Genomic DNA, 288,358 nt, shown 5'->3' with positions numbered 1-288,358 from the left:
TGCATTAGGGATCAACCAGTCAATTATCTTGCATTAGGGATCAACCAGTCAATTATCTTGCATTAGGGATCAACCAGTCAATTATCTTGCATTAGGGATCAACCAGTCAATTATCTTGCATTAGGAACCAACCAGTCAATTATCTTACATTAGGAACCAACCAGTCAATTATTTTGCATTAGGGATCAACTAGTCAATTATCTTGCATTAGAAACCAACCAGTCAAATATCTTGCATTAGGGATCAACCAGTCAATTATCTTGCATTAGGGATCAACCAGTCAATTATCTTGCATTAGGGATCAACCAGTCAATTATCTTGCATTAGGGATTAACCAGTCAATTATCTTGCATTAGGAACCAACCAGTCAACTATTTTGCATTAGGGATCAACCAGTCAATTATTTTGCATTAGGGATCAACCAGTCAATTATCTTGCATTAGGAACCAACCAGTCAATTATTTTGCATTAGGGATCAACTAGTCAATTATCTTGCATTAGGAACCAACCAGTCAATTATCTTGCATTAGGAACCAACCAGTCAATTATCTTGCATTAGGAACCAACCAGTCAATTATCTTGCATTAGGGATCAACCAGTCAATTATCTTGCATTGGGAACCAACCAGTCAATTATCTTGCATTAGGAACCAACCAGTCAATTATTTTGCATTAGGGATCAACCAGTCAATTATCTTGCATTAGAAACCAACCAGTCAATTATCTTGCATTAGGAACCAACCAGTCAATTATCTTGCATTAGGAACCAACCAGTCAATTATCTTGCATTAGGAACCAACCAGTCAATTATCTTGCATTAGGGACCAACCAGTCAATAATCTTGCATTAGGGATCAACCAGTCAATTATCTTGCATTAGAAACCAACCAGTCAATTATCTTGCATTAGGAACCAACCAGTCAACTATTTTGCATTAGGGACCAACCAGTCAATTATCCTGCATTAGGGACCAACCAGTCAATTATCTTGCATTAGGGATCAACCAGTCAATTATCTTGCATTAGGAACCAACCAGTCAAATATTTTGCATTAGGGATCAACCAGTCAATTATCTTGCATTAGAAACCAACCAGTCAATTATCTTGCATTAGGAACCAACCAGTCAATTATCTTGCATTAGGGATCAACCAGTCAATTATCTTGCATTAGGAACCAACCAGTCAATTATTTTGCATTAGGGATCAACCAGTCAATTATCTTGCATTAGAAACCAACCAGTCAATTATCTTGCATTAGGAACCAACCAGTCAATTATCTTGCATTAGGAACCAACCAGTCAATTATCTTGCATTAGAAACCAACCAGTCAATTATCTTGCATTAGGAACCAACCAGTCAATTATCTTGCATTAGGAACCAACCAGTCAATTATCTTGCATTAGGGACCAACCAGTCAATTATCTTGCATTAGAAACCAACCAGTCAACTATTTTGCATTAGGGATCAACCAGTCAATTATCTTGCATTAGGAACCAACCAGTCAATTATCTTGCATTAGGAACCAACCAGTCAATTATCTTGCATTAGGAACCAACCAGTCAATTATCTTGCATTAGGAACCAACCAGTCAATTATCTTGCATTAGAAACCAACCAGTCAATTATCTTGCATTAGGAACCAACCAGTCAATTATCTTGCATTAGGAACCAACCAGTCAATTATCTTGCATTAGGGACCAACCAGTCAATTATCTTGCATTAGAAACCAACCAGTCAACTATTTTGCATTAGGGATCAACCAGTCAATTATCTTGCATTAGGAACCAACCAGTCAATTATCTTGCATTAGGGATCAACTAGTCAATTATCTTGCATTAGGGATCAACCAGTCAATTATCTTACATTAGGGACCAACCAGTCAATTATCTTGCATTAGGGATCAACCAGTCAATTATCTTGCATTAGGAACCAACCAGTCAATTATCTTGCATTAGGGATCAACCAGTCAATTATCTTGCATTAGGGATCAACCAGTCAACTATTTTGCATTAGGAACCAACCAGTCAATAATCTTGCATTAGAAACCAACCAGTCAATTATCTTGCATTAGGAACCAACCAGTCAATTATCTTGCATTAGGGACCAACCAGTCAATTATCTTGCATTAGGAACCAACCAGTCAACTATTTTGCATTAGGGACCAACCAGTCAATTATCTTGCATTAGGGATCAACCAGTCAATTATCTTGCATTAGGAACCAACCAGTCAATTATCTTGCATTAGGGATCAACCAGTCAACTATTTTGCATTAGGAACCAACCAGTCAATAATCTTGCATTAGAAACCAACCAGTCAATTATCTTGCATTAGGAACCAACCAGTCAATTATCTTGCATTAGGGACCAACCAGTCAATTATCTTGCATTAGGGACCAACCAGTCAACTATTTTGCATTAGGGACCAACCAGTCAATTATCTTGCATTAGGGACCAACCAGTCAACTATTTTGCATTAGGAACCAACCAGTCAACTATTTTGCATTAGGAACCAACCAGTCAACTATTTTGCATTAGGAACCAACCAGTCAATTATCTTGCATTAGAAACCAACCAGTCAATTATCTTGCATTAGGGACCAACCAGTCAATTATCTTGCATTAGGAACCAACCAGTCAACTATTTTGCATTAGGAACCAACCAGTCAATTATCTTGCATTAGAAACCAACCAGTCAATTATCTTGCATTAGGGATCAACCAGTCAATTATCTTGCATTAGGAACCAACCAGGCAATTATCTTGCATTAGGGACCAACCAGTCAATTATCTTGCATTAGGAACCAACCAGTCAATTATCTTGCATTAGGGATCAACCAGTCAATTATCTTGCATTAGGAACCAACCAGTCAATTATCTTGCATTAGAAACCAACCAGTCAATTATCTTGCATTAGGAACCAACCAGTCAATTATTTTGCATTAGGGACCAACCAGTCAATTATCTTGCATTAGGGACCAACCAGTCAACTATTTTGCATTAGGAACCAACCAGTCAACTATTTTGCATTAGGAACCAACCAGTCAACTATTTTGCATTAGGAACCAACCAGTCAATTATCTTGCATTAGAAACCAACCAGTCAATTATCTTGCATTAGGGACCAACCAGTCAATTATCTTGCATTAGGGACCAACCAGTCAACTATTTTGCATTAGGAACCAACCAGTCAATTATCTTGCATTAGAAACCAACCAGTCAATTATCTTGCATTAGGGATCAACCAGTCAATTATCTTGCATTAGGAACCAACCAGTCAATTATCTTGCATTAGGGATCAACCAGTCAATTATCTTGCATTAGGAACCAACCAGTCAATTATCTTACATTAGGGATCAACCAGTCAATTATCTTGCATTAGAAACCAACCAGTCAATTATCTTGCATTAGGAACCAACCAGTCAACTATCTTGCATTAGGAACCAACCAGTCAATTATCTTGCATTAGGAACCAACCAGTCAATTATCTTGCATTAGGGATCAACCAGTCAATTATCTTGCATTAGGAACCAACCAGTCAATTATCTTACATTAGGGATCAACCAGTCAATTATCTTGCATTAGAAACCAACCAGTCAATTATCTTGCATTAGGAACCAACCAGTCAACTATCTTGCATTAGGAACCAACCAGTCAATTATCTTGCATTAGGAACCAACCAGTCAATTATCTTGCATTAGGGATCAACCAGTCAATTATCTTGCATTAGAAACCAACCAGTCAATTATCTTGCATTAGGGATCAACCAGTCAATTATCTTACATTAGGGATCAACCAGTCAATTATCTTGCATTAGAAACCAACCAGTCAATTATCTTGCATTAGGAACCAACCAGTCAATTATCTTACATTAGGGATCAACCAGTCAATTATCTTGCATTAGAAACCAACCAGTCAATTATCTTGCATTAGGAACCAACCAGTCAACTATCTTGCATTAGGAACCAACCAGTCAATTATCTTGCATTAGGAACCAACCAGTCAATTATCTTGCATTAGGGATCAACCAGTCAATTATCTTGCATTAGGGATCAACCAGTCAATTATTTTACATTAGAAACCAACCAGTCAATTATCTTGCATTAGGGATCAACCAGTCAATTATCTTACATTAGGGATCAACCAGTCAATTATCTTGCATTAGAAACCAACCAGTCAATTATCTTGCATTAGGGATCAACCAGTCAATTATCTTGCATTAGGGACCAACCAGTCAATTATCTTGCATTAGAAACCAACCAGTCAATTATCTTGCATTAGGGATCAACCAGTCAAATATCTTGCATTAGGGATCAACCAGTCAATTATCTTGCATTAGGGACCAACTAGTCAATTATCTTGCATTAGGGATCAACCAGTCAATTATCTTACATTAGGGATCAACCAGTCAATTATCTTGCATTAGAAACCAACCAGTCAATTATCTTGCATTAGGGATCAACCAGTCAATTATCTTACATTAGGGATCAACCAGTCAATTATCTTGCATTAGAAACCAACCAGTCAATTATCTTGCATTAGGAACCAACCAGTCAATTATCTTACATTAGGGATCAACCAGTCAATTATCTTGCATTAGAAACCAACCAGTCAATTATCTTGCATTAGGAACCAACCAGTCAACTATCTTGCATTAGGAACCAACCAGTCAATTATCTTGCATTAGGGACCAACCAGTCAACTATCTTGCATTAGGAACCAACCAGTCAATTATCTTACATTAGGAACCAACCAGTCAATTATTTTGCATTAGGGATCAACCAGTCAACTATTTTGCATTAGGGACCAACCAGTCAATTATCTTGCATTAGGGATCAACCAGTCAATTATCTTGCATTAGGAACCAACCAGTCAATTATCTTGCATTAGGGATCAACCAGTCAACTATTTTGCATTAGGGACCAACCAGTCAATTATCTTGCATTAGGGATCAACCAGTCAATTATCTTGAATTAGGAACCAACCAGTCAATTATCTTGCATTAGGGACCAACCAGTCAACTATTTTGCATTAGGGACCAACCAGTCAATAATCTTGCATTAGAAACCAACCAGTCAATTATCTTGCATTAGGGACCAACCAGTCAATTATCTTACATTAGGGATCAACCAGTCAATTATCTTGCATTAGGAACCAACCAGTCAATTATCTTGCATTAGGGATCAACCAGTCAATTATCTTGCATTAGGAACCAACCAGTCAACTATTTTGCATTAGGAACCAACCAGTCAATTATCTTACATTAGAAACCAACCAGTCAATTATCTTGCATTAGGGACCAACCAGTCAATTATCTTACATTAGGGATCAACCAGTCAATTATCTTGCATTAGGAACCAACCAGTCAATTATCTTACATTAGGAACCAACCAGTCAATTATTTTGCATTAGGGATCAACTAGTCAATTATCTTGCATTAGAAACCAACCAGTCAATTATCTTGCATTAGGAACCAACCAGTCAATTATTTTGCATTAGGGATCAACTAGTCAATTATCTTGCATTAGGAACCAACCAGTCAATTATCTTGCATTAGGAACCAACCAGTCAATTATCTTGCATTAGGAACCAACCAGTCAATTATCTTGCATTAGGGATCAACCAGTCAATTATCTTGCATTGGGAACCAACCAGTCAATTATCTTGCATTAGGAACCAACCAGTCAATTATTTTGCATTAGGGATCAACCAGTCAATTATCTTGCATTAGAAACCAACCAGTCAATTATCTTGCATTAGGAACCAACCAGTCAATTATCTTGCATTAGGAACCAACCAGTCAATTATCTTGCATTAGGAACCAACCAGTCAATTATCTTGCATTAGGGACCAACCAGTCAATAATCTTGCATTAGGGATCAACCAGTCAATTATCTTGCATTAGAAACCAACCAGTCAATTATCTTGCATTAGGAACCAACCAGTCAATTATCTTGCATTAGGGACCAACCAGTCAATTATCTTGCATTAGGGACCAACCAGTCAATTATCTTACATTAGGGATCAACCAGTCAATTATCTTGCATTAGGAACCAACCAGTCAATTATCTTGCATTAGGGATCAACCAGTCAATTATCTTGCATTAGGAACCAACCAGTCAACTATTTTGCATTAGGAACCAACCAGTCAATTATCTTACATTAGAAACCAACCAGTCAATTATCTTGCATTAGAAACCAACCAGTCAATTATCTTGCATTAGGGACCAACCAGTCAATTATCTTGCATTAGGGACCAACCAGTCAATTATCTTGCATTAGGGATCAACCAGTCAACTATTTTGCATTAGGAACCAACCAGTCAATTATCCTGCATTAGGAACCAACCAGTCAATTATTTTGCATTAGGGATCAACCAGTCAATTATCTTGCATTAGAAACCAACCAGTCAATTATCTTGCATTAGGAACCAACCAGTCAATTATCTTGCATTAGGAACCAACCAGTCAATTATCTTGCATTAGGAACCAACCAGTCAATTATCTTGCATTAGGGACCAACCAGTCAATAATCTTGCATTAGGAACCAACCAGTCAACTATTTTGCATTAGGAACCAACCAGTCAATTATCCTGCATTAGGAACCAACCAGTCAATTATTTTGCATTAGGGATCAACCAGTCAATTATCTTGCATTAGGGATCAACCAGTCAATTATCTTGCATTAGAAACCAACCAGTCAATTATCTTGCATTAGGAACCAACCAGTCAATTATCTTGCATTAGGAACCAACCAGTCAATTATCTTGCATTAGAAACCAACCAGTCAATTATCTTGCATTAGGAACCAACCAGTCAATTATCTTGCATTAGGGACCAACCAGTCAATTATCTTGCATTAGGAACCAACCAGTCAATTATTTTGCATTAGGGATCAACCAGTCAATTATCTTGCATTAGGGATCAACCAGTCAATTATCTTGCATTAGAAACCAACCAGTCAATTATCTTGCATTAGGAACCAACCAGTCAATTATCTTGCATTAGGAACCAACCAGTCAATTATCTTGCATTAGAAACCAACCAGTCAATTATCTTGCATTAGGAACCAACCAGTCAATTATCTTGCATTAGGAACCAACCAGTCAATTATCTTGCATTAGAAACCAACCAGTCAACTATCTTGCATTAGGAACCAACCAGTCAATTATCTTGCATTAGGAACCAACCAGTCAATTATCTTGCATTAGGAACCAACCAGTCAATTATCTTGCATTAGGGATCAACCAGTCAACTATTTTGCATTAGGGATCAACCAGTCAATTATTTTGCATTAGGGATCAACCAGTCAATTATCTTGCATTAGAAACCAACCAGTCAACTATCTTGCATTAGGAACCAACCAGTCAATTATCTTGCATTAGGAACCAACCAGTCAATTATCTTGCATTAGGAACCAACCAGTCAATTATTTTGCATTAGGGATCAACCAGTCAACTATTTTGCATTAGGGACCAACCAGTCAATTATCTTGCATTAGGGATCAACCAGTCAATTATCTTGCATTAGGAACCAACCAGTCAATTATCTTGCATTAGGAACCAACCAGTAAATTATCTTGCATTAGGGACCAACCAGTAAATTATCTTACATTAGGGATCAACCAGTCAATTATTTTGCATTAGGGATCAACCAGTCAATTATCTTGCATTAGAAACCAACCAGTCAACTATCTTGCATTAGGAACCAACCAGTCAATTATCTTGCATTAGGAACCAACCAGTCAATTATCTTGCATTAGGAACCAACCAGTCAATTATCTTGCATTAGAAACCAACCAGTCAATTATCTTGCATTAGGAACCAACCAGTCAATTATCTTGCATTAGGAACCAACCAGTCAATTATCTTGCATTAGGGACCAACCAGTCAATTATCTTGCATTAGGGACCAACCAGTCAATTATTTTGCATTAGGGATCAACCAGTCAATTATCTTGCATTAGGAACCAACCAGTCAATTATCTTGCATTAGGAACCAACCAGTCAATTATCTTGCATTAGGGATCAACCAGTCAATTATCTTGCATTAGGAACCAACCAGTCAATTATCTTGCATTAGGGACCAACCAGTCAATTATCTTGCATTAGGGACCAACCAGTCAATTATTTTGCATTAGGGATCAACCAGTCAATTATCTTGCATTAGGAACCAACCAGTCAATTATCTTGCATTAGGAACCAACCAGTCAATTATCTTGCATTAGGGATCAACCAGTCAATTATCTTGCATTAGGAACCAACCAGTCAACTATTTTGCATTAGGGATCAACCAGTCAACTATTTTGCATTAGAGACCAACCAGTCAATTATCTTGCATTAGGAACCAACCAGTCAATTATCTTGCATTAGGGATCAACCAGTCAATTATCTTGCATTAGGGACCAACCAGTCAATTATCTTGCATTAGGGACCAACCAGTCAATTATCTTGCATTAGGAACCAACCAGTCAATTATCTTACATTAGGGATCGACCAGTCAATTATTTTGCATTAGGGATCAACCAGTCAATTATCTTGCATTAGAAACCAACCAGTCAATTATCTTGCATTAGGAACCAACCAGTCAATTATCTTGCATTAGGGATCGACCAGTCAATTATTTTGCATTAGGGATCAACCAGTCAATTATCTTGCATTAGAAACCAACCAGTCAATTATCTTGCATTAGGAACCAACCAGTCAATTATCTTGCATTAGGGATCAACCAGTCAATTATCTTGCATTAGGAACCAACCAGTCAACTATTTTGCATTAGGGATCAACCAGTCAACTATTTTGCATTAGAGACCAACCAGTCAATTATCTTGCATTAGGAACCAACCAGTCAATTATCTTGCATTAGGGATCAACCAGTCAATTATCTTGCATTAGGGACCAACCAGTCAATTATCTTGCATTAGGGACCAACCAGTCAATTATCTTGCATTAGGAACCAACCAGTCAATTATCTTACATTAGGGATCGACCAGTCAATTATTTTGCATTAGGGATCAACCAGTCAATTATCTTGCATTAGAAACCAACCAGTCAATTATCTTGCATTAGGAACCAACCAGTCAATTATCTTGCATTAGGGATCGACCAGTCAATTATTTTGCATTAGGGATCAACCAGTCAATTATCTTGCATTAGAAACCAACCAGTCAATTATCTTGCATTAGGAACCAACCAGTCAATTATCTTGCATTAGGAACCAACCAGTCAACTATTTTGCATTAGGGATCAACCAGTCAACTATTTTGCATTAGAGACCAACCAGTCAATTATCTTGCATTAGGAACCAACCAGTCAATTATCTTACATTAGGGATCGACCAGTCAATTATTTTGCATTAGGGATCAACCAGTCAATTATCTTGCATTAGAAACCAACCAGTCAATTATCTTGCATTAGGAACCAACCAGTCAATTATCTTGCATTAGGGATCAACCAGTCAATTATCTTGCATTAGGAACCAACCAGTCAACTATTTTGCATTAGGGATCAACCAGTCAACTATTTTGCATTAGAGACCAACCAGTCAATTATCTTGCATTAGGAACCAACCAGTCAATTATCTTGCATTAGGGATCAACCAGTCAATTATCTTGCATTAGGGACCAACCAGTCAATTATCTTGCATTAGGGACCAACCAGTCAATTATCTTGCATTAGGAACCAACCAGTCAATTATCTTGCATTAGGGATCAACCAGTCAATTATCTTGCATTAGGAACCAACCAGTCAATTATCTTGCATTAGGGATCAACCAGTCAATAATCTTGCATTAGGAACCAACCAGTCAACTATTTTGCATTAGGGATCAACCAGTCAACTATTTTGCATTAGAGACCAACCAGTCAATTATCTTGCATTAGGAACCAACCAGTCAATTATCTTGCATTAGGGATCAACCAGTCAATTATCTTGCATTAGGGACCAACCAGTCAATTATTTTGCATTAGAGACCAACCAGTCAACTATTTTGCATTAGGGATCAACCAGTCAATTATCTTGCATTAGGGATCAACCAGTCAATTATTTTGCATTAGAGACCAACCAGTCAACTATTTTGCATTAGGGATCAACCAGTCAATTATCTTGCATTAGGGATCAACCAGTCAATTATCTTGCATTAGGGATCAACCAGTCAATTATCTTGCATTAGGAACCAACCAGTCAATTATCTTGCATTAGGGATCAACCAGTCAATTATCTTGCATTAGGAACCAACCAGTCAATTATCTTGCATTAGGGATCAACCAGTCAATTATCTTGCATTAGGAACCAACCAGTCAACTATTTTGCATTAGGGATCAACCAGTCAATTATCTTGCATTAGGAACCAACCAGTCAATTATCTTGCATTAGGAACCAACCAGTCAATTATCTTGCATTAGGAACCAACCAGTCAATTATTTTGCATTAGGGACCAACCAGTCAATTATCTTGCATTAGGGATCAACCCGTCAACTATTTTGCATTAGAGACCAACCAGTCAATTATCTTGCATTAGGGATCAACCAGTCAATTATCTTGCATTAGGGATCAACCAGTCAATTATTTTGCATTAGGGATCAACCAGTCAATTATCTTGCATTAGGGATCAACCAGTCAATTATCTTGCATTAGGGATCAACCAGTCAATTATCTTGCATTAGGAACCAACCAGTCAATTATCTTGCATTAGGGATCAACCAGTCAATTATCTTGCATTAGGAACCAACCAGTCAACTATTTTGCATTAGGGATCAACCAGTCAACTATTTTGCATTAGAGACCAACCAGTCAATTATCTTGCATTAGGAACCAACCAGTCAATTATCTTGCATTAGGGATCAACCAGTCAATTATCTTGCATTAGGGATCAACCAGTCAATTATCTTGCATTAGGAACCAACCAGTCAATTATCTTGCATTAGGGATCAACCAGTCAATTATTTTGCATTAGAGACCAACCAGTCAACTATTTTGCATTAGGGATCAACCAGTCAATTATCTTGCATTAGGGATCAACCAGTCAATTATCTTGCATTAGGGATCAACCAGTCAATTATCTTGCATTAGGAACCAACCAGTCAATTATCTTGCATTAGGGATCAACCAGTCAATTATTTTGCATTAGGGATCAACCAGTCAATTATCTTGCATTAGGGATCAACCAGTCAATTATCTTGCATTAGGAACCAACCAGTCAATTATCTTGCATTAGGGATCAACCAGTCAATTATCTTGCATTAGGAACCAACCAGTCAATTATCTTGCATTAGGGATCAACCAGTCAATTATCTTGCATTAGGAACCAACCAGTCAATTATCTTACATTATGGATCAACCAGTCAATTATTTTGCATTAGGGATCAACCAGTCAATTATCTTGCATTAGGAACCAACCAGTCAATTATCTTACATTATGGATCAACCAGTCAACTATTTTGCATTAGGAACCAACCAGTCAATTATCTTGCATTAGGGATCAACCAGTCAACTATTTTGCATTAGAGACCAACCAGTCAATTATCTTGCATTAGGGATCAACCAGTCAATTATCTTGCATTAGGGATCAACCAGTCAATTATTTTGCATTAGGGATCAACCAGTCAATTATCTTGCATTAGGGATCAACCAGTCAATTATCTTGCATTAGAGACCAACCAGTCAATTATCTTGCATTAGGGATCAACCAGTCAACTATTTTGCATTAGGGATCAACCAGTCAACTATTTTGCATTAGAGACCAACCAGTCAATTATCTTGCATTAGGAACCAACCAGTCAATTATCTTGCATTAGGGATCAACCAGTCAATTATCTTGCATTAGAGACCAGCCAGTCAATTATCTTGCATTAGGAACCAACCAGTCAACTATTTTGCATTAGGGATCAACCAGTCAACTATTTTGCATTAGAGACCAACCAGTCAATTATCTTGCATTAGGGATCAACCAGTCAATTATCTTGCATTAGGGATCAACCAGTCAATTATCTTGCATTAGGAACCAACCAGTCAATTATCTTGCATTAGGAACCAACCAGTCAATTATCTTGCATTAGGAACCAACCAGTCAATTATCTTGCATTAGGAACCAACCAGTCAATTATCTTGCATTAGGGATCAACCAGTCAATTATCTTGCATTAGGAACCAACCAGTCAATTATTTTGCATTAGGGACCAACCAGTCAATTATCTTGCATTAGGGACCAACCAGTCAATTATCTTGCATTAGGGATCAACCAGTCAATTATCTTGCATTAGGGACCAACCAGTCAATAATCTTGCATTAGGGATCAACCAGTCAATTATCTTGCATTAGGGATCAACCAGTCAATTATCTTGCATTAGGAACCAACCAGTCAATTATCTTGCATTAGGGATCAACCAGTCAATTATCTTGCATTAGGAACCAACCAGTCAATTATTTTGCATTAGGGACCAACCAGTCAATTATCTTGCATTAGGGATCAACCAGTCAATTATCTTGCATTAGGAACCAACCAGTCAATTATCTTGCATTAGGGATCAACCAGTCAATTATCTTGCATTAGGAACCAACCAGTCAATTATTTTGCATTAGGGACCAACCAGTCAATTATCTTGCATTAGGGATCAACCAGTCAATTATCTTGCATTAGGGACCAACCAGTCAATTATCTTGCATTAGGAACCAGCCAGTCAATTATCTTGCATTAGGGATCAACCAGTCAATTATCTTGCATTAGGAACCAACCAGTCAATTATTTTGCATTAGGGATCAACCAGTCAATTATCTTGCATTAGGGACCAACCAGTCAATTATCTTGCATTAGGAACCAGCCAGTCAATTATCTTGCATTAGGAACCAACCAGTCAATTATCTTGCATTAGGGATCAACCAGTCAATTATCTTGCATTAGGAACCAACCAGTCAATTATCTTGCATTAGGGATCAACCAGTCAATTATCTTGCATTAGGAACCAACCAGTCAATTATCTTGCATTAGGGATCAACCAGTCAATTATCTTGCATTAGGGATCAACCAGTCAACTATTTTGCATTAGGGACCAACCAGTCAATTATCTTGCATTAGGGATCAACCAGTCAATTATCTTGCATTAGGGACCAACCAGTCAATTATCTTGCATTAGGGATCAACCAGTCAATTATCTTGCATTAGGGACCAACCAGTCAATTATCTTGCATTAGGGATCAACCAGTCAATTATCTTGCATTAGGAACCAACCAGTCAATTATCTTGCATTAGGGATCAACCAGTCAATTATTTTGCATTAGGGACCAACCAGTCAATTATCTTGCATTAGGAACCAACCAGTCAATTATTTTGCATTAGGGACCAACCAGTCAATTATCTTGCATTAGGGATCAACCAGTCAATTATCTTACATTAGGGACCAACTAGTCAATTATCTTGCATTAGGGACCAACCAGTCAATTATCTTGCATTAGGAACCAGCCAGTCAATTATCTTGCATTAGGAACCAGCCAGTCAATTATCTTGCATTAGGAACCAACCAGTCAATTATCTTGCATTAGGGATCAACCAGTCAATTATCTTGCATTAGGGATCAACCAGTCAATTATTTTGCATTAGGGATCAACCAGTCAATTATCTTGCATTAGGGATCAACCAGTCAATTATCTTGCATTAGGAACCAACCAGTCAATTATCTTGCATTAGGGACCAACCAGTCAATTATCTTGCATTAGGGATCAACCAGTCAATTATCTTGCATTAGGAACCAACCAGTCAATTATCTTGCATTAGGGATCAACCAGTCAATTATCTTGCCTTAGGGATCAACCAGTCAACTATCTTGCATTAGGGACCAACCAGTCAATTATCTTGCATTAGGGACCAACCAGTCAATTATCTTGCATTAGGGACCAACCAGTCAATTATCTTGCATTAGGGACCAACCAGTCAATTATTTTGCATTAGGGACCAACCAGTCAATTATCTTGCATTAGGGACCAACCAGTCAATTATCTTGCATTAGGGATCAACCAGTCAATTATCTTGCATTATGAACCAACCAGTCAAATATTTTGCATTAGGAACCAACCAGTCAAATATCTTGCATTAGGGACCAACCAGTCAATTATCTTGCATTAGGGACCAACCAGTCAGTAATCTTGCATTAGGGATCAACCAGTCAATTATCTTGCATTACGGATCAACCAGTCAATTATCTTGCATTAGGGATCAACCAGTCAATTATCTTGCATTAGGGATCAACCAGTCAATTATCTTGCATTAGGAACCAACCAGTCAATTATCTTGCATTAGGGACCAACCAGTCAATAATCTTGCATTAGGGACCAACCAGTCAATTATCTTGCATTAGGGATCAACCAGTCAATTATCTTGCATTAGGGATCAACCAGTCAATTATCTTGCATTAGGGATCAACCAGTCAATTATCTTGCATTATGGATCAACCAGTCAATTATCTTGCATTAGGAACCAACCAGTCAATTATCTTGCATTAGGGATCAACCAGTCAATTATCTTGCATTAGGAACCAACCAGTCAATTATCTTGCATTAGGGACCAACCAGTCAATTATCTTGCATTAGGGACCAACCAGTCAGTAATCTTGCATTAGGGATCAACCAGTCAATTATCTTGCATTAGGGACCAACCAGTCAATTATCTTTCATTATGAACCAACCAGTCAAATATTTTGCATTAGGGACCAACCAGTCAATTATCTTGCATTAGGGACCAACCAGTCAATTATCTTTCATTATGAACCAACCAGTGAAATATCTTGCATTAGGGATCAACCAGTCAATTATCTTGCATTAGGGATCAACCAGTCAATTATCTTGCATTAGGGACCAACCAGTCAATTATCTTGCATTAGGGACCAACCAGTCAATTATCTTGCATTAGGGACCAACCAGTCAATTATCTTGCATTAGGAACCAACCAGTCAATTATCTTGCATTAGGGACCAACCAGTCAATAATCTTGCATTAGGGACCAACCAGTCAATTATCTTGCATTAGGGATCAACCAGTCAATTATCTTGCATTAGGGATCAACCAGTCAATTATCTTGCATTAGGGATCAACCAGTCAATTATCTTGCATTATGGATCAACCAGTCAATTATCTTGCATTAGGAACCAACCAGTCAATTATCTTGCATTAGGGATCAACCAGTCAATTATCTTGCATTAGGGATCAACCAGTCAATTATCTTGCATTAGGGATCAACCAGTCAATTATCTTGCATTAGGAACCAACCAGTCAATAATCTTGCATTAGGAACCAACCAGTCAATTATCTTGCATTAGGGATCAACCAGTCAATTATCTTGCATTAGGGATCAACCAGTCAATTATCTTGCATTAGGGATCAACCAGTCAATTATCTTGCATTAGGGATCAACCAGTCAATTATCTTGCATTAGGGATCAACCAGTCAATTATCTTGCATTAGGGATCAACCAGTCAATTATCTTGCATTAGGGATCAACCAGTCAATTATCTTGCATTAGGAACCAACCAGTCAATTATCTTGCATTAGAAACCAACCAGTCAATTATCTTGCATTAGGAACCAACCAGTCAATTATCTTGCATTAGGAACCAACCAGTCAATAATCTTGCATTAGGAACCAACCAGTCAATTATCTTGCATTAGGGATCAACCAGTCAATTATCTTGCATTAGGGATCAACCAGTCAATTATCTTGCATTAGGGATCAACCAGTCAATTATCTTGCATTAGGGATCAACCAGTCAATTATCTTGCATTATGGATCAACCAGTCAATTATCTTGCATTAGGAACCAACCAGTCAATTATCTTGCATTAGGGATCAACCAGTCAATTATCTTGCATTAGGGATCAACCAGTCAATTATCTTGCATTAGGGATCAACCAGTCAATTATCTTGCATTAGGAACCAACCAGTCAATAATCTTGCATTAGGGATCAACCAGTCAATTATCTTGCATTAGGGATCAACCAGTCAATTATCTTGCATTAGGAACCAACCAGTCAATAATCTTGCATTAGGAACCAACCAGTCAATTATCTTGCATTAGGGATCAACCAGTCAATTATCTTGCATTAGGGATCAACCAGTCAATTATCTTGCATTAGAAACCAACCAGTCAATTATCTTGCATTAGGGACCAACCAGTCAATTATCTTGCATTAGAAACCAACCAGTCAATTATCTTGCATTAGGAACCAACCAGTCAATTATCTTGCATTAGGGACCAACCAGTCAATTATCTTGCATTAGAAACCAACCAGTCAATTATCTTGCATTAGGGATCAACCAGTCAATTATCCTGCATTAGGGACCAACCAGTCAAATATTTTGCATTAGGGACCAACCAGTCAAATATTTTGCATTAGGGACCAACCAGTCAATTATCTTGCATTAGGAACCAACCAGTCAATTATCTTGCATTAGGAACCAACCAGTCAATTATCTTGCATTAGGGACCAACCAGTCAAATATTTTGCATTAGGGACCAACCAGTCAATTATCTTGCATTAGGGACCAACCAGTCAATTATCTTGCATTAGGAACCAACCAGTCAATTATCTTGCATTAAGGACCAACCAGTCAAATATTTTGCATTAGGGACCAACCAGTCAATTATCTTACATTAGAAACCAACCAGTCAATTATCTTGCATTAGGAACCAACCAGTCAATTATCTTGCATTAGGAACCAACCAGTCAGTAATCTTGCATTAGGAACCAACCAGTCAATTATCTTGCATTAGGAACCAACCAGTCAATTATCTTGCATTAGGGACCAACCAGTCAATTATCTTGCATTAGGAACCAACCAGTCAATTATCTTGCATTAGGAACCAACCAGTCAATTATCTTGCATTAGGGACCAACCAGTCAATTATCTTGCATTAGGAACCAACCAGTCAATTATCTTGCATTAGGGACCAACCAGTCAATTATCTTGCATTAGGAACCAACCAGTCAATTATCTTGCATTAGGAACCAACCAGTCAATTATCTTGCATTAGGGACCAACCAGTCAATTATCTTGCATTAGGGATCAACCAGTCAAATATTTTGCATTAGGGACCAACCAGTCAAATATTTTGCATTAGGGACCAACCAGTCAATTATCTTGCATTAGGAACCAACCAGTCAATTATCTTGCATTAGGAACCAACCAGTCAGTAATCTTGCATTAGGAACCAACCAGTCAATAATCTTGCATTAGGGACCAACCAGTCAATTATCTTGCATTAGGAACCAACCAGTCAATAATCTTGCATTAGGAACCAACCAGTCAATTATCTTGCATTAGGAACCAACCAGTCAATTATCTTGCATTAGGGACCAACCAGTCAATTATCTTGCATTAGGAACCAACCAGTCAATTATCTTGCATTAGGAACCAACCAGTCAATTATCTTGCATTAGGGACCAACCAGTCAATTATCTTGCATTAGGGATCAACCAGTCAAATATTTTGCATTAGGGACCAACCAGTCAAATATTTTGCATTAGGGACCAACCAGTCAATTATCTTGCATTAGGAACCAACCAGTCAATTATCTTGCATTAGGAACCAACCAGTCAGTAATCTTGCATTAGGAACCAACCAGTCAATTATCTTGCATTAGGGACCAACCAGTCAAATATTTTGCATTAGGGACCAACCAGTCAAATATTTTGCATTAGGGACCAACCAGTCAAATATTTTGCATTAGGGACCAACCAGTCAATTATCTTGCATTAGGGACCAACCAGTCAATTATCTTGCATTAGGGATCAACCAGTCAATTATCTTGCATTAGGGATCAACCAGTCAATTATCTTGCATTAGGGATCAACCAGTCAAATATTTTGCATTAGGGACCAACCAGTCAATTATCTTGCATTAGAAACCAACCAGTCAATTATCTTGCATTAGGGATCAACCAGTCAAATATTTTGCATTAGGGACCAACCAGTCAATTATCTTGCATTAGGAACCAACCAGTCAATTATCTTGCATTAGGGATCAACCAGTCAATTATCTTGCATTAGGGACCAACCAGTCAATTATCTTGCATTAGAAACCAACCAGTCAATTATCTTGCATTAGGGATCAACCAGTCAAATATTTTGCATTAGGAACCAACCAGTCAGTAATCTTGCATTAGGAACCAACCAGTCAATTATCTTGCATTAGGGACCAACCAGTCAAATATTTTGCATTAGGGACCAACCAGTCAAATATTTTGCATTAGGGACCAACCAGTCAAATATTTTGCATTAGGGACCAACCAGTCAATTATCTTGCATTAGGGACCAACCAGTCAATTATCTTGCATTAGGGATCAACCAGTCAATTATCTTGCATTAGGGATCAACCAGTCAATTATCTTGCATTAGGGATCAACCAGTCAAATATTTTGCATTAGGGACCAACCAGTCAATTATCTTGCATTAGAAACCAACCAGTCAATTATCTTGCATTAGGGATCAACCAGTCAAATATTTTGCATTAGGGACCAACCAGTCAATTATCTTGCATTAGGAACCAACCAGTCAATTATCTTGCATTAGGGATCAACCAGTCAATTATCTTGCATTAGGGACCAACCAGTCAATTATCTTGCATTAGAAACCAACCAGTCAATTATCTTGCATTAGGGACCAACCAGTCAAATATTTTGCATTAGGGACCAACCAGTCAATTATCTTGCATTAGGGACCAACCAGTCAATTATCTTGCATTAGAAACCAACCAGTCAATTATCTTGCATTAGGGATCAACCAGTCAATTATCTTGCATTAGGGATCAACCAGTCAATTATCTTGCATTAGGGATCAACCAGTCAATTATCTTGCATTAGGGATCAACCAGTCAATTATCTTGCATTATGGATCAACCAGTCAATTATCTTGCATTAGAAACCAACCAGTCAATTATCTTGCATTAGGGATCAACCAGTCAATTATCTTGCATTAGGGATCAACCAGTCAATTATCTTGCATTATGGATCAACCAGTCAATTATCTTGCATTAGGAACCAACCAGTCAATTATCTTGCATTAGGGATCAACCAGTCAATTATCTTGCATTAGGGACCAACCAGTCAATTATTTTACATTAGGGATCAACCAGTCAATTATCTTGCATTAGGGATCAACCAGTCAATTATCTTGCATTATGGATCAACCAGTCAATAATCTTGCATTAGGGATCAACCAGTCAATTATCTTGCATTAGGGATCAACCAGTCAATAATCTTGCATGAGGGACCAACCAGTCAATAATCTTGCATGAGGGACCAACCAGTCAATTATCTTGCATTATGGATCAACCAGTCAATAATCTTGCATTAGGGATCAACCAGTCAATTATCTTGCATTAGGGATCAACCAGTCAATTATCTTGCATTAGGGATCAACCAGTCAAATATTTTGCATTAGGGACCAACCAGTCAATAATCTTGCATTAGGGATCAACCAGTCAATTATCTTGCATTAGGGATCAACCAGTCAAATATTTTGCATTAGGGACCAACCAGTCAATTATCTTGCATTAGGGACCAACCAGTCAATTATCTTGCATTAGGGATCAACCAGTCAATTATCTTGCATTAGGAACCAACCAGTCAACTACTTTGCATTAGGAACCAACCAGTCAATAATCTTGCATTTGGGACCAACCAGTCAATTATCTTGCATTAGGGATCAACCAGTCAATTATCTTGCATTAGGGACCAACCAGTCAATTATCTTGCATTAGGGACCAACCAGTCAATTATCTTGCATTAGGGATCAACCAGTCAATTATCTTGCATTAGGGATCAACCAGTCAATTATCTTGCATTAGGGATCAACCAGTCAATAATCTTGCATTAGGGATCAACCAGTCAATTATCTTGCATTAGGGATCAACCAGTCAATAATCTTGCATTAGGGATCAACCAGTCAATTATCTTGCATTAGGGATCAACCAGTCAATAATCTTGCATGAGGGACCAACCAGTCAATAATCTTGCATGAGGGACCAACCAGTCAATTATCTTGCATTATGGATCAACCAGTCAATAATCTTGCATTAGGGATCAACCAGTCAATTATCTTGCATTAGGGATCAACCAGTCAATTATCTTGCATTAGGGATCAACCAGTCAAATATTTTGCATTAGGGACCAACCAGTCAATAATCTTGCATTAGGGATCAACCAGTCAATTATCTTGCATTAGGGATCAACCAGTCAAATATTTTGCATTAGGGACCAACCAGTCAATTATCTTGCATTAGGGACCAACCAGTCAATTATCTTGCATTAGGGATCAACCAGTCAATTATCTTGCATTAGGAACCAACCAGTCAACTACTTTGCATTAGGAACCAACCAGTCAATAATCTTGCATTTGGGACCAACCAGTCAATTATCTTGCATTAGGGATCAACCAGTCAATTATCTTGCATTAGGGACCAACCAGTCAATTATCTTGCATTAGGGACCAACCAGTCAATTATCTTGCATTAGGGATCAACCAGTCAATTATCTTGCATTAGGGACCAACCAGTCAATTATCTTGCATTAGGGATCAACCAGTCAATTATCTTGCATTAGGGATCAACCAGTCAATTATCTTGCATTAGGGATCAACCAGTCAATTATCTTGCATTAGGGATCAACCAGTCAATTATCTTGCATTAGGGATCAACCAGTCAATTATCTTGCATTAGGAACCAACCAGTCAATTATCTTGCATTAGGGACCAACCAGTCAATTATCTTGCATTAGGGATCAACCAGTCAATTATCTTGCATTAGGGATCAACCAGTCAATTATCTTGCATTAGGAACCAACCAGTCAACTACTTTGCATTAGGAACCAACCAGTCAATAATCTTGCATTAGGGACCAACCAGTCAATTATCTTGCATTAGGAACCAACCAGTCAATTATCTTGCATTAGGAACCAACCAGTCAATTATCTTGCATTAGGAACCAACCAGTCAATTATCTTGCATTAGGGATCAACCAGTCAATTATCTTGCATTAGGAACCAACCAGTCAACTATTTTGCATTAGGAACCAACCAGTCAATAATCTTGCATTAGGGACCAACCAGTCAATTATCTTGCATTAGGAACCAACCAGTCAATTATTTTGCATTAGGAACCAACCAGTCAATTATCTTGCATTAGGAACCAACCAGTCAATAATCTTGCATTAGGGACCAACCAGTCAATTATCTTGCATTAGGAACCAACCAGTCAATTATTTTGCATTAGGAACCAACCAGTCAATTATCTTGCATTAGGAACCAACCAGTCAATTATCTTGCATTAGGGACCAACCAGTCAATTATCTTGCATTAGGGACCAACCAGTCAATTATCTTGCATTAGGGACCAACCAGTCAATTATCTTGCCTTAGGGATCAACCAGTCAACTATTTTGCATTAGGGACCAACCAGTCAATTATCTTGCATTAGGGACCAACCAGTCAATAATCTTTCATTAGGGACCAACCAGTCAATTATCTTGCATTAGGGACCAACCAGTCAATTATCTTTCATTAGGAACCAACCAGTCAATTATCTTGCATTATGGATCAACTAGTCAATTATCTTGCATTAGGGATCAACCAGTCCAATATCTTTCATTAGAAACCAACAAGTCAATTATCTTGCATTAGGGACCAACCAGTCAATTATCTTGCATTAGAAACCAACCAGTCAATTATCTTGCATTAGGGACCAACCAGTCAATTATCTTTCATTAGGAACCAACCAGTCAATTATCTTGCATTAGAAACCAACCAGTCAAATATTTTGCATTAGAAACCAACCAGTCAATTATCTTGCATTAGAAACCAACCAGTCAATTATCTTGCATTAGAAACCAACCAGTCAATTATCTTGCATTAGAAACCAACCAGTCAATTATTTTGCATTAGGAACCAACCAGTCAATTATCTTTCATTAGAAACCAACCAGTCAAATATTTTGCATTAGGGATCAACCAGTCAATTATCTTGCATTAGGATCCAACCAGTCAATTATCTTGCATTAGGGATCAACCAGTCAATTATCTTGCATTAGGGACCAACCAGTCAATTATCTTTCATTAGGAACCAACCAGTCAATTATCTTGCATTATGGATCAACTAGTCAATTATCTTGCATTAGGGATCAACCAGTCCAATATCTTTCATTAGACACCAACAAGTCAATTATCTTGCATTAGGGACCAACCAGTCAATTATCTTGCATTAGAGATCAACCAGTCAATTATCTTACATTAGGGACCAACCAGTCAATTATCTTGCATTAGGGATCAACCAGTCAATTATCTTGCATTAGGGATCAACCAGTCAATTATCTTGCATTAGGGATCAACCAGTCAATTATCTTGCATTAGGAACCAACCAGTCAATTATCTTGCATAAGAACCAACCAGTCAATAATCTTGCATTAGGGATCAACCAGTCAATTATCTTGCATTAGGGACCAACCAGTCAAATATCTTGCATTAGGGACCAACCAGTCAACTATTTTGCATTAGGAACCAACCAGTCAATTATCTTACATTAGGAACCAACCAGTCAATTATCTTGCATTAGGAACCAACCAGTCAGTAATCTTGCATTAGGGACCAACCAGTCAATTATCTTGCATTAGGGATCAACCAGTCAATTATCTTGCATTAGGGATCAACCAGTCAATTATCTTGCATTAGGGATCAACCAGTCAATTATCTTGCATTAGGGACCAACCAGTCAATTATCTTGCATTAAGGACCAACCAGTCAATAATCTTGCATTAGGGACCAACCAGTCAAATATCTTGCATTAGGGACCAACCAGTCAATTATCTTGCATTAGGGACCAACCAGTCAATTATCTTGCATTAGGAACCAAATAGTCAATTATCTTGCATTAGGGACCAACCAGTCAATTATCTTGCATTAAGGACCAACCAGTCAATAATCTTGCATTAGGGACCAACCAGTCAATTATCTTGCATTAGAAACCAACCAGTCAATTATCTTGCATTAGGGACCAACCAGTCAATTATCTTTCATTAGGAACCAACCAGTCAATTATCTTGCATTAGGGACCAACCAGTCAATTATCTTTCATTAGGAACCAACCAGTCAATTATCTTGCATTAGGAACCAACCAGTCAATTATCTTGCATTAGGGATCAACCAGTCAATTATCTTGCATTAGGGACCAACCAGTCAATTATCTTGCATTAGGAACCAACCAGTCAATTATCTTGCATTAGGAACCAACCAGTCAATTATCTTGCATTAGGGACCAACCAGTCAATTATCTTGCATTAGGGATCAACCAGTCAACTATTTTGCATTAGGAACCAACCAGTCAATTATCTTGCATTAGGGATCAACCAGTCAATAATCTTGCATTAGGGACCAACCAGTCAATTATCTTGCATTAGGAACCAACCAGTCAACTATTTTGCATTAGGAACCAACCAGTCAATTATCTTACATTAGGAACCAACCAGTCAACTATTTTGCATTAGAAACTAACCAGTCAATTATCTTGCATTAGGGACCAACCAGTCAATTATCTTGCATTAGGAACCAACCAGTCAATAATCTTGCATTAGGGATCAACCAGTCAATTATCTTGCATTAGGGATCAACCAGTCAAATATCTTGCATTAGGGACCAACCAGTCAATTATCTTGCATTAGGAACCAACCAGTCAATTATCTTGCATTAGGGATCAACCAGTCAATTATCTTGCATTAGGGATCAACCAGTCAATTATCTTGCATTAGGGACCAACCAGTCAATTATCTTGCATTAGGAACCAACCAGTCAATAATCTTGCATTAGGGATCAACCAGTCAATTATTTTGCATTAGGGATCAACCAGTCAAATATCTTGCATTAGGGACCAACCAGTCAATTATCTTGCATTAGGAACCAACCAGTCAATTATCTTGCATTAGGGACCAACCAGTCAATTATCTTGCATTAGGAAAAAACCAGTCAATTATCTTGCAATAGAAACTAACCAGTCAACTCTCTTGCATTAGGAACCAACCAGTCAATTATCTTGCATTAGGAACCAACCAGTCAATTATCTTGCATTAGGAACCAACCAGTCAGTAATCTTGCATTAGGGACCAACCAGTCAATTATCTTGCATTAGGGATCAACCAGTCAATTATCTTGCATTAGGGATCAACCAGTCAATTATCTTGCATTAGGGATCAACCAGTCAATTATCTTGCATTAGGGACCAACCAGTCAATTATCTTGCATTAAGGACCAACCAGTCAATAATCTTGCATTAGGGACCAACCAGTCAAATATCTTGCACTAGGGACCAACCAGTCAAATATCTTGCATTAGGGACCAACCAGTCAATTATCTTGCATTAGGAACCAAACAGTCAATTATCTTGCATTAGGGACCAACCAGTCAATTATCTTGCATTAAGGACCAACCAGTCAATAATCTTGCATTAGGGACCAACCAGTCAATTATCTTGCATTAGAAACCAACCAGTCAATTATCTTGCATTAGGGACCAACCAGTCAATTATCTTTCATTAGGAACCAACCAGTCAATTATCTTGCATTAGGGACCAACCAGTCAATTATCTTTCATTAGGAACCAACCAGTCAATTATCTTGCATTAGGAACCAACCAGTCAATTATCTTGCATTAGGAACCAACCAGTCAATTTTCTTGCATTAGGAACCAACCAGTCAATTATCTTGCATTAGGGACCAACCAGTCAATTATCTTGCATTAGGGACCAACCAGTCAATTATCTTGCATTAGGGACCAACCAGTCAATTATCTTGCATTAGGGATCAACCAGTCAATTATCTTGCATTAGGGACCAACCAGTCAATTATCTTGCATTAGGGACCAACCAGTCAATTATCTTGCATTAGGGATCAACCAGTCAATTATCTTGCATTAGGGACCAACCAGTCAATTATCTTGCATTAGGAACCAACCAGTCAACTATTTTGCATTAGGAACCAACCAGTCAATTATCTTGCATTAGGGATCAACCAGTCAATAATCTTGCATTAGGAACCAACCAGTCAATTATCTTGCATTAGGGACCAACCAGTCAATTATCTTGAATTAGGGACCAACCAGTCAAATATCTTGCATTAGGGACCAACCAGTCAATTATCTTGCATTAGGAACCAACCAGTCAATTATCTTGCATTAGGGACCAACCAGTCAATTATCTTGCATTAGGAACCAACCAGTCAATTATCTTGCATTAGGAACCAACCAGTCAATTATCTTGCATTAGGGATCAACCAGTCAATTATCTTGCATTAGGAACCAACCAGTCAATTATCTTGCATTAGAAACCAACCAGTCAATTATCTTGCATTAGGGACCAACCAGTCAATTATCTTGCATTAGGGATCAACCAGTCAATTATCTTGCATTAGGAACCAACCAGTCAATTATCTTGCATTAGGAACCAACCAGTCAATAATCTTGCATTAGGGATCAACCAGTCAATTATCTTGCATTAGGGATCAACCAGTCAAATATTTTGCATTAGGGATCAACCAGTCAATAATCTTGCATTAGGGACCAACCAGTCAATAATCTTGCATTAGGAACCAACCAGTCAATTATCTTGCATTAGGGATCAACCAGTCAATTATCTTGCATTAGGGACCAACCAGTCAATTATCTTGCATTAGAAACCAACCAGTCAATTATCTTGCATTAGGGACCAACCAGTCAATTATCTTGCATTAGGGATCAACCAGTCAATTATCTTGCATTAGGAACCAACCAGTCAATTATCTTGCATTAGGAACCAACCAGTCAATAATCTTGCATTAGGGATCAACCAGTCAATTATCTTGCATTAGGGACCAACCAGTCAATTATCTTGCATTAGGAACCAACCAGTCAATTATCTTGCATTAGGGATCAACCAGTCAATAATCTTGCATTAGGGACCAACCAGTCAATTATCTTGCATTAGGAACCAACCAGTCAATAATCTTGCATTTGGGATCAACCAGTCAATTATCTTGCATTAGGGATCAACCAGTCAAATATCTTGCATTAGGGACCAACCAGTCAATTATCTTGCATTAGGAACCAACCAGTCAATTATCTTGCATTAGGGATCAACCAGTCAATTATCTTGCATTAGGGATCAACCAGTCAATTATCTTGCATTAGGGACCAACCAGTCAATTATCTTGCATTAGGAACCAACCAGTCAATAATCTTGCATTAGGGATCAACCAGTCAATTATTTTGCAGTAGGGATCAACCAGTCAAATATCTTGCATTAGGGACCAACCAGTCAATTATCTTGCATTAGGGACCAACCAGTCAATTATCTTGCATTAGGAACCAACCAGTCAATTATCTTGCCTTAGGGACCAACCAGTCAATTATCTTGCATTAGGAAAAAACCAGTCAATTATCTTGCATTAGAAACTAACCAGTCAACTCTCTTGCATTAGGAACCAACCAGTCAATTATCTTGCATTAGGAACCAACCAGTCAATTATCTTGCATTAGGAACCAACCAGTCAATTATTTTACATTAGGGATCAACCAGTCAATTATCTTGCATTAGGGACCAACCAGTCAATTATCTTGCATTAGGAACCAACCAGTCAATTATCTTTCATTAGGAACCAACCAGTCAATTATCTTGCATTAGGAACCAACCAGTCAATTATCTTGCATTAGGAACCAACCAGTCAATAATCTTGCATTAGGAACCAACCAGTCAACTATTTTGCATTAGGAACCAACCAGTCAATTATCTTGCATTAGGGACCAACCAGTCAATTATCTTGCATTAGGAACCAACCAGTCAATTATCTTGCATTAGAAACCAACCAGTCAATTATCTTGCATTAGGGACCAACCAGTCAATTATCTTTCATTAGGAACCAACCAGTCAATTATCTTGCATTAGGAACCAACCAGTCAATTATCTTGCATTAGAAACCAACCAGTCAATTATCTTGCATTAGGGACCAACCGTCAATTATCTTGCATTAGGAACCAACCAGTCAATTATCTTGCATTAGAAACCAACCAGTCAATTATCTTGCATTAGGGATCAACCAGTCAATTATCTTGCATTAGGGATCAACCAGTCAATTATCTTGCATTAGGGACCAACCAGTCAATTATCTTGCATTAGAAACCAACCAGTCAATTATCTTGCATTAGGGACCAACCAGTCAATTATCTTGCATTAGGGATCAACCAGTCAATTATCTTGCATTAGGGATCAACCAGTCAAATATCTTGCATTAGGAACAAACCAGTCAACTATTTTGCATTAGGAACAAACCAGTCAATTATCTTGCATTAGGAACCAACCAGTCAATAATCTTGCATTAGGGATCAACCAGTCAATTATCTTGCATTAGGGATCAACCAGTCAAATATCTTGCATTAGGGACCAACCAGTCAATTATCTTGCATTAGGGACCAACCAGTCAATTATCTTGCATTAGGAACCAACCAGTCAATTATCTTGCATTAGAAACTAACCAGTCAACTATCTTGCATTAGGAACCAACCAGTCAATTATCTTGCATTAGGAACCAACCAGTCAATTATCTTGCATTAGGAACCAACCAGTCAATTATTTTACATTAGGGATCAACCAGTCAATTATCTTGCATTAGGGACCAACCAGTCAATTATCTTGCATTAGGAACCAACCAGTCAATTATCTTGCATTAGGGATCAACCAGTCAATTATCTTGCATTAGGGATCAACCAGTCAAATATCTTGCATTAGGGATCAACCAGTCAATTATCTTGCATTAGGGATCAACCAGTCAATTATCTTGCATTAGAAACCAACCAGTCAATTATCTTGCATTAGGGATCAACCAGTCAATTATCTTGCATTAGGAACCAACCAGTCAATTATCTTGCATTAGAAACTAACCAGTCAACTAGCTTGCATTAGGAACCAACCAGTCAATTATTTTACATTAGGGATCAACCAGTCAATTATCTTGCATTAGGGACCAACCAGTCAATTATCTTGCATTAGGAACCAACCAGTCAATTATCTTGCCTTAGGAACCAACCAGTCAATTATCTTGCATTAGAAACTAACCAGTCAACTATCTTGCATTAGGATCCAACCAGTCAATTATTTTACATTAGGGATCAACCAGTCAATTATCTTGCATTAGGGACCAACCAGTCAATTATCTTGCATTAGGAACCAACCAGTCAATTATCTTGCATTAGGGATCAACCAGTCAATTATCTTGCATTAGGGATCAACCAGTCAATTATCTTGCATTAGGAACCAACCAGTCAATTATCTTGCATTAGAAACTAACCAGTCAACTATCTTGCATTAGGATCCAACCAGTCAATTATTTTACATTAGGGATCAACCAGTCAATTATCTTGCATTAGGGACCAACCAGTCAATAATCTTGCATTAGGGATCAACCAGTCAATTATCTTGCATTAGGGACCAACCAGTCAATTATCTTGCATTAGGGACCAACCAGTCAATTATCTTGCATTAGAAACCAAACAGTCAATTATCTTGCATTAGGAACCAACCAGTCAATTATCTTGCATTAGGGACCAACCAGTCAATTATCTTGCATTAGGAACCAACCAGTCAACTATTTTGCATTAGGAACCAACCAGTCAATAATCTTGCATTAGGGATCAACCAGTCAATTATCTTGCATTAGGGATCAACCAGTCAATTATCTTGCATTAGGGATCAACCAGTCAATTATCTTGCATTAGGGATCAACCAGTCAATTATCTTGCCTTAGGAACCAACCAGTCAATTATCTTGCATTAGGAACCAACCAGTCAACTATTTTGCATTAGGAACCAACCAGTCAATTATCTTGCATTAGGGATCAACCAGTCAATTATCTTGCATTAGGGATCAACCAGTCAATTATCTTGCCTTAGGAACCAACCAGTCAATTATCTTGCATTAGAAACTAACCAGTCAACTATCTTGCATTAGGATCCAACCAGTCAATTATCTTGCATTAGGGATCAACCAGTCAATTATCTTGCATTAGGGACCAACCAGTCAATTATCTTGCATTAGGAACCAACCAGTCAATTATCTTGCATTAGGGATCAACCAGTCAATTATCTTGCATTAGGGATCAACCAGTCAATTATCTTGCATTAGGGATCAACCAGTCAATTATCTTGCATTAGGGATCAACCAGTCAATTATCTTGCATTAGGGATCAACCAGTCAATTATCTTGCATTAGGAACCAACCAGTCAATTATCTTGCATTAGGGATCAACCAGTCAATTATCTTGCATTAGGGATCAACCAGTCAATTATCTTGCATTAGGGATCAACCAGTCAATTATCTTGCATTAGGGATCAACCAGTCAAATATTTTGCATTAGGGATCAACCAGTCAATTATCTTGCATTAGGGATCAACCAGTCAATTATCTTGCATTAGGGACCAACCAGTCAATTATCTTACATTAGGGACCAACCAGTCAATTATCTTGCATTAGGGATCAACCAGTCAATTATCTTGCATTAGGGATCAACCAGTCAATTATCTTGCATTAGGGACCAACCAGTCAATTATCTTGCATTAGGGATCAACCAGTCAATAATCTTGCATTAGGGACCAACCAGTCAAATATCTTGCATTAGGAACCAACCAGTCAATTATCTTGCATTAGGGATCAACCAGTCAATTATCTTGCATTATGAACCAACCAGTCAAATATTTTGCATTAGGGATCAACCAGTCAATTATCTTGCATTAGGGATCAACCAGTCAATTATCTTGCATTAGGGACCAACCAGTCAATTATCTTACATTAGGGACCAACCAGTCAATTATCTTGCATTAGGGATCAACCAGTCAATTATCTTGCATTAGGGATCAACCAGTCAATTATCTTGCATTAGGGACCAACCAGTCAATTATCTTGCATTAGGGATCAACCAGTCAATAATCTTGCATTAGGGACCAACCAGTCAAATATCTTGCATTAGGAACCAACCAGTCAATTATCTTGCATTAGGGATCAACCAGTCAATTATCTTGCATTATGAACCAACCAGTCAAATATTTTGCATTAGGGATCAACCAGTCAATTATCTTGCATTAGGGATCAACCAGTCAATTATCTTGCATTAGGGACCAACCAGTCAATTATCTTACATTAGGGACCAACCAGTCAATTATCTTGCATTAGGGATCAACCAGTCAATTATCTTGCATTAGGGATCAACCAGTCAATTATCTTGCATTAGGGACCAACCAGTCAATTATCTTGCATTAGGGATCAACCAGTCAATAATCTTGCATTAGGGACCAACCAGTCAAATATCTTGCATTAGGAACCAACCAGTCAATTATCTTGCATTAGGAACCAACCAGTCAAATATCTTGCATTAGGAACCAACCAGTCAATTATCTTGCATTAGGGATCAACCAGTCAATTATCTTACATTATGGATCAACCAGTCAATTATCTTGCATTAGGGATCAACCAGTCAATTATCTTGCATTAGGGATCAACCAGTCAATTATCTTGCATTAGGGACCAACCAGTCAATTATCTTGCATTAGGGATCAACCAGTCAATAATCTTGCATTAGGGACCAACCAGTCAAATATCTTGCATTAGGAACCAACCAGTCAATTATCTTGCATTAGGAACCAACCAGTCAAATATCTTGCATTAGGAACCAACCAGTCAATTATCTTGCATTAGGGATCAACCAGTCAATTATCTTACATTATGGATCAACCAGTCAATAATCTTGCATTAGGGACCAACCAGTCAAATATCTTGCATTAGGAACCAACCAGTCAATTATCTTGCATTAGGAACCAACCAGTCAAATATCTTGCATTAGGAACCAACCAGTCAATTATCTTGCATTAGGGATCAACCAGTCAATTATCTTACATTATGGATCAACCAGTCAATTATCTTGCATTAGGAACCAACCAGTCAACTATTTTGCATTAGGAACCAACCAGTCAATTATCTTGCATTAGGAACCAACCAGTCAATTATCTTGCATTAGGAACCAACCAGTCAAATATCTTGCATTAGGAACCAACCAGTCAATTATCTTGCATTAGGAACCAACCAGTCAAATATCTTGCATTAGGAACCAACCAGTCAAATATCTTGCATTAGGAACCAACCAGTCAATTATCTTGCATTAGGGATCAACCAGTCAATTATCTTACATTATGGATCAACCAGTCAATTATCTTGCATTAGGAACCAACCAGTCAACTATTTTGCATTAGGAACCAACCAGTCAATTATCTTGCATTAGGAACCAACCAGTCAATTATCTTGCATTAGGAACCAACCAGTCAAATATCTTGCATTAGGAACCAACCAGTCAATTATCTTGCATTAGGAACCAACCAGTCAACTATTTTGCATTAGGAACCAACCAGTCAAATATCTTGCATTAGGAACCAACCAGTCAATTATCTTGCATTAGGAACCAACCAGTCAAATATCTTGCATTAGGAACCAACCAGTCAATTATCTTGCATTAGGGATCAACCAGTCAATTATCTTACATTATGGATCAACCAGTCAATTATCTTGCATTAGGAACCAACCAGTCAACTATTTTGCATTAGGAACCAACCAGTCAATTATTTTGCATTAGGAACCAACCAGTCAATTATCTTGCATTAGGGATCAACCAGTCAATTATCTTACATTATGGATCAACCAGTCAATAATCTTGCATTAGGGACCAACCAGTCAAATATCTTGCATTAGGAACCAACCAGTCAATTATCTTGCATTAGGAACCAACCAGTCAAATATCTTGCATTAGGAACCAACCAGTCAAATATCCTGCATTAGGAACCAACCAGTCAATTATCTTGCATTAGGAACCAACCAGTCAAATATCTTGCATTAGGAACCAACCAGTCAATTATCTTGCATTAGGAACCAACCAGTCAACTATTTTGCATTAGGAACCAACCAGTCAAATATCTTGCATTAGGAACCAACCAGTCAATTATCTTGCATTAGGAACCAACCAGTCAAATATCTTGCATTAGGAACCAACCAGTCAATTATCTTGCATTAGGGATCAACCAGTCAATTATCTTACATTATGGATCAACCAGTCAATTATCTTGCATTAGGAACCAACCAGTCAACTATTTTGCATTAGGGATCAACCAGTCAATTATCTTGCATTAGAAACCAACCAGTCAAATATCTTGCATTAGGGATCAACCAGTCAATTATCTTACATTATGGATCAACCAGTCAATAATCTTGCATTAGGGACCAACCAGTCAAATATCTTGCATTAGGAACCAACCAGTCAATTATCTTGCATTAGGAACCAACCAGTCAAATATCTTGCATTAGAAACCAACCAGTCAATTATCTTGCATTAGGGATCAACCAGTCAATTATCTTACATTATGGATCAATCAGTCAATTATCTTGCATTAGGGATCAACCAGTCAATTATCTTGCATTAGGAACCAACCAGTCAATTATCTTGCATTAGGGACCAACCAGTCAATAATCTTGCATTAGGGATCAACCAGTCAATTATCTTGCATTAGGGATCAACCAGTCAATAATCTTGCTTAGGAACCAACCAGTCAATTATCTTGCATTAGGGATCAACCAGTCAAATATTTTGCATTAGGGACCAACCAGTCAATAATCTTGCATTAGGGATCAACCAGTCAATTATCTTGCATTAGGGACCAACCAGTCAGTAATCTTGCATTAGGAACCAACCAGTCAATTATCTTGCATTAGGGATCAACCAGTCAATTATCTTGCATTAGGGATCAACCAGTCAATTATCTTACATTAGGGATCAACCAGTCAATTATCTTGCATTAAGGACCAACCAGTCAGTAATCTTGCATTAGGGACCAACCAGTCAATTATCTTGCATTAGGAACCAACCAGTCAATTATCTTGCCTTAGGAACCAACCAGTCAATTATCTTGCATTAGAAACTAACCAGTCAACTATCTTGCATTAGGATCCAACCAGTCAATTATCTTGCATTAGGGATCAACCAGTCAATTATCTTGCATTAGGGACCAACCAGTCAATTATCTTGCATTAGGAACCAACCAGTCAATTATCTTGCATTAGGGATCAACCAGTCAATTATCTTGCATTAGGAACCAACCAGTCAATTATCTTGCATTAGGGATCAACCAGTCAATTATCTTGCATTAGGAACCAACCAGTCAATTATCTTTCATTAGGAACCAACCAGTCAAATATTTTGCATTGGGGATCAACCAGTCAATTATCTTGCATTAGGGATCAACCAGTCAATAATCTTGCATTAGGGACCAACCAGTCAAATATCTTGCATTAGGGATCAACCAGTCAATTATCTTGCATTAGGAACCAACCAGTCAATTATCTTGCATTAGGAACCAACCAGTCAATTATCTTGCATTAGGAACCAACCAGTCAATTATCTTGCATTAGGGATCAACCAGTCAATTATCTTGCATTAGGGATCAACCAGTCAATAATCTTGCATTAGGGACCAACCAGTCAAATATCTTGCATTAGGGACCAACCAGTCAATTATCTTGCATTAGGGATCAACCAGTCAATTATCTTGCATTAGGGACCAACCAGTCAATTATCTTACATAAGAAACCAACCAGTCAATTATCTTGCATTAGGGACCAACCAGTCAGTAATCTTGCATTAGGAACCAACCAGTCAATTATCTTGCATTAGGGATCAACCAGTCAATTATCTTGCATTAGGAACCAACCAGTCAATTATTTTGCATTAGGGATCAACCAGTCAATTATCTTGCATTAGGAACCAACCAGTCAATTATCTTGCATTAGGGATCAACCAGTCAATTATCTTGCATTAGGGATCAACCAGTCAATTATCTTGCATTAGGAACCAACCAGTCAATTATCTTGCATTAGGGATCAACCAGTCAATTATCTTGCATTAGGGATCAACCAGTCAATTATCTTGCATTAGGGATCAACCAGTCAATTATCTTGCATTAGGAACCAACCAGTCAATTATCTTGCATTAGGGATCAACCAGTCAATTATCTTGCATTAGGAACCAACCAGTCAATTATCTTGCATTAGGGATCAACCAGTCAATTATCTTGCATTAGGGACCAACCAGTCAATTATCTTGCATTAGGAACCAACCAGTCAATTATCTTGCATTAGGAACCAACCAGTCAACTATTTTGCATTAGGAACCAACCAGTCAATTATCTTGCATTAGGGATCAACCAGTCAATTATCTTGCATTAGGAACCAACCAGTCAATTATCTTGCATTAGGGATCAACCAGTCAATTATCTTGCATTAGGGATCAACCAGTCAATTATCTTGCATTAGGAACCAACCAGTCAATTATCTTGCATTAGGAACCAACCAGTCAATTATTTTGCATTAGGGATCAACCAGTCAATTATCTTGCATTAGGAACCAACCAGTCAATTATCTTGCATTAGGGATCAACCAGTCAACTATTTTGCATTAGGAACCAACCAGTCAATTATCTTGCATTAGGGATCAACCAGTCAATTATCTTGCATTAGGAACCAACCAGTCAATTATCTTGCATTAGGGATCAACCAGTCAATAATCTTGCATTAGGGACCAACCAGTCAATTATCTTGCATTAGGGACCAACCAGTCAGTAATCTTGCATTAGGAACCAACCAGTCAATTATCTTGCATTAGGGATCAACCAGTCAATTATCTTGCATTAGGGATCAACCAGTCAATTATCTTGCATTAGGAACCAACCAGTCAATTATCTTGCATTAGGGATCAACCAGTCAACTATTTTGCATTAGGAACCAACCAGTCAATTATCTTGCATTAGAAACCAACCAGTCAATTATCTTGCATTAGGGATCAACCAGTCAATTATCTTGCATTAGGAACCAACCTGTCAATTATCTTGCATTAGGGATTAACCAGTCAATTATCTTGCATTAGGGATCAACCAGTCAAATATCTTGCATTAGGGATCAACCAGTCAATTATCTTGCATTAGGAACCAACCAGTCAATTATCTTGCATTAGGGATCAACCAGTCAATTATCTTGCATTAGGAACCAACCAGTCAATTATCTTGCATTAGGGATCAACCAGTCAATTATCTTGCATTAGGAACCAACCAGTCAATTATCTTGCATTAGGGATCAACCAGTCAATTATCTTGCATTAGGAACCAACCAGTCAATTATCTTGCATTAGGGATCAACCAGTCAATTATCTTGCATTAGGAACCAACCAGTCAATTATCTTGCATTAGGAACCAACCAGTCAATTATCTTGCATTAGGGATCAACCAGTCAATTATCTTGCATTAGGGATCAACCAGTCAATTATCTTGCATTAGGAACCAACCAGTCAATTATCTTGCATTAGGAACCAACCAGTCAATTATCTTGCATTAGGGATCAACCAGTCAATTATCTTGCATTAGGAACCAACCAGTCAATTATCTTGCATTAGGAACCAACCAGTCAATTATCTTGCATTAGGAACCAACCAGTCAATTATCTTGCATTAGGGATCAACCAGTCAATTATCTTGCATTAGGAACCAACCAGTCAATTATCTTGCATTAGGGATCAACCAGTCAATTATCTTGCATTAGGAACCAACCAGTCAATTATCTTGCATTAGGGATCAACCAGTCAACTATTTTGCATTAGGAACCAACCAGTCAATTATCTTGCATTAGGGATCAACCAGTCAATTATCTTGCATTAGGGATCAACCAGTCAATTATCTTGCATTAGGGATCAACCAGTCAATTATCTTGCATTAGGAACCAACCAGTCAATTATCTTGCATTAGGAACCAACCAGTCAATTATCTTGCATTAGGGATCAACCAGTCAATTATCTTGCATTAGGAACCAACCAGTCAACTATTTTGCATTAGGAACCAACCAGTCAATTATTTTGCATTAGGGACCAACCAGTCAATTATCTTGCATTAGGGATCAACCAGTCAATTATCTTGCATTAGGGATCAACCAGTCAATTATCTTGCATTAGGAACCAACCAGTCAACTATTTTGCATTAGGAACCAACCAGTCAATTATCTTGCATTAGGGATCAACCAGTCAATTATCTTGCATTAGGAACCAACCAGTCAATTATCTTGCATTAGGAACCAACCAGTCAATTATCTTGCATTAGGGATCAACCAGTCAATTATCTTGCATTAGGAACCAACCAGTCAACTATTTTGCATTAGGAACCAACCAGTCAATTATCTTGCATTAGGGATCAACCAGTCAATTATCTTGCATTAGGAACAAACCAGTCAATTATCTTGCATTAGGAACCAACCAGTCAATTATCTTGCATTAGGGATCAACCAGTCAATTATCTTGCATTAGGAACCAACCAGTCAATTATCTTGCATTAGGAACCAACCAGTCAATTATCTTGCATTAGGGATCAACCAGTCAATTATCTTGCATTAGGAACCAACCAGTCAATTATCTTGCATTAGGAACCAACCAGTCAATTATCTTGCATTAGGGATCAACCAGTCAATTATCTTGCATTAGGAACCAACCAGTCAATTATCTTGCATTAGGAACCAACCAGTCAACTATTTTGCATTAGGAACCAACCAGTCAATTATCTTGCATTAGGGATCAACCAGTCAATTATCTTGCATTAGGAACCAACCAGTCAATTATCTTGCATTAGGGATCAACCAGTCAATTATCTTGCATTAGGAACCAACCAGTCAATTATCTTGCATTAGGGATCAACCAGTCAATTATCTTGCATTAGGGACCAACCAGTCAAATATTTTGCATTAGGGACCAACCAGTCAATTATCTTGCATTAGGGATCAACCAGTCAATTATCTTGCATTAGGGATCAACCAGTCAATTATCTTGCATTAGGGATCAACCAGTCAATTATCTTGCATTATGGACCAACCAGTCAATTATCTTGCATTAGGGATCAACCAGTCAATTATCTTGCATTAGGAACCAACCAGTCAATTATCTTGCATTAGGGACCAACCAGTCAATTATCTTGCATTAGGAACCAACCAGTCAATTATCTTGCATTAGGGATCAACCAGTCAATAATCTTGCATTAGGGACCAACCAGTCAATTATCTTGCATTAGGGATCAACCAGTCAAATATTTTGCATTAGGGACCAACCAGTCAATTATCTTGCATTAGGGACCAACCAGTCAATTATCTTGCATTAGGAACCAACCAGTCAATTATCTTGCATTAGGGACCAACCAGTCAATTATCTTGCATTAGGAACCAACCAGTCAATTATCTTGCATTAGGGATCAACCAGTCAATAATCTTGCATTAGGGACCAACCAGTCAATTATCTTGCATTAGGGATCAACCAGTCAAATATTTTGCATTAGGGACCAACCAGTCAATTATCTTGCATTAGGGATCAACCAGTCAATTATCTTGCATTAGGGACCAACCAGTCAATTATCTTGCATTAGGAACCAACCAGTCAATTATCTTGCATTAGGGACCAACCAGTCAATTATCTTGCATTAGGGATCAACCAGTCAATAATCTTGCATTAGGGACCAACCAGTCAAATATTTTGCATTAGGGATCAACCAGTCAATTATCTTGCATTAGGAACCAACCAGTCAATTATCTTGCATTAGGAACCAACCAGTCAATTATCTTGCATTAGGGACCAACCAGTCAATTATCTTGCATTAGGGACCAACCAGTCAATTATCTTGCATTAGGAACCAACCAGTCAATTATCTTGCATTAGGGACCAACCAGTCAATTATCTTGCATTAGGAACCAACCAGTCAATTATCTTGCATTAGGGACCAACCAGTCAATTATCTTGCATTAGGAACCAACCAGTCAATTATCTTGCATTAGGGACCAACCAGTCAATTATCTTGCATTAGGGATCAACCAGTCAATAATCTTGCATTAGGGACCAACCAGTCAAATATTTTGCATTAGGGACCAACCAGTCAATTATCTTGCATTAGGAACCAACCAGTCAATTATCTTGCATTAGGGATCAACCAGTCAATTATCTTGCATTAGGGACCAACCAGTCAATTATCTTGCATTAGGAACCAACCAGTCAATTATCTTGCATTAGGGATCAACCAGTCAATTATCTTGCATTAGGGACCAACCAGTCAATTATCTTGCATTAGGGATCAACCAGTCAATAATCTTGCATTAGGGACCAACCAGTCAATTATCTTGCATTAGGGACCAACCAGTCAATTATCTTGCATTAGGAACCAACCAGTCAAATATTTTGCATTAGGAACCAACCAGTCAATTATCTTGCATTAGGGATCAACCAGTCAATTATCTTGCATTAGGGATCAACCAGTCAATTATCTTGCATTAGGGACCAACCAGTCAATTATCTTGCATTAGGGATCAACCAGTCAATAATCTTGCATTAGGGATCAACCAGTCAATTATCTTGCATTAGGGATCAACCAGTCAATTATCTTGCATTAGGGATCAACCAGTCAATTATCTTGCATTAGGGACCAACCAGTCAATTATCTTGCATTAGGGATCAACCAGTCAATTATCTTGCATTAGGGACCAACCAGTCAATTATCTTGCATTAGGGATCAACCAGTCAATAATCTTGCATTAGGAACCAACCAGTCAATTATCTTGCATTAGGGACCAACCAGTCAATTATCTTGCATTAGGGATCAACCAGTCAATTATCTTGCATTAGGGACCAACCAGTCAATTATCTTGCATTAGGGATCAACCAGTCAATAATTTTGCATTAGGGACCAACCAGTCAATTATCTTGCATTAGGGACCAACCAGTCAATTATCTTGCATTAGGAACCAACCAGTCAAATATCTTGCATTAGGAACCAACCAGTCAATTATCTTGCATTAGGGATCAACCAGTCAATTATCTTGCATTAGGAACCAACCAGTCAATTATCTTGCATTAGGGATCAACCAGTCAATTATCTTGCATTAGGGACCAACCAGTCAATTATCTTGCATTAGGGACCAACCAGTCAATTATCTTGCATTAGGAACCAACCAGTCAAATATTTTGCATTAGGGACCAACCAGTCAATTATCTTGCATTAGGGACCAACCAGTCAATTATCTTGCATTAGGAACCAACCAGTCAATTATCTTGCATTAGGAACCAACCAGTCAATTATCTTGCATTAGGGACCAACCAGTCAATTATCTTGCATTAGGGACCAACCAGTCAATTATCTTGCATTAGGAACCAACCAGTCAATTATCTTGCATTAGTGACCAACCAGTCAATTATCTTGCATTAGGGACCAACCAGTCAATTATCTTGCATTAGGGACCAACCAGTCAATTATCTTGCATTAGGGACCAACCAGTCAATTATCTTGCATTAGGAACCAACCAGTCAATTATCTTGCATTAGGGATCAACCAGTCAATTATCTTGCATTAGGGACCAACCAGTCAATTATCTTGCATTAGGGACCAACCAGTCAATTATCTTGCATTAGGGATCAACCAGTCAAATATTTTGCATTAGGGACCAACCAGTCAATTATCTTGCATTAGGGATCAACCAGTCAATTATCTTACATTAGGGATCAACCAGTCAATTATCTTGCATTAGGGATCAACCAGTCAATTATCTTGCATTAGGGACCAACCAGTCAACTATTTTGCATTAGGAACCAACCAGTCAATTATCTTGCATTAGGGACCAACCAGTCAAATATTTTGCATTAGGGATCAACCAGTCAATTATCTTGCATTAGGGATCAACCAGTCAATTATCTTGCATTAGGGATCAACCAGTCAATTATCTTGCATTAGGGACCAACCAGTCAATTATCTTGCATTAGGGACCAACCAGTCAACTATTTTGCATTAGGAACCAACCAGTCAATTATCTTGCATTAGGGACCAACCAGTCAAATATTTTGCATTAGGGATCAACCAGTCAATAATCTTGCATTAGGGATCAACCAGTCAATTATCTTGCATTAGGGATCAACCAGTCAATTATCTTGCATTAGGAACCAACCAGTCAATTATCTTGCATTAGGGATCAACCAGTCAATTATCTTGCATTAGGAACCAACCAGTCAATTATCTTGCATTAGGGACCAACCAGTCAATTATCTTGCATTAGGGATCAACCAGTCAATTATCTTGCATTAGGGACCAACCAGTCAATAATCTTGCATTAGGGATCAACCAGTCAATTATCTTGCATTAGGGATCAACCAGTCAATTATCTTGCATTAGGGATCAACCAGTCAATTATCTTGCATTAGGAACCAACCAGTCAATTATCTTGCATTAGGGATCAACCAGTCAATTATCTTGCATTAGGAACCAACCAGTCAATTATCTTGCATTAGGGATCAACCAGTCAAATATTTTGCATTAGGGATCAACCAGTCAATTATCTTGCATTAGGGATCAACCAGTCAAATATCTTGCATTAGGAACCAACCAGTCAATTATCTTGCATTAGGAACCAACCAGTCAATTATCTTGCATTAGGAACCAACCAGTCAATTATCTTGCATTAGGGATCAACCAGTCAATTATCTTGCATTAGGGATCAACCAGTCAATTATCTTGCATTAGGGATCAACCAGTCAATTATCTTGCATTAGGAACCAACCAGTCAATTATCTTGCATTAGGGATCAACCAGTCAAATATTTTGCATTAGGGATCAACCAGTCAATTATCTTGCATTAGGGATCAACCAGTCAATTATCTTGCATTAGGGACCAACCAGTCAAATATTTTGCATTAGGGATCAACCAGTCAATAATCTTGCATTAGGGATCAACCAGTCAACTATTTTGCATTAGGGACCAACCAGTCAATTATCTTGCATTAGGAACCAACCAGTCAATTATCTTGCATTAGGGACCAACCAGTCAATTATTTTGCATTAGGGACCAACCAGTCAATAATCTTGCATTAGGGATCAACCAGTCAATTATCTTGCATTAGGGATCAACCAGTCAATTATCTTGCATTAGGGATCAACCAGTCAATTATCTTGCATTAGGAACCAACCAGTCAATTATCTTGCATTAGGGATCAACCAGTCAATTATCTTGCATTAGGGATCAACCAGTCAATTATCTTGCATTAGGGACCAACCAGTCAAATATTTTGCATTAGGGATCAACCAGTCAATTATCTTGCATTAGGGATCAACCAGTCAACTATTTTGCATTAGGGACCAACCAGTCAATAATCTTGCATTAGGGATCAACCAGTCAATTATCTTGCATTAGGAACCAACCAGTCAATTATCTTGCATTAGGGATCAACCAGTCAATTATCTTGCATTAGGAACCAACCAGTCAATTATCTTGCATTAGGGATCAACCAGTCAATTATCTTGCATTAGGAACCAACCAGTCAATTATCTTGCATTAGGAACCAACCAGTCAATTATCTTGCATTAGGGATCAACCAGTCAATTATCTTGCATTAGGGATCAACCAGTCAACTATTTTGCATTAGGAACCAACCAGTCAATTATCTTGCATTAGGGATCAACCAGTCAATTATCTTGCATTAGGAACCAACCAGTCAATTATCTTGCATTAGGAACCAACCAGTCAATAATCTTGCATTAGGGACCAACCAGTCAGTAATCTTGCATTAGGAACCAACCAGTCAATTATTTTGCATTAGGGATCAACCAGTCAATAATCTTGCATTAGGGATCAACCAGTCAACTATTTTGCATTAGGGATCAACCAGTCAATAATCTTGCATTAGGGATCAACCAGTCAATTATCTTGCATTAGGGATCAACCAGTCAATTATCTTGCATTAGGAACCAACCAGTCAACTATTTTGCATTAGGGATCAACCAGTCAATAATCTTGCATTAGGGATCAACCAGTCAATTATCTTGCATTAGGGATCAACCAGTCAATTATCTTGCATTAGGAACCAACCAGTCAATTATCTTGCATTAGGGACCAACCAGTCAATTATTTTGCATTAGGGATCAACCAGTCAATTATCTTGCATTAGGAACCAACCAGTCAATTATCTTGCATTAGGAACCAACCAGTCAATTATCTTGCATTAGGAACCAACCAGTCAATTATCTTGCATTAGGGATCAACCAGTCAATTATCTTGCATTAGGAACCAACCAGTCAATTATCTTGCATTAGGGATCAACCAGTCAAATATTTTGCATTAGGGATCAACCAGTCAATTATCTTGCATTAGGGATCAACCAGTCAACTATCTTGCATTAGGAACCAACCAGTCAATTATCTTGCATTAGGAACCAACCAGTCAATTATCTTGCATTAGGAACCAACCAGTCAATTATCTTGCATTAGGAACCAACCAGTCAATTATCTTGCATTAGGAACCAACCAGTCAATTATCTTGCATTAGGAACCAACCAGTCAATTATCTTGCATTAGGGATCAACCAGTCAAATATTTTGCATTAGGGATCAACCAGTCAATTATCTTGCATTAGGGATCAACCAGTCAGTAATCTTGCATTAGGGACCAACCAGTCAACTATCTTGCATTAGGAACCAACCAGTCAACTATTTTGCATTAGGGATCAACCAGTCAATAATCTTGCATTAGGGATCAACCAGTCAATTATCTTGCATTAGGGATCAACCAGTCAATTATCTTGCATTAGGAACCAACCAGTCAATTATCTTGCATTAGGGACCAACCAGTCAATTATTTTGCATTAGGGATCAACCAGTCAATTATCTTGCATTAGGAACCAACCAGTCAATTATCTTGCATTAGGAACCAACCAGTCAATTATCTTGCATTAGGAACCAACCAGTCAATTATCTTGCATTAGGAACCAACCAGTCAATTATCTTGCATTAGGAACCAACCAGTCAATTATCTTGCATTAGGAACCAACCAGTCAATTATCTTGCATTAGGAACCAACCAGTCAATTATCTTGCATTAGGAACCAACCAGTCAATTATCTTGCATTAGGAACCAACCAGTCAATTATTTTGCATTAGGGATCAACCAGTCAATAATCTTGCATTAGGAACCAACCAGTCAATTATCTTGCATTAGGGATCAACCAGTCAATTATCTTGCATTAGGGATCAACCAGTCAATTATCTTGCATTAGGGATCAACCAGTCAATTATCTTGCATTAGGGATCAACCAGTCAACTATTTTGCATTAGGAACCAACCAGTCAATTATCTTGCATTAGGGATCAACCAGTCAATTATCTTGCATTAGGGACCAACCAGTCAACTATTTTGCATTAGGAACCAACCAGTCAATTATCTTGCATTAGGGATCAACCAGTCAATTATCTTGCATTAGGGATCAACCAGTCAATTATCTTGCATTAGGAACCAACCAGTCAACTATTTTGCATTAGGGATCAACCAGTCAATAATCTTGCATTAGGAACCAACCAGTCAATTATCTTGCATTAGGGATCAACCAGTCAATTATCTTGCATTAGGGATCAACCAGTCAATTATCTTGCATTAGGGACCAACCAGTCAACTATTTTGCATTAGGAACCAACCAGTCAATTATCTTGCATTAGGGACCAACCAGTCAACTATTTTGCATTAGGAACCAACCAGTCAATTATCTTGCATTAGGGATCAACCAGTCAATTATCTTGCATTAGGGATCAACCAGTCAATTATCTTGCATTAGGAACCAACCAGTCAACTATTTTGCATTAGGGATCAACCAGTCAATAATCTTGCATTAGGAACCAACCAGTCAATTATCTTGCATTAGGGATCAACCAGTCAATTATCTTGCATTAGGGATCAACCAGTCAATTATCTTGCATTAGGGATCAACCAGTCAATTATCTTGCATTAGGGATCAACCAGTCAATTATCTTGCATTAGGAACCAACCAGTCAATTATCTTGCATTAGGAACCAACCAGTCAATTATCTTGCATTAGGAACCAACCAGTCAATTATCTTGCATTAGGGATCAACCAGTCAATTATCTTGCATTAGGGACCAACCAGTCAACTATTTTGCATTAGGAACCAACCAGTCAATTATCTTGCATTAGGGATCAACCAGTCAATTATCTTGCATTAGGGACCAACCAGTCAACTATTTTGCATTAGGAACCAACCAGTCAATTATCTTGCATTAGGGATCAACCAGTCAATTATCTTGCATTAGGAACCAACCAGTCAATTATCTTGCATTAGGGACCAACCAGTCAATTATTTTGCATTAGGGATCAACCAGTCAATTATCTTGCATTAGGAACCAACCAGTCAATTATCTTGCATTAGGAACCAACCAGTCAATTATCTTGCATTAGGGACCAACCAGTCAATTATCTTGCATTAGGAACCAACCAGTCAATTATCTTGCATTAGGAACCAACCAGTCAATTATTTTGCATTAGGAACCAACCAGTCAATTATCTTGCATTAGGAACCAACCAGTCAATTATCTTGCATTAGGGATCAACCAGTCAATTATCTTGCATTAGGAACCAACCAGTCAATTATCTTGCATTAGGGATCAACCAGTCAATTATCTTGCATTAGGAACCAACCAGTCAATTATCTTGCATTAGGGATCAACCAGTCAATTATCTTGCATTAGGAACCAACCAGTCAATTATCTTGCATTAGAAACCAACCAGTCAATTATCTTGCATTAGGGATCAACCAGTCAATTATCTTGCATTAGGGATCAACCAGTCAATTATCTTGCATTAGGAACCAACCAGTCAATTATCTTGCATTAGGAACCAACCAGTCAATTATCTTGCATTAGGAACCAACCAGTCAATTATCTTGCATTAGGGATCAACCAGTCAATTATCTTGCATTAGGGACCAACCAGTCAATTATCTTGCATTAGGGACCAACCAGTCAATTATCTTGCATTAGGAACCAACCAGTCAATTATCTTGCATTAGGAACCAACCAGTCAACTATTTTGCATTAGGGATCAACCAGTCAATTATCTTGCATTAGGAACCAACCAGTCAACTATTTTGCATTAGGGATCAACCAGTCAATTATCTTGCATTAGGGATCAACCAGTCAATTATCTTGCATTAGGAACCAACCAGTCAACTATTTTGCATTAGGGATCAACCAGTCAATTATCTTGCATTAGGAACCAACCAGTCAACTATTTTGCATTAGGGATCAACCAGTCAATTATCTTGCATTAGGGATCAACCAGTCAATTATCTTGCATTAGGAACCAACCAGTCAACTATTTTGCATTAGGGATCAACCAGTCAATTATCTTGCATTAGGAACCAACCAGTCAACTATTTTGCATTAGGGATCAACCAGTCAATTATCTTGCATTAGGGATCAACCAGTCAATTATCTTGCATTAGGAACCAACCAGTCAATTATCTTGCATTAGGGACCAACCAGTCAATTATTTTGCATTAGGGATCAACCAGTCAATTATCTTGCATTAGGAACCAACCAGTCAATTATCTTGCATTAGGAACCAACCAGTCAATTATCTTGCATTAGGGACCAACCAGTCAATTATCTTGCATTAGGAACCAACCAGTCAATTATCTTGCATTAGGAACCAACCAGTCAAATATTTTGCATTAGGGACCAACCAGTCAAATATTTTGCATTAGGGACCAACCAGTCAATTATTTTGCATTAGGGACCAACCAGTCAAATATCTTGCATTAGGAACCAACCAGTCAAATATTTTGCATTAGGGACCAACCAGTCAATTATTTTGCATTAGGAACCAACCAGTCAAATATCTTGCATTAGGAACCAACCAGTCAATTATCTTGCATTAGGGACCAACCAGTCAATTATCTTGCATTAGGAACCAACCAGTCAATTATCTTGCATTAGGAACCAACCAGTCAATTATCTTGCATTAGGGACCAACCAGTCAATTATCTTGCATTAGGAACCAACCAGTCAATTATCTTGCATTAGGGATCAACCAGTCAATTATCTTACATTAGGGACCAACCAGTCAATAATCTTGCATTAGGGATCAACCAGTCAATTATCTTGCATTAGGGACCAACCAGTCAATTATCTTGCATTAGGAACCAACCAGTCAATTATCTTGCATTAGGAACCAACCAGTCAATTATCTTGCATTAGGGACCAACCAGTCAATTATCTTGCATTAGGAACCAACCAGTCAATTATCTTGCATTAGGGATCAACCAGTCAATTATCTTGCATTAGGAACCAACCAGTCAATTATCTTGCATTAGGGATCAACCAGTCAAATATTTTGCATTAGGGACCAACCAGTCAATTATCTTGCATTAGGGATCAACCAGTCAATTATCTTGCATTAGGAACCAACCAGTCAATTATCTTGCATTAGGAACCAACCAGTCAATTATCTTGCATTAGGAACCAACCAGTCAATTATCTTGCATTAGGGATCAACCAGTCAATTATCTTGCATTAGGAACCAACCAGTCAATTATCTTGCATTAGGGATCAACCAGTCAAATATTTTGCATTAGGGACCAACCAGTCAATTATCTTGCATTAGGGATCAACCAGTCAATTATCTTGCATTAGGAACCAACCAGTCAATTATCTTGCATTAGGAACCAACCAGTCAATTATCTTGCATTAGGGATCAACCAGTCAATTATCTTGCATTAGGAACCAACCAGTCAATTATCTTGCATTAGGGACCAACCAGTCAATTATCTTGCATTAGGAACCAACCAGTCAATTATCTTGCATTAGGAACCAACCAGTCAGTAATCTTGCATTAGGAACCAACCAGTCAAATATTTTGCATTAGGGATCAACCAGTCAATTATCTTGCATTAGGGACCAACCAGTCAGTAATCTTGCATTAGGAACCAACCAGTCAAATATTTTGCATTAGGGATCAACCAGTCAATTATCTTGCATTAGGAACCAACCAGTCAGTAATCTTGCATTAGGAACCAACCAGTCAATTATCTTGCATTAGGAACCAACCAGTCAATTATCTTGCATTAGGGACCAACCAGTCAAATATTTTGCATTAGGGATCAACCAGTCAATTATCTTACATTAGGGATCAACCAGTCAATTATCTTGCATTAGGGATCAACCAGTCAATTATCTTGCATTAGGGACCAACCAGTCAATTATCTTGCATTAGGGATCAACCAGTCAAATATTTTGCATTAGGGACCAACCAGTCAATTATCTTGCATTAGGAACCAACCAGTCAATTATCTTGCATTAGGGACCAACCAGTCAAATATTTTGCATTAGGGATCAACCAGTCAATTATCTTACATTAGGGATCAACCAGTCAATTATCTTGCATTAGGGATCAACCAGTCAATTATCTTGCATTAGGAACCAACCAGTCAGTAATCTTGCATTAGGAACCAACCAGTCAAATATTTTGCATTAGGGATTAACCAGTCAATTATCTTGCATTAGGAATCAACCAGTCAATTATCTTGCATTAGGAACCAACCAGTCAATTATCTTGCATTAGGAACCAACCAGTCAAATATCTTGCATTAGGGACCAACCAGTCAATTATCTTGCATTAGGGATCAACCAGTCAATTATCTTGCATTAGGGATCAACCAGTCAATTATCTTACATTAGGGATCAACCAGTCAATTATCTTGCATTAGGGATCAACCAGTCAATTATCTTGCATTAGGAACCAACCAGTCAATTATCTTGCATTAGGGATCAACCAGTCAATTATCTTGCATTAGGGATCAACCAGTCAATTATCTTGCATTAGGAACCAACCAGTCAATAATCTTGCATTAGGAACCAACCAGTCAATTATCTTGCATTAGGGACCAACCAGTCAAATATTTTGCATTAGGGACCAACCAGTCAATTATCTTGCATTAGGAACCAACCAGTCAATTATCTTGCATTAGGAACCAACCAGTCAATTATCTTGCATTAGGGACCAACCAGTCAAATATTTTGCATTAGGGACCAACCAGTCAATTATCTTGCATTAGGAACCAACCAGTCAATTATCTTGCATTAGGGATCAACCAGTCAATTATCTTACATTAGGGATCAACCAGTCAATTATCTTGCATTAGGGATCAACCAGTCAATTATCTTGCATTAGGAACCAACCAGTCAATTATCTTGCATTAGGAACCAACCAGTCAAATATTTTGCATTAGGGATCAACCAGTCAATTATCTTACATTAGGGATCAACCAGTCAATTATCTTGCATTAGGGATCAACCAGTCAATTATCTTGCATTAGGAACCAACCAGTCAATTATCTTGCATTAGGGACCAACCAGTCAATTATCTTGCATTAGGGACCAACCAGTCAGTAATCTTGCATTAGGAACCAACCAGTCAAATATTTTGCATTAGGGATCAACCAGTCAATTATCTTACATTAGGGATCAACCAGTCAATTATCTTGCATTAGGAACCAACCAGTCAATTATCTTGCATTAGGAACCAACCAGTCAATTATCTTGCATTAGGGACCAACCAGTCAAATATTTTGCATTAGGGACCAACCAGTCAATTATCTTGCATTAGGAACCAACCAGTCAATTATCTTGCATTATGGATCAACCAGTCAATTATCTTGCATTAGGAACCAACCAGTCAATTATCTTGCATTAGGAACCAACCAGTCAATTATCTTGCATTAGGGACCAACCAGTCAATTATCTTGCATTAGGAACCAACCAGTCAATTATCTTGCATTAGGGACCAACCAGTCAAATATTTTGCATTAGGGATCAACCAGTCAATTATCTTACATTAGGGATCAACCAGTCAATTATCTTGCATTAGGGATCAACCAGTCAATTATCTTGCATTAGGAACCAACCAGTCAGTAATCTTGCATTAGGGACCAACCAGTCAATTATCTTACATTAGGGATCAACTAGTCAATTATCTTGCATTAGGGATCAACCAGTCAATTATCTTACATTAGGGATCAACCAGTCAATAATCTTGCATTAGGGATCAACCAGTCAATTATCTTGCATTAGGAACCAACCAGTCAATTATCTTGCATTAGGGACCAACCAGTCAATTATCTTGCATTAGGGACCAACCAGTCAGTAATCTTGCATTAGGAACCAACCAGTCAAATATTTTGCATTAGGGATCAACCAGTCAATTATCTTACATTAGGGATCAACCAGTCAATTATCTTGCATTAGGGATCAACCAGTCAATTATCTTGCATTAGGAACCAACCAGTCAATTATCTTGCATTAGGGATCAACCAGTCAATTATCTTGCATTAGGGACCAACCAGTCAATTATCTTGCATTAGGGACCAACCAGTCAATTATTTTGCATTAGGGATCAACCAGTCAGTAATCTTGCATTAGGAACCAACCAGTCAATTATCTTGCATTAGGAACCAACCAGTCAACTATTTTGCATTAGGGACAACCAGTCAGTAATCTTGCATTAGAAACCAACCAGTCAATTATCTTGCATTAGAAACCAACCAGTCAATTATCTTGCATTAGGGACCAACCAGTCAGTAATCTTGCATTAGGAACCAACCAGTCAATTATTTTGCATTAGGGACCAACCAGTCAATAATCTTGCATTAGGGATCAACCAGTCAATTATCTTGCATTAGGAACCAACCAGTCAATTATCTTGCATTAGGGATCAACCAGTCAATTATCTTGCATTAGGAACCAACCAGTCAATTATCTTGCATTAGGGACCAACCAGTCAATTATCTTGCATTAGGAACCAGCCAGTCAATTATCTTGCATTAGAAACCAACCAGTCAATTATCTTGCATTAGGGATCAACCAGTCAATTATCTTGCATTAGGGATCAACCAGTCAATTATCTTGCATTAGGAACAAACCAGTCAATTATCTTGCATTAGGGACCAACCAGTCAATAATCTTGCATTAGGGACCAACCAGTCAAATATCTTGCATTAGGGACCAACCAGTCAATAATCTTGCATTAGGGACCAACCAGTCAATTATCTTGCATTAGGGACCAACCAGTCAATTATCTTGCATTAGGGATCAACCAGTCAATTATCTTGCATTAGGGATCAACCAGTCAATTATCTTGCATTAGGAACAAACCAGTCAATTATCTTGCATTAGGGACCAACCAGTCAATAATCTTGCATTAGGGACCAACCAGTCAAATATCTTGCATTAGGGACCAACCAGTCAATAATCTTGCATTAGGGACCAACCAGTCAATTATCTTGCATTAGGGATCAACCAGTCAAATATTTTGCATTAGGGACCAACCAGTCAATAATCTTGCATTAGGGATCAACCAGTCAATTATCTTGCATTAGGAACCAACCAGTCAATTATCTTGCATTAGGGATCAACCAGTCAATTATCTTGCATTAGGGATCAACCAGTCAATTATCTTGCATTAGGAACAAACCAGTCAATTATCTTGCATTAGGGACCAACCAGTCAATAATCTTGCATTAGGGACCAACCAGTCAAATATCTTGCATTAGGGACCAACCAGTCAATAATCTTGCATTAGGGACCAACCAGTCAATTATCTTGCATTAGGAACCAACCAGTCAATTATCTTGCATTAGGGACCAACCAGTCAATTATCTTGCATTAGGAACCAACCAGTCAATTATCTTGCATTAGGGACCAACCAGTCAATTATCTTGCATTAGGAACCAACCAGTCAATTATCTTGCATTAGGGACCAACCAGTCAATTATCTTGCATTAGGGATCAACCCGTCAATTGTCTTGCATTAGAAACCAACCAGTCAATTATCTTGCATTAGGGATCAACCAGTCAAATATCTTGCATTAGGGATCAACCAGTCAATTATCTTGCATTAGGGACCAACCAGTCAAATATTTTGCATTAGGGACAAACCAGTCAATAATCTTGCATTAGGGACCAACCAGTCAATTATCTTGCATTAGAAACCAACCAGTCAATTATCTTGCATTAGAAACCAACCAGTCAATTATCTTGCATTAGGAACAAACCAGTCAATTATCTTGCATTAGGAACCAACCAGTCAACTATTTTGCATTAGGAACCAACCAGTCAATTATCTTGCATTAGGAACCAACCAGTCAATTATCTTGCATTAGGAACCAACCAGTCAATTTTCTTGCATTAGGGATCAACTAGTCAATTATCTTACATTAGGGATCAACTAGTCAATTATCTTGCATTAGGAACCAACCAGTCAATTATCTTGCATTAGGGATCAACCAGTCAATTATCTTGCATTAGGGATCAACCAGTCAATTATCTTGCATTAGGGATCAACCAGTCAATAATCTTGCATTAGGGATCAACCAGTCAATTATCTTGCATTAGGGACCAACCAGTCAATTATCTTGCATTAGAAACTAACCAGTCAATTATCTTGCATTAGGGATCAACCAGTCAATTATCTTGCATTAGGAACCAACCAGTCAATTATCTTGCATTAGGGATCAACCAATCAATTATCTTGCATTAGGGATCAACCAGTCAATTATCTTACATTAGGGATCAACTAGTCAATTATCTTGCATTAGGAACCAACCAGTCAATTATCTTGCATTAGGAACCAACCAGTCAAATATCTTGCATTAGGAACCAACCAGTCAATTATCTTGCATTAGGGACCAACCAGTCAATTATCTTTCATTAGGAACCAACCAGTCAATTATCTTGCATTAGGGATCAACCAGTCAATTATCTTGCATTAGGGACCAACCAGTCAAATATTTTACATTAGGAACCAACCAGTCAATTATCTTGCATTAGGGACCAACCAGTCAATTATCTTGCATTAGGGATCAACCAGTCAATTATCTTGCATTAGGGACCAACCAGTCAATTATCTTACATTAGGGACCAACCAGTCAATTATCTTACATTAGGGACCAACCAGTCAATAATTTTACATTACGGACCAACCAGTCAATCTTGCATTAGGGACCAACCAGTGAAATATCTTGCATTAGGGACCAACCAGTCAATAATTTTACATTACGGATCAACCAGTCAATTATCTTGCATTATGGATCAACCAGTCAATTATCTTGCATTATGGATCAACCAGTCAATTATCTTGCATTAGGGACCAACCAGTCAATAATCTTGCTTAGGGACCAACCAGTCAATTATCTTGCATTAGGGATCAACCAGTCAATTATCTTGCATTAGAAACCAACCAGTCAATTATCTTACATTAGGGACCAACCAGTCAATAATTTTACATTACGGACCAACCAGTCAATCTTGCATTAGGGACCAACCAGTGAAATATCTTGCATTAGGGACCAACCAGTCAATAATTTTACATTACGGATCAACCAGTCAATTATCTTGCATTATGGATCAACCAGTCAATTATCTTGCATTATGGATCAACCAGTCAATTATCTTGCATTAGGGACCAACCAGTCAATAATCTTGCTTAGGGACCAACCAGTCAATTATCTTGCATTAGGGACCAACCAGTCAATGATCTTGCTTAGGGACCAACCAGTCAATTATCTTGCATTAGGGATCAACCAGTCAATTATCTTGCATTAGAAACCAACCAGTCAATTATCTTACATTAGGGACCAACCAGTCAATTATCTTGCATTAGAAACCAACCAGTCAATTATCTTACATTAGGGACCAACCAGTCAATTATCTTGCATTAGGGACCAACCAGTCAATTATCTTACATTATGGATCAACCAGTCAATTATCTTACATTATGGATCAACCAGTCAATTATCTTGCATTAGGGACCAACCAGTCAATAATCTTACATTATGGATCAACCAGTCAAATATCTTTCATTAGGGACCAACCAGTCAATTATCTTACATTAGGGATCAACTAGTCAATTATCTTGCATTAGGGACCAACCAGTCAATAATCATGCATTAGAAACCAACCAGTGAAAGATCTTGCATTAGGGACCAACCAGTCAATTATCTTGCATTATGGATCAACCAGTCAATTATCTTGCATTATGGATCAACCAATTATCTTGCATTATGGATCAACCAGTGAAATATCTTTCATTAGGGACCAACCAGTCAATTATCTTACATTACGGATCAACCAGTCAATTATCTTGCATTAGGGACCAACCAGTGAAATATCTTGCATTAGGGACCAACCAGTCAATAATTTTACATTACGGATCAACCAGTCAATTAACTTGCATTATGGATCAACCAGTCAATTATCTTGCATTATGGATCAACCAGTCAATTATCTTGCATTAGGAACCAACCAGTCAATTATCTTGCATTAGGAACCAACCAGTCAATTATCTTGCATTAGGGACCAACCAGTCAATTATCTTGCATTAGGAACCAACCAGTCAAATATTTTGCATTAGGGACCAACCAGTCAATTATCTTGCATTATGGATCAACCAGTCAATTATCTTGCATTATGGATCAACCAATTATCTTGCATTATGGATCAACCAGTGAAATATCTTTCATTAGGGACCAACCAGTCAATAATTTTACATTACGGATCAACCAGTCAATAGGGACCAACCAGTCAATCTTGCATTATGGACCAACCAGTGAAATATCTTGCATTAGGGACCAACCAGTCAATAATTTTACATTACGGATCAACCAGTCAATTATCTTGCATTATGGATCAACCAGTCAATTATCTTGCATTATGGATCAACCAGTCAATTATCTTGCATTAGGGACCAACCAGTCAATAATCTTGCTTAGGGCCCAACCAGTCAATTATCTTGCATTAGGGACCAACCAGTCAATAATCTTGCTTAGGGACCAACCAGTCAATTATCTTGCATTAGGGATCAACCAGTCAATTATCTTGCATTAGAAACCAACCAGTCAATTATCTTACATTAGGGACCAACCAGTCAATTATCTTGCATTAGGAACCAACCAGTCAATTATCTTGCATTAGGGATCAACCAGTCAATTATCTTGCATTAGAAACCAACCAGTCAATTATCTTACATTAGGGACCAACCAGTCAATTATCTTACATTAGGGACCAACCAGTCAATTATCTTGCATTAGGGACCAACCAGTCAATAATCTTGCATTAGGGACCAACCAGTGAAATATCTTGCATTAGGGACCAACCAGTCAATAATTTTACATTACGGATCAACCAGTCAATTATCTTGCATTATGGATCAACCAGTCAATTATCTTGCATTATGGATCAACCAGTCAATTATCTTGCATTAGGGACCAACCAGTCAATAATCTTGCATTAGGGACCAACCAGTCAATTATCTTGCATTAGGGATCAACCAGTCAATTATCTTGCATTAGAAACCAACCAGTCAATTATCTTACATTAGGGACCAACCAGTCAATTATCTTGCATTAGGGATCAACCAGTCAATTATCTTACATTAGGGATCAACCAGTCAATTATCTTACATTATGGATCAACCAGTCAATTATCTTACATTATGGATCAACCAGTCAATTATCTTGCATTAGGGACCAACCAGTCAATAATCTTGCATTAGGGACCAACCAGTCAATCATCTTGCATTAGGGACCAACCAGTCAATCATCTTACATTATGGATCAACCAGTCAAATATCTTTCATTAGGGACCAACCAGTCAATTATCTTACATTAGGGATCAACTAGTCAATTATCTTGCATTAGGGACCAACCAGTCAATCATCTTGCATTAGGGACCAACCAGTCAATCATCTTACATTATGGATCAACCAGTCAAATATCTTTCATTAGGGACCAACCAGTCAATTATCTTACATTAGGGATCAACCAGTCAATAATCATGCATTAGAAACCAACCAGTGAAAGATCTTGCATTAGGGACCAACCAGTCAATTATCTTGCATTATGGATCAACCAGTCAATTATCTTGCATTATGGATCAACCAATTATCTTGCATTATGGATCAACCAGTGAAATATCTTTCATTAGGGACCAACCAGTCAATTATCTTACATTACGGATCAACCAGTCAATTATCTTGCATTAGGGACCAACCAGTGAAATATCTTGCATTAGGGACCAACCAGTCAATAATTTTACATTACGGATCAACCAGTCAATTAACTTGCATTATGGATCAACCAGTCAATTATCTTGCATTATGGATCAACCAGTCAATTATCTTGCATTAGGAACCAACCAGTCAATTATCTTGCATTAGGAACCAACCAGTCAATTATCTTGCATTAGGGACCAACCAGTCAATTATCTTGCATTAGGAACCAACCAGTCAAATATTTTGCATTAGGGACCAACCAGTCAATTATCTTGCATTATGGATCAACCAGTCAATTATCTTGCATTATGGATCAACCAATTATCTTGCATTATGGATCAACCAGTGAAATATCTTTCATTAGGGACCAACCAGTCAATAATTTTACATTACGGATCAACCAGTCAATAGGGACCAACCAGTCAATCTTGCATTATGGACCAACCAGTGAAATATCTTGCATTAGGGACCAACCAGTCAATAATTTTACATTACGGATCAACCAGTCAATTATCTTGCATTATGGATCAACCAGTCAATTATCTTGCATTATGGATCAACCAGTCAATTATCTTGCATTAGGGACCAACCAGTCAATAATCTTGCTTAGGGCCCAACCAGTCAATTATCTTGCATTAGGGACCAACCAGTCAATAATCTTGCTTAGGGACCAACCAGTCAATTATCTTGCATTAGGGATCAACCAGTCAATTATCTTGCATTAGAAACCAACCAGTCAATTATCTTACATTAGGGACCAACCAGTCAATTATCTTGCATTAGGAACCAACCAGTCAATTATCTTGCATTAGGGATCAACCAGTCAATTATCTTGCATTAGAAACCAACCAGTCAATTATCTTACATTAGGGACCAACCAGTCAATTATCTTACATTAGGGATCAACTAGTCAATTATCTTGCATTAGGGACCAACCAGTCAATCATCTTGCATTAGGGACCAACCAGTCAATCATCTTACATTATGGATCAACCAGTCAATTATCTTACATTATGGATCAACCAGTCAATTATCTTGCATTAGGGACCAACCAGTCAATAATCTTGCATTAGGGACCAACCAGTCAATCATCTTGCATTAGGGACCAACCAGTCAATCATCTTACATTATGGATCAACCAGTCAAATATCTTTCATTAGGGACCAACCAGTCAATTATCTTACATTAGGGATCAACTAGTCAATTATCTTACATTACGGATCAACCAGTCAATTATCTTGCATTATGGATCAACCAGTCAATTATCTTACATTATGGATCAACCAGTCAATTATCTTGCATTATGGATCAACCAGTCAATAATCTTACATTACGGATCAACCAGTCAATTATCTTGCATTATGGATCAACCAGTGAAATATTTTGCATTATGGATCAACCAGTCAATAATCTTACATTACGGATCAACCAGTCAATTATCTTGCATTATGGATCAACCAATTATCTTGCATTATGGATCAACCAGTGAAATATCTTTCATTAGGGACCAACCAGTCAATAATTTTACATTACGGATCAACCAGTCAATAGGGACCAACCAGTCAATCTTGCATTATGGACCAACCAGTGAAATATCTTGCATTAGGGACCAACCAGTCAATAATTTTACATTACGGATCAACCAGTCAATTATCTTGCATTATGGATCAACCAGTCAATTATCTTGCATTATGGATCAACCAGTCAATTATCTTGCATTAGGGACCAACCAGTCAATAATCTTGCTTAGGGACCAACCAGTCAATTATCTTGCATTAGGGACCAACCAGTCAATAATCTTGCTTAGGGACCAACCAGTCAATTATCTTGCATTAGGGATCAACCAGTCAATTATCTTGCATTAGGGATCAACCAGTCAATTATCTTGCATTAGGAACCAACCAGTCAATTATCTTGCATTAGGGATCAACCAGTCAATTATCTTGCATTAGGGATCAACCAGTCAATTATCTTGCATTAGGGATCAACCAGTCAATTATCTTGCATTAGGGATCAACCAGTCAAATATTTTGCATTAGGGATCAACCAGTCAATTATCTTGCATTAGGGATCAACCAGTCAATTATCTTGCATTAGGGACCAACCAGTCAATTATCTTACATTAGGGACCAACCAGTCAATTATCTTGCATTAGGGACCAACCAGTCAATAATCTTGCATTAGGGACCAACCAGTGAAATATCTTGCATTAGGGACCAACCAGTCAATAATTTTACATTACGGATCAACCAGTCAATTATCTTGCATTATGGATCAACCAGTCAATTATCTTGCATTATGGATCAACCAGTCAATTATCTTGCATTAGGGACCAACCAGTCAATAATCTTGCATTAGGGACCAACCAGTCAATTATCTTGCATTAGGGATCAACCAGTCAATTATCTTGCATTAGAAACCAACCAGTCAATTATCTTACATTAGGGACCAACCAGTCAATTATCTTGCATTAGGGATCAACCAGTCAATTATCTTACATTAGGGATCAACCAGTCAATTATCTTACATTATGGATCAACCAGTCAATTATCTTACATTATGGATCAACCAGTCAATTATCTTGCATTAGGGACCAACCAGTCAATAATCTTGCATTAGGGACCAACCAGTCAATCATCTTGCATTAGGGACCAACCAGTCAATCATCTTACATTATGGATCAACCAGTCAAATATCTTTCATTAGGGACCAACCAGTCAATTATCTTACATTAGGGATCAACTAGTCAATTATCTTGCATTAGGGACCAACCAGTCAATCATCTTGCATTAGGGACCAACCAGTCAATCATCTTACATTATGGATCAACCAGTCAATTATCTTACATTATGGATCAACCAGTCAATTATCTTGCATTAGGGACCAACCAGTCAATAATCTTGCATTAGGGACCAACCAGTCAATCATCTTGCATTAGGGACCAACCAGTCAATCATCTTACATTATGGATCAACCAGTCAAATATCTTTCATTAGGGACCAACCAGTCAATTATCTTACATTAGGGATCAACTAGTCAATTATCTTACATTACGGATCAACCAGTCAATTATCTTGCATTATGGATCAACCAGTCAATTATCTTACATTATGGATCAACCAGTCAATTATCTTGCATTATGGATCAACCAGTCAATAATCTTACATTACGGATCAACCAGTCAATTATCTTGCATTATGGATCAACCAGTGAAATATTTTGCATTATGGATCAACCAGTCAATAATCTTACATTACGGATCAACCAGTCAATTATCTTGCATTATGGATCAACCAATTATCTTGCATTATGGATCAACCAGTGAAATATCTTTCATTAGGGACCAACCAGTCAATAATTTTACATTACGGATCAACCAGTCAATAGGGACCAACCAGTCAATCTTGCATTATGGACCAACCAGTGAAATATCTTGCATTAGGGACCAACCAGTCAATAATTTTACATTACGGATCAACCAGTCAATTATCTTGCATTATGGATCAACCAGTCAATTATCTTGCATTATGGATCAACCAGTCAATTATCTTGCATTAGGGACCAACCAGTCAATAATCTTGCTTAGGGACCAACCAGTCAATTATCTTGCATTAGGGACCAACCAGTCAATAATCTTGCTTAGGGACCAACCAGTCAATTATCTTGCATTAGGGATCAACCAGTCAATTATCTTGCATTAGAAACCAACCAGTCAATTATCTTACATTAGGGACCAACCAGTCAATTATCTTGCATTAGGGACCAACCAGTCAATAATCTTGCATTAGGGACCAACCAGTCAATCTTGCATTAGGGACCAACCAGTCAAATATTTTGCATTAGGGATCAACCAGTCAATTATCTTGCATTAGGGATCAACCAGTCAATTATCTTGCATTAGGAACCAACCAGTCAGTAATCTTGCATTAGGAACCAACCAGTCAAATATTTTGCATTAGGGATCAACCAGTCAATTATCTTACATTAGGGATCAACCAGTCAATTATCTTGCATTAGGGATCAACCAGTCAATTATCTTGCATTAGGAACCAACCAGTCAATTATCTTGCATTAGGGACCAACCAGTCAATTATCTTGCATTAGGGACCAACCAGTCAGTAATCTTGCATTAAGGACCAACCAGTCAATTATCTTGCATTAGGGACCAACCAGTCAATTATCTTGCATTAGGGACCAACCAGTCAATTATCTTACATTAGGGATCAACCAGTCAATTATCTTGCATTAGGGATCAACCAGTCAATTATCTTGCATTAGGAACCAACCAGTCAAATATTTTGCATTAGGGATCAACCAGTCAATTATCTTGCATTAGGAACCAACCAGTCAATTATCTTGCATTAGGGACCAACCAGTCAATTATTTTGCATTAGGGATCAACCAGTCAGTAATCTTGCATTAGGAACCAACCAGTCAACTATTTTGCATTAGGGACCAACCAGTCAGTAATCTTGCATTAGAAACCAACCAGTCAATTATCTTGCATTAGAAACCAACCAGTCAATTATCTTGCACTAGGGACCAACCAGTCAGTAATCTTGCATTAGGAACCAACCAGTCAATTATCTTGCATTAGGGATCAACCAGTCAATTATCTTGCATTAGGAACCAACCAGTCAATTATCTTGCATTAGGGACCAACCAGTCAATTATCTTGCATTAGGAACCAGCCAGTCAATTATCTTGCATTAGAAACCAACCAGTCAATTATCTTGCATTAGGGATCAACCAGTCAATTATCTTGCATTAGGGATCAACCAGTCAATTATCTTGCATTAGGAACAAACCAGTCAATTATCTTGCATTAGGGACCAACCAGTCAATAATCTTGCATTAGGGACCAACCAGTCAAATATCTTGCATTAGGGACCAACCAGTCAATAATCTTGCATTAGGGACCAACCAGTCAATTATCTTGCATTAGGGACCAACCAGTCAATTATCTTGCATTAGGGATCAACCAGTCAATTATCTTGCATTAGGGATCAACCAGTCAATTATCTTGCATTAGGAACAAACCAGTCAATTATCTTGCATTAGGGACCAACCAGTCAATAATCTTGCATTAGGGACCAACCAGTCAAATATCTTGCATTAGGGACCAACCAGTCAATAATCTTGCATTAGGGACCAACCAGTCAATTATCTTGCATTAGGGATCAACCAGTCAAATATTTTGCATTAGGGACCAACCAGTCAATAATCTTGCATTAGGGATCAACCAGTCAATTATCTTGCATTAGGAACCAACCAGTCAATTATCTTGCATTAGGGATCAACCAGTCAATTATCTTGCATTAGGGATCAACCAGTCAATTATCTTGCATTAGGAACAAACCAGTCAATTATCTTGCATTAGGGACCAACCAGTCAATAATCTTGCATTAGGGACCAACCAGTCAAATATCTTGCATTAGGGACCAACCAGTCAATAATCTTGCATTAGGGACCAACCAGTCAATTATCTTGCATTAGGAACCAACCAGTCAATTATCTTGCATTAGGGACCAACCAGTCAATTATCTTGCATTAGGAACCAACCAGTCAATTATCTTGCATTAGGGACCAACCAGTCAATTATCTTGCATTAGGAACCAACCAGTCAATTATCTTGCATTAGGGACCAACCAGTCAATTATCTTGCATTAGGGATCAACCCGTCAATTGTCTTGCATTAGAAACCAACCAGTCAATTATCTTGCATTAGGGATCAACCAGTCAAATATCTTGCATTAGGGATCAACCAGTCAATTATCTTGCATTAGGGACCAACCAGTCAAATATTTTGCATTAGGGACAAACCAGTCAATAATCTTGCATTAGGGACCAACCAGTCAATTATCTTGCATTAGAAACCAACCAGTCAATTATCTTGCATTAGAAACCAACCAGTCAATTATCTTGCATTAGGAACAAACCAGTCAATTATCTTGCATTAGGAACCAACCAGTCAATTATCTTGCATTAGGAACCAACCAGTCAACTATTTTGCATTAGGAACCAACCAGTCAATTATCTTGCATTAGGAACCAACCAGTCAATTATCTTGCATTAGGAACCAACCAGTCAATTTTCTTGCATTAGGGATCAACCAGTCAATTATCTTGCATTAGGGACCAACCAGTCAATTATCTTGCATTAGAAACTAACCAGTCAATTATCTTGCATTAGAAACTAACCAGTCAGTAATCTTGCATTAGGAACCAACCAGTCAAATATCTTGCATTAGGGACCAACCAGTCAATTATCTTGCATTAGGAACCAACCAGTCAATTATCTTGCATTAGGAACCAACCAGTCAATTATCTTGCATTAGGGATCAACCAATCAATTATCTTGCATTAGGGACCAACCAGTCAATTATCTTGCATTAGGGATCAACCAGTCAATTATCTTACATTAGGGATCAACTAGTCAATTATCTTGCATTAGGAACCAACCAGTCAATTATCTTGCATTAGGGATCAACCAATCAATTATCTTGCATTAGGGACCAACCAGTCAATTATCTTGCATTAGGGATCAACCAGTCAATTATCTTGCATTAGGAACCAACCAGTCAAATATCTTGCATTAGGAACCAACCAGTCAATTATCTTGCATTAGGGACCAACCAGTCAATTATCTTTCATTAGGAACCAACCAGTCAATTATCTTGCATTAGGGACCAACCAGTCAATTATCTTTCATTAGGAACCAACCAGTCAATTATCTTGCATTAGGGATCAACCAGTCAATTATCTTGCATTAGGAACCAACCAGTCAATTATCTTGCATTAGGAACCAACCAGTCAATTATCTTGCATTAGGGACCAACCAGTCAATTATCTTTCATTAGGAACCAACCAGTCAATTATCTTGCATTAGAAACCAACCAGTCAATTATCTTTCATTAGGAACCAACCAGTCAATTATCTTTCATTAGGAACCAACCAGTCAATTATCTTGCATTAGGGACCAACCAGTCAATTATCTTTCATTAGGAACCAACCAGTCAATTATCTTGCATTAGGAACCAACCAGTCAATTATCTTGCATTAGGAACCAACCAGTCAATTATCTTTCATTAGGAACCAACCAGTCAATTATCTTGCATTAGGGACCAACCAGTCAATTATCTTTCATTAGGAACCAACCAGTCAATTATCTTGCATTAGGGATCAACCAGTCAATTATCTTGCATTAGGAACCAACCAGTCAATTATCTTGCATTAGGAACCAACCAGTCAATTATCTTGCATTAGGGACCAACCAGTCAATTATCTTTCATTAGGAACCAACCAGTCAATTATCTTGCATTAGAAACCAACCAGTCAATTATCTTGCATTAGGGATCAACTAGTCAATTATCTTGCATTAGGGATCAACTAGTCAATTATCTTACATTAGGGATCAACTAGTCAATTATCTTACATTAGGGATCAACTAGTCAATTATCTTGCATTAGGGATCAACTAGTCAATTATCTTACATTAGGGATCAACTAGTCAATTATCTTACATTAGGGATCAACCAGTCAATTATCTTGCATTAGGGATCAACCAGTCAATTATCTTGCATTAGGAACCAACCAATCAATTATCTTACATTAGGGATCAACCAGTCAATTATCTTGCATTAGGGATCAACTAGTCAATTATCTTGCATTAGGGATCAACTAGTCAATTATCTTACATTAGGGATCAACTAGTCAATTATCTTACATTAGGGATCAACTAGTCAATTATCTTGCATTAGGAACCAACCAGTCAATTATCTTGCATTAGGAACCAACCAGTCAATTATCTTGCATTAGGGATCAACCAGTCAATTATCTTACATTAGGGATCAACTAGTCAATTATCTTACATTAGGGATCAACTAGTCAATTATCTTACATTAGGGATCAACTAGTCAATTATCTTGCATTAGGGATCAACTAGTCAATTATCTTACATTAGGGATCAACTAGTCAATTATCTTACATTAGGGATCAACCAGTCAATTATCTTGCATTAGGGATCAACCAGTCAATTATCTTGCATTAGGGATCAACCAATCAATTATCTTACATTAGGGATCAACCAGTCAATTATCTTGCATTAGGGATCAACTAGTCAATTATCTTGCATTAGGGATCAACTAGTCAATTATCTTACATTAGGGATCAACTAGTCAATTATCTTACATTAGGGATCAACTAGTCAATTATCTTGCATTAGGAACCAACCAGTCAATTATCTTGCATTAGGAACCAACCAGTCAATTATCTTGCATTAGGGATCAACCAGTCAATTATCTTACATTAGGGATCAACTAGTCAATTATCTTACATTAGGGATCAACTAGTCAATTATCTTGCATTAGGAACCAACCAGTCAATTATCTTGCATTAGGAACCAACCAGTCAATTATCTTACATTAGGAACCAACCAGTCAATTATCTTACATTAGGAACCAACCAGTCAATTATCTTACATTAGGAACCAACCAGTCAATTATCTTACATTAGGGATCAACTAGTCAATTATCTTACATTAGGGATCAACTAGTCAATTATCTTGCATTAGGAACCAACCAGTCAATTATCTTACATTAGGGATCAACTAGTCAATTATCTTACATTAGGGATCAACTAGTCAATTATCTTGCATTAGGAACCAACCAGTCAATTATCTTGCATTAGGGATCAACCAGTCAATTATCTTGCATTAGGAACCAACCAGTCAATTATCTTGCATTAGGAACCAACCAGTCAATTATCTTGCATTAGAAACCAACCAGTCAATTATTTTGCATTAGGAACCAACCAGTCAATTATCTTGCATTAGGAACCAACCAGTCAATTATCTTGCATTAGGGATCAACCAGTCAATTATCTTTCATTAGGAACCAACCAGTCAATTATCTTACATTAGGAACCAACCAGTCAATTATCTTACATTAGGGATCAACTAGTCAATTATCTTGCATTAGGGATCAACCAGTCAATTATCTTGCATTAGAAACCAACCAGTCAATTATCTTACATTAGGGACCAACCAGTCAATTATCTTGCATTAGGGATCAACCAGTCAATTATCTTGCATTAGAAACCAACCAGTCAATTATCTTGCATTAGGGATCAACCAGTCAATTATCTTTCATTAGGAACCAACCAGTCAATTATCTTACATTAGGAACCAACCAGTCAATTATCTTACATTAGGGATCAACCAGTCAATTATCTTGCATTAGGAACCAAATAGTCAATTATCTTGCATTAGAAACCAACCAGTCAATTATTTTGCATTAGGGACCAACCAGTCAATTATCTTGCATTAGGAACCAACCAGTCAATTATCTTGCATTAGAGACCAACCAGTCAATTATCTTGCATTAGGGATCAACCAGTCAATTATCTTTCATTAGGGATCAACCAGTCAATTATCTTTCATTAGGGATCAACCAGTCAATTATCTTTCATTAGGAACCAACCAGTCAATTATCTTGCATTAGGGATCAACCAGTCAATTATCTTTCATTAGGGATCAACCAGTCAATTATCTTGCATTAGAAACCAACCAGTCAATTATCTTGCATTAGGGATCAACTAGTCAATTATCTTGCATTAGAAACCAACCAGTCAATTATCTTACATTAGGGACCAACCAGTCAATTATCTTGCATTAGGGATCAACCAGTCAATTATCTTGCATTAGGGATCAACTAGTCAATTATCTTACATTAGGGATCAACTAGTCAATTATCTTGCATTAGGGATCAACTAGTCAATTATCTTACATTAGGGATCAACTAGTCAATTATCTTACATTAGGGATCAACCAGTCAATTATCTTGCATTAGGGATCAACCAGTCAATTATCTTGCATTAGGGATCAACCAATCAATTATCTTACATTAGGGATCAACCAGTCAATTATCTTGCATTAGGGATCAACTAGTCAATTATCTTGCATTAGGGATCAACTAGTCAATTATCTTACATTAGGGATCAACTAGTCAATTATCTTACATTAGGGATCAACTAGTCAATTATCTTGCATTAGGAACCAACCAGTCAATTATCTTGCATTAGGAACCAACCAGTCAATTATCTTGCATTAGGGATCAACCAGTCAATTATCTTACATTAGGGATCAACTAGTCAATTATCTTACATTAGGGATCAACTAGTCAATTATCTTGCATTAGGAACCAACCAGTCAATTATCTTGCATTAGGAACCAACCAGTCAATTATCTTACATTAGGAACCAACCAGTCAATTATCTTACATTAGGAACCAACCAGTCAATTATCTTACATTAGGAACCAACCAGTCAATTATCTTACATTAGGGATCAACTAGTCAATTATCTTACATTAGGGATCAACTAGTCAATTATCTTGCATTAGGAACCAACCAGTCAATTATCTTGCATTAGGAACCAACCAGTCAATTATCTTACATTAGGGATCAACTAGTCAATTATCTTACATTAGGGATCAACTAGTCAATTATCTTGCATTAGGAACCAACCAGTCAATTATCTTGCATTAGGAACCAACCAGTCAATTATCTTGCATTAGAAACCAACCAGTCAATTATTTTGCATTAGGAACCAACCAGTCAATTATCTTGCATTAGGAACCAACCAGTCAATTATCTTGCATTAGGGATCAACCAGTCAATTATCTTTCATTAGGAACCAACCAGTCAATTATCTTACATTAGGAACCAACCAGTCAATTATCTTACATTAGGGATCAACTAGTCAATTATCTTGCATTAGGGATCAACCAGTCAATTATCTTGCATTAGAAACCAACCAGTCAATTATCTTACATTAGGGACCAACCAGTCAATTATCTTGCATTAGGGATCAACCAGTCAATTATCTTGCATTAGAAACCAACCAGTCAATTATCTTGCATTAGGGATCAACCAGTCAATTATCTTTCATTAGGAACCAACCAGTCAATTATCTTACATTAGGAACCAACCAGTCAATTATCTTACATTAGGGATCAACTAGTCAATTATCTTTCATTAGGAACCAACCAGTCAATTATCTTGCATTAGGGATCAACCAGTCAATTATCTTTCATTAGGGATCAACCAGTCAATTATCTTGCATTAGAAACCAACCAGTCAATTATCTTGCATTAGGGATCAACTAGTCAATTATCTTGCATTAGAAACCAACCAGTCAATTATCTTACATTAGGGACCAACCAGTCAATTATCTTGCATTAGGGATCAACCAGTCAATTATCTTGCATTAGGGATCAACTAGTCAATTATCTTGCATTAGAAACCAACCAGTCAATTATCTTACATTAGGGACCAACCAGTCAATTATCTTGCATTAGGGATCAACCAGTCAATTATCTTGCATTAGAAACCAACCAGTCAATTATCTTGCATTAGGGATCAACCAGTCAATTATCTTTCATTAGGAACCAACCAGTCAATTATCTTACATTAGGGATCAACTAGTCAATTATCTTGCATTAGAAACCAACCAGTCAATTATCTTACATTAGGGACCAACCAGTCAATTATCTTGCATTAGGGATCAACCAGTCAATTATCTTGCATTAGAAACCAACCAGTCAATTATCTTGCATTAGGGATCAACCAGTCAATTATCTTTCATTAGGAACCAACCAGTCAATTATCTTACATTAGGAACCAACCAGTCAATTATCTTACATTAGGGATCAACTAGTCAATTATCTTACATTAGGAACCAACCAGTCAATTATCTTGCATTAGGGATCAACCAGTCAATTATCTTTCATTAGGAACCAACCAGTCAATTATCTTACATTAGGAACCAACCAGTCAATTATCTTACATTAGGGATCAACTAGTCAATTATCTTGCATTAGGGATCAACCAGTCAATTATCTTGCATTAGAAACCAACCAGTCAATTATCTTACATTAGGGACCAACCAGTCAATTATCTTGCATTAGGGACCAACCAGTCAATTATCTTGCATTAGGGATCAACCAGTCAATTATCTTGCATTAGGGACCAACCAGTCAATTATCTTGCATTAGGGATCAACCAGTCAATTATCTTGCATTAGGAACCAACCAGTCAATTATCTTACATTAGGGACCAACCAGTCAATTATCTTGCATTAGGAACCAACCAGTCAATTATCTTGCATTAGGGACCAACCAGTCAATAATCTTGCATTAGAAACCAACCAGTCAATTATCTTACATTAGGGATCAACTAGTCAATTATCTTGCATTAGGAACCAACCAGTCAATTATCTTGCATTAGGAACCAACCAGTCAATTATCTTGCATTAGGGATCAACCAGTCAATTATCTTGCATTAGGGACCAACCAGTCAATTATCTTGCATTAGAAACTAACCAGTCAATTATCTTGCATTAGGGATCAACCAGTCAATTATCTTGCATTAGGAACCAACCAGTCAATTATCTTGCATTAGGGATCAACCAATCAATTATCTTGCATTAGGGATCAACCAGTCAATTATCTTACATTAGGGATCAACTAGTCAATTATCTTGCATTAGGAACCAACCAGTCAATTATCTTGCATTAGGAACCAACCAGTCAAATATCTTGCATTAGGAACCAACCAGTCAATTATCTTGCATTAGGGACCAACCAGTCAATTATCTTGCATTAGGAACCAACCAGTCAATTATCTTGCATTAGGGATCAACCAGTCAATTATCTTGCATTAGGAACCAACCAGTCAATTATCTTGCATTAGGGATCAACCAATCAATTATCTTGCATTAGGGATCAACCAGTCAATTATCTTACATTAGGGATCAACTAGTCAATTATCTTGCATTAGGAACCAACCAGTCAATTATCTTGCATTAGGAACCAACCAGTCAAATATCTTGCATTAGGAACCAACCAGTCAATTATCTTGCATTAGGGACCAACCAGTCAATTATCTTTCATTAGGAACCAACCAGTCAATTATCTTGCATTAGGGATCAACCAGTCAATTATCTTGCATTAGGGACCAACCAGTCAAATATTTTACATTAGGAACCAACCAGTCAATTATCTTGCATTAGGGACCAACCAGTCAATTATCTTGCATTAGGGATCAACCAGTCAATTATCTTGCATTAGGGACCAACCAGTCAATTATCTTGCATTAGGGATCAACCAGTCAATTATCTTGCATTAGGGACCAACCAGTCAATTATCTTACATTAGGGATCAACCAGTCAATTATCTTGCATTAGGGATCAACCAGTCAATTATCTTGCATTAGGGACCAACCAGTCAATTATCTTGCATTAGGGATCAACCAGTCAAATATTTTACATTAGGAACCAACCAGTCAATTATCTTGCATTAGGGACCAACCAGTCAATTATCTTGCATTAGGGATCAACCAGTCAATTATCTTGCATTAGGGACCAACCAGTCAATTATCTTACATTAGGGACCAACCAGTCAATAATTTTACATTACGGACCAACCAGTCAATCTTGCATTAGGGACCAACCAGTGAAATATCTTGCATTAGGGACCAACCAGTCAATAATTTTACATTACGGATCAACCAGTCAATTATCTTGCATTATGGATCAACCAGTCAATTATCTTGCATTATGGATCAACCAGTCAATTATCTTGCATTAGGGACCAACCAGTCAATAATCTTGCTTAGGGACCAACCAGTCAATTATCTTGCATTAGGGATCAACCAGTCAATTATCTTGCATTAGAAACCAACCAGTCAATTATCTTACATTAGGGACCAACCAGTCAATAATTTTACATTACGGACCAACCAGTCAATCTTGCATTAGGGACCAACCAGTGAAATATCTTGCATTAGGGACCAACCAGTCAATAATTTTACATTACGGATCAACCAGTCAATTATCTTGCATTATGGATCAACCAGTCAATTATCTTGCATTATGGATCAACCAGTCAATTATCTTGCATTAGGGACCAACCAGTCAATAATCTTGCTTAGGGACCAACCAGTCAATTATCTTGCATTAGGGACCAACCAGTCAATGATCTTGCTTAGGGACCAACCAGTCAATTATCTTGCATTAGGGATCAACCAGTCAATTATCTTGCATTAGAAACCAACCAGTCAATTATCTTACATTAGGGACCAACCAGTCAATTATCTTGCATTAGAAACCAACCAGTCAATTATCTTACATTAGGGACCAACCAGTCAATTATCTTGCATTAGGGACCAACCAGTCAATTATCTTACATTATGGATCAACCAGTCAATTATCTTACATTATGGATCAACCAGTCAATTATCTTGCATTAGGGACCAACCAGTCAATAATCTTACATTATGGATCAACCAGTCAAATATCTTTCATTAGGGACCAACCAGTCAATTATCTTACATTAGGGATCAACTAGTCAATTATCTTGCATTAGGGACCAACCAGTCAATAATCATGCATTAGAAACCAACCAGTGAAAGATCTTGCATTAGGGACCAACCAGTCAATTATCTTGCATTATGGATCAACCAGTCAATAATCTTACATTACGGATCAACCAGTCAATTATCTTGCATTATGGATCAACCAATTATCTTGCATTATGGATCAACCAGTGAAATATCTTTCATTAGGGACCAACCAGTCAATTATCTTACATTACGGATCAACCAGTCAATTATCTTGCATTAGGGACCAACCAGTGAAATATCTTGCATTAGGGACCAACCAGTCAATAATTTTACATTACGGATCAACCAGTCAATTAACTTGCATTATGGATCAACCAGTCAATTATCTTGCATTATGGATCAACCAGTCAATTATCTTGCATTAGGAACCAACCAGTCAATTATCTTGCATTAGGAACCAACCAGTCAATTATCTTGCATTAGGGACCAACCAGTCAATTATCTTGCATTAGGAACCAACCAGTCAATTATCTTGCATTAGGAACCAACCAGTCAATTATCTTGCATTAGGAACCAACCAGTCAAATATTTTGCATTAGGGACCAACCAGTCAATTATCTTGCATTATGGATCAACCAGTCAATTATCTTGCAATATGGATCAACCAATTATCTTGCATTATGGATCAACCAGTGAAATATCTTTCATTAGGGACCAACCAGTCAATAATTTTACATTACGGATCAACCAGTCAATAGGGACCAACCAGTCAATCTTGCATTATGGACCAACCAGTGAAATATCTTGCATTAGGGACCAACCAGTCAATAATTTTACATTACGGATCAACCAGTCAATTATCTTGCATTATGGATCAACCAGTCAATTATCTTGCATTATGGATCAACCAGTCAATTATCTTGCATTAGGGACCAACCAGTCAATAATCTTGCTTAGGGCCCAACCAGTCAATTATCTTGCATTAGGGACCAACCAGTCAATAATCTTGCTTAGGGACCAACCAGTCAATTATCTTGCATTAGGGATCAACCAGTCAATTATCTTGCATTAGAAACCAACCAGTCAATTATCTTACATTAGGGACCAACCAGTCAATTATCTTGCATTAGGAACCAACCAGTCAATTATCTTGCATTAGGGATCAACCAGTCAATTATCTTGCATTAGAAACCAACCAGTCAATTATCTTACATTAGGGACCAACCAGTCAATTATCTTACATTAGGGACCAACCAGTCAATTATCTTGCATTAGGGACCAACCAGTCAATAATCTTGCATTAGGGACCAACCAGTGAAATATCTTGCATTAGGGACCAACCAGTCAATAATTTTACATTACGGATCAACCAGTCAATTATCTTGCATTATGGATCAACCAGTCAATTATCTTGCATTATGGATCAACCAGTCAATTATCTTGCATTAGGGACCAACCAGTCAATAATCTTGCATTAGGGACCAACCAGTCAATTATCTTGCATTAGGGATCAACCAGTCAATTATCTTGCATTAGAAACCAACCAGTCAATTATCTTACATTAGGGACCAACCAGTCAATTATCTTGCATTAGGGATCAACCAGTCAATTATCTTACATTAGGGATCAACCAGTCAATTATCTTACATTATGGATCAACCAGTCAATTATCTTACATTATGGATCAACCAGTCAATTATCTTGCATTAGGGACCAACCAGTCAATAATCTTGCATTAGGGACCAACCAGTCAATCATCTTGCATTAGGGACCAACAAGTCAATCATCTTACATTATGGATCAACCAGTCAAATATCTTTCATTAGGGACCAACCAGTCAATTATCTTACATTAGGGATCAACTAGTCAATTATCTTGCATTAGGGACCAACCAGTCAATCATCTTGCATTAGGGACCAACCAGTCAATCATCTTACATTATGGATCAACCAGTCAATTATCTTACATTATGGATCAACCAGTCAATTATCTTGCATTAGGGACCAACCAGTCAATAATCTTGCATTAGGGACCAACCAGTCAATCATCTTGCATTAGGGACCAACCAGTCAATCATCTTACATTATGGATCAACCAGTCAAATATCTTTCATTAGGGACCAACCAGTCAATTATCTTACATTAGGGATCAACTAGTCAATTATCTTACATTACGGATCAACCAGTCAATTATCTTGCATTATGGATCAACCAGTCAATTATCTTACATTATGGATCAACCAGTCAATTATCTTGCATTATGGATCAACCAGTCAATAATCTTACATTACGGATCAACCAGTCAATTATCTTGCATTATGGATCAACCAGTGAAATATTTTGCATTATGGATCAACCAGTCAATAATCTTACATTACGGATCAACCAGTCAATTATCTTGCATTATGGATCAACCAATTATCTTGCATTATGGATCAACCAGTGAAATATCTTTCATTAGGGACCAACCAGTCAATAATTTTACATTACGGATCAACCAGTCAATAGGGACCAACCAGTCAATCTTGCATTATGGACCAACCAGTGAAATATCTTGCATTAGGGACCAACCAGTCAATAATTTTACATTACGGATCAACCAGTCAATTATCTTGCATTATGGATCAACCAGTCAATTATCTTGCATTATGGATCAACCAGTCAATTATCTTGCATTAGGGACCAACCAGTCAATAATCTTGCTTAGGGACCAACCAGTCAATTATCTTGCATTAGGGACCAACCAGTCAATAATCTTGCTTAGGGACCAACCAGTCAATTATCTTGCATTAGGGATCAACCAGTCAATTATCTTGCATTAGAAACCAACCAGTCAATTATCTTACATTAGGGACCAACCAGTCAATTATCTTGCATTAGGGACCAACCAGTCAATAATCTTGCATTAGGGACCAACCAGTCAATCTTGCATTAGGGACCAACCAGTGAAATATCTTGCATTAGGGACCAACCAGTCAATAATTTTACATTACGGATCAACCAGTCAATTATCTTGCATTATGGATCAACCAGTCAATTATCTTGCATTATGGATCAACCAGTCAATTATCTTGCATTAGGGACCAACCAGTCAACAATCTTGCTTAGGGACCAACCAGTCAATTATCTTGCATTAGGGACCAACCAGTCAATAATCTTGCTTAGGGACCAACCAGTCAATTATCTTGCATTAGGGATCAACCAGTCAATTATCTTGCATTAGAAACCAACCAGTCAATTATCTTACATTAGGGACCAACCAGTAAATTATCTTGCATTAGGAACCAACCAGTCAATTATCTTGCATTAGGGATCAACCAGTCAATTATCTTACATTATGGATCAACCAGTCAATTATCTTACATTATGGATCAACCAGTCAATTATCTTGCATTAGGGACCAACCAGTCAATAATCTTGCATTAGGGACCAACCAGTCAATCATCTTACATTAGGGATCAACTAGTCAATTATCTTGCATTAGGGACCAACCAGTCAATAATCTTACATTATGGATCAACCAGTCAAATATCTTTCATTAGGGACCAACCAGTCAATTATCTTGCATTAGGGATCAACTAGTCAATTATCTTGCATTAGGGACCAACCAGTCAATTATCTTACATTAGGGACCAACCAGTCAATAATCTTACATTATGGATCAACCAGTCAATTATCTTACATTATGGATCAACCAGTCAATTATCTTACATTATGGATCAACCAGTCAATTATCTTGCATTAGGGACCAACCAGTCAATAATCTTGCATTAGGGACCAACCAGTCAATCATCTTACATTAGGGATCAACTAGTCAATTATCTTGCATTAGGGACCAACCAGTCAATAATCTTACATTATGGATCAACCAGTCAAATATCTTTCATTAGGGACCAACCAGTCAATTATCTTACATTAGGGATCAACTAGTCAATTATCTTGCATTAGGGACCAACCAGTCAATAATCATGCATTAGAAACCAACCAGTGAAAGATCTTGCATTAGGGACCAACCAGTCAATTATCTTGCATTATGGATCAACCAGTGAAATATCTTTCATTAGGGACCAACCAGTCAATTATCTTACATTACGGATCAACCAGTCAATTATCTTGCATTAGGGACCAACCAGTGAAATATCTTGCATTAGGGACCAACCAGTCAATAATTTTACATTACGGATCAACCAGTCAATTAACTTGCATTATGGATCAACCAGTCAATTATCTTGCATTATGGATCAACCAGTCAATTATCTTGCATTAGGAACCAACCAGTCAATTATCTTGCATTAGGAACCAACCAGTCAATTATCTTGCATTAGGGACCAACCAGTCAATTATCTTGCATTAGGAACCAACCAGTCAATTATCTTGCATTAGGAACCAACCAGTCAATTATCTTGCATTAGGAACCAACCAGTCAAATATTTTGCATTAGGGACCAACCAGTCAATTATCTTGCATTATGGATCAACCAGTCAATTATCTTGCATTATGGATCAACCAATTATCTTGCATTATGGATCAACCAGTGAAATATCTTTCATTAGGGACCAACCAGTCAATAATTTTACATTACGGATCAACCAGTCAATAGGGACCAACCAGTCAATCTTGCATTATGGACCAACCAGTGAAATATCTTGCATTAGGGACCAACCAGTCAATAATTTTACATTACGGATCAACCAGTCAATTATCTTGCATTATGGATCAACCAGTCAATTATCTTGCATTATGGATCAACCAGTCAATTATCTTGCATTAGGGACCAACCAGTCAATAATCTTGCTTAGGGCCCAACCAGTCAATTATCTTGCATTAGGGACCAACCAGTCAATAATCTTGCTTAGGGACCAACCAGTCAATTATCTTGCATTAGGGATCAACCAGTCAATTATCTTGCATTAGAAACCAACCAGTCAATTATCTTACATTAGGGACCAACCAGTCAATTATCTTGCATTAGGAACCAACCAGTCAATTATCTTGCATTAGGGATCAACCAGTCAATTATCTTGCATTAGAAACCAACCAGTCAATTATCTTACATTAGGGACCAACCAGTCAATTATCTTACATTAGGGACCAACCAGTCAATTATCTTGCATTAGGGACCAACCAGTCAATAATCTTGCATTAGGGACCAACCAGTGAAATATCTTGCATTAGGGACCAACCAGTCAATAATTTTACATTACGGATCAACCAGTCAATTATCTTGCATTATGGATCAACCAGTCAATTATCTTGCATTATGGATCAACCAGTCAATTATCTTGCATTAGGGACCAACCAGTCAATAATCTTGCATTAGGGACCAACCAGTCAATTATCTTGCATTAGGGATCAACCAGTCAATTATCTTGCATTAGAAACCAACCAGTCAATTATCTTACATTAGGGACCAACCAGTCAATTATCTTGCATTAGGGATCAACCAGTCAATTATCTTACATTAGGGATCAACCAGTCAATTATCTTACATTATGGATCAACCAGTCAATTATCTTACATTATGGATCAACCAGTCAATTATCTTGCATTAGGGACCAACCAGTCAATAATCTTGCATTAGGGACCAACCAGTCAATCATCTTGCATTAGGGACCAACCAGTCAATCATCTTACATTATGGATCAACCAGTCAAATATCTTTCATTAGGGACCAACCAGTCAATTATCTTACATTAGGGATCAACTAGTCAATTATCTTGCATTAGGGACCAACCAGTCAATCATCTTGCATTAGGGACCAACCAGTCAATCATCTTACATTATGGATCAACCAGTCAATTATCTTACATTATGGATCAACCAGTCAATTATCTTGCATTAGGGACCAACCAGTCAATAATCTTGCATTAGGGACCAACCAGTCAATCATCTTGCATTAGGGACCAACCAGTCAATCATCTTACATTATGGATCAACCAGTCAAATATCTTTCATTAGGGACCAACCAGTCAATTATCTTACATTAGGGATCAACTAGTCAATTATCTTACATTACGGATCAACCAGTCAATTATCTTGCATTATGGATCAACCAGTCAATTATCTTACATTATGGATCAACCAGTCAATTATCTTGCATTATGGATCAACCAGTCAATAATCTTACATTACGGATCAACCAGTCAATTATCTTGCATTATGGATCAACCAGTGAAATATTTTGCATTATGGATCAACCAGTCAATAATCTTACATTACGGATCAACCAGTCAATTATCTTGCATTATGGATCAACCAATTATCTTGCATTATGGATCAACCAGTGAAATATCTTTCATTAGGGACCAACCAGTCAATAATTTTACATTACGGATCAACCAGTCAATAGGGACCAACCAGTCAATCTTGCATTATGGACCAACCAGTGAAATATCTTGCATTAGGGACCAACCAGTCAATAATTTTACATTACGGATCAACCAGTCAATTATCTTGCATTATGGATCAACCAGTCAATTATCTTGCATTATGGATCAACCAGTCAATTATCTTGCATTAGGGACCAACCAGTCAATAATCTTGCTTAGGGACCAACCAGTCAATTATCTTGCATTAGGGACCAACCAGTCAATAATCTTGCTTAGGGACCAACCAGTCAATTATCTTGCATTAGGGATCAACCAGTCAATTATCTTGCATTAGAAACCAACCAGTCAATTATCTTACATTAGGGACCAACCAGTCAATTATCTTGCATTAGGGACCAACCAGTCAATAATCTTGCATTAGGGACCAACCAGTCAATCTTGCATTAGGGACCAACCAGTGAAATATCTTGCATTAGGGACCAACCAGTCAATAATTTTACATTACGGATCAACCAGTCAATTATCTTGCATTATGGATCAACCAGTCAATTATCTTGCATTATGGATCAACCAGTCAATTATCTTGCATTAGGGACCAACCAGTCAACAATCTTGCTTAGGGACCAACCAGTCAATTATCTTGCATTAGGGACCAACCAGTCAATAATCTTGCTTAGGGACCAACCAGTCAATTATCTTGCATTAGGGATCAACCAGTCAATTATCTTGCATTAGAAACCAACCAGTCAATTATCTTACATTAGGGACCAACCAGTAAATTATCTTGCATTAGGAACCAACCAGTCAATTATCTTGCATTAGGGATCAACCAGTCAATTATCTTACATTATGGATCAACCAGTCAATTATCTTACATTATGGATCAACCAGTCAATTATCTTGCATTAGGGACCAACCAGTCAATAATCTTGCATTAGGGACCAACCAGTCAATCATCTTACATTAGGGATCAACTAGTCAATTATCTTGCATTAGGGACCAACCAGTCAATAATCTTACATTATGGATCAACCAGTCAAATATCTTTCATTAGGGACCAACCAGTCAATTATCTTGCATTAGGGATCAACTAGTCAATTATCTTGCATTAGGGACCAACCAGTCAATTATCTTACATTAGGGACCAACCAGTCAATAATCTTACATTATGGATCAACCAGTCAATTATCTTACATTATGGATCAACCAGTCAATTATCTTACATTATGGATCAACCAGTCAATTATCTTGCATTAGGGACCAACCAGTCAATAATCTTGCATTAGGGACCAACCAGTCAATCATCTTACATTAGGGATCAACTAGTCAATTATCTTGCATTAGGGACCAACCAGTCAATAATCTTACATTATGGATCAACCAGTCAAATATCTTTCATTAGGGACCAACCAGTCAATTATCTTACATTAGGGATCAACTAGTCAATTATCTTGCATTAGGGACCAACCAGTCAATAATCATGCATTAGAAACCAACCAGTGAAATATCTTGCATTAGGGACCAACCAGTCAATTATCTTGCATTATGGATCAACCAGTCAATAATCTTGCATTATGGATCAACCAATTATCTTGCATTATGGATCAACCAGTGAAATATCTTTCATTAGGGACCAACCAGTCAATTATCTTACATTACGGATCAACCAGTCAATTATCTTGCATTAGGGACCAACCAGTGAAATATCTTGCATTAGGGACCAACCAGTCAATAATTTTACATTACGGATCAACCAGTCAATTATCTTGCATTATGGATCAACCAGTCAATTATCTTGCATTATGGATCAACCAGTCAATTATCTTGCATTAGGGACCAACCAGTCAATTATCTTGCATTAGGGACCAACCAGTCAATTATCTTGCATTAGGGACCAACCAGTCAATAATCTTGCTTAGGGACCAACCAGTCAATTATCTTGCATTAGGGATCAACCAGTCAATTATCTTGCATTAGAAACCAACCAGTCAATTATCTTACATTAGGGACCAACCAGTCAATAATTTTACATTACGGACCAACCAGTCAATCTTGCATTAGGGACCAACCAGTGAAATATCTTGCATTAGGGACCAACCAGTCAATAATTTTACATTACGGATCAACCAGTCAATTATCTTGCATTATGGATCAACCAGTCAATTATCTTGCATTATGGATCAACCAGTCAATTATCTTGCATTAGGGACCAACCAGTCAATAATCTTGCTTAGGGACCAACCAGTCAATTATCTTGCATTAGGGACCAACCAGTCAATGATCTTGCTTAGGGACCAACCAGTCAATTATCTTGCATTAGGGATCAACCAGTCAATTATCTTGCATTAGAAACCAACCAGTCAATTATCTTACATTAGGGACCAACCAGTCAATTATCTTGCATTAGGGACCAACCAGTCAATTATCTTACATTATGGATCAACCAGTCAATTATCTTACATTATGGATCAACCAGTCAATTATCTTGCATTAGGGACCAACCAGTCAATAATCTTACATTATGGATCAACCAGTCAAATATCTTTCATTAGGGACCAACCAGTCAATTATCTTACATTAGGGATCAACTAGTCAATTATCTTGCATTAGGGACCAACCAGTCAATAATCATGCATTAGAAACCAACCAGTGAAAGATCTTGCATTAGGGACCAACCAGTCAATTATCTTGCATTATGGATCAACCAGTCAATAATCTTACATTACGGATCAACCAGTCAATTATCTTGCATTATGGATCAACCAATTATCTTGCATTATGGATCAACCAGTGAAATATCTTTCATTAGGGACCAACCAGTCAATTATCTTACATTACGGATCAACCAGTCAATTATCTTGCATTAGGGACCAACCAGTGAAATATCTTGCATTAGGGACCAACCAGTCAATAATTTTACATTACGAATCAACCAGTCAATTATCTTGCATTATGGATCAACCAGTCAATTATCTTGCATTATGGATCAACCAGTCAATTATCTTGCATTAGGGACCAACCAGTCAATTATCTTGCATTAGGGACCAACCAGTCAATTATCTTGCATTAGGGACCAACCAGTCAATCTTGCATTAGGGACCAACCAGTCAATTATCTTGCATTAGGGATCAACCAGTCAATTATCTTGCATTAGAAACCAACCAGTCAATTATCTTACATTAGGGACCAACCAGTCAATTATCTTGCATTAGGGATCAACCAGTCAATTATCTTACATTAGGGATCAACCAGTCAATTATCTTACATTATGGATCAACCAGTCAATTATCTTACATTATGGATCAACCAGTCAATTATCTTGCATTAGGGACCAACCAGTCAATAATCTTGCATTAGGGACCAACCAGTCAATCATCTTGCATTAGGGACCAACCAGTCAATCATCTTACATTATGGATCAACCAGACAAATATCTTTCATTAGGGACCAACCAGTCAATTATCTTACATTAGGGATCAACTAGTCAATTATCTTGCATTAGGGACCAACCAGTCAATTATCTTGCATTATGGATCAACCAGTCAATAATCTTACATTACGGATCAACCAGTCAATTATCTTGCATTATGGATCAACCAATTATCTTGCATTATGGATCAACCAGTGAAATATCTTTCATTAGGGACCAACCAGTCAATAATTTTACATTACGGATCAACCAGTCAATAGGGACCAACCAGTCAATCTTGCATTATGGACCAACCAGTGAAATATCTTGCATTAGGGACCAACCAGTCAATAATTTTACATTACGGATCAACCAGTCAATTATCTTGCATTATGGATCAACCAGTCAATTATCTTGCATTATGGATCAACCAGTCAATAATCTTGCTTAGGGACCAACCAGTCAATTATCTTGCATTAGGGACCAACCAGTCAATTATCTTACATTAGGGACCAACCAGTCAATTATCTTGCATTAGGGACCAACCAGTCAATAATCTTGCATTAGGGACCAACCAGTCAATCTTGCATTAGGGACCAACCAGTCAATTATCTTACATTAGGGATCAACTAGTCAATTATCTTGCATTAGGGACCAACCAGTCAATAATCTTACATTATGGATCAACTAGTCAATTATCTTACATTAGGGATCAACTAGTCAATTACCATGCATTAGGGACCAAGCAGTCAATTATCTTGCATTAGGGATCAACCAGTCCAATATCTTGCATTAGGGACCAACCAGTCAATTATCTTGCATTAGGGACCAACCAGTCAATTATCTTGCATTAGGGACCAACCAGTCAATTATCTTGCATTAGGGACCAACCATCTGTAAAAATAGTTTTTTGATTATTCCCTGGACTGAAGCGATCATTGCATTCTCTTTGCAGGCCATTGTTTTGCAGCAGGAGCACTGTTTGCCTTAAGTCATGATTATCGGGTAATGCAGAACAAGACTGGATGGTTTTGTTTCCCAGAAATTCACATCAAAACTTCCTTTTGGAATCAAGATACATCGAGACATTATAGAGTAAGCTGCGGTAGTTTTGTAGTCTTGCATGTTTTCGTCTTTCTCAACAAGACAGTTAATAGTTTATTAGAATTTATTCACTTTCAGTGATGAATAACCTGATTCACATTTACCGAGTGTGTTTGGAATAGCCTAATTATAATCACATGTGATGTTTTTTTTCTATGATTCAGTAAGTGTTCTACATAGATCCATGCCGACACATCTGCAGACCATCCAATGTTGTTTCAGTACTTCCAAGATTCTGAACATAGCGGTTTTTCCATTAGCTTTCTACACATGTCAGACACACCAACCATGCCTGACCAGTTCTGAAATCCTTTTTCAGATGCAAAGTTCCCAGTGGGAGAGTCTTTTCAAACATGATAATGTTCGGAAAGAGGTATAATGCACAAGATATGATGAAAAGTGGGATGGTTGATGCAGTAACTGACAGCAAGCATCTGTTGGATGTGGCAGTATTAACGGCAGTAGAATGCTTAGGTGAGTAGACTATAACTGGGTCATCTGCTGGATGTAGCAGTGTTAACAGCAGTAGAATGCTTAGGTGAGTAGACTATAACTGGGTCATCTGCTGGATGTAGCAGTGTTAACAGCAGTATAATGTTTAGGCGAGTAGACAATGACTGGGTCATCCTTGTATGTGGCAGCGTTAACGGCAATGTAACGTTTAGGCAAGTATACAATGAACGGGTCATCTGTTGGATGTGGCAGTTAGGCAAGTTAACGATGACTGGGTCATCTGTTGGATGTGGCAGTGTTAACAGCAGAATAATGTTGAGACGAGTAGACAATGACTGGGTCATCCTTATATGTGGCAGTATTGACATCAATGACAACTCCGCTTTGCCAACCTACAACTATTGATGTGCACCAGCCGTTGTTGGCATTGTAACCGATTTCAATACTTGATTTCAGGTTCACATGGTTATGACAGGACTATGTTGACCATTATGAAATCTGTTATTTATAATGCAGCACTGAAGCAGGATGCTGAATACATAGATTCTCACTGCAATGCGTTTTCTGCCGCCTCGAAGTTATGAATGTATGGTGGTATGACGAGAAGTTTCCCGAATTGTACAATATTCACAATTTACATATTTTCAACACAAAAATTTATTGATCCTAAAGTTCATCATTGCAGTACAAAATGCCAAGAGTACATGATTTTTAACCAATAGGAAGAATCTTCACAGAACAATAAAGTTATATAAAATATATATTTGAGGTAAATAAATATTACTGAAGTCATTAAAGGTGCGATGTTTCAAGAAAATTTTACCAGTTTCATAAAATACCCACGATGGCCAGCATGATGGGACAGAGGTTTACACCGATGATAGACCTACCATGGTACATACATTTTACATCCACCCAATTCTACACATACTTTTGATATGATGGTCAACACCAGCGAGACCCAGTGTTTTACAGCTTTAACAGAAATGCGATCCAACTAACTACACTTATTGACTTGTCCCACCAACGGATTATATCACATCAAATATTGAATCCTTTAATCGCCTGAAAAAGTCTCCTCTCTCCTGGAAAATCTATGTGGTACAACTCAAAGATTACAATGTTGTTGAAAAATCTCAAAGAACACTCTGGTCCAACCCAAATGTTACAAATTTTAAACTGGTCCCACCAGTGTTTCATTTTAATCAAGTAACCAAAGTGTTAAAAATCACACCACAGAACACCTGATTGTGAAGAAAGTGGTCCAATAGATCAATCTCATTACAGAACCCTCCAGTCCAATCAGAGTTTTTAATATTAGCAAAAATTCCCTGGTCCAACAATGGGTTCCAATCATGTTGAAGGCACTTGTGTATTCAACAGTTTTCAATATCATTGAACTCTCTGGTCCCACCAGGAGTTCCAGTCATGTTGAAGGCACTTGTGTATTCAACAGTTTTCAATATCATTGAACTCTCTGGTCCCACCAGGAGTTCCAATCATGTTGAAGGCACTTGTGTATTCAACAGTTTTCAATATCATTGAACTCTCTGGTCCCACCAGGAGTTCCAGTCATGTTGAAGGCACTGGTCTATTTAACAGTTTTCAATATCATTGAACTCTCTGGTCCCACCAGGAGTTCCAATCATGTTGAAGGCACTTGTGTATTCAACAGTTTTCAATATCATTGAACTCTCTGGTCCCACCAGGAGTTCCAGTCATGTTGAAGGCACTGGTCTATTTAACAGTTTTCAATATTATATAACTCTCTGGTCCCACCAGGAGTTCCAGTCATGTTGAAGGCACTGGACTATTTAGCAGTTTTCAATATCATTGAGGACTCTCTGGTCCCACCAGGAGTTCCACTCAACAGCTAAGAGAGTACCAATCTCTACAAAGAACCCTCTGATCCCATCAATATGTCCAATTGTTTCAGCAATCCTACTAGCTCCCAAAACAACTAGCATGTTTTCATGAACGATTCCATTTTCCCACAGAAGATTGACTAATTTCACTATGATAATGTCATATACAGTTCAATGGGGAGAAAACCAAGCTATGGGTATAAATGATACAGGCAAATTTATGACTAAAGTAAAGGTTAACAAAGATATAATAATAAATAACAAAACTGAGGTATACTGTTCAGTATAATGGTGTCTTTCCATAATAAAAAAAAAATCAAAACAAAAACTGTTAATTTAAATGAGTTATTTATCAGTACTGCTATGCAACAAAGAAGAATGATCCATTGAGCTTAGAAAAAGTAAAAATTATGCCCCTCCCAACAGAAACACTACACATGGTTTGTAACTGCCTAATCCCAAGACTCCTCTTCTTCTTCGCCTCCACCTCCCCCAAAATTCGGTGCGTCCGATCCTCCTCCACTGTTGAAATCAGATGGCTGTAAAAGTAGAATAACATTTATTATCAACTAATCAAGTTTTTTTAAATATTGTGTCAGGTGTCAGCAAAATTTCAAAAACTTCAGAATTGATTTTGATCAAATTTGGTATCTTGAGGTAATGTGCAGAAATGATTAGTTTTAGAGGGACATGTCAGTGTCACCTTTGACCTATTGATTTGTCAGATATTTTGATTGCTTATAATCTGTATTCACAAGGAAGCTCTACTCATTTGTAATTTTGACCCACTTTTTAATAACCAACCGCCATCATATTTGAATCCTCATCTACCTTCAATCATAATTGAGACAAATATTCAAAAATATCTTATAATTAATAAAAATATTTTCTATCAAATCTGAACACAACTACCATTTAGGATAATTACTTGAGGTGTAACAGAAATAAATAATGTATTTATCAGGGTTCATAGTACCAAGAGCCAAATGATTTCCAAGACTTCCAGACCTTTTCCCAAACTTTCTTGCACCCCCAAGACATTTTAACCCTTAATTCAGGCACAAGGATAGCAATCACTGCCGACACTTGTCGGAAATGGGGTAGAAAACACTTAATAAAAGACTATGCAGAGAAAACAGGCCTTTCTAAAATGAATTACCGTACCGGTACAGTAATAACTATGAAGAAATTTAAAGACTTTTCAAAGATTTTTTTATTTTTCCTGTTTTAAAGACAACCCAAAGACTTTCCAGTCCTCAAAAAATCCAAAGACTTTCAAAGGATTGTTTAGTGCAATATAATAATTACTATAATGATGACAACGTAACCAACTAGATAAAACAATAAATTTCAAATATAGAGATAAATGAAAAAAATTAGCATGGTAAAGCAAAGCTTCCATATAACTACAAAATATGCAATCATTGTTTTATAAAGTCATAACTACAAAAGGGATATTCCAAACAGTAAAAAAGCAATACCATTAGCACATGTTCAGCACCAATTTATAGAAAGTTGTTTTGAAATTTTCGAGATTTTGCTTATACCGAAATGAGATATATAAATTATCTACTTAATATGAAGACAAGGCTAATCATGTCCATTGTATCACCTAAGTTTGAACAAAATCCATACGCACACAAGCAAAATCAGGCTCCAGAATGGCAGAAATGCTTAAATTTGATGAATTTCAACATTAATATGGTCACCCTTCAGTCATCTTGAATAAGACATGAAATGACTAAACATGCTTAAGAATTCCAAGATGCACGTGTGATTGGCCCAGGTCTGTCTGAGAGAGATGGGCATGTAGCATACATGGACAGACAAAGTTGAATCCACAAGTACTCATGTCTGAACAGAGACGAATAATCAGTTATTGTCACATACACCATGGACTTCAGAACTTCACCATGCAGACCACAATATGCACATTAGGTCTAATGTCATAATAAATCCTGCTCAACCCTATCAAATGCTTTGGGAAAATCAACAAAAACATTAAACATGCGATCAACTTGAGAGATATTTCTGTGCTAAAGACTATAAGTTGTTGTATATCTTTGGTGAAAACCAGCTCAAGATTCAACTATAACACCATTTTAATTATTTAATTCAACATTTTACTTGTAATGGTCAGTAGGAAAATTCCCCTGTAATTGTACGTTAACATTGGAAAGTCCAATTTATTTCCTCCAAACCCACAACCAGTTCACTAGCATATAGGAGACATCACTTACCTTGCGAGCATCTCTTCCTCCAAACCCACAACCAGTTCACTAGCATATAGGAAACATCACTTACCTTGCGAGCATCTCTCGCTCCAAACCCACAACCAGTTCACTAGCATATAGGAGACATCACTTACCTTGCGAGCATCTCTCGCTCCAAACCCACAACCAGTTCACTAGCATATAGGAGACATCACTTACCTTGCGAGCATCTCTCGCTCCAAACCCACAACCAGTTCACTAGCATATAGGAGACATCACTTACCTTGCGAGCATCTCTTCCTCCAAACCCACAACCAGTTCACTAGCATATAGGAAACATCACTTACCTTGCGAGCATCTCTCGCTCCAAACCCACAACCAGTTCACTAGCATATAGGAGACATCACTTACCTTGCGAGCATCTCTTCCTCCAAACCCACAACCAGTTCACTAGCATATAGGAGACATCACTTACCTTGCGAGCATCTCTCGCTCCAAACCCACAACCAGTTCACTAGCATATAGGAAACATCACTTACCTTGCGAGCATCTCTCGCTCCAAACCCACAACCAGTTCACTAGCATATAGGAGACATCACTTACCTTGCGAGCATCTCTTCCTCCAAACCCACAACCAGTTCACTAGCATATAGGAGACATCACTTACCTTGCGAGCATCTCTCGCTCCAAACCCACAACCAGTTCACTAGCATATAGGAGACATCACTTACCTTGCGAGCATCTCTCGCTCCAAACCCACAACCAGTTCACTAGCATATAGGAAACATCACTTACCTTGCGAGCATCTCTCGCTCCAAACCCACAACCAGTTCACTAGCATATAGGAAACATCACTTACCTTGCGAGCATCTCTTCCTCCAAACCCACAACCAGTTCACTAGCATATAGGAAACATCACTTACCTTGCGAGCATCTCTCGCTCCAAACCCACAACCAGTTCACTAGCATATAGGAGACATCACTTACCTTGCGAGCATCTCTCGCTCCAAACCCACAACCAGTTCACTAGCATATAGGAAACATCACTTACCTTGCGAGCATCTCTCGCTCCAAACCCACAACCAGTTCACTAGCATATAGGAAACATCACTTACCTTGCGAGCATCTCTTGCTCCAAACCCACAACCAGTTCACTAGCATATAGGAAACATCACTTACCTTGCGAGCATCTCTCGCTCCAAACCCACAACCAGTTCACTAGCATATAGGAAACATCACTTACCTTGCGAGCATCTCTCGCTCCAAACCCACAACCAGTTCACTAGCATATAGGAAACATCACTTACCTTGCGAGCATCTCTCGCTCCAAACCCACAACCCGTTCACTAGCATATAGGAGACATCACTTACCTTGCGAGCATCTCTCGCTCCAAACCCACAACCAGTTCACTAGCATATAGGAGACATCACTTACCTTGCGAGCATCTCTCGCTCCAAACCCACAACCAGTTCACTAGCATATAGGAGACATCACTTACCTTGCGAGCATCTCTTCCTCCAAACCCACAACCAGTTCACTAGCATATAGGAGACATCACTTACCTTGCGAGCATCTCTTGCTCCAAACCCACAACCAGTTCACTAGCATATAGGAAACATCACTTACCTTGCGAGCATCTCTCGCTCCAAACCCACAACCAGTTCACTAGCATATAGGAGACATCACTTACCTTGCGAGCATCTCTTCCTCCAAACCCACAACCAGTTCACTAGCATATAGGAGACATCACTTACCTTGCGAGCATCTCTTCCTCCAAACCCACAACCAGTTCACTAGCATATAGGAGACATCACTTACCTTGCGAGCATCTCTCGCTCCAAACCCACAACCAGTTCACTAGCATATAGGAGACATCACTTACCTTGCGAGCATCTCTCGCTCCAAACCCACAACCAGTTCACTAGCATATAGGAAACATCACTTACCTTGCGAGCATCTCTCGCTCCAAACCCACAACCAGTTCACTAGCATATAGGAAACATCACTTACCTTGCGAGCATCTCTCGCTCCAAACCCACAACCAGTTCACTAGCATATAGGAAACATCACTTACCTTGCGAGCATCTCTTCCTCCAAACCCACAACCAGTTCACTAGCATATAGGAAACATCACTTACCTTGCGAGCATCTCTCGCTCCAAACCCACAACCAGTTCACTAGCATATAGGAGACATCACTTACCTTGCGAGCATCTCTCGCTCCAAACCCACAACCAGTTCACTAGCATATAGGAAACATCACTTACCTTGCGAGCATCTCTCGCTCCAAACCCACAACCAGTTCACTAGCATATAGGAAACATCACTTACCTTGCGAGCATCTCTTGCTCCAAACCCACAACCAGTTCACTAGCATATAGGAGACATCACTTACCTTGCGAGCATCTCTCGCTCCAAACCCACAACCAGTTCACTAGCATATAGGAGACATCACTTACCTTGCGAGCATCTCTCGCTCCAAACCCACAACCAGTTCACTAGCATATAGGAGACATCACTTACCTTGCGAGCATCTCTCGCTCCAAACCCACAACCAGTTCACTAGCATATAGGAGACATCACTTACCTTGCGAGCATCTCTCGCTCCAAACCCACAACCAGTTCACTAGCATATAGGAAACATCACTTACCTTGCGAGCATCTCTCGCTCCAAACCCACAACCAGTTCACTAGCATATAGGAGACATCACTTACCTTGCGAGCATCTCTCGCTCCAAACCCACAACCAGTTCACTAGCATATAGGAAACATCACTTACCTTGCGAGCATCTCTTGCTCCAAACCCACAACCCGTTCACTAGCATATAGGAGACATCACTTACCTTGCGAGCATCTCTCGCTCCAAACCCACAACCAGTTCACTAGCATATAGGAGACATCACTTACCTTGCGAGCATCTCTCGCTCCAAACCCACAACCAGTTCACTAGCATATAGGAGACATCACTTACCTTGCGAGCATCTCTCGCTCCAAACCCACAACCAGTTCACTAGCATATAGGAGACATCACTTACCTTGCGAGCATCTCTCGCTCCAAACCCACAACCAGTTCACTAGCATATAGGAGACATCACTTACCTTGCGAGCATCTCTCGCTCCAAACCCACAACCAGTTCACTAGCATATAGGAAACATCACTTACCTTGCGAGCATCTCTCGCTCCAAACCCACAACCAGTTCACTAGCATATAGGAAACATCACTTACCTTGCGAGCATCTCTTGCTCCAAACCCACAACCAGTTCACTAGCATATAGGAGACATCACTTACCTTGCGAGCATCTCTCGCTCCAAACCCACAACCAGTTCACTAGCATATAGGAGACATCACTTACCTTGCGAGCATCTCTCACTCCAAACCCACAACCAGTTCACTAGCATATAGGAGACATCACTTACCTTGCGAGCATCTCTCGCTCCAAACCCACAACCAGTTCACTAGCATATAGGAGACATCACTTACCTTGCGAGCATCTCTTGCTCCAAACCTGCCACCTTTAGCTCCAAACCCAGTACCAATAGCTTGCTCTGCAGCTTCTTCCAGCCAATCAGGAACAGGTTGTAATGCCTGCAAATAAATCAAAGAAAGCTTAGAAAGAACTCCCATGTGCTGAGAGTAATCGAGACGCATTAAAATTAATTCAAAATTTATGATTTGCTTTTCAAACGAGAAGCTTGGCAACTAATTTTTGTCTACTATTTGAGATGCATAACATGAAAAAAATGTGATTCACATTATCAAAATTTATAATACATACAGAAAATACATTTGATTTTTCATCCATGATTTTTAGTCTAATTTATTCCAGAGCACCTCTGCAATAAATTCAATTTAAATCTGATTTTTTTTTAGATGGGCTAAAAGTAGATAATCAATATGCATGTTTATCAACATTAAACTAATCATGTCTGGATTACCTCAATGAACCAAATGAATTATTATACAAATTAAGCAATTATTATGCATAGATTTAGGTCTGTATATTGTTTCAGACCGCACATGTACAAAATGTCATTATAATGTGATGATTAATTCTATTTAAATTAGTGGAAAGCTGAAAAGTAAATTATTATGCAAATTAGGTAATTATTTATAGATGTACATAAACGTAAAACTAATTTGATCATCACATTATGTACTAAGATTCAATGAATTAAGATATGTACTGTCACAGATCATTTCATTGAAAAGTGATTATAACCAAAAATTGTGATTTATTATGCAAATCAGGTAGTTAATATGATATGATTTTAATTCAAAACTGAGAGGATCTGCACCTTGGTCTGGAGCATCAATGTACCAATTTTCATTGAAATGGAATAATTAGTACATGTGAAATCATTGTACTAGCAGCCTGTCGGCTGATATAGCTCCGCTGTGATGCATGCTCTGAAAGCAGTGACTAAGAAGCAATTTAAACTTATTGCTAGCTGCTTTAATATCGCAAGACACCAACTTTTTTGATTTTGTTGCAGAGAGTTTTTCACTAAAAGTAGAGAATTGAAGATATCTTTACGAAATGGGCAAATTTAATAGAAGTCTACCCAAGCTGCATGTGTACAAGTTTCAAAGAATTTGGACTACTGGTTTTGAAGGACAAGTCAAGAATATGTTTTTTGATGAAAAATGACGAAAATATTTGCTAAAATTAGAGAATTGAAGATATTGTCACAAAATTAATAAATCTGACAGAGGTCAACCTGATGTACTTACATATACAATATCAAAGCAATCATACTAGCAGTTTTCAAAGAGAAGTCGTAAATATAATTTTCTTTTACCAAAAATGACAAAAATATTCATCAAAATTAGAGAAATGAAGATATCATCACGAAATGAACAAATCTGAGAGACATACCAAGTATCAAAGCATTTGAGCTAGCGGTTTTCAAGAAGAAGTCGAAAATAGCATTTTTGACCAAAAATATTCGCTATAAATAAGACAATTGAACATATCCACACGAAATGAACAAATCTGAGAGAGAACCACCCAAGGTACCTTCCTAGAAAGTTTCACAGCTATACAGTTTGTGGTTTTTAAGAAGAAGTCGAATAATCAGTAATACTATAAGCCCTGCTCGATAGCGGAGCTCAAAAGCTGAAAATTGGCTAATTATGCAAATTAAGCAATTAATATGCACTGATTTTGATCCAAAACTCAACAGGTCTGTGCATTGTCCTAGAAAATCTATGTACCAAGATTAAAAAAAATGGGATAATTAGTACCTAATCAAATTAGTTGATTAATATGCACACATATTTACTTAAAATTAATCAGGTCTGTGCATTGTCCTAGAAAATCTATGTACCAAGATTCAAAGAAATGGGATAATTAGTACCTGTCACGAATGTCAAACATTAAATCATGTTTATGTTGTATGTCGTGATGGTGGCGTTTTGTGTTTGTCTTACGGCGATAGATAGGCAATGTTGTTTTTGGCGATAGATAATTGTTAAATATAGAGTGGCAAGATGTTTCTTTTAGTCAGCACTAGGGAAGCGGACTTTGATAGAACCCGATCTGAACGTTCATGTGATCAAATGTGGATGTCCGATCTTGTAGGTACTACAGTAAGCCATTGAATAATATTGCATCATGGGAGTTTGTGATCTATTCTGGAGGACGTCGGTTCGCCGTTGCTGGCAGTATACCATTTTTTACGTGTCTACTAATCACGCGTTTGCAAGTAACGTTAGAACAATACACTGTGTATTGTCATACAAATTAATGTATTGTGATCTACGGAATGTGCATCATAAAGATAATTCTATTGGCCAATTCCGGCCTACTGCAGTTAACGAGTGGGGAAACTCGCCAGTGAATGACATTCCCGATTTTGGTTCTGAACTGGATGTGCCTTCTAATTTATGTTACTGGCTACGGAGGTGTACTGCGGTGCAAGGGAATCCACCCGGACCACTCTCCTTCTACAAGTTACGAATATTGGACAGATAAACTCTGTAATTGATTGGTATCGTGCTCGACTGAGTGTGCAGCGTGTATTCTACGACTACAGTGCTTCTGACTGCGTTTTGTAATTACCGTCGTCGCCACCGTTAGCAGAGACTCGCTGGAAAATACACCGTTATCACGCAAAGACCCGTTTTCATCTAGTTGAAGAAACTGTATCTTTTAGGTGTGTGGAATAAAGTACGTTGTTTAAACCTTACTCGTGTAGCGTGTACTTGTTGTTTATGTCGCATATAAATTATACAACTGTCTTAAGTTTCGAATTATTAAAGGACCCAGTTCACAGGGGTGTTATGGGTGTCATTTGTTTGGGACAATTTGAAACCTTAGCTCAACCCAACTAGCACCCTGTGACAGTACCTAATCAAATTAGTTGATTAATTTTAAATAAATATGTGTGCATATTAATCAGGTCTTTGGATTGTTCTAGAGCATCTATGTACCAAGTTTCATTGAAAAGTAATGAAGTAATAGTACTTGAAATATCAAAAGCTGCAAATTTATTAATTATGCAAATTAATAATATTTAATATACAATTAATTAATATTTCACATATCTGTCTGTACCTGAGATATCAGTGGAAAAGCCAAAAATTGACTAATCATTATGCAATTTAGGTTAATTATATGCATAGATTTTTTACCCAAAACCTAATCAAATCTGCGCATTAGCCCAGAGCATCTATACACCAACATACTGTTCTTGAGATATCAGTGGAATGAACAGACACAGACACAGACAGACAGAGACAGACAGACAGGGTAACTGCAATAACTCCCATTGTGTGCGAAGCACACAGGAGTCAAAAATAGCACTGGAACTAATTTAGCCAAACTTTATAATTGCAAATATAAAATTGCTGACTGTTTTACCTCAAGTATTGAGTGGGATTTTAATAATGATTTTGTAAAACTGCCATTCTCTTATAAATACATGAAATTTCACAAGTTACTTACATCTGAAAGTATTTTGACTAGGGGTCTCGCCAACGCAGTATCTCTGTCATTATCAAAAAAAGATACAGCTTTTCCTATGTTACCAACACGACCAGTACGTCCAATACGATGTACATACTCATCTATGTTATCAGGAAGATCAAAATTTACAACATGTTTTACACCAGGGATATCCAAACCTCTTGCTGCTACCGACGTTGCAACAAGAACAGGAGTCTCACCCCTCTTAAAACAAGACAAGGCCTCTTCTCTTTCCCTCTGTAAGCGGTCTCTGAAAATATAAGATTACAACTCTGTTGTTAGACGAAGTATAGATTGATATAAACCATGTTAATAAAAATCACAAAGTCTTCTCAGAAGTTAAACTACACATTTCTTGCCGAGTGTATGTAAGGGTGGGAAAATGATAGGATAGAGATGGGATATTATTACATTGATGGAACAGATTACACAAGATCAAGAGATTTACAACAAATTAGGGAAGGGAATATCACAGCATATGGTCTGAAGTTTATATCACAGGGTAGAGAAGGTCATCTATGCATACAGATTAACCATATGTACAAGTGATGACTCTTTACAGGAATTCAGGCAGATGTAATGTAGAGTTATGGCTGAAAGTATTGTAGTCATAGCCACCATGGCTGAAAGTATTGCAGTCACAGCCACCATGGCTGAAAGTATTGTAGTCATAGCCACCATGGCTGAAAGTATTGCAGACACACCCACCATGGCTGAAAGTATTGCAGTCATAGCCACCATGGCTGAAAGTATTGCAGTCACAGCCACCATGGCTGAAAGTATTGCAGTCTTAGCCACCATGGCTGAAAGTACTGCAGTCACAGCCACCATGGCTGAAAGTACTGCAGTCACAGCCACCATGGCTGAAAGTACTGCAGTCACAGCCACCTAGGCTGAAAGTATTGCAGTCACAGCCACCATGGCTGAAAGTATTGCAGTCACAGCCACCATGGCTGAAAGTATTGCAGACATAGCCACCATGGCTGAAAGTATTGCAGTCACAGCCACCATGGCTGAAAGTATTGCAGTCATAGCAACCATGACTGCAAGTATTGCAGTTGTAGTCACCATGGCTGAAAGTATATGGCTTTTACATGTATAGAAAGGCGAATATGTGTACGCATGGGGTACTTACCCATGAATACTGGTTGTGGGAAAGCCAGACTGACTTAGGTAAGAAGCCACAAAATCAGCACTTCGTTTGGTTTCAACGAACACCACAACTTTCTCCGTACCTGGAAAAGAAGAGATGACATCAACTATAGCCTTTGCAATATTAAAGGAAAGGGATAATGTAAACCTCTCCAATCATGCAATTCAGTGAAAATTGAGGAAGGTCAGTGACCCTCAACATTGATAAGTAACACAAATTTCTAGCAGTGACCAATCAAAAAGTGTTGCTGTAATTATGAAACCTGTAATCCGACAAGCTGATTTGTACAGTTTTGCTGAAGCCCACTATCCATGGATGTATCTATGAACTTGCATGTGATCTTGACAATCTTGATTGAGAGTAGCAAGAAACAGGATCCATCAATCAGCATTCCTGCTACAACAACTCAATCAATTTCAAATTTAAAGTGGGAGGGTCTCACCTGCACACGTGCAGGAATTGAGTCTTAAGTGACAATAATACACGTCAAAAACGCAAAGGCTCATGGGTAGACGCTTGTTTGTAAACAGTGACAAGCTATAGCCACCTGACGCATAGGCATGTGATGACACCCTTGCTTTAACTAATAGATTTAGTTGTCTTGTATAATGCAAACATGCGCTTTGGGTGTTCAATTTCCCATGTTATAAATTATAATTATAGTAATAATAGTTTACGATATTACACAACTGTAATCTGCAGTGGTAAAAATAGTGTAAAATAAAGTAGTAAGCCAACCAACTGTGGAATAAATTACCCTTGGACGGTAATAGATAGTAAACAGAAAAAGTTCATTAACCTCACATGCGAATAAAGTGCTAATTTCAATGGAGAAATTATATTTCTTCAAATCCAATTTATTTTGAATTGTTAAAGTCAGTTAAGAATGTAAGGTAAATAACTACCTGAAAATATTTATTCTTACCAACATTACTAAGTATTTCCATTAGTTTTTCCTTTTTCTGAAACTGAGATTCCATCTGAACAACCGACTGCTCAATATCTGGAGTGGTGCCCCCAACACGGCCAACTGTTAGGAAAATATAATCATTCAAAAAGTCACCAGCTAGTTTTTGAATTTCTTCTGGAAATGTAGCACTAAACATGAGGGTTTGCCTATCTTCTTTGCTCGGCATATTGGGACTGGCCACTAGTCTTCTTATTTCTGGCTCAAATCCCATATCCAACATACGATCAGCTTCATCAAGAATAAGATACTTCAGTTTTCCTAAACCAACCTGAATGAAGAAACCACAAAACCTGTGAATGACAAACAAACTATCCTCCCCAAAAAATAGTATCAATACCTGTATAAACAATTACATTCGTTTGGGATCACAACAAATACCAATTAAAAATCGATTATAGAAAGCTTATTAAGAATATTGGAAGCATATGAAGTACAAATAAGGAATATTTAATTTGTATGACTAATAGAGCTCTGCTACCAAGATGCAAACTGCAAAACCAATCTGATCCACAATATTGAAGTTTATAATGCTTAACAGAAACAGATGTTATTTGGAAATACTTACTTTGCCTTTGCCAACAAAGTCAAGTAGTCTTCCTGGAGTGGCTACCAAAAGGTTGCATCCTCGTGATAACTCTCTAAGTTGATGTTGAACACTGGTACCACCGTAACAAACTACAGGTCTCAATATGGTAGAATAAGCAAACTTCAAAGCTTCATGATGTATTTGGAGAGCTAATTCTCTTGTTGGTGTGATCACTAGAGCCTGAGGCTCTACTGCTTCAGAAAATGAACTGCCACTCAGGCCGGATTTTATCATGCCGGTTAAAACCGGGAGTAAGAATGCAGCCTGTAAATACATCACATTTGAATCAATATCTCAAGACAACTATATGTTTGTTTTTGTTGTTGTTGTGGTGGTGGTGGTGGTGGAGTTGGTGGCATTTAAATTGAAAGGTTCATAAAAAACGTGTGATCTGATGTTCAAAATTGCCGCTGTGTCAGCAGAGCCTTGAGTGTCCCCCCTAATGCACAGAAAGAACTAATCTTATAGAGGTCCATCCAAAGTACACATATCAAGCAATTAGAGTAAAGGTTTTTAAGTATCGGTAGTCAACAATAACATTAAACATAGTTGAACTCTGGTGACCTTGCCCTTTTTAAAAAATGTAATACAATTCCCTTTCCATAGTTTGTTTCAATATGCATATGCATTGTCATAATTAATTTTGAATACAAACAAGATTTGGGGTTGAAACAACAGAGGGGAATCAGTCTACCGAATGTCCTTGATAGATGTCAATATCTTACAAAAACATTGGTGCCTAATTTGTTTAATTATTTTAAGGGACATAACTTTCAGCTTTCTTCAAAGTAATTCAGATATTTTAGTATAAAAACAAATGCCTCATCTCAGAAAAAATCAAAGAAAGCTTAGAAAGAACTCCCATGTGCTGAGAGTATTGGAAACACATTAAATATAATTCGAAATTACTTAGCTGAAAACTAATTATGCAAATCAGAAAATTAATATGACCAGATTTGAGTGTAAAACTAATGAGGTCTGCGCAATGTAACAGAAAATATATGTCTCCAAGTTTAATTGAAATGTGATTAGAACCAAAAAATTATGAATTATTATGCTTATTAGGCAATTAATATGAACAGATTTTTACCCCAAACTAATTAGGTTTGTACATTGTCCTAGAGCATCTTTGTACTAAGTTTCATTGAAATGAAATAATTAGTACCGTGAAAACTCCAAAATTTCGACCCCTCTAAAAATTCGAACGCCTATTTATTTGCCGGGTTTCGGTGTTTTATTTACCTCCAAATTTTTGACTCCACTAAAAATTGCCGACTCTTTTTTATTCGAAAATTGCGACCAGTTTTAGTTTTCCCCCAAACGAAAAAAACCCCGATGTGAGCGTTCAAATGGGACCTTTCCTCGAAGGCATGAATCCGGGTTTCTGATTGACTGAGAAATTTTTATTTTATTGGTAACGAAAATATATTCTAAATAAACGAAGTTTCAAATAAAAACGAACACAAAAATCTCGGCATGCTGCGTTTCTGAATTGTTGATTATTACTGTACTCAGTAGTGATTACAATAATGTACACAAAATAAATTTGTTGAATGGTTATGAAATACAAATAAAAGTCAACTTAGTTTCATCGTAAGCGAATGATTCCGGTCTCGTATAAACGTTTGATGCTGTAGGATATTCGCCATGTTCTCTTAGGTCAAATCGCTAATTAACCAATCAAAAAGCTGGATGATGCCAACGTGTTCAAATTACCATAGCTTATTTAAATATGTTAATGTTATTGAACGCAATGCGGAAGAGATTGGTGTTGTAGTACGATGTTTTGGCTTGGATTTTGATGCGAAAACGGCATGATTTTTTTTAAATAAAAAAATTTGTTGTTTTTAAAAAATAAACTGGTCATCTGAAGAATAATTTAACATTGTTCACAGTGATAACAGCTCATTCTCGAAAGGAAGCTTACCTGCTCACGCTAGTCACGATAAAAATCATACACGTGTACTCTTGAATAGACAGACGTCAATGACTATGGTAAAACTTATTCTATTTTAGCCGGCAGGATTGATTGAAATGTCCGAAAAATGACGCCAAAATACACCTTAAAAGTCCCATTTTATTTTCTTAAATCCCATTTTATTTTTTAATCCAAGGGCGAATTTACAGCAGAATTTGGTCCCTCAAATAAGGGACACGTGAGCTTTGATTCTAACCGGATACATTGCACTGGGTCGGGGAGATAGTTTGCTAAACTTCCATGTATCTTTTGTCCAATGGGTACCTGTACTTCGAACATTCGCAAGTTTTCCTAGGTAGTGCGAGACAGCTTTGTCTTTTGACCTATTAGTTTTGTGCTGACCTCTTCTCCGCGTCTTGATGTTTTGTTTTGCTTGTCATAATACTCACTGATTGATGACTTTGTTTAGATTTTGAGTTACAACTCGGCCACGACCTTTGCTTTTATCGTGAAACATGAGGAAGTTTACGTCAATTGACGGACATTGCATTTTTTAAAAACTAATGAAGCACACTGTCTATCATCCCCATTTTTTCATTTGCTGATTTCTATTCTGAAAAATTCGACCGTCCGAAAATGCACCTTAATTTTGACTCTAAAAACACGTCACATTTCTAACACCAATTATTTAAAACCGGTCGAAATTTTGGAGTTTTTACGGTGCTTTAGATATCAGTGTGAAAGCTTAAAATTGGTTAATTATGCAAATTAGGTAATTAATATGTACAGATTTTAACCCACAATTATTCAGGTCTGTCTATTGTCCTACAGCATCCATGTACATTCATTGATATGTGATGTATAGTACCTGAGATATCAGTGTGAAAGTTGGTTAATTATGCAAATTAGGTGATTAATATGCACAAATATTTACCGGAAACTAATTGGGTCTGCATAATTCTAGATTCATTGAAATGTGATGATTAGTACTTTAGATATCAGTAGAAAAGCTGAAAATTAATTATGCAAATTAGGTAATTAATATGCACAATTATTTACCCTAAAACTAATCAGGTCTCTGCATAGTCCTAAAGGATCTATGTACCAAGTTTCATTGAAATGCGATGATTAGTACTTGAGATACCCGTGGAAAAGCTGAAAATTAACTAATTATGCAAATTAGGTGATTAATATGCACAAATATTTATCAAAAACAATCAATCTCTGCATAGTCCTTGAGTATGCAAGTACCAAGTTTCATTGAAATGTAATGCTAACTACTTATATCAAATGCTGAAAATTAATTAATTATGCAAATTAGGTAATTAATATGTACTGATATTACCATAAAAACTATCAGGTCTGTGCAGTGTCGTATGACATCTATGTACCAAGTTTCATTGAAATGTGATGATTAGTACTTGAGATATCAGTGGAAAAACCGAAAATTGACTAATCATTATGCAAATTAGGTAATTAGTATCCACGGATTATTACCAAAAACTAATCAAAACCTAGCATTAGTTCAGAGCATCTATGTACCAAGTTTCATCAAAATCCAATGAGTGGTTGTTTAGATATCAGTGGAACAGTCATGGAACCACTAAAAAATAGCTAATTATCATGCAAATTAGGTAATTAATATGCACGGATTTTTACCAAAAATTAATCAAATCTGCACATATGTTCAGAGCATCTATGTACCAAGTTTCATCAAAATCCAATGAGTGGTTCTTTAGATATCAGTGGAACAGTCATAGAACAGCTAAAAATTAGCTAATTATCATGCAAATTAGGTAATTAACGAGCATGGATTTTTACCAAAACCTAATCAAATCTGCGCATTGGCCCAGAGCATCTATGCACCAAGTTTCATCAAAAACCGATGTATGGTTCTTGAGATAGCAGTGGAACAGTCGGACACACATACACACACACTAACTGCAAAGACTCCCATTTTGTGCTTCGCACATGGGAGTCAAAAAGTGCTGCATTTAAGACGTGAATAGATTCATAAAACATGGAAGATAACAGGAAATCTTAGCTGGTTTTTGTATTTTGTACAGGTGTCAGTCAAAAATTAATGATTCACTGAGACAATATGAACTGCCTTATTGCATTCATTGTGTGACTATTGTATTATTTGAAAAGTAAAAAACGCCCTCTATGAATAGCTATCATGTTGAAAGCTCTGCTTTGTATGCAAATCAACTTAAATTGTTAGCTGGTGTCCATTGGAGAGAGAAGTCAACAGTACTGTTGCCTCCTGAGAATCTACATCTTCAAACACTGCAATCTTGACCAGCAAAATCTTTCACGTTTCCAGTTGCACGTCTATTTAGCTCTTTGATTTGATAGGAACTATACAAGTAGCAACTTACCGTTTTACCAGAACCAGTCTGGGCACAAGACATCAGATCTCTACCCCTTAGTATTATTGGTATGCTGTATTTCTGCACAGGAGTAGGCTTCAAATACTTAGCTTTTGCCACATTTTTGGCAAATGTTTCATACAACTCTGCCTCGTCAAATGAGTTGATGTGTTTAGGAGCATCACGTCCTATCAATAATGCAAATTCGTTTTGTTAGATATTAATTTAGAAAACAATGCAAGACAATGGTAGAAATATAAAGCAAGGTGAAGGGATAAGAAGACATCATAGAAAATAATGCAAGAGAATGGGAGAAGTGGAAAACAATGCAATGGAGGAAGTGGGGAAAAAATACACAAAAATAAAAAGTGATGGAGAGAAACAATTGAAAGCTGCATGATGGACGGGAAACTATCACATTCATCTTTGATGGTGGACAACAGTCATACCAATAATTGCCATGCCATTTTGATGCATTAGATTGCAAGGTGAATATACGAGAGATGTTTGTAAGTGATTGAAGCAGGCATGTCCAAGATTGAAGAGTAGGCAGAAATGAATTAACTTGACAAAATGGGGACCTCTTAACATAATGGATATGACACATACCAGTAACTTCAACAGGAATGGCATCATAATTGCTAAAATTTATCCCAGTTTCAATGGTTGAAAAAATCTCTGACTCCTCTTCCGGTGGCGGTGGAGGTACATATGTCACTGGTGCTGGCCTGTCAGCTAGAAAATCAGACAACATTAGAATATGCAACACAGCTACAGCAAGCATAATCCTTTACACAGATTTATAATTTCCAACTGTACAAGAAGTATTCTTACCAGCTCCTTCTCTTGTGTCTTCATTAGTACAATCTTTGGCAAAATGTCCGCTTTCTCCACACCTGAAACAGTTTCCACCCCCACCACCACCACCGCCGCCTGACTCTGCATTTGGGCATTCACGTGAAAAATGTCCACTCTCACCACATTTAAAGCAACCCCCACCACCTAAGAGATATAAAATGAGTACAAATTACTAGTATATGTCATGTTTACACAACTTTTTGTAGATTGTAATTACAAAATCATTCACCTGTCCACTGGAATAAAAGCCTCAGTTTTTTAAACACTTAACCAACCAAAGTCTACAACACAGTACCATAAAATTTCTATTAGAAGCCGCATCCATTCTTTTTGAATAATTGAGAACCAACAATTTATCATTTCTCACATGTGTAGATGCTCTAACAGAAGCCGCACCCCTCTGTTGTACTATTTTAATAGAAGCTACGACTTTTAATACAAATTTTATGGTAATCAATTTCTACATAAACAGCTGTCCCATGCTTAAGTACATTACAATATCCACTTGGGACAAACGGCTCAAACTCATTTGATGGCACAGTAATTACGAGATCTGCCAAGTCATGAGATTGACTTGATGTACACATCCCAATATTTACTCTTGTAGCAAAGAATAACAGCCAGTATAATGCACACTACATAATTTCTTTACTTGCCTGATTTCTTGTCATCGAATCCACCTCCAATCCGAGGCATTTCATCGTCGTCATTATTAGAAGTGCCAAACCCACCGGAACGTTTCTGTGTAAAAAAAAAAGTAGAATTAGTTGATATATATTCAGCACTTTTTGAAAATTTAACATTCCTTAATCCTTGCTTTCCGAGAAACACTGGATATCAAAATGTCAACAACTGTTTTCTTGTAACGCTATTAAGTGCTGAGGACTGTCACTGGGCAAGGCTATTGAAGAGTGGACATCCGTTCTCAGAAACAATATCAAAGTGGTGACAATTGTCCTCTGCCAATGCTATTGCAATCGATCGAATGCATGGTTCCTTTGCTGTTTTCAAAAAGTTGTAAAAAGACTGCTTATATTGAAAGGATATATATTTGTGATATGAACAACCTCATAATCTAGGGGTTCGCAAATAAACATGCTGCCTAAATTGGGTATATTTGTAGACATAGAAGCCTGGAGAGAAGGTTGGCTTGAAATGAGTTGTTTTATTAAAACTTTAGAAAAACAGGAAACCTGTCATAATAAATATCGCTACAAAAAATATAGGGATTGACAAATCTATGTACAACTATTATGCTATGCTACTGACAAGTGGGTCTTGACAAGACTGCCATTTTGTTCAAATTTGTTTGGAAAGTTTAAATGATTGTATGAAATCAATTTAAAAGAAATTGTATTTTCAAATGATATTTAACGTGACCCTCAGTATTAGTTTGACATCTGTTGAGGTTTCAATCAAGGGGAGGTGAGCAGGACAACCTCTGTACGAGGGATGAGCAGGACAACGCCCAATGCTTTGTGAATCTTTCAATTAGACAGTAATTAGTTTTTTTCAGGAAATAGTTGGTGAACTAATTACTTATTGTGTGTTTAAGAATGTAGTTAGCATCTTATAAACTAACAAGGTTGATTTAAAGATGTTGACCACAACATACACTGTAGCTTCGTTATAACGAACACGTCGGGAGACAGCCATTTAGTACGTTATATTGAAGTGTTCGTTATACTGAATAACCTATTCATTGCTCGTATTGACACCCAGGATCGACACCTATTCATATGCAAAACAATAAAGTCATTCTAGTTGCTTTGTTTCTTTTTATTCTACCATTGTTACACGTTACGAATAAATCAAAATAAGTTACAAAGCTTGTACATACATGTATTCCATCAATTCAATTACAAATATATTAAAAATATTCAATGTAAATGTTAGAGTAATTTAACATATTCACGATCACCAAATGTTCGTCGCCTCACTGGTTGAAAAAGCTTGTGATCTTGGTTTGTTTCCGCTTGGAAATAGCATTTTCTTTACGTGCAAACGATAATAACTGTCGAAGTTGCAAAATTTTAATGCTATCGATTAATTTTCCTTCAAACCAAGCAAGTGCTGTCTGAAGTCCGTTAACAACATCGATCGTCGCAGGAATTTCGTGATTGTCATGGGAATCGTCAATTTCACTTTCACACGGCCTATCATTGGGTGAATCGCGTACTGCTGAAATGATTTCTTCGTCCGTCATTGAACAAGTCATTTGAACATCACTGGAATTCACTTAAAATTCACTGTCAATATTTACCCACTCTCTGGCAATATCCTCTAGGTTTTCGCCACTGACCTCTTCGATGTGCTGCAAATCTCTGACGATCTCTGACAACGGGATGTCGTCTTCATCCAAATCATCGTCATTTTCCAAGTGGTCGACTGGGAAAATGGCGAGCCCCAGGCTTTTTTTCCAACACTTGTTTACCGTTGATGATGTCACCTCACTCCAGGCTTCACCGGTGACGTAGATCATTTCTTTGATGTCCAAAGTTTTGAAATAATCTTGCAAATTTATGACATCCCGGGTAACTATTTCGTGAAGCAGTTTTTTGCAATAGCGTTTCTTGAGTGCAGAAATAATTCCTGCGTCCATTGGCTGTATTTTACTTGTTGTGTTTTTCGGAAGAAAAACTGTACGAATCTTGCCGTCTTGTGTACAAAGTTTAGTGACATCAGGGTGGGCGAGACAATTTTCAAGCAATAGAATTGCCTTCTGCTCCAAACCACGCCGGCTCAGAAATGATCTTACCGATGGAACAAATTCTTCGTGGAACCAATTCTTGAAAAGTTCCGATGTCATCCAAGCATTTTGGCTGTGACTGTAACTGAGGGGTAAAGTTTCTCGGTTCACGTGTTTCATGCAGCGTGGGTTCTGGAACTTGCTAATGCACAGGGGACGCAGTTTGTGTTCCCCTGACGCGTTCGTACCAACAAGTATTGTTACACGGTCTTTATACTGCTTGTATCCAGTCGCTCTGTCTTCTTTTTTCGAAGCAGAGTCCGGTTTCATCGACATTGTAAATTTGATCTGGACAGTATGCTCCTGACTCGACAATGTCACAGAGTTCTGGAATGAATTCGGCAGCCACCGTGTCATCGCAAGATTTATCTTCACTGGAAATTTTCAGAGCGCGAACACCATGTCGATTCTTCCACCGATAAAGCCACCCCGTAGAACCAGTAAAATTGGAATCAGAACCATGCATTTCTTTGGATAACGTGATTGCTTTTTCCATAATCATGGGACCGGAAACAGGGATGTTGGCTGCCCGTTGTTCAAACAATAAATAAACTGCCTGATCAAGATCGCCGTCATTTGCCGTTTGCATTTTCTTTCGTTTCAGACCTTCCTGCTGACTACAGTTGTGAACAAAAACCTCGCAACTCCTTTTCTTTTGCTTTAAATGTCGATATGCTACTTTTGGGAATGCCAAATTCATGTGACAGGTTTGCCAAGGCTGAGACGATCGATGATACAGAGTTTATCTTCCACGGACAGGATTTTCCGTTTGCGGGACGGTGTAGAAGCCATAATAAAACTGGATAACGCTGACAATTTACGATTACGATGTTCACTGAGTAGAAACTCGAGTAAGAGTGGTTTTCCATGGCAAATGAGTCCTCTTTTAAAACAGAATTCATAGATATGATTGGATCAGCAATAATCGGAAATCACGATAAAGTATACTGACGAAAAGTGCGAAATGGCGCTGACAATGAAGTGTGATAGTCAGTCTTTTTGAAAGCAAACACGTCGGTGAAAAGACGTAAACCCTCTATCGCACCGCACCAAAGTGAAAACGGAAAGGTGTGAATATATGCTAAAGGATCGTAAACAAAAGAATAATGATGTAAAAAGAATACTACCATTTATTAAGCGTAGTGACAGCTGAGTGACGTCCGGATTTGCCGGAGCCGGTAAATGTAACCTGTTACCTCATTAATATGCAGGGGACATACAGTGTGTTCGTTATAGCGAGGTTACAGTGTAATACCAAAATTTTCTTTGCAACGAAATCACCACAAAATGATCCTGACTACTGAACAATCTGTAGTGCTACTAATGTGAAATAAAATTTGGTCATTATTTGATGGTGCATGCGACGGTTATGCAACTGTTGCATCGGTCTGTAGATCTCAGAGAAACACCATTAAAATAAAAAATATGCTCACCCCAAATCCTCTTGGTTTATCACTGTCATCACCATTAGCTGTTCCAAAACCTCCACTTGGTCGGCCAAACCCGCCGCTGGGTTTATTATCACTGTTGCGACTTCCGAATCCACCACTTGATTTGCCCAATCCGCCACTTGTACAGTCTCTGCTCATATGGCCTTCTTCACCACACTTAAAGCACCCACGCCCTCTACCACCACCACCACCTGCATAAAAGAATCAATTACAGAAATTAAACCTTATTTCATTGCAAATCTAGTCATTAGTGACTTGCAGGAACATCAATTATTCCATCATATAAACCATTGACAATTACAGTCTCCATTGGTATCTTTCTAAAGTGATCTCTAATAAGCTACGCTGTTTCAGCGAAGCCTTGCAATAACAAGCCATGCATGGCATAGTACTCATTAGTTATCAAATTTAAGGCCACCAGTCAGCCATTTTAAATATATCTGTATATCTATGATGTATAACGAATATATAAAATTTGAACATAATCAATCAAAGCATGTCAGAGATGTGGCTCGAGAAGCACATTCACTATAACAAAATAACTGCCAGTCAGCCATTTTGATTTGAAAAATGACATGCATCAAGAAGAAATAATCCAATGTATGTACCAAGTTTGAACAAAATCCAAATGTAAACAGCTGAGAAATGCTTGATTTTGATTTTTCAGTACAAAAATGGCCGCCATTCACCCATCTTGAATCAAATCGTGAAACAAAGTGATGTGGACATGTATGATATTATGTATGATGTACGTGTGAAGTAATCTGCATGCACGGACACACAAAAGTAAATCTGTCCACATTTTCGGACTGTGTTTGAGTTACCGTGTTACCCCGGGCACGCGTCCAGGGGGCCTGAACATACAAAATCGGGAAAAATTGGGGGTGGGCACTTACCAGAGGACCACTCCAAAAAAGATTTTAAAAAGTTGTTTTTGTGATCGTATGATAAGGTCAAATAAATGAATGCTTTCGTACACTTTGTACACGTACTTATTTCTTGATTTATGCGAGGTTTCAATAAACGTGAGCACTCGGTCAAGAACTGTGGGAACACTAAGACACAGGGTCGAATTTCAAGAATAAAACTTGTTTTATGTCAGCAAATGAAGTTGTATTACTCACTGAAATTGGCTACAAAGTATGGTAAGTATTGTAATCAATGCACAGTTACTTTTTTAGTAACCGTGATCAGTGCATTGGCCGGGAAAAACTACCGCTTGTAATCGAAGATGGCGATGACTTCATTAGCATAATTTTGTTCGTTTTTGACAAATAAAACTTTATTGTTGACCCCGTTCTTGGCTAAAAATCACCCTGGGCGTTTAACCGGCGATGTCCCCAACATGTAACTTTTGTGAAAACAGGGGGGTGGGCGCTTGCCCAGGGAGGGGCGCGTGCCCGGGGTAATACGGTAGTAGAGAGTTTGCCTAATGTCACAAAAAGGTCCATCCAAGGTACACACATCACAATACAATTGGAGCATTGGTTTTCAAAAAGTCAAAATGGCATTTTCACCAAAAATAAAAATATTTGCCAAAATTAAGCGAATTGAATGTCACAAAATGTTGATATATGACCAAGATCCACTCAAGGTAGTTTGCAAGATGGTAGTATTCAAGGAGAAGTAGTAATGCTATTGTTGACAGACAGTTGACAATCACCGATATAAACAGTTCCACTCATTGAGGTTGGATTTATACATGAAAGGAAACAATTTCATGTAATTGCTAATCAAATAGTGTGAAGATTTATTTATGAAGACAGCCCCCCCAACCCGAACTACTAATACATGCAAAACACGCGTACGCCACCTGATGCGTCGGCGTTGTTGCCTGCCATCTTGATACAAAGTTCCAAAACAAGTGCGTACATTTCTAACTATGATTGAATGGTTGTGGTGGTGATGTCTTCCTGGTAAAATTTTACATCCAATTTTCAAAATTAAGTCACAATCAGTGACCTGAGCTCGATCTATACGTACTTTAAAAGTATTCTCACAAAAAAATATTTTTGAATAAAAATGAGCCACATGCCCCGTAAAAAAAAAAAATCGAATAGCAGTTGACATGCAGAAATAATTTATTGGGCTTCAGAAAAAAACGTGTTCATTTAGTTGTAGCCATAAATATTTGGTGACCAGTCGATTAACAATTTGAAACTTGTGATACACACGGATGTCCTTCGATACTGAATATCATCGACCCTAATCTGGATTACCTCATTTCCCAACTTGCAAAACTGATTTGTATCTCAGCCCAGTTTTTCTTTTTTTGAACTGAGGTCAAATTCCAGTCGTTTGTCAAAATATACCGATGTTTTTCAGTGAATAATTGTGAAGCCTGTCACAGCACAAAAAAACTATGTCAATCGAAAACGAAGCGTCGGACAAACAGGAAATTACACAGCCCTACGCACTGCTAATTGTTTGGTGATTGGTGTTGAATGTCGAATTCACACCTCTGTTCTTTTTTCACCTCCATGCTTGCAGCTTATCTGCGTAATAATTTCTGAAATAAGAATCCGGGCTTGGTCAATGTGTTTTCACCAAATAAAGTTTTAATATAATGTTATAATTATGACAATCATGCCATGGATCACGCTAACTCGAATACACTCTGAATTTATCTGTGCGTGTCGACCTCGATTATTATCCAATTAAACGTCGCTTTTAACGCACTTGCCCTCGTCGTGACCAGACGCGTTCACCTATTTCAAGAAAATGTCAATTTATTTACAAGCGGCTGTCATTTATTTAGTAACTGATTTGTCGTTTTTTTAATTATTTTATAGTGATCACTATAGTCTAATGTTTAGAATGTCAAAATATGTTCTCTTTTATTTTTATTTTGAAAGTTTTACTCAGACGATCGATGAAATAAAACAGTGTAGTGACGTGCCTAGTAACCTGCTAAATAACGAGATAATTCCGACGTCAAATCCTATTTTGTCCAGCGACAGTGTACAAACGTGCGCCGATGTCGGTGACGATCTACACCAGAACAGACATATTTCGCATCTAACTCAACCCCATGCAACAAAAATTGATACTATGTGTTCATTATGGTCCATTCTTCCTCGACGAACAAGTGCGTAAGTGACAATTTAGTCAAAGACGAGAAAACTGCACAAGAAATTTGCCTTATTTACACTTATCCACAATGCAAGCTGCCATGCGACTTCCCTTCTGACATCACAAGGGGAATTTCTGTATGCAAATGAGAAGCTAATGAGGAGCCTCGTTTTAAAATACACAAAAATAAAGTTGCCGTAGACTGAGTTAAAAACACATTTTTTCACTTAAAAAAAATAATTCATGCTTAGAAACATAAAAATTAATATTTATGTATCAATGGATAATTTTAGGCATGAAAATGGCAGCCACTTCACAGGCACTTTAAGTCACTTCCGGGTACCATTATTCTGCCAATTTTGAATCAAAGAAAGCTTAGAAAGAACTCCCGTGTGCTGAGAGTATTGGAGACACATTAAAAATTAATTCAAAATTACTTGAACTTGAGATGTTGATGGAAACGCAGAAAACTAATTATGCAAATTAGGTAACTAATATGAACAGATTTAAGTGTAAAACTAATAAGGTCTGCACAATGTACCAAGTTTCATTGAAATGTGATTAGAACTAAAATAATATTAATTATTATGCTAATTAGAGAATTAATATGAACAGATTTTAACCCAAAATTAATCAGGCTGTCTATTGTCCTAGAGCACTTATGTACCAAGTTTTATTCAAATGTGATGATCAATACTTGAGATATCAGTATTAATTAATTATATTAATTAGGTGATTAAGAAGCATAAATATTTACCAAAAACCAATGTGGTGTATAGTTCTAGGTTCATTGAAATGTGATGGGTACTCTTTAAAAGTTTCATTGAAATCCAATGAGTGGCTTTTAGACATCAGTGCAACAGCCATAGAACAGCAAAAAATTAACTAATTATGCAAATTAGGTAATTAATAGGCACAATTATTTATCCCAAAATTAATCAGGTCTCTGCACAGTCCTAGAATATCTATGTCGCAAGTATCATTGAAATGTGATGATTAGTACTTGAGATATCAGGTGAAAAGCAGAAAAATAACTAATTATGCTAATAAGGTGATTAATATGCACAAATATTTACCCAAAAACTAATTAGGTCTCTGCACAGTCCTCAAGTAACTATGTACCAAGTTTCATTGAAACATGATCATTACTAGTTGAAATATCAAAAGCTGAAAAATAATTAATTATGCAAATTAGGTAATTAATAATATTAACAGATTTTTACCCAAAAATAATCAAATCTGCGCATTAGTTCAGAGCATCCATGTGCCAAGTGTCATTGAAATCCAATGAGTGGTTCTTCAAAAATCAGTGGAACAGTCATGGAACAGCTTGAAATCAGTTAATTATCATTCAAATTAGGTAATTAATATTCATAGATTTTTACCCAAAACTAATCAAATCTGCATATTGGTTCATAGCATCCATGTGCCAAGTTTCATCAAAATCCAATGAGTGGTTCTTCAAAGATCAGTGGAACAGTCATGGAACAGCTTGAAATCAGTTAATTATCATTCAAATTAGGTAATTAATATTCATAGATTTTTACCCAAAAACTAATCAAATCTGCACACTAGTTCAGAGCATCCATGTGCCAAGTTTCATCAAAATCCAATGAGTGGTTCTTCAGATATCAGTGGAACAGTCTTGGAACAGCTAAAAATCAGCTAATTATCATGCAAATTAGGTAATTAATATTCATAGATTTTTACCAAAACCTAATCAACTCTGCGCATCATCCCAGAGCATCTATGTACCAAGTTTCACGAAAATTTGATTAGTGGTTCTTGAGATAACGGTGGAACAAAAAAAGTGACATACTGTAAAGGGGGTAATTATTCACTGGGTTTTAATTTAGCTTATTTCGCTGACTGGAAAAATGCGCTAAATTAAAACACAGTGAATATGTAAAATTTAACATAGAACACATTATCTAAATGACGAAACCGTGAATTTAAAACCCACTGATTATGCCTGAAATGGTAAATCAGTGAAATTTAAACCCAGTGAAAATTAGTCAATTTATAGTACATACATACATACATACAGACAGACAGGGCAACTGCAAAGACTCGCTTTTGTGCTTCACAGGTCAACCAATATGTCTTTGTACCAACTCTGAACTGAAAATATGGCTACATAAACTGCATTCATTTAAATAAGATGACTGTCAGTCAGCCATATTACAAGTTTGAAGCAGACAAAAATGCATATGCGGTTATCCCATATGTTTGATGTAAGTTTAAACTTAAACAGTTCAAGTATGTCTGATATATAGATCCAGAACAGCTTTTATGTAAGTTTAAACTTAAAGAGTTCAAGTATGTCTGATATATAGATCCAGAACAGCTTTTATTACAATAACAAAAATGACACCAGTCGGCAATTTTAAACTTGATCAAAAAAATGAAATGCATCAAGCTCCCATTAAACATAAATGCATGTGCACATGTCCAGTGTGTGAAATTTGATCCATCTAAGTATGCAGAGACTGACTTATGCAACCATGGATGTCAATCCATAAGTCCTTGTTTACAGACTGCAGTGGCAGTAAACCAACGAATGCAACGAAAACAAAAGCATGGAATTTTTGCTCTAATCATGCAAATACATTTTTTTGTACTTTATCTGCACTACATGTTTATACTGTTTAATGAAGCAGATGGTCAATAACTGGAACAGTAAATTAATTTCTCACCTCCTTGGGGGCACTCTCTACTCATATGTCCATCTTCCCCACACTTGAAACATCCACGTCCACCTACAAATAAAAACCTTGCAATGCATCAAAGAGAAACACCTACAAATAAATACCATCATATCTGGCATCTGCATCAGTCGTTAAGGTTACCATAGTTGTCTGGGTAAGTGCCCAGGGTCCTGAACATTTAAAATTGCCAAAAAATAGGTGTGGGCATATGACCAGACATCCCCTAAAAAAAACGATTTGCGATTGAACTGCCGAAGAGAATACAATGGCAAATGAAAACATGCAACGTAAATAAAACAATATGCAACATTAAAGTATGACAAAAACAATTTATTGCTTATAATGTGACAAATAAACCAGAAATAATAACAAGCAGCCTATCGGCTGAGATAGCTCCGCTGTTAGCAATGCACATTTCAATTAAAAAACTGAAGACATCATTAGAAAATGAACAATATGAATAGTATCAAAGCAATTGAACTATTGGTTTTTAACAAGAAGTCGAAAATATCACTTTTTACCAAAAATTACAAAAATATTCACCAAAATTAGAGAATTGAAGATATCATCACAAAATGAACAAATCTGAGAGAGGTCCACATGTAGTACCTATATATGTAATATCAAAGCATTCGGACTTGCAGTTTTCAACAAGAAGTCGAAAATATCACTTTTTTACCAAAAATGACAAAAATATTCACCAAAATCAAAGAAAGCTTAGAAAGAACTCCCGTGTGTTGAGTTTTGGAGACACATTAAAAATTAATTAAAAATTACTTATACTTGAGATATTCATGGAATAACTGAAAACTAATTATGCAAATAAAGTAACTAATATGAACAGATTTAAGTGTAAAACTAATAAGGTCTGCACTATGTACCAAGTTTCATTGAAATGTGATTAGAACCAAAAAAAATATGAATTATTATACTAATTAGAGAATTAATATGAACAGATTTTAACCCAAAATTAATCAGACTGTCTATTGTCCTAGTGCATTTATTTACCAAGTTTTATTCAAATGTGATGATAAATACTTGAGATATCAGTATTAATTAATTATGTTAATTAGATGATTAGGAAGCATAAATATATACCAAAAACTAATATGGTGCATAGTCTTAGGTTCATTGAAATGTGATGGGTACTATTTAAAAGTTTCATTGAAATCCAATGAGTGGTTTTTAGACATAGAACAGCAAAAAATTAACTAGTTATGCAAATTAGGTAATTAATAGGCACAATTATTCAGGTCTCTGCATAGTCCTAGAATATCTATGTCGCAAGTCTCATTGAAATGTGATGATTAGTACTTAAGATATCAGGTGAAAATTAACTAATTATGCCAATAAGGTGATTAATATGCACAAATATTTACCCAAAAACTAATTAGGTCTCTGCACAGTCCTCAAGTAACTATGTACCAAGTTTCATTGAAGCGTGATCATTACTACTCGAAATATCAAAAGCTGAAAATTAATTAATTATGCAAATTAGGTAATTAATATATACTGAAATTACCCTAAAAACTATCAGGTATGTGCAGTGTCCCAAGTTTTATTGAAATGTTATGATTAGTACTTGAGATATCAGTGGAAAAGCCGAAAATTGATTAATCATTATGTAAATTAGGTAATTAATAATATTAACAGATTTTTACCCAAAACTAATCAAATCTGCGCATTAGTTCAGAGCATCCATATGCCAAGTTTCATTGAAATCCAATGAGTGGTTCTTCAGATATCAGTGGAACAGTCTTGGAACAGCTCAAAATCAGCTATTTATCATGCAAATTAGGTAATTAATATTCATAGATTTTTACCAAAATCTAATCAACTCTGCGCATTATCCCAGAGCATCTATGTACCAAGTTTCACCAAAATTTGATTAGTGGTTCTTGAGATAACGGTGGAACAAAAAAAGTGACATACATGCATACATACATACAGTACTCATTCCGCCCAACCTCCCGCTTTTATCGCTTTTTTTCCCCGACCGCTTATCGCTTAATTTCCGACCGCTCGCTGCTTTCCGACCGGAAACCGACTGCTTTTTTTCCGCTCGCTCGCGCTCGCTTTTGTTCGCTCGCTCACTCGCTTTTGTTCGCTCGCTCGTTCCTGCTATGGCTGGCTTCAGAAACATCGTCCGCTTGCCAACCGACCGCTGGAGTAACAATGATCGTACATTGTATGTATAAACTTAAGTTTTTAGTCGTAATAAATTTAGGTTTTAATGACGATTCAAAACACAACGCCTCTTGTTTTTCTGTGTTGGAACAAAGACGCCTTCAAATCTTGACACATTGTAACATTTGCTACGCAAGTCGAACTGTGACCTGTATTTACATATTTACGTCCTTGTGTGTGTAGTTCAACTATATAACTGGTCAATCGCGATATGTATTGAGTACTAGTATTTGTGTGTTGTGTGTGTGTTTCTGTGTGTGATTTTGACTAAATTTATTCCGAACGGCGCTCAAAATAATTTGACACTTTGTTATTTGCGAACGCAACTCGCACTATGACCCTTACTCAATTTGCACAAGTAATACGAATGCTGTAGTTCAGAAAATCTATTGGTTAACTTTTGCTCGTGTCTGGGTGCGCAAAACAAGACTGCACATATAATTATCGCATAGCTGAATTTCTACAAATCAATTGGACTTAAACTACTAGTATAATGACTGTGACGATTAATCGCTTGTCTGAGTACATGCGGCGACGAATTATTGGATTGGCAGCAGCCGGGCGAAAAATGAAAGAGATCTCGGAACAGTTAATTTGTTGAGGAAAACAAAACAAACGCAGCCAGTGATACATTTTGAAAACAAAAATACAAAATAAACGCAACCAGAGGCGCCGACCACGCGCGTTGGAAATAAATAAAACGTGTTGTGTCAGTCTCGCCAAACTCTTTCACTCGCGCAATATAATTATGTTATTTCCCAAAGCCCTTATATTTAATACATTGACAAAACACACCGTAAGAAAAATGTAAATCAGGCTTGTAATTACTAGTAACTCTACTCGAACGCAATGTTGATCACTGTAAAAGTGGATAAATTCGAACCGTCATCAAATTCAAAATTCAAGCGATCTCGTTGAATGTCAAAAATAAACTCGATGTTTAGAAAGACAAAAACACCATATTAGAGTGCAAAAAAGTTAGCAGCAAAGAACGAGAAGTGCATGTGGGAAAGCGATGAGTGAACTCGAGGAAAATTATGCTGATGTGAGAACAAGCCATATACCCGCGGAGTACTCGCTAAAACATCGAGAAAATGTGCCATTTCAAAGGGCACCCTTACAAAACATAGTTGAACTCTGGTGACCTTGCCCTTTGTTATATAATATAATTCCCTTTAACATAGTTTGTTTCAATATAAATATACATTGTCATAATTAATTTTGAATACAAAAAAAGTTTTGGGGTTGAACTAACAGTGGGGAATCAGTCTACCGAATGTCCTTTAAAGATGTAAATATCTTACAAAAACATTTGTGCCTTATTTGTTTAATTATTTTAAGGGACATAATTTCCAGCTTTATTCAAAGTAATTCAGATATTTTAGTATAAAAACAAATGCCTCATTGCAAAAAAAAAAAGTGCTGCATTTAGACGTGAATAGATTCATAAAACATGCAAGATAACAGAAAATCTTAGCTGGCTTTTGTCCAAGAATTTTGTACAAGTGTCTGTCAAAAATTAATGATTCACTGAGACAAATATGAACTGCCTCATTGTGTGACTACTGTATTATATGAAAAGTAAAAAAAAAACACCCTTTATGAATAGCTATCATGTTGCAAGCTCTGCTTTGTATGCAAATCAACTTAAATAGTTAGTTGGTGTCCAGTGGAGGGAGAAGTCAACAGTACTGTTGCCTCCTGAGAACCTACATCTTCAAACACTGCAATCTTTGCTTGAAGTGAGTTTTTAAACTAGTATTATAAAAACTCTATCATTCTGTTCTAATAGCTGAAACATACTCCTGTGAGTTTTCATTTGTCGAATGAACTGTTTGTCAAATACAGAATACATATATTTTAGAACAATTTTCTTTTTAAAATGTGGATGAAATGTTTTGCTTTTTATGTATTTTTTATGTAATGCATGTTTTTGATTTGATAACTTTGAACTAAACAGATTTTCTATTAGCTTCAGATCTTGATCAAAGTTTGGCACCCAGTTCATAGGAGTGCTTATATTGATTTTCTGACATCTTGTTTTCTGTAAAGATTTATTGGTAGGTTTGCAAATGTGTATCAGACTGTGCAATCTCTCCATGAGTTGGTTTTGAAACCCAGTAAGGGATTCTGAGATACATTACCAAAGATATTATTACAAGATAAATCATTTGCTTCATTGAACACATACAACAATGCATATTTCCACTGAGATCAGTGACCTTTGATGTGTATCACCAGTGATCAGTCAAGTAGAAACAGTCAAAATATTTTATCAGTTTTTCTCAATTTTTGCATGATATTTTCATACAGGACATCTGTTGTTCAAACTCAGGGAAGACTTTATACTGATGAACAAGGTGACCAAGTTTGATGAAGTTTAGAATAGAATTAGTAAAGTTATCATGCACACAATAACAATTATTAACGACGACGGACAAAATTTTTCCCTTAATATACGTTTCCCTTCTATCTTTGATGGTACGGGCAAGGTAATAATGTCTGCGATTGTGTGAACATGATAACGTGCAAACAAGGAACAGAGCTCGTGGTCCACAAGGAAACTTAGCGATGACGCAGTTAGATGTATACGGCTGTTGTAAACAGAGACTCCTTCGATCTCATATAAGCAGGTTCACGTGGATGTATCATTTTCAACTATTACCAACAACGCTATGATAACAAAGACATTATGAAATTCTTTTGTTTTTATGTAGAAAAATACAGTAATTTTACCAAGTAAAATCATATTTATTAAAATTGTTGTTCAGTCACGATTCAAGACAAACAAGACATGAAATGTCACAGTCCCCGTTATTTGATTATAAAGTAGTACAAGGAACATCTGCAAACAGGTGAATGAATATGTACTCTATGTGGGTACAACTCATCATAAAGTGATTTCCCATAATCTAGTTTTGTACCGACAACTAAAAACTTCCACTGACCCATGTTCAGAATCTCAGAGTACACAAGTGCAACAAAACTATTTGTCATACATGTATACTTGCTCAAGAAACTGCATTCATAAATCTGAGTGAACCTTGATGTACATGACTTCTTTGTTAATCAGGTCTTAGTATATTACCAGGACCTGGGTTTGTTTCAACATCACCACTGGGCATCAGAATCATTCTCATGTTGTCAAATACAATTTTTTATTAATACAGTAAGGTTTATTATTTAAAATGTATTCATTGTACATAGAACAACATCTGTTAATTTAAACAATGGTAAAAGCTATGTTTTCAGAGCAAGTACATGTAATAATTAAGGAAGCCAGTAAAGGTTGGTCTGCTCATAACCTTCAATGGAGAAGAAACAAATAATTGTTTGAAGTCTTTTTAGTGCAGTGATATTATTGCATTTCAATCATTATTAATGGGTATAAAATACTGTAAACCATTTAATTTTCACTTCTAGATATATTCAGGATTCTATGAAATTTCAATAAAGTCCCTGACACTCCATGTTGTAGGAACCCAGAAAAAATTGCCTTGCAAAATTGAAGCAGTTCACAGCACCACTGTAAAAAAAAAAAAGTTTAAAATGAGTATTGTTAAAGATATACACATGTGGGTTCATAAGACATACCGGTATGTACCAATCTGAGCGGTTCTAGAGATTAGTATCACAAGATTTTACTCTCCGTGATTCAATATCAGCCCTATGTATAACGCTGTGTTGATCAGGCGAACTAATTGACAATGGCCCTACAGGTATCGCTATGCAATCACAGTAGTTTTGTATTCTTCTTGGATTTCGACCATGGAAAAATATTTGTTTTTGAGAGTGGCCGAATTATTAGAAGAAAAACAGAAACTATTTTTTTTTAGTATAAATTCTAGTAACTGAAATGCAGGATTGGTAAAGAACAAGACAATAAGCAAGATTGATAAACCTTCAGCGAGCACTCCTGAAATTTCAGATCATTGATACCATGTTTTTGGATACATTCAATAAAATTGGGTTATTTATTTGATGTAACGAAACATGCATTCACAGCAGACGGAAATTCGTTTGAGATGTCACTGGATTTTTGTATTCAGTTTTCCATTTCAACCACCATCATCACTTAGTAAGCTGAGATCATGCATAAATGCACAGTGTAGTGCCACCAGAAAACCAATTGCTTGAGAATATTTTGCACCATTACACCATTTCAAATATTATATTAATTCACAGACAACAAAATAAAGATTTTCAATAACATATAAGTTTTCCCACAGTTTACGATTGTATGGCAATTACATGGCTTCACCAGTTTTACTCTGGAAGAAGTTGGAAACATAACAGGAAGGGGCTACATGGCTACATCTTTTTTTTTTGAATTTGAATCAAGCATGATTTTTAAATTTTTTTTTTTTACAAATGTCTATTTCAGGGCAACAGAAACAAAAACAATAAATGTGTAGGTAGGCATTTTAACAATTGCACTATTAATATTGGATGAAAACGTCATTACCAATATAAATCATAATTCTGTTCAAATTAAAAATAAGATCACATTTAATTTAGTCAGTTTTCATAATTAAATACATAATAACATGTACTTATAAATTTGAATAAGGTTCAACGGCTTTTTCATTTAGTGCCAGTTTATACACCATAAAACTTCTGGTTTAGGTGTCACACTCAAAGAGTGAAAGGCCTTTGGTTTGGCATCGCGAAATGTTGGAATTGAATCCCCCCAAAAATTCAGTAAAGTTTACGAAAAGTAAAGTATTTTCTAAAAGAAGTTTCGAATAAATACAAACACGAATACATTGCTTAGTTGTTAGTACCGGTAGCAAATGATCACGGTAGCACAATCTGGTCATTCTGTGTTTCGCAAGTGAATAACTTACTTGTTTTCGAAGTATTGCAATTGTTTATTATTATTCAGTAATGATTATAATACGCACAAAAAAATAATTCGTTGAATTTTTATGAATTGGAAGTAATATTCAACTTAGTTTCATCGTAAACGAATGATTTCGGTCGAATGTAAATGCGATGCGATGCGATATCCGCCATGTTATTTCAGTACACGTGGTCATTTAAATATGTTAATGACGGCTCAGTGACCTCGTGGTGAACGCAACATGGGATTCACCGATGTTGTAGCAAGATCTTTATGCTTTGATTTTGACGGGGAAAACGGCATGATTTTTTTTAAATCGAAAAATTAGTTGTTTTCAAAAAAATAAACTGAGCATTCAAAGAATAATTTAACATTGTTCACAGAAATAACAGCCCATTGTCGAAACGAAGCTTACCCATTCACGCTATTCACAATAAACATGATACTCTTGAATAGGTGTCAATGACAACGGTAAAATATAAATTAGACTCTTTTAGGCATCAGGAGTGAATGAAATATCCAAAACATTAAAAAAAAAAAACTGCCAAAAAAACGGGCGATTTCACGGTCCGTTCACAGACTGTGGTCCGTTGCAGACTGCTCGACCGACTGTCCATACACGTGTTGTCACTGTACATCCGCCATGTTGAATCGCACAAGATCGCCAAAATCTTCATTGCAACTAACAGTTCAATGCTCACAACATTAAAAAATACAAATATAATCATAGGCAACCTGCTATTATATAATGAATAAATTGATCCACACAGGGAAATTCTCCCCCCCCCCCCCGAGTTGTGAATATTTCGGAAATCACTACACAAGCAAAAGACCGGAAAACGATTTACCGGTACTTGAAAACTATGTCCTCGTGAATTAATCGTTCGTGTACAATAATTTGACAGGGTATACAATTCACAAACTAGTTTCGTAGATTAGAGACAATTGTTTGCTTTTTTTGGTTTTTCACAAGAATATAAAGCTGGCAATCATCATAATATTCACGTCCGTACGTCACGAAATGTACACCAATCGTACCCCAATAAACTGGAAAACTTACCTTTGCAAACACGTCTCTTATGCCGCCTTCTTGAAGTTCATGAAATCAAATAAAGTTACTAGTTCTTCTAGTAACGAGTGAATGAGACCACTGAGCCAAACAGAATACATGTATAAACAGTACTATAATAAATTGCACGCAATGGAGAAATCACGTGCCGTAATAACAGCAGCCTTACTCACAGATCTAATCTACTGTAAAATATTTTATTTCAGCTGGAATTATCATTCGCTGAAAAGACTTTTTCTGGGTGTTTTGTATTGAATTTATTTTCATTGATTTTTGACAAGTTGACTGTAAAATATAAGAAAAGGGTATATTCGCTGGATTTTATTTTAACTGAAACATTCCTTCAGCGAAAATAGCAAAAAAATGTTGCAAGCAAAAATAAAGTATTTTACAGTAATTAATTTATTCTGAGCATGCGCAGACGTTTTGTCAATGTTGCCGGGAGAGGCAATTTTTGATAAAATCGTGAAAAAGACCCACTTGGGATTTTCAGATCTGGAAAAAAAATTACGTGCATACTCGGAGGGGACATGTTCATCAACCTGCCAAGTTTCACTGATATCTGCTGTAGAATTTCTGAGAAAATGTTGGAGACGGAATTATGGACATAACCTGAATTAGTAGTCCCCTTTTCAGGCTGCGCCTGAACGGGGGACTAATAAAAGGCGCAAATATAGATAATATAGCAAATTATTTTTTTCTGTAATATTCGTGTGTAATCAGTAATTATGAAAAAAAAAAATATGGGTACATATGGATTTCGTTATGAATTATTCTTAATATCAATTTCTAAATTATTTTGTCAAAATCAGGTTTTTTTCCAGGTTTTTTCCCCCAAAACGAAAGAATTTCATAATGTCAGGAACGAGAAGTTTTTTTTTATTATTATTTATTGGGAACGGAAAGTCTTTATCGTAGTGCTTCGCCTCGGTTGAGAATGAGCTCTTCGGGTCGCTAAAACTGTATGTCCACCTCTGTTGGGGTGAACATTTGTATTATTATACTGAATAAATCTTATAACAGAAATGGTGGCACTCAATCATGGCAATCTTCCAGGTCATCGTTAAAAAGATTTTCGGAGGCAAATTTAATCTTGAAGGATTGCGAGAAATTGACCCTTACAGATTCATATTTATGAATTAATCAGGATTCAGGTACCATAGTGTTTGTAACAGAAAAAAAAAAACGCTTTCGCGTGGGACTTTTCATGCAAACATTGTGAATGGTTCCCCGACACTGATTCCTTTTTAACTTTCAATTTTTCTAAGACGCGGCAAACCCTGCTCATGACCGGAGACGTCGTCAAGATGCAGGTGCGATTCCTCTTAGCAACGTGTTCTATTTATTTCCAAAGCGTGTGGTCGGCGCCTTTGTTTGCGTTTATTTTGTTCTTTTATCTATCTATCACTGGCAGCGTTTGTTTTGTCGCGTCTCACAACTTAATGTCCAAGCTGACTTTGTTTTGGCTGTAAGTGAACTACGCACAGCTCATGAAAGTATTTCGCCCAGAGTTCGCAAAAAACTGAATACCCTGCAAAATTTGAATCCTTTATTTTATAACGAGACATTGGGCGCAAAAATAATCAAAGAAAGCTTAGAAAGAACTCCCATGTGCCGAGAGTATTGGAGACACATTAAATATAATTCGAAATTACTTAGCTGAAAACTAATTATGCAAATCAGAAAATTAATATGACCAGATTTGAGTGTAAAACTAATGAGGTCTGCGCAATGTAACAGAAAATCTATGTCTCCAAGTTTAATTGAAATGTGATTAGAACCAAAAAATTATGAATTATTATGCTTATTAGGGAATTAATATGAACAGATTTTTACCCCAAACTAATTAGGTTTGTACATTGTCCTAGAGCATCTTTGTACTAAGTTTCATTGAAATGGAATAATTAGTACCGTGAAAACTCCAAAATTTCGACCCCTCTAAAAATTCGATTGGCTATTTATTTGCCGGGTTTCGGTGTTTTATTTACCTCCAAATTTTCGACTCCACTAAAAATTGCCGACTCATTCTTATTCGAAAATTGCGACCAGTTTTAGTTTTCCCCCAAACGAAAAAAAAAACCGATGTGAGCGTTCAAACGGGACCTTCCTCGAAGGCATGAATCCGGGTTTCTGATTGACTGAGAGATTTTTATTTTATTGGTAACGAAAATATATTCTAAATAAACGAAGTTTCAAATAAAAACGAACACAAAAATCTCGGCATGCTGCGTTTCTGAATTGTTGATTATTACTGTACTCAGTAGTGATTATAATAATGTACACAAAATAAATTTGTTGAATGGTAATGAAATACAAATAAAAGTCAACTAAGTTTCATCGTAAGCGAATGATTCCGGTCTCGTATAAACGTTTGATGCTGTAGGATATCCGCCATGTTCTCTTAGGTCAAATAGGTCAAATCGCTAATTAACCAATCAAAAAGCTGGATGATGCCAACGTGTTCAAATTACCATAGCTTATTTAAATATGTTAATGTTATTGAACGCAATGCGAAGAGATTGATGTTGTAGTACGATATTTTGGCTTGGATTTTGATGCGAAAACGGCATGATTTTTTTTTAAATAAAAAAATTAGTTGTTTTTAAAAAATAAACTTAGACTCTATTTTAGCCGGCAGGATTGATTGAAATGTCCGAAAAATGACGCCAAAATACACCTTAAAAGTCCCATTTTATTTTCTTAAATCCCATTTTATTTTTTAATCCAAGGGCGAATTTACGGCAGAATTTGGTCCCTCAAATAAGGGACACGTGAGCTTTGATTCTAACCGGATACATTGCACTGGGTCGGGGAGATAGTTTGCTAAACTTCCATGTATCTTTTGTCCAATGGGTACCTGTACTTCGAACATTCGCAAGTTTTCCTAGGTAGTGCGAGACAGCTTTGTCTTTTGACCTATTAGTTTTGTGCTGACCTCTTCTGCGCGTCTTGATGTTTTGTTTTGCTTGTCATAATACTCACTGATTGATGACTTTGTTTAGATTTTGAGTTACAACTCGGCCACGACTCTAAAAACATTTCACATTTCTAACGCCAATTATTTAAAACCGGTCGAAATTTGTTACGGTACTTTAGATATCAGTGTGAAAGCTTAAAATTGGTTAATTATGCAAATTAGGTAATTAATATGTACAGATTGTAACCCACAATTATTCAGGTCTGTCTATTGTCCTACAGCATCCATGTACATTCATTGATATGTGATGTATAGTACCTGAGATATCAGTGTGAAAGTTGGTTAATTATGCAAATTAGGTGATTAATATGCACAAATATTTACCGGAAACTAATTGGGTCTGCATAATTCTAGATTCATTGAAATGTAAATGATTAGTACTTTAGATATCAGTAGAAAAGCTGAAAATTAATTATGCAAATTAGGTAATTAATATGCACAATTATTTACCCTAAAACTAATCAGGTCTCTGCATAGTCCTAAAGGATCTATGTACCAAGTTTCATTGAAATGCGATGATTAGTACTTGAGATACCCATGGAAAAGCTGAAAATTAACTAATTATGCAAATTAGGTGATTAATATGCACAAATATTTATCGAAAACAATCAATCTCTGCATAGTCCTTGAGTATGTAAGTACCAAGTTTCATTGAAATGTAATGCTAACTACTTATATCAAATGCTGAAAATTAATTAATTATGCAAATTAGGTAATTAATATGTACTGATATTACCATAAAAACTATCAGGTCTGTGCAGTGTCGTATGACATCTATGTACCAAGTTTCATTTGAAATGTGATGATTAGTACTTGAGATATCAGTGGAAAAACCGAAAATTGACTAATCATTATGCAAATTAGGTAATTAGTATCCACGGATTATTACCAAAAACTAATCAAAACCTAGCATTAGTTCAGAGCATCTATGTACAAAGTTTCATCAAAATCCAATGAGTGGTTGTTTAGATATCAGTGGAACAGTCATGGAACCACTAAAAAATAGCTAATTATCATGTAAATTAGGTAATTAATATGCACGGATTTTTACCAAAAATTAAGCAAATCTGCGCATATGTTCAGAGCATCTATGTACCAAGTTTCATCAAAATCCAATGAGTGGTTCTTTAGATATCAGTGGAACAGTCATAGAACAGCTAAAAATTAGCTAATTATCATGCAAATTAGGTAATTAACGAGCATGGATTTTTACCAAAACCTAATCAAATCTGCGCATTGGCCCAGAGCATCTATGCACCAAGTTTCATCAAAAACCGATGTATGGTTCTTGAGATAGCAGTGGAACAGTCGGACACACATACACACACACATACACACATACACACATACACACATACACACATACAGACACACTAACTGCAAAGACTCCCATTTTGTGCTTCGCACATGGGAGTCAAAAACCATAATAGTAATTCAACAAGTTTATGTAACGTGTTAGTCCGCTTGCCAGTCGCCTAGTTAAAAAACGCGATCTCCATTGATGTCGGCTTCGACAACTTCGGACAAGTAAGATGGGCGCTGGCCGACATTACATTTGCAAGTATTGTATTTAATGTTTGACAAATTGTACACTACGGTCATTCTATAACAATCGATTGGTCGTTTTTTTCACAGTCTTACTATTCCTGCAGATATTCTTCAATTGTTATAGGTGCCACGGATTTTAACATAACTACAACTTGACCCGTGTTAAACCCAAACCAGGCGTGCATGACAACCATCACCCTACACACGGTTACTCAACGAATACCGTACTCTACAGTAGACATTTTTCGCTCTCCACCAAAAATAGAATGGTTTTATTTCATATTAGTTGTGTCTGTGTCAGTGTCGTATTTGATTTCACATGTTTGGTTCGATCTTGTTTATGGTGGACATTATTACTACGCGTATGTATTATTACCAATTTTATATGGCCGTGTGATCCACCGTATTTTTTCAACGGTCGTTCTATAAATTTCTGATATTCTTACTTTAACATCATAAAAAACAAAAATGATACACTTGTACATGAAACAGTAGGTAATGAACTGTAAATGCGGGCGGTTGTGCTGTCAGGCGAGCGAGCGATTGCGCGAGCGGATACTTCCGGATTTGCGCGATCGAAAAAAAAGCGGAAATTGCGCGGTCGAATTGAACAAAGCGAGCGAAAAAAAAGCGATCAAAATCCGGAAGCGGGCGGGAGGTTCGGCGAAATGAGTACTGTACATACATACAGACATACAGACAGGGTAACTGCAAAGACTCCCTTTTGTGCTTCGCACACGAGAGTCAATTAGAGAACTGAAGATATCACAAAATGAACAAATCTGAGAAAGGTCTACATGTAGTATCTATATATGTAATATCAAAGCAATTGAACTATTGGTTTTTAACAAGAAGTCGAAAATATCACTTTTTACCAAAAATTACAAAAATATTCACCAAAATTAGAGAATTGAAGATATCATCACAAAATGAACAAATCTGAGAGAGGTCCACATGTAGTACCTATATATGTAATATCAAAGCAATCGAACTTGCGGTTTTTAAACAAGAAGTCGAAAATATCACTTTTTACCAAAAATGACAATAATATTCACCAAAATTAGAGAATTAAAGATATCATTACAAAATGAACAAATCTGAGAGAGGTCTACCCAAGGTACATATACACCAAGTATAAAAACATTCAGGCTTGTAGTTTTCAAGAAGAAGTCGAAAAAGTAAAACATTGACACGGACGACGGACAATCACTCATATGATAAGCTCCGCTCGACCGGGGCTAAAAATCGACAGTGAGAAATCATTTGAATTAAGGATTTCCCCGCTGACAAACACGACCAATACGTGTGAACCCAAAATGAACTAAAATATATTAGGGGTTAAACTCTGTAAAATTATTTTCTGTTTTGACAAATACCGGATCAACAGTCATACAAGATCACTAATAATTTACACAGTAGAAAGTACAAAAATTCATAGTTTGAAAAAACTTTCTATTTGTAAGTTTATTGCCATCTTTGTAAAAGTCAAAACCCTCAAAGTCCAAGTTGGCGTCACTGTCATCGAACAAAATCCCTCCAGCTTCGTCCTGAAGTTCATCGATGTAGTCGCACACAATTTGGACTTAGCACATTTAATCCACGGATTTTGCTGTCTGTCAGCTTGGCACTTTTAATTCATGTCTAATCAGAACAAGAGTTGGCAGAGCCATCTTGATGCTGGGAAAATAGGAGTATTTAAAGGTGTGTTTTGGAGCAATGGATTGGCGAACAGGCAGAAAAGCAATTTCAAAAACTTTGACTTTGTTTTAATGAAAACTTGAAGTATACATGAGGGTGCATATTATTATTTATTTATTTTGGAAACTCAATTTTTAACTGAAGGAATTAAACTAAATTAAATAATCATGTTAGAAATGACTACTGTTCAACTACGGACGTTTAATTGTACTTAGCGTATGTTACTATGACAATCAACCAATTCGAGAAAAACAGTCGACAATGACTAAATGCATGGTCACAGCCAAATCGCTGTTTAATTGAAATAAAAAAATCAAATAGAGAACTCTAAGACAGGAAGAGAAACACGAGCGATGTATTCGTACAACAGGCATTACGGCAGCGAAGTTTGTTTCACCTCGATCAATGCAGTAATACCCATGATGCACTATTCCCATAAACGTGGGTATGTGGAAGTTCACAGCCAAGCGTACTGCAGTCAAGAACAAGGTAAGAAATTACGTGACGAGACCATCCCGATTTGCAGTTGATTTCCAGGTTCGGGTGCGTTTCATACAAGAAGATCGATTCCAACTACACCACCGAGTGCAGTAGACATAATCCCGATGACAATAGGAAGTTTGGTCACCACGGTCAGTCACACAAAGTGCCCCAAATTCAAAAGGGATTTTTAAATGCACCGGGGAACACGAGACGAACAATTGTGCATACTTAGATGACGACTCCACGCTATACGCAGCGTGAAAATGGCAATTTAAACTTTGCTTGCAGATTTTTCCCGGGCAGATTTACATAATACTAGAGTTCGATAACACGGCCAGTCACATAAAATCCATCAAAAGGGAACTGCAAGTCGTATAATGCCAAAACAGTACCACGATTTCACAACTTTCGAAATACGTTCACTTTTATCGACGTCCACTGTACAACAGTTTAATGTCTTCCCATTCGCAAGAACACAAAGCCTAAACTATCAGAAATTCGTAACACATAATTCGAGTGATTGAATAACAAGTCATTGTCAATGACACGTCCCCGTTCCGTTCATATTTGAGTGACGTATACATTCAAAGCAGATCATGACCGAAATGCACCTGCATATGTACAACACATTGTACTAAATCTGAACAAAATCCATCCATGCATGACTGAGATCTGGTTCAGGATTTGTGAAAATACGTGATTTTAATGCATTTTCGGTCTTAAAACGGCCATCATTCAGCTATTGTTAAGCGGATCATGAAACAAATACACATATCTATTTGTGACATGATGCACCATGTGTGTGTGAAGTTTGAACTTGATCAATCCAGACATGTCTTGGATACGGATCCAGAACTGAATTCTTTAAGAAAATGGCCGCCAGTCGGCCATTTCGAACTTGATCCGGAAAAAAAAAAGACGTGCATCAAGGTCCTATTATGTTTAATGTAAGTACAAAATTTGAATGAAATCCGTCCATGCATAACTGAGATCCGGGTTCGGAATGGTGAAAATGTGCGATTTCAATGCATTTTCGGCCTTAAAGCGGCCGCCATTTGGCTATCGTTAATGGGATCATGAAACAAATGCACATACATATTTGTGACATGATGTACCTTGTGTGTGTGAAGTTTGAACTTGATCAATCCAGACATGTCTCGGATACGGATCCAGAACTGAATTCTTTAAAACAAAATGGCCGCCAGTCGGCCATTTCGAACTTGATCCGAAAAAAAAAATGACGTGCATCAAGGTCCTATTATGTTTAATGTATGTACCAAATTTGAATGAAATCCGTCCATGCATAACTGAGATCCGGGTCCGGAATGGTGAAAATGTGCGATTTTGATGCATTTTCGACCTTAAAATGGCTGCTATTCAGAGATCGTTAATCGGATCATGAAAAAAATGCATGTGCATATGTCCCATATAATGTGTGATGTATGAGTGAAGTTTGAACATAATCGGTCCATGCATGTTCGAGATACAGGTGATCACGGACGGACGCACACACACAGGGCAAAACATAAGTCCCCGTTTTCGGACTCCGTCCGAACGGGGACTAACAAAATCCATCCATGCATGACTGAGATCAGGTTCCGGAATTGTGAAAAAACGTGATTTTGATGCATTTTCGGCCTTAAAATGGCCATCATTCAGCTATTGTTAAGCGGATCATGAAACAAATGCACAAATCTATTTGTGACATGATGTATCATGTGTGTGTGAAGTTTGAACTTGATCAATCCAGACATGTCTCAGATACGGATCCAGAACTGAATTTATTAAAACAAAATGGCCGCCAGTCGAAAAAAAAATGACGTGCATCAAGGTCCTATTATGTTTAATGTAAGTACCAAATTTGAACAAAATCCGTCCATGCATAACTGAGATCCGGGTCTGGAATGGTGAAAATGTGTGATTCTGATGCATTTTCGGCTTTAAAATGGCCGCTATTCGGCTATCGTTAATCGGATCATGAAAATCAAAGAAAGCTTAGAAAGAACTCCCATGTGCTGAGAGTATTGGAGACACATTAAATATAATTCGAAATTACTTAGCTGAAAACTAATTATGCAAATCAGAAAATTAATATGACCAGATTTGAGTGTAAAACTAATGAGGTCTGCGCAATGTAACAGAAAATCTATGTCTCCAAGTTTAATTGAAATGTGATTAGAACCAAAAAATTATGAATTATTATGCTTATTAGGGAATTAATATGAACAGATTTTTACCCCAAACTAATTAGGTTTGTACATTGTCCTAGAGCATCTTTATACTAAGTTTCATTGAAATGGAATAATTAGCACCGTGAAAACTCCAAAATTTCGACCCCTCTAAAAATTCGATCGCCTATTTATTTGCCGGGTTTCGGTGTTTTATTTACCTCCAAATTTTCGATTCCACTAAAAATTGCCGACTCATTCTTATTCGAAAATTGCGACCAGTTTTAGTTTTCCCACAAACGAAAAAAAAAACGATGTGAGCGTTCAAACGGGACCTTCCTCAAAGGCATGAATCCGGGTTTCTGATTGACTGAGAGATTTTTATTTTATTGGTAACGAAAATATATTCTAAATAAACGAAGTTTGAAATAAAAACGAACACAAAAATCTCGGCATGCTGCGTTTCTGAATTGTTGATTATTACTGTACTCAGTAGTGATTATAATAATGTACACAAAATAAATTTGTTGAATGGTTATGAAATACAAATAAAAGTCAACTTAGTTTCATCGTAAGCGAATGATTCCGGTCTCGTATAAACGTTTGATGCTGTAGGATATCCGCCATGTTCTCTTAGGTCAAATAGGTCAAATCGCTAATTAACCAATCAAAAAGCTGGATGATGCCAACGTGTTCAAATTACCATAGCTTATTTAAATATGTTAATGTTATTGAACGCAATGCGGAAGAGATTGGTGTTGTAGTACGATGTTTTGGCTTGGATTTTGATGCGAAAACGGCATGATTTTTTTTAAATAAAAAAATTAGTTGTTTTTAAAAAATAAACTGGTCATCTGAAGAATAATTTAACATTGTTCACAGTGATAACAGCTCATTCTCGAAAGGAAGCTTACCCGCTCACGCTAGTCACGATAAAAATCATACACGTGTACTCTTGAATAGACAAACGTCAATGACTACGGTAAAACTTAGACTCTATTTTAGCCGGCAGGATTGATTGAAATGTTTGAAAAATGACGCCAAAATACACCTTAAAAGTCCCATTTTATTTTCTTAAATCCCATTTTATTTTTTAATCCAAGGGCAAATTTACGGCAGAATTTGGTCCCTCAAATAAGGGACACGTGAGCTTTGATTCTAACCGGATACATTGCACTGGGTCGGGGAGATAGTTTGCTAAACTTCCATGCATCTTTTGTCCAATGGGTACCTGTACTTCGAACATTCGCAAGTTTTTCTAGGTAGTGCGAGACAGCTTTGTCTTTTGACCTATTAGTTTTGTGCTGACCTCTTCTCCGCGTCTTGATGTTTTGTTTTGCTTGTCATAATACTCACTGATTGATGACTTTGTTTAGATTTTGAGTTACAACTCGGCCACGACCTTTGCTTTTACCGTGAAACATGAGGAAGTTTACGTCAATTGACGGACATTGCATTTTTTAACAAGCAGCCTCTCGGCTGAGATAGCTCCGCTGTTAGCAATGCACATTTCAATTAAAGAACAGAAGATATCATTAGAAAATGAACAATATGCATAGTATCAATGCTATGGGACTTGCTGTTTTCAACAAGAATTCAAAAATATAATTTTTCACCATAAACGATTGTGGTTTTTAACAAGAAGTCGAAAATATCACTTTTTACAAAAATGACAAAAATATTCATCAAAATTAGAGAATTGAAGATATCATTACAAAATGAACAACTCTGAGAGAGGTCCACATGTAGTACCTATATATGTAATATCAAAGCAATTGGACTTGCGGTTTTTAACAAGAAGTTTAAAATATCACTTTTTACCAAAAATGACAAAAATATTCACCAAAATTAGAGAATTAAAGATATCATTACAAAATGAACAAATCTGAGAGAGGACCACATGTAGTATCTATATACGTAATATCAAAGCAATTGGACTTGCGGTTTTTAACAAGAAGTCGAAAATATAATTTTTTACCAAAAATGACAAAAATATTCACCAAAATTAGAGAATTGATGATATCATTACAAAATGAACAAATCTGAGAGAGGTCCACATGTAGTACCTATATATGTAATATCAAAGCAATTGGACTTGCGGTTTTTAACAAGAAGTTGAAAATATCACTTTACCAATCAAAGAAAGCTTAGAAAGAACTCCCATGTGCTGAGAGTATTGGAGACACATTAAATATAATTCGAAATTACTTAGCTGAAAACTAATTATGCAAATCAGAAAATTAATATGACCAGATTTGAGTGTAAAACTAATGAGGTCTGCGCAATGTAACAGAAAATCTATGTCTCCAAGTTTAATTGAAATGTGATTAGAACCAAAAAATTATGAATTATTATGCTTATTAGGGAATTAATATGAACAGATTTTTACCCCAAACTAATTAGGTTTGTACATTGTCCTAGAGCATCTTTGTACTAAGTTTCATTGAAATGGAATAATTAGCACCGTGAAAACTCCAAAATTTCGACCCCTCTAAAAATTTGACCGCCTATTTATTTGCCGGGTTTCGGTGTTTTATTTACCTCCAAATTTTCGACTCCACTAAAAATTGCCGACTCATTCTTATTCGAAAATTGCGACCAGTTTTAGTTTTCCCCCAAACGAAAAAAAAAACCGATGTGAGCGTTCAAACGGGACCTTTCTCAAAGGCATGAATCCGGGTTTCTGATTGACTGAGAGATTTTTATTTTATTGGTAACGAAAATATATTCTAAATAAACGAAGTTTCAAATAAAAACGAACACAAAAATCTCGGCATGCTGCGTTTCTGAATTGTTGATTATTACTGTACTCAGTAGTGATTATAATAATGTACACAAAATAAATTTGTTGAATGGTTATGAAATACAAATAAAAGTCAACTTAGTTTCATCGTAAGTGAATGATTCCGGTCTCGTATAAACGTTTGATGCTGTAGGATATCCGCCATGTTCTCTTAGGTCAAATAGGTCAAATCGCTAATTAACCAATCAAAAAGCTGGATGTTGCGAAAACGGCATGATTTTTTTTAAATAAAAAAATTAGTTGTTTTTAAAAAATAAACTGGTCATCTGAAGAATAATTTAACATTGTTCACAGTGATAACAGCTCATTCTCGAAAGGAAGCTTACCCGCTCACGCTAGTCACGATAAAAATCATACTCGTGTACTCTTGAATAGACAGACGTCAATGACTACGGTAAAACTTAGACTCTATTTTAGCCGGCAGGATTGATTGAAATGTCCGAAAAATGACGCCAAAATACACCTTAAAAGTCCCATTTTATTTTCTTAAATCCCATTATATTTTTTAATCCAAGGGCGAATTTACGGCAGAATTTGGTCCCTCAAATCACCGGTACGGTGCTCAAATAAGGGACACGTGAGCTTTGATTCTAACCGGATACATTGCACTGGGTCGGGGAGATCGTTTGCTAAACTTCCATGTATCTTTTGTCCAATGGGTACCTGTACTTCGAACATTCGCAAGTTTTCCTAGGTAGTGCGAGACAGCTTTGTCTTTTGACCTATTAGTTTTGTGCTGACCTCTTCTCCGCGTCTTGATGTTTTGTTTTGCTTGTCATAATACTCACTGATTGATGACTTTGTTTAGATTTTGAGTTACAACTTGGCCACGACCTTTGCTTTTACCGTGAAACATGAGGAAGTTTACGTCAATTGACGGACATTGCATTTTTTAAAAACTAATGAAGCACACTGTCTATCATCCCCATTTTTTTTTGCTGATTTCTATTCTGAAAAATTCGACTGTCCGAAAATGCACCTTAATTTTGACTCTAAAAACACGTCACATTTCTAACACAAATTATTTAAAACCAGTCGAAATTTTGGAGTTTTTACGGTACTTTAGATATCAGTGTGAAAGATTAAAATTGGTTAATTATGCAAATTAGGTAATTAATATGTACAGATTTTAACCCACAATTATTCAGGTCTGTCTATTGTCCTACAGCATCCATGTACATTCATTGATATGTGATGTATAGTACCTGAGATATCAGTGTGAAAGTTGGTTAATTATGCAAATTAGGTGATTAATATGCACAAATATTTACCGGAAACTAATTGGGTCTGCATAATTCTAGATTCATTGAAATATGATGATTAGTACTTTAGATATCAGTAGAAAAGCTGAAAATTAATTATGCAAATTAGGTAATTAATATGCACAATTATTTACCCTAAAACTAATCAGGTCTCTGCATAGTCCTAAAGGATCTATGTACCAAGTTTCATTGAAATGCGATGATTAGTACTTGAGATACCCGTGGAAAAGCTGAAAATTAACTAATTATGCAAATTAGGTGATTAATATGCACAAATATTTATCGAAAACAATCAATCTCTGCATAGTCCTTGAGTATGTAAGTACCAAGTTTCATTGAAATGTAATGCTAACTACTTATATCAAATGCTGAAAATTAATTAATTATGCAAATTAGGTAATTAATACGTACTGATATTACCATAAAAACTATCAGGTCTGTGCAGTGTCGTATGACATCTATGTACCAAGTTTCATTGAAATGTGATGATTAGTACTTGAGATATCAGTGGAAAAACCGAAAATTGACTAATCATTATGCAAATTAGGTAATTAGTATCCACGGATTATTACCAAAAACTAATCAAAACCTAGCATTAGTTCAGAGCATCTATGTACAAAGTTTCATCAAAATCCAATGAGTGGTTGTTTAGATATCAGTGGAACAGTCATGGAACCACTAAAAAATAGCTAATTATCATGCAAATTAGGTAATTAATATGCACGGATTTTTACCAAAAATTAATCAAATCTGCGCATATGTTCAGAGCATCTATGTACCAAGTTTCATCAAAATCCAATGAGTGGTTCTTTAGATATCAGTGGAACAGTCATAGAACAGCTAAAAATTAGCTAATTATCATGCAAATTAGGTAATTAACGAGCATGGATTTTTACCAAAACCTAATCAAATCTGCGCATTGGCCCAGAGCATCTATGCACCAAGTTTCATCAAAAACCGATGTATGGTTCTTGAGATAGCAGTGGAACAGTCGGACACACATACACACATACACACACACATACACACATACACACATACACACATACACACATACACACATACACACATACACACATACACACATACACACATACAGACACACTAACTGCAAAGACTCCCATTTTGTGCTTCGCACATGGGAGTCAAAAATGACAAAAATATTCACCAAAATTAGAGAATTGAAGATATCATTACAAAATGAACAAATCTGAGAGAGGTCCACATGTAGTACCTATATATGTAATATCAAAGCAATTGGACTTGCGGTTTTTAACAAGAAGTCGAAAATTTAATTTTTACCAAAAATAACAAAAATATTCACCAAAATTAGAAAATTGATGATATCATTACAAAATTAACAAGTCTGAGAGAGGTCCACATGTAGTACCTATATATGTAATATCAAAGCAATTGGACTTGCGGTTTTTAACAAGAAGTCGAAAATTTAATTTTTTACCAAAAATGACAAAAATATTCACCAAAATTAGAGAATTGAAGATATCATCATGAAATGAACAAATCTGAGAGAGGTCTACCCAAGGTACATGTACACCAAGTATCAAAGCATTCAGGCTTGTAGTTTTCAAGAAGTCGAAAAAGTAAAACATTGACACGGACGACGAACGACGACGACGGACAATCACTCATATGATAAGCTCTGCTCGACAAAGTCGACAGCGGAGCTAAAAACTAATGAAGCACACTGTCTATCATCCCCATTTTTTCATTTGCTGATTTCTATTCTGAAAAATTCGACCGTCCGAAAATGCACCTTAATTTTGACTCTAAAAACACGTCACATATCTAACACCAATTATTTAAAACCGGTCGAAATTTTGGAGTTTTTACGGTACTTTAGATATCAGTGTGAAAGCTTAAAATTGGTTAATTATGCAAATTAGGTAATTAATATGTACAGATTTTAACCCACAATTATTCAGGTCTGACTATTGTCCTACAGCATCCATGTACATTCATTGATATGTGATGTATAGTACCTGAGATATCAGTGTGAAAGTTGGTTAATTATGCAAATTAGGTGATTAATATGCACAAATATTTACCGGAAACTAATTGGGTCTGCATAATTCTAGATTCATTGAAATGTGATGATTAGTACTTTAGATATCAGTAGAAAAGCTGAAAATTAATTATGCAAATTAGGAAATTAATATGCACAATTATTTACCCTAAAACTAATCAGGTCTCTGCATAGTCCTAAAGGATCTATGTACCAAGTTTCATTGAAATGCGATGATTAGTACTTGAGATACCCGTGGAAAAGCTGAAAATTAACTAATTATGCAAATTAGGTGATTAATATGCACAAATATTTATCGAAAACAATCAATCTCTGCATAGTCCTTGAGTATGTAAGTACCAAGTTTCATTGAAATGTAATGCTAACTACTTATATCAAATGCTGAAAATTAATTAATTATGCTAATTAGGTAATTAATATGTACTGATATTACCATAAAAACTATCAGGTCTGTGCAGTGTCGTATGACATCTATGTACCAAGTTTCATTGAAATTTTATGATTAGTACTTGCGATATCAGTGGAAAAACCGAAAATTGACTAATCATTATGCAAATTAGGTAATTAGTATCCACGGATTATTACCAAAAACTAATCAAAACCTAGCATTAGTTCAGAGCATCTATGTACCAAGTTTCATCAAAATCCAATGAGTGGTTGTTTAGATATCAGTGGAACAGTCATGGAACCACTAAAAAATAGCTAATTATCATGCAAATTAGGTAATTAATATGCACGGATTTTTACCAAAAATTAATCAAATCTGCGCATATGTTCAGAGCATCTATGTACCAAGTTTCATCAAAATCCAATGAGTGGTTCTTGAGATAGCAGTGGAACAGTCGGACACACATACACACACACACACATACAGACACACATACAGACACACTAACTGCAAAGACTCCCATTTTGTGCTTCGCACATGGGAGTCAAAAATGGATGTGCATATGTCCCATATAATGTGTGATGTATGAGTGAAGTTTGAACATAATCGGTCCATGCATGTTCGAGATACAGGTGATCACGGACGGACGCACACACACAGGGCAAAACATAAGTCCCCGTTTTCGGACTCTGTCCGAACGGGGACTAACAAAATCCATCCATGCATGACTGAGATCAGGTTCCGGAATTGTGAAAAAACGTGATTTTGATGCATTTTCGGCCTTAAAATGGCCATCATTCAGCTATTGTTAAGCGGATCATGAAACAAATGCACAAATCTATTTGTGACATGATGTATCATGTGTGTGTGAAGTTTGAACTTGATCAATCCAGACATGTCTCAGATACGGATCCAGAACTGAATTTATTAAAACAAAATGGCCGCCAGTCGAAAAAAAAATGACGTGCATCAAGGTCCTATTATGTTTAATGTATGTACCAAATTTGAACGAAATCCATCCATGCATAACTGAGATCCGGGTCTGGAATGGTGAAAATGTGTGATTCTGATGCATTTTCGGCTTTAAAATGGCCGCTATTCGGCTATCGTTAATCGGATCATGAAAAAAATGGATGTGCATATGTCCCATATAATGTGTGATGTATGAGTGAAGTTTGAACTTAATCGGTCCATGTATGTTCGAGATACAGGTGATCACGGACGGACGCACGCACGCACCTAGGGCAAAACATAAGTTACTAACAAAATTACTCATCATTTGTAAATTCAATCCATCGAAAAAGTATAAAAAAACATTTTTATAAACAATTTTTATTATATAAATACACTTTGAAAAGAAACAAGATTCATAAATATAAATCTATTTGAATACATTCTCACTACAAATTACACAATACTTATTTTCTAGTAGAGTTTCTTCACAGCACAAACTATTGGAATCATGCACACGTGTGAGTACTTCGGTGACACATTTTATAGTTACGCCCAAAATAGTCCATTTATTGCGCAACTGACCACACGACATCATTCTGTTAGCATCCACACATTTTCATAAAATCTCCATGCACTTTTTGACCTTTCATAAGTAAAATACACTACAATTTACTCCAGAAAAACAATTTTCTTGGTACAGGAAATATACAGGAAAAATCAGAAATACCAGCAAAAACGAATATATATATAAAGTGAAATTTGTTTTTCCTACCTCCACCTCCACCCTTTGGGCACTCGCGGCTCATATGCCCTTCTTCACCACATTTGAAACAATTTCGACCACCTATTTATTTAAAAAAAAACAAAAAAAACAAGCCATGCATGGCACAAGCCAGTTAGTTAAAATTTAAACTAAGATATATAGTTTTATTTATAGTAATATAGTTGGAACATAAACATGCCAGAGATATGGATTCAGAAGCTGATGCTTGATTATGATGAACATTAAAATGATCAACATTCAGCCATCTTGTATCTGATCAAACGAGTACTTGTCCATATTGAATACATCTGTAACATGATGTATAACTAATATATAAAATTTGAACATAATCAGTCAAAGCATGGCAGATATATGGTACGAGAACTGCAGATGGCCATTTTTAATCTGATCTGAATAACAAAATGATGTGCATCAATGTCTCATAAATGCCCAACGTAATGCATCAAGTTTGAGCAAAATCCATCCATAAATTGCTTGATATTGATTTTTTGGGAGCAAAAATGGCCACCATTTGGCCATCTTGAATCGATGTGCATATGTATGATATTATGTATGATGTATGTGTGAAGATTGAATGTGATTGGTCCAGACATGTCTAAGATACAATTCCGGACACACAGACGCACAAAGGTCAATTCATAAGTCGTTTAAACTAAAAATGAATCCAATTTTTTTGTTTCTCATTTCAAGTAAAGTGTTAGATTACCTCCGCCACCTTTTGGACATTCTCGGCTCATGTGACCTTCTTCCCCACACTTGAAGCAACTTCTGTCACCTGTTTGTGAGGAAACCAAAAATGATGTTTACAAAATAATCCTGAGATTTTGTTTTAACTTTGACACATCATAGATGAAGCAAAAGGAATAAGGAAGGGGGAAGAGGTGTTTGAAGTGACTGTATCTGATTCCTAAACTTAGCACTACAATGTAACAATTCAGGCAGTAGAAATTCTTGTGCATGTAATAAACAGAGTTTAATGGTACCTGCTATCAAAATGTTATTATACATGTATAATGGAGATACCCAGCACGCAGAATATTGTTTGGTTGCATGTATGTATTGGTGTCTAAAAACTAACTCTGCGACGCGATTGTGCAACTCGCCGAATGTCAATTATTGCACTCTGCGACAGGATCGCAGTGTCACTCTGCGAAAAGCACGATTCCTATTGGTTGGTTGGTCGAACAGCGCGAATCCCAATGGTCGATGTTCACCGCAGGCCTTATAAAAAATTAAGTTTTAAATGGTAAAAAAAGTACGGTAAAAATAGTGTGTAAACACTATATACCGGCGACATGCGGCACTGTTCGGTGATCGGCAAGCACATGGAAGACAAATTGTGGGACCAAACAAATAACACATGATTTACGGTTTTTAGACACATCACACCGCTGGCTAGAAAAATGAAATAGTGTAACGTGCACGTTGGTTTTGACTGCCTATTTAATACGGTGTTACGTTTTGCATTCTTGGAGTTGTAAGGCTTCGTCCCGATGACTATGCTCATTAGTATAGACGACAGCTTCAAAGTGAGTGGAACGCGAAGTACTTTTCACGCGTTCTGCAACGAAGGTTGTACGTCTTCTTTGACTTTGTTGAGTGCATCAAGGAAAATAATTTGCATGCAGTGAAAAAAACAAGACATTCACGACGTGCAACGTTTGCCATGACAGCAGTTGTTTGCAATCGTCTGCCTTCGTTTAGATCATAAACGGACTCAAGACTTGTGGTCTACGATCGATCAGCTGGTATTTTAACCACCAGAAATGAAATACTTTTTAACAGTTGTGAAAAGTAAACAAAAACTGCGTTGGTTTGTGGTATGAATGTAATTATTTTTGTATCATAATATTCGAAGTCAGTATTACTGAAAATTATGGTTTATTTTTTTAAATCAACGCCAAATTTCGGTGGGTCATATTGATCTTAATGTAGCGGGAAGGGAAGTTCTTTTTTCTTCTTGATTTTCCAATAATTGATAAAACGGTTACTTTGTACCTTGATTCATCATCCCAGCTTTTCGAAATTTCGGAAAGACCAGTGCTCAAACGCTAACACTACTATCGTTTCATTAATATTTGGACAATGTTTATGCCATGTATATGTATACTACAGGTTATACTCTGTTGTTGACGATTCTGATAGAATGGGTGACTAGCTTCCTGTCGCAAACAATGCATATTTATCTAACGACCATTGTCAGCATTGTTACAGTCAAGACTTCATCTGAGAAATCGGTTCTAAATTTTCTAAGTCTATATTCTATTTTAATAACACCATCTTACTATCGCAATGACAATAAAAAAAGAAAGCAAAGACGCCAATGACAGACGAGGCAATAACAAATCTGCAACTCAGGGTCATATTTACTAATTTAGACTTGCCTGCAGCCTGTTGTGATTATGATGCAAAATTACAGGACTTTCGCGTTCACCCTTCGTTTATGCAATTTATATTTATTTACAGCAATTCCAGGCAATGATTTGACGCTGAAGTAGTGCTAGATGTTGATAACTTACTACAATACATTACACACTTTGTTTTCAAATTTACAGAAGTTGTTACAAATAATGCAGACAGTATGTCTTGCAATTTGAAGCGCACCGCAAGAAAGCTCCGCCCATAAAAGTGGCGGTACAATAGTTTTGAATTTCTCTTTCAATAAACGATCGTGGCTCTCAACTTAGTTTCGTACTTCAATTTGCGTCACATGTTTTTTCAGTGAGAGGGGCACATAAAGTGGTGGCCCTGTAAAGAACGTTATTTTACGGAACCAGCTGACCGACTGATCATGACAGAATTATTGATCAAAGTGCATTATTCCTATTATGCCATGGAAATATTCGTTATTCGATTATTAGTTCTCAACGATGAGAACCAAAAGGTTGATGTGCCACCAAATACTCGCTTTACAAAGCTTATCACTGGCAACACACGATCACATGTCCGGGGAGGGTTGCCGTCGTACACGAGAGTTTTTGTCTAATTTCCAGTCCGTAAATGCGCGGTCGCAATGTTTTATAATATTCAACATAGTCTATAACGTTGTCAGTTTCCTGGCAGGATACTCTCGGTGGTAACAAACCGTGTGACGATATTATAAGCTGTCTGCTTTGAAACACCATTTCGATCTCTAATCTCAGCAAATGACAGTCCATGAAAATACAAATCGACAACTCTTGTTCTCACTTCAACTGTTTTTTAACTCCTTGCTTCTCCATCGTGGTGCTTAAACAATATGGACAAATGCTGATTTATAGACACTCAATCATCGACACGATGACTGACCAAAAGTGAATGAAAGACAGACGCGCCTCAAAGTCTAGGTGTACCTGACTTTGTAGCAAAAAAAGAAAACATTGTGGGCAATATCTGTCAATCATTACTCTGATTTGCAGTCTATGTTTATATTTCTAGTTACAACTTCTGTGAATTTGAAAACAAAGTGTGGAACCTATTGTAGTAAGTTATCAACATCACTACTTCAGCGTCAAATCAGTGCCTGGAATTGCTGTAAGAATTTTTCATCGGAATCGCAACAAATAGCAAGCACGTCAAGGTCATATTATGACCAACCTCGCGAGTGGTTCGAAAGGGACGATTAGGCTGAAATATTCGCATCAACGCGAGAGTTTCAACTACTTGAGGCCGGTGATCAGACGAGGAAGTGAGTACAGGAAATCTGTTGCTTGTCGACATCGGCAAATAAACAAAGCCATCGTTTCCGTTTATGCAGAGAGCGTGCACTCATCTAATTTTCCGTCGACACTGCCGTTTTACTAGTAGTTTTCCATCTTCAGCAGTAGTTTCAATCCATTCACACAGCTTTACGTTTTTTCTCTTTTAATATTCTTAATAAAACGATATTGATTGCCTAGAAACAGTTTGACCTGCTACACGCTTTATTTGGGAATTCAAAGTGAGGAATATAGTCATAACAAATTATACTTGCTAATGACAAAAAAAAACAACAAGAAAGTAACATCGGGTGGGATTGTGTGAAACGTAACATCGCGCTCTACTCGCTTTGAAGCTGCCGCCTATGCCAATGAGCATAGTTGCGGACGAAGCCTTACAACTTCAAGATGGTGTTAATGTTACCAGCTCCCTGATGTTACATCGTAATAAGACACCCAACACCAATGTGTATGTGTTTTGTAACCCCTCTCATCCCCTCCGGGGGATATTATACATGTTAATAAATCAATGTTAAATACTTGCTGATTACCGAACCGTGCGACATGTCGTCGGTAAATACTTGTTTACCGCAGTCGGCGAAATAACCATTTAAAACTGAACATTTCTATAAGGCATGCTGTGTACCCTTACATCGACCGACCATTGAGATTCACGCTTTTCGACCAACCAACCAATGGGAATCGTGCTCTTCGCAGAGTGACACTGCGATCCTGTCGCAGAGTGCAATAATCGACATTCGGCGAGTCGCACAATCGCGTCGCAGAGTAAGTTTTCAGATCCCCATACATACAACTCTTGGTTGACATAAATTGGAAAATTGTTTGGTTCATGTAAACTGGAAGATAGTTTGGTTCACGTAAACTGGAAGATTGTTTGGTTCACGTAAACTAAAAGATAGTTTGGTTCACGTAAACTGGAAGATTGTTTGGTTCACGTACCCTAAGATAGTTTGGTTCACGTAAACTGGAAGAATGTTTGGTTCACTTAAACTGGAAGATTGTTTGGTTCACTTAAACTGGAAGATTGTTTGGTTCACGTAAACTGGAAGATTGTTTGGTTCACGTAAACTGAAAGATTGTTTGGTTCACGTAAACTGAAAGATTGTTTGGTTCACGTAAACTGGAAGATTGTTTGGTTCACGTAAACTGGAATATAGTTTGACTCACCTAATTTGGAAGAGTTTGGTTCACCTAAACTGGAAGATTGTTTGGTTCACATAAACTGGAAGATTGTTTGGTTCACGTAAACTGGAAGAATGTTTGGTTCGTGTGAATTGGAAGAAAATTTACTGGTCTACTGTAAAATACTTTATTTAAGTTGGAATTAATTTATGCTGAAAAGATCTTTTGAGCGTGTTTTATCAAATTTATTTTCACTAATTTTTGACTAGTTCAATGTAAAATATAGGAAAAAAGGTATATTTGCTGGATTTTAATTCCACTGAAACATTACTTCAGCGAAAATTAATTCCAAGTGAAAATAAAGTATTTTACATTATGAAGAATTGATTTACCTCCACCACTACCACCACCACCTCCTCCTCCTCCTTTTGGGCATTCTCGGCTCATATGTCCCTCTTCACCACATTTGAAGCAGTTTCGTCCACCTGGTCAAAAAATTTAAACACAAAGATAAGGCCAAAAAGAATTGACAACACAGTCCCTGTTCTGTATTTAATGCAAAATTCCTTCACTAGCAGTGATCCAGAAGTGCGGGTATATATTTGAATAAATATGGTCGTTATGCGATTTATTATAATGGGCTGAACAGATTTGATTGAATCATTAAACGAGCGACCTTGCGATTGAAAGAACTTGTGAACTGTAAAAGTTGACGGATGACGACAGGTCCAGTAAACCCACGAGCTCCACTCGGTCATCCACTCAATGACAGTGGAGCTAAAAAATACAAGTCATTGAAAATGACACAGTCCCTGTTAAGTTCTCTTTGTGCTTGTCATATTAAAGCGGAGGGGTTGTCGCGAGTGTGTCCTTGAAACTTGAGTTCCAAGTGACGTATACAACAGATTGTTTATTTACATCAAAACACTTGTTTCGTGTCATAGTAATATAGCAAAAATAAAAACAGCCGTTATTCAGCCATCTTTGATCTGATTATGAAACACACTGATATGTATGATGTATGTGCCAAATACGAATGAAAATGGTACATAAATTGTGGAAATATAGTAGTAAGGCCAACAAGCAGCCTATCGGCTGAGATAGCTCCGCTGTTAGCAATGCACATTTCAATTAAAGAACTGAAGACATCATTAGAAAATGAACAATATGAATAGTGTCAAAGCAATCGGACTTACAGTTTAGACTAATAAATAAGCCAAATATCATCAAAAATACATTGCAAAGAAATTAAATGCCCGCTGGCGGGATCCTGACATTGAACATCGTCGTCAACGATCAGAGGCCGACCCGTTGTATAAAATCAACCCATGGCTGAAACCCGTACTCGAAAATTGTCGGCGATATTATCAGATGGGACAGGAAATTTAGATTGACGAGGGTATGGTGAGATTCAAGGGAAGGTCCATGTTTAAGCAGAGATTACCCCCACAAACCCGACCATGATGGCTTCAAAATATGGCAGGTGTGCGACTCGACAACGTCTTACATTGCGAACTTTGAACCATATTTGGGAGTGAAATATAAAACTACCAATGAGGGAAGAAAGAAAGAAACTGGGACAATCAAGAAGACTGTGCACTGGTTGTTACAGCCCTTCACAGAAAAAAACCTTATTCTTTTCTGTGATTCGCTTTTTACCTCAGTTAACACAGCCCTTGAATTACAAGACAAGAAAGTGTACATGGTCGGTAGTTTTAGCAGACGAAATCGTAAAACCATGCCACCGCAATTAATTCCCGAGGGGAAAAGCAAGAAGCTGAAGTTGAAAATTAGTGAAATGAAAGCAGCAACTAGACCGGACGACACTATCAATATTACTGCATACCAAGATGACAGCGCACAGATATTAATTTTAAATACGGTCTACCCCCCGCTGGCTACTTCGGCAGAAGCAGCAGATGACGTGAGATGCGAGCCTGTATCGTTACAATGTTACAGACAACACATGGGTGGCGTGGATCGGTCTAACCAAAGGCGAAAATACTATCACACGGGCAGAAAAAACAATCGTTGGTGGATCTACATGGCCTGTTACCTCATAGATGTTGCATAGGTCAATGCTTATGAATGTTTCAAGGCAATGAATCGGACGACTAAAGTAACGCACAAATTCTTCAATATTCGCACAGGTAAACAACTGATTGGTGGGCACTCGAGTAGAATTCAAAAGTCCATAAGAGAAGTTGGCTCTCTTCCAAGTAACACGTCATTTATTCGTAGTGAAAACATGGATTCGCACGAAATATGCACTATCCGGGCGTCAAAAATCGTGTAAGCAGTGCAGCAAGGACGGGAGAAAAACAGCGAGTGGCCGATTATCGGAAACATCAAAAGGATGCCCAATTTGTAAAGTTCACCTTCACGCGGGCGAATGTTTCGCTGCTTTTCATCACAACATGGCACTGAGGGGAAAACGCACCGTGGGAACACAAACACGAAGTACGGAAGAGCAGCCCTTGACATCAGGCAGATGCATGGGAGCAGCCCACCGGGGTGGACGACTAAGAAAGGCGTACAACAAATAAATTTGGAACTTATTACAGCGTCACGAACTGTACAATAGTTTGAGTTGGTGAAAATACGTTATCGTTAATTTAGTTTCATGCTCAGTCGGTATTTATACGTTTTAATGTCAGGATAGTTCATCGGGTCTAGTCGATGGAAATACGTTTCTGCGTGAGTATATATACACGGCAAGTCCCTGCAGTTACGTTCGCAAGTTTGTTTTATTTCAAGTCATTAAAGATACGTTGAAATATTTAGTTAGTTAATCGGGTCATGTCGGTGAATATTTGTTGCCGTGTGAAGGTAACCCCGATCAAGTCGTTGCAGTTTCGTTCTCGTTCGTTTCAGTCGTTAAATATACGTTTTAAGTGTGGGCTTAGTTGTACGGTCAAGTCGGTTAATATACGATAGAGCTTGAATATAACATCAGTCAAGTCACAGAAAGTACCTTGTAATATGATACACATGCAGTTCAAGTCGTTGAATATACGTTGCAATTTGAAATGTACGCTGACAGGTCGAGTACGTCAAACACGTTTTCCCCGTACATGTCCCAAATATCCCCATACTCGCGCGTTTTTTTTCTTCTTACTTCGAACTTGCATTCATGTAGTGACCTTGTACTTGCTTGTAATGTGTTTTCAATTAAGCAATATTTATTTCAATGTTTAACACGTGTTTTATTGAGACTGTACAAAGGGCAAAACATCGCTACTTAACGACAGTAAAAAATGTGCCTATTTTCGCAAAAATGTCTGGCAGGATAGCATGCACAGATGCTGGCTACTGTAGTGCATTGAATCATGACCGTTTTTCACCGACTTAACCTGATAGCATGAAACTACCCTGACCGGAAAATAGGTTAATGCAATTATTGCTGTATTCATGCCGACAATAACATCAATCATTCAACATGATCAGTCGAGACTATTTCTGACCTTGATGTATTGGTCAATATCAACTATTTCTGACCTTGATGTACTGGTCAATATCAATTATTTCTGACCTTGATGTACTGGTCAATATCAACTATTTCTGACCTTGATGTACTGGTCAATATCAACTATTTCTGACCTTGATGTACTGGTCAATATCAACTATTTCTGACCTTGATGTATTGGTCAATATCAACTATTTCTGACCTTGATGTACTGGTCAATATCAACTATTTCTGACCTTGATGTACTGGTCAATATCAACTATTTCTGACCATGATGTACTGGTCAATATCAACTATTTCTGACCTTGATGTATTGGTCAATATCAACTATTTCTGACCTTGATGTATTGGTCAATATCAACTATTTCTGACCTTGATGTATTGGTCAATATCAATTATTTCTGACCTTGATGTACTGGTCAATATCAACTATTTCTGACCTTGATGTATTGGTCAATATCAACTATTTCTGACCTTGATGTATTGGTCAATATCAACTATTTCAGACCTTGATGTACTGGTCAATATCAGCTATTTCTGACCTTGAAATCAATCGAATTAGAATGTCATGTATTGTACGGCATAAATTTAATTTTATTCATTTTATTTTTACTATATAGTTTTATTATTTCGTAATTGTTATTGCGTACATCCTATCTCCACATAAATCTTAACGAAAGGTATATATAACAAGATTTCAACGAGATCCCCTCTGACTGGTTTAGCCAACCAATCATATACCAGCTTTCTATAGCACGCCCGTTAAGGTCACCGGCTAGAAAAAGGTAACAAACACACTTAAATGACTGATTCTACCGATGTTAGAGATGAAAACATTTAGGTAAAACATGGCTTTTCGTTAAGTCTATGATTATATTGTGGCTTAAATAGTTTCAGTTTAGATAGTTAATATGGAAGTAATAATTTGTTACGAACGTTTGACTGACAACCGGAAACTTTTTGCAGGTACTTGCAATGGAGACAGGTGCCAAGGAATGGACATGAATTTCAACCTTCAATGGCAATTACAAAATTTATCCGAGTATCTGAGCACCTTTTCCGGACATTTTCCCTGGACAAATTTTGATTGTCTTCAAAACAAAACCCATGTCACATGACAATTTTTCTTTTTGTACATTGTAATTGTTAATAAAGAGACATTTTTATGTTTCTCTCTGCTAAAAGAAATCAACAGGTCTGGACTACAGTGTAAATTCAAGTATAGCAAAAAATATTTGCAGAGGAGGTATTAGGTCACAAATGTATACATCAGCCTGCATCCAATGGGGTGCAACACATCAAAAAAATAAAATTTAATTTGAACAGATAGCATTTGGGAGATACATTACCAATGATATTGATTACAAGATAAATGATTTACTTCATTGAACACATACAACAATGCATATTCCCACTGGGACCAGTGACATTTGAATGTGTATCACCAGAAATCATTCAAGTAGAAATTTTTTTTATCAGATTTTGACTACTACTTTCTTAATATTGCCATCTTTTCACACAGGACATCTGTTGTTCGCACTAAGGGAAGATTTTATACTGATGACTTAGGTGACCAAGTTTGATAATGTTTGGAAAAGAATTAGTAAAGTTATTGTGCACACATTAACAATTATTAACAATGACAGACATTTTCCCCTCAATATACCTTCCCCTTTCATCTTTGATGATGTGGGCAAGGTAAAAACAAAATGACTGCTAGTTAGCCATCTTTGATCCGATCTAACATGTGTAATGTACATTTTATATACCAAGTTTGAATAAAAACTGATGAAGCATGCATAAGATACCACATTTGATAATGACCAACCCCACAAATCGGTTTATTTTATTAGAACTCATAAATTTCATCAGAAATAATAAATTCTGTTCACTGGAATTGGGTTAAAAAGAACTTACCACCTCCTCCTCCACCATTGCGACTGCCAAAACCGCCGCCACCGCCACCACCACCAAAGCCTCCACTTTTTTGGCCAAAGCCACCACCGCTGCCACCAAAACCTCCATCGCCACCAAATCCACTAGACTGTTGAATGAAGAACAAGAAGGTTTATAGTCCACAAACTATGACGTACTTCAGATCCCATGTCTGCCCATGTCTCTTGGCACAGTAGCCTATTTGTTAATCTAACTTGGTAAGATGACAAATCATCAAATGTGATATTTGGTATAATTCTAGCATGTCCGTTTCTCAGTGTTCTCCAGGTTTCATAATGCATGCATGGCACACACATCATGCTGTGTTTTTAGTATTAATAAAACGTGCATAGCAAAGAAATAAATGTACATGCCAGCAATTTCACATACTGTTTTAACGCCATGCAATGCAATGTTCGTCCCTTTACTTTATATTTCATAACATGGGAACAGAAATTAGACATACAAATTTTATTTACATTCACAGATTCCTGAAATTGTAGTTTATAGTTTGTATGATGAGGAGATGGACTTATTCGGCATACAATGTTGGCCGTTATCTGTATTGTCATTGCCGCCATTTACTCTTGGCATTTTTTTCCAGAGTTCTGTGAATATCTTTACTGTCATCTCAAGAAAGAATGAAACAACATCGTAACATAACAGTTTTTCTAGCAATATTGAAATACTGTTTCTCAAGACTACGAAAAAGGCAGAAACATTGGAATTGATACAGATATTCACACTTGCATCCACAACCCCAGCCTTAAGGATGCTGTGTAGGTTTTTTTGCTTTGAAACCCAAAATTCTACTTTTTTGTATTTTTCAATGCTTGACTACAAGGAGCAAACACTCAGTAGGAAAAAAAGTGATTTGGATGTTTTTATAGGGTGTAAAAATCAATTTTTGTTAATTAAAAACAAAAGCACATGTCATTGTTTTGAAAGCTACGTTTTAATTAATCAGCCAAAGACATAATAGACAGATAATTTGCATAATAGTCACCACCCATAGCAAATATAAACAGTCTCTTGCATTCAGTACAAGCTCAGACTAGTAATACAAGTATTAATTTCGTTGAATTTCTCGCTCTTCAAACAGTCGATTATGAAACCGTCTTGGGGTCGACTATGACAGTGACGAAAGAAAACGAATCCAAAGAAATTTGGAGAAGAACGTTGACAGTATGTAAAGCGATTATTATTAAAATTTAATCATGAAAGGTACTAACGTTAGTACCTTCCACGATTTTATCGACTAGACCATGGAGGAATAAACAGAATGTAGAAAATTTGAGCACATGGCAGTCTTAGTTTTCGTGACCAAATTACGTGTCATGGACTCTGACCACAATGAGTCGGAAGTGAAACACTTGGCCACACCACCGTCCCTCAACACGTGGCCACACGTAAAGCCTGAGACAATCAGCTGTAAAAGAAAACGTACGCGTCTGTGTGTGTGAGCATCCTTGTTTTACCTGTTTTATTTTTCTTAATCTTCACATTCTCAATAAACTTGACGGATTCAATTAAGTTAGATTTGTTGTACATGATATAGAAAGTGAACTGAATGTAAGATACCGGGAGTGGTCCCCGCCAGCGGTTGTTCCGGTACTATGCATTACGCGTTGAAGATGGAAGAAGAATCTTCACACTAATTTTGTCACAACAGTTTTGGGAACTAAAAACCGGAAAACTCGATTTATGGCGAACAGGTTATTTCACAAATCTACAAAATAATAACGCAAAAGCAAACAAACTGAAAATTCACTGCCCGGTGGACAGACAATTTTAAACCCAAGCGATCGCAACTCCCGATTCAGTTCAGTACTCGCTGTGACTTCTCTCACCCCCATTGCCATTAAAATCAGATAATACAGATCTTAGTCGAGACATCTCGCGTTGTAAAAACAAAACTTGGAAAGAAAACTACATGTAGTTGACTCTGGTGGTGCGTTCAGCCACGGTTACTGGTTCAGCAGCGGAGCAAGAGAATGACCTTCTATAGAGGGCAATGTATGGTAATGAGTCTTCCAGAAAAGGAGCGTCTCCTCCCACAACTTAATAATGAATATGTAAATCATGACGTCATTTTGGCGCGACTTTGTCACGCCGTGAAACAGTGTTTCCTATTGGATTCGGAAGCATAATTTCGTACTTTATAACCAATTGCAACCACGCATATCCACACATCTGCGTGATTATGACAGACAGATACCATGACTAGTCGTTATGAGTTTGTTTTGATCCAAGGGCCAAACGGATTTTGAGTTAGCCAACGATACGTTGCTGCCAAGTTGTTTTTGCCGTTTTCTCGGTTAAACAAAACAGCGATTCACGGCAACTGCAGGCCTTTGATCTCGAGTTCTAGTGGACGAATTATACTAATTTTTCGCACAGACACTCTTCGATATGTTGCCTCTCAAGCGGCGCTGGGATTTTTCTATTTTCCTATTTGTTTCGAAATTACGTTCTAATTTCTGAATACCGAAAAGAACAAGATCGCATTGTTTTTTCAAGATAGCTAAATTATTATTTCTTCTCCAACTATCATGTAGATATATATCTCAATCAACGCAGAATGGTGGTGAGCGTCGTCTGAAAAACTGTTTTGTTGCCAATGTTCCACTAAATTCGTTTATTCATTGGTTCAATTATTTTTTTACCGAAAATGGCTTCTGGGTTTACACCGAGATCACGTGACTTTACACGTCCATACACACACTATCTTGTCAATTTCACATTCAGTGTGAAATAAGCTTTCCATCAATATATAGCTTTGTATGGTTCAGTAAATATTTTATATGGAAACACCCGTTTAGAAAATCAATACCAAAAACCTATACAGCATCCTTAATGTGTTTTTTTTTGTCTAGAGGAATACAGCATACCAGTTAAAGGAAAAGCAGTGCTCAGCAAAGTAGGCCCTTCTTTATATTACATACTAGATTTAGCATGCTAAACAATAAATTCAAAGTGAACCCTTAACAAGATACAACAAGTAACCTGACAGTTGAAATAGCTTTGCTGTCCTATAAAAACATTATGGTAGCCAAGTTATGCACACCTATAAGACAAAACACTTAATTCATAAAACATGTAGTTTGATTCTGGGTGTTAAGAACATCACTACCTCACCTCATTAAACAATTTTCACAACAATTACATACATCTCAAATATCATGGTAGTTTGAAAAGAAGTTGAAAATATAATTTTTTACCAAAAATGATAAAAATATTTGCTAAAAATAGAAAATTAATGATATCATCACGAAATGAACAAAACTGATAGAGGTCTACCAAAGAAATCAAACTGGTAGTTTTCAAGAAGTCAAAAAAGCAATTGTTGGCGGACAACAGACAATCACTCAGATGACAGCCATGCTTAGAAACTTTTATATTTCTAAACAGATTTATAAAAGTAATTGCTATGCCCTCATCGAAATTGCACAACAAGTAAAGAAGATGTTCTAAACTTCCACTATATTGGAGTGCAACGTACCAGTAACTCAACTAGCAAATGATGCGAAAATGATCCCATCTCTGATTAAATACTAATTTAAATGGAGTTCATGAAATAAACATTTCTACACTAAGCAATGAATCACTGTTGATTATACAGTCGCAAAAAGCCTTTTCTCAGGTCGAATTTGGCGGTCGCAAACGCTGTTTTGAGGCACCCATACATGCCTTAGTGAGACTGGGCTAGGACATTTTATCTACATTTGCATTGAAGAAAATTTTGATTAGCATATGAGCAAGGTCAAAATTAAATAGTGCGGATTTTAAAAATAATTTTATTTTAACTACTTTGCTGAGAGTGCTTTCCCTTTAGTGGAATGTTGTTTTTCACGAGGCGAAAACAGAATATGGTGTTACCAACACAAGCAATTTTCTTGTTTTGTTTTTTCAGTCTTGAAAAGCAGTATTGCAATATCGCTAGCAAAATAGAGTTGTATGTTCCTTTTTTGCCACTGGTTTGCTATACACCTTGAGATCCTTATGCAATTACAACAATTTGTGTCAAATCAACCTAAGAGGAGACTTCAAACAAATAATGTGGGAGAGTCTGGCACCAAACTAATAATGTGGGGAGTCTGGCACCAAACTAATAATGTTGGGAGAGTCTGGCACCAAACTAATAATGTTGGGGGAGTCTGGCACCAAACTAATAATGTTGGGGGAGTCTGGCACCAAACTAATAATGTTGGGGGAGTCTGGCACCAAACTAATAATGTTAGGGGAGTCTGGCACCAAACTAATAATGTTGGGGGAGTCTGGCACCAAACTAATAATGTTGGGGGAGTCTGGCACCAAACTAATAATGTTGGGGGAGTCTGGCACCAAACTAATAATGTTGTGGGGAGTCTGGCACCAAACTAATAATGTTGGGGGAGTCTGGCACCAAACTATTAATGTTGGGGGAGTCTGGCACCAAACTATTAATGTTGGGGGAGTCTGGCACCAAACTAATAATGTTAGGGGAGTCTGGCACCAAACTAATAATGTTAGGGGAGTCTGGCACCAAACTAATAATGTTGGCGGAGTCTGGCACCAAACTAATAATGTTGTGGGGAGTCTGGTACCAAACTAATAATGTTGTGGGGAGTCTGGCACCAAACTAATAATGTTGTGGGGAGTCTGGCACCAAACTAATAATGTTGGGGGAGTCTGGCACCAAACTAATAATGTTGGGGGAGTCTGGCACCAAACTAATAATGTTGGGGGAGTCTGGCACCAAACTAATAATGTTGGGGGAGTCTGGCACCAAACTAATAATGTTGGGGGAGTCTGGCACCAAACTAATAATGTTGGGGGAGTCTGGCACCAAACTAATAATGTTGTGGGGAGTCTGGCACCAAACTAATAATGTTAGGGGAGTCTGGCACCAAACTAATAATGTTGGGGGAGTCTGGCACCAAACTAATAATGTGGGGAGTCTGGCACCAAAACTAATAATGTTGGGGGAGTCTGGCACCAAACTAATAATGTTAGGGGAGTCTGGCACCAAACTAATAATGTTGGGGGAGTCTGGCACCAAACTAATAATGTTGGGGGAGTCTGGCACCAAACTAATAATGTTGGGGGAGTCTGGCACCAAACTAATAATGTTGGGGGAGTCTGGCACCAAACTAATAATGTTGGCGGAGTCTGGCACCAAACTAATAATGTTGGGGGAGTCTGGTACCAAACTAATAATGTTGTGGGGAGTCTGGCACCAAACTAATAATGTTGGGGGAGTCTGGCACCAAACTAATAATGTTGTGGGGAGTCTGGCACCAAACTAATAATGTTAGGGGAGTCTGGCACCAAACTAATAATGTTGGGGGAGTCTGGCACGAAACTAATAATGTTGGGGGAGTCTGGCACCAAACTAATAATGTTGGGGGAGTCTGGCACCAAACTACTAATGTTGGGGGAGTCTGACAAGTCGATGGTGTGTCTGGTGTGTATCATAACGCTCGTAAACTAGCAAATTTAGCCGAACGACACACCCTTGTAAAAGTGGTTTAAACGCTATAAGAAGTTCCAATAATGTAACGATCTCGAGACGCGCATAACTAACCATTCAGCAACTTAGCTGACAATGTTGCTGTTTGGGTGTTCCAAACAATATGGCGGAGACAGTTGTAAGCATAATAACACGTGGCCAGCATCATGAAGGAGGTCACGTGAACAGACGGAATGTCCCAAGGAAGTTTTTCGAGAGCAAAAAATTGTAGATTAGAGATAAAAGTACAACATTTACCTTGGAGCCAAAGCCATTGCTGACAGGGCTGAACACTGGAGCTGCACTACCCTCGTCCCAGTCGTCATCTGACATTATCACAAAATATTGAAGTGGTCTTGTTTAGATGAAAATGACAAAATGCCGTGCATGCAAAATCGCAAATCAGCTTGATGATGGAGTGATGACGATGCTGAATTGAGTCTGCAAAAAATGATACAAATAAGCAAAATTAATTCAGTTATACCAGTCAAGTTGTTATGGAGTTCTGATGATCAACACAAATTTATAAAAGAGCGGAATTTAGTTTAATGACAAAACAAGACACAAACACACCAGACCACGAGTACCAGCTCACGAGTGGAAGAGAACTCAAAGTAGTACCAATTTTGCTAGCACGCCTTATTAAAAAATATGAATGCGCATGGCCGGGGATTCAACACATATGTAGCTTGTTACGCCTTTCATCGTTAAATTTCATGAGGATTTCATTTCCAACATATATATATACACTGTAAAACGATAAATAAAGAGTTGGACAGAACGATTTCTGCTGAATCGTTAATGGACTACATTATTCATAAACGGAATATCAGCGGTGAAATGGTTTCCGCTAAGATGAACACGCCCTAATTGCGAACTGCACCACGTGTGTGGATTGAAACGGAATTATTTGTTATAAATCGAGACTTTCAATTGAAAAAATTAAGTATATTGAAGTATCTCGTACATTGTATCGCAAGTTGTTTTGTTTTCAACGACTAAGCTCGCTTTACATTTCGAGCGAAAATTTTCAAAGCCGAAGAACTTTGTGCAAAGAGCCAGGAAAAGTGTAGACACATCGCCCTCACCGACAACAACTGCCAAATCAAAGTTCAAGATGGCTGCGCCCATGGAAGTTGTGCTTTCGAGCGATATTTCAGGACAAATGTGGAATTCTTGTATTTGGGACCCTCATACGGGAACCTCACTGATGTCATATAAAGGGGGAAGCAGTGCACCTCGAACTTTATGTCTGCTTGGTAAAGATTATTTAATAGCAGCAGTTAATTGCCATCCTCTTCTTCATGTGTGGGCGCTTCACAGACAGGTACAGTACGTTTTTTTGGCAACCTACTCATGATTTCAAAAACCCAGAATTTATTCATTTTCCAATAAATTGTACATCCGGGCAATATAAGGATATTGACTTAGTTGGGGTCACCAGTTTAATTCCCGAAAAAGATGACTTTATTTTAGTGAATAATAGTCATTTTGGCAGTATTATAATGTTTTTCCTATGGCAGAGATATTATGCCATATCTCAAATTGTAGCCTGGTGACATAGGCTGAAAAAATTATATATTGTCAATGATGGGGTACTTTTTGTTGCCCTCAATTATTTCAAAAATCTGGGTTTTAAAAAGTGTCAAAAAATTTGATTTTTCTTTAACACTGTGTTATATGGAATTGTTGTAAAAATAAATTTTTTTGCAAAATAATAGGAAAAGTTTCTCAAAATACATCACTGTAACACACAAATGAATGCTATTTCATGGTGCCATGAGCCAATAGCTCCATGATTTTACATAGTAAACAGAAAAACATTGTCATGCGATTTATGACCAATTTTCTCAAAAATTATGATTAGGCTTCTACCTTAAAAAGAAATTTGATTCAGGATTTTGAGGCCCCACCTGTAATCTAAACCCTAACACTCTACCTCAATGTATTGTATATACATACTGGAAAGGCAGGGTTAAGATTAGAGTTATGGATGGAGGGACTCGTGAACTCTTTCACCGGGCGCAAGATATCAACTCACGCCTAACTCCTTCACCCCCAGACACTTTCCTAAACGAACCAGTAACTGTTGTGGATACAATAAAGTTACAATAAACAATAAAGTTTACAAAATTTTTGTAAAATATTAAAAATGTGAACAGTGAAGTACTATATGTATTGTAACTAAAACTCTAAAATGTTGCCTACTAAAATTTGATTAGGTGAATTATTGGCTTCTAGAAATTCAACGGATTACAGAAATGTAATGCATTCTACATGTAGGTATGAAAACAAAAAACACTGAGCTGACACTACATGGTGTTATAAACACCAGGGAATTAAAACAACTCAAAAACAAAACAAAGAAATCATCTACTACCGTAGAAGTACACACAAATATAACATACTTCTCCAAGGTTTTAAAAGCATTGCTTATTATTCAATCATGGTGATTTTTTGGTTTGCTGTGAAATACATTTAAACTTCAAGTAATATCTTGAACAAATGTTTTCGAACACTTGAATGAATTCATATTCACTTTACTATAAAAACTTGCCTTATTTAAAAATGTGACCATCTAAATATTTGGCAGATTACCATAATTTATTGGCTTCCAAAATTTCAACCGTTCACAGAATTGTGCTGTTTTTGGTTCTCCAAAATGTCTTCTGTCTTATATTCTTAAAACAATGATTTGACACTAATTTAGGCTTTAATTGATGAGAATGAGAAAAAAAAACATTTAACTGAATCTATACCATAGACAGATTCTAACAGCATTGCTTATTATTCAGTCATGGTTAGTTACAAAAAACCTCAAATTTGTTTTATTGTGATTGAAATATTTTAGAACACACAGTCTAACCTGTACAAAGCTGAAATTCACCCTGTTTTCTTTGGACACAGGTTTACCTGCCACAGTGTTTTTTGAGCCATATTCATGAAATTCATTTATTTTCTGACAACAAATGACACACCATTTAATCTATGTAATCTATTGTTTTTAGATTCACTAATTTTTGTTTTTAAAATTTGACAAATAAATATTTCAAGTTATCTTGTATTCGTTTTTACAGTATTCAACTTGTGAAAAACTGGGGAAAACTCTGGAATATGGATATGAATATTATAACATCAACTCAACACCTCTTAATTTAACAGGGAACCCAAAACTATATCAGATTCAAGACATTGCTAATTTGGTAAATACTGCCCTCATTGTTGAAAGTAAGAGATGATGTTGAATGACCTGTACTTGTTCTTTTTTTCATACTATTCAGGACCAGCAGCAGAGTCGTATCGTGTGTCCAGGATTGGTTACTGCATTGGATACATCACCTTGTGGTCATTACTGTGTTGCTGGTATTGTTGAAAGGCTTCATGTGTGGCATGTATGTATCACATATGTATCATAACTGTTTTTGTTGTTGAAATCCCCCAAAAATTCAATAAAAAATATTTTTTTATACATGTTCATTACAGAAAATGTCAAATTTGAATCTAATATTAAGACTATTTTGTAATTGCTACAGGTCAATACAGGTCGACTTTTGGCAGTACTAAGCAGACACTATCAACAAATAACATGTTTAGAGTTTACAGATGATGGTAGTCATATTGTGTCTGGCGCAGAAGATAGTTTGGTATTAGTTTGGTCCATGGCAAGGTGAATAAACGTTGTTGTGGTGTTTTGTTATTTAGTTTCCTGATATTTTAACTTGTGTTTATGGTACTTGTTTCTGTCAACAAAGATTAGTATGCATGCTTTAATACTAGATTTCCTAAACAAAAACATTTGTCTGAATGGCACCCTCATTAGTCCACGCGCACTTTGTCTGGCACTCTCAACCATACTTGAATAAACTTGTACTGTACTCTACCGCATTAGTGCCCATGCCTGATCAAGCCCCCATCCCCCACATTTGTGCAATTTTTATATTCAGGGTCACATTCAGTAAAGTGCCCCACCCCTTCAAAATGCCACTAAATTAAAACTAAGTCTACGATCTTTGCTTAACGAATACTAGTAATTGTTTTTATTTGATATAGCAAGGTTATTGACCTTCGTGAATATGTTGTGAATGTGTAGACTATGGTAACCATGTGTAAACTACGCTGCGATAATGACCTGTTAATAAAAGTAAATATTTCATGTCATATTCAGTCAAAAATTGCTAGTTAGCAGTTTTTTGAAAAAACTATGTGGTTTATTTGCCAAAATCAATTCCAACAGATCGTACTTCAACAATAATTCACTTCTGCATTGCGTTACCAGCAAGTCTTTCGGAATTTACGAGGAATTGCGTTGGTATAACACAGCATTCTGATTGGTTAATAACAGACTTGACCCATTAGGTCAAAGGACATTGTTGCAGGTCAAATCATGCAAATACATTGTGGCGTTTGCATACGATTCAACACATTCGTCAGTGGAGATAATGATGAAGATTTGACTTTGACTGTGTTCCAACAGACTCTCATATCTTTAATCTCGTAGATTCGGGTCTTACGTAATTAATATTGTATTATAATGTGCATATTTTTTGTAACTGTTTCTGTTTTCTTCAATGTAAAAGTCAATGACGACAATCTAATTCATGATTTTATTTTCCCTCAACGACGTAATATCCCCCTCAATCTGTCACATAGTGGATTAAATTTGTCATTTGCACTCTTCCAAAAATCATGATTTTCTGAGTTGAGGAACCTCGGCGCTAACACGATTGAGTACAGTAATGTAAAACATATTGTATCATTTAAAAAGTTTTTGAAGTTTGAAGACAGTACAGCAGGTCGATGTGACTGTGTACTGTCCGAGTCTGAGTGTATATGGTATACTCGTAATAACCTTATTATTATACACCTTTTTTTCCTCCCAAGGATACATCATGGGAATGCCAAAATACCAACAGTTTAGAACAGATTGAACAAACTTCTTTGTATGGGGGTCTGGTCAAACTCTGGGGGCTGCAATGTTTGTTTTTATTATTCGAGGATGCTTACTTGCGTAATTGTTCCATATGGCAGGATGAAAATACCCAGTGCAATACTGCAAAATTGCAGCATGCTGTAACTTCATGGCATTACAGTTACAGATATATAATAATAGTTATTCTTTTCTAGCATTTTACAGAATTCCAGTGGTTTCGGTAGTGCAATAGAACCAGTGTATGTGTGGTCAGGTCACTCTCTACCAATAACAGATTTGCACTGTGGCCATGGTGGTGTCATGTCAAGGGTTGCATCAAGTTCTTTGGATCAAACATGTAAAGTATGTGCTCTATTTTGTAAACTTGTTATGTTTGTATTCATATACTACTACTATATATGATCTAACTACATACATACACAGTTATGATGACACTGTCTCTACAAGAATACATACATACACAGTTATGATGACACTATCTCTACAAGAATACATACATACACAGTTATGATGACACTGTCTCTACAAGAATACATACATACAGTTATGATGACACTATCTCTACAACAATACATACATACACAGTTATGATGACACTATCTCTACAAGAATACATACATACATACACAGTTATGATGACAGTCTCTACAAGAATACATACATACACAGTTATGATGACACTATCTACAAGAATACATACATACACAGTTATGATGACACTGTCTACAAGAATACATACATACACAGTTATGATGACACTTTCTACAAGAATACATACATACACAGTTATGATGACACTGTCTACAAGAATACATACATACACAGTTATGACACTGTCTCTACAAGAATACATACATACACAGTTATGATGACACTGTCTAGAAGAATACATACATACACAGTTATGATGACACTGTCTACAAGAATACATACATACACAGTTATGATGACACTGTCTCTACAAGAATACATACATACACAGTTATGACAGTCTCTACAAGAATACATACACACAGTTATGACACTGTCTACAAGAATACATACATACACAGTTATGATCACACTCTACAAGAATACATACATACACAGTTATGATGACACTGTCTACAAGAATACATACATACACAGTTATGATGACACTGTCTACAAGAATACATACATACACAGTTATGATGACACTGTCCACAAGAATACATACATACACAGTTATGATGACACTGTCTCTACAAGAATACATACATACACAGTTATGACACTGTCTCTACAAGAATACATACACACACAGTTATGATGACACTGTCTACAAGAATACATACATACACAGTTATGATCACACTCTACAAGAATACATACATACACAGTTATGATGACACTGTCTACAAGAATACATACATACACAGTTATGATGACACTGTCTACAAGAATACATACATACACAGTTATGATGACACTGTCTACAAGAATACATACATACACAGTTATGATGACACTGTCTCTACAAGAATACATACATACACAGTTATGACACTGTCTCTACAAGAATACATACACACACAGTTATGATGACACTGTCTACAAGAATACATACATACACAGTTATGATGACACTATCTCTACAAGAATACATACATACACAGTTATGATTACACTATCTCTACAAGAATACATACACACACAGTTATGATGACACTGTCTACAAGAATACATACATACACAGTTATGATGACACTATCTCTACAAGAATACATACATACACAGTTATGATTACACTATCTCTACAAGAATACATACATACACAGTTATGATGACACTGTCTACAAGAATACATAGTGTAAAAGACTAATTTTCACTGGGTTTAGATTTCGCTGATTTATGATTTCACTGTCTCTACTGCCAAGCATTACACAATTTTGTTCAATTTGTTACAGCTTTGGGATCTGTCAACAGGCCAACAACTTTGTAGTTTTGTGTTCAATGTCAGCATTACTTCCGTTACCATGGATACATGTGAATATCATTTATTTGCTGGGGGCATTGATGGTGTCATATATCAAATCAATCTATTTAAAAAGGCAAGTAACCAAGTAGTGACTATATGTTTTTGTACCATGGACGTCATGTATGTAAATGTGTCGAAATGGGCGTAGTGCGAGTGCTTAGTGCTAGTAGCACTAATCCGAAAAAGTACTAGATCTAGTGCTAAAATGGCACTAGATCTAGTGCTAAAATGGCACTAGATCGAGTGCTAAAATGTGCACAGTGCGAGTGGCATTGTTATCGCATTGTCAACGACGTCGAATAATAGAAGGGACATCAACAACCACTTTCATATGCAAACTACAAACAGTATAAAACATCGGCAATATGCGCGAGATGTCCATAATAATACTTTCTTTATATAATACCGGATTCTGCTGTAAATTCGCCCATCCGAAAAATTGCCCTTGGGACTTCACGCGTGATGGGCAGACTACACAGACTTTCTACGCCATCAGTTGGGCCACCCAAGACGAAAGAAACTATTGCAGAATTAACAAAAATTAATAATTCTTGCTGAATTAAAAAGTAGACCACCTGAAATGTCATTACAGTGTCGCCCAGTGTAATTTTTCAAATACATTTGTTTTTATTTTATTGGTAACAAAAGTATATTTTAAACAACGTTTCTAATAAAAACGAACACAACTGCATTGCGTAGCAGCAAGCGATCACAGATGCTCAATCCGGACATGCTACGTTTCACAAACGTTGATTATTACTCAGTAGTGATTATAATGCACAAAAAATAAATTCGTTGATTGTTATGAAATTCAAATAAAATTCAACTTAGTTTCATTGTAAGCAAATGATTCCGATCGCATAAAAACGCTTGATGCGGTAGGGTATCCGCCATGTTTCTCTTGCATGAGTTGAGCTAATAGGTCAAATCGTTAATTAACCAATCAAAATGCTGGATGATGCCGATGCATTCAAATCACCATAGCTCATTTAAATATGTTAATGTTATTGAACGCAACGCGGAAGAGATTTGCCGATGTTGTACGCTCTTTTGGCTTGGATTTTGATGGGAAAATGGCATGATTTTTTTTCAAATAAAAAAATAGTTGTTTTCAAAGATGAACTTAGCATAAGAAGAATAATTTAACATTGTTTACAGTGATAACAGCTCTTTGTCCAAACGGAGCTTACGCTAGTCACAATAAACACGCTCTGGAATAAAAACTTAAATAGACTGATTTAGGCGTCAGTAACGATTGAAATGTCCGATAAATTACGACAAAATATTTTAAAAAATAAATTTAAAAACTGCAGAAAAATCGCCCTGGACGATTTCTTGGTCCCATTTTTTTAACGCGACCATACACTGGGTTTGTTTAGCTGTGAAAGGTTAAAATACGTATTTTACAACCGGAAATTCAACAGACAAACTTGTTACTTCACATGTTTTAATTATTAGCAACTGTAACAAGAACAAGATTTCGAGAGTCTACAACAAAAAATCCTAAGGGCTCCTAAAAAATATTATTGCAGAGAAAGTGTTTAGACGTATATAATATGGTCACGTTAAAAAATCGGCTAGGTTACATCATATTCTGTTAGTTCCTCCATGATACAATGTAACAACAGGATTGCGTGAATATGTATATGCCCATTCACAGGTCGCATTACACACAAAATCCACCGAGCTTTACAGGGACCCGGGACTTAGACTAGGAGTATACCATTTTTTTATTTAGTTCACATATGGCATCATAATTTCATTTTCGAAGATCTATTTTCATTAAGTGTGGTGCCGATCAGAAATAAAACGGCACATCAGTTTTAAAAAAAATCAACGCTGAAATCCACCATTTACATAAAGTTTCCATCCGCCAAAGTTGAAAACACAAACTTCCCCCACAATACCATTTCATACAGTATATCTATTCACAATTTGTAAAAATTGCGAAATTCGACCTACAGTTTCACTGTTTCAGCTAGTTTCCCGGCCGATCGCGTTGTTCCAAAGGTCTATTACGACAAATGTGGACAATGACATTCTCAATTTTCCCACTGTAGCACATTTCCAATGAATGAAAGATACAACAATTTTACGTAAATATTAATTTATTTTCAGAGAATTACGGGATATCTTGACGTCGTTGACAACGCGATATCAATGCCACTCGCACTATGTACATTTTAGCACTAGATCTAGTGCCGTTTTAGCACTAGATCTAGTGCCATTTTAGCACTAGATCTAGTAGTTTTTCGGATTAGTGCTACTAGCACTAACCACTCGCACTATGTCCATTTCGACACATTTACATACCTCTGGACGTACAAAAAACATGTTGAATTTGCAAGGAATTGTTTGTTGATGCCAATTGTCAAAACAAAATCTTCTCACATTGCAATTATGTTGATACAGATGGAGTTGAACAGACCTCAGACTGGTAACGATGATAAAGAAGATCAGTTTTCTCTCACTTTTAAAAAACATCTGTGAGTTTGTTACTTTTTTTAAACATTTCTGATTACTTGTAATGACATAGTTAGAATTAATTGTCCCTGTATTACTTGATCCTAATCAAAGAGAAATTAAAATATATAAATGAAAGAGCAATCTGACTAAAATATGAACATTGTTGAGGCTTTTCAGTCTCTTTTCGAAGAAAGGCCGAAAACACAAATTTATGTTTTGACCATTCCTGCACCTGTGTGTACATCTTCACCTGTACATTGAACATTATGGGACCTTAATTTGCCAGATCGGTTTCAAAATGGCCAACTAGTGGTCATTTTGTTTTAGTGAATGCATCTCTGGAACTATATCTCTTACATGTTCAAACTTTATATTTCTTGTTTTGTTTTTTTTACTCCTGTATGCAAAGCATACAAACAAATGGAGTATTTGCATTTAGATATCTCCAGTTCTAAACACATCTCAATGAAACTTGATACATAGATGGTCTGCAACAATGCGCATACCTTATTAGTTTTACTACCCTGCTAATAATTGATCAGTTTTCAGTTTTTCCATCAATATCTCAAGTACTTATCATTTTATTAGTCCCCGTTCGGACGTAGTTTGCCCTGTGTGCGTCCGTGCGTCCATGATCACCTGTATCTCGAACATGCATGGACCAATTAAGTTCAAACTTCACTCATACATCACACATTATATGGGACATATGCACATGCATTTTTTTCATGATCCGATTAACGATCTCTGAATAGCAGCCATTTTAAGGTCGAAAATGCATCAAAATCGCACATTTTCACCATTCCGGACCAGGATCTCAGTTATGCATGGACGGATTTTGTTCAACTTTGTCACATACATTAAACATAATAGGACCTTGATGCACACCATTTTCTTTTTTGGATCGGGTTTGAAATGGCCGACTGGCGGCCATTTTGTTTTAAAGAATTCAGTTCTGGATCCGTATCTGAGACATGCCTGGATTGATCAAGTTCAAACTTCACACACACAAGGTACATCATGTCACAAATATGTATGTGCATTTTTTTCATGATCTCATTAACGATAGCCAAACGGCGGCCACTTCAAGGCCGAAAATGCATTGAAATCGCACATTTTCACCATTCCGGACCCGGATCTCAGTTATGCATGGACGGATTTTGTTCAAATTTGGTACATACATTAAACATAATAGGATCTTGATAAACGTCATTTTTTTTTCGGATCAAGTTTGAAATGGCCGACTGGCGACCATTTTGTTTTAAATAATTCAGTTCTGGATTCGTATCCAAGACATGTCTGGATTGATCAAGTTCAAACTTCGCACACACATGGTACATCATGTCACAAATAGATATGTGTATTTGTTTCATGATCCGCTTAACAATAGCTGAATGATGGCCATTTTGAGGCCGAAAATGCATCAAAATCACGTATTTTTACAATTCCGGAACCGGATCTCAGTCATGCATGGATGGATTTTGTTCAGATTTAGTGCATATATTAAACATAATATAAGCTTGATGCACACCAATTTTTCTTCGGATCAAGTTCAAAATGGCCGACTGGCGGCCATTTTGTTTTAAAGAATTTAGTTTTCAATCCATATCTCGGACATGCCTGGAAAGATCAAGACCACACTTCACACACATCATACAATGTGTTGTACATATGCAGGAGCATTTCGGATGTATATGTCACTCAAATATGAACGGAACGGGGACGTGTCATTGACAATGACTTGTTTCAATGAATCCTGGTACATAAATAGTTTAAGACAATGTGACAATCTAATTAGTTTTGGGTTTATATACATAAACATAAATAATTCCCTAATTTGCATAATGATTTATTTTTTGGCTTTCCACCAATTTTTTTCAAAATTAAAAATCATTACATTTTAATGAAACTTAGTACATGTATGCCCTGGAACAATACACAGATCTAATTAGTTTTGGATTGATATCTATTGCTTAATTTACATAATTATTACCCAATGCTTTTTCAAAAAACAATTATTGCATTTCAATATGGGCAATTCTCTGGTGACGACATTACATTCAGGGGGGTTGGAAGTTATTTGAGTTGTCCTTATTACCTCGTAGAATTTGATACTGTGTCGACAGTGTTATAGACTTATGCCACTAGCATTCTCATGCCAAGAGGAAATATCCTTAGCTTGACATACAGCTTGAGGGTAATCAGAAATGACGTGACGGACGTTATATCAAAATGACATAGGAAAAAACTTGTAGTTTTACATTTGTATTTCTTTCCTAAAAATTAACTCAATATGGTCACAGAAACGTACAAATTGCAATTTACTGTCAAACCCCCGAACCCTACAAAAATATATTACATAACAATGTGATGGACGTTTCGTTCTTGAATTCAGTAAGTTTTCTTACATATTGAGATGTCATTTTTGAGTTTTTACTTTTCAAATAATTTTTCAAGCTTCTATTCTTTTAAAATTGATGGTATTAGCATATTAAATCAAGTAAAAATGAACCATAAAGCAACTTAAATTAAAAAGCATTTCAAGAATAAAATTACTCTTATCTTAGTGGTCTAAAGACTTGAAAACATGTAACATTCCATACTTCCTCGATCATAAGCTCAGGGGGCGCAACATGTAAAAAACGGGGGAAAATGAGGGGTGGGAAAAGTAAAACGATGTCCAATGACCAGGTTTCATGACTTGACGGTCAGGTAGACTCCCGGTAACAACACCCTGGGCCTATAACCTTGGATGCCCTCAGCTTAAATGCCTAAAAATAGAGGAGTGGGCTTATACTCTGAGAGAGGCTTATGATCAAGGAAGTACTATATTTGAAGACACATTCATGAAGAAAAATTATGGGTCTAATTCAGATCAACTTCTTTCTGGGAGGCTGGGGGTCTTGTGAATAAATTCCTACCATGTATAGAATAAAATAGTGATTTTTTTCCCTCATGTCCCGCAAGCTGTGGAATTGTCCAAAAGACGTGCCTGGGAACAATGCTTAAAGACCTGATTGTTTTAAATTGAAATTTGAGCATACTAGTTGCCTAATGTGCATAATGTTCACATTTCATTGAAATTTGGTTCATAAATGCTCTAGGGTAATCCACAGACATGATTAGTGTAATGTTGAAAAACATGCATATTGATTAGTTAATTATTATTGGCAAATAATCTCAAAAAATTAGATTTAAATTAAACTTTTGGTAGAGGTACTCATGCATAAATAAATAAGCCTAAACACCACACATGTAAAATAAAATTTTACAAATATTAGTTGCCAAGCTTCTTGTTTAAAAGGCTAATCTTAAATTTTGAAATAATTTTTAATACATTGTATGTCTGCACACATTTTGTATTTAATTATTATTTATTCAGTGGGCTTTTTAAAAAATTTAGTAATCGTAAAAATAGTAAAAGTATATCAAAAACAATTTTTAACAAATATCCACACAAAAAAGATCAAATTAAATTAAATTGATGGAAGACCTGACATACATATTGATACAAGAACAAGCCATGCATGGCACAGTCCCTATTAGTTATCAAATTTAAGATATATAGTTTTGTTTACAGTAATATAGTTGGAACGTAAACATGTCAGAGATATGGATCCAGAAGCTGATACTCGATTATGATGATTTTTGAACATTAAAATGATTGACAACTTGTATCTGATCGTCAAATGAGTACTTGTCCATATTGAGAGATATTGTGCTGTAACAGCATTAATTAAAACAAAATGGCCATCAGTCGGCCATTTTGAATACATCTATTGATGTATAATGAATATATAAAATTTGAACATAATCATTCAAGGATGTCAGAGATTTGGCTCTTGAAGGACATTCATTAAAACAAAATGACCACCAGTCAGCCATTTTCAGATCCTACCTAAATAAAAAAAAACGTGAATCAGGAACCCATAATGTCCATTGTATGCTTCAAGTTTGAATAAAATGGCCGCCATTTGGCCGTTTTGAATCAGATAGTCAAACTAATATATCTGTATATCTATGTCATGATGTATAATGAATATGTACAATTTTAACATAATCGGTTAAACCATGGCAGAGATATGGCACTGGAACTACATTCATTAAAACAAAATAGCCACCAGTTGGCCATTTTGAATCCGATCTGAAAAGAAAATGACATGCGTCAAGGTCCCATAATGTCCAATGTATGTACTAAGCAAAATTCATCTGTAAACAGCAAAGATCTGGTTCCGGCATTCCAGAAATACTTGATTTCAGTACAAAAATGGCTGCCATTTGACCATCTTGAATCAGATTGTGAAACAAATTGATGTGCATATGTATAATATTATGTTTGATGTATGTATGAAGTTTTCAGACTGCATATGAACAGGGACTTATAATTGATCAATTTAGTTACCAGGTTTTAAAAATACATTGTACATTTATTTACAGAAAACAAATAAGTTGTTTGTCAGTTTCAATGGATGGTACCATGTTGTTATCAGGATCACATGACCAGACTGTGGTATTGTGGGATATCGTCAGCAGACAGTGCATCCGGATTCTGAACCATAAAGGTAAGAGATCTTCAGCAGACAGTACATCTGGATACTGTACCATAATGGTAAGATATCATCAGCAGACAGTACATCTGGATACTGTACCATAATGGTATGATATCATCAGCAGACACTACATCTGGATACTGTACCATAATGGTATGATATCATCAGCAGACAGTACATCTGGATACTGTACCATAATGGTATGATATCATCAGCAGACAGTACATCTGGATACTGTACCATAATGGTAAGAGATTGTCAGCAGACAGTACATCTGGATACTGTACCATAATGGTATGATATCATCAGCAGACACTACATCTGGATACTGTACCATAATAGTAAGATATCATCAGCAGACAGTACATCTGGATACTGTACCATAATGGTAAGAGATTGTCAGCAGACAGTACATCTGGATACTGTACCATAATGGTAAGATATCATCAGCAGACACTACATCTGGATACTGTACCATAAAGATAAGATATCATCAGCAGACAGTACATCTGGATACTGTACCATAATGGTAAGAGATTGTCAGTAGACAGTACATCTGGATACCGTACCATAATGGTATGATATCATCAGCAGACAGTACATCTGGATACTGTACCATAATGGTAAGAGATCATCAGCAGACAGTACATCTGGATACTGTACCATAATGGTAAGATATCATCAGCAGACAGTACATCTGGATACTGTACCATAATGGTAAGATATCATCAGCAGACAGTACATCTGGATACTGTACCATAATGGTAAGATATCATCAGCACACAGTACATCTGGATACTGTACCATAATGGTAAGAGATCATCATCAGCAGACAGTACATCTGGATACTGTACCATAATGGTAAGATATCATCAGCAGACAGTACATCTGGATACTGTACTATAATGGTAAGATATCATCAGCAGACAGTACATCTGGATACTGTACCATAATGGTAAGATATCATCAGCAGACACTACATCTGGATACTGTACCATAATGGTAAGAGATCATCAGCAGACAGTACATCTGGATACTGTACCATAATGGTAAGATATCATTAGCAGACAGTACATCTGGATACTGTACCATAATGGTAATATATCATCAGCAGACAGTACATCTGGATACTGTACCATAATGGTAAGATATCATCAGCAGACAGTACATCTGGATACTGTACCATAATGGTAAGATATCATCAGCAGACAGTACATCTGGATACTGTACTATAATGGTGAGATATCATCAGCAGACATTACATCTGGATACTGTACCATAATGGTAAGATATCATCAGCAGACAGTACATCTGGATACTGTACTATAATGGTAAGAGATTGTCAGCAGACAGTACATCTGGATACTGTACCATAGCAGTTTGTTGTCATTTTTACGAAGGATGGCTATGTCTAAAAAGGTATAAGGTATTGATGTCATTGGATTGTTATACAATGTATGTCACCATGTGAATATTATTGTGTTCTTTTATGCCAATAGGTGCCGTGACAAATGCTATGTTCATACAACCACCGGCCAGAATGTTCCATGTTCACAGTAAAGATCTGATGCCTATTCTACCTTTCCAGAGAACCATGGCTACTGAAAATGTTGACAAACCACAACCGGTTCATATGAGACTAAAACATTCAGTTACAGTGAGTGTTTGCATACATTCAGTTTTATTTGTTCTTTGACATGGATTTGATCCAAAATATACTCTTTTCAGTTTTCAACTGGGACTGTGTAATGTCATGAAATGACTTTTATTTTCAGGATGAAATCAACAAAAGTAGACTGTCTCAAAGCAGTCTTCAAAATCTTTTGCAAGAGGTGAGTAACAGAATGAGAAAACGGCCTTATGTTAGTAATTCATTTGAAGGCATTTCTTCCCTCTATCCTTAAGGTGTGGCATGTGTTGGTAATTCTATTCATAAGGTCTCGGTGATACCATATTAATTTGCTCTAATAGTAACTCGTATAGTGATTTACAGAGGTGTTTCTATCATCACAATTAATGACTCTGCATACAACAAATGTGTTTTTGACTCCCATGTGCGAAGCACAAAATGGGAGTCTTTGCAGTTAGTGTGTCTGTATGTGTGTGTGTATGTGTGTATGTGTGTGTACTTGGATTGCTATATGTTGCGAGGACAAAAATACAGATATATAGCTACTTCCGAGGACATACACACCTTCCGAGGACCTTTTTCATAGTCCTCGGAAAACATAATTTATATTAATAGTTAATTCGATTATTAATACGTTTTGCGTAGCTTAGGTTTAGTATCGGGGGAAGGTATGGTTCACGTTATATTAATATTAATATAATTATACCATACCTTACCCCGATACTAAACCTAAGCTTCGCAAACATTTCTATGTTCAGTCACGGGATATTCAACACTTGTTTAATTAAACTTAATTAAAATGCAATTCTCCATTGTATTGCATTGTAATTGAGTTTAATTAAACTCCAATTAAAACGCAACCCTATATAGGAACGCGTTTTAATCGAGTTCATATCGCAACTATATTAAAATTTAATTCAACTATATTAAAAGTTAATCCAATGGAGTCCTCGGAACATATTGCAATACAAGTATGTGTGTGTGTGTGTGTGTGTGTGTGTGTGTGTGTGTGTGTGTGTGTGTGTATGTGTGTCCGACTGTTCCACTGCTATCTCAAGAACCATACATCGGTTTTTGATGAAACTTGGTGCATAGATGCTCTGGGCCAATGCGCAGATTTGATTAGGTTTTGGTAAAAATCCATGCTCGTTAATTACCTAATTTGCATGATAATTAGCTAATTTTTAGCTGTTCTATGACTGTTCCACTGATATCTAAAGAACCACTCATTGGATTTTGATGAAACTTGGTACATAGATGCTCTGAACATATGCGCAGATTTGCTTAATTTTTGGTAAAAATCCGTGCATATTAATTACCTAATTTGCATGATAATTAGCTATTTTTTAGTGGTTCCATGACTGTTCCACTGATATCTAAACAACCACTCATTGGATTTTGATGAAACTTGGTACATAGATGCTCTGAACTAATGCTAGGTTTTGATTAGTTTTTGGTAATAATCCGTGGATACTAATTACCTAATTTGCATAATGATTAGTCAATTTTCGGTTTTTCCACTGATATCTCAAGTACTAATCATAAAATTTCAATGAAACTTGGTACATAGATGTCATACGACACTGCACAGACCTGATAGTTTTTATGGTAATATCAGTACATATTAATTACCTAATTTGCATAATTAATTAATTTTCAGCATTTGATATAAGTAGTTAGCATTACATTTCAATGAAACTTGGTACTTACATACTCAAGGACTATGCAGAGATTGATTGTTTTCGATAAATATTTGTGCATATTAATCACCTAATTTGCATAATTAGTTAATTTTCAGCTTTTCCACGGGTATCTCAAGTACTAATCATCGCATTTCAATGAAACTTGGTACATAGATCCTTTAGGACTATGCAGAGACCTGATTAGTTTTAGGGTAAATAATTGTGCATATTAATTTCCTAATTTGCATAATTAATTTTCAGCTTTTCTACTGATATCTAAAGTACTAATCATCACATTTCAATGAATCTAGAATTATGCAGACCCAATTAGTTTCCGGTAAATATTTGTGCATATTAATCACCTAATTTGCATAATTAACCAACTTTCACACTGATATCTCAGGTACTATACATCACATATCAATGAATGTACATGGATGCTGTAGGACAATAGACAGACCTGAATAATTGTGGGTTAAAATCTGTACATATTAATTACCTAAGTTGCATAATTAACCAATTTTAAGCTTTCACACTGATATCTAAAGTACCGTAAAAACTCCAAAATTTCGACCGGTTTTAAATAATTGGTGTTAGAAATGTGACGTGTTTTTAGAGTCAAAATTAAGGTGCATTTTCGGACGGTCGAATTTTTCAGAATAGAAATCAGCAAAAAAAAATGGGGTTGATAGACAGTGTGCTTCATTAGTTTTTAAAAAATGCAATGTCCGTCAATTGACGTAAACTTCCTCATGTTTCACGGTAAAAGCAAAGGTCGTGGCCGAGTTGTAACTCAAAATCTAAACAAAGTCATCAATCAGTGAGTATTATGACAAGCAAAACAAAACATCAAGACGCGGAGAAGAGGTCAGCACAAAACTAATAGGTCAAACAACAAAGCTGTCTCGCACTACCTAGGAAAACTTGCGAATGTTCGAAGTACAGGTACCCATTGGACAAAAGATACATGGAAGTTTAGCAAACGATCTCCCCGACCCAGTGCAATGTATCCGGTTAGAATCAAAGCTCACGTGTCCCTTATTTGAGGGACCAAATTCTGCCGTAAATTCGCCCTTGGATTAAAAAATAAAATGGGATTTAAGAAAATAAAATGGGACTTTTAAGGTGTATTTTGGCGTCATTTTTCGGACATTTCAATCAATCCTGCCGGCTAAAATAGAGTCTAAGTTTTACCGTAATCATTGACGTCTGTCTATTCAAGAGTACACGTGTATGATTTTTATCGCGACTAGCGTGAGCGGGTAAGCTTCCTTTCGAGAATGAGCTGTTATCACTGTGAACAATGTTAAATTATTCTTCAGATGACCAGTTTATTTTTTAAAAACAACTAATTTTTTTATTTAAAAAAAATCATGCCGTTTTCGCATCAAAATCCAAGCCAAAATATCGTACTACAACATCAATCTCTTCCGCATTGCGTTCAATAACATTAACATATTTAAATAAGCTATGGTAATTTGAACACGTTGGCATTATCCAGCTTTTTGATTGATTAATTAGCGATTTGACCTATTTGACCTAAGAGAACATGGCGGGATATCCTACTGCATCAAACGTTTATACGAGACCGGAATCATTCGCTTACGATGAAACTAAGTTGACTTTTATTTGTATTTCATAACCATTCAACAAATTTATTTTGTGTACATTATTATAATCACTACTGAGTACAGTAATAATCAACAATTCAGAAACGCAGCATGCCGAGGTTTTTGTGTTCGTTTTTATTTGAAACTTCGTTTATTTAGAATATATTTTCGTTACCAATAAAATAAAAATCTCTCAGTCAATCAGAAACCCGGATTCATGCCTTTGAGGAAGGTCCCGTTTGAACGCTCACATCGGTTTTTTTTTCGTTTGGGGGAAAACTAAAACTGGTCGCAATTTTCGAATAAGAATGAGTCGGCAATTTTTAGTGGAGTCGAAAATTTGGAGGTAAATAAAACACCGAAACCCGGCAAATAAATAGGTGATCGAATTTTTAGAGGGGTCGAAATTTTGGAGTTTTCACGGTACTAATTATTCCATTTCAATGAAACTTAGTACAAAGATGCTCTAGGACAATGTTCAAACCTAATTAGTTTGGGGTAAAAATCTGTTCATATTAATTCCCTAATAAGCATAATAATTCATAATTTTTTGGTTCTAATCACATTTCAATTAAACTTGGAGACATAGATTTTCTGTTACATTGCGCAGACCTCATTAGTTTTACACTCAAATCTGGTCATATTAATTTTCTGATTTGCATAATTACTTTTCAGCTAAGTAATTTCGAATTATATTTAATGTGTCTCCAATACTCTCAGCACATGGGAGTTCTTTCTAAGCTTTCTTTGATTTGGTTTGTATGCACTCCTAATTGAGCAAATACAGTATTTTGATTATTGCCATTGTAATAAATTACAAATTACATAGTACCGGGTATTATGCAAATTACCCACTATGCTTTGGTTTGAGTGGAACACTAACGTTTAAAAAAAATCTATCATGGCCGACAGATGGCCATGGAATTGGGGTTAAATTATTCTTTATTTTTTTCCCGGCAGATTGATGACAGACCAACTATTCCTAAACTACATAGTGAAATTGAACAATTGAATGAAAAGAACAAAAAACTTTACACTTTTACTGTCAACAAAATTTTGCAAAATGTATCATAAATATTTTTTAGGAATAAATAAAAATATTTTCATTGCCAAATAATTGCAGCGTCTCTTCTTTCATTCAACCCAATCTATCACCAACACAATGAGAGGTTTAAATAGTCATTGATTGTGATGCAGTGTGATTTCTGGTAATAATTTGACACACAATTAAGAAATGCATGCTATGTGCTGAGGTATAAACATATAGTACATACAGGAAATATAACAAGTACAAATTTAAGACGAGCCTAGTTTATATCAATTAAGTTAAATACTATCGTACAACAAACTGGTATCTATTGTAACCATCAGTGTTTTCCCCAGACCCTTACAAGTATCACAACAAACTGGTATCTATTGTAACCATCAGTGTTTTCCCCAGACCCTTACAAGCATCACAACAAACTGGTATCTATTGTAACCATCAGTGTTTTCCCCAGACCCTTACAAACATCACAACAAACTGGTATCTATTGTAACCATCAGTGTTTTCCCCAGACCCTTACAAGCATCACAACAAACTGGTATCTATTGTAACCATCAGTGTTTTCCCCCAGACCCTTACAAACATCACAACAAACTGGTATCTATTGTAACCATCAGTGTTTTTCCCTCCAGACCCTTACAAGCATCACAACAAACTGGTATCTATTGTAACCGTCAGTGTTTTCCCCAGACCCTTACAAGCATCACAACAAACTGGTATCTATTGTAACCATCAGTGTTTTCCCCAGACCCTTACAAGCATCACAACAAACTGGTATCTATTGTAACCATCAGTGTTTTTCCTCCAGACCCTTACAAATATCACAACAAACTGGTATCTATTGTAACCATGTGTTTTTCCCAGACCCTTACAAATATCACAACAAACTGGTATCTATTGTAACCATGTGTTTTTCCCAGACCCTTACAAGCATCACAACAAACTGGTATCTATTGTAACCATCAGTGTTTTCCCCAGACCCTGACAAGCATCACAACAAACTGGTATCTATTGTAATCATCAGTGTTTTTCTCAGACCCTTACAAATATCACAACAAACTGGTATCTATTGTAACCATCAGTGTTTTCCCCAGACCCTGACAAGCATCACAACAAACTGGTATCTATTGTAATCATCAGTGTTTTTCTCAGACCCTTACAAATATCACAACAAACTGGTATCTATTGTAACCATCAGTGTTTTCCCCAGACCCTGACAAGCATCACAACAAACTGGTATCTATTGTAATCATCAGTGTTTTCCCCAGACCCTTACAAGCATCACAACAAACTGGTATCTATTGTAATCATCAGTGTTTTCCCCAGACCCTTACAAGCATCACAACAAACTGGTATCTATTGTAATCATCAGTGTTATCCCCAGACCCTTACAAGCATCACAACAAACTGGTATCTATTGTAATCATCAGTGTTTTTCTCAGACCCTTACAAATATCACAACAAACTGGTATCTATTGTAACCATCAGTGTTTTCCCCAGACCCTTACAAGCATCACAACAAACTGGTATCTATTGTAATCATCAGTGTTATCCCCAGACCCTTACAAGCATCACAACAAACTGGTATCTATTGTAACCATCAGTGTTTTCCCCAGACCCTTACAAGTATCACAACAAACTGGTATCTATTGTAACCATGTGTTTTTCCCAGACCCTTACAAATATCACAACAAACTGGTATCTATTGTAACCATCAGTGTTTTCCCCAGACCCTTACAAGCATCACAACAAACTGGTATCTATTGTAACCATCAGTGTTTTCCCCAGACCCTTACAAGTATCACAACAAACTGGTATCTATTGTAATCATCAGTGTTTTCCCCAGACCCTTACAAGCATCACAACAAACTGGTATCTATTGTAACCATCAGTGTTTTCCCCAGACCCTTACAAGCATCACAACAAACTGGTATCTATTGTAATCATCAGTGTTTTCCCCAGACCCTTACAAGCATCACAACAAACTGGTATCTATTGTAATCATCAGTGTTTTCCCCAGACCCTTACAAGCATCACAACAAACTGGTATCTATTGCAACCATCAGTGTTTTCCCCAGACCCTTACAAGCATCACAACAAACTGGTATCTATTGTAACCATCAGTGTTTTCCCCCAGACCCTTACAAACATCACAACAAACTGGTATCTATTGTAACCATCAGTGTTTTCCCCAGACCCTTACAAGCATCACAACAAACTGGTATCTATTGTAATCATCAGTGTTTTCCCCAGACCCTTACAAGCATCACAACAAACTGGTATCTATTGTAACCATCAGTGTTTTCCCCAGACCCTTACAAGCATCACAACAAACTGGTATCTATTGTAACCATGTGTTTTTCCCAGACCCTTACAAATATCACAACAAACTGGTATCTATTGTAACCATGTGTTTTTCCCAGACCCTTACTGGTATCTATTGTAACCATCAGTGTTTTCCCCAGACCCTTACAAACATCTCCCTTATATCATTACAAATGTGATGCATGAAGTTTTGTAAGAAAAATAAATTACCGGTAGCACCTGTTTCATGTGCGAATTGCTGGGGAGAACACTGCATGATCAAGTTTCTTGTCATTCTCGTACATTACCGCTGTATATCATGACTTGGAAAATAAATGCAAAATTCAAAAATTTTATTCTTGCATACTTTGACAGTACAAATAATAACACACATAGCACATTTAAGCTTTGAGGGAAGTACAATGAGTTGATCATTGATTGCACTAGTATTAAATATTGATATTCAGTATTATATCCCCAAAATAGAACTTTTCATTTACTATGTACATCTTGAAGGGATCAGAACATTCATACAGATTCTCACATAGATTCTAAACTGTAAAACTTTTCATTTGAATCCAAAAGATGTGACCCAAAGGGATGCAACAAATTCATTAGTAATTAAGATGCATATTTGCTGAAAGAACAGAATTACATGGCGAAAGTTGTGTATTTTTTTGCAACCCCCCCCCCCCCCCCGCCAATACTGTGACTGATTTTATCCCACATGACAAACATCTAGAAAGCAACTACCGGTAGCACAAACTTAAATACAGACATAAATAAAACATTAATTCCTTGCACACACCACCCTGCCCAATCCCCAGATGCCCCAATAATAGAATTAAAATAAATATATATTTATAGTTTTTTTGTAAATTTCTAAAATAAGGTACTAAACTGAAGCTAGAATTCATTTTGACTATTGTAGTAAAAAGTTGTACATTATCAGCAGTTGGATGAATACTTGTGAGTTGTCAGTAGCCTCTGAATACAACACATAATGAACCAGTATGAAGCAATGTTCTTATGTTGAAGTGAAAAATCGATCAAGCACCATAAACTTGAAATTCATATTTAGACACTTCTCCCCCTATTTAGTTGACATAGTATAATCCATCCATAGAAAGGGAATAATCCATTCTGTTCACAGGGGATTGTAGAGTTATGCACCCACTAGAAAAAGTAAACTACATGCATGGAAATAAATACAACATTTTCTTCAAAATTTTAAACACTAGCTTCCTAGTACCGGACTCTTTGTAATAATTGTTTAAAAATAGACAAGTGAGAAAAAAAACAATGGATTTCAAATGCAGCCACTGCTTGCAAACACACTGTCGACACTGTAAAAAAAAAAAGACGGCAACTGAAAAAACTGCATGTGCATTGATAATCTTGTAAATCCATCAACACCAATACTTGTTTTCACTTGTCTCACTTATAATATGTAGAGTTTATGTAAAGATTGCTATGAGTACATGGTTGGCCCAGCCAATAGCGTACATATATTAATGTCTTTGTGGATACATCTGGCAGTTATGTTGTATTGGTAGAATCATAGGATGTGAGTAAGGCGGCATCAACGGGTTCCATACATGATGGACATGTAAATGATCTCATAAGCCAGTCATCAATACAGTCCAAATGATATATGTGCATACAGGGAAGAATACGTATGGGGTCTCCGTACACAAATTCTGACATGCATATCACGCATCTAGAAGGAGTAAAAAGAAAACATATATATTAAATGTTCACCAAGACAGATCAGTTATGGTGTAATCCCAGGGACTGCTAAATTGACCTTTATGGTTCTAGAAATCTGTTTACTATTATTTGAAGGTTTGAATTTGATGATTACCCATTGACTTACAGTGACACATGCATGTGTGAACATTTTGATGCTAGAAAGCAATACCAGGTGAAGTGAATTTCCTTTGATGTTTACTGAACAACATTCATACAACATAGCAACCATTTTTCATGGTGTGTAATGCAACCATATCTGTCGCAATATTGAGAAAACTTATTTGTACCACAGTACCATTTTTATCACTGTGATATGTAACTAGGATACCATTGTCTATGTGAACTTATGTGTTGTAACTGGGATACCATTGTTTATGTGACCTTATGTGTTGTAACTGAGATACCATTGTCTATGTGACCTTACGTGTTGTAACTGGGATATCATTGTCTATGTGACCTTATGTGTTGTAACTGGGATATCATTGTTTTTGTGACATTATGTGTTGTAACTGGGATATCATTGTTTATGTGACCTTAAGTGTTGTAACTGGGATACCATTGTCTATGTGAACTTATGTGTTGTAACTGGGATATCATTGTCTATGTGACCTTATGTGTTGTAACTGGGATATCATTGTTTATGTGACCTTATGTGTTGTAACTGGGATACCATTGTCTATGTGAACTTATGTGTTGTAACTGGGATACCATTGTCTATGTGAACTTAAGTGTTGTAACTGGGATACCATTGTCTATGTGAACTTATGTGTTGTAACTGGGATACCATTGTCTATGTGAACTTATGTGTTGTAACTGGGATATCATTGTCTGTGTGAACTTATGTGTTGTAACTGAGATACCATTGTCTATGTGAACTTATGTGTCGTAACTGGGATATCATTGTCTATGTGACCTTAAGTGTTGTAACTGGGATATCATTGTCTGTGTGAACTTATATGTTGTAACTGAGATACCATTGTCTATGTGAACTTATGTGTTGTAACTGGGATATCATTGTCTATGTGAACTTATGTGTTGTAACTGGGATATCATTGTTGTTGTGACCTTGTGTGTTGTAACTGGGATACCATTGTCTATGTGACCTTGTGTGTTGTAACTGGGATATCATTGTCTATGTGACCTTAAGTGTTGTAACTGGGATATCATTGTCTATGTGACCTTGTGTGTTGTAACTGGGATATCATTGTCTATGTGACCTTATGTATTGTAACTGGGATATCATTGTCTATGTGACCTTATGTGTTGTAACTGGGATATCATTGTTTATGTGAACTTATGTGTTGTAACTGGGATACCATTGTCTATGTGACCTTACGTGTTGTAACTGGGATATCATTGTCTATGTGACCTTATGTGTTGTAACTGGGATATCATTGTTTATGTGACCTTATGTGTTGTAACTGGGATACCATTGTCTATGTGAACTTATGTGTTGTAACTGGGATATCATTGTCTATGTGACCTTATGTGTTGTAACTGGGATATCATTGTTTATGTGACCTTATGTGTTGTAACTGGGATATCATTGTTGTTGTGACCTTGTGTGTTGTAACTGGGATACCATTGTCTATGTGACCTTGTGTGTTGTAACTGGGATATCATTGTCTATGTGACCTTAAGTGTTGTAACTGGGATATCATTGTCTATGTGACCTTGTGTGTTGTAACTGGGATATCATTGTCTATGTGACCTTATGTATTGTAACTGGGATACCATTGTCTATGTGACCTTGTGTGTTGTAACTGGGATATCATTGTCTATGTGACCTTGTGTGTTGTAACTGGGATATCATTGTTTATGTGACCTTGTGTGTTGTAACTGGGATATCATTGTCTATGTGACCTTATGTGTTGTAACTGGGATACCATTGTCTATGTGAACTTATGTGTTGTAACTGGGATATCATTGTCTATGTGAACTTATGTGTTGTAACTGGGATATCATTGTTGTTGTGACCTTATGTGTTGTAACTGGGATATCATTGTTGTTGTGACCTTATGTGTTGTAACTGGGATACCATTGTCTATGTGACCTTATGTGTTGTAACTGGGATATCATTGTCTATGTGACCTTATGTGTTGTAACTGGGATATCATTGTCTATGTGACCTTATGTGTTGTAACTGGGATACCATTGTCTATGTGACCTTAAGTGTTGTAACTGGGATACCATTGTCTATGTGAACTTATGTGTTGTAACTGAGATACCATTGTCTATGTGACCTTATGTGTTGTAACTGGGATACCATTGTCTATGTGAACTTATGTGTTGTAACTGAGATACCATTTTCTATGTGACCTTATGTGTTGTAACTGGGATATCATTGCCTATGTGACCTTATGTGTTGTAACTGAGATACCATTGTCTATGTGACCTTATGTGTTGTAACTGGGATACCATTGTCTATGTGACCTTAAGTGTTGTAATTGGGATACCATTGTCTATGTGAACTTATGTGTTGTAACTGAGATACCATTGTCTATGTGACCTTATGTGTTGTAACTGGGATACCATTGTCTATGTGACCTTAAGTGTTGTAACTGGGATACCATTGTCTATGTGAACTTATGTGTTGTAACTGAGATACCATTGTCTATGTGACCTTATGTGTTGTAACTGGGATATCATTGTCTATGTGACCTTATGTGTTGTAACTGGGATACCATTGTCTATGTGAACTTATGTGTTGTAACTGGGATATCATTGTCTATGTGACCTTATGTGTTGTAACTGGGATATCATTGTCTATGTGACCTTATGTGTTGTAACTGAGATACCATTGTCTATGTGACCTTATGTGTTGTAACTGGGATATCATTGTTGTTGTGACATTATGTGTTGTAACTGGGATATCATTGTTTATGTGACCTTAAGTGTTGTAACTGGGATACCATTGTCTATGTGAACTTATGTGTTGTAACTGGGATATCATTGTCTATGTGACCTTATGTGTTGTAACTGGGATATCATTGTTTATGTGACCTTATGTGTTGTAACTGGGATATCATTGTCTATGGTATCAGCACAAAATGAACAAATCACACTGAGGACCACCTTAGGTGGTTACATATACCCATGTATATGCGTGGTACCCACATGCATAATATCAAAGCAAACAAGCTGGTTTTTTTCAAGATTAAGTCAAAAAGAGCACTTCTTTTGAAGGAATTCATACTGCATTTAAAGACCTTTTGTGAACATGAGGTTCCATGTTGTTGTAAAGTCAATCCAGAGGTCATCATCTCCGTATACCGGGTACATGTATGAATATCATGAATGACCTGATAACTGCTTGACCTCATGTGAATGACCTGATAACTGCTTGACCTCATGTGAATGACCTGATAACTGCTTGACGTCATGTGAATGACCTGATAACTGCTTGACGTCATGTGAATGACCTGATAACTGCTTGACGTCATGTGAATGACCAGATAACTGCTTGACCTCATGTGAATGACCTGATAACTGCTTGACCTCATGTGAATGACCTGATAACTGCTTGACCTCATGTGAATGACCTGATAACTGCTTGACCTCATGTGAATGACCTGATAACTGCTTGACCTCATGTCATAATTTATTATGTATGGTCCAAACTCAAAATTTTGAATTTCTGGTTGCATCTAAATTATTCTAACACTGAGCTTGTATCACATTTGGGAGGGGGCAAACCTAATTTGGAGTATTTAACCTTGTCTAGTCGTTATGTTTTGACAGATTTGGCAAAGCTCCATGACATTGCCAGTCCCACATTGTGTTTTGTGTGTAGCTTCTCAACCTGCTGGTGCTGGCCAGATCAAATTATGACAAATATTCTGTTATCTGTTTTTTTCTGAAAAAAAATAATCACTGAAAAGTACTTGTTTAATTTGTGCACACAAAAAAAAATAGTGAAAAGTAAATACTACATTATGAATGAAACTTACTCTCTGTTTTTCTTGCTTCCATCATAGATACTAGTTGGTAAATGCTGTATGAGTCCAATTCTTTGTGCTATCCTCACTTGTTCTTCCTCTGTTAATTGATTTGCTGGTCGTCGTTGATTTGGACTAGGATAATAAACTGGTGCTTCTTCCTGTTAAAAATAAAGAGCATCCACATTGTTAAGCTGCTTGCTGTTCATTTAAATGCTGCAACTAGTTGGCTTTCCGCTGGCTTGAAAAATTTAAATTAAATATTTTGTTTACCGTACCGAATATGAGGAATGAGTCATATCATCTGAATTCACAGTACATGTAAAAATGATTAGGGTCTGTGGGAAAACGGCCAAAATCATTATAATTATCTTCATTGAGGGATGTTTTCGATCGGACGCATAATCTCAGTACAAGGCAATTTTCGCCACAACGTTTTTCTAGTCACGGGTCAAGTCTGTCATTAACCAATCAAAATAATGATAAATTTTTCCAGAAATTTCCGTTTAATGGCAATGTCAAAATGTGGAAGTGAGCTAAGTATTTAACGAGTATTTAACGCCTTTCACTGCCACCAACAGGTCACATCAAAGCAATCTCAATGAATGCTGATTATTCAAAACTGTAAAACGAGGTCCAAGGAGCAGGTTTCATGACATGACGGTCACATTTTTGGTATTTCGAAAACTACCACTCTAAGAGATATAGATTACTTCAGTATTACAACATTTGGTTCACCGTGAGTAATAACAGAACAGAAAGTGCATACCATGTTGCGTTGTTCGCCATGCGAGTTTTCTTGTAAAAGCACTAACCGAACAGCCCTTGTCAGGCCACCACACACTTCAAAAAAAGAACTAAGAACTAACGTACTAGTCAAGATTTGCAGCAATGAAACACACTTTTTAATAAATGTTAACACATTGTTTCTGGGTCTATAACCAGGGATACCCGCAACTCGTTAAATGTACACAAATATTGGGGTTGGTTTTATAACCAGGGAGGGGCTTATGATCAGGAAGTAATGTACATTTACAGGTAATTCATTACTGCACAGTTCAAGTATGTTTACAATTCTAAACCTTCACGATTGTGGGTAAAATGTTGCAAACCTACTCAAACCCACACATCATCATTGCTTCGTTGTGTTTGATGCACAGTTACTATTGGCTAATACGGTGAATCTGCACACTGTGTATACCAGTCATTTAGATTCTTTCTGACTGTAGAAATGGTTCTTTATTCAGAAATTTCTGAAATAGATTATACCCATGAGATTAAAATACGATTTGCACAGTTGGATATATGACTACTTTTGGATGATAGTGAGAATTTTAATCTAACAAGAGAAATGAAGGAACAAATTTACTGATTCAGAAATAAAAGCATCTCATGTATGCAAAAATCAAACAAGCAAATGGCACAAATGAATTATCATTCTTGCTGTGTACAAACCATGCTTAGGTTGACTTTGAGTAATATAAATAAATGAATTGTCCACCACCTGAGTGTTTAACTGAGCACTGCATTGCATTATGGGATATGAATCAAAAGACAAAATATTATCACAATTGAAACAAACAATAACGTAACAATAAGATGTTTACCATAGAAATTAATGTTAAAACACAGATACAATATTGCCAAAAATTGTCCAGTGAATGACCTACAATTATTTCAATTCCAAGAACCCATTATTGAAAGTTTTAATAAATTACATTTAATTTTCAATTTAATTTTATATTAAGAATATTTTAATTATTCAATTAAAATGTTTGTTAAAATATATTATTAATTAAATGTTTAAATGAATTATAACCAGGTGCTGTGCAGTGCCACTACAACTGTTATTACATCTTAGTCTTTACAAATCACACAGGAAGTTTTGTTCAATAAATCTGCAAGGCATATTCATGTATTATAGCTGCATTTCCCTTTCATTGTATTTTGAATGCTTAAGAAGGAAGTCTCTCTGCATGGAATGAAACTAACATTTGTGCTGTACAAGGAAATCTTAAAAGTCTGACAGGAAGTTGATCACTTCCTGGTTTTGCAATCATGTAGTGTTTCAAAAGATAGCAGAACAAGTTATGAATATTTGCATAAATGAACAATTCATTCTGTTCAAGATGATAGCTGCAGACACAGTCCCTCTATCCCCGGTCTGCAAACGGTCATTGTATTAGGTGTGAATTGGTCTCCTTCCCTGGCAAAGGCACGTTACGGGTATGGGCAAAACATTGTCACATGATCGGTACACAGCCGTTCACTATTTTTGACATCATCAGTGTTATGTGTTTTAGTTGTTTATTCCAGAATTCAAGCTTTTTCACATAATTTTTTAATCAGGATATCTGTATAATGTCATATTTTAGCCGGCAAGTAGTTCTTTAATTCATCTATTTTACCAGCAGTGACACATTTTCGCAAAATTTGTTTATACCTTTCCCCGAAAATTTGTCGTGTTTGATTTTGGAGTGATTGAAATGAACTCTATTTTATTTACCCTACTCCCCAACACGAAACCAATATTTGTCTTCGATTTTGACATTTTATGATCAAAACATATCAATACAAATTGGTGGGCTGATTTGTTCTTTATCACATCGCATTTTATTAATGTTAAATTGTAGTGCTGCAGACAATGGATCTTACTATTGTCTAATATAACGAGGTATGTATGAGGGTCTAAAAACTAACTCTGCGACGCGATTGTGCGACTCGCCGATTGTCGATTATTGCACTCTGCGACAGGATCGCGGTGTCACTCTGCGAAGAGCATGATTCCCATTGGTTGGTTGGTCGAAGCGCACAATTCCCATTGGTTGGTTGGTCGAAAAGCGCGAACCTCAATGGTCGATAGATGTGTACCCTGCACTGCATGCCTTATAGCAATGTTCAGTTTTAAATGGTTATTACGCCGACTGGTCGCGAACTACGGTAAACAAGTATTTACCGACGACATGCCGCACGGTTCGGTAATCAGCAAGTATTTAACATTGGTTTATTAACATATATAACATCCCCCGGAGGGGATGAAAGGGGTTACAAAACACATGCACGTTGGTGTTGGCTGCCTTATTACAGTGTAACATCAGGGAGCTGGTAACATTAACGCCATTAACGCCAAGTTGTAAGGCTTTGTCCGCAACTATGCTCATTAGCATAGGCGGCATCTTTAAAGCGAGTAGAGCGCGAAGTACGTTTCACGCGATGTTACATTCTTTTTTTGTCATTGGCAAATATAATTTGTTATGACTATATTCATCACTTTGAATTCCCAAATAAAGCGTGTAGCGGGTCAAACTGTTTTATTAAGAATATTAAGAGAGAAAAAACGTAAAGCTGTGTGAATGGATTGAAACTACTGCTGAAGATAGAAAACTAAAACAGCAGTGTCAACAGAAAATTAGATGGGTGCATGCTCTCTGCATAAACGGAAACTATGACTTTGTTTATTTGGCCGATGTCGACGAGCAACAGATTTCCTGTACTCACTTCCTCGTCTGATCACTGACCCTCAACGGTCTCACGTATCAGTGTCGTCATCGGTTAAGTAGTTGAAACTCTTTTGTGTTGATGCGAATATTTCAGCCTACTTGTCCCTTTCGAACCACTCGCGAGGTTGGTCATAATATGACCTAGACGTGCTTGCGATCTGTTGCGAATCCAATGAAAAATTCTTGAAAAATAAATATAAATTGCGTAAATGAGGGGTGAACGCGAAAGTCCTGTAATTTGTCATCAGAATCACAACAGGCTGCACGCAAGTCTAAATTAGTAAATATGATCCTGAGTTTCAGATTTTTCTTTGCCTCGTCTGTTATTGGCGTCTTTGCTTTCTTTCTTTTCATCGTCATTGCATTAGTAAGATGGTGTTATTAAAATAGAATATAGAAAATAAAACGATTTCTCAGACGAAGTCTTGACTGATAATAATGCTGACAATGGTCGTTAGATTAATATGCATTGTTTGCGACAGGAAGCTTGTCACCCGTTCTATCAGAATCGTTAACAACAGAGTATTACCGGTAGTATACATATACATGTTATAAACATTATGCAAATATTAACGAAACGGTAGTAGTGTTAGCGTTTGAGCACTGGTCTTTCCGAAATTTCGAAAAGCTGGGAGGATGAATCAAGAACTGGTACAAAGTACTGTAAAGGGGGTACATGTAATTATTCACTAGGTTTTAATTTAGCTTATTTCGCTGACTGAAAAATGCATTAAATTAAAACCCAGTGAATATGTAAAATTTAGCATCGAACACATTATCTAAATGACGAAACTGTGAATTTAAAACCCACTGAATATGCCTGAAATGGTAAATCAGTGAAATTTAAACCCAGTGAAAATTAGTCATTTTACAGTAACCGTTTTATCAATTATTGAAAAATCAAGAAAAAATAAGAAAATGTCCCTTCCCACTACATTAAGATACATTAATATGGACCACCAAAATTTGGCGTTCATTCAAAAAAATAAACCATAATTTTCAGTAATAATGACTTCGAAAATTATGATACAAAAATAATTCCATTCATACCACAAACCAACGCCGTTCGTGTTTACTTTTCACAACTGTTACTAAGTATTTCATTTCTGGTGGTTAAAATACCAGCGAATCGATCGTAGACCACAAGTTTGGAGTCCGTTTATGATATGATCTAAACGAAGGCAGACGATTGCAAACAACTGCTGTCATAGCGAAAAGTTGCACATTGTGAATGATTTTTTTTTCACTGCATGCAAATTATTTTCCTTGATGCACTCAACAAAGTCAACGTAGACATACAACATTCGTTACAGAAAGCGTGAAAAGTACTTTGCGTTCCACTCGCTTTAAAGCTGCCACCTATGCTAATGAGCATAGTCGTCGGGACGAAACCTTACAACTCCAAGATGGCGATAACGTTACACCGTAAATAGCGCAGTCAACACCAACATGCATGTTACACTATTTAACTTTTCCAGCCAGCGGTATGATGTGTCCAATCACCATAAACCATGTGTCATTTGTTTGGTCCCACAATTTGTCTTCCATGTGCTTGCCGATCACCGAACAGTGCGGCATGTCGCTGGTACATAGTGTTTACACACTTTTTTTTACCTACCATAAAGTCCATTTTTACCATTTAAAACTTAATTTTTTATAAGGCATGCGGTGAACATCACCCATTGGGATTCTTGCTGTTCGACCCACCAACCAATAGGAATCGTGCTCTTCGCAGAGTGACACTGCGATCCTGTCACAGAGTGCAATAATCAACATTCGGCGAGTCACACAATCGCGTCGCAGAGTTAGTTTTTAGACCCCCATACATACATGATATAACTGTTTAACCCCTGAACAAAGAATGTGTAATTTTCTAGGATTACATGGAGCACTGTGTCCAACATCCTGTCAGCTACATACACAGCAATGTAGTCTACAATATCCTATCAACCAACAGAGCTACATACACAGCATTGTAGTCTACAACATCCTATCAACCAACAGAGCTACATACACAGCAATGTAGTCTACAACATCCTATCAACCAACAGAGCTACATACACAGCAATGTAGTCTACAACATCCTATCAACCAACAGAGCTACATACACAGCAATGTAGTCTACAACATCCTATCAACCAACAGAGCTACATACACAGCAATGTAGTCTACAACATCCTATCAACCAACAGAGCTACATACACAGCAATGTAGTCTACAACATCCTATCAACCAACAGAGCTACATACACAGCAATGTAGTCTACAACATCCTATCAGCCAACAGAGCTACATACACAGCAATGTAGTCTACAACATCCTATCAACCAACAGAGCTACATACACAGCAATGTAGTCTACAACATCCTATCAGCCAACAGAGCTACATACACAGCAATGTAGTCTACAACATCCTATTAACCAACAGAGCTACATACACAGCAATGTAGTCTACAACATCCTATTAACCAACAGAGCTACATACACAGCAATGTAGTCTACAACATCCTATCAGCCAACAGAGCTACATACACAACATACATGTATATGAAGTTTATTTTCTCTGTATTTTGATGTGATTGGAGAAAAAGAATTCCACACAAAGGGCTTGGGATAAGATTTTCCCACACTCGTTTGGGATTTTTGTCTCAGCTACAGCTCTTGTGATTCCCCAACTTGTGGGGACTCCCAGGCACTTCAGTGTGAGATTCTATTATTTATTTTTAAATACAAGCAGCTCAAAAACAGTTCATGATAAACGTGGAGAATATTACTAGAATTATTATACGATAATATATATAAACAAATTCTACTTTGATTTGTTAATATTAATAACTGAAGTGTAGTTAAATCAGTGCAGGTCTGTGAGTGTTAAAAGTCACATTACCGGATATGTCTACAGAAAGTACTAGGATAACCTTATGGGGACATACGCAAAATGACACAAGATTGCCAGAACCACAATAAAACAAAGATCATGGGTCAAGGATCAAAGGTAGATTCTAGATCTATTTTAGTCATCCTGTACTAAATTATGGATACCCTCTGTAATACTAAGAGTACAATAGTTCCCTTTCTGTCTATGAATAAATATTACACACATGTCTGAAACTATATGAGACAGCAGTCAGTATTTTGACTTGAATATTGATGTCATGTCTACACAGTGTTTGTGCATGTGTAGTCAACATTTGCAGGAAGCATTTGCAAAAATATGCAGTCATATTTCAAACTACACTGAAACATCATGTATCAATTTGTGCATGATAACATAAAGATTCAGTGTTCTCACCAGAAATAATAATAACACCTTTGTCTCATGTCTCAAGACAAAAATGTAAGGAAATTATATATACAAATGAGAATTTATGAATGTAAAAAGAAAATTCAAATTTAAGAACAAAACATGTCATGTCACAAGTGCTAAGCCGTAAGTCCTATGGGTAATTTTCTAAATTGATGGAAAAATTCTGCGCCACATTTTTTCTTGGGATAACGCACGAAGATAAATTCGTTTTTCAGGTTAGGTTTCCACAAAAAGACTCAATATGTGCCTCGCTTGTCTGCATGCACTAGTTCAGTTCTGTCAAACGGGTCCATGCAAGCAGGTTATTCCATGTTGAGTCAAACTGCTCACAGCCACTAATTTGCATATCAATAACAAAATACCCTGGCTGTTATAAATACCTACTCAATTGGGAAAACAAAACATACATGCCAGACACATTGACAAACTTATGCTTTATTTGTATTAGGAATCATGCACTGATAAACTTCTTGCACTTTCAATAAACTCAGACCAGACACTAGACTCCTGTACACCAATAAATGCACCCGCAATGATAATAAATACACACCACCAAAATTTACAACAAAACTCATTTTCTCACCAGCAAATTTACAACACAGTGAATATGCTCAGAATATATAATTGGTGAAATTATTAAATCTGATCAAGTCCATTCTATCTATACAAGTGAAACTAAAAATTGCCAAGTTAATTTTTATTCCACTATGAAAACAGAAAAAGGGAAACAAAAATGGTAAGATTTCTCTACAAGAAAACAAAACTGCCTAAAAAATGACTTGTCAAAATTTATGTCATTATAACAAGTGGATTTTTCAACATATTTAGAACCAATATAGCAGACCAAGTTGTCCACCCATTATACACTGACAAATGTGAATATTGGCACAGCACATTAGTAACTTAGCAAACATATAAAAAAAGCATAAAAAGGTAACAACTAAAACTATTTCAGATGTATATATCTACTAGGTATATTGTATAGGCATTAATGGGATTATATATACACCTTTAATTTAGAAGGAGTTGTTTTAATGTTTTCTATTAATATTCTGTTTTTGTAGATTAGTTAAATTTTATTCCTTCTTTTTTAGTGTATTAATACTGTATACTAAATCATTAGTCATATGGTTTTGCAGAGCAAAATCCTCTTAATAATTTTCAACTTCTAATCACAGTAGTGATATACTATTGTTTATTAGATGCATAAAATCCTTAGGAAAGGATAAAAAGGGTCTTACAGAAAGAAATTAAAAAACTACAATCTAAAAAGGATAACAAAAAATAAAAACTTTTCTAAAAATATAAAACAAGTCAAAAACAATAAAGACAATTTGCAGCCAATGGTGAATACAGAATATAGAATGAACACAAAATGTAGCCTAATACACTGATAGTTGTTGCCGTTTTGTTCCATAGCTGTTTTTTAAGAAGACTGGTGCTAGAGTATGATTTCCCATAATCAAAATGAATTTATTCTGACTATTTTCTTTATCAAAATTTGGAACTTTATTTTGTGCAGTCAGGAATAATTTGTCCCTATGGTGACTGTAAGCTGGACATTTCATTACAAAATGTTGCTCATCCTCAATTATATTTTGGCTGCACATATCACATGTTCTTTTATCCAGTGGCACATTATTATGTCTGCCTCTCTCAATTTTAAGGTGATGGTTGCTTGTCCTGAATTTTGCAATTAATCTTCTAAGACCATGATTCTGCATATTAATTAGGTAATTTTCAATTTTTAAATCTTGTTTGAAAAGTCTGTATGTTCTTAGTTTGTTTTCAGCCAAGGTTTGTTTTCTATTATCATTATGCATGTCTAAGATCCATTGGTTCTCAAATGATTTGTTTATTTTTTTTTATAAATAAAGTCTAAATTTTTCTTATTTATTATTTCACTTGAGTTTACAATGGTGACAACATCAATATCTTGCATGAGGGTTTCTACACTTGTAAACCATTTACTTTTTACATTCTTATTTACTAAGTAGGCTTCTCTTAATAATGTGTTATCAGAGTTTGTTACCCGGTTGAAATACTTATTTAAATGAGTGTTAATTGTAACATATCCAAGTAACCAGTAAACTTATATACACTATGTACATTAAAAAAACATTCAAAAGTATTAAAAACGAGTGCAGAGATGATTCAATATTTCTCCTATTTTAACCAATCTTCATAGATCAGTAAATAATCTTCATGTAAATTCAAATTGATTATTATTCGAAAAAAGGTAGACAAATATAGTGAAAATTGAAAAGCCGAATGAAACTATTCTATTCTAAGAAATAACAAAGATTGTCTTTCACTAAAAAAAAATAACTGATATAATATATCTCAATAAAATTCCTTTGACTGTCCTTGACTTCACAAACCTATTGTGTACCAGCAATCTGTGTCTCTGCTAAACGAAGGTCAGAGATAACCCCCCCCCCCAAAAAAAAAGCTGAACTCCCGTCAACTACCAAATTGTAAATAAACAACATTTTAAATGACATCTCTCGTGTGTGATCAATCTAAACAATGTCCAGAGATTAATATTTCATCAGGATCTCCTGTCATTCATATTACTTTGATTCAAAAAATGGCTAGATGAAATTCCATGAGAAAGAAATATCTTGTGGAAACCCTAAACAGACCAATTTGTGCAATATGTGAAGCCCAGGACAATGCAAGTCTACGTGTTTTTACAATTTTTACCTGATACGGCGGTGGTGGTCCCAAACTTTCTGCCCCCGGAGACCGATCGCCACCATTCAATAATGAAATATCATCGGATGTGACACTTCTAAGACAGTTTCCCATCTTCGCTTATATTACAAGTCAAAATCAGTTTGGAACGCACCATCCAGTCGGGAATTCTTTATAAGGTTTGAGCTACAATACGGAAGCGATATTCACCGTAATGGCGTACGGATGATAACATTAAACTACACAACGCACCACAAACACAATATCCTTACGCACTGGGAATCGAACAATTAAGTAGTAGTGCCTCGAATTTAAAAATCAACACGACTGTGTAACTTAAAAAATAAATAATCGTTGGTTTTAACTGATCAATGTATCAATTTCAATTGTCACATTGCAAAAATATGAATTATGTCACTACGAACTATTTCTTTTAGATGCCGCGGATAGGTTTAAACTGCTCATTGCAGTTCAGACATGACGTCACTTGATCACCTGTCCCGCATTGTGCTACGAGGTCAATGTGCGCGTGTCTGCCGCGGTGTTATTTTTCTAATAACACTATACCGCTCCACGTTTGACATTAACAATAAATTAAATACTGTTGTAAAACTGCAATAGTCTATCGTAAACGTGTTAAGGACATCCCGAACTGTGTGAGCATATTTCAATCCACTGTGTCGGTCTTTTTTACAAGACGAACATTGTATTGTTTTGACTACTTTGTAAACATATGACGTAAATCCATAAATATAGACCGGATTGAACCATCACGTATATAATAGGGCGTAAATTCACAGATTTATTGCTCAAGATAAAACTGAATCGGTCACATAGTTTTTTGTTTTTTTAGATTGATTGATTATTCACCAGGTCAAGAGTAAATTGAGCTACATTTCAAGTAATAATAGTACAATAGTTGTGAAGTAAAAGTTCATAATGCATGTGTAATAAACAGAATAATGTTCCCGTCACAATATCGCTCTCGTATAAACGTTCCAACTCAGAAAAAATGCGAATGCACATGCCCGAGGTAACTAGGATACTGGGATGTCCAGGTGGATCAAAATAGCTGCCCACGATATGACGGATTACGAGAACTATATTTTCTGTACATTTTCGATGTATTACATTTTTCACTATGATAGTGACAAGAAAAGTTTATTTTTTTCATTACAAACCTTGAACATTGATATGCGTCATGTCAGAAGGTCGTAGCCTCAGTCTCGCTATCTACGAGAAGAGACTTGAATGGGATCTTGACATGATATCACCATACAGTACTAATGCGAGTTGCAAACCCCAAGTAATGTACCTCTGATTGTATAGTATATTTTATTTGGCACGAAATAATGCATTGAATTACATTATCAATGGTCAATAAACATACAACAACAAGTAACAAACATCAATAACAATTAAACAATAAGTAAGCAAAGAAATATAAAATATTAGTAGTACATGTAATAAGAAACAAAAGTAAAGTTTAGATATTGTTAGACATTATAATTTGATGAACAAATTTTCCGAGACTGTTAACAATGAAACTATCATTTGAGGTAAATAATTTTTTAAGTAAGTTATCCTTGGATAATTCTTGAATTTTTTCATCATAAACCGAAACCATATTTAAAAATTCTAAACGACTATTCTTAATTTCAATATTTTCACAGTCCATGAATGCATGAGTTTCACTGCCAACAGCCCCTAGATCACATAGTGTACAAATTCTCAGTTTCTTCTGGAAGTATTCCTTGATATCTCAACTTTTCAATTGGAAGTGAATGAGCTGAAATTCTAAACCTAGTTAAGCTGGTTCGATGTTTTATATTTTTCATAAGATCCAGGTATGGCTCAAATTTGAATGCTAATTTTATTTTGTTGTATGTTCGTAATTTGTTATTTTCTGTTTTTTGTAGACTTTGCAACCACATTTTTTCTACATACAATTGTTTTAACTTTGTTTTAAAATTTGAAATATCAATCCCAGTTACACTAGTTTCAGTAATTTCAAGCAGTTTATTAATAAATGCTGTCCAAGTATTACCGGTACTATTTTTTTCTTGGTTGAAAGCAGAACACACCAATTCATTACATTTATAATTCTTAAGTCTTTTCCAGAATTTCAGCATATGTGTGCAGAGTTCAATAATAATAGAGTAGCATCCCAACTCTGCTCTGACAGCATTATTGCTTGCTTTCTTATGTACACCCAAGACCTGCTTACAGAATTTGATGTGAAGCTGTTCAAATTGGGTTTTGTCACCAAACAATTTTTCAATGAATGCTGCATTAGTAATAATACTATTTTGTTTTGTTTTGTACAGTTTAAAAGTGAAAGCACCCCATACTTCTGACCCATACATGATAATTGGTAACACTGTACTTTTAAAAAGATGTATGGCATTTTGGGGGAAACAGTGTGATTCCCTAAATTTAAAGTTTGTGTAAGTGCACCCAATGCACGTAATGATTTTTTAGCTAAGCAGTCTATCGCTATTGTGAAATTTCCACTGCTTTGAAATGTAATTCCCAGATAAGTATATGAAGGTACTATTTGAATTTCCTGATCACCAAAATAGAAAACATCCCCCTTTTATTAAAAATAATTATTTTTGTCTTATTAATATTTACATTTAATTTCCACATCTCACAATACGTACTGAGTTTGTCTAGGTTATTTTGAAGCCCTTTGCTTGAATCTGATAACAATACTATGTCATCAGCAAAAAGCAGACTGTTTAAATCTGAGTTCCCTAGACTTAACAGGTTTGAATTAACACTATCCGATAAGTCATTAATGGAGACATTGAATAGAAGGGGACTCAAATTACACCCTTGTTTTACTCCACTACTAGATAAAAAGGAATCAGTGCGGCCTTGATTTGTTTTAATTGCATATCTGGTGTCTAAATACATAGTCTTAATCAAATGGAAACACTTTCCTGTTACACCAGCTTTGAACAACTTATATAACAGACCATTTCTCCAAACACTATCGAATGCTTTACGCAGCTCAATAAAACAAGCAAATAAATATGAAGATTTACTTGCCTGATTTATATACTTATTGATCAGTGATTTTAGAATGAAAATGTTATCTGTTGTACGATGATTTTCACGAAATCCAAACTGATTATTTTGAAAGAATTTCGTACTTTCAAGAAAACTTTTTAACCTGTTGTTCATGATCGAATTAAATAGTTTTGAAATACAGTTTGAGAGGGCAATGCCCCTATAATTATTTACATCTGAAATGTCCCCTGCTTTATGGATGGGTACTACATAGCTTGTGTTCCACTCAGTGTAGGGTAGCTTCCACTTGACAATATTTGGTTGAAAAGTTTTAACATGCATAATAATAATGTGGGAGTACAACTCTTAAACATCTCATTAATAATAGAGTCAGGACCAGATGATTTCCCCACTTTTGTCTTTTTGATAGCATGAATAACTTCTTCTTTACTAATTTCTTTATCTAGCATTGGTTTATCTGTGGAAGTCAAATCAGTGTTTTGTATATAGCTATTTACTTTTAACTCAATATCTGACCTTGACTGTCCATTACTGACATTATATAGGGATGAAAAATGATTTGTCCACTCTGTTGGTGAAATTGAAGGGGCTTGTTTTTTGTTGCCAGGGTTGGTGAAATCATTAATTTCTTTTATGATGTCCCAAAAACCTGAAGGATTATAAGTTTCCATGTCAACTAACTTTTGAAGCAACCAATTTTTGTATGTTGTATGTTTGTATGTTGTGTGCATAAAGCATGTCGGGAGAAAACGCCCTCTGTGTGTAGAGTGTTCAAGTCGTCTGTGATGTGCGCCACCAAGCATCAGGCGAAAGTTCAAGTTTTGTTTACCTGTGCAAAGCGCCAAAAAGGAGAGTAAAGAAAGAGTATGTAGGTCACATCGATAGTAAGGATCAATTCAGTGGAAACAATAATAATCTAATATGACGCACAATGAAGATAGGACGCATTGGTTCAAGGAAGGTGCTATTGGATTGGGTGGTAAGTTGTAAACACACACACCTACAGCCGTGCCCCCAGTCTGACATAGCTCGTGGCAAGAGTTTGGGTTTATAGGGTTAGATATCCCTAGTGTATATTAGTATATTTGAAGTTATATAACTCCAACCTATTAAACCTAAAACTCTTGTTGGAAGTGCCCGTGACACAACCCAGCTCCCCGGTCTCGAACTGGGTCAAATACATCGGGGGTTCAACAGTGGATCAGACAACTGAATCGCCATGTGTTACAGACAACAGTTCAACTACTTCGACACCGTGCACGCTGTACTACTGTTTGCGATTGGTTTTGCAGTTTTACTAGGTCAAATAGTATTGGTATCGATCGATTTGGCCTTAACATGAAATGTCAATTTGACAACATATGTAATACAAAGGCAGATGAAGCATAACATGAAGCATGTAACTTTCATAATCATCTGCAGTGAAATGAAGATTTCACTTTATTCTATTCTAATTCCACCCCCTAAAAACCATACCATCCATCCGATAGTGAGATTGATAAATTTATTTCCATTAAGAGCAACAAACATATGTCACTTCCTATAGCTCAAAAAAAAAATGTTATGCTAATTTATTTTGTTTTGTGTTTTGGCCAACAACCCTAATAATAATAATAATAATAATAATAATAATAATAACTTTATTGCATCCTTAGAAATACAATGTTTCTATCAGTTAATAGTGATAAAGATTAGTTGTGATAACTACTACTACAAAAAGAAAGTTAGTTGTTAATAGGATAAAGCAAGTGTTACACATCAAATGGCATTTTCATTCCTTGATTGAAATGCATTATGAATATAATTGCCAATCTTTTTTATTATTACATCATCTTTTGAAGTCATCAAGAACTTAAATTTCTGGAGATCATCCTGTGTTTCTTCTGGAAATGTAATGTCTTGAATGATTTGTTGGCGTATTACTTTATATTGTGGACATATCATGACAAAGTGCAGTTCATCTTCTATTTTATTCTGTGTACATTGTTTGCAAATTCTATTTTCAGTAGGTATTTTTGGTTGCATATGCCTTCCTTTTTCTATTGCTAAATTGTGATTACTAGTTCGAAATTTTGTCATTGAAATTCTTTGCTTCAAATTCAACACATCCAAGTATTTTTCAAAATTATAAGAGTCTTTGAATTTTTCATAAGTTCTCAGTTTTGTTTTTTCGGTTATATTTTTTCTCCAGAAATTTATGTATTTTTGTTTGACAACTTTGCCAATTTGCTGTATATGTTTTGTTAACAAATCATTCTGTTGTTCTCGTGAAAAATTCATGTTGTTCATAATTTTTTGTATTGAAGAATACCATTGTAAATTTGATTTCTTTTGTTCAAGGTATGCTTGTTTTGTGATATTATTGCCTGGTAATTTACTGATCCGAGTCCAGTATTTTATTAAATTGATCCTAATGTCTACTAAGAGTGGGAATTCTCCTACTTCAGCTCTGCATGCAATGTTTGCCACAAATTTGTTCAGTCCTAGTAGTTGTTTGTAAAAATTCAATTGTGTCTTTTCTGTTATTGTTTTGTCCCATTTGTTGTAATCTTGAATTTCATGACCCCAGATTTCAGACCCGTACAATAATATTGGTTGAATACACCTTTTAAAAAGATGGATGAAAGTTCTACAATTTGTATGTATTCACAATCAGCAGAAAAATAAAAACTTTACCAATTAGCAGTTCCAATCTTACAGTTGATAGTTAGAATATTCATGGGTTAGGTGACAAGACTGAAGAAGTGGATTTTTTATCAATTTTGAAAAGATTTGACATTTTATGTTTACAAGAAACTTGTTTAGGTGTTAGTAGTAGTAGTAATGTATTGGATATCGATAGATACAGTAATTTTAGATCTGATAGGAAAAGAAAATCACCAAAAAGTAGAAGGGATTCAGAGTGTGTGGCTTTAATATTTAAAAATGAATTGAAAATTAATTCTGAAATTAATGATTTCTTATGGTGTAAGCTACACAAAGAGTTTTTTTCCCTGCAATTTGATATTTAATTACCTATAGAGACAGGAAGGCACAAAGGTATTCCTAAAGAGAACAGATTTTGTACAAAGTGTTCAAATAATGAAATTGGGGATGAGTTACATTATATCTTTAATTGTAATAATAGTCAAATTAGTTATTTTAGAAATGATTTTTTTACAACTTTATTTATGTATGCACCAAATCTTGAAATAATAGGGGATGACAATTTATTTGCAGAAATGTTTTCAAGTACTGATCAATTTAACTATTCAGGCTTAGTCAAATTTGTTTTTAGTATTTTAGAGCTTTTTTAGTTTAGTAGTTATGTAATTTTTTCTCTCTTGTTCTTGGTCATGGCATTTTATATGTTCCCGTACCAAATAAAATTTATCTTATCTTATCTTATCTTATCTTATCTTATCTTATCTTATTTATTTGGGATGTATTTATATTCCTCCTGAAAACTCTGTATACCATTTGGATCACGATTACTTTGACATACTAGATAAAGAAATTACAAGATTCTCCCAACAGGGGGAGGTGATAATTATGGGGGATTTCAATAGCCGTACAGGGAACCTAGTAGATTATGTTTCATTCGATGATAACTCTCATATACCAGTGCCAGATAATTATACACCAGATCAGTTCAAAAATAGACACACACAAGATAAAGTTTCTAACAAATTTGGAAAACAATTAATAAAGATCTGCTTAAATAATAATATAATAATTAATAATGGTAGAACAATAGGTGATTTAATTGGCAACTATACTTAATACTATACCTGTATCAGCTCAGTAGAATGCCATAAACAAATAGAATGTTTCAAAGTAAATGAGGTCAGTTATTTGTCAGATCATTGCCCTGTCAGCTTTTCGTTATTAGTAATGATCATGTAAAAAATAAGCAATAAAACGACAAACTTACTCCTCTTCCTCCAAAATACATCTGGAATGAGGACTCAAAAGATAAATATCAGAAACCAAAGTACTAAATCACAACTATTGAATTTTTTGAATTACAGTGGGAATAATATAGATATTAACTCAGCAACTGAACAATTAAAAATATATTAATTAATACAGCTGAAAATTGTTTAAAAAAAATAACAAAGAAAACAAGAAAGTCAAAAAGACCTAAACAGCAGTGGTTTGATAAGACGTGTTGTGAAGTTAAACGAGATCTAATTAATATTTCTAAATCTTTATAAAAAAATCCAAACAATCATTTTGCTAGACAGAACTATCATAAAACCAAAAAACACTACATTAAATTAATTAGAGATAAGAAAAAAGAATTTAAAAATACTACATGTATGATCAATCATCTGGAACAGCTAGATGTTACCAACCAGAATGAATACTGATCAGTACTTAAAAAGTAACATTGTCCACAAAACAATAACACAACAGAACCCATTCTAACAAGACGAAGTAGCGTTTTGACAGATCACTTCAGTAAACTTTATAATAACATAAATGTCAAAAATATGGATCTTGAGGAAACATTACTGGAAAAAGAAAAGGAAAAACATTATAACTCTACATTGAATTAAAAAATAACAATTAGTGAAATAACAATGGCAATTAAAAATTAAAAAATAACAAATCAACAGCTGAAGACGGAATAGCGAATGAAATGCTTAAAGTGAACAACAACTGCTAGTTCAATGTTTACTGAAGTTATTTAATTTCATTTTAATACAAGGTAAATTCCCAGAAAGCTGGAAATCAACAATACTAGTTCCTTTGCATAAATCTGGCAACAAATCCAACCCAAATAATTATAGAGCGATTGCGTTATCAAGTTGCTTATCAAAACTATTTACTAGTATTATGAATAACAGACTGACATCCTATTTAGAAAGCAATAAATTATTAAATGAACTACAATTTGGATTTAGAAAACAGAGAAGAACAACTGACGCAATTTTTCTACTAAAAACAATAGTGAATAAAACATTATACACTAAAGAAAATGTCAGTAAACAAAAACGTTTGTACAGTTGTTTTATAGGTTTCAGTCATTCGATCATATTTGGAGAGATGCATTATTTCTTAAATTGCAAAACTTAGGGGTCAATGGAAATTTTTATAATATTGTGAAGTCAATGTATACAGGTTTAAACTACAAAGTAAAATTACCTAATGGTGTATCAAATGATTTTAAGTCTACTTGTGGTGTTAAGCAAGGATGCAATATTTCACAAACACTTTTTAATATATTTCTGAATGACCTACCCGATTTATTTGGTAAAAAGGATGATGACCCAGTCTCGATTGGTAAAAAACATATAAATTGTATCCAATATGCAGATGATTTAGTATTGGTGTCTGAGACTCCCGAAGGTCTACAAAATTGTTTAAATAAACTAGCCAACTATTGTGAAAAATGGAGCCTTGTAGTAAACATAAAGAAAACAAAAGTGATGGTTTTTAATACTGGCAACAGAATTCTAAAAAAATCAAAATTTCTCAATTAATAACCAAAATATTACAGCAGTGGGTGAATTCTGTTATTTAGGCACTATATTCCACCAAATGAAAAATTTAAATCAAATTTATTAATGTTAAAAAACAAAGCAATGAAAGCTTTATTCTCTATACGACAAACCATATTAAATCACAAAATGGTGTCCCCTTCACTGTGTTTAAAGTTATTTGACCAACTAATTTCACCAATTTTAATGTACGGGGCAGAAATCTGGGCTTGTGATTTATTAAAAGATGACAATAATCTTGAACAAACCTGTAATCAATTTTATCGTTTCATACTTTGTGTAAGTAATACTACATCAGTAATCGGTATTAAAGGAGAACTTGGCAGAACGCCAATAAGAATAAAGGCATCAACATTGGCAACTAAATATTGGTTCGGGCTAAATACCCTACCTGATAACCATATACTTAAATGTGCTCTTGATGAAGCAGTTAAAGTAATTCTAGCTGGATAAAACATATAGAAAATATAATGGACCACAGTGACTTTGAAACAATCAAATTAAACCATAAAGTGAATAACATTGATCAAATCTCAAATGTTGTTAAAATAAAACTCACAAAAGATTATGAAAAATTATGGAAAGAAAGCTTAAATTCTCCTCACAGTAAAAATGGTAAAGATGGCAATAAAATGAGAACATATAAATTGTTTAAATCGTTTTTGAAAATAGAAACTTACCTAACCGAAATAACAAACTTCAGCCTTCGGAGAATTGTGAGTAAGTTTAGACTTAGTGATCATAATTTAGAAATTGAAAGAGGCAGACAACAACGACCAAAACGTCCCGCGGAAGAGCGATTTTGTAAAAAATGTCATACAAATTCAGTTGAGGACGAACAACATTTTATCCTAGATTGTGAATTTCTCGATAAAGAAAGAGGGGAACTGTTTCAAGAAATAGGAATTAAAAATGAACTAAATAAAACAGACAATTTCATTAAAATAATGACGTGCTTCATACCCCTGGCAAAGTTTCTAAATAAGGCAAAACAGAAATCAGATATATGATAGCTATCACCTCTACATTGGGAGAATCATGTAACTATCATTAATTTTGTTTTCCTATTAAGCTTTTAACATCTTTCAATTTTAATTTTATCTTATAGTTTAGCTACTGTATTTTTTTCTTATGATTTGTATTTTATTTACCATACTGCGCCCTTTGATGTCATAGTAGTGTAATAAAGTTATTATTATTATTATTATTAAACATAAAATCGTAATGACTCATTTCAGAATAAGCAGTCATGTATTAGAAATAAAGGGTAGACATACCCAACCCAAAATACCTTTAGAAGACAGAATCTGTAAGCAATGTCCCCAGATCTAAATTGAAAATGAAGAACATTTCTTCATGAAATGTTACCAACCAGAAAGACAAAAGTTATTTAACAATATCAATATCTCAGAAGAATTAAAAAGTAATGTCCAGATATTTAAATATTTTATGAGTTCAAGAGAAGACATATTAATAAGACAATACTTATACAAAATATTTGAAATCAGAAATAATATTTTGTACATACCATGAAGAAATGTTCCTTGTGTACAATATTTACATTTATTTCTAGAGGTGTGGCCCTATTTCTATTTCTAATGTGTGGTTACTTATTTATTTCTAGAGGTGTGGCCCTATTTCTAGAGGTGTGGCCCTATTTCTATTTCTAATGTGTGGTTACTTATTTATTTCTAGAGGTGTGGCCCTATTTCTAGAGGTGTGGCCCTATTTCTATTTCTAATGTGTGGTTACTTATTTATTTCTAGAGGTGTGGCCCTATTTCTAGAGGTGTGGCCCTATTTCTAGAGGTGTGGCCCTATTTCTATTTCTAATGTGTGGTTACTTATTTATTTCTAGAGGTGTGGCCCTATTTCTAGAGGTGTGGCCCTATTTCTAGAGGTGTGGCCCTATTTCTATTTCTAATGTGTGGTTACTTATTTATTTCTAGAGGTGTGGCCCTATTTCTATTTCTAATGTGTGGTTACTTATTTATTTCTAGAGGTGTGGCCCTATTTCTATTTCTAATGTGTGGTTACTTATTTATTTCTAGAGGTGTGGCCCTATTTCTAGAGGTGTGGCCCTATTTCTAGAGGTGTGGCCCTATTTCTATTTCTAATGTGTGGTTACTTATTTATTTCTAGAGGTGTGGCCCTATTTCTAGAGGTGTGGCCCTATTTCAATTTCTAATGTGTGGTTACTTATTTATTGAGTATAGATAACAAGCTATTTAATTTGGCAAACATCCTAAGTTTGCTATTTTCATTTTTAATCTCCAGAATTCAATATATTTCTTTTTAATATTGTGAGTGATAATTTTAATTCTATATTGAGACTGAATAAAAATTAAATTTGAATTCATACAACTTTCATTTCTGTGTTTACAAGGATGTTTAAGAAATTTTAAGAACAATCTCCTGTAATTCATAATTCATATCATAATTCATATTCCATGGAATGTCACCAAGAAGTAAATTAAACTTGAAATTAAATCCCTCATGAGAGAAGGCAATTAGTTTGTGTCTGGCATTCCTCAATATTGTAACTTTTTTCATCAAATCAGAGTAAAATTTATTTCTTAAGTGGAATGTTGCAATGCATAAAAATAGGAAATGATATACATCTTCTATACAGTCATGACACAACTGACAAATGCCATTCCCTTTGTAATTAACCCATTTTAGTTTATTTCCTTCTAAATCCAGTGAGTTAGGCCTAACCTTAAACATTAATGATATGCCATGATTATCATAGGGATCCTTAAAAATTCTTTTGATCCAACAATACTGGTAGTGTTCAAGGGCTTTCATGTTGTTTTTTATCTGTAAAATTTTTCAGTTCATTTTTGATCCACTGTTTATTAGTTTGTGTTTCTGTCCATAAACATGGTCCAATCCATTAGAAACAAGTCTTTTGTTTATATATTTTGGTGATTTCCAGATAATCTTAAGGTTATTTTCCTGAGATTTGTGTAACTCTATAAAGACAATTTTGGTCCACCTGCTATTGTCCATATGTTGTAATCTACTGTGGAATACTTTATTTTCGCTGGAATTAATTTTCGCTGAAAAGGCTTTTTGGGCATTTTGCTTGGAATTTATTTTCACTGGTTTTTGATGAGTTTAATGTGAAATATAGGAAAAAAAGTATATTCGCTGGATTTTATTTTCACGGAATCATCCTTTGAGCGAAAATAGCGAAAATAAATTCCAAGCGAAAAAAAAGTATTCTAGAGTATTAAGTACTGTATCCAAAATTGATCAAGAGCATAGCTTAAATCTGCCCATCCTAAATCCCCTAATACAGCAGTGCCTGCAACATTTTTATTGATTTTGAAAACAAGTTTGCCAAATTGGTATTTAACCCATGATATATCATGTTGTTCATAAAATGCCTGTTTTAAGTATTTTCAAGAAGTCAAAACCACCAATTTTTCTTCAATATCCACCAATAATGGGTATTCGCCGTGTTCTGATCTGCAAGCTAAATTTGGTATATGTACACTACACTTATTGATGTAGTAATAAATAAACTTTTGGACAACACTAAACATTACAACAAATTAAAATCAGATCCGACCAACAAAATCAACAAACTTATTAGAGGAGCTATCGACAATGAACTGGTTGAAAATAATATCACTAAACAGCAAAGAGATTTTCTGGTTTGCAACAACCCTAGTCCTGGTAAATTCTATATGCTGCCTAAAATCCACAAAGAGGGGTCGCACTTCAGACCAATCATTTCAACTATCAACCACCCTACCCAAAAGATATCAGAATTTGTTGACCACTATTTACAGCCTTTGGTAACATCCTTGGAATCACATATAAAAGACACTACACATTTCTTACAAAAACTAAACAACTTAGGTCAGATTCCTAGAGGTAGTCACATGGGCATTTTTGATGTGACTTCCCTCTATACAAATATACCCATTGAAGAAGGTATTCTTGCGTGCCAGGAAGCCCTTGACCGCAGACCAGTTAAGACTCCTCCTACATTGACCATAATACGTTTCCTCACATTAATTCTCAACAACAATAATTTCACATTTAATGGTAACAACTATTTACAGATATTTGGCACTGCTATGGGCCAAAAAATGGCACCGAGTTATGCCAATATCTTTATGGGCAAACTTGAAACCAATCTACTATCACTAGCACCAAGCTTTCCTATTCATTATTCTCGTTTCATTGACGACATTTTCACAATTTTTACCACTAACCAGTCCGATATTAACCAATTTCATCAGTTCATTAATACATTTCATGACACTATTAAATTCACCGTAGAATATTCACAATCAGTCATTTCATTTCTTGATGTTAAAGTTCACATAGACCAGGCAGGCAATATTAATACCGACCTATATAAGAAAACCAACGGATACTAACCAATATTTACATTTCATGTCATCCCATCCTAGGCACATGAAAACGAGCATTCCATATGGCCTGTCATTGAGAATTTGCCGTATTTGTTCCAAATCTGAGTGGCGGGATACTCGTCTGAACAAATTAACAATGTCGCTCATCAAACGTGGGTATCCCGCTGAGCTGGTCACTATGGAAACTAATCGTGCCAAAACAATACCGAGAGAAGACCTATTGTCATACAAACCTAAACAAAGTGACTCTCGTATACCACTCGTAACTACATTTAATCCAAAACATCCTAATATTAAACAAATCACACACTCTCACTTCCACATTCTGCAAAAGTCGCCACGTTGCAAAAATGCCATATCACAACCACCTTTAATTTCATACAGTCGCAGCAAAAATCTCCGGGACATTCTTGTTCACAGCCAACTAAAAAACCCAACTCTCCCACCTGGTTTCACAAAATGCGGCTCTAAGAGGGGTTGCAATGTTTGCAAATTTTCACACAATACTACCAATTTCCATAGCACCACAAATAACAAAGTATATACCATAAAGCACCCCATCACTTGCACAACTAGAAATGTCATTTATCTCATCACGTGCAAACGATGTCAAAAACAATATGTTGGCGAAACAAAGACGGAGCTCAGAACCAGATTATGGACCACCTATGGACAGTGAGACACAACCAAGACACACCAGTAGCCATGCACTTTAATAAAACCAACCACGACATAGACGATATTTCATTTATTGGCATAATAACAGTTAACAAAACAGACGACCACCATAGAAAAAAACTTGAGTCTATATGGATAGAAAAATTGATTACACAAACACCACTGGGCATTAACATCTGCCAGTGAGGGCGCATTTATCTAACAGCGCCACCTATTACACCTATAAATAGGTTTCCACCCTCTGTATGGGTTATGCCAATTTACATCTCACGGTATCCCAACAGAGGTAAGTCTTTGGAGTATTATTATTATTTTTGTAAATACATTGTACTTGTAATCACATTATTTTCACTGGACCATTTCAATCACAATCATTTACACATTGTATCTATTTGTTTTACAACAGTTTTCTTGAAGAAGCCCTATTTCTAGGGCGAAACGTTGGAATAAACATCACAGAACTGACCAGGTGTATTGTCGTGACAATCCTTGTGTTATTTGCATATTATCAACCCGCAATACTAGCTACTGGGGATCGTCTGATTTAATATTGTTGATTATATAATTCTGGTTCAATATATCTTCTGACATGCCAGGGTTGATATTGGCCATTTCTAATTCTGGTTCTATATATCTCTGACATGCCAGGGTTGATATTGGCCATTTCTAATTCTGGTTCTATATATCTCTGACTTGCCAGGGTTGATATTGGCCATTTCTAATTCTGGTTCTATATATCTCTGACATGCCAGGGTTGATATTGGCCATTTCTAATTCTGGTTCTATATATCTCTGACATGCCAGGGTTGATATTGGCCATTTCTAATTCTGGTTCTATATATCTCCGACATGCCAGGGTTGATATTGGCCATTTCTAATTCTGGTTCTATATATCTCTGACATGCCAGGGTTGATATTGGCCATTTCTAATTCTGGTTCTATATATCTCTGACTTGCCAGGGTTGATATTGGCCATTTCTAATTCTGGTTCTATATATCTCTGACATGCCAGGGTTGATATTGGCCATTTCTAATTCTGGTTCTATATATCTCTGACATGCCAGGGTTGATATTGGCCATTTCTAATTCTGGTTCTATATATCTCTGACATGCCAGGGTTGATATTGGCCATTTCTAATTCTGGTTCTATATATCTCTGACATGCCAGGGTTGATATTGGCCATTTCTAATTCTGGTTCAATATATCTCTGACATGCCAGGGTTGATATTGGCCATTTCTAATTCTGGTTCTATATATCTCTGACTTGCCAGGGTTGATATTGGCCATTTCTAATTCTGGTTCTATATATCTCTGACATGCCAGGGTTGATATTGGCCATTTCTAATTCTGGTTCTATATATCTCTGACATGCCAGGGTTGATATTGGCCATTTCTAATTCTGGTTCTATATATCTCTGACATGCCAGGGTTGATATTGGCCATTTCTAATTCTGGTTCTATATATCTCTGACTTGCCAGGGTTGATATTGGCCATTTCTAATTCTGGTTCTATATATCTCTGACATGCCAGGGTTGATATTGGCCATTTCTAATTCTGGTTCTATATATCTCTGACATGCCAGGGTTGATTTTGTCCATTTCTAATTCTGGTTCTATATATCTCTGACATGCCAGGGTTGATTTTGGCCATTTCTAATTCTGGTTCTATATATCTCTGACATGCCAGGGTTGATATTGGCCATTTCTAATTCTGGTTCTATATATCTCTGACTTGCCAGGGTTGATATTGGCCATTTCTAATTCTGGTTCTATATATCTCTGACATGCCAGGGTTGATTTTGGCCATTTCTAATTCTGGTTCTATATATCTCTGACATGCCAGGGTTGATTTTGGCCATTTCTAATTCTGGTTCTATATATCTCTGACATGCCAGGGTTGATATTGGCCATTTCTAATTCTGGTTCTATATATCTCTGACATGCCAGGGTTGATATTGGCCATTTCTAATTTTGGTTCTATATATCTCTGACATGCCAGGGTTGATATTGGCCATTTCTAATTCTGGTTCTATATATCTCTGACATGCCAGGGTTGATATTGGCCATTTCTAATTCTGGTTCTATATATCTCTGACATGCCAGGGTTGATATTGGCCATTTCTAATTCTGGTTCTATATATCTCTGACATGCCAGGGTTGATATTGGCCATTTCTAATTCTGGTTCTATATATCTCTGACATGCCAGGGTTGATATTGGCCATTTCTAATTCTGGTTCTATATATCTCTGACATGCCAGGGTTGATATTGTAGATACCTAGGCAATTGATCTCTGACCAACTGGTAGCAATTTCACCGTGTAATCAACCATTTATCAGCTGTACCTGATCCAGTTTGGTTCAAACCTATTGTCTTTGTTTATTGTGGGTTACTAAAGCACATTATTTTATTGTTCCTGATTTTTTAGTCCCCGTTCAGGCGCAGCCTGAAAAGGGGACTTATAATTCAGGTTATGTCAAATGTCCATTTTCCGGTTTCCATGTTCCTTTTTCCGTCTCCAACATTTTCTCAGAAATTCTACAGCAGATATCAGTGAAACTTGGCAGGTTGATGAACAAGTCTCCTCCGAGTATGCACGTAATTATTTTTCCAGATCTGAAAATCCCAAGTGGTCTTTTTCACGATTTTCATCAAAAATTACCTCCCCCGGCAACATTGACAAAACGTCTGCGCATGCTCAGAATAAATTCAATTACTGTAAAATACTTTATTTTTGCTTGCAACATTTTTTTGCTATTTTCGCTGAAGGAATGTTTCAGTTAAAATAAAATCCAGCAAATATACCTTTTTTCCTATATTTTACAGTCAACTTGTCAAAAATCAATGAAAATAAATTCAATACCAGAAAAAGTCTTTTTCAGCGAATGATAATTCCAGCTGAAATAAAGTATTTTACAGTAGATTAGATCTGTGAGTAATGCTGCTGTTATTACGGCAGGCACGTGAATTCTCCATTGCGTGCAATTTATTATAGTACTGTTTATACATGTATTCTGTTCGGCTCAGTGGTCTCATTCACTAGTTACTAAAAGAACTAGTAACCTTATTTGATTTCAAGAACTTCAAGAAGGCCGCATAAAAGATGTGTTTGCAAAGGTAAGTTTTCCAGTTTATTGGGTACGATTGGTGTACATTCCGTGACGTACGGACGTGAATATTATGATGATTGCCAGCTTTATATTCTTGTGAAAAACCAAAAAAAGCAAACAATTGTCTCTGATCTACGAAACTAGTTTGTGAATTGTATACCCTATCAAATTATTGTACAAGAACGATTAATTCACGAGGACATAGTTTTCAAGTACCAGTAAATTGTTTTCCGGTCTTTTGCTTGTGTAGCGATTTCCGAAATATTCACAACTCAGGGGGGGGGGGAAGAATTTCCCTGTGTCTATCAATTTATTCATTATATAATAGCAGGTTGCCTATGATTATATTCGTATTTTTTATATTGTGAGCATTGAACTGTTAGTTGCAATGAAGAGTTTGTCGATCTTGTGCGATTCAACATGGCGGATGTACAGTGACAACACGTGTATGAACGGTCGGTCGAGCAGTCTGCAACGAACCACAGTCCCTGTGGAGGGACTGTAAACAGAGCATGAAATCGCCCGGCATTTTTTTGGCAGTTATTTTTTTTAATATTTTGGATATTTCATTCACTCCTGACGCCTAAAAGAGTCTAATTTATATTATACCGTAGTCATTGACACCTATTCAAGAGTATCATGTTTATTGTGAATAGCGTGAATGGGTAAGCTTCGTTTCGACAATGGGCTGTTATTTCTGTGAACAATGTTGAATTATTCTTTGAATGCTCAGTTTATTTTTTGAAAACAACTAATTTTTCGATTTAAAAAATATCATGCCGTTTTCCCCGTCAAAATCAAAGCATAAAGATCTTGCTAAACATCGGCGAATCCCCTGTTGCGTTCACCACGAGGTCACTGAACCGTCATTAACATATTTAAATGAGCCATGTGTACTGAAATAACATGGCGGATATCGGATCGCATTTAAATTCGACCGAAATCATTCGTTCACGATGAAATATTACTTCCGATTCATAAAAATTCAACGAATTAATTTCTTGTGCGTATTATAATCATTACTGAATAATAATAAACAATTGCAATACTGTGGAATACTTTATTTTCGCTGGAATTAATTTTCGCTGAAAAGGCTTTTTGGGCGTTTTGCTTGGAATTTATTTTCACTGATTTTTCATGAGTTTAATGTGAAATATAGGAAAAAATATATATTCGCTGGATTTTATTTTCACGGAATCATCCCTTCAGCGAAAATAGCGAAAATAAATTCCAAGCGAAAATAAAGTATTCTACAGTACTTCGAAAACAAGTAAGTTATTCACTTGCGAAACACAGAATGACTAGATTGTGCTACCGTGATCATTTGCTACCAGTACTAACCACTAAAGCAATGTATTCGTGTTTGTATTTATTCGAAACTTCCTTTAGAACAAAGTTTACTTTTCGTAAACTTTACTGAATTTTTCGCGATGCCTATTTTAAAACCAAATTAAGGCCTTTCACTCTTCTCTGAGTGTGACACCTAAACGAGAGGTTTTGTGGTGTATAAACTGGCACTAAATGAAAAAGCTGTTGAACCTTATTCAAATTTATAAGTACATGTTATTATGTATTTAATTATGAAAACTGACTAAATTAAATGTGATCTTATTTTTAATTTGAACAGAATTATGATTTATATCAGTAATGACGTTTTCATGCAATATTAATTGTGCAATTGTTAAAATGCCTACCTACACATTTATTGTTTTTGTTTCTGTTGCCCTGAAATAGACATTTGTAAAAAAAAAAAAAAAAATTAAAAATCATGCTTGATTAAAATTCAAAAAAAAAAAGATGTAGCCCCTTCCTGTTATCTGTTTCTAACTTCTTCCAGAGTAAAACTGGTGAAGCCATGTAATTGCCATACAATCATCAACTGTGGGAAAACTTGTATGTTATTGAAAATCTTTATTTTGTTGTCTGTGAATTAATATAACATTTGAAATGGTGTAATGGTGCAAAATATTCTCAAGCAATTGGTTTTCTGGTGGCACTACACTGTGCATTTATGCACAGTCAGTATCCCCATGCACGATCTCAGCTTACTAAGTGATGATGGTGGTTGAAATGGAAAACTGAATACAAAAATCCAGTGACATCTCAAACGAATTTTCGTCTGCTGTGAATGCATGTTTCGTTACATCAAATAAATAACCCAATTTTATTGAATGTATCCAAAAACATGGTATCAATGATTTGAAATTTCAGGAGTGCTCGCTGAAGGTTTATCAATCTTGCGTATTGTCTTGTTCTTTTCCAATCCTGCATTTCAGTTACTAAAATTTATACTAACAAAAATAGTTTCTGTTTTTCTTCTAATAATTCGGCCACTCTCAAAAACAAATATTTTTCCATGGTCGAAATGCAAGAAGAATACAAAACTACTGTGATTGCATAGCGATACCTGTAGGGCCATTGTCAATTAGTTCGCCTGATCAACACAGCGTTATACATAGGGCTGATATTGAATCACGGAGAGTAAAATCTTGTGATACTAATCTCTAGAACCACTCAGATTGGTACATATGTCTTATGAACCCACATGTGTATATCTTTAACAATACTCATTTTAAACTTTTTTTTTCTTTTTTTTTTTTCTTTACAGTGGTGCTGTGAACTGCTTTAATTTTGCAAGGCAATTTTTTCTGGGTTTCTATAACATGGACTGTCAGGGACTTTATTGAAATTTCATAGAATCCTGAATATATCTAGAAGTGAAAATTAAATGGTTTACAGTATTTTATACCCATTGAAGGTTATGAGCAGACCAACCTTTACTGGCTTCCTTAATTATTACATGTACTTGCTCTGAAAACATAGCTTTTACAATTGTTTAAATTAACAGATGTTGTTCTATGTACAATGAATACATTTTAAATAATAAACCTTACTGTATTAATAACAAATTGTATTTGACAACATGAGAATGATTCAGATGCCCAGTGGTGATGTTGAAACAAACCCAGGTCCTGGTAATATACTAAGACCTGAATAACAAAGAAGTCATGTACATCAAGATTCATTCAGATTTATGAATGCAGTTTCTTAAGCAAGTATACATGTATGACAAATAGTGTTGTTGCACTTGTGTACTCTGAGATTCTGAACATGGGTCAGTGGAAGTTTTTAGTTGTCATCACAAAACTAGATTATGGGAAATCACTTTATGATGAGTTGTACCCACATAGATTACATATTTATTCACCTGTTTGCAGATGTTCCTTGTACTACTTTATAATCAAATAACGGGGACTGTGACATTCATGTCTTGTTCTTAAAGCGAGAGGGTCGTCACCTGCGTACGTGCGTGAATTGAGTCCCAAGCGACGATAACAACACACGCTAAAAACGCAAAGGCTCATGGGTACATGTTTGTTTTCAAACAACGGTACGCTATGGCGATCTTACGCATACGTAGGTGACGACTCCCCCGCTTTAATTGTTACAAGTCAAGGTTTCCATCAAGTAATATTGCAAGACACTATGGACAGTACAAAGGTAAACTTAAATATAGAGTGTTAGAAAACAAATTATTCAGACTCAAATTATACTGAAATAAATGTGTGTTTTTTTTCTTAAAAAGTTGGGATCCTTTATGGCACTACAAATGTGGCAGTCGGTCACCCCTTTGATACCATCAAAACTAAAATGCAAGCACAGCCTGGCTTTGAATCCAGTGGAATGTTCAAATCTTTTGTGAAAACACTGCGTACACAGGGTATCATTGGTTTATACAGGTAGGTAGAATGTTATAATAAATAGCACTGTTATCTCCTTTTTGTTGTCATCAACTGAAAACTCCAACCTGATGGAATGGTTTATAGCTCTATAAACCATATCACAATTCCAAATCATAGTGAATTATGGGATAGATTTGACCACATAAAACCATGAACATACACAACATCGCCAATCATAAAGGGCTAATGCAACATGACAAAACTATCCCACAATGCACTAAAATTTAGATATGGTCTATAACAGTTTGGATTCTTAGATCAACTGAGTGCAATACTGTGCAAGACAAATACTAATGCATCTGTCATGTGTTATCGTTGTCAGTGTTGTCATTTATCTGAACTACTGTAAAAGGCACAAATAAAAATAATTAGGGCTAGCTATTTTAGGTTGCTGCACAGATGCAGTATATTTATTATTATAAACAGAACTTGATATGTGCAGTAAATGATAACCATAAATAGTAGGATAAAGGGCATCAAAACATTAAAATGTTAGTGCTTTTAGCAGATGGTGATCTTTTTGTTATCACATTTGATTGAATAGTTTTTCAATGTCCTTGAATTCACAGAGATTTGTGTTTGTTTTTGTAGTAATTTAGAATCCAGGTGAATCCAGGCAAACACAGACCTTATTGAACAGTTAGACCCCAATAAGCTACATAAATGATCCTGGTACTTAAACCTTGTGAATATTACTAATAATAGTTTGTTTGTATTTCAGAGGTTGCATTCCACCTTTATGGGGTTCTGGTATTTATAGATCTACGCAATTTGCAGTATTTGAAGCCGGGTAAGGTCAATACCTTTGTGGGGATAGCCACAATTTATTTAGGAACGTCTGCGGTCGATTCAGGAATAGCACTAAGTCACGAAAATTAGTTAATCATTCGGACCGCTAAACCGTCCGCCGGTTCTTAAGAGATTATTGGAATCTACGAATAACTTAAGCTAACGGTTTAGCGGTCTGAGTTTCTTGTTATTACGCAGAAGACCGGAAATAATAGTTGAATACTCTGGTTGTTGAGCATCGCGTAGCCATATCATTTTTGCGTTCAACATCTCAGTTGCCAAGGGTAGTCTTATCTGTTGACATCGTTTGAAGGTGGCGACGGATTGCTTTCGTTTTGAATTCTGCGTTTGAGGTTATTCACGAATCAAAGTACGTACGTACGTAACGCAAAGCAGGTGATGGAGGTCTCGATGTAATGTAATTTTGATTACATTATTGATATCGGTTTCGTTTTCGCGATGTAGAGAATGATCACCGTGTAATCCATACACAGGTTCTATCGGTTTACTGTGCGGCTTTGCTTGTACATGATTGACAGAAAGCTTGGGTTCATTGTCCTTATCGAACTAGTCACATTTCGACCAGGAATCACGGTTAGTTATCCAATGTGGTCCATGCTACCAAAGAAGAGATTTGTTGAGTTCCGTAGGAGTGATTTTATATTTCGAACACACCAATAGATAACAAGATGGTGGAGCAATAGCAAAGGGACAGATTGTAACAATAACAAGCAGTTGATCATGCGATATTTGAGCGATAAATCATGCGATTGGCTGAATGTTATAACATTGTAGCTAAATGTAACAATGACATAATAGTAAAGTTCTAACATAAACTAAAACACGTGTGGATTCCAACGATAACCATTGTCCTGAATTGAACATTAGTTAAAATAAAAAGATATTGAATAATAAATCAAATTCTAGTAAAATGGAAATGATTCTGATTTGTAGCCTCCCTTCCTAGCGACGTCAATTTTGAGTTGTAGCCACGCCTCCTAGAGTGATCTCATTTAAATATCAATACAACTAATGAATGCGATATGACCCTGTTCCTACTTCATAGCATAGCTCAAGAGATTTTTGAATATTTGGTCTAGCAACGATTTTGCACTACAAACAAAAAAAACATTTGAGATTGAGGTTTCGAAAAGGAGTCTTGTTTCCTCATTTTTTTTTTGTTTCCTCATATTATTTTTCACTTTTGCGGGTGAAATACATAGTCATCGTTCTAGTGTCTGCTCTAATTATATTTTGTTTGGGTCATGCAAAATCACACCACAGGATCTTCATCATTATCTTAGTTGTGGAAAGTTTTATACAAACTCTCGATGTTTAGTAATTTCCTCCATGATGTTTTTCTGCATGATTTGACCTGAAACAATGACCTCTGATTGGACAGGTCAAGTCTGTTTTTAACCAATCAAAATTCTCTTTTGTACTGATGATGCATTCTCCAAAAATTTCTGATTATTGCCATTTTTTTATACAGAAGAGAAGTGCGTCACTGCAATGTTAAAATACAATCTGTTAGCACTGATTTTGACGAAAAAACAGCAACATGTACTTTTCACAGTCGTCAACAAGTCGTGTCAAAGCGTAGTTTACCCACAATAGTTGCAATGGACACTGATATTAAACAAATTAAAATGATGTATAATGACCAGGTTTCATGATTTGATGGTCACATTTTGACATTTTGGAAGCTTCCTGCTTCTAATCGCTCTTATAGATATGAATTACTTCAGTATTGTAACATTGGGTTTATTGGGAATAATAACGAAAGAGTGTAGGCAATGTTGAATTGTTCGCCAAACTATCCCATTAAAACCATGCCATGTCAACTTGTATACTATGTCAGCTTTCTGTATTTCAACTAAACTTGTTCTTATATTACAGCTACACATTTCTTGACACTCCATTTGGACGATCTGAATTGCCATTAACAGGAGGACTACAGATGTAAGTTACTCATAATCACCTGATAGTTGGATGTCACATGTCTGTTGTGTCACCTGATAGTTAGATGTCATCTGTCTGTTGTGTCACCTGACAGTTAGATGTCATCTGTCTGTTGTGTCACCTGATAGTTAGATGTCACATGTCTGTTGTGTCACCTGAAAGTTAGATGTCACATGTCTGTTGTGTCACCTGAAAGTTAGATGTCACATGTCTGTTGTGTCACCTGATAGTTAGATGTCACATGTCTGTTGTGTCACCTGAAAGTTAGATGTCACATGTCTGTTGTGTCACCTGAAAGTTAGATGTCACATGTCTGTTGTGTCACCTGATAGTTAGATGTCATCTGTCTGTTGTGTCACCTGATAGTTAGATGTCACATGTCTGTTGTGTCACCTGATAGTTAGATGTCACATGTCTGTTGTGTCACCTGATAGTTAGATGTCACCTGTCTGTTGTGGCACCTGATAGCTACATGTAGATGTCACCTGTCTGTTGTGGCACCTGGTAGTTAGATGTAATCTGACATGTCTATTGTGTCACCTAAATGAAAGAATTAATATGTTTTATTGTTTTTGTTTCAATTCAGGAGAGTGATAATAGCTGGTGCAATTGCATCAACGTCACGGGCCATTATAGAATGCCCTCTGGAGTTGGCCAAGGTAAATTTGTGTATTGGTGCCTAGGGTAAAAAAGATGTCTTCTCTTCAAAATGTTCTAACCACAGACCACATTGTGTGTGTCAATACTTAACCATTATATACATACACATCAACTGAGTTTACCCTCACTACATCTTCTTAACATACCGGTAGATGGTTTGCAACCACAGACCACATTCTGTACCTTTTTCAGGCCCGTAGCCAGCACTTTTGAATAGGGGGTTCGAAAACAAAAATATTATATTTGACGTGAAACGTGTGAATTTTATAATATTAAAAAAGTGTCTGAGCTCTGTTACAGACATTTTTATATTCTCAGTTTTAAATTCAATTGGTTTACTTTGTATTACGTTAGTAAGTTATTTCACATAACATATTTGAACTATTTTATCATATGATTTTAGAGAAGGGGTCCTAAGCCATTCCCCACCCACAGACAAACGCACCCACACCCTAGACCCACTACGGCAAAATGCTGTACACAAAAAAGACAAGACTATACGTATCTTAGCATTATTGTCTAAGCATTTTAAGGTAGAATGCTACTCACGAGTTTTTTTGCTCTTCGCAGATGTTAGCGCACATAAAAGTGACACGATTTCATGTCGAAATCTGTCTACAATTATTCATTTTAGTATTAGTCAATTTTGTATTATGTAATTTTATTTCTGTACAGGGCCTCAGCCCATCGTAGAAAATGTAATGAGTAGAAAAGTGCATAGCAATACAATACAGCATCTATGTAAACATATGGTACTAAGTTAAGCTGGATTAATATTCATCTCGTCGCTCGAAAACTTTTAAAAGATACAGAACTAGTTGATAAATGGTGTGGCAGTTTGTGTAGCGACGAAGTAAGCCCAGACTGTCAGTATTTGCAAAATTGCATATTGCATTATTTGACAAAAGATCAGCCCTTAGATAATTTAAAATGGACATATAAAAACAAAGTGAATTTCATTTTCTACCATGCTAAATTCAATCATATCACTGCAAAAACTAAAAAAAAACCTTATTGATCTAACTATATTTTTGTGTGTCTACCTAATTCAACATTGTTTATGGCCAAAACAGCAAAAACTCGTCAGTATATATTTTAGTCTATAATTGCTTGCCAATAAATCTCCCAGGTTATAATACTATTTTGATTTTTCTGAAAGTGCACAGCCTAGATGATTGTGAAATTGAGGCATGCCATTCTTGCTGACAAATTGTTTTTATATTTTGAGTAAATATCTCTAAGAAATTTGCAGTATCTACAACTTGTTTTTCAAACCAGGCAATGCCGAAACCATATTTGAACAGGCGATTTTTATGTGGGTATCCCAAATAAGTCTGCTGGTTTTGTCTAATCGTTTAAGCATGATATAACATGTTTTGGGGTTCCAGCTATTTTTTACTTCAACTAATTTTAACCAATATGAGATACAACGCTTAAAATAACCACAGCATAATGGCAGCCTTCCACATTCGTCCAACATCGCTACATTGTTAGTACAACTATTCACACTAAGTAGATATCTGCAAAATTTTGTCTGTACCCTCTCGATTTCCGAATTTTTGTACCCCCATATCGCTACCATAAGAAATAGCTGGCACAATGATTGCATCAAACAAATTAAATGCACTAACCAATGGCATACCACCAAGTTTCTTACAGTATGTAAATGTTTTGGTTCATTGTAAATCTGTTTTTAGAAGGCGGTAAAATAATATACATATAGTGGCAGTTTAGCAGCGGTCTCAATAGACTTCAATGACATCTCCTTTTTATGAACCCACTAAAAACATAGTTAATTTTCTAAGACATCAAAACAAAAAACGTGTAAAAAAATATGTTTGAAAAATATGATTCGTCGCATAGTTTCAGTGCTGAAGCAACACTGTGGGTAAATTGTTGGCTGCAAGGAGCTCTTCGACCTATACAACTCGTCATTTTTTTAATGATCTGTTGAATCCGTAGCTATACACTATTGTCCAATGACACAGGCTACACGTACTAATACAATAAGTTGACTACATTTGGCTGATACACTTGCAAGAAAACAGTATATATGCCATCATTTAAGAATACAAAACTAATGAACCAAACTAGGAAAGTACAGTGTCGTGTTGTGTCAATCCTGTTCGATCCCCACTGTGACACTTTGCTAACTGAGCGAACACTCACACAAGACAAACGGCCCTATTCAGGACCACCACATCATTCAGAGAGTGACTACCATTACATTATTGTTTCAATGTTGTTTTAATATTTAACATCAGCTGCTGAATCTGATAGTTACCTCACTGAGTCAAGTGATTTAAATGATGATAATTATTTTAATTAATACTGTTTGTTTTATTATGTTCTAATCTACGATAATAAATCTATTCACTTCCAAAATTTAGGGGGTTCGACCGAACCCCCCGAACCTCACCAAACTACGGGCCTGTTTTTAAATTGCTCCATTCTAGTGAACAGTAGTTTTGTGCATCCATGCTTCCACATGTAATGCACTAAATATTTAATTGAATCATCATAACGTAAAAACACACTGGTGACTAGGTATTGAATGATTTCATTGACAATTGTAGAGGACCTCCTCCTTACATACTATCGGTACATTCTTGGTATTTCAAAAAATACACCAATCACTGCAAAACAATATATAGTGTATTGGGACAATTACCTCTTGACACTTTTATTAAGAAACAAATGATAAAATATGCCAACCGTATTGCAAACTCCACAAATACTCTACTTCAAGATGCATACTATGTCAATAAAATTATTAAAAGTAAATGGTTTAAAACATATAAACAATTCTTATTTTTTAAATGAAACAAATATTATCTCATTATCATGATGTGAAATAAAAAGAAGAGTTTACAACTGATAGTAGAAATGAAATAAATAATGACAATAGAAAAAAATCAAATTTTAAAAATAAACTAAGAACCTACAAACTTTTTAAAACCAAAATAGAACAAGAAAACTACTGAAAACTGTCTGAAAATTGAAACAGGCCGACATACGGGAAAGGGTATTAAAGACAGAATCTGCAATATGTGCGACAATGACCATGTTGAAGATGAACAACATTTTGTTTTAAATTGTACTCGTTTCAATGAAATAAGATTAACACTTTACATTGTAGCTAATAAATGTTTACCAAATTTTGACAAACTTAGGAATGAAAATAAATTCATGTCATTACTAAGTGATGAGAATATGTCCAGTTCTTTGGTATGTTTCAAATACAATTAGTCATGTAACCATATACTAACAATATTCTTATCTCTCCAGATTCGAAGACAGACTGGCCAGACTTGGCATTTTAGAGGTTTATATAAGGTAATAGAATCCAAATATACTGATCAAAATAATTATTTTAAAATTTGAAGTAAAAAGTCTGATCACACAACGCCTAATAAAGATTTTTGTTTTTGATAATTTAGCATGGAAACCAACATTGTAAATCTTGTACGCATAGAATTGTTATTAATCATGTGATCAAAGATGGCCAACTGATGGCCATTTTCTGGCCTTGTGCGTAATGTTATATATGTGAGGGATATTTTGTTGTCAGTGTTGGTGTTGTTTGTTATGTATGCACAACAACTAGAGTAATTTTAATCTGAACTATATCAAGATATGCATTACTGTCTCATGGTTAAAATTGCTCACTGATTGTGCAAATAACTGCTATGTCTCTATATTGTACTTATTAAAATACACTTCAATTGGAATCATCAGAAACTGTAAATGTGCATGTAAATTGTATCGTCCTAAGTAAATATAAGAATGTAAGTGAAAAGGTCTTTCACACTTCAAAAGAATGTCAACAATGGGAAAAATAAGCAGGGTATAACTATGTTTCTGTTTACAGGTATTTAATTGTCATTGTTTTCCAGGTATTTAATTGTCATTGTTTTACAGGTATTTAATTGTCATTGTTTTACAGGGATTCGGCATTACGTGGTGCAGAACGCTGGGTTTGATGACGCTCTATTTTATTTTCATTGACTCTGGTCGACGTCACTTTAGTGAACTGTTTCAAAGACCCCTGCTTGGTCCATTTTTAGCATCAGGGTCTGCTGCTACATATCCTTTCATGAGATAAACCTGCATTATGTGAATTAATTATGTTTGATTAGTCAAGAAATGATGAATGTGTGAAAAATTATGTGCCAAAATTTTGGTAGTAAAAATGATGGTTAAAAATGTTCAAAAAGTTAAAATGCAAGCAGGACCGTGACAACTTGTTAAAATGTTACTGTACTGTGCATCCTTTTTCTTAGCAAAAGTGATTAGTGTATCATCTAATTTAGATATTGGGCAGCCATTGTTACATTGAACTCTTTGGATGTGAGGACCAATTAGGCTAATGTGTTCCTGTACTGTCTAGGAGATAATGGCACAGAAAAATGTTTTGCCTTGTGTGTACATTTGTGATTAGTTTCCCATCACATGTTATAGTAATTTGCCATTTGTTGTAAACAAAATAAAGTGAATATGATGTAAGCATGACGTACATTTGTGATTAGTGGTGGGATTCTAATTTCCCATCACATGTTATAGTAATTTGCCATTTGTTGTAAACAAAACAAAGTGAATATGATGTAAGCATGACGTACATTTGTGATTGGTGGTGGGATTCTAATTTCCCATCACATGTTATAGTAATTTGCCATTTGTTGTAAACAAAATAAAGTGAATATGATGTAAGCATGACGTACATTTTCCAAATATGGAAGACATTCAAATGCATTTGTAACACTTTCAAAGACACTTAAACAGAGTTTTAGAGACACTATGATAACATGCCTGAAATTGAACAACTAATAACAGAAATATGTGTGTGAGATATGATTTATAGGTAATATGTGTGAGATATGATTTATAGGTAATATGTGTGTCAGATATGATTTATAGGTAATATGTGTGAGATATGATTTATAGGTAATATGTGTGTGAGATATGATTTATAGGTAATATGTGTGAGATATGATTTATAGGTAATATGTGTGAGATATGATTTATAGGTAATATGTGTGAGATATGATTTATAGGTAATATGTGTGAGATATGATTTATAGGTAATATGTGTGAGATATGATTTATAGGTAATATGTGTGTGAGATATGATTTATAGGTAATATGTGTGAGATATGATTTATAGGTAATATGTGTGAGATATGATTTATAGGTAATATGTGTGAGATATGATTTATAGGTAATATGTGTGAGATATGATTTATAGGTAATATGTGTGTGAGATATGATTTATAGGTAATATGTGTGAGATATGATTTATATGTAATATGCACCATGGAAATCTATGTTGTTTATTTCTTGAATTCCCTTTACCCAGGATACTCCTCAAGATTGCTGTTATATATCTTAACAGTTTTTACTTTAGCATGGTGGGTTGTGTGGCCATTAGAATATATGAAATCACAAGTACAGGGAAATTATGGAAAGTAAGTGCCACTATTTAAAATCAATAATATTTTCTTGTTCAAACCAATATGGCATATTCATCATACATTATTATGAGTTCAGATCACAAGAATACTGAAAATTAAAACAGAATGTCTGAGTCTGAAAGTGTCATTTTTACACTTGTTTCTATGGTGTAGTATATTATTATTTATATGAAATCTAACATTGTGAAATCATTATAAAAACTGACATGTAATTTAGTGAGTTTCCATGGTTATTCGGCCATAAAATACCTAATTAAAATCATAGTTAATACCTAATTAATTGTATTACAGAGAAATGCCTGTCATTCAGCGAATGCGACTTGTTATTAAAGAACGTGGTGGATTCTTTGGGTTATATCGTGGAATACTTCCTGGATCTATACGTAGTTTTCTTGCCAATGGAACTAGTATGGTAGTTATGTCATGGGCGCAACGAAAAGTATCTGAAATGGGACTTCGTGATTAGATCTGCCATGTGACAATATTTGACATTGAGTGCTCATAGTACATGTTGCTCACATTGCCAGATATAATTTACATCGTCGTTTTTAAGCAGTTGTTACATCTGATGTCACCAGATGAAGCTGGATTTAACCAATGAAACTCACATACACTTTAGTGCAAGTAAACAACTAGCCCGCCATTTTATTGACCCCTGACCCTATCTCAGGACTGCCACTAGATGGCGCTATAATTCATAACACATACAGCATATACAATTACCTGGATACGACATCCCTCCCCTTTCAGAGTGATACTACATATCACCGTGGCAACAACCAACTTTATAACAATGAACTCAGCAACATAAAATTTTTTTTTTAGGTTAACAATATTGTTCTCAACTAAATTGCATAATCTGCACTCAAAAGTTCAACAGTAACTATAAACTACATATAACTCAAAAAAGTTCTCATTGTCACACTGTATAATTCATAACATGTGACGAATTACGATCATACTGGACACCCTTTGGTGACTCAACAGTAACCTTACTACCAGTCTTAGAAATAACATTATATGGTTCAGGATGGAAAGGTGTGTCTAATTTATTTTTTCATTCGCGTTTAAGCAATACTTTGTCACCTGGTATAATGTCCGATTCTATAGCATTACGTCTCTTGTCTGCATAAATTTTTGCCATTCCTTTTTGTTCAGCATACTTGTCACGGGTTTCCTGATCAACAAAGACTGTTGTCAACTTAGGCAATTTTGTGCGAATCTTTCTGCCAAAAAGAAGCTCTGCTGGAGTCTTTCCAGTGGTGGAATGCGGTGTTGCTCTGTAAGCTGCAATGTATTCCAGCATAGCTTTCTTCCAATCTTTGCCCTCAGCCTGTGCAATTCTCATACGTTTTTCAAGCGACTGATTTTGACGTTCCACCTCTCCATTTACTTGTGCCCATTTGGGTGTCACCTTATGATGGTATATACCCGTTTCAGTCATATAGTTTGCAAATGTTTCAGAAATTTCTGGTAATCCATGTCTCGCGAATATTATATGCAACTCTGCAACTGTCCTTTCTGCTGTGATTGATTTCATAACTACCAGCTCATAATATCGACTATAGTAATCAATCACAACTAATACATATTCTCCAGATGGTAAAGGTCCGTGAAAATCAATTGCCAAATCTACCCATGGCGCTGTCAGAAGTCTAGTACTTCTTATCGGTTCTGGTGGATTTTGTCTACTGGTGATTTGGCATCCATGACATGTTTTACAGTGTTTTTCGGCATCCTTCTCCATTCCAGGCCACCATACCCTTGACCTTAAATACCCAAGTGTCCGACATGAGCAAGTGACAATATATGTGGTCTGAATTTCGTTGGTATGACTAATCGTGTACCTCTCATGATTAATTTACCTAAAGTGCAAAGTTCACCGCTAACTACTACATATTGCTTATTTGTGCATTTGTCCCATCTATTAGTCTCAATGCATTCATGTATTTCACTTAAAGTGCCTGTGCAATGCCCACCCACACACTTCCCATTTTAGATCTGTGCCCCACTGAAGTGGGCAATTATTGATTTTTTTGCTGAAAATGATTACTCGTATCCAAATAAATTTGAGATATTTCCCGTGCTGTAGCCATGCCCACCTATCCTGAAACGGTCGACTGTTTCCGGATTTCCGACTCTCGCCGAAAGTGCGCCACCAAATGCAAAAATATGAGAGGAAGCCATACCCCTGGGCCGTACTTTTATATCACTATGTCATTCAACGTACAACTGTACTTTTAAACGATATACATTTTTTAATCGACGTTTCTTTTGCCTATTTTATTTTATTTTATTTTTGAGAGAGCGAATTTTTAGGAGTTGTTTTCACAACAAACTTTTATGATGGTTAAACGTTGTGTTGTGGGCGGTTGCAGTAATGCGTATAGTCATAGTGTAAGTATTTCCACGTTTCCAATCGATCCGAAGGTGCGAAATCAGTGGACGAAAACCGTGAAAATAACGAGAAAAGGTTGGGTGGACTTCCTCGTAACAGCGTCATATGCAGTGTCTACTTCACCTCAGATTCTTTTTTTTTTGTTTTGAAAAACTGTCCTTGTCCATGACAATACAAAACGTTCTCGAAAAAATAGATTCCGGACCAGTCCATGATCACTGAGACGGATTTCAGAAGGAAGAGAGACGTCGAGTATGTGTTTCAAATGATTTGATTTTTTTGCGATCCTGATTATCGCTTTATAGACACCACCCGTGTTATGTAAAAAGGTAGCAGTAATTTTGATAATGACACGAAAACGAAGCGTCGGACAAACAGGAAATTACGCAGCCCTCCGGATGTTTTCATTTTCGTAGGCTAAAAGTGTCTGAATTGTTCGGTTATTGGTGTTGAATGTCGAATTCACACCTTTGTTGCCTTTACTTGCAGCTTGATTGGCGTAATAATTTACGGAATAAGAATCCGGACTTGAGCTGTCAATGTATTTTTTTAATATGATGTCATAATCATGAAAATCACGCTAAATCCACTCTGAATTTGTATGTATGTGAGTCGCTCTCAGTAATTTTTGTTATCCAATTAAACGCCGCCATTCACGCACTTGTCCCCCTCATGACCCGACGCGTTCACCCATTACAACGCGGCAGTCATTTATTCAGTAACTGTGTTTTGTCGTTTTTTTTAAATTATTTCTCTATTTTATAAATCAATAGTGTCTAGTAACCTGCTAAATAACAAGACGATTCAGCCGTCAAATTCGATTTTGTCCAATGCCGGAGTCCAGCGACAGTGTACAAACGTGCTCCGGTGACAGTGACGGTGACGACCACGGTGACTAGCGACACCAGACCGGACATATTTCGCATCTGACTCAACCCCATGCAACAAACTTGATACTATGTGTTCATTATGGTCCATTCTTCCTCGACGAACAAGTACATAAGTGGCAATTTAGTCAAAGACGAGAAAACAGCACAAGAAATTTGCCTTATTTACACGTATCGGCTATGCAAGCTGCCCAGCGACTTCCCCTTTTGACGTCACAAGGGGAATTTCTGTATGCAAATGAGAAGCTAATGAGGAGCCTCGTTTTAAAATACACAAAAATAAAGTTTCCGTAGACTGAGTTAAAAACACATTTTTTCACTTAAAAAAATTATTTATGCTTAGAAACATAAAAATTAATAATATTTATGTATCAATGGATAATTTTAGGCGTGAAAATAGCAGCCATTTCACAGGCACTTTAAATCGTCATCTTCAGCAGACGCTCTCTCTACTTCGCGTGTTGTTATTACGCGTGGTGTAGCATTTACTGCAACAAATCTAACGTATTCTTCTGCTTCTTTTTGAAGTGTTGTCATTATCTTAGTTGATTTGGTATTTGTCAAATGTGATAGTAAATCAGCAATTTTCTTTACTCCTGGTATGTGAACAACTTTAAATTCATACGACTGTAATCTGAGTACCCATCGCTCTATACGAGCACATGGTTTTGAACGAGGAGCATAGATTGCCTCCAGCGGTTTATGGTCGGTTACCAGCTCGAACTTAATTCCATAGATATATGGGTGAAATTTCTCACATGCCCATACCAGACCTAACACCTCCTTTTCTGTTTGGGAATAATGCCTTTCCACATCAGTTAAACTGCGGCTTGCATAACTTATAACCTGTGGCCCATCTTTTTGTTCCTGGACAAGAACAGCACCAAGCCCAACTGGACTTGCATCTGTGATGACTTTGGTCTTGGCATTAACGTCGTAATAACCTAAAGTTTCCACATTAGTCAAACAGTCTTTCAAAATATTGAATGCTATTTTCTGCTGTTTACCAAATATGAATGGTTCATTGTTTCGCGTGAGTCGACGCAGCGGCTCAGCAATAGACGCGAAATTTGGTATGAATCGAGCACAGTAGTTAACTAACTAAGAAACTGCGAACTTCGCTAACATTTTCTGGTTCTCTTGCGTTAGTTACGGCTTCCACTTTATCTCTGCCAATATCAATGCCATTTGCTGACAACTTATGACCCATGAAAGTGATTTCCGGTCTATTGAATTCACATTTATCTAGGTTTAGTGTTAGACCTGCGGTTTTGAGTTGATCAAGTGTTTGATGAAGACATGCGTCATGTTCTTCTTGATCAAGACCATGGACTGCGATGTCATCTGTCATATTGACTGCACCAGGAACACCCATCAGTATTTTCCGTATTTCGTTTTGATATATCTCTGGTGCAGCATTGATTCCGAATAACAAACGTTTATATCTATATAAGTCGTTGTGAGTTACGAAAGTAGTTATGAAACGAGAATCTGGGTGAATTTCTAACTGGTGGTATCCCCACTTAAGATCTAGCTTGGAAAATACACGACTCTGACTCATCTCCTGTAGTAACTCTTCAACTGTTAGAATTGGGTGTCTTTCCCTCAGTATCGCCTCATTAGCTTTGCGCATATCAATGCATAATCGAATTTCCCCATTAGGCTTGGGTACAACAACGATTGGACTCACCCATGGTGTTGGCTCTTCTACTCGTTCTATAATATCCTTATCGATCAGCTCCTCTATTTTTGCTTCGACCTTTGACCTTAACCCAATTGGAGTCCGTCTTGCAGGCTGTGCAACTGGTTTAATTTCTGAGTTGACACTGAACTTTACTTGACCAAACCCTGTGCATACTGATTTGTATTCTTCTAGAACATCAACTTTGGACTGGATTGCATTAACACCAATCCCAATTTTCAGCACACCAATCTCCATGGCCATTGACCCACTGAGTAGAGGTTCACCATCCTCTTCTATGACGATAAACTTAGCTCGAGTCTTTCCATCGCCTGCTTCAATTTCGGTACTGAAACATCCTGCTACTTGTAGTGACTCACTTGACGTGTATGGAAATAGTTTCTTTGTGCACTTCCTTGATTCGCACACTATCTTTTGTTTTTTCAACTTTTCCCACAGTTCTCTACTTATTATATTACTGTCACTTCCAGAGTCAACCACCATCTTTCTTTCTATTCCTCCTACTTTCACTGGTATTTTGGGAAATCGGTCTTTAACATTTTGTCCCATCATAAATGCATAACTATCAGTGTCTGGCTCTTGTTCAGTCTTTACATGATGTACGTTATTTTTGTATTGTGGCTTACCTCGTCCTTTCTTGACATGTGTACTACGTGTGTGACATTTCTTTGCAAAGCGTCCTTGTCAACCACACTCGTTGCATGTTTTTCCCCAAGCCGGACAAGATTCATCTCTGCCATAATGTCCACGGTTACCACACCTATAACATTCACCTTTTTCCTCCGTTTTCTTTGGATGGACTTTGAAACTGCGGACTCTATCAACTTTCTGTTCCTCTAATTTCATATTTTCGAACTGTTTTATATGTTGCTGCTATCTTGAGTGTTTCATTTAATGTTAATAAATCGCCTCTCTCTAATAGTTTGCGTCTCAGCCGATCAGAATTACATTGCCCAACAACCTGGTTTCTTATTTGATTGTTTAAGTCTGCCCCATATTCACACCCGTCAGATGCTTTCTTCAGCCTTGTAAAAAATTGAGCTATAGTATCTTCCCCTTGTGACTTCTTTCTGAATATGTGTCTTTGATACGTAGCATTTGTTTTCACAACATAATGGTCATTGAGTACTTTGACAGCTTTATCATAGTTCTTATTAGTACCTGTATCACTAAGAGTCTTAAATGTTTCTCTAACTGTGGCACCAGCCATGTATGATAACAATGCTTTTCTCTGGGCTTTATTTGTGTCTGATCCATCTTCAATAAACAACCCTCTACTGTCAACATAAGCTTCAAATTCCTCAATCCATGATTTCCAGCGAATACTCACAGTACTGCCATCTCCGGTTGCATCAAAAGATTGTATGCCCCGTAAATCACTGAAAATTGCTGCAGCCATCATTTAAGATTATTCAGCTTGATACTACAATCCTTTAGGTTGATCCTCGTCGCCAATGTTACATCTGATGTCACCAGATGAAGCTGGATTTAACCAATGAAACTCACATACACTTTAGGTCTCATGCCACTAATCAACCAATGGCTGCTCGTAGCCCTCAATTTTAAATGCCTAGCAAGAACCAATGACATTTTTTAAATATTTTTTTTCTCAGGTGCTCCCTGTTTGAGGGCGTAATCACCTGGGTCAGAGGTGAGACCAACATGTGGTCTTTTGTTTACTACTTAGCGGCTGTGTACCTGTGGGTTTATTCTGTGTGTATTTGGATGTTCTAATCTTGGTGTTTTTCCAGTGATTTCTCTTGGTGCAATCCAAATACAGTAGGTGTGTCTTGTTTACCTGAGATTTGCAAGAGTTTGAGCTGGCCAACATGTTAGTTTTTTTTCATATAGTTGATTACTGGCATATTGATTTCCCATTTTTGAGCCATATTTTCAACTTTCTTCGTCATTTTCATATAGCAATCTTGTCATATGTTAACATTGTCGTCTATGGAAATTCAATTAGTGGTATGAGCTCTGAAGTGCAAGTAAACAACTAGCCCGCCATTTTTTTGACCCCTGACTCTATCTCAGGACTGCCACTAGATGGCGCTATAATTCATAACACATACAGCATATACAATTACCTGGATACGACATCAGTGATAGCAAGCCATGTACAAATCAATTAATGCATGCATTTCTTTTAAACTTGTTACATCCATTCAACATTAAGGGTCTTTGTTGCACTTTAACTGTTGACCAATTTCTTTAAACTTATCCTGTTTAAGGGCTGTCTCCGACATGTGTTGACTGATCGCATTCAAAACAAATAAACAACAAACGCACAAATAAACTGACTCCTGCTTGTATCATGTCTGTCATATGGATGTCAATCATAACTGTAACTCCACTTTACTGAGGTATCCTGCCATCATGCTAGAAAATAATGAGTCGCTACATAATAACAACAATAATGAAATAGCCTTTGGCAAAATGTTTTATACATTGCCATCACAGAGAGCTTGACAATCTCTACCTGATGATTTTGTGTGTTATTTTCCATAATAGTGTGATTTTTGTATCATAATTTTCTACAAATGTGACATCGTCCTTGTGTCGGGCCACTTTGCCCATTAAATTGTGTCTAAAACAATTATTTGGTCATCTTCATGTGGTCATATTTGTATTTGCTATTGTCACTTTAATATGTTAATATTTTACTTAATGTATATCTAAGTCCCATTATGGATGATACAATGTGAATAAAAATTACTATTAACAACCACACCAATATCATAACTCACTCCTTTAGAATGTGTTTAGTTTATAAGATATCACTTGGCCCTAGAAATCTAGTGGTATGTATGGCTTATGTGGTTTAACACTTGAACTATGCTGCTCCAGTATAATGGTTTTCTTAGCAGTGTATTTGTGGGTTTTCTTGATGCATCCAACGCTTTCGACAGAGTGAACCATGGATCTTATTTAGTAAACACTTGAACTATGCTGTTCCAGTATAATGGTTTTCTTAGCAGTGTTTTTGTTGGTTTTCTTGATGCATCCAATGCTTTCGACAGAGTGAACCATGGATCTTATTTAGTAAACATTCGAACGTGAAGTTCAAGTGTACATCATGCGTCTTCTTGTGAATTTACTGTGTTTACTTGCCAGTTTTACTGTGTTAGATTGGGAACAACCATTTCACATAGTATCCAATGGAGTTTATCAGGGAGGAATAATGGCATACAATTTATATGGATCATCTTAGTGTAACGATCAATGCCACTTGGTTGTCTTATTAGAGATAAAATTATGAACATTTTGAGCTTTTCAGATATGTATGTATTTGCGGCTTCTATCAAAGTCTACTGAGTCTATGGTGTGAGATGGAAGTCTTCTTTAGTGTAGCATTGGACTTTAAGATAGTTTACTGAGTCTATGATGTGAGATGGTTGTCTGCTTTAGTGTAGCATTGGACCAAGATAGTCTACTGAGTCTACAATATGAGATACAAGTCTACTTTAGTGTAGCAGTGGACCAAGATAGTCTACTGATTCTACAATGTGAGATGGAAGTCTGCTTTAGTGTAGTATTGGACCAAGATAGTCTACTAATTCTACAATGTGAGATGGAAGTCTGCTTTAGTGTAGCATTGGACCAAGATAGTCCACTGATTCTACAATGTGAGCTGGAAGCCTGCTTTAGTGTAGCATTGGACAATGATAGTCTACTGAGTCTACAATGCGAGATACAAGTCTGCCTTAGTGTAGCATTGGACCAAGATAGTCCACTGATTCTACAATGTGAGATGGAAGTCTGCTTTAGTGTAGCATTGGACCAATATAGTCCACTGATTCTACAATGTGAGCTGGAAGCCTGCTTTAGTGTAGCATTGGACAATGATAGTCTACTGAGTCTACAATGCGAGATACAAGTCTGCCTTAGTGTAGCATTGGACCAAGATAGTCCACTGATTCTACAATGTGAGATGGAAGTCTGCTTTAGTGTAGCATTGGACCAAGATAGTCCACTGATTCTACAATGTGAGCTGGAAGCCTGCTTTAGTGTAGCATTGGACAATGATAGTCTACTGAGTCTACAATGCGAGATACAAGTCTGCCTTAGTGTAGCATTGGACCAAGATAGTCCACTGATTCTACAATGTGAGATGGTTGTCTGCTTTAGTGTAGCATTGGTCCAAGATAGTCTACTGAGTCTACAATGTGAGATACAAGTCTGCTTTAGTGTAGCATTGGACCAAGATAGTCCACTGATTCTACGATGTGAGATATAAGTCTGCTTTAGTGTAGCATTGGTCCAAGATAGTCTACTGAGTCTACGATGTGAGATACAAGTCTGCTTTAGTGTAGCATTGGACCAAGATAGTCCACTGATTCTACAATGTGAGATGGTTGTCTGCTTTAGTGTAGCATTGGACCAAGATAGTCTACTGAGTCTACGATGTGAGATACAAGTCTGCTTTAGTGTAGCATTGGACCAAGATAGTCTACTGAGTCTATGATGTGAGATGGAAGTCTGCTTTAGTGTAGCATTGGACCAAGATAGTCTACTGAGTCTACAATGTGAGATATAAGTCTGCTTTAGTGTAGCATTGGACCAAGATAGTCCACTGATTCTACAATGTGAGCTGGAAGCCTGCTTTAATGTAGCATTGGACCAAGATAGTCTACTGAGTCTATGATGTGAGATGGAAGTTTGCTTTAGTGTAGCATTGGACCAAGATAGTCTACTGAGTCTACGATGTGAGATATAAGTCTGCTTTAGTGTAGCATTGGACCAAGATAGTCCACTGATTCTACAATGTGAGCTGGAAGCTTGCTTTAGTGTAGCATTGGACCAAGATAGTCTACTGAGTCTACAATGCGAGATACAAGTCTGCTTTAGTGTAGCATTGGACCAAGATAGTCCACTGATTCTACAATGTGAGATATAAGACTGCTTTAGTGTAGCATTGGACCAAGATAGTCTACTGAGTCTACAATATGAGATACAAGTCTACTTTAGTGTAGCATTGGACCAAGATAGTTTACTGAGTCTACGATGTGAGATATAAGACTACTTTAGTGTAGCATTGGACCAAGACAGTCTACTGAGTCTACGATGTGAGATATAAGTCTGCTTTAGTGTAGCATTGGACCAAGATAGTCCACTGATTCTACAATGTGAGATAGAAGTGTGCTTTAGTGTAGCATTGGACCAAGATAGTCCACTAATTCTACAATGTGAGATGGAAGTCTGCTTTAATGTAGCATTGGACTAAGATAGTTTACTGAGTCTACGATGTGAGATATAAGTCTACTTTAGTGTAGCATTGGACCAAGATAGTCTACTGAGTCTACGATGTGAGATATAAGTCTGCTTTAGTGTAGCATTGGACCAAGATAGTCTACTGAGTCTACGATGTGAGATATAAGTCTGCTTTAGTGTAGCATTGGACCAAGATAGTCTACTGAGTCTACGATGTGAGATATAAGTCTGCTTTAGTGTAGCATTGGACCAAGATAGTTTACTGATTCTACAATGTGAGATAGAAGTGTGCTTTAGTGTAGCATTGGACCAAGATAGTCTACTGAGTCTACGATGTGAGATATAAGTCTGCTTTAGTGTAGCATTGGACCAAGATAGTCCACTGATTCTACAATGTGAGCTGGAAGCTTGCTTTAGTGTAGCATTGGACCAAGATAGTCTACTGAGTCTACAATGCGAGATACAAGTCTGCTTTAGTGTAGCATTGGACCAAGATAGTCCACTGAGTCTATGATGTGAGATGGAAGTTTGCTTTAGTGTAGCATTGGACCAAGATAGTCTACTGAGTCTACGATGTGAGATATAAGTCTGCTTTAGTGTAGCATTGGACCAAGATAGTCCACTGATTCTACAATGTGAGCTGGAAGCTTGCTTTAGTGTAGCATTGGACCAAGATAGTCTACTGAGTCTACAATGCGAGATACAAGTCTGCTTTAGTGTAGCATTGGACCAAGATAGTCCACTGATTCTACAATGTGAGATATAAGACTGCTTTAGTGTAGCATTGGACCAAGATAGTCTACTGAGTCTACAATATGAGATACAAGTCTACTTTAGTGTAGCATTGGACCAAGATAGTTTACTGAGTCTACGATGTGAGATATAAGACTACTTTAGTGTAGCATTGGACCAAGACAGTCTACTGAGTCTACGATGTGAGATATAAGTCTGCTTTAGTGTAGCATTGGACCAAGATAGTCCACTGATTCTACAATGTGAGATAGAAGTGTGCTTTAGTGTAGCATTGGACCAAGATAGTCCACTAATTCTACAATGTGAGATGGAAGTCTGCTTTAATGTAGCATTGGACTAAGATAGTTTACTGAGTCTACGATGTGAGATATAAGTCTACTTTAGTGTAGCATTGGACCAAGATAGTCTACTGAGTCTACGATGTGAGATATAAGTCTGCTTTAGTGTAGCATTGGACCAAGATAGTCTACTGAGTCTACGATGTGAGATATAAGTCTGCTTTAGTGTAGCATTGGACCAAGATAGTCTACTGAGTCTACGATGTGAGATATAAGTCTGCTTTAGTGTAGCATTGGACCAAGATAGTTTACTGATTCTACAATGTGAGATAGAAGTGTGCTTTAGTGTAGCATTGGACCAAGATAGTCCACTAATTCTACAATGTGAGATGGAAGTCTGCTTTAGTGTAGCATTGAACCAAGATAGTCTACTGAGTCTATGATGTGAGATACAAGTCTGCTTTAGTGTAGCATTGGACCAAGATAGTCCACTGATTCTACAATGTGAGATGGTTGTCTGCTTTAGTGTAGCATTGGACCAAGATAGTCCACTAATTCTACAATGTGAGATGGAAGTCTGCTTTAATGTAGCATTGGACCAAGATAGTCTACTGAGTCTATGATGTGAGATGGAAGTCTGCTTTAGTGTAGCATTGGACCAAGATAGTCTACTGAGTCTACAATGTGAGATATAAGTCTGCTTTAGTGTAGCATTGGACCAAGATAGTCCACTGATTCTACAATGTGAGCTGGAAGCCTGCTTTAATGTAGCATTGGACCAAGATAGTCTACTGAGTCTATGATGTGAGATGGAAGTTTGCTTTAGTGTAGCATTGGACCAAGATAGTCTACTGAGTCTACGATGTGAGATATAAGTCTGCTTTAGTGTAGCATTGGACCAAGATAGTCCACTGATTCTACAATGTGAGCTGGAAGCTTGCTTTAGTGTAGCATTGGACCAAGATAGTCTACTGAGTCTACAATGCGAGATACAAGTCTGCTTTAGTGTAGCATTGGACCAAGATAGTCCACTGATTCTACAATGTGAGATATAAGTCTACTTTAGTGTAGCATTGGACCAAGATAGTCTACTGAGTCTACAATATGAGATACAAGTCTACTTTAGTGTAGCATTGGACCAAGATAGTTTACTGAGTCTACGATGTGAGATATAAGACTACTTTAGTGTTGCATTGGACCAAGACAGTCTACTGAGTCTACGATGTGAGATATAAGTGTGCTTTAGTGTAGCATTGGACCAAGATAGTCCACTAATTCTACAATGTGAGATGGAAGTCTGCTTAAATGTAGCATTGGACTAAGATAGTTTACTGAGTCTACGATGTGACATATAAGTCTACTTTAGTGTAGCATTGGACCAAGATAGTCTACTGAGTCTACGATGTGAGATATAAGTCTGCTTTAGTGTAGCATTGGACCAAGATAGTCTACTGAGTCTACGATGTGAGATATAAGTCTGCTTTAGTGTAGCATTGGACCAAGATAGTCTACTGAGTCTACGATGTGAGATATAAGTCTGCTTTAGTGTAGCATTGGACCAAGATAGTTTACTGATTCTACAATGTGAGATAGAAGTGTGCTTTAGTGTAGCATTGGACCAAGATAGTCCACTAATTCTACAATGTGAGATGGAAGTCTGCTTTAGTGTAGCATTGAACCAAGATAGTCTACTGAGTCTATGATGTGAGATACAAGTCTGCTTTAGTGTAGCATTGGACCAAGATAGTCCACTGATTCTACAATGTGAGATAGAAGTGTGCTTTAGTGTAGCATTGGACCAAGATAGTCCACTAATTCTACAATGTGAGATGGAAGTCTGCTTTAGTGTAGCATTGGACCAAGATAGTCTACTGAGTCTGTGATGTGAGATGGAAGTTTGCTTTAGTGTAGCATTGGACCAAGATAGTCTACTGAGTCTACGATGTGAGATATAAGTCTGCTTTAGTGTAGCATTGGACCAAGATAGTCCACTGATTCTACAATGTGAGCTGGAAGCCTGCTTTAGTGTAGCATTGGACCAAGATAGTCTACTGAGTCTACAATGCGAGATACAAGTCTGCTTTAGTGTAGCATTGGACCAAGATAGTCCACTGATTCTACAATGTGAGATATAAGTCTACTTTAGTGTAGCATTGGACCAAGATAGTCTACTGAGTCTACAATATGAGATACAAGTCTACTTTAGTGTAGCATTGGACCAAGATAGTTTACTGAGTCTACGATGTGAGATATAAGTCTACTTTAGTGTAGCATTGGACCAAGATAGTCCACTGATTCTACAATGTGAGATAGAAGTGTGCTTTAGTGTAGCATTGGACCAAGATAGTCCACTAATTCTACAATGTGAGATGGAAGTCTGCTTTAGTGTAGCATTGGACTAAGATAGTCTACTGATTCTACAATGTGAGATGGAAGTCTACTTTAGTGTAGCTTTGGACCAAGATAGTCTACTGAGCCTACAATGTGCGATACAAGTCTACTTTAGTGTAGCAATGGACCAAGATAGTCTACTGAGTCTATGATGTGAGATGGAAGTCTGCTTTAGTGTAGCATTGGACCAAGATAGTCCACTGATTCTACAATGTGAGATATAAGTCTGCTTTAGTGTAGCATTGGACCAAGATAGCCCACTGAGTCTATGATGTGAGATGGAAGTCTGCTTTAGTGTAGCATTGGACCAAGATAGTCTACTGAGTCTACAATGTGAGATACAAGTCTACTTTAGTGTAGCATTGGACCAAGATAGTCTACTGAGTCTATGATGAGAGATGGAAGTCTGCTTTAGTGTAGCATTGGACCAAGATAGTCTACTGAGTCTACAATGCGAGATATAAGTGTGCTTTAGTGTAACATTGGACCAAGATAGTCCACTAATTCTACAATGTGAGATGGAAGTCTGCTTTAGTGTAGCATTGGACCAAGATAGTCTACTGAGTCTACGATGTGAGATACAAGTCTGCTTTAGTGTAGTATTGGACCAAGATAGTCTACTGAGTCTACGATGTGAGATACAAGTCTGCTTTAGTGTAGCATTGGACCAAGATAGTCCACTGAGTCTACAATGTGAGATACAAGTCTACTTTAGTGTAGCATTGGACCATGATAGTCTACTGAGTCTACAATGTGAGATACAAGTCTACTTTAGTGTAGCATTGGACCAAGATAGTCTACTGAGTCTATGATGAGAGATGGAAGTCTGCTTTAGTGTAGCATTGGACCAAGATAGTCTACTGAGTCTACAATGCGAGATGGTTGTCTGCTTTAGTGTAGCATTGGACCAAGATAGTCCACTAATTCTACAATGTGAGATGGAAGTCTGCTTTAATGTAGCATTGGACCAAGATAGTCTACTGAGTCTATGATGTGAGATGGAAGTCTGCTTTAGTGTAGCATTGGACCAAGATAGTCTACTGAGTCTACAATGTGAGATATAAGTCTGCTTTAGTGTAGCATTGGACCAAGATAGTCCACTGATTCTACAATGTGAGCTGGAAGCCTGCTTTAATGTAGCATTGGACCAAGATAGTCTACTGAGTCTATGATGTGAGATGGAAGTTTGCTTTAGTGTAGCATTGGACCAAGATAGTCTACTGAGTCTACGATGTGAGATATAAGTCTGCTTTAGTGTAGCATTGGACCAAGATAGTCCACTGATTCTACAATGTGAGCTGGAAGCTTGCTTTAGTGTAGCATTGGACCAAGATAGTCTACTGAGTCTACAATGCGAGATACAAGTCTGCTTTAGTGTAGCATTGGACCAAGATAGTCCACTGATTCTACAATGTGAGATATAAGTCTACTTTAGTGTAGCATTGGACCAAGATAGTTTACTGAGTCTACGATGTGAGATATAAGACTACTTTAGTGTTGCATTGGACCAAGACAGTCTACTGAGTCTACGATGTGAGATATAAGTGTGCTTTAGTGTAGCATTGGACCAAGATAGTCCACTAATTCTACAATGTGAGATGGAAGTCTGCTTAAATGTAGCATTGGACTAAGATAGTTTACTGAGTCTACGATGTGACATATAAGTCTACTTTAGTGTAGCATTGGACCAAGATAGTCTACTGAGTCTACGATGTGAGATATAAGTCTGCTTTAGTGTAGCATTGGACCAAGATAGTCTACTGAGTCTACGATGTGAGATATAAGTCTGCTTTAGTGTAGCATTGGACCAAGATAGTCTACTGAGTCTACGATGTGAGATATAAGTCTGCTTTAGTGTAGCATTGGACCAAGATAGTTTACTGATTCTACAATGTGAGATAGAAGTGTGCTTTAGTGTAGCATTGGACCAAGATAGTCCACTAATTCTACAATGTGAGATGGAAGTCTGCTTTAGTGTAGCATTGAACCAAGATAGTCTACTGAGTCTATGATGTGAGATACAAGTCTGCTTTAGTGTAGCATTGGACCAAGATAGTCCACTGATTCTACAATGTGAGATAGAAGTGTGCTTTAGTGTAGCATTGGACCAAGATAGTCCACTAATTCTACAATGTGAGATGGAAGTCTGCTTTAGTGTAGCATTGGACCAAGATAGTCTACTGAGTCTGTGATGTGAGATGGAAGTTTGCTTTAGTGTAGCATTGGACCAAGATAGTCTACTGAGTCTACGATGTGAGATATAAGTCTGCTTTAGTGTAGCATTGGACCAAGATAGTCCACTGATTCTACAATGTGAGCTGGAAGCCTGCTTTAGTGTAGCATTGGACCAAGATAGTCTACTGAGTCTACAATGCGAGATACAAGTCTGCTTTAGTGTAGCATTGGACCAAGATAGTCCACTGATTCTACAATGTGAGATATAAGTCTACTTTAGTGTAGCATTGGACCAAGATAGTCTACTGAGTCTACAATATGAGATACAAGTCTACTTTAGTGTAGCATTGGACCAAGATAGTTTACTGAGTCTACGATGTGAGATATAAGTCTACTTTAGTGTAGCATTGGACCAAGATAGTCCACTGATTCTACAATGTGAGATAGAAGTGTGCTTTAGTGTAGCATTGGACCAAGATAGTCCACTAATTCTACAATGTGAGATGGAAGTCTGCTTTAGTGTAGCATTGGACTAAGATAGTCTACTGATTCTACAATGTGAGATGGAAGTCTACTTTAGTGTAGCTTTGGACCAAGATAGTCTACTGAGCCTACAATGTGCGATACAAGTCTACTTTAGTGTAGCAATGGACCAAGATAGTCTACTGAGTCTATGATGTGAGATGGAAGTCTGCTTTAGTGTAGCATTGGACCAAGATAGTCCACTGATTCTACAATGTGAGATATAAGTCTGCTTTAGTGTAGCATTGGACCAAGATAGCCCACTGAGTCTATGATGTGAGATGGAAGTCTGCTTTAGTGTAGCATTGGACCAAGATAGTCTACTGAGTCTACAATGTGAGATACAAGTCTACTTTAGTGTAGCATTGGACCAAGATAGTCTACTGAGTCTATGATGAGAGATGGAAGTCTGCTTTAGTGTAGCATTGGACCAAGATAGTCTACTGAGTCTACAATGCGAGATATAAGTGTGCTTTAGTGTAACATTGGACCAAGATAGTCCACTAATTCTACAATGTGAGATGGAAGTCTGCTTTAGTGTAGCATTGGACCAAGATAGTCTACTGAGTCTACGATGTGAGATACAAGTCTGCTTTAGTGTAGTATTGGACCAAGATAGTCTACTGAGTCTACGATGTGAGATACAAGTCTGCTTTAGTGTAGCATTGGACCAAGATAGTCCACTGAGTCTACAATGTGAGATACAAGTCTACTTTAGTGTAGCATTGGACCATGATAGTCTACTGAGTCTACAATGTGAGATACAAGTCTACTTTAGTGTAGCATTGGACCAAGATAGTCTACTGAGTCTATGATGAGAGATGGAAGTCTGCTTTAGTGTAGCATTGGACCAAGATAGTCTACTGAGTCTACAATGCGAGATATAAGTGTGCTTTAGTGTAACATTGGACCAAGATAGTCCACTAATTCTACAATGTGAGATGGAAGTCTGCTTTAGTGTAGCATTGGACCAAGATAGTCTACTGAGTCTACAATATGAGATACAAGTCTACTTTAGTGTAGCATTGGACCAAGATAGTTTACTGAGTCTACGATGTGAGATATAAGACTACTTTAGTGTTGCATTGGACCAAGACAGTCTACTGAGTCTACGATGTGAGATATAAGTGTGCTTTAGTGTAGCATTGGACCAAGATAGTCCACTAATTCTACAATGTGAGATGGAAGTCTGCTTAAATGTAGCATTGGACTAAGATAGTTTACTGAGTCTACGATGTGACATATAAGTCTACTTTAGTGTAGCATTGGACCAAGATAGTCTACTGAGTCTACGATGTGAGATATAAGTCTGCTTTAGTGTAGCATTGGACCAAGATAGTCTACTGAGTCTACGATGTGAGATATAAGTCTGCTTTAGTGTAGCATTGGACCAAGATAGTCTACTGAGTCTACGATGTGAGATATAAGTCTGCTTTAGTGTAGCATTGGACCAAGATAGTTTACTGATTCTACAATGTGAGATAGAAGTGTGCTTTAGTGTAGCATTGGACCAAGATAGTCCACTAATTCTACAATGTGAGATGGAAGTCTGCTTTAGTGTAGCATTGAACCAAGATAGTCTACTGAGTCTATGATGTGAGATACAAGTCTGCTTTAGTGTAGCATTGGACCAAGATAGTCCACTGATTCTACAATGTGAGATAGAAGTGTGTTTTAGTGTAGCATTGGACCAAGATAGTCCACTAATTCTACAATGTGAGATGGAAGTCTGCTTTAGTGTAGCATTGGACCAAGATAGTCTACTGAGTCTGTGATGTGAGATGGAAGTTTGCTTTAGTGTAGCATTGGACCAAGATAGTCTACTGAGTCTACGATGTGAGATATAAGTCTGCTTTAGTGTAGCATTGGACCAAGATAGTCCACTGATTCTACAATGTGAGCTGGAAGCCTGCTTTAGTGTAGCATTGGACCAAGATAGTCTACTGAGTCTACAATGCGAGATACAAGTCTGCTTTAGTGTAGCATTGGACCAAGATAGTCCACTGATTCTACAATGTGAGATATAAGTCTACTTTAGTGTAGCATTGGACCAAGATAGTCTACTGAGTCTACAATATGAGATACAAGTCTACTTTAGTGTAGCATTGGACCAAGATAGTTTACTGAGTCTACGATGTGAGATATAAGTCTACTTTAGTGTAGCATTGGACCAAGATAGTCCACTGATTCTACAATGTGAGATAGAAGTGTGCTTTAGTGTAGCATTGGACCAAGATAGTCCACTAATTCTACAATGTGAGATGGAAGTCTGCTTTAGTGTAGCATTGGACTAAGATAGTCTACTGATTCTACAATGTGAGATGGAAGTCTACTTTAGTGTAGCTTTGGACCAAGATAGTCTACTGAGCCTACAATGTGCGATACAAGTCTACTTTAGTGTAGCAATGGACCAAGATAGTCTACTGAGTCTATGATGTGAGATGGAAGTCTGCTTTAGTGTAGCATTGGACCAAGATAGTCCACTGATTCTACAATGTGAGATATAAGTCTGCTTTAGTGTAGCATTGGACCAAGATAGCCCACTGAGTCTATGATGTGAGATGGAAGTCTGCTTTAGTGTAGCATTGGACCAAGATAGTCTACTGAGTCTACAATGCGAGATACAAGTCTGCTTTAGTGTAGCATTGGACCAAGATAGTCCACTGATTCTACAATGTGAGATATAAGTCTACTTTAGTGTAGCATTGGACCAAGATAGTCTACTGAGTCTACAATATGAGATACAAGTCTACTTTAGTGTAGCATTGGACCAAGATAGTTTACTGAGTCTACGATGTGAGATATAAGACTACTTTAGTGTTGCATTGGACCAAGACAGTCTACTGAGTCTACGATGTGAGATATAAGTGTGCTTTAGTGTAGCATTGGACCAAGATAGTCCACTAATTCTACAATGTGAGATGGAAGTCTGCTTAAATGTAGCATTGGACTAAGATAGTTTACTGAGTCTACGATGTGACATATAAGTCTACTTTAGTGTAGCATTGGACCAAGATAGTCTACTGAGTCTACGATGTGAGATATAAGTCTGCTTTAGTGTAGCATTGGACCAAGATAGTCTACTGAGTCTACGATGTGAGATATAAGTCTGCTTTAGTGTAGCATTGGACCAAGATAGTCTACTGAGTCTACGATGTGAGATATAAGTCTGCTTTAGTGTAGCATTGGACCAAGATAGTTTACTGATTCTACAATGTGAGATAGAAGTGTGCTTTAGTGTAGCATTGGACCAAGATAGTCCACTAATTCTACAATGTGAGATGGAAGTCTGCTTTAGTGTAGCATTGAACCAAGATAGTCTACTGAGTCTATGATGTGAGATACAAGTCTGCTTTAGTGTAGCATTGGACCAAGATAGTCCACTGATTCTACAATGTGAGATAGAAGTGTGCTTTAGTGTAGCATTGGACCAAGATAGTCCACTAATTCTACAATGTGAGATGGAAGTCTGCTTTAGTGTAGCATTGGACCAAGATAGTCTACTGAGTCTGTGATGTGAGATGGAAGTTTGCTTTAGTGTAGCATTGGACCAAGATAGTCTACTGAGTCTACGATGTGAGATATAAGTCTGCTTTAGTGTAGCATTGGACCAAGATAGTCCACTGATTCTACAATGTGAGCTGGAAGCCTGCTTTAGTGTAGCATTGGACCAAGATAGTTTACTGAGTCTACGATGTGAGATATAAGTCTACTTTAGTGTAGCATTGGACCAAGATAGTCCACTGATTCTACAATGTGAGATAGAAGTGTGCTTTAGTGTAGCATTGGACCAAGATAGTCCACTAATTCTACAATGTGAGATGGAAGTCTGCTTTAGTGTAGCATTGGACTAAGATAGTCTACTGATTCTACAATGTGAGATGGAAGTCTACTTTAGTGTAGCTTTGGACCAAGATAGTCTACTGAGCCTACAATGTGCGATACAAGTCTACTTTAGTGTAGCAATGGACCAAGATAGTCTACTGAGTCTATGATGTGAGATGGAAGTCTGCTTTAGTGTAGCATTGGACCAAGATAGTCCACTGATTCTACAATGTGAGATATAAGTCTGCTTTAGTGTAGCATTGGACCAAGATAGCCCACTGAGTCTATGATGTGAGATGGAAGTCTGCTTTAGTGTAGCATTGGACCAAGATAGTCTACTGAGTCTACAATGTGAGATACAAGTCTACTTTAGTGTAGCATTGGACCAAGATAGTCTACTGAGTCTATGATGAGAGATGGAAGTCTGCTTTAGTGTAGCATTGGACCAAGATAGTCTACTGAGTCTACAATGCGAGATATAAGTGTGCTTTAGTGTAACATTGGACCAAGATAGTCCACTAATTCTACAATGTGAGATGGAAGTCTGCTTTAGTGTAGCATTGGACCAAGATAGTCTACTGAGTCTACGATGTGAGATACAAGTCTGCTTTAGTGTAGTATTGGACCAAGATAGTCTACTGAGTCTACGATGTGAGATACAAGTCTGCTTTAGTGTAGCATTGGACCAAGATAGTCCACTGAGTCTACAATGTGAGATACAAGTCTACTTTAGTGTAGCATTGGACCATGATAGTCTACTGAGTCTACAATGTGAGATACAAGTCTACTTTAGTGTAGCATTGGACCAAGATAGTCTACTGAGTCTATGATGAGAGATGGAAGTCTGCTTTAGTGTAGCATTGGACCAAGATAGTCTACTGAGTCTACAATGCGAGATATAAGTGTGCTTTAGTGTAACATTGGACCAAGATAGTCCACTAATTCTACAATGTGAGATGGAAGTCTGCTTTAGTGTAGCATTGGACCAAGATAGTCTACTGAGTCTACAATATGAGATACAAGTCTACTTTAGTGTAGCATTGGACCAAGATAGTTTACTGAGTCTACGATGTGAGATATAAGACTACTTTAGTGTTGCATTGGACCAAGACAGTCTACTGAGTCTACGATGTGAGATATAAGTGTGCTTTAGTGTAGCATTGGACCAAGATAGTCCACTAATTCTACAATGTGAGATGGAAGTCTGCTTAAATGTAGCATTGGACTAAGATAGTTTACTGAGTCTACGATGTGACATATAAGTCTACTTTAGTGTAGCATTGGACCAAGATAGTCTACTGAGTCTACGATGTGAGATATAAGTCTGCTTTAGTGTAGCATTGGACCAAGATAGTCTACTGAGTCTACGATGTGAGATATAAGTCTGCTTTAGTGTAGCATTGGACCAAGATAGTCTACTGAGTCTACGATGTGAGATATAAGTCTGCTTTAGTGTAGCATTGGACCAAGATAGTTTACTGATTCTACAATGTGAGATAGAAGTGTGCTTTAGTGTAGCATTGGACCAAGATAGTCCACTAATTCTACAATGTGAGATGGAAGTCTGCTTTAGTGTAGCATTGAACCAAGATAGTCTACTGAGTCTATGATGTGAGATACAAGTCTGCTTTAGTGTAGCATTGGACCAAGATAGTCCACTGATTCTACAATGTGAGATAGAAGTGTGCTTTAGTGTAGCATTGGACCAAGATAGTCCACTAATTCTACAATGTGAGATGGAAGTCTGCTTTAGTGTAGCATTGGACCAAGATAGTCTACTGAGTCTGTGATGTGAGATGGAAGTTTGCTTTAGTGTAGCATTGGACCAAGATAGTCTACTGAGTCTACGATGTGAGATATAAGTCTGCTTTAGTGTAGCATTGGACCAAGATAGTCCACTGATTCTACAATGTGAGCTGGAAGCCTGCTTTAGTGTAGCATTGGACCAAGATAGTCTACTGAGTCTACAATGCGAGATACAAGTCTGCTTTAGTGTAGCATTGGACCAAGATAGTCCACTGATTCTACAATGTGAGATATAAGTCTACTTTAGTGTAGCATTGGACCAAGATAGTCTACTGAGTCTACAATATGAGATACAAGTCTACTTTAGTGTAGCATTGGACCAAGATAGTTTACTGAGTCTACGATGTGAGATATAAGTCTACTTTAGTGTAGCATTGGACCAAGATAGTCCACTGATTCTACAATGTGAGATAGAAGTGTGCTTTAGTGTAGCATTGGACCAAGATAGTCCACTAATTCTACAATGTGAGATGGAAGTCTGCTTTAGTGTAGCATTGGACTAAGATAGTCTACTGATTCTACAATGTGAGATGGAAGTCTACTTTAGTGTAGCTTTGGACCAAGATAGTCTACTGAGCCTACAATGTGCGATACAAGTCTACTTTAGTGTAGCAATGGACCAAGATAGTCTACTGAGTCTATGATGTGAGATGGAAGTCTGCTTTAGTGTAGCATTGGACCAAGATAGTCCACTGATTCTACAATGTGAGATATAAGTCTGCTTTAGTGTAGCATTGGACCAAGATAGCCCACTGAGTCTATGATGTGAGATGGAAGTCTGCTTTAGTGTAGCATTGGACCAAGATAGTCTACTGAGTCTACAATGTGAGATACAAGTCTACTTTAGTGTAGCATTGGACCAAGATAGTCTACTGAGTCTATGATGAGAGATGGAAGTCTGCTTTAGTGTAGCATTGGACCAAGATAGTCTACTGAGTCTACAATGCGAGATATAAGTGTGCTTTAGTGTAACATTGGACCAAGATAGTCCACTAATTCTACAATGTGAGATGGAAGTCTGCTTTAGTGTAGCATTGGACCAAGATAGTCTACTGAGTCTACGATGTGAGATACAAGTCTGCTTTAGTGTAGTATTGGACCAAGATAGTCTACTGAGTCTACGATGTGAGATACAAGTCTGCTTTAGTGTAGCATTGGACCAAGATAGTCCACTGAGTCTACAATGTGAGATACAAGTCTACTTTAGTGTAGCATTGGACCATGATAGTCTACTGAGTCTACAATGTGAGATACAAGTCTACTTTAGTGTAGCATTGGACCAAGATAGTCTACTGAGTCTATGATGAGAGATGGAAGTCTGCTTTAGTGTAGCATTGGACCAAGATAGTCTACTGAGTCTACAATGCGAGATATAAGTGTGCTTTAGTGTAACATTGGACCAAGATAGTCCACTAATTCTACAATGTGAGATGGAAGTCTGCTTTAGTGTAGCATTGGACCAAGATAGTCTACTGAGTCTACGATGTGAGATACAAGTCTGCTTTAGTGTAGTATTGGACCAAGATAGTCTACTGAGTCTACGATGTGAGATACAAGTCTGCTTTAGTGTAGCATTGGACCAAGATAGTCCACTGAGTCTACAATGTGAGATACAAGTCTACTTTAGTGTAGCATTGGACCATGATAGTCTACTGAGTCTACAATGTGAGATACAAGTCTACTTTAGTGTAGCATTGGACCAAGATAGTCTACTGAGTCTATGATGAGAGATGGAAGTCTGCTTTAGTGTAGCATTGGACCAAGATAGTCTACTGAGTCTACAATGCGAGATATAAGTGTGCTTTAGTGTAACATTGGACCAAGATAGTCCACTAATTCTACAATGTGAGATGGAAGTCTGCTTTAGTGTAGCATTGGACCAAGATAGTCTACTGAGTCTACGATGTGAGATACAAGTCTGCTTTAGTGTAGTATTGGACCAAGATAGTCTACTGAGTCTACGATGTGAGATACAAGTCTGCTTTAGTGTAGCATTGGACCAAGATAGTCCACTGATTCTACAATGTGAGATGGAAGTCTGCTTTAGTGTAGCATTGGACTAAGATAGTCTACTGATTCTACAATGTGAGATGGAAGTCTACTTTAGTGTAGCATTGGACCAAGATAGTCTACTGAGCCTACAATGTGAGATACAAGTCTACTTTAGTGTAGCATTGGACCAAGATAGTCTACTGAGTCTACAATGCGAGATAAAAGTCTGCTTTAGTGTAGCATTGGACCAAGATAGTCTACTGAGTCTATGATGTGAGATGGAAGTCTGCTTTAGTGTAGCATTGGACCAAGATAGTCTACTGAGTCTATGATGTGAGATGGAAGTCTGCTTTAGTGTAGCATTGGACCAAGATAGTCTACTGAGTCTACAATGCGAGATAAAAGTCTGCTTTAGTGTAGCATTGGACCAAGATAGTCTACTGAGTCTATGATGTGAGATGGAAGTCTGCTTTAGTGTAGCATTGGACTAAGATAGTCCACTGATTCTACAATGTGAGATATAAGTCTACTTTAGTGTAGCATTGGACCAAGATAGTCTACTGAGTCTACAATATGAGATACAAGTCTACTTTAGTGTAGCATTGGACCAAGATAGTTTACTGAGTCTACGATGTGAGATATAAGACTACTTTAGTGTTGCATTGGACCAAGACAGTCTACTGAGTCTACGATGTGAGATATAAGTGTGCTTTAGTGTAGCATTGGACCAAGATAGTCCACTAATTCTACAATGTGAGATGGAAGTCTGCTTAAATGTAGCATTGGACTAAGATAGTTTACTGAGTCTACGATGTGACATATAAGTCTACTTTAGTGTAGCATTGGACCAAGATAGTCTACTGAGTCTACGATGTGAGATATAAGTCTGCTTTAGTGTAGCATTGGACCAAGATAGTCTACTGAGTCTACGATGTGAGATATAAGTCTGCTTTAGTGTAGCATTGGACCAAGATAGTCTACTGAGTCTACGATGTGAGATATAAGTCTGCTTTAGTGTAGCATTGGACCAAGATAGTTTACTGATTCTACAATGTGAGATAGAAGTGTGCTTTAGTGTAGCATTGGACCAAGATAGTCCACTAATTCTACAATGTGAGATGGAAGTCTGCTTTAGTGTAGCATTGAACCAAGATAGTCTACTGAGTCTATGATGTGAGATACAAGTCTGCTTTAGTGTAGCATTGGACCAAGATAGTCCACTGATTCTACAATGTGAGATAGAAGTGTGCTTTAGTGTAGCATTGGACCAAGATAGTCCACTAATTCTACAATGTGAGATGGAAGTCTGCTTTAGTGTAGCATTGGACCAAGATAGTCTACTGAGTCTGTGATGTTAGATGGAAGTCTGCTTTAGTGTAGCATTGGACCAAGATAGTCTACTGAGTCTACAATGTGAGATGGAAGTCTACTTTAGTGTAGCATTGGACCATGATAGTCTACTGAGTCTATGATGTGAGATGGAAGTTTGCTTTAGTGTAGCATTGGACCAAGATAGTCTACTGAGTCTACAATGTGAGATGGAAGTGTGCTTTAGTGTAGCATTGGACCAAGATAGTCCACTAATTCTACAATGTGAGATGGAAGTCTGCTTTAGTGTAGCATTGGACTAAGATAGTCTACTGATTCTACAATGTGAGATGGAAGTCTACTTTAGTGTAGCATTGGACCAAGATAGTCTACTGAGTCTGTGATGTGAGATGGAAGTCTACTTTAGTGTAGCATTGGACCAAGATAGTCTACTGAGCCTACAATGTGAGATACAAGTCTACTTTAGTGTGGCATTTGACCAAGATAGTCTACTGAGTCTACAATGCGAGATAAAAGTCTGCTTTAGTGTAGCATTGGACCAAGATAGTCTACTGAGTCTACAATGCGAGATAAAAGTCTGCTTTAGTGTAGCATTGGACCAAGATAGTCTACTGAGTCTGTGATGTGAGATGGAAGTCTACTTTAGTGTAGCATTGGACCAAGATAGTCTACTGAGCCTACAATGTGAGATACAAGTCTACTTTAGTGTGGCATTTGACCAAGATAGTCTACTGAGTCTACAATGCGAGATAAAAGTCTGCTTTAGTGTAGCATTGGACCAAGATAGTCTACTGAGTCTACAATGCGAGATAAAAGTCTGCTTTAGTGTAGCATTGGACCAAGATAGTCTACTGAGTCTACAATGCGAGATATAAGTGTGCTTTAGTGTAACATTGGACCAAGATAGGTTACTGAGTCTACAATGTGAGATAGAAGTGTGCTTTAGTGTAGCATTGGACCAAGATAGTCTACTGATTCTACAATGTGAGATGGAAGTCTACTTTAGTGTTGCATTGGACTATGATAGTCTACTGATTCTACAATGTGAGATGGAAGTCTACTTTAGTTTAGCATTGGACCAAGATAGTCTACTGAGCCTACAATGTGAGATACAAGTCTACTTTAGTGTAGCATTGAACCAAGATAGTCTACTGAGCCTACAATGTGAGATACAAGTCTACTTTAGTGTAGCATTGGACCAAGATAGTCTACTGAGTCTATGATGTGAGATGGAAGTCTGCTTTAGTGTAGCATTGGACCAAGATAGTCTACTGAGTCTATGATGTGAGATAGAAGTCTGCTTTAGTGTAGCATTGGACCAAGATAGTCTACTGATTCTACAATGTGAGATACAAGTCTACTTTAGTGTAGCATTGGACCAAGATAGTTTACTGCGTCTATGATGTGGGATATAAGACTACTTTAGTGTAGCATTGGACCAAGATAGTGTACTGAGTCTACGATGTGAGATACAAGTCTGCTTTAGTGTAGCTTTGGACCAAGATAGTCCACTGATTCTACAATGTGGGATGGAAGTCTGCTTTAGTGTAGCATTGGACCAAGATAGTCTACTGAGTCTACAATGCGAGATAAAAGTCTGCTTTAGTGTAGCATTGGACCATGATAGTCTACTGAGTCTATGATGTGAGATGGAAGTCTGCTTTAGTGTAGCATTGGACCAAGATAGTCTACTGAGTCTACAATGCGAGATAAAAGTCTGCTTTAGTGTAGCATTGGACCAAGATAGTCTACTGAGTCTATGATGTGAGATAGAAGTCTGCTTTAGTGTAGCATTGGACCAAGATTGTCTACTGAGTCTACAATGCGAGATAAAAGTCTGCTTTAGTGTAGCATTGGACCAAGACACTGAGTAGTCTACTGAGTCTAGAATGTGAGATATAAGACTGCTTTAGTGTAGCAATGGACCAAGATAGTCTACTGAGTCTATGATGTGAGATAGAAGTCTGCTTTAGTGTAGCATTGGACCAAGATAGTCTACTAAGTCTACAATGTGAGATATAAGTCTGCTTTAGTGTAGCATTGGATCAAGATAGTCTACTGAGTCTACAATGTGAGATATAAGTCTGCTTTAGTGTAGCATTGGACCAAGATAGTCTACTGAGTCTATGATGTGAGATGGAAGTCTACTTTAGTGTAGCATTGGACCAAGATAGCCTACTGAGTCTATGATGTGAGATAGAAGTCTACTTTAGTGTAGCATTGGACCAAGATAGTTTACTGCGTCTACGATGTGGGATATAAGTCTACTTTAGTGTAGCATTGGACCAAGATAGTCCACTGATTCTACAATGTGAGATATAAGTCTGCTTTAGTGTAGCAATGGACCAAGATAGTCTACTGAGTCTATGATGTGAGATGGAAGTCTGCTTTAGTGTAGCATTGGACCATGATAGTCTACTGAGTCTATGATGTGAGATGGAAGTCTACTTTAGTGTAGCATTGGACCATGATAGTCTACTGAGTCTATGATGTTAGATGGAAGTCTGCTTTAGTGTAGCATTGGACCAAGATAGTCTACTGAGTCTACAATGTGAGATGGAAGTCTACTTTAGTGTAGCATTGGACCATGATAGTCTACTGAGTCTATGATGTGAGATGGAAGTTTGCTTTAGTGTAGCATTGGACCAAGATAGTCTACTGAGTCTACAATGTGAGATGGAAGTGTGCTTTAGTGTAGCATTGGACCAAGATAGTCCACTAATTCTACAATGTGAGATGGAAGTCTGCTTTAGTGTAGCATTGGACTAAGATAGTCTACTGATTCTACAATGTGAGATGGAAGTCTACTTTAGTGTAGCATTGGACCAAGATAGTCTACTGAGTCTGTGATGTGAGATGGAAGTCTGCTTTAGTGTAGCATTGGACCAAGATAGTCTACTGAGTCTACAATGCGAGATAAAAGTCTGCTTTAGTGTAGCATTGGACCAAGATAGTCCACTGATTCTACAATGTGAGATATAAGTCTGCTTTAGTGTAGCATTGGACCAAGATAGCCCACTGAGTCTACAATGCGAGATAAAAGTCTGCTTTAGTGTAGCATTGGACCAAGACACTGAGTAGTCTACTGAGTCTAGAATGTGAGATATAAGACTGCTTTAGTGTAGCAATGGACCAAGATAGTCTACTGAGTCTATGATGTGAGATAGAAGTCTGCTTTAGTGTAGCATTGGACCAAGATAGTCTACTAAGTCTACAATGTGAGATGGAAGTCTACTTTAGTTTAGCATTGGACCAAGATAGTCTACTGAGCCTACAATGTGAGATACAAGTCTACTTTAGTGTAGCATTGAACCAAGATAGTCTACTGAGCCTACAATGTGAGATACAAGTCTACTTTAGTGTAGCATTGGACCAAGATAGTCTACTGAGTCTATGATGTGAGATGGAAGTCTGCTTTAGTGTAGCATTGGACCAAGATAGTCTACTGAGTCTATGATGTGAGATAGAAGTCTGCTTTAGTGTAGCATTGGACCAAGATAGTCTACTGATTCTACAATGTGAGATACAAGTCTACTTTAGTGTAGCATTGGACCAAGATAGTTTACTGCGTCTATGATGTGGGATATAAGACTACTTTAGTGTAGCATTGGACCAAGATAGTGTACTGAGTCTACGATGTGAGATACAAGTCTGCTTTAGTGTAGCTTTGGACCAAGATAGTCCACTGATTCTACAATGTGGGATGGAAGTCTGCTTTAGTGTAGCATTGGACCAAGATAGTCTACTGAGTCTACAATGCGAGATAAAAGTCTGCTTTAGTGTAGCATTGGACCATGATAGTCTACTGAGTCTATGATGTGAGATGGAAGTCTGCTTTAGTGTAGCATTGGACCAAGATAGTCTACTGAGTCTACAATGCGAGATAAAAGTCTGCTTTAGTGTAGCATTGGACCAAGATAGTCTACTGAGTCTATGATGTGAGATAGAAGTCTGCTTTAGTGTAGCATTGGACCAAGATTGTCTACTGAGTCTACAATGCGAGATAAAAGTCTGCTTTAGTGTAGCATTGGACCAAGACACTGAGTAGTCTACTGAGTCTAGAATGTGAGATATAAGACTGCTTTAGTGTAGCAATGGACCAAGATAGTCTACTGAGTCTATGATGTGAGATAGAAGTCTGCTTTAGTGTAGCATTGGACCAAGATAGTCTACTAAGTCTACAATGTGAGATATAAGTCTGCTTTAGTGTAGCATTGGATCAAGATAGTCTACTGAGTCTACAATGTGAGATATAAGTCTGCTTTAGTGTAGCATTGGACCAAGATAGTCTACTGAGTCTATGATGTGAGATGGAAGTCTACTTTAGTGTAGCATTGGACCAAGATAGCCTACTGAGTCTATGATGTGAGATAGAAGTCTACTTTAGTGTAGCATTGGACCAAGATAGTTTACTGCGTCTACGATGTGGGATATAAGTCTACTTTAGTGTAGCATTGGACCAAGATAGTCCACTGATTCTACAATGTGAGATATAAGTCTGCTTTAGTGTAGCAATGGACCAAGATAGTCTACTGAGTCTATGATGTGAGATGGAAGTCTGCTTTAGTGTAGCATTGGACCATGATAGTCTACTGAGTCTATGATGTGAGATGGAAGTCTACTTTAGTGTAGCATTGGACCATGATAGTCTACTGAGTCTATGATGTTAGATGGAAGTCTGCTTTAGTGTAGCATTGGACCAAGATAGTCTACTGAGTCTACAATGTGAGATGGAAGTCTACTTTAGTGTAGCATTGGACCATGATAGTCTACTGAGTCTATGATGTGAGATGGAAGTTTGCTTTAGTGTAGCATTGGACCAAGATAGTCTACTGAGTCTACAATGTGAGATGGAAGTGTGCTTTAGTGTAGCATTGGACCAAGATAGTCCACTAATTCTACAATGTGAGATGGAAGTCTGCTTTAGTGTAGCATTGGACTAAGATAGTCTACTGATTCTACAATGTGAGATGGAAGTCTACTTTAGTGTAGCATTGGACCAAGATAGTCTACTGAGTCTGTGATGTGAGATGGAAGTCTGCTTTAGTGTAGCATTGGACCAAGATAGTCTACTGAGTCTACAATGCGAGATAAAAGTCTGCTTTAGTGTAGCATTGGACCAAGATAGTCCACTGATTCTACAATGTGAGATATAAGTCTGCTTTAGTGTAGCATTGGACCAAGATAGCCCACTGAGTCTACAATGCGAGATAAAAGTCTGCTTTAGTGTAGCATTGGACCAAGACACTGAGTAGTCTACTGAGTCTAGAATGTGAGATATAAGACTGCTTTAGTGTAGCAATGGACCAAGATAGTCTACTGAGTCTATGATGTGAGATAGAAGTCTGCTTTAGTGTAGCATTGGACCAAGATAGTCTACTAAGTCTACAATGTGAGATATAAGTCTGCTTTAGTGTAGCATTGGATCAAGATAGTCTACTGAGTCTACAATGTGAGATATAAGTCTGCTTTAGTGTAGCATTGGACCAAGATAGTCTACTGAGTCTATGATGTGAGATGGAAGTCTACTTTAGTGTAGCATTGGACCAAGATAGCCTACTGAGTCTATGATGTGAGATAGAAGTCTACTTTAGTGTAGCATTGGACCAAGATAGTTTACTGCGTCTACGATGTGGGATATAAGTCTACTTTAGTGTAGCATTGGACCAAGATAGTCCACTGATTATTCAATGTGAGATATAAGTCTGCTTTAGTGTAGCAATGGACCAAGATAGTCTACTGAGTCTATGATGTGAGATGGAAGTCTGCTTTAGTGTAGCATTGGACCATGATAGTCTACTGAGTCTATGATGTGAGATGGAAGTCTACTTTAGTGTAGCATTGGACCATGATAGTCTACTGAGTCTATGATGTTAGATGGAAGTCTGCTTTAGTGTAGCATTGGACCAAGATAGTCTACTGAGTCTACAATGTGAGATGGAAGTCTACTTTAGTGTAGCATTGGACCATGATAGTCTACTGAGTCTATGATGTGAGATGGAAGTTTGCTTTAGTGTAGCATTGGACCAAGATAGTCTACTGAGTCTACAATGTGAGATGGAAGTGTGCTTTAGTGTAGCATTGGACCAAGATAGTCCACTAATTCTACAATGTGAGATGGAAGTCTGCTTTAGTGTAGCATTGGACTAAGATAGTCTACTGATTCTACAATGTGAGATGGAAGTCTACTTTAGTGTAGCATTGGACCAAGATAGTCTACTGAGCCTACAATGTGAGATACAAGTCTACTTTAGTGTAGCAATGGACCAAGATAGTCTACTGAGTCTATGATGTGAGATGGAAGTCTGCTTTAGTGTAGCATTGGACCAAGATAGTCAACTGATTCTACAATGTTAGATATAAGTGTGCTTTAGTGTAGCATTGGACCAAGATAGTCTACTGAGTCTACAATGTGAGATACAAGTCTACTTTAGTGTAGCATTGGACCAAGATAGTCTACTGAGTCTATGATGAGAGATGGAAGTCTGCTTTAGTGTAGCATTGGACCAAGATAGTCTACTGAGTCTACAATGCGAGATATAAGTGTGCTTTAGTGTAACATTGGACCAAGATAGTCCACTAATTCTACAATGTGAGATGGAAGTCTGCTTTAGTGTAGCATTGGACCAAGATAGTCTACTGAGTCTACGATGTGAGATACAAGTCTGCTTTAGTGTAGTATTGGACCAAGATAGTCTACTGAGTCTACGATGTGAGATACAAGTCTGCTTTAGTGTAGCATTGGACCAAGATAGTCCACTGAGTCTACAATGTGAGATACAAGTCTACTTTAGTGTAGCATTGGACCATGATAGTCTACTGAGTCTACAATGTGAGATACAAGTCTACTTTAGTGTAGCATTGGACCAAGATAGTCTACTGAGTCTATGATGAGAGATGGAAGTCTGCTTTAGTGTAGCATTGGACCAAGATAGTCTACTGAGTCTACAATGCGAGATATAAGTGTGCTTTAGTGTAACATTGGACCAAGATAGTCCACTAATTCTACAATGTGAGATGGAAGTCTGCTTTAGTGTAGCATTGGACCAAGATAGTCTACTGAGTCTACGATGTGAGATACAAGTCTGCTTTAGTGTAGTATTGGACCAAGATAGTCTACTGAGTCTACGATGTGAGATACAAGTCTGCTTTAGTGTAGCATTGGACCATGATAGTCTACTGAGTCTATGATGTGAGATGGAAGTCTACTTTAGTGTAGCATTGGACCATGATAGTCTACTGAGTCTATGATGTTAGATGGAAGTCTGCTTTAGTGTAGCATTGGACCAAGATAGTCTACTGAGTCTACAATGTGAGATGGAAGTCTACTTTAGTGTAGCATTGGACCATGATAGTCTACTGAGTCTATGATGTGAGATGGAAGTTTGCTTTAGTGTAGCATTGGACCAAGATAGTCTACTGAGTCTACAATGTGAGATGGAAGTGTGCTTTAGTGTAGCATTGGACCAAGATAGTCCACTAATTCTACAATGTGAGATGGAAGTCTGCTTTAGTGTAGCATTGGACTAAGATAGTCTACTGATTCTACAATGTGAGATGGAAGTCTACTTTAGTGTAGCATTGGACCAAGATAGTCTACTGAGTCTGTGATGTGAGATGGAAGTCTGCTTTAGTGTAGCATTGGACCAAGATAGTCTACTGAGTCTACAATGCGAGATAAAAGTCTGCTTTAGTGTAGCATTGGACCAAGATAGTCCACTGATTCTACAATGTGAGATATAAGTCTGCTTTAGTGTAGCATTGGACCAAGATAGCCCACTGAGTCTACAATGCGAGATAAAAGTCTGCTTTAGTGTAGCATTGGACCAAGACACTGAGTAGTCTACTGAGTCTAGAATGTGAGATATAAGACTGCTTTAGTGTAGCAATGGACCAAGATAGTCTACTGAGTCTATGATGTGAGATAGAAGTCTGCTTTAGTGTAGCATTGGACCAAGATAGTCTACTAAGTCTACAATGTGAGATATAAGTCTGCTTTAGTGTAGCATTGGATCAAGATAGTCTACTGAGTCTACAATGTGAGATATAAGTCTGCTTTAGTGTAGCATTGGACCAAGATAGTCTACTGAGTCTATGATGTGAGATGGAAGTCTACTTTAGTGTAGCATTGGACCAAGATAGCCTACTGAGTCTATGATGTGAGATAGAAGTCTACTTTAGTGTAGCATTGGACCAAGATAGTTTACTGCGTCTACGATGTGGGATATAAGTCTACTTTAGTGTAGCATTGGACCAAGATAGTCCACTGATTATTCAATGTGAGATATAAGTCTGCTTTAGTGTAGCAATGGACCAAGATAGTCTACTGAGTCTATGATGTGAGATGGAAGTCTGCTTTAGTGTAGCATTGGACCATGATAGTCTACTGAGTCTATGATGTGAGATGGAAGTCTACTTTAGTGTAGCATTGGACCATGATAGTCTACTGAGTCTATGATGTTAGATGGAAGTCTGCTTTAGTGTAGCATTGGACCAAGATAGTCTACTGAGTCTACAATGTGAGATGGAAGTCTACTTTAGTGTAGCATTGGACCATGATAGTCTACTGAGTCTATGATGTGAGATGGAAGTTTGCTTTAGTGTAGCATTGGACCAAGATAGTCTACTGAGTCTACAATGTGAGATGGAAGTGTGCTTTAGTGTAGCATTGGACCAAGATAGTCCACTAATTCTACAATGTGAGATGGAAGTCTGCTTTAGTGTAGCATTGGACTAAGATAGTCTACTGATTCTACAATGTGAGATGGAAGTCTACTTTAGTGTAGCATTGGACCAAGATAGTCTACTGAGCCTACAATGTGAGATACAAGTCTACTTTAGTGTAGCAATGGACCAAGATAGTCTACTGAGTCTATGATGTGAGATGGAAGTCTGCTTTAGTGTAGCATTGGACCAAGATAGTCAACTGATTCTACAATGTTAGATATAAGTGTGCTTTAGTGTAGCATTGGACCAAGATAGTCTACTGAGTCTACAATGTGAGATACAAGTCTACTTTAGTGTAGCATTGGACCAAGATAGTCTACTGAGTCTATGATGAGAGATGGAAGTCTGCTTTAGTGTAGCATTGGACCAAGATAGTCTACTGAGTCTACAATGCGAGATATAAGTGTGCTTTAGTGTAACATTGGACCAAGATAGTCCACTAATTCTACAATGTGAGATGGAAGTCTGCTTTAGTGTAGCATTGGACCAAGATAGTCTACTGAGTCTACGATGTGAGATACAAGTCTGCTTTAGTGTAGTATTGGACCAAGATAGTCTACTGAGTCTACGATGTGAGATACAAGTCTGCTTTAGTGTAGCATTGGACCAAGATAGTCCACTGAGTCTACAATGTGAGATACAAGTCTACTTTAGTGTAGCATTGGACCATGATAGTCTACTGAGTCTACAATGTGAGATACAAGTCTACTTTAGTGTAGCATTGGACCAAGATAGTCTACTGAGTCTATGATGAGAGATGGAAGTCTGCTTTAGTGTAGCATTGGACCAAGATAGTCTACTGAGTCTACAATGCGAGATATAAGTGTGCTTTAGTGTAACATTGGACCAAGATAGTCCACTAATTCTACAATGTGAGATGGAAGTCTGCTTTAGTGTAGCATTGGACCAAGATAGTCTACTGAGTCTACGATGTGAGATACAAGTCTGCTTTAGTGTAGTATTGGACCAAGATAGTCTACTGAGTCTACGATGTGAGATACAAGTCTGCTTTAGTGTAGCATTGGACCAAGATAGTCCACTGATTCTACAATGTGAGATGGAAGTCTGCTTTAGTGTAGCATTGGACTAAGATAGTCTACTGATTCTACAATGTGAGATGGAAGTCTACTTTAGTGTAGCATTGGACCAAGATAGTCTACTGAGCCTACAATGTGAGATACAAGTCTACTTTAGTGTAGCATTGGACCAAGATAGTCTACTGAGTCTACAATGCGAGATAAAAGTCTGCTTTAGTGTAGCATTGGACCAAGATAGTCTACTGAGTCTACGATGTGGGATATAAGTCTACTTTAGTGTAGCATTGGACCAAGATAGTCCACTGATTCTACAATGTGAGATATAAGTCTGCTTTAGTGTAGCAATGGACCAAGATAGTCTACTGAGTCTATGATGTGAGATGGAAGTCTGCTTTAGTGTAGCATTGGACCATGATAGTCTACTGAGTCTATGATGTGAGATGGAAGTCTACTTTAGTGTAGCATTGGACCATGATAGTCTACTGAGTCTATGATGTTAGATGGAAGTCTGCTTTAGTGTAGCATTGGACCAAGATAGTCTACTGAGTCTACAATGTGAGATGGAAGTCTACTTTAGTGTAGCATTGGACCATGATAGTCTACTGAGTCTATGATGTGAGATGGAAGTTTGCTTTAGTGTAGTATTGGACCAAGATAGTCTACTGAGTCTGCAATGTGAGATGGAAGTGTGCTTTAGTGTAGCATTGGACCAAGATAGTCCACTAATTCTACAATGTGAGATGGAAGTCTGCTTTAGTGTAGCATTGGACTAAGATAGTCTACTGATTCTACAATGTGAGATGGAAGTCTACTTTAGTGTAGCATTGGACCAAGATAGTCTACTGAGCCTACAATGTGAGATACAAGTCTACTTTAGTGTAGCAATGGACCAAGATAGTCTACTGAGTCTATGATGTGAGATGGAAGTCTGCTTTAGTGTAGCATTGGACCAAGATAGTCCACTGATTCTACAATGTGAGATATAAGTCTGCTTTAGTGTAGCATTGGACCAAGATAGCCCACTGAGTCTATGATGTGAGATGGAAGTCTGCTTTAGTGTAGCATTGGACCAAGATAGTCTACTGAGTCTACGATGTGAGATACAAGTCTGCTTTAGTGTAGCATTGGACCAAGATAGTCCACTGAGTCTACAATGTGAGATACAAGTCTACTTTAGTGTAGCATTGGACCATGATAGTCTACTGAGTCTACAATGTGAGATACAAGTCTACTTTAGTGTAGCATTGGACCAAGATAGTCTACTGAGTCTATGATGAGAGATGGAAGTCTGCTTTAGTGTAGCATTGGACCAAGATAGTCTACTGAGTCTACAATGCGAGATATAAGTGTGCTTTAGTGTAACATTGGACCAAGATAGTCCACTAATTCTACAATGTGAGATGGAAGTCTGCTTTAGTGTAGCATTGGACCAAGATAGTCTACTGAGTCTACGATGTGAGATACAAGTCTGCTTTAGTGTAGTATTGGACCAAGATAGTCTACTGAGTCTACGATGTGAGATACAAGTCTGCTTTAGTGTAGCATTGGACCAAGATAGTCCACTTATTCTACAATGTGAGATGGAAGTCTGCTTTAGTGTAGCATTGGACTAAGATAGTCTACTGATTCTACAATGTGAGATGGAAGTCTACTTTAGTGTAGCATTGGACCAAGATAGTCTACTGAGCCTACAATGTGAGATACAAGTCTACTTTAGTGTAGCATTGGACCAAGATAGTCTACTGAGTCTACAATGCGAGATAAAAGTCTGCTTTAGTGTAGCATTGGACCAAGATAGTTTACTGATTCTACAATGTGAGATAGAAGTGTGCTTTAGTGTAGCATTGGACCAAGATAGTCCACTAATTCTACAATGTGAGATGGAAGTCTGCTTTAGTGTAGCATTGAACCAAGATAGTCTACTGAGTCTATGATGTGAGATGGAAGTCTGCTTTAGTGTAGCATTGGACCAAGATAGTCTACTGAGTCTATGATGTGAGATGGAAGTCTGTTTTAGTGTAGCATTGGACCAAGATAGTCTACTGAGTCTACAATGCGAGATAAAAGTCTGCTTTAGTGTAGCATTGGACCAAGATAGTCTACTGAGTCTATGATGTGAGATGGAAGTCTGCTTTAGTGTAGCATTGGACTAAGATAGTCTACTGATTCTACAATGTGAGATGGAAGTCTACTTTAGTGTAGCATTGGACCAAGATAGTCTACTGAGCCTACAAAGTGAGATACAAGTCTACTTTAGTGTGGCATTTGACCAAGATAGTCTACTGAGTCTACAATGCGAGATAAAAATCTGCTTTAGTGTAGCATTGGACCAAGATAGTCTACTGAGTCTACAATGCGAGATAAAAGTCTGCTTTAGTGTAGCATTGGACCAAGATAGTCTACTGAGTCTGTGATGTTAGATGGAAGTCTGCTTTAGTGTAGCATTGGACCAAGATAGTCTACTGAGTCTACAATGTGAGATGGAAGTCTACTTTAGTGTAGCATTGGACCATGATAGTCTACTGAGTCTATGATGTGAGATGGAAGTTTGCTTTAGTGTAGCATTGGACCAAGATAGTCTACTGAGTCTACAATGTGAGATGGAAGTGTGCTTTAGTGTAGCATTGGACCAAGATAGTCCACTAATTCTACAATGTGAGATGGAAGTCTGCTTTAGTGTAGCATTGGACTAAGATAGTCTACTGATTCTACAATGTGAGATGGAAGTCTACTTTAGTGTAGCATTGGACCAAGATAGTCTACTGAGTCTGTGATGTGAGATGGAAGTCTACTTTAGTGTAGCATTGGACCAAGATAGTCTACTGAGCCTACAATGTGAGATACAAGTCTACTTTAGTGTGGCATTTGACCAAGATAGTCTACTGAGTCTACAATGCGAGATAAAAGTCTGCTTTAGTGTAGCATTGGACCAAGATAGTCTACTGAGTCTACAATGCGAGATAAAAGTCTGCTTTAGTGTAGCATTGGACCAAGATAGTCTACTGAGTCTGTGATGTGAGATGGAAGTCTACTTTAGTGTAGCATTGGACCAAGATAGTCTACTGAGCCTACAATGTGAGATACAAGTCTACTTTAGTGTGGCATTTGACCAAGATAGTCTACTGAGTCTACAATGCGAGATAAAAGTCTGCTTTAGTGTAGCATTGGACCAAGATAGTCTACTGAGTCTACAATGCGAGATAAAAGTCTGCTTTAGTGTAGCATTGGACCAAGATAGTCTACTGAGTCTACAATGCGAGATATAAGTGTGCTTTAGTGTAACATTGGACCAAGATAGGTTACTGAGTCTACAATGTGAGATAGAAGTGTGCTTTAGTGTAGCATTGGACCAAGATAGTCTACTGATTCTACAATGTGAGATGGAAGTCTACTTTAGTGTTGCATTGAACTATGATAGTCTACTGATTCTACAATGTGAGATGGAAGTCTACTTTAGTTTAGCATTGGACCAAGATAGTCTACTGAGCCTACAATGTGAGATACAAGTCTACTTTAGTGTAGCATTGAACCAAGATAGTCTACTGAGCCTACAATGTGAGATACAAGTCTACTTTAGTGTAGCATTGGACCAAGATAGTCTACTGAGTCTATGATGTGAGATGGAAGTCTGCTTTAGTGTAGCATTGGACCAAGATAGTCTACTGAGTCTATGATGTGAGATAGAAGTCTGCTTTAGTGTAGCATTGGACCAAGATAGTCTACTGATTCTACAATGTGAGATACAAGTCTACTTTAGTGTAGCATTGGACCAAGATAGTTTACTGCGTCTATGATGTGGGATATAAGACTACTTTAGTGTAGCATTGGACCAAGATAGTGTACTGAGTCTACGATGTGAGATACAAGTCTGCTTTAGTGTAGCTTTGGACCAAGATAGTCCACTGATTCTACAATGTGGGATGGAAGTCTGCTTTAGTGTAGCATTGGACCAAGATAGTCTACTGAGTCTACAATGCGAGATAAAAGTCTGCTTTAGTGTAGCATTGGACCATGATAGTCTACTGAGTCTATGATGTGAGATGGAAGTCTGCTTTAGTGTAGCATTGGACCAAGATAGTCTACTGAGTCTACAATGCGAGATAAAAGTCTGCTTTAGTGTAGCATTGGACCAAGATAGTCTACTGAGTCTATGATGTGAGATAGAAGTCTGCTTTAGTGTAGCATTGGACCAAGATTGTCTACTGAGTCTACAATGCGAGATAAAAGTCTGCTTTAGTGTAGCATTGGACCAAGACACTGAGTAGTCTACTGAGTCTAGAATGTGAGATATAAGACTGCTTTAGTGTAGCAATGGACCAAGATAGTCTACTGAGTCTATGATGTGAGATAGAAGTCTGCTTTAGTGTAGCATTGGACCAAGATAGTCTACTAAGTCTACAATGTGAGATATAAGTCTGCTTTAGTGTAGCATTGGATCAAGATAGTCTACTGAGTCTACAATGTGAGATATAAGTCTGCTTTAGTGTAGCATTGGACCAAGATAGTCTACTGAGTCTATGATGTGAGATGGAAGTCTACTTTAGTGTAGCATTGGACCAAGATAGCCTACTGAGTCTATGATGTGAGATAGAAGTCTACTTTAGTGTAGCATTGGACCAAGATAGTTTACTGCGTCTACGATGTGGGATATAAGTCTACTTTAGTGTAGCATTGGACCAAGATAGTCCACTGATTCTACAATGTGAGATATAAGTCTGCTTTAGTGTAGCAATGGACCAAGATAGTCTACTGAGTCTATGATGTGAGATGGAAGTCTGCTTTAGTGTAGCATTGGACCATGATAGTCTACTGAGTCTATGATGTGAGATGGAAGTCTACTTTAGTGTAGCATTGGACCATGATAGTCTACTGAGTCTATGATGTTAGATGGAAGTCTGCTTTAGTGTAGCATTGGACCAAGATAGTCTACTGAGTCTACAATGTGAGATGGAAGTCTACTTTAGTGTAGCATTGGACCATGATAGTCTACTGAGTCTATGATGTGAGATGGAAGTTTGCTTTAGTGTAGCATTGGACCAAGATAGTCTACTGAGTCTACAATGTGAGATGGAAGTGTGCTTTAGTGTAGCATTGGACCAAGATAGTCCACTAATTCTACAATGTGAGATGGAAGTCTGCTTTAGTGTAGCATTGGACTAAGATAGTCTACTGATTCTACAATGTGAGATGGAAGTCTACTTTAGTGTAGCATTGGACCAAGATAGTCTACTGAGTCTGTGATGTGAGATGGAAGTCTGCTTTAGTGTAGCATTGGACCAAGATAGTCTACTGAGTCTACAATGCGAGATAAAAGTCTGCTTTAGTGTAGCATTGGACCAAGATAGTCCACTGATTCTACAATGTGAGATATAAGTCTGCTTTAGTGTAGCATTGGACCAAGATAGCCCACTGAGTCTACAATGCGAGATAAAAGTCTGCTTTAGTGTAGCATTGGACCAAGACACTGAGTAGTCTACTGAGTCTAGAATGTGAGATATAAGTCTGCTTTAGTGTAGCATTGGATCAAGATAGTCTACTGAGTCTACAATGTGAGATATAAGTCTGCTTTAGTGTAGCATTGGACCAAGATAGTCTACTGAGTCTATGATGTGAGATGGAAGTCTACTTTAGTGTAGCATTGGACCAAGATAGCCTACTGAGTCTATGATGTGAGATAGAAGTCTACTTTAGTGTAGCATTGGACCAAGATAGTTTACTGCGTCTACGATGTGGGATATAAGTCTACTTTAGTGTAGCATTGGACCAAGATAGTCCACTGATTCTACAATGTGAGATATAAGTCTGCTTTAGTGTAGCATTGGACCAAGATAGTCTACTGAGTCTATGATGTGAGATGGAAGTCTGCTTTAGTGTAGCATTGGACCATGATAGTCTACTGAGTCTATGATGTGAGATGGAAGTCTACTTTAGTGTAGCATTGGACCATGATAGTCTACTGAGTCTATGATGTTAGATGGAAGTCTGCTTTAGTGTAGCATTGGACCAAGATAGTCTACTGAGTCTACAATGTGAGATGGAAGTCTACTTTAGTGTAGCATTGGACCATGATAGTCTACTGAGTCTATGATGTGAGATGGAAGTTTGCTTTAGTGTAGCATTGGACCAAGATAGTCTACTGAGTCTACAATGTGAGATGGAAGTGTGCTTTAGTGTAGCATTGGACCAAGATAGTCCACTAATTCTACAATGTGAGATGGAAGTCTGCTTTAGTGTAGCATTGGACTAAGATAGTCTACTGATTCTACAATGTGAGATGGAAGTCTACTTTAGTGTAGCATTGGACCAAGATAGTCTACTGAGTCTGTGATGTGAGATGGAAGTCTGCTTTAGTGTAGCATTGGACCAAGATAGTCTACTGAGTCTACAATGCGAGATAAAAGTCTGCTTTAGTGTAGCATTGGACCAAGATAGTCCACTGATTCTACAATGTGAGATATAAGTCTGCTTTAGTGTAGCATTGGACCAAGATAGCCCACTGAGTCTACAATGCGAGATAAAAGTCTGCTTTAGTGTAGCATTGGACCAAGACACTGAGTAGTCTACTGAGTCTAGAATGTGAGATATAAGACTGCTTTAGTGTAGCAATGGACCAAGATAGTCTACTGAGTCTATGATGTGAGATAGAAGTCTGCTTTAGTGTAGCATTGGACCAAGATAGTCTACTAAGTCTACAATGTGAGATATAAGTCTGCTTTAGTGTAGCATTGGATCAAGATAGTCTACTGAGTCTACAATGTGAGATATAAGTCTGCTTTAGTGTAGCATTGGACCAAGATAGTCTACTGAGTCTATGATGTGAGATGGAAGTCTACTTTAGTGTAGCATTGGACCAAGATAGCCTACTGAGTCTATGATGTGAGATAGAAGTCTACTTTAGTGTAGCATTGGACCAAGATAGTTTACTGCGTCTACGATGTGGGATATAAGTCTACTTTAGTGTAGCATTGGACCAAGATAGTCCACTGATTATTCAATGTGAGATATAAGTCTGCTTTAGTGTAGCAATGGACCAAGATAGTCTACTGAGTCTATGATGTGAGATGGAAGTCTGCTTTAGTGTAGCATTGGACCATGATAGTCTACTGAGTCTATGATGTGAGATGGAAGTCTACTTTAGTGTAGCATTGGACCATGATAGTCTACTGAGTCTATGATGTTAGATGGAAGTCTGCTTTAGTGTAGCATTGGACCAAGATAGTCTACTGAGTCTACAATGTGAGATGGAAGTCTACTTTAGTGTAGCATTGGACCATGATAGTCTACTGAGTCTATGATGTGAGATGGAAGTTTGCTTTAGTGTAGCATTGGACCAAGATAGTCTACTGAGTCTACAATGTGAGATGGAAGTGTGCTTTAGTGTAGCATTGGACCAAGATAGTCCACTAATTCTACAATGTGAGATGGAAGTCTGCTTTAGTGTAGCATTGGACTAAGATAGTCTACTGATTCTACAATGTGAGATGGAAGTCTACTTTAGTGTAGCATTGGACCAAGATAGTCTACTGAGTCTACAATGTGAGATGGAAGTCTACTTTAGTGTAGCATTGGACCATGATAGTCTACTGAGTCTATGATGTGAGATGGAAGTTTGCTTTAGTGTAGCATTGGACCAAGATAGTCTACTGAGTCTACAATGTGAGATGGAAGTGTGCTTTAGTGTAGCATTGGACCAAGATAGTCCACTAATTCTACAATGTGAGATGGAAGTCTGCTTTAGTGTAGCATTGGACTAAGATAGTCTACTGATTCTACAATGTGAGATGGAAGTCTACTTTAGTGTAGCATTGGACCAAGATAGTCTACTGAGCCTACAATGTGAGATACAAGTCTACTTTAGTGTAGCAATGGACCAAGATAGTCTACTGAGTCTATGATGTGAGATGGAAGTCTGCTTTAGTGTAGCATTGGACCAAGATAGTCAACTGATTCTACAATGTGAGATATAAGTGTGCTTTAGTGTAGCATTGGACCAAGATAGTCTACTGAGTCTACAATGTGAGATACAAGTCTACTTTAGTGTAGCATTGGACCAAGATAGTCTACTGAGTCTATGATGAGAGATGGAAGTCTGCTTTAGTGTAGCATTGGACCAAGATAGTCTACTGAGTCTACAATGCGAGATATAAGTGTGCTTTAGTGTAACATTGGACCAAGATAGTCCACTAATTCTACAATGTGAGATGGAAGTCTGCTTTAGTGTAGCATTGGACCAAGATAGTCTACTGAGTCTACGATGTGAGATACAAGTCTGCTTTAGTGTAGTATTGGACCAAGATAGTCTACTGAGTCTACGATGTGAGATACAAGTCTGCTTTAGTGTAGCATTGGACCAAGATAGTCCACTGAGTCTACAATGTGAGATACAAGTCTACTTTAGTGTAGCATTGGACCATGATAGTCTACTGAGTCTACAATGTGAGATACAAGTCTACTTTAGTGTAGCATTGGACCAAGATAGTCTACTGAGTCTATGATGAGAGATGGAAGTCTGCTTTAGTGTAGCATTGGACCAAGATAGTCTACTGAGTCTACAATGCGAGATATAAGTGTGCTTTAGTGTAACATTGGACCAAGATAGTCCACTAATTCTACAATGTGAGATGGAAGTCTGCTTTAGTGTAGCATTGGACCAAGATAGTCTACTGAGTCTACGATGTGAGATACAAGTCTGCTTTAGTGTAGTATTGGACCAAGATAGTCTACTGAGTCTACGATGTGAGATACAAGTCTGCTTTAGTGTAGCATTGGACCAAGATAGTCCACTGATTCTACAATGTGAGATGGAAGTCTGCTTTAGTGTAGCATTGGACTAAGATAGTCTACTGATTCTACAATGTGAGATGGAAGTCTACTTTAGTGTAGCATTGGACCAAGATAGTCTACTGAGCCTACAATGTGAGATACAAGTCTACTTTAGTGTAGCATTGGACCAAGATAGTCTACTGAGTCTACAATGCGAGATAAAAGTCTGCTTTAGTGTAGCATTGGACCAAGATAGTCTACTGAGTCTACGATGTGGGATATAAGTCTACTTTAGTGTAGCATTGGACCAAGATAGTCCACTGATTCTACAATGTGAGATATAAGTCTGCTTTAGTGTAGCAATGGACCAAGATAGTCTACTGAGTCTATGATGTGAGATGGAAGTCTACTTTAGTGTAGCATTGGACCAAGATAGCCTACTGAGTCTATGATGTGAGATAGAAGTCTACTTTAGTGTAGCATTGGACCAAGATAGTTTACTGCGTCTACGATGTGGGATATAAGTCTACTTTAGTGTAGCATTGGACCAAGATAGTCCACTGATTCTACAATGTGAGATATAAGTCTACTTTAGTGTAGCATTGGACCAAGATAGTCTACTGAGTCTACAATGCGAGATAAAAGTCTGCTTTAGTGTAGCATTGGACCAAGATAGTCTACTGAGTCTACGATGTGGGATATAAGTCTACTTTAGTGTAGCATTGGACTAAGATAGTCTACTGATTCTACAATGTGAGATGGAAGTCTACTTTAGTGTAGCATTGGACCAAGATAGTCTACTGAGCCTACAATGTGAGATACAAGTCTACTTTAGTGTAGCAATGGACCAAGATAGTCTACTGAGTCTATGATGTGAGATGGAAGTCTGCTTTAGTGTAGCATTGGACCAAGATAGTCCACTGATTCTACAATGTGAGATGGAAGTCTGCTTTAGTGTAGCATTGGACCATGATAGTCTACTGAGTCTATGATGTGAGATGGAAGTCTACTTTAGTGTAGCATTGGACCATGATAGTCTACTGAGTCTATGATGTTAGATGGAAGTCTGCTTTAGTGTAGCATTGGACCAAGATAGTCTACTGAGTCTACAATGTGAGATGGAAGTCTACTTTAGTGTAGCATTGGACCATGATAGTCTACTGAGTCTATGATGTGAGATGGAAGTTTGCTTTAGTGTAGCATTGGACCAAGATAGTCTACTGAGTCTGCAATGTGAGATGGAAGTGTGCTTTAGTGTAGCATTGGACCAAGATAGTCCACTAATTCTACAATGTGAGATGGAAGTCTGCTTTAGTGTAACATTGGACTAAGATAGTCTACTGATTCTACAATGTGAGATGGAAGTCTACTTTAGTGTAGCATTGGACCAAGATAGTCTACTGAGCCTACAATGTGAGATACAAGTCTACTTTAGTGTAGCAATGGACCAAGATAGTCTACTGAGTCTATGATGTGAGATGGAAGTCTGCTTTAGTGTAGCATTGGACCAAGATAGTCCACTGATTCTACAATGTGAGATATAAGTCTGCTTTAGTGTAGCATTGGACCAAGATAGCCCACTGAGTCTATGATGTGAGATGGAAGTCTGCTTTAGTGTAGCATTGGACCAAGATAGTCTACTGATTCTACGATGTGAGATACAAGTCTGCTTTAGTGTAGCATTGGACCAAGATAGTCCACTGAGTCTATAATGTGAGATACAAGTCTACTTTAGTGTAGCATTGGACCATGATAGTCTACTGAGTCTACAATGTGAGATACAAGTCTACTTTAGTGTAGCATTGGACCAAGATAGTCTACTGAGTCTATGATGAGAGATGGAAGTCTGCTTTAGTGTAGCATTGGACCAAGATAGTCTACTGAGTCTACAATGCGAGATATAAGTGTGCTTTAGTGTAACATTGGACCAAGATAGTCCACTAATTCTACAATGTGAGATGGAAGTCTGCTTTAGTGTAGCATTGGACCAAGATAGTCTACTGAGTCTACGATGTGAGATACAAGTCTGCTTTAGTGTAGTATTGGACCAAGATAGTCTACTGAGTCTACGATGTGAGATACAAGTCTGCTTTAGTGTAGCATTGGACCAAGATAGTCCACTTATTCTACAATGTGAGATGGAAGTCTGCTTTAGTGTAGCATTGGACTAAGATAGTCTACTGATTCTACAATGTGAGATGGAAGTCTACTTTAGTGTAGCATTGGACCAAGATAGTCTACTGAGCCTACAATGTGAGATACAAGTCTACTTTAGTGTAGCATTGGACCAAGATAGTCTACTGAGTCTACAATGCGAGATAAAAGTCTGCTTTAGTGTAGCATTGGACCAAGATAGTCTACTGAGTCTATGATGTGAGATGGAAGTCTGCTTTAGTGTAGCATTGGACCAAGATAGTCTACTGAGTCTATGATGTGAGATGGAAGTCTGTTTTAGTGTAGCATTGGACCAAGATAGTCTACTGAGTCTACAATGCGAGATAAAAGTCTGCTTTAGTGTAGCATTGGACCAAGATAGTCTACTGAGTCTATGATGTGAGATGGAAGTCTGCTTTAGTGTAGCATTGGACTAAGATAGTCTACTGATTCTACAATGTGAGATGGAAGTCTACTTTAGTGTAGCATTGGACCAAGATAGTCTACTGAGCCTACAAAGTGAGATACAAGTCTACTTTAGTGTGGCATTTGACCAAGATAGTCTACTGAGTCTACAATGCGAGATAAAAATCTGCTTTAGTGTAGCATTGGACCAAGATAGTCTACTGAGTCTACAATGCGAGATAAAAGTCTGCTTTAGTGTAGCATTGGACCAAGATAGTCTACTGAGTCTACAATGCGAGATAAAAGTCTGCTTTAGTGTAGCATTGGACCAAGATAGTCTACTGAGTCTACGATGTGAGATGGAAGTCTGCTTTAGTGTAGCATTGGACCATGATAGTCTACTGAGTCTACAATGTGAGATACAAGTCTACTTTAGTGTAGCATTGGACCAAGATAGTCTACTGAGTCTATGATGAGAGATGGAAGTGTGCTTTAGTGTAGCATTGGACCAAGATAGTCCACTAATTCTACAATGTGAGATGGAAGTCTGCTTTAGTGTAGCATTGGACTAAGATAGTCTACTGATTCTACAATGTGAGATGGAAGTCTACTTTAGTGTAGCATTGGACCAAGATAGTCTACTGAGCCTACAATGTGAGATACAAGTCTACTTTAGTGTAGCAATGGACCAAGATAGTCTACTGAGTCTATGATGTGAGATGGAAGTCTGCTTTAGTGTAGCATTGGACCAAGATAGTCCACTGATTCTACAATGTGAGATATAAGTCTGCTTTAGTGTAGCATTGGACCAAGATAGCCCACTGAGTCTATGATGTGAGATGGAAGTCTGCTTTAGTGTAGCATTGGACCAAGATAGTCTACTGAGTCTACGATGTGAGATACAAGTCTGCTTTAGTGTAGCATTGGACCAAGATAGTCCACTGAGTCTACAATGTGAGATACAAGTCTACTTTAGTGTAGCATTGGACCATGATAGTCTACTGAGTCTACAATGTGAGATACAAGTCTACTTTAGTGTAGCATTGGACCAAGATAGTCTACTGAGTCTATGATGAGAGATGGAAGTCTGCTTTAGTGTAGCATTGGACCAAGATAGTCTACTGAGTCTACAATGCGAGATATAAGTCTGCTTTAGTGTAACATTGGACCAAGATAGTCCACTAATTCTACAATGTGAGATGGAAGTCTGCTTTAGTGTAGCATTGGACCAAGATAGTCTACTGAGTCTACGATGTGAGATACAAGTCTGCTTTAGTGTAGTATTGGACCAAGATAGTCTACTGAGTCTACGATGTGAGATACAAGTCTGCTTTAGTGTAGCATTGGACCAAGATAGTCCACTTATTCTACAATGTGAGATGGAAGTCTGCTTTAGTGTAGCATTGGACTAAGATAGTCTACTGATTCTACAATGTGAGATGGAAGTCTACTTTAGTGTAGCATTGGACCAAGATAGTCTACTGAGCCTACAATGTGAGATACAAGTCTACTTTAGTGTAGCATTGGACCAAGATAGTCTACTGAGTCTACAATGCGAGATAAAAGTCTGCTTTAGTGTAGCATTGGACCAAGATAGTCTACTGAGTCTATGATGTGAGATGGAAGTCTGCTTTAGTGTAGCATTGGACCAAGATAGTCTACTGAGTCTATGATGTGAGATGGAAGTCTGTTTTAGTGTAGCATTGGACCAAGATAGTCTACTGAGTCTACAATGCGAGATAAAAGTCTGCTTTAGTGTAGCATTGGACCAAGATAGTCTACTGAGTCTATGATGTGAGATGGAAGTCTGCTTTAGTGTAGCATTGGACTAAGATAGTCTACTGATTCTACAATGTGAGATGGAAGTCTACTTTAGTGTAGCATTGGACCAAGATAGTCTACTGAGCCTACAAAGTGAGATACAAGTCTACTTTAGTGTGGCATTTGACCAAGATAGTCTACTGAGTCTACAATGCGAGATAAAAGTCTGCTTTAGTGTAGCATTGGACCAAGATAGTCTACTGAGTCTACAATGCGAGATAAAAGTCTGCTTTAGTGTAGCATTGGACCAAGATAGTCTACTGAGTCTACAATGCGAGATAAAAGTCTGCTTTAGTGTAGCATTGGACCAAGATAGTCTACTGAGTCTACGATGTGAGATGGAAGTCTGCTTTAGTGTAGCATTGGACCATGATAGTCTACTGAGTCTACAATGTGAGATACAAGTCTACTTTAGTGTAGCATTGGACCAAGATAGTCTACTGAGTCTATGATGAGAGATGGAAGTCTGCTTTAGTGTAGCATTGGACCAAGATAGTCTACTGAGTCTACAATGCGAGATATAAGTCTGCTTTAGTGTAGCATTGGACCAAGATAGGTTACTGAGTCTACAATGTGAGATAGAAGTGTGCTTTAGTGTAGCATTGGACCAAGATAGTCTACTGATTCTACAATGTGAGATGGAAGTCTACTTTAGTGTTGCATTGGACTATGATAGTCTACTGATTCTACAATGTGAGATGGAAGTCTACTTTAGTTTAGCATTGGACCAAGATAGTCTACTGAGCCTACAATGTGAGATACAAGTCTACTTTAGTGTAGCATTGAACCAAGATAGTCTACTGAGCCTACAATGTGAGATACAAGTCTACTTTAGTGTAGCATTGGACCAAGATAGTCTACTGAGTCTATGATGTGAGATGGAAGTCTGCTTTAGTGTAGCATTGGACCAAGATAGTCTACTGAGTCTATGATGTGAGATAGAAGTCTGCTTTAGTGTAGCATTGGACCAAGATAGTCTACTGATTCTACAATGTGAGATACAAGTCTACTTTAGTGTAGCATTGGACCAAGATAGTTTACTGCGTCTATGATGTGGGATATAAGACTACTTTAGTGTAGCATTGGACCAAGATAGTGTACTGAGTCTACGATGTGAGATACAAGTCTGCTTTAGTGTAGCTTTGGACCAAGATAGTCCGCTGATTCTACAATGTGGGATGGAAGTCTGCTTTAGTGTAGCATTGGACCAAGATAGTCTACTGAGTCTACAATGCGAGATAAAAGTCTGCTTTAGTGTAGCATTGGACCATGATAGTCTACTGAGTCTATGATGTGAGATGGAAGTCTGCTTTAGTGTAGCATTGGACCAAGATAGTCTACTGAGTCTACAATGCGAGATAAAAGTCTGCTTTAGTGTAGCATTGGACCAAGATAGTCTACTGAGTCTATGATGTGAGATAGAAGTCTGCTTTAGTGTAGCATTGGACCAAGATAGTCTACTGAGTCTACAATGCGAGATAAAAGTCTGCTTTAGTGTAGCATTGGACCAAGACACTGAGTAGTCTACTGAGTCTAGAATGTGAGATATAAGACTGCTTTAGTGTAGCAATGGACCAAGATAGTCTACTGAGTCTATGATGTGAGATAGAAGTCTGCTTTAGTGTAGCATTGGACCAAGATAGTCTACTAAGTCTACAATGTGAGATATAAGTCTGCTTTAGTGTAGCATTGGATCAAGATAGTCTACTGAGTCTACAATGTGAGATATAAGTCTGCTTTAGTGTAGCATTGGACCAAGATAGTCTACTGAGTCTATGATGTGAGATGGAAGTCTACTTTAGTGTAGCATTGGACCAAGATAGCCTACTGAGTCTATGATGTGAGATAGAAGTCTACTTTAGTGTAGCATTGGACCAAGATAGTTTACTGCGTCTACGATGTGGGATATAAGTCTACTTTAGTGTAGCATTGGACCAAGATAGTCCACTGATTCTACAATGTGAGATATAAGTCTGCTTTAGTGTAGCAATGGACCAAGATAGTCTACTGAGTCTATGATGTGAGATGGAAGTCTGCTTTAGTGTAGCATTGGACCATGATAGTCTACTGAGTCTATGATGTGAGATGGAAGTCTACTTTAGTGTAGCATTGGACCATGATAGTCTACTGAGTCTATGATGTTAGATGGAAGTCTGCTTTAGTGTAGCATTGGACCAAGATAGTCTACTGAGTCTACAATGTGAGATGGAAGTCTACTTTAGTGTAGCATTGGACCATGATAGTCTACTGAGTCTATGATGTGAGATGGAAGTTTGCTTTAGTGTAGCATTGGACCAAGATAGTCTACTGAGTCTACAATGTGAGATGGAAGTCTACTTTAGTGTAGCATTGGACCAAGATAGTCTACTGAGTCTATGATGTGAGATAGAAGTCTACTTTAGTGTAGCATTGGACCAAGATAGTTTACTGCGTCTACGATGTGGGATATAATTCTACTTTAGTGTAGCATTGGACCAAGATAGTGTACTGAGTCTACGATGTGAGATACAAGTCTGCTTTAGTGTAGCATTGGACCAAGATAGTCCACTGATTCTACAATGTGAGATGGAAGTCTGCTTTAGTGTAGCATTGGACCAAGATAGTCTACTGAGTTTACAATGCGAGATAAAAGTCTGCTTTAGTGTAACATTGGACCAAGATAGTCCACTAATTCTACAATGTGAGATATAAGTCTACTTTAGTGTCGCAATGGACAAAGATAGTCTACTGAGTCTATGATATGAGATATAAGTCTGCTTTAGTGAAGCACCTTCGATACCTTCCAATCACCTAAACAATACCTAATTAAAGCATGGTAACATCACGGTATGAACTCAGTGATTTGCACAACAGCCAAAGTCGCCATCTTTGTTTATGTGAGACGCATGCGTGGAGTGACGACTATCGCTTTAAGAATTAATCAACATTTATTTTGATGAAACTTGTTACATGGAATGATACACAGACCTAATAATAATTACCCATTGTTTTTCATTGCATTTCAATAAGACTTGGTATATAAGTTTCTGGGAATAATGCATTAGTTTTGAATTGAAATTCAAGCATACTAATTTCCAAATTTGTACAATGTGGATAATCATCACATTTGGTTTATAGATGCTCAATTGTAATCCATAGACATTATAGTTTAATAATCAAAAACATGCTAATTGATTATCCAATTAATATAAATATTACAAGTGAGACAACCTCCCTCAAACCCAGTCCCCATCAATGTGAGACAACCTCCCTCAAACCCAGTCCCTATCAATGTGAGACAACCTCCTTCAAACCCAGTCCCTATCAATGTGAGACAACCTCCTTCAAACCCAGTCCCTATCAATGTGAGACAACCTCCATCGAACCCAGTCCCTATCAATGTGAGACAACCTCCCTCAAACCCAGTCCCTATCAATGTGCGACAACCTCCCTCAAACCCAGTCCCTATCAATGTGAGACAACCTCCTTCAAACCGAGTCCCTATCAATGTGAGACAACCTCCCTCAAACCCAGTCCCTATCAATGTGAGACAACCTCCTTCAAACCCAGTCCCTATCAATGTGAGACAACCTCCCTCAAACCCAGTCCCTATCAATGTGAGACAACCTCCCTCAAACCCAGTCCCTATCAATGTGAGACAACCTCCTTCAAACCCAGTCCCTATCAATGTGAGACAACCTCCCTCAAAACCAGTCCCTATCAATGTGAGACAACCTCCTTCAAACCCAGTCCCTATCAATGTGACATGTGAGACAACCTCCCTCAAACCCAGTCCCTATCAATGTGAGACAACCTCCTTCAAACGCAGTCCCTATCAATGTGTGACAACCTCCTTCAAACGCAGTCCCAATTAATGTGACATGTGAGACAACCTCCCTCAAACCCAGTCCCTATCAATGTGAGACAACCTCCTTCAAATCCAGTCCCTATCAATGTGAGACAACCTCCTTCAAACGCAGTCCCTATCAATGTGAGACAACCTCCCTCAAACCCAGTCCCTATCAACGTGAGACAACCTCCTTCAAACGCAGTCCCAATTAATGTGACATGTGAGACAACCTCCCTCAAACCCAGTCCCTATCAATGTGAGACAAGTAAGCAAATAACCCCGAATAAACGGCAAGGTAAAGACTATGTCTAATTATAGTAAATACGTACTGCGTGCGTGACTCGAACCGGCGCTCGCGTACGGCACCTAATCGCCTCGCTTCACGCCACTACACGTCTTCCCCTCGGCCACCGGGCATCCCCAAAAAAGGATGCTTAATAACCGAGCTTATTACGTGCAGAGAACGTGAAACCCGTCCACGCGATACGCGCCACACAGCATGGAGACAACCTCCCTCAAACCCAGTCCCTATCAATGTGAGACAACCTCCTTCAAACCCAGTCCCTATCAATGTGAGACAACCTCCCTCAAACCCAGTCCCTATCAATGTGAGACAACCTCCTTCAAACGCAGTCCCTATCAATGTGTGACAACCTCCTTCAAACGCAGTCCCAATTAATGTGACATGTGAGACAACCTCCCTCAAACCCAGTCCCTATTAATGTGAGACAACCTCCTACAAATCCAGTCCCTATCAATGTGAGACAATCTCCTTTAAACGCAGTCCCAATTAATGTGACTTATGAGACAGCCTCCCTCAAACCCAGTCCCTATCAATGTGAGACAACCTCCTTCAAACCCAGTCTCCATTAATGTGACATGTGAGACAACCTCCGTCAAACCCAGTCCCCATTAATGTGACATGTGAGACAACCTCCTTCAAACCCAGTCCCTATCAATGTGACAAGTGAGACAACCTCCTTCAAACCCAGTCCCCATTAATGACATGTGAGACAACCTCCCTCAAACCCAGTCCCTATCAATGTGACAAGTGAGACGACCTCCTTCAAACCCAGTCCCCATTAATGACATGTGAGACAACCTCCTTCAAACCCAGTCCCCATTAATGACATGTGAGACAACCTCCTTCAAACGCAGTCCCCATTAACGACATGTGAGACAACCTCCCTCAAACCCAGTCCCAATTAATGTGACAAGTGAGACAACCTCCCTCAAACCCAGTCCCAATTAATGTGACATGTCAGGCAACTTCCCTCAAATCCAGTCCCTATCAATGTGAGACAACCTCCCTCAAACCCAGTCCCTATCAATGTGAGACAACCTCTTTCAAACCCAGTCCCTATCAATGTGAGACAACCTCCCTCAAACCCAGTCCCTATCAATGTGAGACAACCTCCCTCAAACCCAGTCCCTATCAATGTGAGACAACCTCCTTTAAACGCAGTCCCTATTAATGTGACTTATGAGACAGCCTCCCTCAAACCCAGTCCCTATCAATGTGAGACAACCTCCTTCAAACCCAGTTCCCATTAATGTGACATGTGAGACAACCTCCGTCAAACCCAGTCCCCATTAATGTGACATGTGAGACAACCTCCTTCAAACCCAGTCCCTATCAATGTGACAAGTGAGACAACCTCCTTCAAACCCAGTCCCCATTAATGACATGTGAGACAACCTCCCTCAAACCCAGTCCCTATCAATGTGACATGTGAGACAACCTCCTTCAAACGCAGTCCCCATTAAGGACATGTGAGACAACCTCCCTCAAACCCAGTCCCAATTAATGTGACAAGTGAGACAACCTCCCTCAAACCCAGTTCCAATTAATGTGACATGTGAGGCAACCTCCCTCAAATCCAGTCCCTATCAATGTGAGACAACCTCCCTCAAACCCAGTCCCTATCAATGTGAGACAACCTCCTTCAAATCCAGTCCCTATCAATGTGAGACAACCTCCTTCAAACCCAGTCCCTATCAATGTGAGACAACCTCCCTCAAACCCAGTCCCTATCAATGTGAGACAACCTCCTTCAAACCCAGTCCCTATCAATGTGAGACAACCTCCTTCAAACCCAGTCCCTATCAATGTGAGACAACCTCCCTCAAACCCAGTCCCTATCAATGTGAGACAACCTCCCTCAAACCCAGTCCCTATCAATGTGAGACAACCTCCGTCAAACCCAGTTCCTATCAATATGAGACAACCTCCTTCAAACCCAGTCCCTATCAATGTGAGACAACCTCCTTCAAACCCAGTCCCTATCAATGTGAGACAACCTCCCTCAAACCCAGTCCCTATCAATGTGAGACAACCTCCTTCAAACCCAGTCCCTATCAATGTTAGACAACCTCCTTCAAACCCAGTCCCTATCAATGTGAGACAACCTCCTTCGAACGCAGTCCCTATCAATGTGAGACAACCTCCTTCAAACCCAGTCCCAATTAATGTGAAATGTGAGACAACCTCCTTCAAACCCAGTCCCTATCAATGTGACATGTGAGACAACCTCCCTCAAACCCAGTCCCTATCAATGTGAGACAACCTCCTTCAAACGCAGTCCCTATCAATGTGAGACAACCTCCTTCAAACGCAGTCCCAATTAATGTGACATGTGAGACAACCTCCCTCAAACCCAGTCCCTATCAATGTGAGACAACCTCCTTCAAACCCAGTCCCTATCAATGTGAGACAATCTCCTTCAAACCCAGTCCCTATGAATGTGAGACAACCTCCTTCAAACGCAGTCCCAATTAATGTGACACGTGAGACAACCTCCCTCAAACCCACTCCCTATCAATGTGAGACAACCTCCTTCAAACGCAGTCCCTATCAATGTGACAAGTGAGACAACCTCCTTCAAACCCAGTCCCCATTAATGACATGTGAGACAACCTCCCTCAAACCCAGTCCCTATCAATGTGACAAGTGAGACAACCTCCTTCACACCCAGTCCCCATTAATGACATGTGAGACAACCTCCTTCAAACGCAGTCCCATTAACGACATGTGAGACAACCCCCTCAAACCCAGTCCCAATTAATGTGACAAGAGAGACAACCTCCCTCAAACCCAGGCCCAATTAATGTGACATGTGAGGCATCCTCCCTCAAATCCAGTCCCTATCAATGTGAGACAACCTCCCTCAAACCCAGTCCCTAACAATGTGAGACAACCTCCTTCAAACCCAGTCCCTATCAATGTGAGACAACCTCCCTCAAACCCAGTCCCTATGAATGTGAGACAACCTCCCTCAAACCCAGTCCCTATCAATGTGAGACAACCTCCTTCAAACCCAGTCTCTATCAATCTGAGACAACCTCCTTCAAACCCAGTCCCAATTAATGTGACACGTGAGACAACCTCCTTCAAACCCAGTCCCAATTAATGCAACATGTGAGACAACCTCCCTCAAACCCAGTCTCTATCAATGTGACAAGTGAGACAACCTCCCTCAAACCCAGTCCCTATCAATGTAACAAGTGAGACAACTTCTTTCAAACCCAGTCCCCATTAATGTGACATGTGAGACAACCTCCATCAAACCCAGTCCCTATCAATGTGACAAGTGAGACAACCTCCTTCAAACCCAGTCCCCATTAATGACATGTGAGACAACCTCCCTCAAACCCAGTCCCTATCAATGTGACAAGTGAGACAACCTCCTTCACACCCAGTCGCCATTAATGACATGTGAGACAACCTCCTTCAAACGCAGTCCCCATTAACGACATGTGAGACAACCCCCCTCAAACCCAGTCCCAATTAATGTGACAAGTGAGACAACCTCCCTCAAACCCAGTCCCAATTAATGTGACATGTGAGGCAACCTCCCTCAAATCCAGTCCCTATCAATGTGAGACAACCTCCCTCAAACCAAGTCCCTATCAATGTGAGGCAACCTCCTACAAACCCAGTCCCTATCAATGTGAGACAACCTCCCTCAAACCCAGTCCCTATCAATGTGAGACAACCACCCTCAAACCCAGTCCCTATCAATGTGAGACAACCTCCTTCAAACCCAGTCCCTACATGTATCAATGTGAGACAACCTCCTTCAAACCCAGTCCCTCTCAATGTGAGACAACCTCCCTCAAACCCAGTCCCTATCAATGTGAGACAACCTCCCTCAAACCCAGTCCCTATCAATGAGAGACAACCTCCCTCAAACGCAGTCCCTATCAATGTGAGACAACCTCCTTCAAACCCAGTCCCTATCGATGTTAGACAACCTCCTTCAAACCCAGTCCCTATCAATGTGAGACAACCTCCTTCGAACGCAGTCCCTATCAATGTGAGACAACCTCCTTCAAACCCAGTCCCAATTAATGTGAAATGTGAGACAACCTCCTTCAAACCCAGTCCCTATCAATGTGACATGTGAGACAACCTCCCTCAAACCCAGTCCCTATCAATGTGAGACAACCTCCTTCAAACGCAGTCCCTATCAATGTGAGACAACCTCCTTCAAATGCAGTCCCAATTAATGTGACATGTGAGACAACCTCCCTCAAACCCAGTCCCTATCAATGTGAGACAACCTCCTTCAAACCCAGTCCCTATCAATGTGAGACAACCTCCTTCAAACCCAGTCCCTATGAATGTGAGACAACCTCCTTCAAACGCAGTCCCAATTAATGTGACACGTGAGACAACCTCCCTCAAACCCAGTCCCAATTAATGTGACATGTGAGGCATCCTCCCTCAAATCCAGTCCCTATCAATGTGAGACAACCTCCTTCAAACCCAGTCCCTATCAATGTGAGACAACCTCCCTCAAACCCAGTCCCTATCAATGTGAGACAACCTCCTTCAAACCCAGTCCCTATCAATGTGAGACAACCTCCTTCGAACGCAGTCCCTATCAATGTGAGACAACCTCCTTCAAACCCAGTCCCAATTAATGTGAAATGTGAGACAACCTCCTTCAAACCCAGTCCCTATCAATGTGACATGTGAGACAACCTCCCTCAAACCCAGTCCCTATCAATGTGAGACAACCTCCTTCAAACGCAGTCCCTATCAATGTGAGACAACCTCCTTCAAATGCAGTCCCAATTAATGTGACACGTGAGACAACCTCCCTCAAACCCAGTCCCAATTAATGTGATATGTGAGACAACCTCCCTCAAACCCAGTCCCTATCAATGTGAGACAACCTCCTTCAAACCCAGTCCCTATCAATGTGAGACAACCTCCCTCAAACCCAGTCCCTATCAATGTGAGACAACCTCCTTCAAACCCAGTCCCTATCAATGTGAGACAACCTCCTTCAAACCCAGTCCCTATCAATCTGAGACAACCTCCTTCGAACGCAGTCCCTATCAATGTGAGACAACCTCCTTCAAACCCAGTCCCAATTAATGTGAAATGTGAGACAACCTCCTTCAAACCCAGTCCCTATCAATGTGACATGTGAGACAACCTCCTTCAAACCCAGTCCCTATCAATGTGAGACAACCTCCTTCAAACCCAGTCCCTATGAATGTGAGACAACCTCCTTCAAACGCAGTCCCAATTAATGTGACACGTGAGACAACCTCCCTCAAACCCAGTCCCAATTAATGTGACATGTGAGGCATCCTCCCTCAAATCCTGTCCCTATCAATGTGAGACAACCTCCTTCAAACCCAGTCCCTATCAATGTGAGACAACCTCCCTCAAACCCAGTCCCTATCAATGTGAGACAACCTCCTTCAAACCCAGTCCCTATCAATGTGAGACAACCTCCTTCGAACGCAGTCCCTATCAATGTGAGACAACCTCCTTCAAACCCAGTCCCAATTAATGTGAAATGTGAGACAACCTCCTTCAAACCCAGTCCCTATCAATGTGACATGTGAGACAACCTCCCTCAAACCCAGTCCCTATCAATGTGAGACAAACTCCTTCAAACGCAGTCCCTATCAATGTGAGACAACCTCCTTCAAATGCAGTCCCAATTAATGTGACACGTGAGACAACCTCCCTCAAACCCAGTCCCAATTAATGTGATATGTGAGACAACCTCCCTCAAACCCAGTCCCTATCAATGTGAGACAACCTCCTTCAAACCCAGTCCCTATCAATGTGAGACAACCTCCCTCAAACCCAGTCCCTATCAATGTGAGACAACCTCCTTCAAACCCAGTCCCTATCAATGTGAGACAACCTCCTTCAAACCCAGTCCCTATCAATCTGAGACAACCTCCTTCGAACGCAGTCCCTATCAATGTGAGACAACCTCCTTCAAACCCAGTCCCAATTAATGTGAAATGTGAGACAACCTCCTTCAAACCCAGTCCCTATCAATGTGACATGTGAGACAACCTCCCTCAAACCCAGTCCCTATCAATGTGAGACAACCTCCTTCAAACGCAGTCCCTATCAATGTGAGACAACCTCCTTCAAACGCAGTCCCAATTAATGTGACATGTGAGACAACCTCCCTCAAACCCAGTCCCTATCAATGTGAGACAACCTCCTTCAAACCCAGTCCCTATGAATGTGAGACAACCTCCTTCAAACGCAGTCCAAATAATGTGACATGTGAGACAACCTCCCTCAAACCCACTCCCTATCAATGTGAGACAACCTCCTTCAAACGCAGTCCCAATTAATGTGACTTGTGAGACAACCTCCCTGAAACCCAGTCCCTATGAATGTGGGACAACCTCCCTCAAACCAATCCCCATTAATGTGACATGTGAGACAACCTCCTTCAATCCCAGATCCTATCAATGTGAGACAATCTCCTTCACACCCAGACCCAATTAATGTGACATGTAAGACAACCTCCTTCAAAACCAGACCCTATCAATGTGACATGTGTGACAATCTCATTCAAACCCTGTCCAGTCCCTATCAATGTGAGACAACCTCCTTCAAACCCTGTTCCTATCAATGTGAGACAACCTCCTTCAAACCCAGTCCCTATCAATGTGAGACAACCTCCCTTAAACACAGATTCTATCAATGTGAGACAACTTCCCTCAAACCCAGTCCCTATCAATGTGAGACAACCTCCTTCAAACACAGTCCCTATCAATGTGAGACAACCTCCTTCAAACCCAGTCCCTATCAATGTGAGACAACCTCCCTCAAACCCAGTCCCTATCAATGTGAGACAACCTCCCTCAAACCCACTCCCTATCAATGTGAGACAACCTCCTTCAAACGCAGTCCCTATCAATGTGACAAGTGAGACAACCTCCTTCAAACCCAGTCCCCATTAATGACATGTGAGACAACCTCCCTCAAACCCAGTCCCTATCAATGTGACAAGTGAGACAACCTCGTTCACACCCACTCCCCATTAATGACATGTGAGACAACCTCCTTCAAACGCAGTCCCCATTAACGACATGTGAGACAACCCCCCTCAAACCCAGTCCCAATTAATGTGACAAGTGAGACAACCTCCCTCAAACCCAGTCCCAATTAATGTGACATGTGAGGCATCCTCCCTCAAATCCAGTCCCTATCAATGTGAGACAACCTCCCTCAAACCCAGTCCCTAACAATGTGAGACAACCTCCTTCAAACCCAGTCCCTATCAATGTGAGACAACCTCCCTCAAACCCAGTCCCTATCAATGTGAGACAACCTCCCTCAAACCCAGTCCCTATCAATGTGAGACAACCTCCTTCAAACCCAGTCCCTATCAATCTGAGACAACCTCCTTCAAACCCAGTCCCTACATGTATCAATGTGAGACAACCTCCTTCAAACCCAGTCCCTATCAATGTGAGACAACCTCCTTCAAACCCAGTCCCTATCAATGTGAGACAACCTTCCTCAAACCCAGTCCCTATCAATGTGAGACAACCTCCCTCAAACCCAGTCCCTATCAATGTGAGACAACCTCCCTCAAACCCAGTCCCTATCAATGTGAGACAACCTCCTTCAAACCCAGTCCCTATCAATGTGAGACAACCTCCTTCAAACCCAGTCCCTATCAATCTGAGACAACCTCCTTCGAACGCAGTCCCTATCAATGTGAGACAACCTCCTTCAAACCCAGTCCCAATTAATGTGAAATGTGAGACAACCTCCTTCAAACCCAGTCCCTATCAATGTGACATGTGAGACAACCTCCCTCAAACCCAGTCCCTATCAATGTGAGACAACCTCCTTCAAACGCAGTCCCTATCAATGTGAGACAACCTCCTTCAAACGCAGTCCCAATTAATGTGACATGTGAGACAACCTCCCTCAAACCTAGTCCCTATCAATGTGAGACAACCTCCTTCAAACCCAGTCCCTATCAATGTGAGACAACCTCCTTCAAACCCAGTCCCTATGAATGTGAGACAACCTCCTTCAAACGCAGTCCAAATAAGGTGACATGTGAGACAACCTCCCTCAAACCCACTCCCTATCAATGTGAGACAACCTCCTTCAAACGCAGTCCCAATTAATGTGACTTGTGATACAACCTCCCTGAAACCCAGTCCCTATGAATGTGGGACAACCTCCCTCAAACCAATCCCCATTAATGTGACATGTGAGACAACCTCCTTCAAACCCAGATCCTATCAATGTGAGACAATCTCCTTCACACCCAGACCCAATTAATGTGACATGTAAGACAACCTCCTTCAAAACCAGACCCTATCAATGTGACATGTGTGACAATCTCATTCAAACCCAGTCCAGTCCCTATCAATGTGAGACAACCTCCTTCAAACCCTGTTCCTATCAATGTGAGACAACCTCCTTCAAACCCAGTCCCTATCAATGTGAGACAACCTCCCTTAAACACAGATTCTATCAATGTGAGACAACTTCCCTCAAACCCAGTCCCTATCAATGTGAGACAACCTCCTTCAAACACAGTCCCTATCAATGTGAGACAACCTCCTTCAAACCCAGTCCCTATCAATGTGAGACAACCTCCCTCAAACCCAGTCCCTATCAATGTGAGACAACCTCCCTCAAACCCAGTCCCTATCAATGTGAGACAACCTCCCTCAAACCCAGTCCCTATCAATGTGAGACAACCTCCCTCAAACCCAGTCCCTATCAATGTGAGACAACCTCCTTCAAACCCAGTCCCTACATGTATCAATGTGAGACAACTTCCTTCAAACCCAGTCCCAATCAATGTGACATGTGAGACAACCTCCTGCAAACCCAGTCCCTATCAATGTAACAAGTGTTACAACTTCTTTCAAACCCAGTCCCCATTAATGTGACATGTGAGACAACCTCCTTCAAACCCAGTCCCTATCAATGTGACAAGTGAGACAACCTCCTTCAAACCCAGTCCCCATTAATGACATGTGAGACAACCTCCTTCAAACCCAGTCCCTATCAATGTGAGACAACCTCCCTCAAACCCAGTCCTTATCAATGTGAGACAACCTCCCTCAAACCCAGTCCCTATCAATGTGAGACAACCTCCCTCAAACCCAGTCCCTATCAATGTGAGACAACCTCCCTCAAACCCAGTCCCTATCAATGTGAGACAACCTCCTTCAAATGCAGTCCCTATCAATGTGAGACAACTTCCTTCAAACACAGTCCCAATCAATGTGACATGTGAGACAACCTCCTGCAAACCCAGACCCTATCAATGTGACATGTGAGACATCCTCCTTCAAACCCAGTCCCCATTAATGTGACAAGTGAGACAACCCCCCTCAAACCCAGTCCCTATCAATGTGACAAGTTAGACAACCTCCTTCAAACCCACTCCCAATTAATGTGACATGTGAGACAAACTCCTTCAAACCCAGTCCCAATTAATGCGACATGTGAGACAACCTCCCTCAAACCCAGTCTCTATCAATGTGACAAGTAAGACAACCTCCCTCAAACCCAGTCCCTAGCAATGTAACAAGTGAGACAACTTCTTTCAAAACCAGTCCCCATTAATGTGACATGTGAGACAACCTCTTTCAAACCCAGTCCCTATCAATGTGACAAGTGAGACAACCTCCTTCAAACCCAGTCCCCATTAATGACATGTGAAACAACCTCCCTCAAACCCAGTCCCTATCAATGTGACAAGTGAGACAACCTCCTTCAAACCCAGTCCCCATTAATGACATGTTGGACAACCTCCTTCAAACGCAGTCCCAATTAACGACATGTGAGACAACCTACCTCAAACCCAGTCCCAATTGTGACAAGTGAGACAACCTCCCTCAAACCCAGTCCCAATTAATTTGACATGTGAGGCAACCTCCCTCAAATCCAGTCCCTATCAATGTGAGACAACCTCCCTCAAACCCAGTCCCTATCAATGTGAGACAACCTCCTTCAAATCCAGTCCCTATCAATGTGAGACAACCTCCCTCTAACCCAGTCCCTATCAATGTGAGACAACCTCCCTCAAACCCAGTCCCTATCAATGTGAGACAACCTCCTTCAAACCCAGTCGCTACATGTATCAATGTGAGACAACCTCCTTCAAACCCAGTCCCTATCAATGTGAGACAACCTCCCTCAAACCCAGTTCCCTATCAATGTGAGACAACCTCCCTCAAACCCAGTCCCTATCAATGTGAGACAACCTCCCTCAAACCCAGTCCCTATCAATGTGAGACAACCTCCCTCAAACCCAGTCCCTATCAATGTGAGACAACTTCCTTCAAACCCAGTCCCTACATGTATCAATGTGAGACAACTTCCTTCAAACCCAGTCCCAATCAATGTGACATGTGAGACAACCTCCTGCAAACCCAGTCCCTATCAATGTAACAAGTGTTACAACTTCTTTCAAACCCAGTCCCCATTAATGTGACACGTGAGACAACCTCCTTCAAACCCAGTCCCTATCAATGTGACAAGTGAGACAACCTCCTTCAAACCCAGTCCCATTAATGACATGTGAGACAACCTCCTTCAAACCCAGTCCCTATCAATGTGAGACAACCTCCCTCAAACCCAGTCCTTATCATTGTGAGACAACCTCCCTCAAACCGAGTCCCTATCAATGTGAGACAACCTCCCTCAAACCCAGTCCCTATCAATGTGAGACAACCTCCCTCAAACCCAGTCCCTATCAATGTGAGACAACCTCCTTCAAACCCAGTCCCTACATGTATCAATGTGAGACAACCTCCTTCAAACCCAGTCCCTATCAATGTGAGACAACCTCCCTCAAACCCAGTCCCTATCAATGTGAGACAACCTCCTTCAAACGCAGTCCCTATCAATGTGAGACAACTTCCTTCAAACCCAGTCCCAATCAATGTGACATGTGAGACAACCTCCTGCAAACACAGACCCTATCAATGTGACATGTGAGACAACCTCCTTCAAACCCAGTCCCCATTAATGTGACAAGTGAGACAACCCCCCTCAAACCCAGTCCCTATCAATGTGACAAGTTAGACAACCTCCTTCAAACCCAGTCTCAATTAATGTGACATGTGAGACAAACTCCTTCAAACCCAGTCCCAATTAATGCGACATGTGAGACAACCTCCCTCAAACCCAGTCTCTATCAATGTGACAAGTAAGACAACCTCCCTCAAACCCAGTCCCTAGCAATGAAACAAGTGAGACAACTTCTTTCAAAACCAGTCCCCATTAATGTGACATGTGAGACAACCTCTTTCAAACCCAGTCCCTATCAATGTGACAAGTGAGACAACCTCCTTCAAACCCAGTCCCCATTAAGGACATGTGAGACAACCTACCTCAAACCCAGTCCCAATTAATGTGACAAGTGAGGCAACCTCCCTCAAACCCAGTCCCAATTAATTTGACATGTGAGGCAACCTCCCTCAAATCCAGTCCCTATCAATGTGAGACAACCTCCCTCAAACCCAGTCCCTATCAATGTGAGACAACCTCCTTCAAATCCAGTCCCTATCAATGTGAGACAACCTACCTCTAACCCAGTCCCTATCAATGTGAGACAACCTCCCTCAAACCCAGTCCCTATCAATGTGAGACAACCTCCTTCAAACCCAGTCCCTACATGTATCAATGTGAGACAACCTCCTTCAAACCCAGTCCCTATCAATGTGAGACAACCTCCCTCAAACCCAGTCCCTATCAATGTGAGACAACCTCCCTCAAACCCAGTCCCTATCAATGTGAGACAACCTCCCTCAAACCTAGTCCCTATCAATGTGAGACAACCTCCTTCAAACCCAGTCCCTATCAATGTGAGACAACCTCCTTCAAACCCAGTCCCTATCAATGTGAGACAACCTCCTTCAAACGCAGTCCCTATCAATGTGAGACAACCTCCTTCAAACCCAGTCCCAATTAATGTGAAATGTGAGACAACCTCCTTCAAACCCAATTCCCTATCAATGTGACATGTGAGACAACCTCCCTCAAACGCAGTCCCTATCAATGTGAGACAACTTCCTTCAAATGCAGTCCCTATCAATGTGAGACAACCTCCTTCAAACGCAGTCCCAATTAATGTGACATGTGAGACAACCTCCCTCAAACCCAGTCCCTATCAATGTGAGACAACCTCCTTCAAACCCAGTCCCTATCAATGTGAGACAACCTCCTTCAAACGCAGTCCCTATGAGTGTGAGACAACCTCCTTCAAACGCAGTCCCAATTAATGTGACATGTGAGACAACCTCCCTCAAACCCACTCCCTATCAATGTGAGACAACCTCCTTCAAACGCAGTCCCAATTAATGTGACTTGTGAGACAACGTCCCTCAAACCCAGTCCCTATGAATGTGGGACAACCTCCCTCAAACCCAATCCCCATTAATGTGACATGTGAGACAACCTCCTTCAAACCCAGATCCTATCAATGCGAGACAACCTCCCTCAAACCCAGACCCAATTAATGTGACATGTGAGACAACCTCCTTCAAACCCAGACCCTATCATTGTGACATGTGAGACAACCTCCTGCAAACACAGACCCTATCAATGTGACATGTGAGACAACCTCCTTCAAACCCAGTCCCCATTAATGTGACAAGTGAGACAACCCCCCTCAAACCCAGTCCCTATCAATGTGACAAGTTAGACAACCTCCTTCAAACCCAGTCTCAATTAATGTGACATGTGAGACAAACTCCTTCAAACCCAGTCCCAATTAATGCGACATGTGAGACAACCTCCCTCAAACCCAGTCTCTATCAATGTGACAAGTAAGACAACCTCCCTCAAACCCAGTCCCTAGCAATGTAACAAGTGAGACAACTTCTTTCAAAACCAGTCCCCATTAATGTGACATGTGAGACAACCTCTTTCAAACCCAGTCCCTATCAATGTGACAAGTGAGACAACCTCCTTCAAACCCAGTCCCCATTAATGACATGTGAAACAACCTCCCTCAAACCCAGTCCCTATCAATGTGACAAGTGAGACAACCTCCTTCAAACCCAGTCCCCATTAATGACATGTTGGACAACCTCCTTCAAACGCAGTCCCAATTAACGACATGTGAGACAACCTACCTCAAACCCAGTCCCAATTGTGACAAGTGAGACAACCTCCCTCAAACCCAGTCCCAATTAATTTGACATGTGAGGCAACCTCCCTCAAATCCAGTCCCTATCAATGTGAGACAACCTCCCTCAAACCCAGTCCCTATCAATGTGAGACAACCTCCTTCAAATCCAGTCCCTATCAATGTGAGACAACCTCCCTCTAACCCAGTCCCTATCAATGTGAGACAACCTCCCTCAAACCCAGTCCCTATCAATGTGAGACAACCTCCTTCAAACCCAGTCGCTACATGTATCAATGTGAGACAACCTCCTTCAAACCCAGTCCCTATCAATGTGAGACAACCTCCCTCAAACCCAGTTCCCTATCAATGTGAGACAACCTCCCTCAAACCCAGTCCCTATCAATGTGAGACAACCTCCCTCAAACCCAGTCCCTATCAATGTGAGACAACCTCCCTCAAACCCAGTCCCTATCAATGTGAGACAACCTCCCTCAAACCCAGTCCCTATCAATGTGAGACAACCTCCTTCAAACCCAGTCCCTACATGTATCAATGTGAGACAACCTCCTTCAAACCCAGTCCCTATCAATGTGAGACAACCTCCCTCAAACCCAGTCCCTATCAATGTGAGACAACCTCCTTCAAACGCAGTCCCTATCAATGTGAGACAACTTCCTTCAAACCCAGTCCCAATCAATGTGACATGTGAGACAACCTCCTGCAAACACAGACCCTATCAATGTGACATGTGAGACAACCTCCTTCAAACCCAGTCCCCATTAATGTGACAAGTGAGACAACCCCCCTCAAACCCAGTCCCTATCAATGTGACAAGTTAGACAACCTCCTTCAAACCCAGTCTCAATTAATGTGACATGTGAGACAAACTCCTTCAAACCCAGTCCCAATTAATGCGACATGTGAGACAACCTCCCTCAAACCCAGTCTCTATCAATGTGACAAGTAAGACAACCTCCCTCAAACCCAGTCCCTAGCAATGAAACAAGTGAGACAACTTCTTTCAAAACCAGTCCCCATTAATGTGACATGTGAGACAACCTCTTTCAAACCCAGTCCCTATCAATGTGACAAGTGAGACAACCTCCTTCAAACCCAGTCCCCATTAAGGACATGTGAGACAACCTACCTCAAACCCAGTCCCAATTAATGTGACAAGTGAGGCAACCTCCCTCAAACCCAGTCCCAATTAATTTGACATGTGAGGCAACCTCCCTCAAATCCAGTCCCTATCAATGTGAGACAACCTCCCTCAAACCCAGTCCCTATCAATGTGAGACAACCTCCTTCAAATCCAGTCCCTATCAATGTGAGACAACCTACCTCTAACCCAGTCCCTATCAATGTGAGACAACCTCCCTCAAACCCAGTCCCTATCAATGTGAGACAACCTCCTTCAAACCCAGTCCCTACATGTATCAATGTGAGACAACCTCCTTCAAACCCAGTCCCTATCAATGTGAGACAACCTCCCTCAAACCCAGTCCCTATCAATGTGAGACAACCTCCCTCAAACCCAGTCCCTATCAATGTGAGACAACCTCCCTCAAACCTAGTCCCTATCAATGTGAGACAACCTCCTTCAAACCCAGTCCCTATCAATGTGAGACAACCTCCTTCAAACCCAGTCCCTATCAATGTGAGACAACCTCCTTCAAACGCAGTCCCTATCAATGTGAGACAACCTCCTTCAAACCCAGTCCCAATTAATGTGAAATGTGAGACAACCTCCTTCAAACCCAATTCCCTATCAATGTGACATGTGAGACAACCTCCCTCAAACGCAGTCCCTATCAATGTGAGACAACTTCCTTCAAATGCAGTCCCTATCAATGTGAGACAACCTCCTTCAAACGCAGTCCCAATTAATGTGACATGTGAGACAACCTCCCTCAAACCCAGTCCCTATCAATGTGAGACAACCTCCTTCAAACCCAGTCCCTATCAATGTGAGACAACCTCCTTCAAACGCAGTCCCTATGAGTGTGAGACAACCTCCTTCAAACGCAGTCCCAATTAATGTGACATGTGAGACAACCTCCCTCAAACCCACTCCCTATCAATGTGAGACAACCTCCTTCAAACGCAGTCCCAATTAATGTGACTTGTGAGACAACGTCCCTCAAACCCAGTCCCTATGAATGTGGGACAACCTCCCTCAAACCCAATCCCCATTAATGTGACATGTGAGACAACCTCCTTCAAACCCAGATCCTATCAATGCGAGACAACCTCCCTCAAACCCAGACCCAATTAATGTGACATGTGAGACAACCTCCTTCAAACCCAGACCCTATCATTGTGACATGTGAGACAACCTCCTGCAAACACAGACCCTATCAATGTGACATGTGAGACAACCTCCTTCAAACCCAGTCCCCATTAATGTGACAAGTGAGACAACCCCCCTCAAACCCAGTCCCTATCAATGTGACAAGTTAGACAACCTCCTTCAAACCCAGTCTCAATTAATGTGACATGTGAGACAAACTCCTTCAAACCCAGTCCCAATTAATGCGACATGTGAGACAACCTCCCTCAAACCCAGTCTCTATCAATGTGACAAGTAAGACAACCTCCCTCAAACCCAGTCCCTAGCAATGTAACAAGTGAGACAACTTCTTTCAAAACCAGTCCCCATTAATGTGACATGTGAGACAACCTCTTTCAAACCCAGTCCCTATCAATGTGACAAGTGAGACAACCTCCTTCAAAGCCAGTCCCCATTAAGGACATGTGAGACAACCTACCTCAAACCCAGTCCCAATTAATGTGACAAGTGAGACAACCTCCCTCAAACCCAGTCCCAATTAATTTGACATGTGAGGCAACCTCCCTCAAATCCAGTCCCTATCAATGTGAGACAACCTCCCTAAAACCCAGTCCCTATCAATGTGAGACAACCTCCTTCAAATCCAGTCCCTATCAATGTGAGACAACCTACCTCTAACCCAGTCCCTATCAATGTGAGACAACCTCCCTCAAACCCAGTCCCTATCAATGTGAGACAACCTCCTTCAAACCCAGTCCCTACATGTATCAATGTGAGACAACCTCCTTCAAACCCAGTCCCTATCAATGTGAGACAACCTCCCTCAAACCCAGTCCCTATCAATGTGAGACAACCTCCCTCAAACCCAGTCCCTATCAATGTGAGACAACCTCCCTCAAACCTAGTCCCTATCAATGTGAGACAACCTCCTTCAAACCCAGTCCCTATCAATGTGAGACAACCTCCTTCAAACCCAGTCCCTATCAATGTGAGACAACCTCCTTCAAACGCAGCCCCTATCAATGTGAGACAACCTCCTTCAAACCCAGTCCCAATTAATGTGAAATGTGAGACAACCTCCTTCAAACCCAATTCCCTATCAATGTGACATGTGAGATAACCTCCCTCAAACGCAGTCCCTATCAATGTGAGACAACTTCCTTCAAATGCAGTCCCTATCAATGTGAGACAACCTCCTTCAAACGCAGTCCCAATTAATGTGACATGTGAGACAACCTCCCTCAAACCCAGTCCCTATCAATGTGAGACAACCTCCTTCAAACCCAGTCCCTATCAATGTGAGACAACCTCCTTCAAACGCAGTCCCTATGAGTGTGAGACAACCTCCTTCAAACGCAGTCCCAATTAATGTGACATGTGAGACAACCTCCCTCAAACCCACTCCCTATCAATGTGAGACAACCTCCTTCAAACGCAGTCCCAATTAATGTGACTTGTGAGACAACGTCCCTCAAACCCAGTCCCTATGAATGTGGGACAACCTCCCTCAAACCCAATCCCCATTAATGTGACATGTGAGACAACCTCCTTCAAACCCAGATCCTATCAATGCGAGACAACCTCCCTCAAACCCAGACCCAATTAATGTGACATGTGAGACAACCTCCTTCAAACCCAGACCCTATCAATGTGACATGTGAGACAATCTCATTCAAACCCAGTCCAGTCCCTATCAATGTGAGACAACCTCCTTCAAACCCAGTCCCTATCAATGTGAGACAACCTCCTTCAAACCCAGTCCCTATCAATGTGAGACAACCTCCCTCAAACCCAGTCCCTATCAATGTGAGACAACTTCCCTCAAACCCAGTCCCTATCAATGTGAGACAACCTCCTTCAAACCCAGTCCCTATCAATGTGAGACAACCTCCTTCAAACCCAGTCCCTATCAATGTGAGACAACCTCCCACAAACCCAGTCCCTATCAATGTGAGACAACTTCCCTCAAACCCAGTCCCTATCAATGTGACAAGTGAGACAACCTCCTTCAAACCCAGTCCCCATTAATGACATGTGAGACAACCTCCCTCAAACCCAGTCCCTATCAATGTGACAAGTGAGACAACCTCCTTCAAACCCAGTCCCCATTAATGACATGTGCGACAACCTCCCTCAAACCTAGTCCCAATTAATGTGACAAGTGAGACAACCTCCCTCAAACCCAGTCCCAATTAATGTGACATGTGAGGCAACCTCCCTCAAATCCAGTCTCTATCAATGTGACAAGTAAGACAACCTCCCTCAAACCCAGTCCCTAGCAATGTAACAAGTGAGACAACTTCTTTCAAAACTAGTCCCCATTAATGTGACATGTGAGACAACCTCTTTCAAACCCAGTCCCTATCAATGTGACAAGTGAGACAACCTCCTTCAAACCCAGTCCCCATTAATGACATGTGAGACAACCTACCTCAAACCCAGTCCCAATTAATGTGACAAGTGAGACAACCTCCCTCAAACCCAGTCCCAATTAATTTGACATGTGAGGCAACCTCCCTCAAATCCAGTCCCTATCAATGTGAGACAACCTCCCTCAAACCCAGTCCCTATCAATGTGAGACAACCTACCTCTAACCCAGTCCCTATAAATGTGAGACAACCTCCCTCAAACCCAGTCCCTATCAATGTGAGACAACCTCCTTCAAACCCAGTCCCTACATGTATCAATGTGAGACAAGCTCCTTCAAACCCAGTCCCTATCAATGTGAGACAACCTCCCTCAAACCCAGTCCCTATCAATGTGAGACAACCTCCCTCAAACCCAGTCCCTATCAATGTGATACAACCTCCCTCAAACCTAGTCCCTATCAATGTGAGACAACCTCCTTCAAACCCAGTCCCTATCAATGTGAGACAACCTCCTTCAAACCCAGTCCCTATCAATGTGAGACAACCTCCTTCAAACGCAGTCCCTATCAATGTGAGACAACCTCCTTCAAACCCAGTCCCAATTAATGTGAAATGTGAGACAACCTCCTTCAAACCCAATTCCCTATCAATGTGACATGTGAGACAACCTCCCTCAAACGCAGTCCCTATCAATGTGAGACAACTTCCTTCAAACGCAATCCCTATCAATGTGAGACAACCTCCTTCAAACGCAGTCCCAATTAATGTGACAAGTGAGACAACCTACCTCAAACCCAGTCCCTATCAATGTGAGACAACCTCCTTCAAACCCAGTCCCTATCAATGTGAGACAACCTCCTTCAAACGCAGTCCCTATGAGTGTGAGACAACCTCCTTCAAACGCAGTCCCAATTAATGTGACATGTGAGACAACCTCCCTCAAACCCACTCCCTATCAATGTGAGACAACCTCCTTCAAACGCAGTCCCAATTAATGTGACTTGTGAGACAACCTCCCTCAAACCCAGTCCCTATGAATGTGGGACAACCTCCCTCAAACCCAATCCCCATCAATGTGACA

The 288,358-nt window shown here is 37.6% G+C and overlaps 6 protein-coding genes across 6 annotated transcripts; 3 read left to right on the top strand and 3 right to left on the bottom strand.

Moving 5' to 3' along the window:
• Window positions 1–81,318: 81,318 nt before the first annotated feature.
• On the bottom strand, window positions 81,319–173,054 carry LOC102802538 (ATP-dependent RNA helicase DDX4-like). Its single transcript, XM_085503507.1, has 18 exons — window positions 172,932–173,054; window positions 150,743–150,925; window positions 144,976–145,102; window positions 139,985–140,077; window positions 135,479–135,547; window positions 134,761–134,832; window positions 109,553–109,615; window positions 103,767–103,975; window positions 100,241–100,325; window positions 99,561–99,728; window positions 99,336–99,461; window positions 98,736–98,914; window positions 94,416–94,700; window positions 93,806–94,118; window positions 92,863–92,962; window positions 91,707–91,977; window positions 88,241–88,345; window positions 81,319–83,083 (listed from the first exon to the last, which is right to left on the bottom strand). Exons 2-18 carry the CDS (start codon window positions 150,815–150,817, stop codon window positions 82,997–82,999), a joined length of 2,427 nt encoding a protein of 808 aa, XP_085359633.1. The 5' UTR covers window positions 150,818–150,925; window positions 172,932–173,054; the 3' UTR covers window positions 81,319–82,996.
• Window positions 151,602–170,468, top strand: LOC100370787 (WD repeat-containing protein 18-like). Its single transcript, XM_085503508.1, has 10 exons — window positions 151,602–151,811; window positions 153,766–153,876; window positions 154,018–154,151; window positions 155,609–155,756; window positions 157,343–157,486; window positions 159,826–159,899; window positions 164,317–164,441; window positions 165,929–166,086; window positions 166,205–166,261; window positions 170,312–170,468. Exons 1-10 carry the CDS (start codon window positions 151,602–151,604, stop codon window positions 170,423–170,425), a joined length of 1,275 nt encoding a protein of 424 aa, XP_085359634.1. The 3' UTR covers window positions 170,426–170,468.
• Window positions 173,033–188,158, bottom strand: LOC100370934 (RING finger protein 11-like). The gene is made up of 3 exons (XM_002742246.4): window positions 187,903–188,158; window positions 178,403–178,551; window positions 173,033–174,420 (listed from the first exon to the last, which is right to left on the bottom strand). Exons 1-3 carry the CDS (start codon window positions 188,005–188,007, stop codon window positions 174,240–174,242), a joined length of 435 nt encoding a protein of 144 aa, XP_002742292.1. The 5' UTR covers window positions 188,008–188,158; the 3' UTR covers window positions 173,033–174,239.
• Window positions 188,159–191,652: 3,494 nt separating this feature from the next.
• LOC144358565 (mitochondrial ornithine transporter 2-like) lies at window positions 191,653–218,255 on the top strand. Its single transcript, XM_085503854.1, has 9 exons — window positions 191,653–191,908; window positions 208,180–208,333; window positions 209,058–209,126; window positions 211,025–211,087; window positions 211,674–211,746; window positions 215,036–215,083; window positions 215,694–215,833; window positions 217,147–217,212; window positions 217,510–218,255. Exons 1-9 carry the CDS (start codon window positions 191,851–191,853, stop codon window positions 217,682–217,684), a joined length of 846 nt encoding a protein of 281 aa, XP_085359980.1. The 5' UTR covers window positions 191,653–191,850; the 3' UTR covers window positions 217,685–218,255.
• On the top strand, window positions 199,909–200,811 carry LOC144344476 (uncharacterized). Its single transcript, XM_078006404.1, has one exon. The coding sequence runs from the start codon at window positions 199,909–199,911 to the stop codon at window positions 200,809–200,811; it is 903 nt and encodes a 300-aa protein (XP_077862530.1).
• A 4,770-nt stretch (window positions 218,256–223,025) lies between the features above and the next one.
• LOC144358564 (uncharacterized) lies at window positions 223,026–223,604 on the bottom strand. The gene has a single exon (XM_078012224.2). The coding sequence runs from the start codon at window positions 223,602–223,604 to the stop codon at window positions 223,026–223,028; it is 579 nt and encodes a 192-aa protein (XP_077868350.2).
• Between the last annotated feature and the right edge of the window lie 64,754 nt (window positions 223,605–288,358).

The sequence above is a fragment of the Saccoglossus kowalevskii genome, chromosome 9 (assembly GCF_978046115.1).
Source record: "Saccoglossus kowalevskii chromosome 9, keSacKowa6.1, whole genome shotgun sequence".
Taxonomy (NCBI): domain Eukaryota; kingdom Metazoa; phylum Hemichordata; class Enteropneusta; family Harrimaniidae; genus Saccoglossus; species Saccoglossus kowalevskii.
Note: the sequence above shows the minus strand (reverse complement) of the source record. Positions and strands in the feature narration are given on the sequence as shown.

Excerpts from the sequence above, each read along its gene's own strand:
- LOC100370934 (XM_002742246.4), bottom strand. The coding sequence starts at position 188,007 with ATGGGAAACTGTCTTAGAAGTGTCACATCCGATGATATTTCATTATTG. Across the intron at positions 178,552-187,902 it reads GACCACCACCGCCGTATCAG|GAAGAAGCACCAGTTTATTA; the intron begins GTAAAAATTGTA and ends TATTTTTAACAG. Across the intron at positions 174,421-178,402 it reads GGAAGCAAGAAAAACAGAGA|ATGCGTGATATGCATGTCAG; the intron begins GTAAGTTTCATT and ends TACTCCTTCTAG.
- LOC144344476 (XM_078006404.1), top strand. The coding sequence starts at position 199,909 with ATGTACACTACACTTATTGATGTAGTAATAAATAAACTTTTGGACAAC.
- LOC100370787 (XM_085503508.1), top strand. The coding sequence starts at position 151,602 with ATGGCTGCGCCCATGGAAGTTGTGCTTTCGAGCGATATTTCAGGACAA. Across the intron at positions 153,877-154,017 it reads AAAGGCTTCATGTGTGGCAT|GTCAATACAGGTCGACTTTT; the intron begins GTATGTATCACA and ends TAATTGCTACAG. Across the intron at positions 164,442-165,928 it reads CCGGATTCTGAACCATAAAG|GTGCCGTGACAAATGCTATG; the intron begins GTAAGAGATCTT and ends TTATGCCAATAG.
- LOC144358565 (XM_085503854.1), top strand. The coding sequence starts at position 191,851 with ATGACGCACAATGAAGATAGGACGCATTGGTTCAAGGAAGGTGCTATT. Across the intron at positions 209,127-211,024 it reads TTTGCAGTATTTGAAGCCGG|CTACACATTTCTTGACACTC; the intron begins GTAAGGTCAATA and ends CTTATATTACAG. Across the intron at positions 215,084-215,693 it reads ATTTTAGAGGTTTATATAAG|GGATTCGGCATTACGTGGTG; the intron begins GTAATAGAATCC and ends ATTGTTTTACAG.
- LOC102802538 (XM_085503507.1), bottom strand. The coding sequence starts at position 150,817 with ATGTCAGATGACGACTGGGACGAGGGTAGTGCAGCTCCAGTGTTCAGC. Across the intron at positions 99,729-100,240 it reads ATTCGATGACAAGAAATCAG|GTGGTGGGGGTTGCTTTAAA; the intron begins GCAAGTAAAGAA and ends TATATCTCTTAG. Across the intron at positions 99,462-99,560 it reads AGACACAAGAGAAGGAGCTG|CTGACAGGCCAGCACCAGTG; the intron begins GTAAGAATACTT and ends CTGATTTTCTAG.
- LOC144358564 (XM_078012224.2), bottom strand. The coding sequence starts at position 223,604 with ATGGCTGCAGCAATTTTCAGTGATTTACGGGGCATACAATCTTTTGAT.